The sequence below is a fragment of the Capricornis sumatraensis genome, chromosome 13 (genome assembly GCF_032405125.1).
Source record: "Capricornis sumatraensis isolate serow.1 chromosome 13, serow.2, whole genome shotgun sequence".
Lineage (NCBI taxonomy): Eukaryota > Metazoa > Chordata > Mammalia > Artiodactyla > Bovidae > Capricornis > Capricornis sumatraensis.
In genome coordinates, this window is record NC_091081.1 from 19,701,094 (window position 1) to 19,989,451 (window position 288,358).

The 288,358-nt window shown below is 41.0% G+C and overlaps 3 protein-coding genes across 5 annotated transcripts; 2 read left to right on the top strand and 1 right to left on the bottom strand.

Annotated features, from left to right (window-relative positions):
• The first annotated feature begins 22,660 nt into the window (after positions 1–22,660).
• On the top strand, positions 22,661–146,950 carry FAM184A (family with sequence similarity 184 member A). The gene is made up of 18 exons (XM_068985415.1): positions 22,661–22,819; positions 77,514–78,368; positions 79,325–79,460; positions 81,032–81,213; positions 84,674–84,871; positions 88,545–88,667; positions 99,175–99,336; positions 101,272–101,393; positions 102,167–102,317; positions 123,329–123,541; positions 125,822–125,975; positions 129,984–130,111; positions 131,470–131,654; positions 132,096–132,242; positions 140,194–140,311; positions 142,453–142,557; positions 145,011–145,213; positions 146,784–146,950. Exons 1-18 carry the CDS (start codon positions 22,661–22,663, stop codon positions 146,863–146,865), a joined length of 3,423 nt encoding a protein of 1,140 aa, XP_068841516.1. The 3' UTR covers positions 146,866–146,950.
• A 23,751-nt stretch (positions 146,951–170,701) lies between these two features.
• On the top strand, positions 170,702–255,863 carry MCM9 (minichromosome maintenance 9 homologous recombination repair factor). Of its 3 annotated transcripts, none has more exons than XM_068984841.1 (12): positions 170,702–171,005; positions 177,243–177,556; positions 178,693–178,774; positions 187,285–187,485; positions 191,577–191,702; positions 193,143–193,262; positions 229,917–230,091; positions 246,618–246,820; positions 247,401–247,604; positions 248,893–248,975; positions 249,448–249,593; positions 254,066–255,863. In XM_068984841.1, exons 1-12 carry the CDS (start codon positions 170,702–170,704, stop codon positions 255,528–255,530), a joined length of 3,423 nt encoding a protein of 1,140 aa, XP_068840942.1. In that variant the 3' UTR covers positions 255,531–255,863. The 3 variants fall into 3 exon arrangements, with proteins under 3 accessions (XP_068840942.1, XP_068840945.1, XP_068840944.1); XM_068984844.1 differs by lacking the exon at positions 254,066–255,863 and adding an exon at positions 251,188–251,265; XM_068984843.1 differs by lacking the exon at positions 247,401–247,604.
• Positions 196,782–210,101, bottom strand: ASF1A (anti-silencing function 1A histone chaperone). The gene is made up of 4 exons (XM_068984845.1): positions 209,809–210,101; positions 203,412–203,527; positions 198,466–198,642; positions 196,782–197,194 (listed from the first exon to the last, which is right to left on the bottom strand). The coding sequence occupies exons 1-4, from the start codon at positions 209,915–209,917 to the stop codon at positions 196,982–196,984; spliced, it is 615 nt and encodes a 204-aa protein (XP_068840946.1). The 5' UTR covers positions 209,918–210,101; the 3' UTR covers positions 196,782–196,981.
• Positions 255,864–288,358: the final 32,495 nt, after the last annotated feature.

Sequence of the window (288,358 nt, forward strand, 5' to 3'; positions counted from 1 at the left end):
TAGTCTTTCCCATTCTGTTCTTTTCCTCTATTTCTTTGCATTGATCATTGAAGAAGGCTTTCTTATCTCTTCTTGCTATTCTTTGGAACTCTGCATTCAGATGCTTATATCTTTCCTTTTCTCCTTGGCTTTTCGCTTCTCTTCTTTTCACAGCTATTTGTAAGGCCTCCCCAGACAGCCATTTTGCTTTTTTTGCATTTCTTTTCCATGGGGATGATCTTGATCCCTGTCTCCTGTGCAATGTCACGAACATCCGTCCATAGTTCATCAGGCACTCTATCTATCAGATCTAGGCCCTTAAATCTATTTCTCACTTCCACTGTATAATCATAACGGATTTGATTTAGGTCATACCTGAATGGTCTAGCGGTTTTCCCTACTTTCTTCAATTTAAGTCTGAATTTGGTAATAAGGAGTTCATGATCTGAGCCACAGTCAGCTCCCGGTCTTGTTTTTGCTGACTGTATAGAGCTTCTCCATCTTTTGCTGCAAAGAATATAATCAATCTGATTTTGGTGTTGACCATCTGGTGATGTCCATGTGTAGAGTCTTCTCTTGTGTTGTTGGAAGAAGGTGTTTGCTATGACCAGTGCATTTTCTTGGCAGAACTCTATTAGTCTTTGCCCTGCTTCATTCCCCATTCCAAGGCCAAATTTGCCTGTTACTCCAGGTGTTTCTTGACTTCCTGCTTTTGCATTCCAGTCCGCTATAATGAAAAGGACATCTTTTTTGGGTTTTAGTTCTAAAAGGAGCCATCCCACGTTGAAGGTCAGGAAGGGTGGCAGGAGGAGATACCCCTCATACAAGGTAAGGAGCAGCAGCTGTGCTTTGCTGGAGCAGCCGTGAAGAGATACCCCATGCCCAAGGTAAGAGAAACCCAAGTAAGATGGTAGGTGTTGCAAGAAGGATCAGGGGGCAGACACACTGAAACCATACTAACAGAAAACTAGTCAATCTAATCACACTAGGACCACAGCCTTGTCTAACTCAATGAAACTAAGCCATGCCCATGGGGCAACCCAAGATTGGCGGGTCATGGTGGAGAGGTCTGACAGAATGTGGTCCACTGGAGAAGGGAATGGCAAACCACTTCAGTATTCTTGTCTTGAGAACCCCATGAACAGTATGAAAAGGCAAAATGATAGGATACTGAAAGAGGAACTCCCCAGGTCAGTAGGTGCCCAATATGCTGCTGGAGATCAGTGGAGAAATAACTCCAGAAAGAATGAAGGGATGGAGCCAAAGCAAAAACAATACCCAGTTGTAGATATGACTGGTGAGAGAAGCAAGGTCTGATGCTGTAAAGAGCAATATTGTATAGGAACCTGGAATGTCAGGTCCATGAATCAGGGCAAATTGGAAGTGGTCAAACAGGAAATGGCAAGAGTGAATGTCGACATTCTAGGAATCAGCGAACTAAAATGAACTGGAATGGGTGAATTCAACTCAGATGACCATTATATCTACTACTGCGGGCAGGAATCCCTTAGAAGAAATGGAGTAGCCATCATGGTCAACAAAAGTGTCCGAAATGCAGTACTTGGATGCAATCTCAAAAATGACAGAATGATCTCTGTTCATTTCCAAGGCAAAGCATTCAATATCACAGTAATCCAAGTCTATGCCCCAACCAGTAACACTGAAGAAGCTGAAGTTGAACGGTTCTATGAAGACCCACAAGACCTTTTAGTACTAACACCCAAAAAAAAGTTTGGGAGAAGGAGATGGCAACCCACCCCAGTATTCTTGCCTGGAGAATCCCATGGACAGAGGAGCCTGGCAGGCTGCAGTCCATGAGGTCACAAGAGTCGGACACAACTGAGTGACTAAACAGCAACAACATGGTAGTTCCATATTTAATTTATATATATATATATATATATATATATATATATAATTTTTTGAGGGAACTCTGTACTGTTTTCCACAGTGGTTGCACCAGTTTACATCCCTACCAGCAGTACAGGAGGGTTCCCTTTTCTCCACATCCTGGACCATCTGTTATCTCTTGTTTTTCTGAAAATAGCGAACCTAAGAGGTGTCGGGTGATACCTCATTGTGGTTTTGATTTATATTTCCCTGATGATTAGTGATGTTGAGTAATTCTTCATGTGCCTGTTGTCCACCTATATGTCTTATCTGTAAACATGTCTATTCATAACCTCAGCTGTGTTTAAAATTGAATTGGTTTGTTTTTGCTTCTTTTTTAAAAATTAGTCGTAAGAGTTTGTATGTATTTTGGATATTAACTTCTTATGAGACAGATGGTTTGTAAATATTTTCTCTCATTCACTGATTTCTTCATCTTCCTTCTCTCAATATGTTCACACTCCTATTTTCTGGAGTCATCCAGAAAATTAATTACCTAAACTCAAGTCCTTACTTCAGGCTCTGCTCTTGAGGGACCCCAAGCTGACATTAACACTAGATAAAACCCTAGAAAGCAGACCTCAAGATAGTATTCTGAAAATGATTTATTCACCAGTTAAATGGAAATAAAAACTTCATTGCTGGTTGTAATTGTAATGTCCATACCTCTGGCATCATCTTCCCTTCTAGCTCAGTCGGTAGAGTCTGCCTGCAATGCAGGAGACCCAGGTTCGATCCCTGGGTTGGGAAGATCCCCTGGAGAAGGAAATGACAACCCACTCCAGTATTCTTGCCTGGAGGATCCCAAGGACGGAGGAGCCTGGCAGGCTACAGTCCATGGGGTCACAAGAGTTGGATGCAACTTAGCGGCTAAACCACCTCACCATACCTCACCATACTATGGTACCTCTGGTACCATAAGTACCAAACTCTCAAGTGTGGTGGATAGGATGCAGAATAGGGAGCTTTGCTCATCCAGTATCTCTAATACTGGAACGAAAAGGGGCAATGGAGTGAAAAGGGGCAATCAAACATGGAGTGAAATTGGCTGGCTTTCATAAACTGCCTTGCTAAATCTCTTCAGTCATGTCCAACTCTGTGGCCCTATGACCCAGAGCCCACCAGGCTCCTCTGTCCTTGGGATTTTCTAGGAAAGAATACTGGAGTGGATTGCCATTTCCTCCTCCAGGGGACCTTTCTGACCCTGGGACTGAACCTGTATCTCTTAAGTCTCCAATGTTTGTGGGTAGATTCTTTACGACTAGTGCCACCTGGGAAGCCCAAATTGCCTTGTGTGTGCCAATTCACTTCATTTGTGTCCTACTCTTTGTGATCCTGCGGACTGTAGCCCGCCAGGATCCACTGTCCATGGGATTCTCCAGGCAAGAATACTGGAATGCCTTGCCATTTCCTCCTCCCCAGGGTCTTCCCGACCCAAGGATCAAACCCGCCTCTCTTAAGTCTCCTGCATTGGCAGGCGGATTTTTTTACTGCTGGCGCCACCTGGGAAGCCCATCCAAACTGCTTTAGAAGCTGTAAAGAAAGCTTTACAGGAAGAGAGGGCAGTTCATTTCAGCCAACCATGAACTCATGGCATTTCATGAAAATCAGAGTCCCCCATGACAGACAGTTAAGAGACCCTGTGGCAAAAGGGCAGACAGCAGTAAAAGCCAGGTTCAGAGTTTAATCTTCAGAGTGACAGAGTAAGGGTTTCTGTCTGCACGTGAGGTTCTCCTAGGTTAAAGGTCCCTGCTTAAGTGACAGCTTTGACAGAGAAAGACCAGGACCTCAACACTTGGAAGGAAAGCAATTGTAAGAAAACGTGTGTGCACTTTGAACCCTGGATGCTCTTGAGTCATGGAGGCTGTGGAAGCCAGTCTCTTCCTCCTTGCTAGAACAGCAGTCTTCCTCTTGCCTTGAGAGGATAGACACCTCCCCGAGATAAAGGCCTTGCAAGATGATGCTACCCTCCTTGGGGTACCCTCCTCTGACTCCTCCAGTTGCTTTCAGACTGATAATGTGAGTCAGGAGCTAGAATACCGTAAGAGGGAAGTGCAGTATTTGCTATGGGAAGAAATAACGAAGTGTTACAGTATCTGGTTAGTAGGTACTCATGGGAATGAGGGAGAGATCTGTGGGAACAGATTAGAAAATGTTAGAGTGGGACTCCCCTGGTGGTCCAGGGGCTAAGACGCCACGCTTCCAATTCAGGGGGCCCGGGTTCAGTCCCTGGTCAGGGTACTAGATCCCGCATACCACAACTAAGACCTGGTGCAGCCACATAAATTAAATGAATAAAAATAATTTTTTAAAAGTGTGTTAAACTGAATAGTGAGTGGGATAGAAGGATGAATAGGGGAGAGTGTATTGGAATATACAGCATGACACAAGGCTTAACATCCTTTTAATTGTACCCAGAGCTTGTCCCAACACTGCTAAGATGATAGTTTGAAGCCTGGATAAGACAGTGCAGAGATGCCAGAACTGCCATCATAGCATAAAGGAAAAGATCAGAAGGCTCAAGGAGATAGGCATATTAGAACAAGATAGGCATATTAGAATAAGATTTTTGCGTGAAACCACTATTTGACTATACTTCCCAGAATACTCCCTTCACTAGGACTAAAGGAAATGCACTAGTATTTTTTAAAGCTCAGTGTCATTGTTGTCTATGAACCAGAGTTCCTAGAATAAAATGCTGCCACAGAAACGGAGTCTCTAGAGTCAATGAGAATGAAAAAATTCCTTGATATTAGAGGCCAAGTAGCTTACTTAAACATCAAAGGCATAATTATTGTAATAGGCAATAAGATTAGATGGGTAACCAGGGTGCCTGGACCCAGGGATTTGGAATAATTGCTGGATGCTCTTTGTGTTCCTAGGGATAAGATAGATAGGCAGTCTGCAAAAGTTTGACTTGACTTTCATATTCAGAAAAAAAAAAAGCAGGTGAGCAGCAAGCTGGGATCAGCAGGCATAGCAGAAAATCATAATCCTTTGTTAAGTTTCCATATCTGAAAGAGCTCTCAGACCTTGAGCCCACTGCCTGAGGGGAAAGCCTCATCCCTCTTGAGGAAAGTCCCTGTGACTCCATTGTATCTATGTACATATTAGCTCTTCAATTCTTCTCCCAGAAAAACCTATGACCATTCACTCAGATCTTTCAAAGGCTGTTAGATACAGAATCTAGGGTGACACCGATAACAGGGATGTTAGATACAGAATCTAGGGTGACACCGATAACAGGGAACCTAAATGCCATCATGGCCCCATCAGTAAAGTGGGAGTTTAAGGAAGCCAGGGAATATATGGAGTCCTGCTACAAGGCATCTCCAGTGGGCCTGCAGGTCATCTTGTGGTCACTGTCCCAATACCTGAGTGCATAACTAGGATGGATATACTTAGTTACTGAACTCTGTATTCCTAACATTGAGAATGAAGTATAGCAAAATTTGGTCTCTTTCCATTTTGGAGGCAGCAGGAACCATGAGGGATATCCTGTTCCAAACCATTTTTGAGTGACCCAGAAAATTTTCCAAATTACAAGTACAAGGGTCCAAAAAAGCAAGAGAAGCCTCTACAGCAGGTTCAGGCAGGGCTGCAAGCCTCCTTGTATCTAGGACTATATGACCCAACAGATTCAGTGATGCTAGAGATGTCTAACAAGAGCGTGGCGACTGAGAGCTCTGAGATTCTGAGTCGAGGCATGACTGCTGCTACAGGGAACTGCCCACTATTGGAAAAACAGTTTCCGATATATTCCAGGGTCCTGGTAGAGATTGAAAACGTGGCCATGTGACGTCAAGTGACTGCAACTAGAAATGTCAAGTCATCTAAGTGACAAGGTGAGCTTGCACAGCAGCCACTGATCGTATGATAGAAATGAGACTTACAGGATGGGGCCTGAGAAAGTCTAGAAGACACAACTAAATTTCATAAAAGGAGTTCAGATTCCCATGTCACTACCTTCTGTTGCCTCGGTCGGTCTCTATCAGTCCACACCCATGGCCTCATGGGATGTTCTCTGTGACCAAGTGGTAGAGAAGGAAAAATTCCGAGTCTGTTTTAAAGGTATCTTGACTCAGTATGTTGGTAGAGGTGCAAATGGCCTGCTTTTGCACTATATTCCGTTCACAGGTATCCCTGAGAGACGGTGGTGAGGAGAAACTCTCACAGTTCTCAGAGCAGCAGGTAGGTACTTGGTGTATGGAGGGAGAACTACCCTGACATAAGGATCTTTGCTTGTGCAGTGGAGAATTACTTGGCTGATACATCAGGGGCCTAGAATGAGCAAGACTGTAATATTTAGTGTAAAGAGGTTTGAGGAAAAGGCAAAAAAATATCTAAAGGAGTAGAAATAAATGTGCACATCTTTCTGCCTCACATTAGTGTCTGCCAGAGAGCATCTATCACTGAGGAGGCTCTTAAAACCAGGTAGACAGGATTCTCCTCAGGCAATGTCAGCCGGCTTCTATTCTGAACACCTCAATGCTAGTGAAACGATCCCATATACATAGTAGCCTTGCTAGGAATAGAGATCATTGGTAGTTGGTGCATGTGTGATCAGTCACGTGTGACTCTTTGGAACCCCCTGGGCTGTAGCCTGCCATGGGGTTGCCCAGGCAAGAATACTGGAATGGGTTACCATTTCCTCCTCCAGGGGATTTTCTCAATCCAGTGATCAAACCCATATCTCGTTTCTCCTGCATTGGCAGGTGGATTCTTTACCACTGCACCACCTAAGAAGCCCCACTAGAAATCATATGTGGCCCTAATAGCATTGACTCCTTCTCACCAAACTGACGTAACTACTGCTTCTGCAGAGGTTCTGCCTCATCAGCAGCAAAAGACCAGTATTAAGCCCTGGGAAGAGAATCAGTCCTCAAGTACACAGCCAGGCACTTCGTGGCGTTTATTACATCAGATCTCCCCCTACACCTCATGCCACAAAGGAGGCAACTGTTCATCGTTACACGAAGCACCTCCTGTTCTGGATATGTACTTGGCTTCCTTGCTCACACTATATCTTTCAGGATTATTATCTGAGAGCTAGGGTTAGTCTGGGGACAACATCCTGCATGGTTGAGAGTTATCTTATAGAATGCGGTGCATGCACTGAATCAGTGACCAATATATGATGCTATGTGCCCAAACAGCTAAAATATAGGAGGTCTGGAACCCAAGAAGAGGGAGTAGGAATGGTTTCTCTCACCAAGATACCCAGTAAAGGAATGTTGCAGAATTTGTGCTTCTCCTTCCCATGTCCTCAGGTTCTATTAGATTATAGGTCTTCAGTTCAGTTCAGTTCAGTTGCTCAGTCGTGTCCAACTCTTTGCGACCCCATGAATTGCAGCACGCCAGGCCTCCCTGTCCATCACCATCTCCCAGAGTTCATTCAGATTCACGTTCATCGAGTCAGTGATGCCATCCAGCCATCTCATCCTCGGTCGTCCCCTTCTCCTCCTGCCCCCAATGCCTCCCAGCATCAGAGTTTTTTCCAATGAGTCAACTCTTTGTGTGAGGTGGCCAAAGTACTGGAGTTTCAGCTTTAGCATCATTCCTTCCAAAGAAATCCCAGAGCTGATCTCCTTTAGAATGGACTGGTTGGATCTCCTTGCAGTCCAAGGGACTCTCAAGAGACTTCTCCAACACCACAGTTCAAAAGCATCAATTCTTCAGCGCCCAGCCTTCTTCACAGTCCAACTCTCACATCCATACATGACCACAGGAAAAACCATAGCCTTGACTAGACGGACCTTAGTCAGCAAAGTAATGTCTCTGCTTTTGAATATGCTATCTAGGTTGGTCATAACTTTTCTTCCAAGGAGTAAGCATCTTTTAATTTCATGGCTGCAGTCACCATCTGCAGTGATTTTGGAGCCCTAAAAAATAAAGTCTGACACTGTTTCCACTGTTTCCCCATCTATTTCCCATGAAGTGATGGGACCGGATGCCATGATCTTCGTTTCCTGAACATTGAGCTTTAAGCCAACTATTTCACTCTCCTCTTTCTCTTTCATCAAGAGGCTTTTTAGTTCCTCTTCACTTTCTGCCATAAGGGTGGTGTCATCTGCATATCTGAGGTTATTGATATTTCTCCTGGCAATCTGGATTCCAGCTTGTGTTTCTTCCAGTCCAACGTTTCTCATGATGTACTCTGCACATAAGTTAAATAAGCAGGGTGACAATATACAGCCTTGACGTACTCCTTTTCCTATTTGGAACCAGTCTGTTGTTCCATGTCCAGTTCTAGCTGTTGCTTCCTGACCTGCATACAGGTTTCTCAAGAGGCAGGTCAGGTGGTCTGGTATTTCCATCTCTTTCAAAATTTTCCACAGTTTCTTGTGATCCACACAGTCAAAGGCTTTGGCATAGTCAATAAAGCAGAAATAGATGTTTTTCTGGAACTCTCTTGCCTTTTCGATGATCCAGCAGATGTTGGCAATTTGATCTCTGGTTCCTCTGCCTTTTCTAAAACCAGCTTGAACATCTGGAAGTTCATGGTTCACATATTACTGAAGCCTGGCTTGGAGAATTTTGAGCATTACTTTACTAGCATGTGAGATGAGTGCAATTGTGTGGTAGTTTGACCATTGTTTGGCATTACCTTTCTTTGGGACTGGAATGAAAACTGACCTTTTCCAGTCCTGTGACCACTGCTGAGTTTTCCAAATTTGCTGGCATATTGAGTGCAGCACTTTCACAGCATCATCTTTCAGGATTTGAAATAGCTCAACTGGAATTCCATCACCTCCACTAGCTTTGTTGGTAGTGATGCTTTCTAAGGCCCACTTGACTTCACATTCCAGGATGTCTGGCTCTAGATGAGTGATCACATCATAGTGATTATCTTGGTCATGAAGATCTTTTTTGTACAGTTCTTCTGTGTATTCTTGCCACCTCTTCTTAATATCTTCTGCTTCTGTTAGGTCCATACCATTTCTGTCCTTTATCGAGCCTATCTTTGCATGAAATGTTCCCTTGGTATCTCTAGTTTTCTTGAAGAGATCTCGAGTCTTTCCCATTCTGTTCTTTTCCTCTATTTCTTTGCATTGATCGTTGAAGAAGGCTTTCTTATCTCTTCTTGCTATTCTTTGGAACTCGGCATTCAGATGCTTGTATCTTTCCTTTTCTCCTTGGCTTTTTGCCTCTCTTCTTTTCACAGCTATTTGTAAGGCCTCCCCAGACAGCCATTTTGCTTTTTTGCATTTCTTTTCCATGGGGATGGTCTTGATCCCTGTCTCCTGTACAATGTCACGAACCTCATTCCATAGTTCATCAGAGACTCTATCTATCAGATCTAGGCCCTTAAATCTATTTCTCACTTCCACTGTATAATAATAAGGGATTTGATTTAGGTCATACCTGAATGGTCTAGTGGTATTCCCTACTTTTTTCAGTTTGAGTCTGAATTTGATAATAAGGAGTTCATGATCTGAGCCACAGTCAGCTCCCGGTCTTGTTTTTGTTGACTGTATAGAGCTTCTCCATCTTTGGCTGCAAAGAATATAATCAATCTGATTTCGGTGTTGACCATCTGGTGATGTCCATGTGTAGAGTCTTCTCTTGTGTTGTTGGAAGAGGGTGTTTGCTATGACCAGTGCATTTTCTTGGCAAAACTCTATTAGCCTTTGCCCTGCTTCATTCCACATTCCAAGGCCAAATTTGCCTGTTACTCCAGGTGTTTCTTGACTTCGTACTTTTCATTCCAGTCCCCTATAATGAAAAGGACATCTTTTTTGGGTGTTAGTTCTACAAGGTCTTGTAGGTCTTCATAGAACTGTTGAACTTCAGCTTCTTCATCATTACTGGTTGGGGCCTTGGTTCCTGCTAAAGGTGGGAGGAAGAAAATCACTTCTACTAGGGGCTTCCCTCACAGCTCAGTTGATAAAGAACCTGCCTGCAATACAGGAGACCCAGGTTCAATCCCTGAGTCAGGAAGATCCCCTGGAGAAGGAAATGGCAACCAACCCTAGTATTCTTGCCTGGAGAATCCCATGGACAGAGGAGGCTGGCAGGCTACAATCCATGGGGTCACAAGAGTTGGACACAACTTAGTGACTAAACCACCACCACAGGGGACACAGTAAGAGTTTCTAAAAACCGCCTATGAGTACCATCTGCTCACTTTGGCTCTTTATTCCATAAGTTCAGCAGTTAAATAAAGGCACTTTTTTTTTTTTTCAGAATTCCCTAGCAGTCCAGTAGTTAGGACTCTGTGTTTCCACTGCCAGGGGCCTGGTCTGGGAAGTAAGATCCCTCAAGAAGCACAGCCTAAAAAAGCGGCACTTTTTTACCGGAAGGGTAACTGATCTAATTACGATGAGCACCTAGGATTTTTGCTAAATAACAGAGGTAAGGAGGAGTAATTCTAGGTCGCAGCAGGTTTCCTGGGATTCTTCTTATCCTTCCACGTCCAGTGAAGCTGTTCTCTGTTTGTTGTTCAGTCACTCAGTGATGTCCAACTCTTTGTGACTGTGTGGACTGCAGCATGCCAGGCCTTCCTGTCCTTCACCATCTCCTGGACTTGCTCAAACTCATGTCCATTGAGTCAGTGATGCCATCCAACCATCTCATCCTCTGTCATCCCCTTCTCCTCCTGCCTTCAATCTTTCCCAAGATTAGGGTTTTTTTCCAATGAGTCAGCTCTTTGCATTAGGTGGCCACAGTATTAGAGCTTCAGCCTCAGCATCAGTCCTTCCAATGAATGTTCAGGACTGATTTCCTTTAGGATTGACTGGTTTGATTTCCTTGCAGTCCAAGGAACTCTCAAGAGTCTTCTCCAACACCACACTTCAAAAACATCAATTCTTCGGCATTCAGCTTTCTTTATAATCCAACTCTCACATCCATATGTGACTACTGGAAAAACCATAGCTTTGACTAGAGGGACTTTTGTCTATAAAGTACTGTCTCTGCTTTTTAATGTGCTGTCTATGTTTGTCAAAGGTTTTCTTCCAAGGAGCAAGTGTCTTTTAATTTCTTGGCTGAAGTCACCATCTGCAGTGATTTTGGAGTCCAAGAAAATAAAGTCTGTCACTGTTTCCATTGTTTCCCCATCCATTTGCCATGAAGCGATGGGATCAGATGCCATGATCTTAGTTTTTTGAATGTTGAATTTTAAGCCAGGTTTTTTTACTGTCCTCTTTCACCTTCATCAAGAGGTTCTTTAGTTCCTCTTTGCTTTCTGCCATAAGAGTGTGTTATTTGCAAAATTGTGACAACCTAAGCCCAACATGAACAAGGCTAAACACCTTAAGGATGAAGGCCTGGGTCTCCCTACCAAGCAAGTAATTTAGACCAGCAAAAGTGCTTGCTAAGGGTAAGAAAAATCTAAAATGAATGGCAGAGAAGGGACCCGATGAATGTATTATGGCCTTCGGACCGGTTGCAGCAAGAGACATCTGTTTGCTACGCTAACTCTCTTGCCTTAACTCCTTTTGAAAATTAATTAGCAGTTGGTCATGACTTAAAGAATTGGAGAGAAAATGGTTGTTACATAGGGCAAAAAGAATAGCTCTGAAAGGTGTAAGTCGTAGACTACAGCATATATTTTTGGTGTCCCATGCCATTTCCTTTTATTTCAGCTGCAGACGTGCTGGACAGTTCCTCCACAGCCCCTAGAACCCCTCAAGTGCCTGCTGCACATCTTCCTAATTGCTCTCTCCAAAGCCCCAGGAGCCAAACTCAAACTGAATGACCAGGTACAATGAGCAGTTAATTCTTCTGGGAGCCACCCTCAACCACTGAATGAAGGGAAATAGTGGATAAATGTCAGCCTTTTGTCCTTGGGAGGGAAAATTCTGACATGCTTTCTACACGGTTCCTCAGAGTCCTTAGTGGGATTAGGTCCCAACTGATCAGAATGGTAGTCAGATCAATAATGTATCCTCTAATGCTTTTCCTTCTTACTGTCAGTTTCTCTGGCTCCCATAATCACCTACCAAGTAAATGACCTGGTTCAGTCTCTGCTTTCAGAGAAACTCAAATGACGCAGACTGATAAGTCTGTTAGCTGCTGATCATGATGTTTATAGAAAAAGTTGACTTTGGTAATAAAGGAAAAACTAATGATATTTTTTGGTGGCTGAAGTAAAGGCAATTAAAATTCAGAAATATGGACTTCCCTGGTGGTCCAGTGACGAAGACTCTGTGCTCCCAAGGCAGGGGGCTGTGGTTTGATCCCTGGTCAGCGAACTAGATCCCACATTCTCCGAGTTCTCATGCTGCAGCTAAAGACCCCATGGGCCTCAACTAGGACCCGCCAAAGCCAGATCAACAATTTTCAAAAGTAAAATAAAATTCAGAAATGGCTATGAACTGTTTATTAAACAAGCCTTCCCTTGTGGCTCAGAAGGTACAGGATCCGCCTGCAATGCAGGTGACCTGGGTTCGATCTCTAGGTTGGGAAGATCCCCTGGAGGAGGGCATAGCTACGCTGTCTAGTACTCTTGCCTGGAGAATTCCATGGATAAAGGAGCCTGGCAGGCTATAGTCCAGGGAGTCTCAAAGAGTTGGACACTTACGTAAATAAGTTCATTTGTACCATTTTTTTAGATTTCACATATGACATATTGCCGCGGCCAGCACAAGCAAGAGTCGCACCTGCAAAGGGAGAGAACGGAGCGTCCCCGCGTGGAAAAATAAGAGAGAGAGACAAAAGATGGGGTTGAGAGGATCAGACCCACTATGTCTGATGCCTTCCTTTATTAGGCCACGGTATTTATAGGGTAAAGTACGTGACTTAAGACATGTATAGGGATATTCTTTAATCTCAAAATACAATCACCAGACCCCTACCAATGTATGCATAAGTAATCTATCTTCTAAGACATGTTGCAAGAGCCAGACCTCCTGGAGCAAGACGGCCTGGAGCCTTAAGGGCTGTAAAAATTCTTGAGGGTGGCGGGACAGGGAGCTTAGGTCAACGCCTAAGGCTCCGCATACCTGCGGAGCAGCTCCCAGGATTTAACCCTTCACGGGTCGTCCCCCGCATCTCCCCTCTCTTTATTTTTTTTTTAAAAGCTCCATAAGGTGTCGATGTTGCAACATGTTTTTATGTATCAGAATTTTGACATGTAAAACTTCTTTAACAATACTACGAATAAGACAAGGAGCCAGACAAATCACGATAAGCACAACAGTCAAAACCGCGCCCACAGCAATTATGCTTCGCCACAGTGAATGCAAGCTAGGGAAGTTAGAAAATAAATTTTGCACAAAATTGTTAACAGCATCAGCAATATTTAAAGTAGCTTTAGGAGAATTTTCAATATCAAGAATTTCATTATGTAATTGCAATAAATCTAGAGAGACATTAGTATTAAACCAAATTCCTTGTAGATGTTTTTTCACCTTATCCCAAGGAAAGTCAGATGCATTATAAGCCTTTTTTGTAACACAAATCCATTTATAATTAGCATGACATTGAATTTTCATGCGAAAGCTAATGCTCTGAACTTGTTCTCCTAGAACTCTAACCACATCATATAAAGCTGATAATCTATCTTCTATTTTTTTATCTATATCTTCTTGTGTTCCCATTACTTTAGTAACATTATATGACAAGGAATCTACAGTATGAGCAGCTTGAATGGATTGTGCTAGAGATACAGAAGCAGTAACAGCAGTTGCTATAAGGGTGATTAAGGATACTATACCCAGAATAATCAGGCTCACACTTCTTTTAGTGCGGCTAAGAGCCGTGTTAATGCGTTGTAGCAATTCTAAAGCAGTCTCGTCATACCAAGCTTCAGTTATTTCAACAGGTAGCATTACAAAAGCAGGTTGTTTTACTATTAAAACTTGTTCTCCTTTTTGCAACACCTCTTATGCAATTGGTAAGTATGCAATTAGAACAATTTAAATGATAAATATTTGATGACAATGTTATTTCCATAAGGCCTTGTATCAGCATGAATGGGTAAGGGACACAAGCTCGGGGATATAAAAATCCCGTAACTCCTACATTACCATATTTACTCCCACTGATATTGGGTTGCAAATATAGACTATTACCATGACCAAAAGCAGCAAAAAGTTTCCACAGTTCTGTTTGAAATATCTGAGCAGTGTTTACAGAGAGAATGGGTGGATGCTGTCCTCGATATTCAGGAAAATTAGGCTTTCCTCCAGGTGCCCAATCCCATAGAAAAGTGGTATTGGCATTGTTGATGTTGTACACCGACGCAACCCGGGCTCGACATAAAGTCCAAGGAGTGTCTATTCCTATGTGGATGCTTAGATGTTTGTCACAAAACGGAATGTCGAGAGGTCCCGCCCCGTCACGGTGCGATCTTTTTCCGGTTTTCTCATCGATGCCAGAAATAGTCACTCGAGGATAGGATATATCAGCTGACACCTGTATACAGTGAGGATGCTGTAATTGATAAGAAAAGCACATAGGATATTGCGTAGTAAGACCATAAAAGGAGATATTGGCTTGTTGCTGAAAAAGTACCTCTTTAATGTTTTTTCCTTGTAATGCCGCTGCCATAGCAATGCCTTGCATATAGGAGGGTCCAATGTCAGCACAAATACGAATATAATCAGACAGATCTGCCTTCTTTCTATAAGGTCGTAAAGCAGCTTGACAGGCAGAGTTAGCGTTTTCAAAAGCCAATTGTTTTGCTAATACCATCCCAGCCTTTTCATCTGACATTATCTTACCTATAGTATCTAAGAGTCGTGCCACGAAGTCCTGATAAGGCTCATCAGGTCCCTGTCAGACCTTTGAAAGATCTTCTGTCTTAGTACTGGAGCTAGGAAGTTTTTTCCATGCCTGTCTGGCTGCGTTTGATATTTGTGGATATGCACCAGGCAAAAAATTAAGTTGAGTATTAGTAGCCTGGAAAGCGCCTTCACCAATCAACATTTCATAGGAGGTTTGTATACCTTGCTGCCGATTAATATCAGCTATGTGGGCACACTGTTCAAAATATTCAGATTTCCATAATAAATAATCTCCCCCTGAAAGACAAGCTCTAGCTATTTGTTTCCAATCATTTGGGGGTAGATTCTGAGTACCCAGATTTTCTATCATAGCAATAGTGAATGGAGCGGTAGGACCGTATTGTGAACAAGAGACCTTTAACTCTTTCAATTGCTTGAAAGGCAGTGCTTCATAGAAACGCTGGTTATTATTTTCAAAGACAGGAAAAGCAAGGGAAAAATCGGAGACAACCTCACCAAGTCGTTGTGCTTGTCTCAATGCCTTTTGTAGCGGAGACACCATCTCAGATGGAGGAGGAGGAGGAGGCCCCGGAGGGGGATCGAGACGAGCAACAACGGAAGGAGCATAGGCAGGAGGGAGAATAGGAGCAGAAGGGGATTTTAAACTGTTACTAGGAAACTTAATTCCTAAGTTCTGCAAGGCAACAGTGAGATTTTTTATACATTCAACCAAATCATCTTTAGATGTTGACGCCCCCTTTTCTTGTGCCAAAAAACCCCAATCTTCTTGATGGTATTTAGCAGCCTCTTCATCTAATTCCGCCTCATCTGTGGAGGAAAGTGAATCATCATTATCTGGCGGACGCGACAAGTTACAAAAGGGAGGGTCACCTTTAATTCCCTTGGGAACAGCATACGTGGGCTCCGAATCAGGAACATGAAGAGGATTTTCTTCCTGTTTTAATAAATTTCCTAAACGTTTTAATTCATCATTATCAAAATCCAAGCAATCCCGAATTAGTGTCCAAAAAGATAAAGTTTCTACAGGAACCTTTTCAGGGCCATGTAAAGTATAATGAGCCCGAATTTGTTCCCCTACCTTTTTCCACGTCTCTAAGCTCACCGTGCCTTCTCTGGGGAACCAAGGACAAACTTCTTCAATAAATGAAAGAAAATTGGTTAATTTAGGTTTAGAAATAGTAATTCCCCGGTGTTTTAACATTACAGATAGCATATGTACAAAGAGTTGACGACTATGCGTCTGTCCCATATTTATACTCTCAACGATATACCTTACTGCTCCTTCCTTGATAGTCGCTAGTATACTTATATACTCACTCTTTTCGACTTAATATGAGCAGTGGCGAGGAGAAGCTGTCGATCTCGGGCCCCACGTTGGGCGCCACCTGCCGCGGCCAGCACAAGCAAGAGTCGCACCTGCAAAGGGAGAGAACGGAGCGTCCCCGCGTGGAAAAATAAGAGAGAGAGACAAAAGATGGGGTTGAGAGGATCAGACCCACTATGTCTGATGCCTTCCTTTATTAGGCCACGGTATTTATAGGGTAAAGTACGTGACTTAAGACATGTATAGGGATATTCTTTAATCTCAAAATACAATCACCAGACCCCTACCAATGTATGCATAAGTAATCTATCTTCTAAGACATGTTGCAAGAGCCAGACCTCCTGGAGCAAGACGGCCTGGAGCCTTAAGGGCTGTAAAAATTCTTGAGGGTGGCGGGACAGGGAGCTTAGGTCAACGCCTAAGGCTCCGCATACCTGCGGAGCAGCTCCCAGGATTTAACCCTTCACGGGTCGTCCCCCGCAACATATATTTGTCTTTGACTTACTTCACATAATACAATAATCTCCTGGTTCATCCGTGTTCCTATAAATGGCACTATTTCATTCTTTTTCATGACTAGCTAATAGTCCGTTGTATGTAATATTCCACTCCAACCCTCAATTAAATTCTTGACTTTACATACTGCTGCCTGGGATTAATCTAGGTTTTCTGGAGCCTGAGGTATATATGATTTGGAAAACTTTAGACAAAAATACAAAAAAAAAAACAAACCACCCGTTGTTATTATAAATGTTTACTAAATTTTATAACCATGTTATAACTCATGAGAACTTTTCCTGGACAGAATCATCCGAGCCTGAGTAGCTTCATCATCGATTGATCTTTACAGCTACCGCCACCACTTATTTCTTCCCTCTCCCACCATTTCTAACAGTGTAGAAAGAGTTGAGGGGATTTGCAACCCTCTGAGACATCATTGCAAATACAAATCATATTGGTACATCAGTGTATGGAAATATTAGCATAAGAAATGTCTAGTTAAGAGTCTACCAGAACAGAGATTCTTTGATAAATAACTTTCAGTTCAGTTCAGTTCAGTCGCTCAGTCGTGTCCGACTCTGCGACGCCATGAATCGCAGCACGCCAGGCCTCCCTGTCCATCACCAACTCCCGGAATTCACTCAGACTCACGTCCATTGAGTCAGGGATGCCATCCAGCCATCTCATCCTCGGTCGTCCCCCCCTCCTGCCGCCAATCCCTCCCAGCATCAGAGGCTTTTCCAATGAGTCAACTCTTTGCATGAGGTTGCCAAAGTACTGGAGTTTCAGCTTTAGCATCATTCCTTCCAAAGAAATCCCAGGGCTGATCTCCTTCAGAATGGACTGCTTGGATCTCCTTGCAGTCCAAGGGACTCTCAAGAGTCTTCTCCAACACCACTGTTCAAAAGCATCAATTCTTTGGTGCTCAGCCTTCTTCACAGTCCAACTCTCACATCCATACATGACCACAGGAAAAACCATAGCCTTGACTAGACGGACCTTAGTCGGCAAAGTAGTGTCTCTGCTTTTGAATATGCTATCTAGGTTGGTCATAACTTTTCTTCCAAGGAGTAAGGGTCTTTTAATTTCATGGCTGCAGTCACCATCTGCAGTGATTTTGGAGCCCAACAAAATAAAGTCTGACACTGTTTCCACTGTTTCTCCATCTACTTGCCATGGGACCAGGTGCCCTGATCTTAGTTTTCTGAATGTTGAGCTTTAAGCCAACTTTTTCACTCTCCACTTTCACTTTCATCAAGAGGCTTTTTAGTTCCTCTTCACTTTCTGCCATAAAGGTGGTGTCATCTGCATACCTGAGGTTATTGATATTTCTCCTGGCAGTCTTGATTCCAGCTTGTGTTTCTTCCAGTCCAGCATTTCTCATGATGTGCTCTGCGTATGTTAAACAAGCGACTGCGACCGGCGCACTAAGCACGGCCGAGAGGAGTTACCCGCCGTCCGAGGTCAGCGGCAGCGGCCGAGAGTGCCAGGAGCTACCCTGCATCTGAGGTCAGGGGAGGCGGCCGGGAGGAGCCACCCCGCACCTGTGGCCAGGGGTGGTGGCCGGGAGGAGCAACCCCATGTCCAAGGAGCGGTGGCTGTGCGGGTGCAGGAGAGCCTAGAGGAGCTATCCCACGTTGAAGGTGAGGAAGCGTGGCGGTGAGGAGATACCCCTCATCCAAGGTAAGGAGCAGCGGCTGCGCTTTGCTGGAGCAGCCGTGAAGAGATACCCTACGCCCAAGGTAAGATGGTAGGTGTTGCAAGAGGGCATCAGAGGGCAGACACACTGAAACCATACTCGCAGAAAACTAGTCAATCTAATCACTCTAGGACCACAGCCTTGTCTAACTCAATGAAACCAAGCCATGCCCGCAGGGCAACCCAAGACGGGCGGGTCATGGTGGAGAGGTCTGACAGAATGTGGTCCACTGGAGAAGGGAATGGCAAACCACTTCAGTATTCTTGTCTTGAGAACCCCATGAACAGTATGAAAAGGCAAAATGATAGGGTACTAAATAACTTTAAATTACTGTAAACCAGAGAGTACTGCATTTTGGACTCTTTTGTTGACCATGATGGCTACTCCATTTCTCTAAGGGATTCCTGCCCACAGTAGCAGATATAATAGTCATCTGAGTTAAATTCACCCATTCCAGTCCATTTTAGTTTGCTGATTCCTAGAATGTCGACATTCACTCTTGCCATCTCCTGTTTGACCACTTCCAATTTGCCTTGATTCATGGACCTGACATTCCAGGTTCCTACGCAATACTGCTCTTTACAGCATTGGACCTTGCTTCTATCACCAGTCACATCCACAGCTGGGTATTGTTTTTGCTTTGGCTCCATCCCTTCATTCTTTCTGGAGTTATTTCTCCACTGCTCTCCAGTAGGATATTGGTCACCTACCGACCTGGGGAGTTCCTCTTTCAGTATCCTATCATTTTGCCTTTTCCTACTGCTCATGGGGTTCTCAAGGCAAGAATACTGAAGTGGCTTGCCATTCCCTTCTCCAGTGGATCACATTCTGTCAGTGAAAAAGTTGGCTTAAAGCTCAACATTCAGAAAACTAAGATCATGGCATCTGGTCCCATCACTTCATGGCAAATAGATGGGGAAACAGTGGAAATAGTGTCAGACTATTTTTTGGAAGGGGGCTCCAAAATCACTGCAGATGGTGATTGCAGCCATGAAATTAAAAGAATCTTATTCCTTGGAAGGAAAGTTATGGCCAACCTAGACAGCATATTGAAAAGCAGAGACATTACTTTGTCAACAAAGGTCTTTCTAGTCAAATCTATGGTTTTTCCAGTGGTCATGTATGGATGTGAGAGTTGGACTGTGAAGAAAGCTGAGTGCCAAAAAACTGATGCTTTTGAACTGTGGTGTTGGAGAAGACTCTTGAGAATCCCTTGGACTGCAAGGAGATCCAAGCAGTCCATTCTAAAGGAGATCAGCCCTGGGATTTCTTTGGAGGGAATGATGCTAAAGCTGAAACTCCAGTACTTTGGCCACTTCATGCGAAGAGCTGACTCATTGGAAAAGACTCTGATGCTGGGAGGGATTGGGGGCAGGAGGAGAAGGGGACGAGATGGCTTGATGGCATCACCGACTCAATGGACTTGAGTTTGGGTGAACTCCGGGAGTTGGTGATGGACAGGGAGGCCTGGCATGCTGCGATTCATGGGGTCACAAAGGGTCGGACACGACTGAGCAACTGAACTGAACTGAAACCAGAGAGAGCTGGGGTTTAAAACATCTAGGTAATAATTCTAGCTTTAAGTGGCTTTTAAAATCTGCGCAACTCAAACTTTCTGATGTTTAATATGTGTGAAACAAGACCTCGTACTTGAAGTTCTGTCCCAGCTTTTATCTCACATGCTAGCAAAGTAATGCTCAAAATTCTCCAAGCCAGGCTTCAGCAATATGTGAACCGTGAATTTCCAGATGTTCAAGCTGGTTTTAGAAAAGGCAGAGGAACCAGAGATAAATTGCCAACATCTGCTAGATCATCGAAAAAGCAAGAGAGTTCCAGAAAAACATCTATTTCTGCTTTATTGACTATGCCAAAGCCTTTGTGTGGATCACAACAAACTGTGGAAAATTCTTCAAGAGATGGGAATACCAGACCACCTGACCTGCCTCTTGAGAAACCTGTATGCAGGTCAGGAAACAACAGTTAGAACTGGACATGGAACAACAGACTAGTTCCAAATTGGGAAAGGAGTACGTCAAAGCTGTATATTTTCACTCTGCTTATTTAACTTACATGCAGAGTACATCATGAGAAACACCGGGATGGATGAGGCACAAACTGGAATCAAGATTGCCGGGAGAAATATCAATAACATCAGATATGCAGATGACACCACTCTTATGGCAGAAAGTGAAGAAGAACTAAAGAGCCTCTTGATGAAAATGAAAGAGGAGAGTGAAAAAGTTGGCTTAAAGCTCAACATTCAGAAAACTAAGACCATGGCATCCAGTCCCATGACTTCATGGCAAATAGATGGGGTAACAGTGGAAACAGTGTCAGACTTTATTTTTTTGGCTCCAAAATCACTCAGATGGTGATTGAAGCCATGAAATTAAAAGACACTTACTCCTTGAAAGGAACGTTATGACCAACCTAGACAGCATATTAAAAAGCAGAGATATTACTTTGCCAACAAAGGTCCGTCTATTCAAGGCTATGGTTTTTCCAGTAGTCATGTATGGATGTGAGAGCTGGACTCTAAAGAAAGCCTAGGGCAGAAGAATTGATGCTTTTTTTACTGTGGTGTTGGGTAAGACTTTTGAGAGTCCTTTGGACTGCAAGGAGATCCAAGCAGTCCATCCTAAAGGAGATCAATCCTGTGTGTTCATTGAAAGCCTGATATTGAAGCTGAAATTCCAATACTTTGGCTACCTGATGCAAAGAACTGACTCATTGGAAAAGACCCTGATACTGGGGAAGATTGAAGGCAGGAGGAGAAGGGGACGACAGAGGATGAGATGGCTGAATTGCATCACCGACTTGATGGACATGAGTTTAGGTAAACTCCGGGAGTTGGTGATGGAAAAGGGAGGCCTGGCTTGCTGCAGCCCATGGGATTGCAAAGAGTCAGACATGACTGAGCGACTGAACTGAACTGAGCACAAAGACTAAGTTGCATACTAAAGAGAAATTACATGTTATAACAGGAGGGGATTCAGTCTGGCAAAACTGCATGAGAACAGATTTTGTCAATAGGTAGAATTCTGTATTTTAAAAATTTGTGTTAAGAATGCCCTAAAACGACTGATTTACTTCAACACAGGACATACTTAAAAAAATTTTTTTTGATCTGCAGGAGTAAAGATGTTAGGAGATAATTAGTAGGAAATCGTATATTTAGTGGGCTTCCCTGGTGGCTTAGTGGTAAAGAATCCGCCTGCCAACGCAGGAGAGGTGGGTTCTATCCCTGGGTTCCAAAGATCCCCTGGAGAAGGAAATGGCAACCTACTCCAGTATTCTTGCTTGGGAAATCCCATGGACAGAAGAGGATTACAGTCCATAGAGTCGCAAAAAAGTCCGTCAGGACTGCGTGATTAAAGGACAACACATTTGGTAAGGTGAAATGCACAAGTAATGAACATTTTGGCCCAGCCTCAAGTCCTTAAGGAGCTGACGTCTTGTTCCAGCTTTTGTTTTTCTCTTTACTTGCAGCCAAGTAGATTTCATATATAATTGTCTGGAGCTCCATTAGACTGGGGAAGAGTAGTGATGCAATGCTATACCAATTGATGAGGTGTGTCCTCTCCACTCATAGACATTAGGTGTTGAATGAAGGCCAGTGCCTCGCACGTAGTAGGTCAGCCTAAGACACTGTAACAATCACATTGGTGTGAATTCGGAAGCACAGGTCTGGGTCGGGGGTACTGGATTTCCTACGACTTCATCATGCACGTCTCTGGTGCTGAGGCCACGGCTGGGAGCGACCTGGATGGGAGTTTGCCGCTCTTCTTGGGGAAGAGCCACTTGGGCCCAGGGCACGCGATGATGCACGTGGAAAGGCTGGGTAAGTCTGCACGCGTTCGGCACACCGAAGGTCACCACGGCCCCGTCTTCGGCCCGCGCGGCACACGGGACCTACCTCCAGTCGGCGGCAGCTGGGGCGGGGTGGAGATCCGGCCCCAGCTGCGGGGGAAACCCTGGCTTGCGGGCCAGGCGAAAGGCGCCCGCACCTGCTGCGGGGCTGCGGGGCCCGCGGCGGCGCGGGGCGGAGCTTGGCTGCGGGGAAATGACGTCGCCGCCCCGCGCGCTCCGCGGGCCGCGCGCCCTGGTAACGGCGCCTCCGCGGCTCCCGCGGCCTCCTCCTTGTCCCCGCCTCCCCCCGCAGCAGCCCGCCCCGGCCCCTCCTCCCTCCGCAAGCCCCGCGGCGGCCGTCTCGCTGGGTCCCGGGTCCCGGTGGGAGCGGAACCTGCGGGGCCACGCTGCCCGCGTCGCTCCCGCCTGGCGCGAGCCGAAGAGCAGGCGAGAGCGGATCGGGCCCCGCCGGGCCGCCTCCGGACCCGGGCATCTGCCCCGCGCCCGAGTCGCCCGCGGCTTCGGGCCGGCGGGGCCGCCCCCGTCCCTGGACGGCGGTGACCCGGAGATCGCGCTTGGGTGGGTGCGGGCGGCCGCGGCTGGCAGGCGCGGCCGGGTGTCGGGTCCGGAAGCGGCCGCCCGGGCTCCTGCGTCCCAGTAGCCGCGGCTCGGCGGGCCGCCCCCCGAGTGCGGGCACCCGCGCCCCGGCCGGGGTCTGCCGGGAAGATGGCGACCCCGGGCATGAGCTGGCAGCAGCACTATTACGGCGGCTCGGCGGCCAAATTCGTCCCCTCGCCGGCCGCCGGGCAGCAGGCGGGGCACTGCGTGGACTACAGCCAGGACCTGCACCTGAAAATGAGCAAGAAGATCGCCCAGCTCACCAAGGTATGGGCGCGGCCGCGGGTGGGCAAGGCGGAGACCCCGTGCGCGCAGCGCGGGGCCCACCTGCCCGCCTGGGAGGCTGCGCGCCCCGCGCCTGGGGCGAGTTGTAAGGGGGCTGTTCTGGAAACCACGGCCAGAGACTTAGCTCCTAGAACCGTTCAAACTTCGGTGCAATGCCGGTGATGTTAATGTAAGCTAAACTAAACCCGACGGCACGGGTGGGTTTCCGGGGCTTTGCACCCTGCTATCCTGGGATAAGCCAGCACGGAACAAATTAGGATCTCCTTCTTTAACTGCAGAATGAGAAACCACTTTACTTTTGCTCTCGTGCATGTGCCAAAGCTCCACGAGGCTTTACACTACTGTACTGTATGAAACACAGTACCGTATTTACCCAACATGACCTCGAGTCTTCGAAATTCGTCAGGATCTTTTATTGGTTACGTCGTTAAGGGGGGAGCAAACCTGAGCGATGTAGAAGGGGGAAACATACCTTGCGTGTCGTTTTCGGGATTTAATGAGTCATGCCTTATACCGATAGAAAGTCAAAGCTTTTTAGATGCATCATGTGTCTGCATTGAGTTAAATGGTTCAGTTTATCAGAAGATAGTTTTCAAAAAGCAGATACGCCGGTAGATTTGGCCAATTGTAGTTTAGGGTCGTCCTTGGCTGGTGAGTTTTTTCCTAGTTGAGTAAAGGTTGATAATGAAAAACGTTGGTTTCTGTGGAGCAGAAGCAGTTCAGATTAATTACATTGCTCTGTTTAGATCTCATGATAAGTTTTTCAGTGTCCATCAGGTGAGAAGTGATCCCTATCCGTGGTTTCTGGAAGCTAGTATCAGTGATGGACCTCAGTTTAGTGTTTAAGCGGAGTTGGCTAACCACTTGTTAGGAGCGTTGATACGTGAAGAGAGGCGGGCATGGTGGGGTTTGCTGCTAGAAAATCTCTAAAGTCTGATTCAACTCCAAAATTCTCATTATATAATTCCATTACTAGGTGGCACTTTTGAGAGAGTGAAGTAAGGCAGAGTTGAAAGAGAGGGAAGGAAGGAAATGGAAGTTAAAATGGATGACAATAAGGTAAAAATATTTTGGTGAAGAAATGTGATTGAGAGTAGAAAGAAAAATAATGGAAAGGACTAAAGCATGAGAGATCAAATGGAGGAGCAGAGGGAAAGGTTCAACTGCCTAATCGTAAAACTCACCCACGAAAAGAGCAAGGCAGCATCTGGGGAAGTTTTGTTTGTTGGTGTTTGGTTTTTGTTTTATGTCAGCACCATTTCAGAGGTTGCTGTGTGTCCAGTTTTTACTGTTTTCTTTTGTAACTGAGGGTTCCCAGATTCAAAAAAGGAAACGCCCAGGAAGGAAAAAGTAGTATTCCATCAGGGCATTTACACATTTGGGAGCTAAAAGCTAGGCTTCCTGAAATCATGTTTGGTCTTTAGAATACTTCCGGTCCAGATACATACATACTTATTTATTCTGATTTTCTTATTGTGTGTGCAAAACAGCCATTATTTTTATTTTAGATTGTAACTGTCTGGGGCCCTGCTGTAAGTCATAGAAACATTCAGGAAGTTGGTAGTGGAACTGTGTACAGTTTAACAAAAGAAGTTTCTTTTCTCTCTAGCAAACTACTTTTCTTTTTACTTAGGCTTTTTAAATTTCCTGTTCTTTTATCAGGGAAAAAAAAATCACAACTGTGAAAGGTGGGAGTATTAATAGAAGTTCTTTGCACTCCCCACCTCAGATCTAACAAAGCAGGAGGCTGCCTGCTGCCCGTGTCCACAGCACTGCTTGAGTGCTACATCTGATCTTTCCTGAGTATTAGAGGGACTCTCTGATTTAGTGTTTACAGTTACATTCTCTAAACACTCAGGCCACCCTCTCTGCTCAGGGCCTCAGACATTTAATCTCTTCTGCTAGAGTTTCTCAACCTTGGCACTGCTGACACTTTAGCCTGAATGATTCCTTGCTGGGAGTGGGCAGGGCTGTACTGTGTATTATACAGGATGATACCATCCCTGATGCTCCCCAGTAGGTGTAGTCCCCCCACATGCACTCACAATAGCGGCAATAAACTTGTCTCCAAGCATTGCCAAATGTTCCTGGGGGAGAGGTGAAATATCCCACCGGGGTCTCTTCACCTCTGTTTCTAAAAGAAGGCAGGAGAATAAAGCAGCCTGATTATAGGACTCTTTCAGTCAACACCCTTCAGTTTCTGAAACATACACTTAAGACCTGTTGCCTTTATGTACCAGTTTGGAAACTGTCGATATTATAGTCAAATACACTTACTGTGGGCTTCCCTGGTGGCTCAGATGGTAAAGAATCGGCCTGCAATGCAGGAGACCCAGATTCAATCCCTAGGTTGGGAAGATCCCTTGGAGAAGAGAATGGCAACCTATTCCAGTATTCTTGCCTAGAGAATTCCATGGAAAGAGGAGCCCAAATCCTATGACTGTGGGCTTCCCTGATAACTCAGTTGGTAAAGAATCCACTTGCAATGAGATCCCTGGTTGGGAAGATTCCCTGAAGAAGGAAATGGCAACCCACTCCAGTATTCTTGCCTGGAGAATCCCATGGACGGAGGAGCTTGGTGGGCTACAGTCCATGGAGTCACAAAGAGTTGGACACAACTGAGCAACTTCACTTTCTTTCTTTCACACTTACTGTAAATTCCATAAGAATGATGAGTAATATATCAACTTTTACTAAACTGGGAAAAAGCTCACCAGAAAAGGATGATCCTAAACTACAGTTGGCCAAATCCTTGGTTGTATTTGCTCTTTGAAAACTTATAGATTGAGCCATTTAACTAAATGCAGATACATAATTCATCTAAAAAGCCTTGTTTGACATTTTGTCAGGATAAGGAATGACTCATTAAATCCCCAAAATGGCATGGAAGATGTGTTTTACCTTCCTATCAAATACAGAAATTTTATTTGTTTCTGCTATAAGTTTACTAAGAAAATCACATCGGTAGAGGTATATGTTAATAGAACTATGGTTGGCCTGACAATAGCTTATATTTCAGAATTAGAAATTATGAAGATAACCATTAAAATAGGGTTTTATTTCTTTTGGAAATGAGTCAACAGAACTTACCTCTTCAGCCTTATTGTTAGCATGGCTTGGGAATCTGACATACTGTCTTGAGTTAAAACGCCTATTCTACCATTTACTAGTAGTATTACCTTGGGCAAGTCATTAACTTCTGGGCTTTAGTTTTTTCATCTTTAAAAGAGAGATGATGATACTGTAACTAAGATAGTAGGCCCTTAATTCAGGCTGTCACTGAAAAGACAAATATACCAGTAAACAAAGTATTAGTAAAATACTGGCTAATATACTTTTAAAATGTTATTTCTTTTAAAAATAAATCATCCTGCATTAATGGCATTATGTGATACTATATTTCTTTGTGGGTTTTCTGCTAAACTCTTTAAATGTATATAGTAATTTTTCTAGTATTTGAATATCAGAGCTTAAAATATTCACATTTGCTCTCTGTTTTTGTAGTGCAGTGTTAAAAATACAATATGCATTTTTCAGAGATTTGGCTGACAACAAAAGAAGGATGAAAGTAATCTACATTATAACATTACACATAGTAACATACATTTAACTAAAAAGTCTCTAAACACATCTGAACAGAATTTGTACAGATTCTGTTTTCTAAGAACCTAACCTCACCATCACATGGAAAGAACACAGCAGTTCTTTAAGCATCTTTTATGTAAGGGCGCTTCACTAAGTGTTAGAGATACATCAGGGAACAAGACAGTCTCTGCTTTTTGAAGTGAGTCTATTATATTTTGGTTGCTCATGCCAAATTTTAAAAAGTACTGTTAGATTCCTGAGTCCTGTTGTGGCAGATTTCTGGAATTGTTAATGACTGAGCCATCTCAAGATAGAGAAGCTGGATGGGCTGAGTTGCGTTTTATAAAATCACATTTTTGTACTTCTCTGTTCTCCCCCTTGTCGACTCTTTTAGTGCTTTCGGTTGAAAAGTAGGGCTTGTGGGATGGAATTCTAAAATGGTTTATTTTTGTCATTCACTGTCCTTTTCAGTTTATTCGTGAGGCTATCATGCCCTCTGCACATGGATAAACTTGACTTTTCTGGTTGCTTTGAGATAATGCAAATTGTCCTCCGGTAACTAAGTCACAAAAATCTCAATTTGATTATTAAAATGTCTGCTGCTGCTAAGTTGCTTCAGTCGTGTCTGACTCTGTGCGACCCTACAGACAGCAGTCCACCAGGCTTCCCTTTCTCTGGGATTCTCCAGGCAAGAACACTGGAGCGAGTTGCCATTTCCTTCTCCAAAGCATGAAAGTGAAAAGTGAAAGTGAAGTCGCTCAATTGTGTCCGACCCTCAGCGACCCCATGGACTGCAGCCCACCAGGCTCCTCCGTCCATGGGATTCTCCAGGGAAGAGTACTAGAGTGGGGTGCCATTGCCTTCTAGTGCCAACAAATTAAAGCCCCAAACTGAACCTGAATTAAAGATGAAGCTTCTCCCCCATGCCCACTTCCTAGCTCTGCCCATTGCAAGGGGAAGACAATAATTGAGGATTTTTTTTTCCTTCTGACTGGGCTTTTCTGTTTCTCCTTTGTCTTGCCAGTCCTAGTTTCTCATCCCTCCCAGGTTGGACAAGGAAGAAGGGAAGAGAGGAAAGAAGAGCAGCGACTAACCCACTCACGCCTGATTAGTGCCTGGTGATTTAACTTCAGTGCTGTTGTAGACTTGGCGGGTGTTGAAAGTTCTTTCTTTCCCCTGTGGATCCCCTGCCTCCCATGTCAGCTGCTCGCCTCCCGTTGTTTGACAGTGAGATTCCAGCTATATTCTGGCTGGTTTTTTATGTCCTCCTCAGCTTCTTGGATCTGGCAGGACCATCATGTTCATTTTGCTGAGATCTGTTCAAGCTCTAGGTCACCCCCTGGGTTGGACCCAGATGACATCACCCCAGCTTGCCCTCTCTGTCTCATAGGACCCACACTGGTCCACAGGCAGCACTCATTGTTTGTCCAGAGGGACTCTGGAAGTGGTCCCAATTCAGCTGTCTCTCTTTTGCTCTCATGTGCCTCTTCATCCGGCTTCTTACCCTTTAGAATTTCCAGGGATGAATCAGGTGCCACTTAAGTATGTTGTTCAAAGTGCTTGAGACACATATCAAGCTCTTCAAGTAGTCCCATCACAGCCTTTTCCTCTAGGCTTCAGGTGAGAGGCAGACATCCGTCTCCTCCCCTCTCCACAAGTGCAGGCAAGGGCACTTGTTCCTGCCCTAGCTCCCCTGGAGGAACTCTGCTCCAGCCCCCACCCTTACTCCCCGTGAAGCTTCTCTCACTAGTGCTGAGGGTAGGAAGGGAGCACATCTCACCCTTTAGACCGCCTCCTTTGGAAATATTGAGAATGTTCTGGCACCTGCTTTGGAATGTCAGTTGTCTGTGGTTCTCAGCGGAAACTTCCCTTTTAATATCCTGTCATTTTAGCTGCCCATCCAACACTTTTTTGGTTGATTGCACTTTTGATGCAGTTTAGTTCAGTTATCAGTTACAGACCTCCTAATATAAGGTTGGGTATAAGGTTCCAAAGAGCAGGAACAGTTACTTTGTGTTTTCTGTGCTCAGCATCAAATCCTTCTTAAAAGTCTTCTTTTAATACTCAACTTATGTCTCTCCTCCTAAGAACTGCCCTGAGCAACCTGGACCTTCTTAGGTTTGCCTTGCTCTGAATTACTCTTAAGATTTATTTTCCTTACTTCTCATTTGATACCTAATAATACAAATTTGCAAACAGTTTATTTTTGTTTCTCTTATTTAACTGTAAGCTCCTCAGCTGTAGAGACTGTTTATCTCATGTAACCTTAATATGAATCCTTTGCACATAGTATAAAAGCTTAATAAATATTCACTGAAGATAGTGATGTGCCAAGAAATGTTGCTATATAGTAGGGAAAGTCAGTAAATATTTTTGAGTTGTATCTACTCCTCTTGTGGATTAATGCTAGATCATTTCAGCAGAGTTAAAATTTCTCTTAACTATTTAAATATTTATTTGGCTTCCCCTTAAACTGCTTCTAAAAGCTATATAATTTATATTATTTTTGATGCAAGAATAAAAATGTAAAGCATGCTATCTAAAATATAAATATTATTTATCACTTCAAAAGCAAGGATCGATACATAAAATTCTTAGCAAATATGGAGAAACAGTCTTTTGATCATTTAATACTAACTCTGCTTTTACTATATTCACAACCTGAATATGTGCATATAATACCCAAACCAGTGAAATTTTCAAACAATTCTGTTTTCTCTGTTAAATACTGATTTCTCACTAGTTTGTCTGTTTGAATTACCTTAGATCGTGTTTCATAATAGTCTTTGGTTTGGATTATGACTTGGATTGTTTCAGCTTCAGTTCAATTGCTCAGTCATGTCTGACTCTTTGCGACCCCGTGGACTGCAGCACGCCAGGCCTCCCTGTCCATCACCACCTCCCGGAGCTTGCTCAAACTCATGTGGATCAAGGCGGTCATACCATCAAACATCTCATCCTTTGTCTTGCCCTCCTCCTCCTGCCTGCAGTCTTTTCCAGCATCAGGGATGTTTCCAATTGAATCAGTTCTTCACATCAGGTGGCCAAAGCATTGGAGCTTCAGCTTCAGCATCAGTCCTTCCAATGAATATTCAGGACTGATTTCCTTTAGGATGGACTGGTTTCATCCCGTTGCACTTGAAAGGACTCACAAGAGTCTTCTCCAACACCACAGTTCAGAAGCGTCAATTCTTCGGCGCTCAGCTTTATGTGCCAACTCTCACATCCACACATGACTACTGGAAAAACCATAGCTTTGACTAGATGGACCTTTGTTGGCAAAGTCATGTCTCTGCTTTTTAATATGCTGTCTAGGTTGGTCATAGCTTTACTTCCAGGGAGCAAGCATCCTTTAATTTCATGGCTGCATTTATCATATGCAGTGATTTTGGAGCCCAAGAAGATAAAGTCTGTCACTGTTTCCATTGTTTCTCCATCTATTTGCCATGAAGTGATGGGACCAGATGCCATGATCTTAGTTTTCTGAATGTTGAATTTTAAGCCAGCTTTTTCGCTTTCCTCTTTCCCCTTCATCAAAGTCTCTTTAGTTCTTCTTCACTTTCTGCCATAAGGGTGGTGTCATCTGTATATCTGATGTTATTGATATTTCTTCCAGCATCTTGATTCCAGCTTATGCTTCATCTACCCTGGCATTGCGCATGATCAGCTCGATACATGCCAAATGGAGCATCTTTTTTTCCCCTCCTTTGTTACATTGCGGCTTTGCCATTCTACTGTGCATTAGCTTAGATGTAATCTTTTAGTCATAGCAGAGTGGTTTGAATTAATTTTCTGTACTGTACTAGTGGGCACAAAAGCATGATGTGCCATTAACATTAATCAATTGTCTAAAAACTTATAAAGGGATGGCCTTTAGAGTTCAAATGTTTTTCTTCTATAGAAGAAACCATAGATTCTTACCAGACTAACCCTCTCATTTTATAGATATGGAAGTTGAGGGCCTCAGGTCATTTGAAGATTATACAGCTTGTTATAGGTAGATCTTGGACTGGAACCCAGGTCTCTGGAATGGTCTAGGAGATGGGCAGCCATACTCGCAGGGCTCCTATTATTGTGTACGCCTTCCTTCTACCTGATATCACCCACTCAGTTCCTCAGAAGCCACGGAGCTGTTTTTCCCCACTTTGGAACCAGGTTTTGCTCACCGTTTGAATCACTGCCCTGGTGAGAGTGAAACCAATGAGCCTCTCCCGTTCAGTGCACAATTTCTGGACATGTGGGTTGTACAGTTTGTAAACATGGCTTCGGTAAATTTGGAACAGCTATTTTACTTTTTTTGTATTCTCAGATAAATGTCATAATATTTTCATGTTTTAGTAACAGCTTTAGTCATTCCAGACTTAAAAGCTTCTTTAATTATGTTGATTTAGATACTGTCATGCTTGGTGTCAAAGTTACTACTATGTTGTTAATGTAAATATTTATCCTTTGACTGCTTGCTTTCTTAACGGGATTGTTGCCTATGGTCCCATTTCTGAGGGCAGTAAGTTGAAAGTTTTCCAGTTTTTCTCTCCCACCCCCACCTGTTTTGTTTATGAAAATCTTTTGCTGTCTTCTAATTTCCAACCCCTTAAAAAGTAGTATGAAGGATAAGAGTTCGGCAAATGTGGCTAAAACAATTTATTTTAATTAATAAGTAATGTCTTATTGTTGTTCAGTCAGTCGTGTCTGACTCTTTGTGACCCCGTGGACTGTAGCACACCAGGCTTCCCTGTTCTTCACTGTCTCCCAGAGTTTGCTCAGACTCATGTCCATTGAGTACTTGATGCTATTTAACCATCTCATCTTCTGTTGTCTCCTTCTCCTCCTGCCCTCAACCTTTCCCAGCCTCAGGGTGTTTTCCAATGAGTTGGCTCTTCTCATCAGGTGGCCAGAGTATTGGAGCTGCAGCTTCAGCATCAGTCCTTCCAATGAATATTCAGGACTGATTTCCTTTAGGATGGACCGGTTGGATCTCCTTGCAGTCCAAGGGACTCTCAGAAGTCTTCTCCAACACCACAGTTCGAAAGCATCCATTCTTCAGCACTCAGCTTTGTTTATGGTCCAACTCTCACATCCATACATGACCACTGGAAAAACCACAGCCTTGACTAGACAGACCTTTGTTGACAAAGTGATGTCTCTGCTTTTCAATATGATGTCTAGATTTGTCATAGCTTTCCTTCCAAGTAGTAAGTGTCTTTTAATTTCATGGCTGCAATCACCATCTGCAGTGATTTTGGAGCCCCCCAAAATGAAGTCTGTCACTGTTTCCGTTGTTTCCCCATCTGTTTGCCATGAAGTGATGGGACCAGATGCCATGATCTTCGTTTTCTGAATGTTGAGCTTTAAGCCAACTTTTTCACTCTCTCACTTTCATCAAGAGGCTTTTTAGTTCCTCTTCACTTTCTGCCAAAAGGGTGGTATCATCTGCATATCTGAGGTTATTGATATTTCTCCCGGCAGTCTTGATTGCAGCTTGTGCTTCTTCCAGCCCAGCGTTTCTCATGATGTACTCTGCATATAAGTTAAATAAGCAGGGTGACAATATACAGCCTTGATGTACTCCTTTCCCAACTTTGAGTCAGTCCATTGTTCCATGTCCAGTTCTGTTACTTCTTGACCTGCATACAGGTTTCTCAGGAGGCAGGTAAGATGGTCTGTTATTCCCATCTCTTTAAGAATTTTCCACAGTTTGTTGTGATCCACACAGTCAAAGACTTAAGTGTAGTCAGTGAAGCAGAAGTAGATGTTTTTCTGGAACTCTCTTGCTTTTTCTATGATCCATCGGATGTTGGCAATTTGGTCTCTGGGTCCTCTGCCTTTTCTGAATCCAGCTTGTACGTCTGGAATTTCTTGGTTCACGTACTGTTGAAAACTAGCTTGAAGGATTTTGAGCATTACCTTGCTAGCAGGTGAAATGAGTACAATTGTGTGGTAGTTTGAACATTTTTTGGCATTGTCCTTCTTTGGGATTGGAATGAAAACTGACCTTTTCGAGTCCTGTGGCCTCTGTTGACTTCTTCAAATGTGCTGCCATGTTGAGTGCAGCATTTTAACATCATCTTCTTTTAAGATTTGAAATGGTTAAACTGGAATTCCATCACCTCCACTAGCTTTGTTCGTAGTGATGCTTTCTAAGGCCCACTTGACTTCACATTCCAAGATGGCTGGCTCTAGGTGAGTGACCACACGATCATGGTTATCTGGATCATTAGGAACTTTTTTTACAGTTCTTCTGTGTATTCTTGCCACCACTTCTTAATCTCTTCTATTTCTGTTAGATCCTTGCTGTTTCTGTCCTTTATTGTGCCCATCTTTGCATAAAATGTTCCCTTGGAACCTTTGATTTTTTGGAAGAGATGTCTAGTCTTTCCCATTCTGTTGCTTTTTCTCTATTTCTTTGCACTGTTCACTTAAGACTTTCTTATCTCTCCCTGCTATTCTCTGGAACTCTGCATTCAGTTGGGTATATCTTTCCCTTTCTCCTTTGCCTTTGGCTTCTCTTCTTTTCTCAGCTATTTGTAAGGAATCCTCAGACAAACACTTTGCCTTCTTGAATTTCTTTTTCTTGGGGATGGTTTTGGTCGCCACCTCCTGTACAGTGTTACAAATCTCCATCCATAGTTCTTCAGGCATTCTGTCTACCAGATCTAATCCCTTGAATCTATTCATCACTTCCACTGTATAATCATAAGGGATTTGATTTAGGTCATACCTGAATGGCCTAGTGGTTTTCCCTACTTTTTTCAGTATGAGCCTGAATTTTGCAATAAAGAGCTGATGGTCTGAGCCACAGTCAGCTCCCAGTCTTGTTTTTGCTGACTGTATAGAGGTTCTCCATCTTCAGCTGCAGAGAATATAATCAATCTGATTTCAGTGTTGACCATCTGGTGATGCCCACGTGTAGAGTCGTCTGTTGTGTTGTTGGAGGAGCGTATTTGATATGACCAGTGCATTCTCTTCGCAAAACTGTTTTGTTCTGCTTCATTTTGTAGTCCAAGGTTAAGCTTGCCTGTTACTCCACGTATCTCTTGACTTCCTACTTTTGCATTTCAACCCCCTATGATGAAAAGGACATCTTTTTTTTTTTTTTTGGTATTAATTCTAGAAGGTCTTGTAAGTCTTCATAGAATTGTTCAACTTTAGCTTCTTTGGCATCAGCGGTCGGAGGCATAGACTTGATTACTGTGATGTTGAATGATTTGCCTTGGAGACAAACCAAGATCATTCTGTCATTTTTGAGATTGCCCCCAAGTAGTGCATTTCAGACTATCTTGTTGACTATGAGGGCTACTCTCTTTCTTCTAAGGAAATTTTGCTCACAGTAGTAGATATGATAATTAAATTTACCTATTCTGGTCCATTTTAATTCCCTGATTCCTAAAATGTTGATGTTCATGCTTGCCATCTCCTGTTTGACCACATCCAGTTTATCATGATTTATGGACCTAACATTCCAGGTTCCTATGCAATATTGTTTTTTACAGCATCGGACTTTAGTTTTACCACCAGACCCATCCACAATTGGGCATCCTTTCCGCTTTGGCTCAGCCTCTTCATTCTTTCTGGAGCTATTTCTCTGCTTTCCTAGTAGCATATTGGACACCTACTGACCTGAAAGACCATCTTTCAGTGTCATATCTTTTGGCCTTTTCATACTATTCATGGGGTTCTCAAGGCAACAATACTGCAGTGGTTTGTGATTCCCTTCTCCAGTGGACCACTTTTTCTGAGGCCCTGACTAGCCGGGACATGCCCTTCAACTGCTCCACGTAGCTGTAGGACATGCCCGACGCCCTGGTTGTCCCACTGCTGGTCCTCTTGAGTGTGTGAACCTCCACCAGCCACTGGGTGTCAGTCAGCATGTCACCTGGGGGCCTGGGCAAAGGCCCTGCTGGAGTTGTTGGCTGGAGCTGATCGATGATGACGGATGGCTAGGAGTGGAGGGCTCCTGGCCTCCCTGATGCCGCTGGCCACCCCGGGCCAATCTGCCACCCAGGAGCTTCGAGGAGCGAGGAGATGAGAATGGAGTAGCCTGGATCTCTGTAAAGCCAGTTAACTTCCAAACGACAATAGGAAGTGATAGAGGTGGGGTGAAGTGGTAAAATACTGTGGTTACTCTGCCCCTTCAGTTTATCTTATGAGATTAAAAATCCTTTTTATCTGTAAGCAATTAAACTTGAGTATTATGCTGTGAAAATGGGGTTGATGTGAAAAATAGAAATTCTTAATGCCATACTTGTTTTTTCACCAGCGGAAGTTTCTATCCTTTAGGCTACTTTTGAATGAAAAGAGCAATAGATCTACTGGAATTGGTGTCCCCTAGTCCTTTTGAGGAGAGAAGAGAGAAAATTGCTAACTGAATTCACTTTTTTTTTCATTTTGTAAATAAAAACAATTTTATAAATGTGTGGAGGAAATACTACTTTGGGGTATGGTGTGAGCCATAGTTTTTTTTTTTTTTTTTTTTAGATTGACCTCATAGCTTAATGATCCTTTAAAATATTTTGGAAAGTAGTCTCTGACTGCTAATCAATTAATATATAAAAATCAGTTTGGAAACAGCGATCTTTGCAGGTTGAGGATCACCAGTTATAGTCAGTATCTGGTATACTTAATATTTGAGACCAGAACAAAAGTTTTAGAAAACAGACCTTTTATTTTTAGCTTTCTATTAAATTACAACAGTGTAGTTTAATTACAGACAATACAGAGTATTGTCATTTGTAGGCCTCATACTTATTTCATTGATGATTACATCTTTGTTTCTTACAAAACTTTAACAAGAATGTAGTAAAAGTAGTGAAGTTGAATATGTACAAAATTTTGGTCCTGTATCTTTGACTACTGTCATTTGAGATATCAGGGGAGGCTCAAACTACCAAAGGACCTGTGTGTGTGTGTACTCAGTCATGTCCATTGCAGCCTCATGGACTGTAGCCCACCAGGCTCCTCTGTCCATGGGATTTCCCAGGCAAGAACACTGGAGTGGGTTACCATTTCCTCCTCCAGGGAAACGACCAATAGTGGTGGAAAAACAAGACTTAGTGATTAAACATAACACTCGGGATTTGGATAATAGATTCAGCTACTAACACCTTATTTATTATAAGGGAGATAGTATTTTAGTGACTCAAAAATTACTAGTCTGTATTTCTTTACATGTACATCTCTGTTTTGAGGTTTCAGAAGCTTTGAAAACAAAGTTTGTTCTTAAAGTACAATATAAAATGAAGTCACTCAGTCATGTCCAACTCTTTGCGACCCCATGGACAGTAGCCTGCCAGGCTACTCCATCCATGGGATTTTCCAGGCAAGAGTACTGGAGTGGGTTGCCATTTCCTTCTCCAAGGGATCTTCCCAGCTCAGGGATCGAACCCAGGTCTCCTGCATTGCGGGCAGATTCGACTATCTGAGCCACAAGGGAAGCTTGTAAGTGAAAGTCACTTGGTTGTGTCTGACTCTATGCGACCCTATGGACTATACAGTCCATGGAAATCTCCAGACCACAATTTTGGAGTGGGTAGCCTTTCTCTTCTCCAGGGGATCTTCCCAACCCAGGGATTGAACCCAGGTCTCCTGCATTGCGGGCGGATTCTTTATCAGCTGAGTCACAAGGGAAGCCCAAAACAAGGTTGAAGATCCCAGAGGGAAATTAGGTGCTAGTCGTTCAGTCGTGTCCAACTCTTTGCCACACCACGGACTATAGCCAACCAGGCTCCTCTGTCTATGGGGGATTCTCCAGGTAAGAATACTGGAGTGGGTTGCCACTCCCTCCTCCAGGGGATCTTCCCAACCCAGTGATTGAACCAAGGTCTCCCACATTGCAGGCAGATTCTTTACTGACTGAGCCACCAGGGAAACCCGAAGTTCAGTTTAGTTCAGTTCAGTCGCTCAGTCGTGTCCAACTCTCTGCGATCCCATGAATCACAGCACGCCAGGCCTCCCTGTCCATCACCAGCTCCCGGAGTTCACTCAGACTCACATCCATCAAGTCCGTGATGCCATTCAGCCATCTCATCCTGGGTCGTCACCTTCTCTTCCTGTCCCCAATCCCTCCCAGTATCAGAGTCTTTTCCAATGAGTCAACTCTTTGCTTGAGGTGTCCAAAGTACTGGAGTTTCAGCTTTAGCATCATTCCTTCCAAAGAAATCCCAGGGCTGATCTCCTTCAGAATGGTTTGGTTGGATCTCCTTGCAGTCCAAGGGACTCTCAAGAGTCTTCTCCAACACCACAGTTCAAAAGCATCAATTCTTCGGCACTCAGCCTTCTTCACAGTCCAACTCTCACATCCATACATGACCACAGGAAAAACCATAGCCTTGACTAGACGGACCTTAGTTGGCAAAGTAATGTCTCTGCTTTTTAATATGCTATCTAGGTTGGTCATAACTTTTCTTCCAAGGAGTAAGCGTCTTTTAATTTCATGGCTGCAGTCACCATCTGCAGTGATTTTGGAGCCCCCCAAAATAAAGTCTCACACTGTTTCTACTGTTTCCCCATTTATTTCCCATGAAGTGATGGGACTGGATGCCCTGATCTTCATTTTCTGAATGTTGAGCTTTAAGCCAACTTTTTCGCTCTCCTCTTTCACTTTGATCAAGAGGCTTTTTAGTTTCTCTTCACTTTCTGCCATAAGAGTGGTGTCATCTGCATATCTGAGGTTATTGATATTTCTCCTGGCAATCTTGATTCCAGCTTGTGTTTCTTCCAGTCCAGCGTTTCTCATGGTGTACTCTGCATAGAAGTTAAATAAGCAGGGTGACAATATGCAGCCTTGATGCACTCCTTTTCCTATTTGGAACAAGTCTGTTGTTCCATGTCCAGTTCTAACTGTTGCTTCCTGACCTGCATACAGGTCTCTCAAGAGGCAGGTCAGGTGGTCTGGTATTCCCATCTCTTTCAGAATTTTCCAGTTTATTGTGATCCACACAGTCAAAGGCTTTGGCATAGTCAATAAAGCAGAAATAGATTTTTTTCTGGAACTGTCTTCCTTTTTCGATGATCCAGCAGATGTTGGCAATTTGATCTCTGGTTCCTCTGCCTTTTCTAAAACCAGCTTGAACATCAGGGAGTTCACGTATTGCTGAAGTCTGGCTTGGAGAATTCTGAGCATAACTTTACTAGCATGTGAGATGAGTGCAATTGTGCGGTAGTTTGACCATTCTTTGGCATTGCCTTTCTTTGGAATTGGAATGAAAACTGACCTTTTCCAGTCCTGTGGCCACTGCTGAGTTTTCCAAATTTGCTGGCATATTGAGTGCAGCACTTTCACAGCATCATCTTTCAGGATTTGAAATAGCTCAACTGGAATTCCATCACCTCCACTAGCTTTGTTCGTAGTGATGGTTTCTAAGGCCCACTTGACTTCACATTCCAAGATGTCTGGCTCTAGATTAGTGATCACATCATCATGATTATCTGGGTCGTGAAGATCTTTTTTGTACAGTTCTTCTGTGTATTCTTGCCACGTCTTCTTAATATCTTCTGCTTCTGTTAGGTCCAGACCATTTCTGTCCTTTATCAAGCCCATCTTTGCATGAAATGTTCCCTTGGTATCTCTAATTTTCTTGAAGAGATCTCTAGTCTTTCCCATTCTCTTCTTTTCCTCTGTTTCTTTAAAGTACATAGCTAATATTTAAATTATCAGTAAAATTGCTAATTTCAGTAAAATATTAGGATAAATCCCAGTTCAAAATTGTTGAGAGAATTATTTTAGTTAACTAGAAGCTGCCATGGGGATTAGTCATTTTTTACCTTTCAAAATAATATGCTTACATTTAAATCATACCATTCATAAATTATATGGAGTCTGTTTCCACTTCCAGATCCCTTTTGATAATCAGTACATTTATAGGAGATTAGGCCAGACCTATACTAATGCTATGCCAAATGCTTAAACTTTATTTCTGAATAAATTCTGTTACTTTCTTTTTTAATTTGCCATATCTCTCATAAAATGAAGTGCAAAGTTTGAATATTTGCGTACTCTAGATATTGAGCTTTTTGGTTGGAAAGATTTATTTTATTGTGGTCAGTGTGTGTGTCTGTGTGTTCATAGGTATTTGCATGTTTCATCTCATTTCTCCTTAAGCACAGTTTTAACAGAATCTTACGTCTTTCAGAAAACATTTCATAACCCAAACACTAAATAGTATTCCATTTTTATTCTTAGATCCTTTGTCTAGTGAAACACTGTGTAATTGAAGTACCGTATGTATTTGTGTGTGTTTAACATAATGGCCTACTCAGAGCAGCAAAGGAAAATATGTTTTGTTCAGTTGCTAAGTCGTGTCCGACTTTTTGGGACTCCACGTACTGCAGCGTACTAGGCTTCTCTGTCCTTCACTATCTCCCAGAGTTTGCACAAAGTCATGTCCATTGAGTCCGTGATGCTGTGTAACTGTCTCATCCTCCGTGGCCCCCTTCTCCTGCCCTCAGTCTTTCCCAGCATCAGGATCTTTTCCAGTCAGTCAGTTCTTTGAATGAGGTGGCTAAAGTATTGCAGGTTCAGCATCCATCCTTACAATAAATATTCAGGGTTGATTTTCTTTAGGATTGACTGGGTTGATCACCTTGCAGTCCAAGGGACTCTCCAGGAGTCTTTTACAGCACCACCATTTGAAAGAATCAGTTCTTCAGCGCTCAGCCATCTTTATGGTCCAACTCTCACATCCGTACATGACTGCTGGAAGAACCATAGCTTTGACTGGATGGACCTTTGTTGGCAAAGTGATGTCTTTGCTTTGTAATACACTGTTCAGGTTTGTCATTGCTTTCCTTTCAAGGAGCAAGTGTCTTTTAATTTCATGACTGCAGTCACCATCCACAGTGATTATGAGCCAAGAAAATAAAATCTGTCACTGCTTCCACTTTTTCCCCTTCTACTTGCCATGAAGTGTTTGGACTGGATGCCATGATCTTAGTTTTTTGAATGTTTAGTTTTAAGCCAGCCTTTTCACTCTCCTCCTGCACCCTCATCAAGAGGCTCTTTAGATCTTCTTCACTTTCTGCCGTTAGAGTGGTATCATCTGCCTATCAGAGAAGGCAATAGCAACCCACTCCAGTACTCTTACCTGGAAAATCCCATGGACGGAGGAGCCTGGTAGGCTGCAGTCCATGGGGTCTCGAAGAGTCAAACACGACTGAGCGACTTCACTTTCACTTTTCACTTATATGCATTGGAGAAGTAAATGGCAACCCACTCCAGTGTTCTTGCCTGGAGAATCCCAGGGACGGCAGCCTGCCGTGCTGCCGTCTATGGGGTCGCACAGTCAGACATGACTGAAGCGACTTAGCAGCAGCAGCAATATCTGCATATCTGAGGTGGTTGATTTTTTTCCCGGCAATCTTGATTCCAGCTTGTGCTTCATCCAGCCTGGCATTTCTCCTGATGTACTCTACAGAGAAGTTATATAAGCAGGGTGAAAATATAGAGCCTTTACATACTCTTATCCCTATTTGGAACCAATCAGTTGTTCCATGTAGGGTTCTAACTTTTGCTTCTTGACCCAAATACAGTTTCTCAGGAGACAAGGTGGTCTGGTGTTCCCCTCTCTCTAAGAATTTTCCACGTTTTGCGATCCACATAGTCACAGATTTTCATACAGTTGATGAAGCAGCAGCAGATATTTTTCTGGAATTCCCTTGTGTTCCTATAGTGCAATGAATGTTGGTAATTTGATCTCCGGTTCGTCTGCCTTTTCTAAACCCAGCTTGTACATCTGGAAGTTCTCAGTTCACATACTGCCGAAGCCTAGCTTGAAAGATTTTGAGCATAATCTTATTTAAATATGATTAAAGCGGAGTGTGCAGATCCATAAAGTTGGTAAACTTTTGTTGAATGTCTAGTCCATGAAAGATTCTATGCTGGGCACTATTAATCAATACTGTCAATTTACAGGACTGTTTTTAGACTACATATTTTTCCTATTTTTTCCCATGGAGTTTTGAGAAAATGTGACCAGAATAAAGTAGGTGAACATTTTAATCAAGAACTGTAGTAATTTAACGATTCTAAATGTTTAATTACATGCAGCTTTTCCTGTTTGATTTGTTTTGGGTAGGATATATATATATATATCTGATTTTCTTAGATAAAAATTTAAGATAATTAATTTTAGATAAGTACTTTAAAGAATAACATTGACACATTCTCTGGTTACAGATCTCTGTAGTGACCAGGGGTAAAGGGAATGAGGGAAATTTCAGTCTTTGAACCCAAGGAATTAATGGATATGTTTTGGGTTTCAGTCTCTCGTGGGTGGGCCAGAGACCCACATTCCCAGAGCCACTGGCCTAGAGAGGCAGCCAGGCCCGCCATATGAGTCAGACATGTGGTTCAGTGGCTTAGACCCCAGTTTGAATTTCTGCTTCACCTCTTAGTAGCCTGTGACCCTTAGTGTTTTAACCTCTCAGAGCCTCCGTCTCCTCATTTGTAAAATAAGAATGACAAAGTCTATCTTCTAGAATTACTGTGAAGATGAAACAAGATGATTTGTGTAGGGGAACGCATGCTAAGTCACTTCAGTCTTGTGTCCGATTCTTTGTGACCCCATGGACTCTCGCCCACCAGGCTCCTCTGTCCATGGGATTCTCCAGGCAAGAATACTGGAGTGGGTTGCCATGCCCTCCTCCAGGGGATCTTCCTGACCCAGGGTCAAAGCCTCATCACTTATGTTTCCTGCATAGGCAGGCAGGTTCTTTACCACTAGCACAACCTGGGAATCCCCTTATATACGAGAGAGGGTCAATAAATATTAATCCCATTCCTCAGGCCCCTCCCCCTTGTCAGCCTCTGCTGACATTGTCTTTAATAAATATATTTTTGTATATATTTCCTCCTCTGATGGAGATATATTCTACATTATTAGGGACCACAGGTATCAAATGTACAGGTTGAACAGATAGTAAAATACAGTTGATTTTCATTATTTGAGGTAGCTGTTTTCTACCAAGTTGTGTAGGGGAAATATAGGGTCATGTTTGTGACACCCTCTGATTACCTTCTCAACAGGCCTTAAATACATTACCTTGTTTTAGGTGTATTTCTTTCTGTTTAATGACACTTTAATTTAATACATGTCATTGGTTCACTAACAGCAAGTGCACGGTAACTCATGCCTGAATGAAGCTTATCTAACACACCATCAGTGTTAGGTTTTGAGATTACATATAGATATAAGCAAGTAGGCAGAGTTGGAAATATGGAATCCATGAATAACGAGGATCTACTGTATCTAAAAATGGATGCAGAACTTTGCATCTGTTGTTTACTTAGCCCCGCTCTGGTTTGGCAGATGTTGTCATGGGCCTGCGTGACTGTGACTCTTATTACGCCCTGAACACCCTCACATGAGTGTGAGTTTGACTTATTATTTCCCTAAATACCCTTCAGATGGGCGGGGTGGTAGGGGCGGGAATACTCATCTTTTGTGTGAGTTGCCAATCACCCAGCAGCCACCCTGCAATCATGAACATGGGCTAAAATTACAATCAGATTCTCTCCTTGTATGTAAATTGTAATTTACATAATCTGAACTTGGATCTACCACTTTGCCCTAAGTCAGAAGAAGAAATACTATGTAAAAATTATTTCATGGCATGGAGTAAGCCCTTTAAAAAATATAATGTTGACTTATTTTAAGTAAAACAAAGTCTTATTTTTTGTAGTCATCGTTTGCTTAAAATGTTTGCAGTTACAGTTCCTTTCTTCCCAGCACAAACTGTCAGCGTGGGAGTTGGTTTTGTTAAAAGCCTTTGTCTAGGTACCTAAAGTTAACTAGAAATCTTTGACATCCTGAGACTGTAGCACATTTGGTTGGATGTTTCTGGATTAACTTCATGCACCACACAGAAAACTCCTAAACTGTTTAATCAAATACAGGCTGTCTTTGGCAGATAATTAGTCTTGCTGGTTTCTATTCTGACCTATGCCTTCCTTAAATGACTTAGGAAAATGTGCACTTTCAATGTTGTTTATTGTAAGGTGTGTTCAGGTGAACACACATCTTCTTGTCCCAGTCTCCTGGTGATAATCAGAAAATACTATTGAGAAAGGAGCCCAGATAAGACTACTCTGTGGTTATGAATGTATTAGCAAAGTTAATTGCTATAGAAAAAGTTTGAGTTTGACCTGAAGCCAAGCCTGTCCCTTTCTTACTGCATTTTAGGAGTCTGCATATCTTTAACCTTCACTCCTGAATCACCTTTGCTGTGTGTTTTCTCTCTTTCTGTTTCTGGATTGTGGAACAATGCTAAAGAAAAGTATGGGACTGCACCATGGTGAGATAATGCTGCCACTCCCCTGACTTCTAAGAGGTCCGGGTCCTGATCCCTGGAACCTGTGAATACATTACATTTGCCAGTATGGTTGTTATGGGTTTTGCAATGGAGCGATTATCCTTGATTTTGTGGATGGGGCCAGTATAATCACAAGGATTCTCCCAAGCGAGAAAGAGGCAGGAGGGTGACTGTCAGAGTGATGGTGTGAGACAGACTTGGCAGCCTTTGTTGGCTGTGGACATGGAAGGGAACCTCGAGCCAAGGGGTGCATGCGTGGCCTCTGAAAGTTAGAAGCAGCTAGAAAAGAAACACTCCCCAAGAGCCTCTTTTCAGACTTCTGACCTTCATAACTATAAGATTAATAAATTTGTTTTGCTTGAAGTCACTGACTTTGTGATAAACTGGTACATTAGCAACAGGAAACCAGCGCGTGGACTGACATGACTCTGCAGCATCAAGCGGTGGCGGTGTTTAGTTGCTAAGTTGTGACTGACTCTGCGACCCTATGGGCTGTAGCCTTCCAGGTTCCTCTGTCCATCAGATTTTCCAGGCGAGAATACTAGAGTGGCTTGCCATTTCCTTCTCCAGGGGATCTTCCTGACCCAGGGCTTGAACCCTTGTCGACAGCATGGAACCCAGTGTTTTCTGCTCACTCAGTGTGGCTGCACTGTGTTGTGCTGCCGTCTCTGAACTGTCCACAGTTGTATCCTCTCCTGTTTCTGTGTACACATTGGGCAGGTAAGCTGCTTTCTCTTTCACTAAGACTATCAGGACTATCAAGCTTAAGTTACTTGTCCACAAAGATCATGGGGTCTTTTATTCCTTAAGAGAGCTTTTCCTGGTCCCACCACCTCAGCTCTTATGTATGTGCTGTTTCTCTGTGTCGTAAACAGATCGCACTTGACGGGGACAGAGGAGAATCAGGGAAACTAATTGGGAGTCTGTTGTAATATAGTTGTGGTGGGAGTTGTGAGTGCCTGAGTTAGGCCACTGATGAGAGAGATAAAGAGGTGATTTGAGAAGTCTCAAATCTGAGAGGCAGAAACATTTTGCAGATAAGCTTGTCAAGATTTAGTGACATTTTATTATATGGAAGAAAGAGGATAACCAGTCTCAGTCCCATTCTAAGAACTCATATATTGGTTGAATGAATGAGAAACAACATAGATGTTGATGTCAACTGAAATTAATTACAGGAAGGACATCTATTGTTGTGTGACAAGTTCCCCCCAAATTTAGCATCTAATACAACAAACACTATCTCATAGTTTCTGAGCCTCAGGAATCCAGGTGTCATTTAGCTGAGCGGTTCTGGCTCAGGGCTCCTCATGAGGTTGCAGTCAAGTTGAAGACTTGACCAGGTCTGCAGTCTCCATTCTTGAGTTGACTTGTGTGGCTCTAAGTGCAGGACTTCAGTGCTTTACCAAGTGAGACTCTCTGTACCAAGTGATCTGAGGTGAGGGAGTTGGATTGGGCTTCCCTGGTGGCTCAGCGGTAAAGAATCTGCCTGCATTCGGGAGCTTCAGGGGATTTGGGTATAATCCCTGGTTTGGGAAAATCCCCTGGAGGAGGTCATGGCAACCCACCCCAGTGTTCTTGCCCGGAGAATCCTGTGAACAGAGGAGCCTGGTGGGCTACAGTTCATAAGGTCACAAAGAGTAGGACTTTGTGAAGCGACTTAGCACACACTGACACATATAGGTGATTATTAAAATTATGAGTGATTGGGGTCTTAGGCAGAATAGAAAACATTTGGAATAGCTGTGGTGGGAAGGAGGAAATGTGAAAGAATCAGTGAGGTGTGTGGCTGTCCCAAGAGGAAATTAGATGTGATATTTGGTATCAGTTTGATGCTTTGCATCAGTCTGCTTTGCGTTTTCTGCGAAGAGCTGCCACCATGTGGAGAGGACCATTGGTCACAAAATGTGGGAGATAAGGCATGTTATTAAAGGATTAATTCAGAGTGTGAGTTTTGCCTGAGAGACATAGCAGAATTGGGGTTTAAGAGAATTAAAGAGCTTCAGTAGAGAGTAGTTCAGTTAATCTGCCCTTTACTGTGTGTTGCATAGGGAGGGAAGTGAGGTGAGCATGGAGTTAAAAAAGGAAAACTGAAGGATTGAAAAGACCATCAGTGTGTAATGCAGATAATGCCCAGTGGTTGAGGGATAACACAAGAGGGGGCCATATTAAGACTTCTGAGATGGAATAATTTATAATTTAGAACCAGGGCACAGTCTTGAGAATGTTGATAGGGAAGTGAGCTTCTGAGAGTTAGAAATCCCAAAGAACTTTAAATCTGGTCTTTTGGATTCTACCTGCATTTTTGAAATCTTCGAAGATGATGGTGGAGTTAGAACAGGAGGAGAATTTGTGAGTCCCATGCCTAAATTCTGAATGTGGGCAGTGACTTTCTGTGATAAGGTAGGTGGAGTAATAAAGCTAAATAACAGGATGAGTTATAAATCAAGAGGTAATTTTGTTGTTCAGTCACTAAGTCATGTCCTACTCTTTGCAACCCCATGGACTGCAGCACACCAGGCTCCCCTGTCCTCCAGTATCTCCTGGAGTTTGCTCCAACCCATGTCCATTGAGTCGGTGACGCTATCTGACCATCTCATCCTCTGCCGCCTCCTCTCCTTTGCCTTCAGCATTTCCCAGCATCAGGATCTTTTACAATGAATCAGCTCTTCACAGCAGGTGGCCAGAATATTAGAGCTTCAGCTTTAGCATCAGTCCTACCAAAGAATATTCAGGGTTAATTTCCTTTAGGACTGATTGATTTGATCTCCTTGCCATCCAAGGGACTCTCAAGAGCCTTCTCCAGCACCACAGTTTGAAAGCATCCATTCTTCGGCGCCCAGCCTTCTTTATGGTCCAGCTGTCATGTCCATACATGAATACTGGAAAAATCATAGCTTTGACTGTGTGGACCTTTGTTGGCAAAATGATATCTCTGCTTTTTAATACACTGTCTAGGTGTGTCATAGCTTTTCTTCCTAGGAGCAAGCATCATTTAATTTCATGGCTGCAGTACTGTCCACAGTGATTTTGGAGCCCAAGAAAATGAAATCTGTCATTTGGAATGATTTGAAATGCTTAACAGTAAATACCACTTTTAAGCAGTCTTTACATGCTATTTTCTTACGATATTTAGTTCAGCTCTCACTGTACACTGTGAGATTGGTATGAGGAAGTTGAGCATTAGAGAGGTTAACTGAGTTGCCCTGGGCCATGCTGCTGGAAGAGCTGGGATTTGAACCTTGGTTTTCTGACTCTGACATGTTGCCCTTTTTAGACAGCAGTATCAGGCTGCTAGGTGAATGCCCACATCAATTCTGGGTCCCATGATGTATTAGGCATGACATAAAGCCCGGCTTCTGTTGGAAGAGAATCTGTGTCTGTGGCTGAGAGGGGCGGAAATAGTGTTCTGAGGATGTAGGGAATTAGGGGTGTGTGTGTGTGTGTTGTTTATTATTTAAATACCTGCTCAAAGATAGTAGAGAATACAGTAAGGGGGCAGGGGTTCGTAGAGAAGGGACCAAGGAATGAGGATGGATACTGGGCTTACAGCCTTTCTGCAGTCTTATGTCTAAACAAGGTGGAATATAGTCTTACAGTGCAGACTTATTATGCTTGCGTGTGTGTGTGTGTGTGTGTGTTTTAGTATCAGCTAGAAAATTAAAGATATTCAACAAATGTTAGGAGGCTAGAATTTTTAAGAAAAATGTTATGCTTTAAAGTGAATTATTTGATCAAATTGTCTTTTTAACTTACTACTTTATGTATACAAAATTTCTAGATAGTTTGCCATCCTAAAAATAGTGAATATGAATAACATCCATAAAAATATCTGTTTACTAAATATATGGAAATTTTTAGGTTATCATCTTTTTATTGATTGATACTTGATCCTAAACCTGAAAATGATGTTTTATAACATCTGAATGTCCTTTCTTCATGGCAGACAGATGGGGAAACAGTGGACACAGTGGCTGACTTTATTTTTCTGGGCTCCAAAATCACTGCAGAAGGTGATTGCAGCCATGAAATTAAAAGATGCTCGCTCCTTGGAAGGAAAGTTATGACCAACCTAGATAGCATATTAAAAAGCAGAGACATTACTTTGCCAACAAAGGTCCATCTAGTCAAGGCTATGGTTTTTCCAGTAGTCATGTATGGATATGAGAGTTGGACTGTAAAGAAAGCTGAGCGCCAAAGAATTGATGCTTTTGAACTGTGGTGTTGGAGAAGACTCTTGAGAGTCCCTTGGACTGCAAGGAGATCCAACCAGTCCATTCTGAAGGAGATCAGTCCTGGGTGTTCATTGGAGGGACTGATATTGAAGCTGAAACTCCAGTACTTTGGCCACCTGATGCGAAGAGCTGACTCATTTGAAAAGACTCTGATGCTGGGAAAGATTGAGGGCAGGAGGAGAAGGGGATGACAGAGGATGAGATGGCTGAATGGCATCACCGACTCGATGGACATGAGTTTGGGTAGACTCCGGGAGTTGGTGATGGACAGGGAGGCCTGGCGTGCTGCGATTCATGGGGTTGCAAAGAGTCAGACACGACTGAGCGACCAAACTGAACTGAAATGTCCTTTAGGAAACTAGCATAGAAGTTATTTAACAAAAGAAGAGATACCATGCCAAATGTAGCCTCAGAAATTACATCTCTGAGGTGTGGAACTTTGCCTATGTTTACTTTATTGAGCAGCCATTTAGAATGTCTGATAAGTACTAGACACAGTGGGGAACATGAATGACGTCCTCCAAGAGCCTGCAGCCTAGCAGGGGTACAAGGCAGAAATTACCTGTGGCAAAGCTGTATTTGTATTAAGTAAACCTCTTAAGGTTTAGTGTGATCTGGGTGGGACTCTGGCCCGATCAGCAAGAACATTGTGAGCCCTTTCACTCCCTCCACCGAGACAGCTGCCTTCACCGCAGCACAGGAAGCAGCGGTACTGACCAGTTGTGCCTCCCACGTGCCTCGTTACAGTTTCCTGGGAGGACCATGCCAATAACAAAACCATTAAACCAAAAAGCCTAGTGTACACTGCTGTGTAGCAGGCACTGTGTTGAGCAGTTTATGTCGTTTCATCATCATAACTTTATGAAGTAGGCGTTATTCCCTTCACTTTACAGAAAAATACCTGAGTCTTAGAGATGTTTAAAGTAACTTTCTCTCGCAGTTGTACATGCAAGTGATCTTGGAGAGGCAGCAGTGGACGGTAGCTTGAAGTGAGATCTTAAGTTTCCTGCCCTGGAGTTGAACCTGGGTTGCCTGGATGAAAACCAGAAATCCCAGCTGCTAGTCCACCAGGAGCTAGAAGCTGGAGGCAAAAGTCCCCTGGCTCTTGCCCCCATTGAAGACTGCATTCCTCAAGGAGGCAAAAACTATAAAAAGAGACACACAGTTTATTATTAGAGACACAAGAAGTGGGAAAGCAGGTAGAGTAATAGTTTGTTTAGTTAAGACAGAAGCAAGGCCAGAGGTACACACAGGGAGAGAAAGGATGTGGGCATCCTCCCTTGAGGAGGAGCCCAGTAAAGAGGTGGTTAAATCATTTATGTGGGGCAGTTCTTTCCAGTCTTTGGTTACCTTCGACCAATTATCTGGTTTCTTTTCCCACGCATGACCTGCTCTAGGACTGTCCCCAGCATCCATGCACAACTTTTTTCCAAGGTGTATTTGAGGCCATAGGCCTGTTGGGTGCCTTGGCGTCACTATTCTGGGGTGGTGTGCACTCCTTGCTGATCCCCACGGAGCCTCTCTGCGCACGCGCAGTATCTCCTTTGCCCCAAGGATGGGAAATATATGACCTGTCGATCTTTTCCTCAAACACAGGTTAGCCCCTCTGGGTTCCTGCTGTGACTGTTCCTGCCATCACGTTGGCAGGAGACAAAGCCTGGCTCTTTACCCTGTTTCTATTGTTTCTGTTTCGAAGTGCAAACAGGAAGCTGATTGAAATGCCTAACCTGGAACTCATCTATTCTCCTGCCTCGGAATTAAGAAGGCTAACCCTGGTCACTTTTCTCTAACACACTTGGAATCTTGTGTAAAGTCCACAGTCTGCTATGTTCAAAGTGGTAAGACCAGAGCCTTGGAAGCTCCAAGCCAGCTCTTTCTATCTTACATCATGTCTTTGTCCCTGGACCAGGCTCCAAATACAGCCTCCTGGTCATCATCTGGCTGATCCTCGGGCAGTTGTGTTTTCTTTTCCAGGACACTTGTTGGGTTTTTATTCTTGCTCTCTGAAACTCAGCAAATGTCTCTGCAGCCACATCTCATAAAATATCCCACCTCCTTACTTCAGTTGCAAACCTAGCTTCCTCCTGAGGACCCTGCCTTCACCGCATACTCCTCAAGAAAACAAAGTTCCATCAGGAAAATGAAGAGCTTGACTTTTTATGCTGTGATTTATGAATGACCAGTTTATACTTAATAAATATAGTAGCAAGTTATATATACAAAGGCTCTATTTGTAAAGATGCAATGGTTTGAAGAGTTTATATTAAGATTGTATATCAAATAAAAAGTGTCTTTTTGTTGAAGATAGTAAAATGTGCTTTTTACTTGAGGATGAGAGTAAATGTGTAAGATTCAGTATGGCCAATTCTCATTAATAAAGCATTTATAATGATAAACATCTGAAGTACTGTATAGTGTTTTGTTTATGATAAATGCTGAATAATTTTTATGCCTGACAGAACATTTACTTGTGATGGTTTAGTTGGGTGCACAGCATTTGCTTCAAGTAATTATGTCTTTAGTCATGACCTAATTCAAACACAGATTGGAATAAAATGGTGAAAAAAAGCTGAAGTCATTTCAGTAAGTAAAGAGGATGCTAGAAAGAAGCTTTTAAAACAAACTGGAGACCAGAGCTTAGGTAGTATCTTTATTGGATTTGATGATTTCTAAAGCTGAACTGTCAAATTGGGGAAATTAACAGGGGACATTTTTATTTGCAAAAGCGTGGAAATGAAAGTTTCGGTAAAGGTCAAGAATAATGTGGAATATGGTTATTAAAGTAAGGAGATGGCCATGGTTACCTAATATACATTCCAGTTACCTGTTGCTGCCTTTCATACCATCCAAAACCTTATATAAAACAACTGCCATTTTATTCTCTTACAACCTTGCGTTAGGAATTCAGAGAAGAGACAGTGGGGATGATGTGTCTGCTTGCCAGTGTCTGGATTTTCAGATGGGAGAACTGGAGTGGCTGGGTGTGACTTGACCAGGGGGAGAAGAAACAACTGGGGTGGGGAATCTGCTTTCAGGATGACTCCCTTACTCAGGCGGCACCTGGCCTGGGATGACTTGAAGGCCTGGCTCCCCTGGGGCAGTTGACACATACGTCCTCTCCACAGAGCTGGGGCTGTCACAGGATGGCAGTTTCTGGAGAGTGGGTGCTCCAGACACACAGAAAGAGAGCTGACAGGCTTCTACGGAGCTGGGCTCAGAAGTCTCAGTCTCACTGTTGCCACATTCTGTTGGTTACAAGCCAGTCATTCATTCACGCCATTGTAGATTTGAGAGGAGAAGAGCTGAACTCTGCTTCTTGAGAGGGGAGTGGCACGGTCACACTGCAGAAGAGCATGTGGGATGGGAAATGCTGTGACCATTTTCGGGATATATAGCCTGCCAAAACCCGCACTCTTAACTTAAACCACATTTACAGCCTTTTTGGTTAGCCACACACTTTAAAAGGATTAAAAACAGAGAGACTGTAATGTGATGTATTTACGTATTAGGAAATAGCTCTTACTGCCATTTTAAACACCAATATAGAATCTCCAGATTAGCAGAGACACCATTTCCTCAACATTTAATAAAGACTTACTGGCTCTATGGTCATATGGTAATAAGGACTGATGCTGATGCTGACACTCCAGTACTTTGGCCACCTGATGCGAACCGCTGACTCATTGGAAAAGACCCTGATGCTGGAAAAGATTGAGGGCAGAAGGAAAAGAGGGCAACACAGGATGAGATGGTTGGATGGCATCACTGATTCAATGGACATAAACTTGGGCAAACCCTGCGAGATGGTGAGGGATAGCCAAGCCTGGCGTGCTGAGTCCGTGGGGTCATGAAGAGTTGGACACGACTTGGCCACTGAACAAGAACAACAACATGATAATAAGGAAGCTTTTATTGTAAGTATAGCAGAAAGTTAGAAAATATACTAGTGTACACTTTGGATACTGTGATTGCTTAGCCACTTGCCTATCTTGTTGGGACAGTAAGCAAGAAGACCATCATTTCAGGGCTTTTGAAGATTGCTTCCAAAATTGTGGGTCTTTGGTATTAGTGTATATGTGTGTATTTGGGCAGCAGCCTTTACTGGTTTCAAGTTACACTACATTAATTTTTAACCATATTGTGGAAGAAATTTTTCAATCTGGTTAAGCTCTTATTTCTATCCTCTTCGAAAAAGGGGCAGATGGTACTATTTACATAAGTAGTGTTGTGTCAGGAAGGAAGAAAACCCAATCTTTGACACACTGTTGCGTTTCCCTGAAGCCAGGCTTTTCCAGGACATATTCTCTTCTAGTTGGAGAAGGGCATGGCAACCCACTCCAGTATTCTTGCCTGGAGAATCCCATGGACAGACGGAGTTTGGCAGGCTACAGTTCATGGGGTTGCAAGGAGTCAGACATGACTGAAGTGCCTTAGCCACAGGGGGCTTTAAGGTTAGCGATACTGTGGTTTGAATCCTGAATATTTATGAATAGCACTTTGTTCTTGGCTTCATTTTATCGCAGTGTAAATGCTCAGCATGTTTGAGTGCCCAAATTTACATCACTTTGGAGAGAATGAAAGTGCTTAGTGTATTATATGAATTGCTTTAGTTGGGGAGATATTTGAAGATTTTAGTGACAGAGCTGATAAACTACGTGCGTGGTAGAACTGTGATTCAATAGCCAGTTACTTTGATACTCAATGTAAGGTGATGCCCTCAAATAAGGTGAGAGATATATTCTGATGACCATAAAATGTTGCTGTGGGATGGTAGAACCCTAAATTAATTTTAGGAAGCTTCTGTCCATTTAATTTTTAAGCCTGTCATCTGCACCTGGCTGTCTGCCATCACCTCAAACACCACATGTCCAAAATTGAATTAATCATCTTCTCCATCAGACATCTCCCACATGCCAAAGAACAAAGAAATAGGCCAAAAAACCTAGTTTTCTTTCTCAACTCTACCATTTCTGCCTGACTCTGCCCTCCTTTGAGAGTAGAATTTTGAAATTAAAATTTTTTCTCAAGTATTTTTGTTTTCTTTCTTTGGAATTTCTTTTAGGTTTTCCTTTTATATGCCTTCCCGCAGGTAGAAATCAATGTGGACCTTGTATGTTGTATTCTCCTGACTTTCATATTTTCCCTGTTGCAATTCTTAGTGCTGTGGTACTCTTCATAAATGTGACCCCTGCCCCAGTGTTCATTTTCTCTCTGTTGTTCACTAGAGCAACTCTAAACTCCTTTGCATGTTTTTTGCTTATTTGCCTATTTGTAGGATAAGGTAGATGCCCCCAGCTCCTGGGATCTAATACCCAGTGATCTGAGGTGGAGCTGATGTAATAATAATAGAAATTAAGTGCACAATAAATGTAATGGGCTTGAATCATCCTGAAACCATCCTCCCCCCACCCCACATCCCATCCCGTGAAAAAATTGTCTTCCACAACACCAGTCCTTGGTGCCAGAAAGATTGGGGACTGCTGGGGTAAGGAGCTTCCAGGGCTTAAGCACCTATATTAGGTTTCTCCAGAGAAACAGAGCCAGTAAGATACATATCGTGAAGTTGATTAAACAAGGAGGCTGTTAGACCAAGGTGGTTCTAATGCCATGGTTGCCTAGGTAACCAGACCAACATCTAAGCCTGTAAATGCCTCATGATTATGAAATCTAAAACTAAGGACAGTGCATCACGAGGAGCCAGCTAGGCTTCAAGCTGTAGCCAGTTTCCTAGCTTTGCTTTAACCTCTTCTCTGTTAAAGCCCTTCCCTGAGCTCCTGTCAGAGGAGTGTTCTGAGTCACTTCAGTTTTGCGCTGCCCAGTTTCATTCAGTTTTTGCTCAAATAAACTCTTACAGTTTTAAATATCCAGATTATCTTTTAGCAGTATATGATAGGATATAGGAATAGGATATATTATTAGGCATTGGCTCACATGATTATTGAGGCTGAAAAGTCAACTTCAGTCGCTAAGTTGTGTCTGACTCTTTGCAGTCCCATGGACTGCAGCATGCCAGGCCTCCTGGTCCATCACCAACTTCCGGAGTTTACTCAGACTCATGTCCATCGAGTCGGTGATGCCATCCAACCATCTCATCCCCTGTCGTCCCCTTCTCCTGCCTTCAGTCTTTCCCAGCATCAGGGTCTTTTCAAATGAGTCAGTTCTTTTAATCAGGTGGCCAAAGCATTGGAGTTTCAGCTTAAGCATCAGTCCTTCCAATAAGTATTCAGGTCCCATTTCCTTTAGGATGGACTGGTTGGATCTCCTTGCAGTCCAAGGGACTCTCAAGAGTCTTCTACAGCACCACAGTTCAAAAGCATTAATTCTTCAGCGCTCAGTTTTCTTTATAGTCCAGTTCTCACATCCATACATGACTACTGGAAAAATCATAGCTTTGAGTAGATGAACCTTTGTTGACAAAGTAATGTCTCTGCTTTTTAATATGCTGTTTAGGTTGTCATAACTTTTCTTACAAGAAGCAATTTGAATTTTATTTGGCCATTAAAAAGATTGGGAGTGAAGTATTGATACATTCTAAAACATAGATGAACCTTGAGAACGTTGGAAGTGAAAGAAACTTGACATAGAAAGCCACATATTGTATGATTCCATTCCTTTGAAATGTCCAGAATAGGCCAATCCATTGAGACAGGGTAGATTAGCTCAGGGCTATGGGGAAGGAGTTGGGAGGGCAGTAAGGGAGAAGGCAATGGCACCCCACTCCAGTACTCTTGCCTGGAAAATCCCATGGACGGAGGAGCCTGGTAGGCTGCAGTCTGTGGGGTCGCTAAGAGTCGGACACGACTGACCGACTTCGCTTTCACTTTTCACTTTAATGCATTGGAGGAGGAAATGGCAACCCACTCCAGTGTTTTTGCCTGGAGAATCCCAGGGACAGAGGAGCCTGGTGGGCTGCCATCTATGGGGTCACACAGTCGAACACGACTGAAGTGACTTAGCAGCAAGGGAGGAGTAGGGTAGCTACTAATGGTTATGGGCTTCCCTCATGGCTCAGACGGTAAAGAATCTGCCTGCAATACAGGAGACCCTGGTTTGATTCCTGGATTGGGAAGATCTGCTGGAGAAGGGATAGGCTACCCACTCCAGTATTCTTGGGCTTCCCTTGTGGCTCAGCTGGTAAAGAATCCTCCTGCAGTGTGGGAGATCTGGGTTCAATCCCTGGATTGGGAAAATCCCCTGGAGAAGGGAAAGACTACCCCCTCCAGTATTCTTGCCTGGAGAATTCCATGGACTGTGTAGTCCAGGGGGTCACAAAGAGTCAGACACGACTGAGCGACTCTCACTTCACTTGAATTGGACTTACCGGTGGCTCAGTGGTCGTGACCTGCCTGCCAGTGCAGGAGGTGTGGGTTAGGTCCCTGGGTTGGGAAGATCTCCTGGAGAAGGAAATGGCAACCTACCCTGGTATTCTTGCCTGAGCTATCCCATGGACAGAAGGCTGGTGGGCTACAATCCATGAGCTTGCAAGAGGAGTCAGACAACAACATCGTCTCTGGAATTAGGTATCGATATTGATTATACAACCTTATGAATATACTCAAAACCACTGAATTGTACACTTTAAAAAAGATGAATCTTATGGTATGTCAGTTATCTCTCTTTTTTTTTAAGAAAAGGAATTGTTGCAGTGTTAAATTACTCAAGGCTTAGAACAAGAGCATCCTCGAATATAGGATCTATAAGACAAGATATTTGTGTTAATTCCTCTGACTATTTTAATCTCATTTTAGGCAATAATATATGACTTTACAGATTTGATGAGCTACTTGTGTTGTTTGTAGGGACCATTAAAATAAATATATTGATTACTTAAAGTCATCTCCTGTGCCATACTTTGGAAAAATTTGGATTATTATGTCCAGTTACCAAACCAGCCTGCTTTAATCTTGTGATTCACTCTTTTATGTTAGCTTTCCTTTCAGGTTTACATACAGTATTTTCTTTAAAATTTGCTTTTTAAAAAAGCAGAGACAAGGTTATGGAAAGAATATGTTGGGGGGGTTGGTCATTAATATGACTTTTTTCTCTGAAGAATTTGAATGTTGACAACTTTAAAGCTCTTTTCTAGAATTTCATTATCTTTCTTTAGATCCTTTCAGAATGGCACTGAGGTTTTCTCAGTAGGAAGAGTATCATAATATTCGTTTCGTTAAACTATATGTAGTTCCTGCTGAGAAGTAAATTGAGACCTGAAAATGTTTATCACCATAAAAAGCACCAGAAAAAAATATTGCAAGAACACAGAGTAGCTTCCCTTAGAATTCAGTTTGGGATGCTGTTTTGTTTTAGAGTTCTTATTCTGATAGAATAAGTTGGCATGGTATTTCTTCTATTTCATTACTGAATTAACTTTATAGGCCCTTATCTTTGCATTTAGGAAAGCAGTAGGTGGTTCTCAGTCTTTCTTCCAGTCAGTTGCTCCCCTGGTGGATGTGTGGATAGCCACCTGAAAAGGGAGGGGAACGAGTGTGTAGTTTTTTAAAGGACATGTCTTACCCCTGCATCAAATTGAGAATGACTACCACGGTGATCAAAAGTTATTACTGAAAAAAAGTTATTAATGGGATTGTAATCTCCTCTTGGTTGTTGGGTTGAAATGATTAAGCATGGTTAGCCTTAGGGAAGGCTGGAGAAATTTGGGGTGATGTATTTTTAGAAATGCCTGTTCTACTGCCAAGATGAGAGCTCAGAATTGTGGACCTGGAGTTACAGGTTCCTGAGTTGTACCCCATTACAGCCCAGGTCTGTGTGAAACAGGAGATCACTTTTGGGGGTGGGCAGCATGTGAGTAACCTCAGCTAGTAGGTGCTGTTTACAAGTTCACCCTGTGACTCATATGAGCCCTGACTGAAGATAGAATAAGATTTGTAGAGGTTCATAACCTCCTTGACAGACTGAACAACTGGGAGAGGGTATCTCTCCTCCCACTTTGAATCAACCACCTGTGTGTGTGTGTGTGTGTGTTATTTGCTCAGTCATGTCTGACTCTTTGTGATCCCATGCTCCTCTGTCCATGGAATTCTCCAGGCAAGAATACTGGAGTGGGTCACCATTCCCTTCTCCAGGTGATCTTCCCAACCCAGAGATCGAACCCCAGTATCCTGCATTGCAGGAGGATTCTTTTCTGTCTGAGCCACCAGGGAAGCCTCTCTTGCTTTGTATGACCTCCTAAATAGCTCTTAAGTCAGGTCTCATCCCTCCGCTCCAAGGTTCGTGTTAGAAACCTCCGGCTGTTTCCTGAGTTATTTTGATTCATTTTGACTGTTCTTCAGTCTCCTCTTATCTGATATATCCTCCACAATGCTGTCAGCATTTTAATTTCTAAAATACAAGTCAAATCAGGTTATTTCTCTGTTTAAAACCCTTCACTAGTTCTCTATTACCTACAAAGAAAGACATGTTTATTGAATTCCATAAAAGTGTGTTGGTACCTTGACCTTTGATTGATTTCATTATATTGGGGTACTTCCTTTAAGAAAACTCAGTATATAGAAATGCAGATGCCCCATGAGTTTTGCTCTAAGCCTTTCTCAGCACAGCCTGCTGGTCTCTAAGCTGCTGCTGCTTCCTGACCTGTCTCTGGGGATATGTTTGTTGATTTCTTTGGTGAAAGTGGCTTTAGGCTTCGGTCAGGAGTGGGGACCAGATCAAGTGCAACTTTGAAGGCCAAAGAAAAGGATGCTGAGGTCGAAAGCAAGGGTTAGTTACTAGTTAAATATAGCAGATTTATATTTTGAGAGGACCGTTTGGCTGTTAGTGAGGTATGGATTGCAGCATGGTGTAACTGGGAGCAGGGAGGTCATTGAGTAAACCACTGTAGTGATCCTTTCTCTGGAGCCAGAGGTCAGGGTGGCCTGCACTGGGGTGTTTGCATTGGAGATGGAGAACAGTGCAGAGATCCAAGGTATATTTTGGAAGTATAACTGATAGATCTCATCATGGCTGCATGTGGGCGGTGGGGAAAAGAGAAGGAAGAACTCTTAGGTGACAGAGTTTGTATTTTTCACTCTAAATAGCATGCTGCTGCTGGTAAGTCACTCAGTCGTGTCCGACTCTTTTGTGACCCCATGGACTGTAGCCGGCCAGGCTCCTCTGTCCATGGGAATTTTCAGGAAAGAATACTAGAGTGGGTTGTCACTTCCTCCTCCGGGGGATCTTCCTGACCCAGGGATCGAACTCATGTCTCCTGCATTGCAGGGGGATTCTTTACTGTTGAGCCGCCAGGGAAGCCCTTTAAATAGCATATTTAGGTGTAAAAGGGGGAAATGAGGAAAAACATAGTATAGTTGCTATACCCAAAACAGATAATGAATATTAAATCCTTGGATTCGGCTTAAGTTAGGAAGGGAACGGGTGACTTGGAGGATGTAAGGGCTGGTCAGGGGCTGACATGGCAGGGTGGTGGGGGCCACTGTGAGCAGGCGCAGTCCCCTCTGTGTCTGTGGCATTTTGGGTTTTGTGTCTCACCCTTGCCCACTGCTGTAACTTTGCTAAATTAACATTTGTTAAGTAGAGCCCTGGGGTGATGGATGGTTCAGTAAAAGACCACAAGAGAATTGAAATCGAGTTTATTACAGGTCGTGGAGGAGGTACACAGCATACCTTAAGAGGCCAAAGAGGGCGGTCAAGACAGGGTGTAGGCAGAGATCGGGGTGGATTCTGGGGGAGTATTTTGGGGTTCCCAGACTAGGGTCAGATTGGTCAGTTCAAACCAAAAAGAGGGAGAGGTGGTTGGGGTGGCCTCAGCAATCTGTTTTTATCCAAGGGGCACCAGGGGAAGACCCTGGGAAGTGAGGGAGACTGATGATCCCAAGGGCAGTTGCGGGGCTGTCATTTCAGGAACTTACTCACTGGGGAGTCTGTGGGCTGTCTTCCAGGATGTGCACACTCGATGGAGAGGGTGGTATCAGTTCAGAGCCCTGCAGGCCACTTGGCCACACACACGGATGCAGAGGCGTCAATACTGTGGAGTAGGTTCGCAAAACCCATGCTTTACCTTTAAGAAATCTTAGCCTCATTCTTCTTTCCCAGTTGTTTGAGCTCCTCATCTTTTCTGTGCTCTGCCACAGGTGAGCCAGAGTTTGTATCCTGTGTGTCAGAGTTAAAGCTGGGAGGATATGTTGGAGTTCTGCTCTCTGATAGGTTCAAGAAAGCTAATGATTTTGTAGGCTGTTTGGTACTTTTTGTTGTTACTGGGAGCACTGCTCTTTTTACATCTTTCCATATCCTGCATAAAAGCCCATCAGACCATTTGTCAGCGCTTATACCCCTAAATGTCATTATGACTAGGTTTTCCTTTGAGTGGTTCACTTTCTTCAAAAGGTTCTCTAGTCTGCTGCCAGGGATTTGTTCTAAGGATGTATTCCAACAAATCATTTACTACTTTTGCATTTGCTTTCTGTCCTCTGGTCTCTCTGACTTGAACTGCTCACGTTCTGTAAGGACTCAATTTAAACTTGTTCTTGTGCCTTCCTTGTAGTTAATATCCAAAATGTACAAATATCCTTTTCAGGTTGGTTTCTCTTACTTAATAATATGCATTTAAAGTTCATCCATGTCCTCTCATCATTTGATAGCTCGTTTCCTTTCAGTGTTGAATAATATCCCATTGTCTGGAGGTACCACAGTTTATTTATCCATTCATCCACTGAAGGTAACTTGGTTGCTTCCAAGTTTTGGCAGTATAATTCTTCCCAACTCATGAGGTGTTTAAACGTGGGGTGGGGGAAGAAAGAGATGTCTTAAAATCATTGTCCAGCCCCATTCCGAGTATAAAAACAGAAAGATATATACAGATTCTAAATCTCCTAAAATTCTTAGACTCATTTCCCAGTTAAATTGCAGAGACGAAATTCATTACCAGGCATGTTTTTGACCCTAGCTGGCTTTCCCTGACACCAACCTGTCTTTCTCTTCGGGATGATCTGACCACACCAGGCACCCACCAGAACCATTCCTGTCTTGTGCAGGAAGACAGCTTAACTCAGGTTGCTTTCTTCACAGTTCTCTCTACCCACCGCTGCCCTTTCTAGCCTTTCCATTTACTGACGTCTTTGCCCAGTTTCTCTACTGAACATCTCTTGTGCTATATATACAGTATTCTGTTACTCAGCAGCTTGACACTTTACATATATTATCTAAAATTGTCTACCATTATTTTGTATGTGTTAAGCAGTTCTATTTAAGCAAGATTAAGTAAGAACATTTCTGCCTTTTTTTAAAAAAATCATGTGTATAAAAAAGTACCGAGAACATGGTAAGGCATTCAAAGTTTGTTTGATTTTTTTTTTCTTTTGGATAAGATTCGATAGCACAGATCTCATTGCGTGGACCCTAAGTAATAAGCCTTACAATATTAATAAGACTTCTGTTGCTTTTTCAAAAGTCAAGTTAAACCTTCTTGGGGAAACAGATATATTCTCTATTGCCATGGAGGAAAATACCTCCATGTTATTAGACTTTATATTTTAAAAAAGAGTTTTCTAACAGTTATTATAGAAATGCATAGACAGCAAGCATATCTTTAAAGGTAGTTCTTTCCCAAAGCAATTGGATTTTAAAGCTCTTTTAAAATTAGAGTTTTACAGTATCCTTGGCTTAAATAAATCCAAATGAGCTTTTTTTTTTTTTAACTGCCTTGTAAATGTTTTATCTGGACATAAGTTTATTAAGTCTATTGTTGGAATTAATTTGATTACATAATGAGTGGGGAACAGCCTTTGTTTTATTTTTTTTAAAGTTACAACAAAAGAAACTGGACCAAGAAAAGAAAAAAATTAGGTAATTCGTTGCCAGGATTTAACTGCTCTATATGGGTAGCGTCTGTTTCCCTTCCACCAACCTTGAACTACAGGTCTTCAGTGCATCTTCTTGGTAATCCGGTTCCATAGTTATTAATGGCAGATGAATATGTGGCTTAATATTTTGTGAGAATATGGGTTAAAAGGTTTACATCTCATATCATATTCCAAAATACTGTTAACATTCTCTTTAAATACCTAGCCTGCCAGTTGCCTTGTTTCTTTACAGCCTGTTTAAAAAGTCCCTTCGAAGTGATAAGCAGTTCAAGCCTGGTCTTCGGGCAAGTGGCCCACAGGGGCAGCTCTTAGGATGCATGCCGGCCCACGTGGAGGGCGTGTCACATACAGGCAGGATAGGTTTTCACAGGGACTAAACCTGTTTGGACAAAATTAAATTTGTTTTGTCATTTTTTTCTCACATCTTTAAAATGAGTAGGACATCATAAAAGAGGAACAGTGGGTTGGAAGAAGATGGGGGAAGAGTAATATTTGTCACGCAGACTGCTAAATGTGCTCTCACACTGTAGTAGTAAGTACTTCAGTCATCAATAGGATGGACTGAGAAAACACAACCTAAAATTTCCACAAAGAGGAACTTAACGTAATTCTTCTGCAAGATAACCATCCTGGTCTTTTCAGAAATGTCAGTGTTCAGATTCATGGAAACTGGAGTCTCGATGTGGGATCCTTGATTACATCTGCATTTATAGAGAAGAACGGCTGTTAATTTGATACTATTGGATTCGTTTGATAAACTTGAATGCAGTCTGTGTGTTAGTTATTATTCTACGAGGTTTAACTTCTTGGGTGTAATAGTGTTGTCTTTGATCTTGGGAAATATATGCTAAAGTACTTAGGGGTGACAAGTACCTGGAGCTTATCTTCAGGTAGCTTAGAAAAGAGAAAGGTGTGTGTGTGTGCATGTGTGCAACATGCTCGGTGATGAATGAGTTTGGATTACTTCTTTCTGACCTTCTCTGTCCACTAAATGATGTTCTCTGGGTTTTGCTACTTACTTTTTTTTCTCTTGGATGAATGGTTGGTCATTTGAGACCTTCTCATTTGATTTGTTTCTTTTTGTCCACCTCATTTTCTAGCATGAAGCTGCTTGAGACTAGTTCTTGGGCTCAATTCATTTTCCTACATTGCAGTGATTAATCCTATAATCTAGGTAGCATAAATATATGCTATTATTGATCTTCAATAGAATAAGAAAATGTGGATGGATTTGTGCAGTTTCATCATCTCTAAAACACATTTAAACACATTTTATTGACATGCCTTTAAGGATGTTAATAATATTCAGACACCAAGCAGTGATCCATTCTATAGAAACATTAGATTCTCTAAATAAGCTGCTTAGAGGTCATCAGTAATGTTTAATAATTTGTGAAACATTTACTTATACGGCTGGTCTGAGAGTTCTGCTGAGTGTGAACTGAGATACAACGCTGTCCGGGCTCTGTCTTTGCTCTAGAACAGACTCTACGGGGCCGAGGTCAATAACCCACTGTTTTTGAGAAGTTTGAGAAACTCTTTTTGATATTTAACTTTGGAATCTTAAGGACGAAGTAACCTTTTGGTAATTATATCTGAGAGTTTAATAATAAAAACAGAATTATGGGAATGTATTCTTCCTTTGTTCAAAGTGTATAAGATCTCTTTTCTTTGAATTGAAGTGTATGCCTGGAAAATCCTATGGATGGAGGAGCCTGGTAGGCTGCAGTCCATGGGGTCACTAAGAGTTGGGCATGACTGAGCTACTTCACTTTCGCTTTTCACTTTCGTGCATTGGCAAGGGAAATGGCAACCCACTCCAGTGTTCTTGCCTGGAGAATCCCAGAGACAGTGGGCCCCCGTCTATGGGGTCGCACAGAGTCGGACACGACTGAAGCGACTTAGCAGCAGCAGCAGCAGAACTGACCTACAACAGTGCATTAGTTCCAGGTACACAACATCGTGGTTCTATTACTAGCTCACATAATACAAAGTTATTTCAGTATTATTTTCTATATTCCCCATGCTGTACATTTCATACCCATGACTCGTTTATTTTGTAACTGGAAGTTAACCCGCTTGATCTCCCTCACCTGTTTCACTCCTTTCCCCGTCATCTCCCCTCTGCCAATCACTAGGTTCTCTATGAGAGTCTACTGCTATCTTGTTATTTGTTCAGTGTTTTGTTTTTCTAGATTCTACATATAATTGAAATTATAATGGTTTTTCTCTTTTTCTGACTAATTTACTTAGTATGATATCCTTTTATGTCCATCCATGTTGTCTCAATGGCAAGATTTCATTTTGTAAGTAAGCTTTAAATAACTTATTTACAAAAGAGAAATGCAAACATAGAGAAGGAACTTACGATTACGAGGGTGAGAGGGATAGATTGGCAGTTTGGGACTGACATGTACACACTGCTATATTTAAAACAGATGACCAACAAGGAGCTCTTGTATAGCACAAGGAACTCAGCTCAATATTCTGTAATAACCTAAATGAGAAAAGAATTTGAAAAGGGATAGAAACATATAAATGAATCACTTTGCTGTACACTTATAACTAACACATCATTGTAAATCAACTATCAGTTCAGTTTCAGTTCAGTTGCTCAGTCATGTCTGACTTTTTGTGACCTCATGAATTGCAGCAAATCAGGCCTCCCTGTCCATCACCAACTCCCGGAGTCCACCCAAACTCATGTCCATCGAGTCGGTGATGCCATCCAGCCATCTCATCCTCTGTCATCCCCTTCTCCTCCTGCCCCCAATCCTCTCAGCATCAGAGTCTTTTCCAGTGAGTCAACTCTTAGCATGAGGTGGCCAAAATATTGGAGTTTCAGCTTTAGCATCAGTCCCTCCAATGAACACCCAGGACTGATCTCCTTTAGAATGGACTGGTTGGATCTCCTTGCAGTCTAAGTGACTCTCAAGAGTCTTCTCCAACACCACAGTTCAAAAGCATCAATTCTTCGGCACTCAGCTTTCTTCACAGTCCAACTCTCACATCCATACATGACCACTGGAAAAACCATAGCCTTGACTAGACGGACCTTAGTTGGCAAAGTAATGTCTCTACTTTTTAATGTGCTCTCTAGATTGGTCATAACTTTCCTTCCAAGGAGTAAGCGTCTTTTAATTTCATGGCTGCAGTCACCATCTGCAGTGATATTGGAGCCCCCAAAAATAAAGTCTGACACTGTTTCCACTGTTTCCCCATCTATTTGCCATGAAGTGATGGGACCAGATGCCATGATCTTCGTTTTCTGAATGTTGAGCTTTAAGCCAACTTTTTCACTCTCTTTCACTTTTTAGTTTCTCTTCTCTTTCTGCCATAAGGGTGGTGTCATTTGCATATCTGAGGTTATTGATATTTCTCGCGGCAATCTTGATTCCAGCTTGTGCTTCTTCCAGCCCAGCGTTTCTCATGATGTGCTCTGCATATAAGTTAAATAAGCAGGGTGACAATATACAGCCTTGACTCACTCCTTTTCCTATTTGGAACCAGTTTGTGGTTCCATGTGCAGTTCCAAATGTTGCTTCCGGACCTGCATACAGATATCTCAAGAGGCAGGTCAGGTGGTCTGGTATTCCCATCTCAGAATTTTCCACAGTTTCTTGTGATCCACACAGTCAAAGGCTTTGGCATAGTCAGTAAAGCAGAAATAGATGTTTTTCTGGAACTCTCTTCCTTTTTCCATGATCCAGCGGATGTTGGCAATTTGATCTCTGGTTCTTCTGCCTTTTCGAAAACCAGCTTGAACATCTGGAAGTTTATGGTTCATGTATTGTTGAAGCCTGGCTTGGAGAATTTTGAGCATTACTTTACTAGCATGTGAGATGAGTGCAATTGTGCGGTAGTCTGGCCATTCTTTGGCATTGCCTTTCTTTGGGAATGAAAACTGACCTTTTCCAGTCCTGTGGCCACTGCTGAGTTTTCCAAATTTGCTGGCATATTGAGTGCAGCACTTTCACAGCATCATCTTTTAGGATTTGAAATATACTCAACTGGAATTCCATCACCTCCACTAGCTTTGTTCGTAGTGATGCTTTCTAAGGCCCACTTGACTTCACATTCCAGGATGTCTGTCTCTAGATGAGTGATCACACCATTGTGATTATCTGGGTCGTGAAGTTCTTTTTTGTACAGTTCTTCTGTGTATTGCTACCTCTTAATATCTTCTGCTTCTGTTAGGTCCAGACCATTTCTGTCCTTTATCGAGCCTATCTTTGCATGAAATGTTCCCTTGGTATCTCTAATTTTCTTGAAGAGATCTCGAGTCTTTCCCATTCTGTTCTTTTCCTCTGTTTCTTTGCATTGGTCACTGAGGAAGGCTTTCTTATCTCTTCTTGCTATTTTTTGGAACTCTGCATTCAGTTGCTTATATCTTTCCTTTTCTCCTTTGCTTTTGACTTCTTTTCACAGCTATTTGTAAGGCCTTCCCAGACAGCCATTTTGCTTTTTTGCATTTCTTTTCCATGGGGATGGTCTTGATCCCTATCTCCTGTACAATGTCCCAAACCTCATTCCATAGTTCATCAGGCACTCTATCAGATCTAGGCCCTTAAATCTATTTCTCACTTCTACTGTATAATCATAAGGGATTTACTCCAATATAAAATAAAATTGTTTTAAAGATTTCATTTTTTATAGCTAACACTCCATAGTGTGTGTGTAGGCAGTATGTATGTATATCACATCTTCTTTACCATTCATCTGTTGATGGGTATTTAGGTTGCTTCCATAACTTGGCTGTTGGAAGCAAAGCTGCAGTGAACATAAGGGTCCTTATATCTTTCTGAATTAGTGTTGTTTTTTTTTTTCTGGAAAAATACTCAGAAGTAAAATTGTTGCATTGCATGGTAGTTCAGTTTTTAAATCCTTGAGGAGCCTTCATAAAGTTTTCACTGTGCATTGGGTGTAGTGACTGCCTCAGATTACATTCCCACCAGTAGTGCTCATGGGTTCCTTTTTCTCCACACTCTCCTCAGTCCTTCTTACTTGTTGTCTTTTGATAATAGCCATTCTGACAGATGTGAGGTGATAACTCATTGTGGTTTTTATTTGCATATCCTGATGATTAGTGATGTTGAGCATCTTTTCATGGCCATCTGTGTCTTCTTTGGAAGAGTGTCTATTCAGATCTTCTGCCCGGTTTTAATCGGGTTATCTGTTTGATGTTGAGTTGTATGAGCTATCTGTACATTTTGGATATTAACTCCTTATCAGATTTATTGTTTGAAAATATCTTTCCCATTCAGTAGTCTGCTTTTTTTTTTTCTTTTTTTTTTTTTGGTTGAGTATCCGTCACTGTGCAAAAGCTTTTTAGTTTGATGTAGTACCAACTGTTTATTTTCACTTTTATTTCCCTTTCCTGAAGAGACATAGCCAAAAAAATACTACTAAAACTGCTCTCAGGAAGCACACTGCCTACATTTTATTCTAGGAGTTTTATGGTTTCAGATCTTACATTTAAGTCCTCAGTACATTTTGATTTTATTTTCGTGTATGGTGTGAAAAAGTGGCCTGGTTTGATTCTTTGGCATGTAGTTGTCTGGTTTTCCCAACACTGTTTATTGAGGAGGCGCTCTTTCCCCCATTATATATTCTTTGTCATAGGTTAATTGTATCAGACATTTAAAAATATTTAGATGAGAACCTGTTCCTAGAGTGCAGACGCCATCAGCAGCTTTTCTCGGAAAGGAGAATCTGAGATTTTTGTCTCCTTTTTACTTTGTAAGGTCTCTTGTGCCTCGTGTAGTGCTTATATACTCTGAGGGTGAGCTCCCTCCCTTTCTCTTGCTCTCTCTGTCTCTCTTTCTCCCCTCCTCTCTCTCCTTCTGTTGGTCTGTGTGACTCTGGCATTGATCAGAAAAGGAAAGTGAACAAATACCCAGAATTTCTGAATAAGCAAGAAGAAAGGAAAAACGTTACCTGGAGAAGCAGTGATGACAGGGGTCTGCTCATGGTCCTTGTGAGGTTGACTTTGTCCTGAGGCAGACATACTGGGAAGATGGAATGAGCTGCTTACCAAGGTTAGGAGCATCATTTACGGTCAGTGGAGAAAAGCTGCTGATGGCTTCTGCGTTCTAGAAACAGGATCTCATCTGTCTATTATGGAGGAGTATGCAGCCATCAGACAGGAGTTGCCCATCTTCCCATTCCAGCTCAGATCCCAGTCTTTACCCTTGCTCTCTTGGAAGGACATTTTCCCTATTTTTCAATCAATGCCAGTCTCTCCACCTATGTCAGGAAACCCTTGCCTCAAACTTTCTCCATGACTTTGGTGCAGTAATTAGCCCTTCCCTAGGTTACATTTGGACTTCCTGGTGGCTCAGACGGTAAAGCGTCTGTCTACAGTGCAGGAGACCCGGGTTTGATCCCTGGGTTGGGAAGATCCCCTGGAGAAGGAAATGGCAATCCACTCCAGTACTATTGCCTGGAAAATCCCATGGACAGAGGAGCCTGGTAGGCTACAGTCCATGGGGTCGCAAAGAGTCGGACACGACTGAGCGACTTCTCTTCACTTCACTAGGTTACATTTTCAGTTCTTCTTTAAAAAACAAAAAAGAACCTGTCCCTTGACTGGACTCTGCTCCCTCCACATCCATCATTCTAGTTGTCCGTCTGTATTTCCTTTCTTTTATCAACTACTTCTTGGAGGTTTTTATTTTTTCCCTCTCCCAGCTAAACTGGCTCCATTCACTCACTGTCCACTCACCCACTTTCTCCACTTGTCCACTTGCTCCGCCCTGACCACTCTACCAAATGTGCTGTCTCAAAGATTACTTCTGAGATACACATTCTGAATGCAGGGGCTTCAGGTCTTCCTTTTTCTTAATATTTTTGCAGCCTTTGACCAGATCCCTTGCCCCTCCCTTGCAGCTAGAACTGTGATGCCCGGCCTCCACTCTAGCCTGTCTCTCAGGAGGCTGTCTCTGTCTGCGTGTCCTCAGCCTCCCTCTGAACCCCACCCAAGACCCAGCCCTTGTCCCCTTCGTTCTTTCTCAGTAGTTTCTCCCTCTGGATCTCGTCCAGCTCCGCAACCATGAGTGTCTCTGCCGTGTGGGCAGTGTCTAACCCTGCTAATGCCAGCGCCTGCCTTTCTCTTCGTGGAGCCCTGTGCTTACCCACCGATGTGCCTGTCGCTTTCAGGCCCCTTCACCCTGTTCTGTCTCTATGTGTGTGTGTGTTTGTCACTCAGTCGTGTCCGACTCTTTGCGACCCTTCTATCGCTATAGCTTTCCCCTTAACATTTAGACTAAAAGAAGTTCTGGCAAAAATGTTCTTAACGTTTTGACTAAGATTCTGGTTAAATGTTCTGTGACAAGCCATAATGGAAAAGAATATGAAAAAGAATACACACACACAACAGACACTTAAGTGTGTGTGTGTGTAACTGAATCACTTTGCTATACAGCAGAAATTAACACAACATTGTAAATCAACTGTACATCAATAAAAATTTTTTTTAAAGATTCTGGTTAATATAAGGTAAGCGTTTTACTCAGAATAAGGGAAAACTCATACATTGCCACCCTGTCTGGCACCCCAGCAAAGACCCATTTTTTATTTCTCCTTTGTAACACTTAACAAAAGTTCACTTTGACTCATTGGGTTAATATTTCTTTAAGGTCAGTCTCCACTAAGCTGCAGGAGAGTAGACACTGCACGTATGTATCCAGTCCACCGCTGTGCTTTCTGTGCCAGTTACAGGTCTTGGCGTGTAGCAGGGATGCAGGAAATTTTTGTTGAAGGGAAGAATGAATAAAGTAGGAATTGACCATTAAAGATTTGCTAATGAGCTGTTAAACTTTAGGTAATTGAGTTTTTTACATTTTCCTCAAAATATGTTTTTTTTTTTTTATAAGTATTGCTGTAAGGATTCATGTTCAATATTCTTGGAAAATTTTAAGGATAATTTTTATAAATCAGTTTTATGTTAGTAATTTTTAAGGAAATTTGAAGGGTATCTGTTGGTAATTAACGTTCCTTTAATTTTCTGTTTTCGTTTTCATTGTTATGTTTATCTACAGCTAAGGCATTTCGAGTATTGATTCATTCTTTTAGCACTGTTAATCTGTTTAAATGGTTTGTTTTCTGATTATCATAGTAAAATACATTCATTACAGAAGGTTTAGTCATGCTTAATATCCTCAGTTAAAATTTGGTTAATTTACTTACATTTATTTTTTATTTTTTTAACATTTTATTTTATTTTAAATTATTTTAATTGGAGGCTAATTACTTTACAGTATTGTGGTGGTTTTTGCCACACATTGACATGAATCCACCACAGGTGTACATGTGTTCCCCATCCTGATCCCCCCCCATCCCATCCCTCAGGGTCATCCCTGTGCACCAGCCCTGAGCACCCTGTCTCATGCATCGAACCTGGACTGGCGATCTATTTCACATATGATAATATACATGTTTCAATGCTATTCTCTCAAATCATCCCACCCTCGCCTTCTCCCACAGAGTCCAAAAGACTGTTCTATACATCTGTGTCTCTTTTGCTGTCTCGCATATAGAGTTATCGTTACCATCTTTCTAAATACCATATATATGCATTAGTATACTGTATTGGTGTTTTTCTTTCTGACTTACTTCACTCTGTATAATAGGCTCCAGTTTGTCCCACCTCTTTAGAACTGTTTTAAATATGTATCTGGGGATTCCCGGGTGGCCCAGTGGTTGAGGATCTGCCCACAGGGGATATGGGTTTGATCCCTGTTTCTGGATGATCCCACATGCCACCAAGCAACTAAGCCCCTGAAGCACAACTACTGAGCCCATGCACCGCAACTACTGAAGCCCCCACGCCCTCGAGCCTGTACTCTGCAACAAGAGAAGCCACCCACAATGAGAAACCCAAGAACCACAGCTGGAGAGTAGCCCACCACCCCCTGCTCTCAGCAGCTAGAGAAAGCACCACACAGCAGCAAACACCAGCGTGGCCAAAAATAAATAAATCCATACACCAATCTTTAAAAATAGTTGAACTATGTCTCTGCACACATGCACACTCATTTTTTTCTCTGTATAAGATTGGCTCTAACTGTATATAGTAACACGTGCATTTGCTTCTGCTCAAAGCTTTTTCTTTGAAATATCCTCCTACATGAGATGTGCTCTTCAGTGGTTTCCTGTATTACATTGTGTGAATGTATCATCCTTTATTCAGTGATTCCCTCACCTTAGCAGTGTTAAACCTGTTTTATAATATGCAGCAATTGAGGTTCACCTAAAATATTTTAAGGTAATATACTTTCCAGTGAACATACTTTATTACTAGTGAGTTAGCTGTTAATGAGAACATGTTTATATTGCCAATGTATTTTCTCCATCAACCGTAACAAGATACCGTAGACCTTCTTGCTGTGTCCTCATGTAGCAGAGTCAGAGCAAGGAAGCAGGTGTTCTTGTGTCTCTTATAAAGGCTCTGAGTCCCACCGTGAGGACCCCATCCTCATGACCTCATCTGCGTTTCATTACCTCCCGTTATCTCCATGTAACATCATGCTGGGGGCGAGGGATTTCACCACATGGCTTTTGTGGGGTTGGAGCGAGACACAGTTCAATTCCTAGCAGTCAGCAGTGAGAACTGTTCAGACACAATTTGTTTTTACCTAAGTATCATTTTACCTAACTAGAGATTCGTTTTTACCTAAGTAGCATGAAACCTCAGTTCAGTTCAGTCACTCAGTCGTGTCCGACTCTTTGCGACGCCATGAATCGCAGCACGCCAGGCCTCCCTGTCCATCACCAGCTCCCGGAGTTCACTCAGACTCACGTCCATAGAGTCTATGATGCCATCCAGCCATCTCATCCTCTGTCGTCCCCTTCTCTTCCTGCCCCCAATCCCTCCCAGCATCAGAGTCTTTTCCAATGAGGCAACACTTCACATGAGGTGGCAAAAGTACTGGAGCTTCAGCTTTAGCATCATCCCTTCCAAAGAAATCCCAGGGCTGATCTCCTTCAGAATGGACTGGTTGGATCTCCTTGCAGTCCAAGGGACTCTCAAGAGTCTTCTCCAACACCACAGTTCAAAAGCATCAATTCTTCCGTGCTTAGCCTTCTTCACAGTCCAACTCTCACATCCATACATGACCACAGGAAAAACCATAGCCTTGACTAGATGGACCTTAGTCGGCAAAGTAATGTCTCTGCTTTTGAATATGCTATCTAGGTTGGTCATAACTTTTCTTCCAGGAGTAAGCGTCTTTTAATTTCATGGCTGCAGTCACCATCTGCAGTGATTTTGGAGCCCACAAAAATAAAGTCAGCCACTGTTTCCACTGTTACCCCATCTATTTTCCATGAAGTGATGGGACCAGATGCCATGATCTTCGTTTTCTGAATGTTGAGCTTTAAGCCAACTTTTTCACTCTCCTCTTTCACTTTCATCAAGAGGCTTTTTAGTTCCTCTTCACTTTCTGCCATAAGGGTGGTGTCATCTGCATATCTGAGCTTATTGATATTTCTCCTGGCAGTCTTGATTCCAGCTTGTGTTTCTTCCAGTCCAGCGTTTCTCATGATGTACTCTGCATATAAGTTAAATACGCAGGGTGACAATATACAGCCTTGACGTACTCCTTTCCCTATTTGGAACCAGTCTGTTGTTCCATGTCCAGTTCTAACTGTTGCTTCCTGACCTGCATACAGATTTCTCAAGAAGCAGGTCAGATGGTCTGGTATTCCCATCTCTTTCAGAATTTTCCACAGTTTATTGTGATCCACACAGTCAAAGGCTTTGGCATAGTCAATAAAGCAGAAATAGATGTTTTTCTGGAACTCTCTTCCTTTTTCCATGATCCAGCAGATGTTGGCAATTTGATTCTGGTTCCTCTGCTTTTTCGAAAACCAGCTTGAACATCAGGGAGTTCACGGTTCACGTATTGCTGAAGCCTAGCTTGGAGAATTTTGAGCATTACTTACTAGCATGTGAGATGAGTGCAATTGTGCGGTAGTTTGAGCATTCTTTGGCATTGCCTTTCTTTGGGATTGGAATGAAAACTGACCTTTTCCAGTCCTGTGGCCACTGCTGAGTTTACCAAATTGGCTGGCATATTGAGTGCAGCACTTTCACAGCATCATCTTTCAGGATTTGAAACAGCTCCACTGGAATTCCATCACCTCCACTAGCTTTGTTCGTAGTGATGCTTTCTAAGGCCCACTTGACTTCACATTCCAGGATGGCTGGCTCTAGATTAGTGATCACACCATTGTGATTATCTTGGTCGTGAAGATCTTTTTCGTACAGTTCTTCTGTGTATTCTTGCCACCTCTTCTTAATATCTTCTGTTAGGTCCAGACCATTTCTGTCCTTTATTGAGCCTATCTTTGCATGAAATATTCCCTTGGTATCTCTAATTTTCTTGAAGAGATCTCTAGTCTTTCCCATTCTGTTCTTTTCCTCTATTTCTTTGCATTGATCGCTGAAGAAGGCTTTCTTATCTCTTGTTGCTATTCTTTGGAACTCTGCATTCATTTGCTTATATCTTTCCTTTTCTCCCTTGCTTTTTGCCTCTCTTCTTTTCACAGCTATTTGTAAGGCCTCCCAGACAGCCATTTTGCTTTTTTGCATTTCTTTTCCATGGGGATGGTCTTGATCCCTGTCTCCTGTACAATGTCACGAACCTCATTCCATAGTTCATCAGGCACTCTGTCTATCAGGCCAAATTTGCCTGTTACTCCAGGTGTTTCCTGACTTCCTACTTTTGCATTCCAGTCCCCTATAATGAAAAGGACATCTTTTCTGGGTGTTAGTTCTAAAGGGTCTTGTAGGTCTTCATAAAACCGTTCAACTTCAGTTTCTTCAGCATTACTGACTGGGGCATAGACTTGGATAACTGTGATATTGAATGGTTTGCCTTGGAGACGAACAGAGATCATTCTGTCGTTTTTGAAATTGGATCCAAGTACTGCATTTCAGACTCTTTTGTTGACCATGATGCCTATTCCATTTCTTCTGAGGGATTCCTGCCCGCAGTAGTAGATATAATGGTCATCTAAGTTAAATTCACCCATTCCAGTCCATTTTAGTTTGCTGATTCCTAGAATGTCGACGTTCACCCTTGCCATCTCTTGTTTGACCACTTCCAATTTGCCTTGATTCATGGACCTGACATTCCAGGTTCCTATGCAATATTGCTCTTTACAGCATCGGACCTTGCTTCTATCACCAGTCACATCCACAACTGGGTATTGTTTTTGCTTTGGCTCCATCCCTTCATTCTTTCTGGAGTTATTTCTCCACTGATCTCCAGTAGCATATTGGGCACCTACTGACCTGGGGAGTTCCTCTTTTGGTATCCTATCATTTTGCCTTTTCCTACTGCTCATGGGGTTCTCAAGGCAAGAATACTGAAGTGGCTTGCCATTCCCTTCTCCCGTGGACCACGCTCTTCAGACCTCTCGACAGGCATGGCGGTGGCTGCGCAGACGCAGGAGGGCCTAGAGGAGCCATCCCATGTTGAAGGTCAGGAAGGGGCGGCGGTAAGGAAATACCCCTCGTCCAAGGTAAGGAGCAGCCGCTGTGCTTTGCTGGAGCAGCTGTGAAGAGATACCCCACGCCCAACATAAGAGAAACCCAAGTAAGATGGTAGGTGTTGCAACAGGGCATCAGAGGGCAAACGCACTGAAACCATACTCACAGAAAACTAGCCAATAAGTAGCATGAAAAGTTGGTTTAAAACTCAACATTCAGAAAACTAAGATCATGGCATCTGGTCCCCTCACTTCATGGGAAATAGATGGGGAAACAGTGGAAACACTGTCAGATTTTATTCTTTTGGGCTCCAAAATCACTGCAGATGGTGATTGCCGCCATGAAATTAAAAGATGCTTACTCCTTGGAAGAAAAGTTATGACCAACCTAGAAAGCATATTAAAAAGCAGAGACATGACTTTGCCAACAAAGGTCCATCTCGTCAAAGCTATGGTTTTTCCAGTAGTCATGTAGTGATATGAGAGTTGGACCATAAAGAAAGCTGAGCCTGAAGAATTGATGCTTTTGAACTGTGGTGCTGGAGAAGGCTCTTGAGAGTCCCTTGGACTGCATGGAGATCCAACCAGTCAATCCTAAAGAAAATCAGTCCTAAATATTCATTGGAACGACTGATGCTGAAGCTGAAACTCCAGTACTCTGGCCACCTGATGCAAAGAAATGACTCATTTGAAAAGACCCTAATGCTGGGAAGGATTGAAGGCAGGAGGAGAAGGGGACGAGGAAGACGATGACATGGTTAGATGGCATCACCAGCTCAGTGGGAGAGAGTTTGAGTAAGCTTCGGGAGTCGGTGATAGACAGGGAAGCCTTGCGTGCTGCAGTCCATGGGGTCACAAAGAGTCGGACATGACTGAGCTTCAGAGCTGGCGTAGCATTTAAAAAAATAGGATGTAGAATTGTTCTCATTTTATCTGCAGGCAAGATTATCTGAAAATCTTCATAGAAAAAATAAAATTACTCAAAATTGCTTATTCATCATGTGATATATGGTTAAATTATGCATTATTGCCATAAAATGGAACTGTGAAATTGCATGAAATTGCGGAAATGATTGTACTGTCCCATTCCATGAATGTTCATAGTTCCAGAAAAATTGAAAATGGCTCTTAATGTCTTTTAAAATAGTTTATGAAAAGAGACATTAGAGAATTTCCTTTTCCTATGTGGAAAATGATAGCCAATTTTATGGATGATTATGATCACTTACTATAGTTTCTTTTAAAATTGGTCTCGTTCTCTCCAAAAAATAAATGATATAACTAGTAAGGAAGCCTCCATATCTTATAGTGCTTTATATTTTTTAAAAACAGCTTTATATGACATCATTTTAAAATGTCAATGATAAGTTGGCCTTATGACAATGTCACTGGTAGAATAAGTATGATCTGCATTTAACTGAGAAACTTGAAGCTTGGAGAAATTATTTTACCTAGGGTCAAAATTTCAGTTTGAGTCCATTCTGTTACTTTAAGTCATATATCTTCTATGTGTTCAAAGAACATGGAACCGTCTATATTACCTTTATCTGAGAAATAGTATTTAGTCAGAGAAACATACTAATAAATAGTTACCTAGTAAATGTAATTGTGTAGAAAAGTGAGCAGTTGGAAAACACTCTGTATAGTTAAGGTACTTAACTCATTTAAAAATAATATAATTAAATAGTAGTATATTTTAAATTATTTATGAGAGCATTGCTAACTGTTCTTGGCATAAGTACAACTGTTATTGTTGACACTGTTAACTGTTACTGTACTTGGCATCTTTTTATTGTTCATTTTTAAATTTTTAGAAATTTATTTTAACATTGCTCTTCCTGGAAGATACAGATATATCTTGTATCTTCAGTATGATACTATATTTATTTTGTATAATATATTTTCAGAAGCACATAATTGGTATTCTCTATGTATGGTACAAAGCCTGGACTGTTTAGTAGAGAGTAAACAAAGCTAGTGCAAAATCATTAAAAAAATTTTTTGTTTGGCTGCCCGTTTTGACTGGTAAGGTAGCTATGTATAGTTTAGAAGAAGAGTTGGTAATAAGGTCTTTTCCACATCTGCTCAACTCTACTGTTACAGCGGGAAAGCAGCTGTAGGCATGCATGACGGAATGGGCATAGCTTTGCTCCAATAAAACTTTGTTTACAACAGACAAGCAGCAGCCATACCTGGATTGCAGGCTCTAGTTTGCTGATCCCTGGGTTAGACTATAAAATGAAGTAGAAAGCCTCACCATAATATTTCCCTATTACTTATCAGATGTTTTGTTTACTTTTCTTAAATTCTGTTTTAATTTAATGCTTTAATTCGTAACCTCTATCCTCTTTAATTTCACCTTTTTTTTTCCACATTTTTATGTGCTCCTGAGCTTTTGTAATTTTCAGCTACTTTTCTGGGCTCTCTAACATTGTTACCCAGCTGTCCAGCCTTCTGGTCAGGGACCCCCAAATCTAACCCATCTAACATTTACCAAGTGTCAGGAACGAGTGGTGGTAAGGAAATGGTGACACTGGGTATAAAGAAAAAAAAGAGAATCCCATGGATGTGCGTGGTCTTGGAAGACTTATTAAAAGAGGTTAGAACTTGAGCTGACTCTCAAAGACCAAAGGCAAATTAAATTAGAAAAAAAAAGAGAAGGGTATTCCAATAAATAGTTGACAAGGGGAAGCTCACATATTGCTGCCCTCTCCCTTTTAATCCCCAGTTATATCAGATTCCTTATGTATTCCTTATATTCCTTAGTCTGGTCCTTTTCAAGATCGTTTCCTGGAGCATAGTGATGACAGTGTGACTTGTTTTCTTGGGGAATGGCACCTCTTTGGATGATCTCTTTTCTTCCACTTGCTTAGTAAGATGAAGAGGGAATGCGTGCAGGCATGCCCTGGGATGGTCTGCAGCCTGTGACCTAGACCAGCTCTGATTTAGGCCCTCTGGCAGATGGACTTCTCTCTGGCCAGTTGGTGTCTTTTTCCATAGTGCCCCCTCCAGTCTTTTTTGCATCTGTGTGGTAGACAGGTATCACCTTGAGGGAAGGGAATAGGAAACCACCCAGCTCTCTTGGTTGTAGGCTACCTTTATGATTAAATGTGTAAATGAAAGGAGTCTTCCATGGGGATCTGTGTTAGCTCATCAGGAACATAACTTGGAATTTGGAATTAGGTTTATTCAAAAAAGAGAGACACTGTGAATAAGCTTTTATTTCCCTTCTGTGCACATAGCTTCCTGTGGTCCTTGTAGGACAAAGGGTAGTGGCCATCTCTCAATCTGCTTTCCTTTGGTATGATTGCATGTCATTCATGCTGTAAGAAAATAGATACAGCGGACCTAGTGAAGTATGGTCAGGGGACTGAGTGTCCAAGACAGAGCCCTGTACAGAGACAGTGAAGTCCTTGCAGTGGGGGAACTCCAGGGTGAATTCTTCCTTTTGCCAGTGTGGCTGCAGGCCTGGCAGGTGCCAGCCTAGATTTAGCAGCAGGATCTGAAAGTCCCAGGAGCTGTGGAGAGCCAGGTGCTCTCAGTTGCCTCAGGCTGCATAAACAAGTTCTTTACAAAAAGGGCCACTTCTGCACCATAATTTTACATTCTTATTTTGTATTAAGCTTTGAAACTTGGTATGTATTTTATCCTTATGTGTGTTAGTGTCTCAGTCGTGTCTAACTCTTTGCAACCCTATGGACTGTAGTCCGCCAGGCTCCTCTGTCCGTGGAATTCTCCGGGCAAGGATACTGGAGTGGGTTGCCATTCCCTTCTCCAGAGGATCTTCCCAACCCAGGGACTGAACCTGGGTCTCCTGCATTGCAGGCATATTTTTTACCATCTGAGCCACCAGGGAAACCCCTGCATAATTGCAAACGTATTTGGTGCTGGGTTTCATTTCTAAATCCAGAGTAAGATCACATTAAAATGAACAAAGTTCCGGGACACTGATATTTAGCTTCTGGATTGTTGGAGTGTGTAGTTTTTATGTTTGTGTCTTTTTACTTCATAAAAAAGTAGGCACATTTCTAATAAGTCTTAAGTAACAGCTGTGGCTATATCTGTTGGACCACAGTGCTGTAATGAAAGACATCAAGGAACATAAAGAGTGTGAGTGTTACTATAAAGGGAACATGTTGTCATTGGAATTAGGTGAGGAAATCTCAATGGAATCATTAAAACCCAAGGATGAAAATGTAAAGAAAGACCTGTACTCAGAACACTCTGGCTCTAGGAATTTGGCTTGCTTGGAAGCAGAAGGAAAATTAGGCAGTGAATAAAACCACGGCATTGATAGGTGAACACAAAAGTGCCAACTGAATTTTGAAGTGAAAAGGATCAGAGTTAAAAACAGAGCATAAGGGAATTAGAAAAGGAAATTTCTACATTTAAAATATACCAGACTTTAAGCAGTTGAAAGAGACCTTTGGGAAGACCTAAAGCTTCCCCTCATGCACTGTACTTAGTCACTCAGTCGTGTCCGACTCTTTGTGACCCCATGGATTGCAGCCCGCCAGGCTTGACACTGACAGCAGCAATCCTGGAAGGCTCGGTGTGCTGGTATAAATCCTTTTGGAAGAGGTCATAGGGGTAGAGGCCATTACCCCTACCATAGTTTGGCCTCAAGTCAAATTACTGGGAGGGAACAAAGCCCCACCCATCAGCAGAAAATTGGGTTAAAGATTTAGTGAGTATGGCCTTGCCCACCAGAGCAAGACCCAGTTTTCCCCAGAGCCAGCCCCTCCCATCAGGAAGCTTGCACAAGCCCCTTATCCTTATCCATCTGAGTGCAGACAGAATGAAAACCACAGTCACAGAAAACTAACCAAAATGATCAGGTGGATCACAGCTTTGTGTAACTTAATGAAACTATGAGCCATGCCATGTGGGGTTACCCAAGATGGATGGGGCCATAGGAAAACTCCATTCTCATAGACCAGGTAGCCTTCTTTGTCACTTTCATCCTCACTGATCATTTCTAGGAAAAAATAAATCCTTAATTTTGAATGCTTTAAAATTCTGATTAAAAAGTCTTCAAATACAGAGTTTAAGATTGGGCTAAGTAAATTTGCCAAGTAAATCTGTGAGTACAAAAACAATACATGAAGTTTTAGTATTTAATATTTATCATAGCTAATATTATGTACACAGAAAAAAATATCGACCCAAATGAATGAATGAACAGTTAGAAAATAATATGGTTTACTGGATTCTTCTTCCTTTCTCTTTAAAACCATGCAGGTAATATATGCTTTGAACACTAAAAATGATGAGCACGAATCTGCAATTCAAGCCCTCAAGGATGCTCATGAAGAAGAAATCCAGCAAATTCTTGCAGAAACAAGAGAAAAAATATTGCAGTATAAAAGCCGAGTCGCCGAGGAGTCAGACCTCAGGAGAAAGATTCAAGTTTTAGAAGCGTCCTTAGAAGATCACATTAAAACGAAGCAGCAGGCTTTGACAGAATTTGAGGCTTACAAGCACAGAGTGGAGGACATGCAGCTTTGTGCAGAAGCCCAGCACGTCCAGCGCATAGTCACCATGTCTAGAGAGGTTGAGGAGATCAGAAGGAAATTTGAGGAAAGGCTACGGAGTTTTGGACAACTCCAGGTACAGTTTGAAAAAGACAAACGGTTGGCACTGGAAGATTTGAGAACCGCTCACAGACGGGAGATCCAAGAGCTGCTGAAGTGCCAGCAGGATCACAGTGCCTCAGTCAACAAGGGGCAGGAGAAAGCGGAGGAGCTGCACAGGATGGAGGTGGAGGCCTTAAATAAGACCCTGGAGGAGCTCAGGCTCGAGCGGAAGAAGCTCATTGAGGATTATGAAAGCAAGTTGCATAAAGCTCAGTCCTTTTATGAACATGAGCTGGATACTTTGAAAAGGTCACAGCTTTTTACAGCAGAAAGCCTCCAGGCTAGCAAAGAAAAGGAAGCAGATCTTAGAAAAGAATTTCAGGGACAAGAAGCAGTTTTGCGAAAAACCATAGGAAAATTAAAGACAGAGTTACAGATGGTACAGGATGAAGCCGGAAGTCTCCGTGACAAATGTCAAAAGCTTCAAATAGCACTGGTCACAGCGGAGAACAATGTTCAGGTGAGTAAAGAATAGTACATTCAACATGTGGTTTTTTTTCCCCCAGTTTTGTCTTTTTCTTTTTCATTGGACCACTTTTTTTTTTTTTTTCCATTTGAAATTTTTTGTACTTTTGTGAGAAAATCAGTGGAAGGGTAATCTTAATTAGGACTTTATTTATTTTTACTATGACTTCTCTGTAGCTCAAACGGTTAAGAATCTGCCTGCGATGCAGGAGACGAGACCAGGGTTCGTTCCCTGGGTTGGGAAGTTCCCCTGGAGAAGGGAGTGTTAATCCGCTCCAGTATTCTTGCCCAGAGAATTCCATGGACAGTGAAGCCTGGTGGGCTGCAGTCCATGGGGTTGCAAAGAGTCAGACACGACTGAGCGACTAACACACACAGTCTTTATTACCCTGTAGCTGTTATTTCGTATAACAGTTTCAGATATTAAAGGCCCAAAAAGACAAGCTTAAAACCTCGTTGATTGTTTACAGGAGGATTTTATTTAAATAATATATTAATATTTTTCCAGTGATTTGGGAAGTTTAAAATATTGGTCTTTCGTTGTGTTTTTCCTTTCCCTTCACTAACGATGGTCTGTACATTCTTTGATATCCAGACACTGAACAAAAAATTAACATTGCTTTATAAACGTGAGTTAAATAGGGGTACGGAACAATTTGTGAAAGAAAGAAAAAAAAGCCAAAGAGTCTCTGTGGAAAGTCTCTTAGTTTTATTGGCATAGAAAATTTCATAGGTGTGTTTTTAATATCTGTGGAGCATTTAAATATATTGGAAAGAGTTACAAAGCCAACATGAAGATCACAAGATATGTGTCACTAATACAGATAGAAAACTCTAGGTATTGTTAAGTTTGACTTTTGAATAGGATATAGTTGCTGCTGGAAATGTACATGAATTATTTAGCTTAGTATGATTCTTACGTATTGATAATGGCTATTTGATCTTTCTTAGGGTCTTCAAAAACAGCTTGATGATGCCAAGGACGGAGAAATGGCCTTATTAAGCAGGCACAAGGAGCTGGAAAGTGAGCTGGCAGCAGCCAGAGAACGTTTACAACAGCAAGCCTCAGATCTTGTCCTCAAAGCTAGTATGTCCGACCACAGTTCTTAGTGTATTCCTCAGCTAAAACCAACACTTAAATGTTAACTCAAGACAAAACTAGCCTTTTTTATTTTCTCACATTTTAAAATTCTTTAGGTTCTAAGTATGTTAAAGGGTTCTGTTATTGATTAATCATAAGAGAAGCAAATTATAACTTTTAGAAATGTATTTCTATAAAAAGTTAAGATTTATAGGTTTTTATTATTTTTTAAGTCTTTATTGAATTTTTGAATTTATTGAATTTATAGTATAATTTATATTGTATGTTTTGGTTTTTTGGCCATGAGGCATGTGGGATCATAGTTCCCTGACCAGGGATTGAACCTGTACCCCCTGAACTGGAAGACAAAGTCTTAACCACTGAACTGTTAGAGAAGTCCCAAGAGTTATAGGTTTTAGTGCCAATAAGGCAGTCACTAAAAGAAAAACACTCTAAGAGGCTTCTTTGTCCTTTAAAAACATAAATATTTTAAAGTGCTTAAATTAGTAGAACTGTATTTCAGTTATAGCAGCCTCATTTCATTTGGTTTATTAATAAGGCTCATTGCATACACTGAGGCTGGGCTGCCCCACCTGCTGTGACTCACGTGCCCAGAGGAGGAGGGTGACCCATCTCAGTCTGAAGTGACATTTTGGTGAGCCCAGGGAGGCCTCTGAACAAATTTTATGAGGTTGTCATCTGATCGATTGACTCATCAGTGAATCCCAAATTACCTTGCCCCTAAAGTAGCAACTTTTGAATTTTTATGTGTATGAGAATCACCTGGACAGCTCGTACAACCACAGGTGCTGGGCCCCTACCCCAGAGTTTCTGATGCGTAGGTCTGGGGTGGGCTTCACTTCTGACTGGTGGTCCCAGATGCTGCCTGTGTTGTTGGTCCAGGGCACTTTGAGAGCCTCTGTTCTAACACTTGCCTTGAGAAATTTTTCTCGGGTTCACTTTTCACCGCTCCAGCTCTGCTTATATCCTCCCCCTGCCCCCCCCCCACCTTTTTTTTTGCGGTTGTCATTTATTTCAGTTTTTCATAACCTTGCTCTTCTTATCTGTCTCTTACTCTGCCTTCGTTCTTTATCAGGTCTGTCGTCTAAAACAAATTTAGTTTCAGCCAAACTGCTGCCTGCCATCTTGCTGCATGCAAATTTCTTCCTTTTTATGTTAGAATTTGGAAAAAAAAAAGATTGGAAAAGAATAAGTTACTCATTTTAGTGCCACAGTGCTGCTCAGTGCATCTTCTCTTACTTTGTTTTACTCCCAAGACTTTTATATGTACCCTGAGGAGTTGTTTCTACTTCAACTTAAAATAGCTTGAAATCTTCAGAAATGATTGGAATGGTCCTGGGTGCAGGGAGCAGCAGCAATGATGTAATACGTATTGTAATAAGTACTTGAATAATAAGTATTCCCAAGGTCAATATTTCTATTGAAACCAGAGAACTATTTGTACATGCAGACCATTTGTTTTACTTAGGTATTAAGTACATTGGGTCATTAACTATAAACTATTTTATACCACAAGGTAACAGATTTGAATTTGGGGCTTTCTTTTGGGGTGTTAGGTCATATTGGAATGCTTCAAGCAACTCAAATGACCCAGGAGGTTACAATTAAAGATCTAGAATCAGAAAAATCAAGGGCCAATGAAAGATTATCTCAGCTTGAAGAAGAAAGAGCTTTTCTGCAAAGCAAAACTCAGAGTCTGGATGAAGAGCAGAAGCAGCAGATTTTGGAACTGGAGAAGGTAGAGTCTTGGAGGAACCCCCTCTCCCTCGTACCACCCATGAAAGGAAAAGAAGAAAAGTCCAGTTTTATTCTTTTTCAGATTTGATTTAGAGTGTTTACTTCTGTTTCATAGTAACAGTCTATTTCTTAACTATAGTAATTTTTCATTTTTATTTTGAGAAAAGGTATAAAGCTGGATTATCCCATATTGGGTATATGTTCAAAATATTTTTGATAACAATTTGTAATGTAAAAACTTTGGACATTTCACCGTATTTCAGGCTAGAAACTGAATCGGTGCATGCGAAGTCGCTTCAGTCGTGTCTGATTCTTTGCTACCATGTGAACTGTGGCCCACCAGGCTCCTCTGTCCATGGGATTCTCTAGGCAAGAATACTGGAGTGGGCTGCCTTGCCATCCTCCAGGGGATCTTGCCGGCCCAGGGATCAAACCCATGTCTCTTATGTCTCCTGCATTGGCAGGCAGGTATTTTTACCACCACACTACCTGGGAAGCCCCTAAATGAAAGGTACATTACAGTTAATCATACTTACTTTTCTATTCATGAAACATGTTGCGTATACACCTAGGAAATGTCTATAAAACTGAAAAGGATGACAAGAACCATGCCCTGAAAATATATATACCAACATACTGAATTTCTAAATTAAACAAAACGTGTCATTATGTAGAGTAGTTGCTTGAATATGTGTTCCAGTTTTTCACATATCTGCAATGCCAGGTGGGAGCTTGAAACCCTCTTTCTCCTTCTTTCAACCACCAGGCGTACTGAAAAATGTCTGTTCGCCTTGCTCACTTCCCGCTCACTCCACACCCTGCCCGGCCTGGCTTCTCTTGTTACCAGTCCACAGACTCGGCCTCAGCCTCCAGTGACGTTCCGGTTGCTGGACTTGGGGGGTCTTGTCTTCCTGTGGCACTGACTTATGTCTGATTCACAAGCGTCTCTTTGGTTCTCTCGCACTTTCCTCCTGTCTCCCTGGCCCTGCAGTCTTGTCTGGGAGCTTCCCTCCTCCGTCTGTGTTCCCCTGGGGTTCCTCTCGCATTCTCAACTCATTCCACAAGCTCATCCGTTCCAATAACTCGTTCAGTGCTAGCTCCCCAAACCGTCCATCTAGGCCAGATCTGCCGCTTCTTCCTCCCTCCCCACTTCTCTGGCTGGGCCCTGACTGGTACAGTGCTCTAGGGAGACGCTGTGATCTCTGATGAGGGGCACTTCATGTCTGAGCTGTGAAATGAAAAGACCCTTAAAATGTTGCATCCGAGTATTCAAGTAGGGGCTCTGGTTTCTGGGGACCCCAGGTCAGGGAGAGCTGAAGAGGGGTTGGGATCCAGTCCTAGAATACTGCTCTGAGCCCTGAGCCCCTCATACCACCATCCTTGTAGGGGAGGCTGGAAGGGAAAGGCTGAGGCCCAGGCTGGCCCAGGCCGGAAAGGAGGAGGCTGGGACTTTCTCTTTCCTCTATCTATACCTTCTGGCTTTAACAGGAAAGAAAGTCCAGTGCCTTACATTCAAGAATCTTCCTAGGGCTTTCCCCCTTTATTGGGCCTTGGGAATAATTACAATCTCTTATGATGTAAAATAATTTCTAACAACTATAAAATAATTACAGTGGGCTGGGAATATTGCTAAATATTTGGGGGCATACTATCTCATCTTTAGCAACCCTGTAACATAGGTTCTACCTTATCACTCCCATTTCACAGATGGAAAAACCAAGGCTTACAGACATTATGCACTCATGGTTCCCATGGTCACGTGTCTAAGTGGCAGAGCTGGAACCTGAACCCAGGGCTGTGAGACTCCAAAACCCATGTCTCCACCTCTATGTTATGTTGCTTTCTGTGACATGAGGACCTTGTATTTCCTCCTGGGTAATTCCAGAGACCTGCAGATTGGGCCAGGAGGCAGGTAGATGGCAGCTGCCATAGAGGCCAGACGGCAGGATGGCTCTGCCCTCCCAGGAGGCATCAGTGACCCAGAGGAGGTGTGTCTGTCTGCCAAGAGTCTTACAGAGCAGCAAGGAGGGGTTCTGCAGCAGCCCCTTGAGAGAATTCAAACCCCTTTTAACGTCATTGTCTTTAAGTTTTACTTTCCCACCTTCCTCTTCCATAACATCCCATAACTTGTTGAAAGAATAGGCTTCACCCAGTACCTCCATTTCCGCTTTTCTCTCTGGCTCCCCCCACCCCGCCTCCGCTCTGTTGAACTGGATCCTAAGGCATCGGGGAGCACCACCACCACACCCAGAAGCCGTACCCATTTTCTCAGCAGCACACACCGCTCTCGGCCCAGCGTTTGTCCCTGCGATGCTGGCCTCTCCTAGCTCTCCTCCTCCCCCGGTCATTCACGTCTCCCTCACGGGCTCCTCGTTCTCCTCCTGCTCCCTGATTTCAGGTATTCCCCAGAGTTCTTCCTGTCCTTGTTTCCTTTCTGCTCCTTCCCCTTCACAAGTTGTCTTAGTTTGCTGGGGCTGCTATCACAAAATGGCATAGCCTAGGTGGCTTAAACAACAATCATTAAAAATCAATGAATAAAAATTTAAAAAAGCTTTTTTTAAATATCAGTCACTTAAATCAGAGTGATTTCTGATTCCCATCAGAAGAGACTCTAGAGTCCTTAGCATAAAGACGTCTGGTCATCATTTGACCCTGCCTGCTTCTGAGCCTCCTTCCCTCTCCGCTCCCAGCCTTGAGTCCTGTGTTCTCGGCCACCCTGCTCAGCTGCATGGCCGTCTAGCTCCCCGACTTCACCACCTGGTGAGCTGCTTCTCAGCTTTCAGAATGCTGGACGGGATTACGAATGCAGGCTTTAGACATCAGATCTAGATTTGAAATTTTCTCACCTCTTGCTTCCTGAGGGGCTTGTAAGAATTAAATGAGAGAATGTGTCATTATCATCAGCTCAGCTGTGTTCCCTTCTGGAATGCCTTTGCTGACCTCTTTCCCTCTCTCACACCCCCCCCACATCACCTCCCACCCCATCCAGGTTAAGCTCCTTTCCTGTATACTCTCACAACACGTGATGTATGCTCCTTTCATAGAACTTAAAAAATTTCATTGCCACAGTCTTTTGGCTTTTTTCATCGTTGGACTGTTAATGCTTAAAAGGCCTTTACTTGGCTGTTGATACAGTTGTATCAACTAATATCATTTGAGTGGGTATTGGTAAGCCATTTTGTGTACCACTTCGACATGGAGGAAGCTTTTTTCTCTTAAGCCTGCAGAAGTGCTGACTCACACTTGATTCTAACCTAATAATAGTGTATTTTATCATTGTCTTTAAAATTACTCATTTTGGCTGTGCCACCTTGTAGAATACCCAATGATGTATTCTCAGGTACCATGGTCTAATCCTGTAGCATTCAGTTCATCCAAGTTTATCTACTTACTGGATATTCAAAATACTAATAGCAGTAATGAAAAAAGCAGATTGACCTTTTATTTCTGTTCAATTTTAGAAAGTAAACGAGGCAAAGAAGACTCAGCAAGAATATTATGAGATGGAGCTAAAAAACCTGCAAAGTAGACTGGAAGGGGAGGTGGCTCAGTTGAATGAGGCCCATTCCAAGACTTTGGAAGAGTTAGCTTGGAAGCACCACATGGCAATTGAGGCTGTCCACAGCAATGCGCTTAGGGATAAGAAAAAACTGCAGCTGGTGAGTAAAACTTCAGCTTCGCATTGTATTATAAATTGGTGGACTTTCTATAATGACCTAGTTGCTATCTCCTAATCACTCTGAAAATCTCAGTTCAAAGAATAACATACATAAAAGTTCCTACAGGGGCTGTAGTTTATTAAATTGATATGAGGCATTTCTACTTTTATAGCCATCATGGAAACACTCCCTTGATCTTGAGCTGTCTCTTCATCAGACAACAACATCGGTTTCTCCTCAGGAAGCCTCATTAGTTGGAGCGCTTATTCTCCTGGAGACAGTTTCCTTCCCTGGGAAAATGATCTGTTTTTTGTTTTATTATTGCCCTTAATTAAGTAATAAGCTTGCTAATTGTAATACACGACAGACAGTAATTATATAGTAGAAAAAGCAAGGTACCTGACAGATGGGGCCTTAACACTGAGTCCTTTGCTTACTAGCTGCTTTTTCTTGGGTCCCAAAGGCTATACCTGAGGCTGCTCACTTGAAGATGAAGCTATTAGGTTGGTGCAGAAGTAATGGTGGTTTTATGTTGTTGAACTTTGCTATTTGATATTGGAACACATTCTTAAATAAATGCGGTTACATTGTACATCATTGTAATGAGCATTTCTTGCTTTGTTTTTTGTTAATGATTTATTACTTGCTGTTTATATTTATTTTAGACTATAGAAATGATATTAGACAGCAAATTCAAGTGATTTTCTTGAGTTCAAAATGGGTCGTAAAACAGCGGGGACAACTCGCAACATCAGCAACGCATTTGGCCCAGAAACTTCTGATGAATGTACAGTGCAGTGGTGGTTTGGGAAGTTTTGCAAAGAAGATGAGAGCCTTGAAGATGAGGAGTGCGGTGGCAGGCCATCAGAAGTGGACAATGACCGACTGAGAGGATTAGTGAAGCTGATCTTCATACAACAAGAAGTTGCCGAAGAAATCAGAGGTGACCATTCTGTGATCATTTGGCATTTGAAGCAAATTGGAAAGGTGAAAAATCTCCATAAGTGGGTGCCTCATGAGATGACCAAAAACCAAAAGAAATCATTGCTTTGAAGTGTTGTTTTCTCTTATTCTATGCAACAACAATGAACCATTTCTTGATTGGATTGTGACGTGTGATGGAAAGTGGATTTTATATGACAGCCAGCATCGACCGGCTCAGAGGTTGGACAGAGAAGTTCCAAAGCACTTGCTAAAGCCAAACCTGCACCAAAAAAGGTCATAGCCACTATTCGGTGGCCTGCTGCCCATCGGTCCCACCATAGCTTTCTGAATCCTGGCAAGCCCTTACGTCTGAGGAGTACGCTCAACAAATCAATGAGATGCCCCCAAAACTGCAACGCCTACAGTTGGCACTGTCAACAGAAAGGGCCCAATTCTTCTGCACAATAACGCCCAACCTCACATCATACAACCAACACTTCAGAAGTTGAATGGATTGGGCTATGAAGTTTTGCCTCATCTGCCATATTCCCCTGACCTCTCACCAACTGACTACACTTCTTCAAGCATCTCAACAACTTTTTATAGGGAGAATGCTCCCATAACCAGCAGGAGGCAGAAGATACTTTCCAATAGTTCGTTGAATTCTGAAGCACGGATTTTTATGTTACAGGAATAAACAAAATTGTTTCTTACTGGAAACAATAAAAGTGTGTTGATTGTAATAGTTTCTATTTTGATTAATAAAGATGGGTTTGAGCCTAGTTATAATGATTTAAAATTTACGGTCCAAATCCACAGTTACTTTTGTACCAACCTAAAAAGATCCATCTTGTAATATCCCTGAGGATTAAGTGAGATAAAGTGTTAGGAACCGAGACGCATCTGAGCATACGGTGATAAATAAGTGTAAGTATTTCTTACCGTGTTTACCTGACACTGCAGTGGTGTTTTACATTTGTTTTTTCATTTAGTTCTTGCAGGGCTGCTATTGGTTTGATTTCTGTACCCATCTTACTGAAGAGAGGTGGAGACCCAGAGGGGTTAATACTTGCTTAAGCACATGCAGCTAGGATGAGTCAGTCAGCCCTGAATTCGGTCTCAGATATCAAACCCTAAGGCATTTAGCCACTACCTTGTGTCGGCATGTATTAATGATAGTTGTTACATGTTTTATATAATAGCATTTTACAGTTTCCTAAAAGCTTTCTAGTTCTTGCCCAGCTAGTTTATGTTTGAGCCTAAGCTAAAACCATCCTCCTTCCAAATCATCTTTCTCCAGTGTCCTTTTATCTTTTAAAGAACTCTTAGCTAAAAGTGACTTCACCGTCCCTCATGACTTAGTTACCAGAAAGGGTATGAATATACAGAAAATCCGTGCAGAAAAAGAGATAACGCAGTAGCCTTGCAAGTGCCATTCTTAGAAAATGTGGTGCAAAATTGGCCGTTGCCTGGTGTCTGGAAGTTGATTTTCATGAGAATTCTCGCCATTTCCTGATGAGAGCGGCTCACTGTGCCTAAACTGTTTAACTAGACAATATGGTTTATGCTGCACACGTGCTCTCATTCTTGGAGTCTGAAATTGTGGAACATACTAATCAACGGGGTACCTCTGTGGCCAGCCCCCACTAAGCAACCCAGCACTGGGTCCCTCGTGAACTTTCCTAGTATCAGCATTTCACATGCATTGTCCCAGCTTGCTGGAGAGTTCTGTGTGAGAGGACTCAGAAGCTTGAGTCTGGTTTTCTGTAGACTTTGCCCACAGTGCCTTTTCTCTTTACTAATTGTCCTTGTATCCTTTTGCTATAATACATCATAGCTGTGAGTACAGATTCATGCTGAGTCCTGAGAGACATCCCCTTAAATCATCAGCCTGGGGTTTGTCCTGGGGACTGCCAGCACAGAGTACTGTTTATTACTATCAGTCTTCTCACCTTACACTGCAGACGTACTTGTAATATGCCCTGTTCTCGCTCTTTGTTCCCTCCATGGTGGTTGCACGTGCATTTCCTTCTGTCTAGACTGTTGTATCTCCCTCTTCACCACCTTTTCTTACTGGTCCACTCCTTCAAACTATGCTTAGGAAACTCTCCGTAGAAGTTTCACACCAAGCCACAACTTATTAGTTCCCCATTCAACCCCCATTACAACTCATTTTAATCATATATTCTTTAATGAGCTTATTAAGGGCAGGCACTATGTCTTATTCCTTTTATATGCCAAGTAGTGAGCAGCATGCCTGCCAAATAGTTGGTCTTCTTCAGTATCAATGTTAGTAGTATTGCTCTTTAGATACTTTAATTTTTTACTTGTTAATCCTTGACTAAATTCCAATGCTAGAGCACTGAGTTCCAGAAGTGTTAATAGTTTTTGTATTTTTGTCAGTATAAAAGAATTATGAACTCAAGTTAGAATTTTTCTCATCTCACAAGATTATCATTTATAGCACACATTTATGTTTTTTTTGGACTTCTGCTTGATCTAGATTAGGCAGATATTTTTACCATTTTGAAAAAATGACTTAATTGCTACATCATAAGTGATTTAGAATGATAGACTCAAAGTCCCTAGGATTAATTAGATTCATTGTTAACTCTGATATTAATGTTTAAGTATAACGCTAATTTGAAGAGCAAAGCATCAATTTAAAACAGAATAATCTTTTTCTTGGAGTCTTTGAAGTATACGATGTTTGCAGTTTTATTAATTTTTTAAAATTTCCTTTTGTAAGGAATTGGAGGAACAACATAAAAAGGAAAAACTAAACCTGGAAAAGGATAAAGATCAGCTTCAACAGGAGCTAGAAAACCTGAAGGAAGAACTGGAAGACAAACTGGATTCAGCCAATCAAGAGGCAAGTACTTTATTTGCTAACGTCTGTAAGTAGATGAGCCTGTGTGGAAGGTAGCATATGTAGAGTAAAATAATCAGAAACTTTCTTTGATGTTGAATCTTTCATAGTACATTGATCATATCTCACAAGGTAAAAATTTACTACAAAAACAACCAAAAAAAACACCTAAATTTGGAGGAAGGTGCCTTTGCCGGGGAAAGCAAAACAGAAGACAGTATCCCCTTATAAGAAAGAAAACAAGAGGTTTTTTTTTTTACTCTTTTGCAAAACATTGACTTCATATTCTCTATGCCAGATCTTTACACTTTTAAATTCTATATGAAAATAGTATTGTTTAGCCTGGGAAAGAAAAGATTAGGAATAGGCTGTAATAAAGTGTTATAAATCAAAAAAGTTGTGAATAAAATAAATGTAAAGACTGTTGAAAGGCTATAATATTGTTTGTTTCATCACTTTTTCTCTTTTGTCCTCATTCGCCTGTGTCCCCCAACAGCCCAGCTGGAACAGTCCTCTTTTCTTTCTGTTCCAGCTCATCTTTCATGGGGCTCCTAGACTGGTGTTCCTAAAGCAAGTTCTTTTCTTGACGCGTCTCTTCTTGACAGCGCTTCCTACCTCGCTAGCCTCATCTTGCCAAAACAGTCTTTATGTCCTACTTTCTGATCACTCTCCTGCTCACAGAAACCACACCAAAACACGAGTGCCCCAGGCGGGTTAATGATTTGCAATTGGTATTATTTAATTATCTTTAAACATTTATTCAGAGAGAGGTCCCAAGCATGGCTTTAGGGTACAGTAGGGAATTAGATTGTTACTGATACTATCTCTGTCCTTGATTGTTCAGGATGGTCCCCTGCACACCGCCCTCAGGGTCTGTGATCCTTGTGGTTTCTCTCATTAAAAGGTGGTTTAGTGACCATCTGTGTTTCTCATGCAAGTGCCCTGGAGTTCTCCTCCTTCTTCCAAGTGGTTTAAGTGTTCCTCCAACCTGCTTACTGTTACCTCACGGAGAAGAGTTCTGCTAAATACATAATTGATTTTCCTTCTGGATACATTCTCAATTATGTTTTAGCACCCTGGTAATATTGTAGTGCCATTTTAGAATGGCTCCCCAAGAATATGCCTGACTCATCCCTCGTACCATCTACCTTCCCTTCACCCTGGGGCATTTTCTTTCCTGCCTTTGCTGGCTAAGATCTACAGAGATAATAAGCATTCTTGTTTTATTTCCAGCTTTTAAAATGAAGGGTGTCAATATTTCACAGTTAATTATGATGCTTCTTTGAAGTTTTATTTTGTAAATGCTCTTTATCAGGTTTAGAAATTTCTCTTGTAATTCTAGTTTCCTAATTTAAAAAACAATCACAAATTGATGTTGATTTTCCTGCATCTATTGGGATCTAACTCCTTTTTGTTTAACTTAATGTGGTACCTTTGTTGTTCAGTAGCTAAGTTGTGTTCAACTCTTTGTGACCTAATGGACTGGTCACATTAACCAATTTTATAATTTTAAATCAACCTTGAAGTTCTAGAAGAAGTCCTAGTTTTCCATGCCAGATTATAATTTTTTATTTTCTTTATAGTTCCACTGTACAATTATTTTTAAATAGATGAATTAAGATTTTTGCTTCCCTGATAGCTCATTTGGTAAAGAATCTGCCTGCAGTGCAGGAGACCCCGGTTCGATTCCTGGGTTGGGAAGATCCCCTGGAGAAGGGATAGTCTGCCCACCCCAGTATTCTTGGGCTTCCCTTGTGGCTCAGCTGGTAAAGAATCCGCCTGCAATGCGGGAGACCTGGGTTTAATCCCTGGGTGGAGAAGATCCCCTGGAGAAGGAAAAGGCTACCCACTGCAGTATTCTGGCCTGGAGAATTCCATAGACTGTATAGTCCATGGGGTCGCAAAGAGTCGGACACAACTGAGTGACTTTCACTACTTCACTGTACATTACAATTAATTTTAAGTAGATAAATTTAATATTTTTAGTTGGAATTTCAATATCAAACTCTCAAAAATAATAGAATGAATAGACAGAAAGGTGAAAGGTGAAGTCGCTCAGTCGTGTCCAACTCTTTGCGACCCCGTGGACTGTAACCTACTAGGCTTCTCCATCCATGGGATTCTCCAGGCAAGAGTACTGGAGTGGATTGCCATTTCCTTCTCCAGAGGATCTTCCCAACCCAGGGATCGAACCCAGGTCTCCTGCACTGGAGGCAGATGATTTAACCTCTGAGCCACCAGGGAATAAACAGAAAAGTAGAAAGATATAGTAGACCTGAAAAGCACTAGGAACAATTCAACATAATTAAGATTTATATAATTTCATACAACAGCAGGATACAAATTCTGTTCAAGTTCCCATAGACTATAAACCAGGAGACACTGAAGCATATCCAGGGACATAAAACAATGTGCAAATATTTCATAGTCTATGAAATCATAGTGTGTTCTTTTATCACTGTGGACTTAGGTTAGAAATCAGTATCAAAAGATACCTGAAAATAACCCACATATTTGCAAATGCAATGTGACATTTATCAAGAGAGGTCTTTGACTTAGCCATTGAAACTGTCAATAAAGTTAAAAGACTGAAAAAACACAGAAAGTGATTGCAGAGAAGAAAGCACCTAAATGAGAAATTAATATCAAAATGAGAAATTAATATTGAAGATATTTTAAAAATCCCATGTATTTGGAAATTAAATATCCACTTTTAAGTGATGGTATATATAAGAGGTTGTAGAAAGGAAAATATTTGTAACAGAATAAAAAAGAAAATTTATCAGGATTCATTGCATGTAGCTGAAGCTGCTCAGTGCAGCTAAATACAATGCGAAATCTTAAATAAGGTATGAAAATAATGGACACTAGCATAAACTGTTGTGACATTTAAACAAAATCTGTACTTGAGTTGATAAAACTGTATTACATGTTAATTTCCTGTTCTTTTTTTAAAACATAGTGTTTCTTTATATTCTCAGATTTTTAAGCCTAGGCTTGAATAAGATTGCTTTGTGCTTTTCCTTTTTTATACCATCCTTTTCTGGTTTTGGAGTCAACGTTATACTAGCCTTATAAAATGAAGTAGGACTTGTGCCCTTTCTGTTCTCTGGAAGAGCTGTGTAAGATCAAAATGCCTTTAACCTTAATGACATTGTGGTTCATATGAAAATAATTTGTGAAACTTTTTAAGGCAAGCATACTAACCTCGCTTATGAGAGAAGTTTAATATTCTGAGTGCATCCACTTGTTTAATGCAATGTAATCTATATTCCTGTTCATTAAAGCAGAATTTTAAGCTGTTTTCTTCAAATATTTTGTATTCTTTTTGGTTTATCTTCTTGATTTATCAGCTTCTAGAAACTGATACTGTGATGATGGGTTTGCTTATTTCTTCTTACATTCTATCATTTTTTTCTTTGTATATTTAGAGGCTTTTGTTATATGCATACAAATATAAAATTGCTTTAGCTACTTAATGAATCATTCTTTTTGGTTAGTCTTTGTTACTTGATATTGTATAAGCTGACTGATATATATTTTTTTATCTACTGACTCTTTTTCTGCATCCTAATGTTTACATGTGCTTCTTGCCAATCACATATAGCTGCATTTTAAAAAATACCAAGTCAGAAAATTTTGCCTTTTAAATAAAGATTTTATTCCACTTATATTTATTGGATGGAAAATAGGAACATTTATGGTAAGACAGGAAGAAGTTTGTAAAGACTGAAAGTGATCATTTTAGAAAAAATTGGAGAATGTCCTATTTTCATAAGTTGATAGATCTTGATACCCTTACAAGTGAAATAGCCTAAAAACATAAATAGTTCAACTATGTATTCAGATGATAAATTCATGAATTCCAGAGTCATAGTAGAATATTAAGGGAAGCCAGTGAATTTAAAATCTCAGGTGGAAGATAACCGTTTAATCCTATGAAATGGTACTTTGGGATCACCCCCGAAGGCAAAAGTGTAAGTTGAATCATCAATCAATCTGACCATTATGGTCTTTGAAAATGTTCTTATAATATTTAAGTTGTTGATTTTAGGGACTTTTCTGGTAGTCCAGTGGCTAAGACTCCTTGCTCCCAATGCAGGGGACCCGGGTTCAATCCCACATTGTCACAACTAAGATATCCTGTTTGTCTCACCTAAAGATCCTGCAGGCTACAACTAAGACGTGGTTCAGGCAAATAAAATAAATACACTAAAAAAATACTTAAGCTGTTGATTTTCTTCTGAAAATAACTTTTGAAGTCTATATACATATATTTTCAATATTTTGTTAACATGAAAATCATTTGGATTTGTTTGTTGTACAGTGGTCTATCACAGTTGTTATGCTGGCTGACACATGGTAGTAGATCAGTAAATACTTGATGTAATTAGTAGCCATGTTTTTTGAATCTGTCTCCTAAGGTAAAAGAAATACAAGCAAAAATAAACAAATGGGACCTAATTAAAAGCTTTTGCACAGCAAAGAAAACCATTGACAAAAAGAAAAAACAACTTAATGAGAGAAAATATTTGCAAATGATATGACAGATAAGGGGTTAATATCCAAAATATATAATCAGCTCTTACTACTCAATATAGAAAAACAGCCCAGTCAAAAAATGAGCAGAATGGGCTGCTCAGTGGTAAAGAAACCACCTGCAGTGCAGGAGATGGTAGGAAACATGGGTTCAATCTTTGGGTCAGAAAGATACCCTGGAAGAGGGGATGGTAACCCACTGCAGTATCTTTGCCTGGAGAATTCCATGGACAGGGGAGACTGGTGAGCTACAGTCCATGGGGGTCACAGAGTCAGACACAATTGAACCGAGTGAGCACACACACACAACATACAATGAAATATACTGGAGTATATATAGAAAAAATTTAAGTAAATAGGTAAAACAAAAATGAGCAGAAGACCTAGATAGCCATCCACATGTATTCTTTGGAAAAAGGTCTAACAGGCACATGAAAAGATGCTCAACGTCGCTAATTATTAGAGAATGCTAATCAAAAATAATGAAATACCATGTCTTACCTGGCAGAATGGTTACTGTCAAAAAGTCTGTAAATAACAGATGTTGGCCTGGATGTAGAGAAAAGGGAACCCTTGTACACTGTTGGTGGAAATGGAAATTGGTGCAGTCAATGTAGAGAATAGTATGGAGATTCATCAAAAAACTAAAAATAACGTGTGTACCCATGGCTGATTCATGTGAATGTATGGCAAGAACCACCACAATATTGTAAAGTAATTAGCCTCCAATTAAAATTTAAAAAAAATTTTTTTAAGTGTTGACCACACCAAAAAAAAAAAAAAAGAACAAAAACCCAAAATAGAACTACCATGATTCAGCAATTCCACTCTTGGGTAAATATCCAAAGAAAATAAAAAGCATTAATTCAGAAAGATACATGCACTCCAGTGCTCATAGCAGCATTATTTATAATAGCCACCATATGGAAGCAGCCTAAGTGTCCATCAACAGATGAATGGGTAAAGAAGATGTGTGTATATATAAAATTCAGTTATTACTTAACAATAAAATAGAATGAAATGTTATCATTAGCAGCAATGTGGATGGACATGAAAAATTGTGCTTAGTGAAATAAATCAGATAGAAAAAAGACAAATATTCTTAGTTATCACTTACATGTGAAATCTAAAGAAAACAAACAAATGTATAAAAGAAAACAGAAACAGACTCACAGATAAAGAGAACAAACTAGCAGTTACCAGTAGGGAGATGGGTGGCAGGGGCAAGATGGGGGTATGAGATTAAGAGGTATAATCTACTATGTATAACATAAATAAGCTACAGGGATATATGGTATAGCATGTAGAAATATAGCCATTATTTTTGTAATAACTTTAAAACAGAGTACAACCTATACAATTTTAATTTTATTTAAAATTTTATTTATTAAAATTTATTTAAAATTCTATATTGAGTCACTATTTTGTATACCTGAAGCTAATATATTACTGGAAATCCACTGTATGTCAATAAAATATAAAAATTAAAAAGCTTTAAAATAAAATTTATGGGGTTTGGTGTGGTGAGTCAGAGAAAGAAACCCAGGTGTCTCCTTAGGTGTTTGGGACAGCTCATGATGCCACTAGTGCAAGACAGGAATTACAGGGGAAAAAAGCACATTGAATGGCAAGACACTGAGTTGTTTAGATATACTGACTTTGAAGTGATTTTAAGACTTCTCTGTTGGAACTTAGTTTAGGGTGTGGATCTGGAGCTAAAGATCAGGCAGTTCTTGAAGCCATTTAAGAAGAGTTCACCCAAGGATAGCTGATGAGAAGATTGCTGGTAACAAGAGGAGTACCAATACTGAATTAACGGAGCCAGGGAACAAAACTGAAAAGGAGGAGTCAAAGCATGAGAATAAGGGTGAATAGATATTAGAAAACCACGAAAGCAAATACTTAAAGAGGGTTGGAAGTGCCTCACAATGTCACACAGTGATTAGAGTCAGACTGTGAGGCCTGGAAAGGTCATTCAATCAGGAATGCTCTGAGGACTTTTCTATCATGTCAGTAGAACAGTAGGACAGAAGCTAGACTGATTAGGTTTAATCTGAATCATAGTGGATGACAGTACTTTTTTAAGACTACATATCAGTGGAAGAGAAGAGGAAAATAAAGTTAGATTCCTTCTTCAACCTAGTACCAAAAAAATCCCAGATGGGCTAAGCACTGAAATGTAATATTAAATCATGAATATAAATAAAATATGAAAATACCAGGGACAAAAATAAAAGGACAGAGAAGGCCTTTTGAAATATCATGGCAGTGTCATGAATTAAAAACAAAATATTTGTACAGTTAAAACTAACACTTCTGTATATCAAATTGTGCATGCATGCTCAGTTGCGTCCTACTCTTTGCAACCCTATGGACTGCGACCCACCAGGCTCCTCCATCCATGGGACTCCCCAGGCAGGAATACTGGAGTGGGTTGCCATTTCCTTCTCCAGGGGATCTTCCCGACCCAGGGATTGAACTTGTGTCACCTGCATGTCCTGCACTGCAGGTGGATTCTTTACTGTGGAGCCGCCAACAAAACTGTGAGAGAGGAAAAATGGGGAGGGTGGAATAAATGATTGGCAAACTATATGAGTAACAGAATTTAAAAGTCTTTAACACCAGAAGACTGTTTACAAAACAGTAGGAAAAATGCACTGTAGTTTTTTTAAATGGGCTAAAGAAAATACACGGAAAACAATTTTAATATCACTATCATTTGAAAACTGGAAATCAGTAAGATGTCATTTCATTACCATAAAATTAACAATGATTAAGCAAAACATAAGACCATGCAGCATTGATAAGGGTAAAGAAATAAACACCAAAAGCTGCTGATGGGAATATAAAATCATGATTTTCCTGGAAAGGAATTTAGCGGCATGTGTAAAAGCCATAAAGAGGAGAATATACATTCCAGTGTATTGAAGCTAAGGAAATGCTTAAAGATTATTGACAAAATTTTCAGTAGAAATTCAGCAAAAATTACAGAGTGGTGGTAAGTGATTAACAGGAGTTCACTACAAGAATAAACTGAGGATAGCTCCCGCAAAGGCCCTGAGACATGAGAAGTTTCTAGGAATTGGAGGGAGGCCAGTATAGATGAAGTACAAAAGTAACTATAGTATGATAATACTCATTTAGTTCTAACTGTGACCCAGGCATTGTTTCAGTGTATTCTCTCCTTTATACTGTTAAGTCTCAAAACAATCCCAGGCAGTAAATACTAGTTACTAAATCACAAAATGTTACGTGACTTGCCCAAGTCACATAGTAATTGGGTAAAGCCAGAATTCCAATCCTAGCGGTGAAATTTCAGAACTCAATTCTTAACCACAGTGCCTCTTTTACCCCCAATGAATATCAAAGCCATGGAGAGTTTTGCCAAACCAAGACCAGAGAGTTAGGCAGGAGCTGTGCCGAGGTGCCTTGTAAGCCCCTTGAAAGATTTTAGAAGGTATCCTGAAGAAAACAGAAAGCATTTGGAAGATGCTGGGTACAAATATGTGGACAGTTGCATGCAGGTAGAGCTGACACTCATATTCATACTTGTAATTTTAATAAGTTGACGCTGGAGTGTCATAAAGAATGGATTAGAGAGAAAAGTAAGTGTGGGTAGCTATTACAGGGAGGAGGCTTCTACTCACTGTAATTCCTTCGGTGTGCACGTTGACAAGAAGAATCTGTGTATTGATCTCTGTTGCACGTGACAGAAAGCCCAGCTCAAACTGGCATATGGAAATTTCTTGAGTTGTGTGACTCAGAAGTCCCAGGAGAATGTTAGCATCAGTCATGACCAGCTTCAGAACAGAACTTGTTGACACTGGAGCTCAGTTTCTCTTTTTCTGTTGAGTTGGGTTTGCTCTGTTTGTGTGGTAATTTTTCATTATTATGTGCACAACCTCTTAGGTATATGTACAACTGGAAATGGCCTTTTTTAGGAGCTCCTTTAAAAGTCCTGAGATTTTTTTAATCATGTGCCTGCCCCTGACCAGTCCGCATGGTCAGCAGGAGATGACCTTATTTGTTTATGCTTTAGTGAACGTTTCAGTCCTGGAGTTGGGTTGAAGCCCTGCTGAGACCTCCTGGACCCATAGGAAGGATAGATTCCCCTAGCGACAAAAGGAGGTTCTGACAATGAAGGGCAACAGATGTGTTCCATACATATCCAGTTTTATTATATTTGGAGAACAAACTTTCATCAGTTATGTTCTTTGAAAGTTTGCTTATTTGTACAGAATTTTAAAGTTTTTTCCTATTTAAACATATTCATTCTGTCAATAATTCTTATTTCTTGAACACTCTTTAATTCCTTGTGTAATTACATGAATAGTGTTATTTACAAGTTTTTCTTTATGTATTCCTTCTGTGTCTATAACCCTTACTTATCTGAAAACTTTCTGGATTGTGGAAGAAAATTATTCTCCACGTTGATAGCTTTAGTTGTCCCTTCCTTATTGATTGGTACCTAATATTTGTATGTTGCTTTCTAGTTAAAAAAATATTTTCCCACATAATCCTAGAATTGAATTATTGTAATAAGTCTATAAGGCAGGTATTTTTACTGCTATTTTGTATTGACAGACCCAGAACTTGAAACTAGATTTTTTGCTAAGTTCAGGACTCTTTAACTCTCTTAATAGTCACTTTTCTTAAATTCATTCATTTACTGCTGCAAAACACTTTCATGGCAAGCCAGGTCAACCCAAAAAGTAAAGAAGAAACAAACTATATAGATTAGGGGAATGTGACGTAAATACAACAACAGAAAAATTTTAAAACACTATATATGAATATTATGTACAAATACACTAGTAAATTTTAAAATTTAGGGAAAACTGATGTCTTTGTATGAAAATTTAAATTTCTAAAATGACCCAAAGTAGTTAAACAGCCTGGCCAAACCAATTATATAGCCAGGAAAGAAACTGGAAAGTCCCACATATACTAAGGAGGCACTAGATCCAGAGGATTTTAGAGAATGACTTTTACCAAATCTTCAAAGAGCAAGTAAATCTTAGCTATGAAAATATTTCAGGGCTCAGAAGAACTGAAAGCGCCCAGCTCGTTTGATGATGTTGGCATTCCTTAAAGATACTATAGAGTGCTCCCATCACCGCAGTTGCTCAGCATGTCCCTACATCTGCATGGAAAGGAGACAGGAAGTTGGGGACAGGGAATTTCAGGTTAGAGAGGGGTTGAAGGATTTCCAGTTTTCTTTGTATGTATTTACAGTGAGAAATAATCAGGTATTATTTTAAAATTACCAGTTGTCATATCTGTTGAGTTTTAATGGGCTTGGCTGTTTTATAAAAATGAGATGTTTTTGTCATAGCCTTTTCCTGTGAAGTAATTTAAAATATTTTCATTTATTGATTTTAGTTCTCATCACTTGCGGGTATGACTCTGCTTAATTAACACATTGTCTATTAGCTAATTTCTTGAGTGTATAAATTTAACTCAACAGTTTCATGACACAGTTTTTTTTTATGGAAACACAGAAATCACAGCATACCCTAATTTAAGCTGCATTACCAGCTTATCAATATTGATCAAAATCTATCACTTTTATAAATAGATGGAGAACAGGGCTCAAATGAAATATGTGATGCCATTTTAAAGAGCAATTTTTTAAAATATTTGTATTTAAAAAAATATTTTCCCCCTCAATCTTGGTCATAATCTTTATCCTACTTCAGTTCTTCTTTATAGGTATTTGATTATATGATATAACCAGTAACTCCCAGGAGCTTGAGGTATCCGTTTATTTACATGGTTGCCATAACAAAGGGAAACATGGAGGTCTTTTCAAAAAACAACAGGTGAAGACTGTCATGACTGAGTGCCTCTTACAAATTCATCAAGAAAGATCCACCAGTGAAATTACATCTAAAGAAAAGACTTTAAGAAACGTGACTGTTTGCTAGTCAGTTGCACTGGGATGTATTAAAAGTACTGTATTTACTTGCAGATTGGCCGCCTCCAAGAAATGGTAAGCAAAAGCGAACAAGGTCTCGGCTCTGCCGAAGGACTCATTGCCAGCCTTCAGGACTCCCAGGAAAGACTTCAGAATGAGCTTGATCTGACTAAAGGGAGGCTGAAGGAGACCAAGGATGCTCTGTTAAATGTTGAGGTAATGTCATTATCCTGCTGCTGCTGCTGCTGCTAAGTCACTTCAGTCGTGTCCGACTCTGTGCAACCCCACAGACGGCAGCCCACCAGGCTCCGCCGTTCCTGGGATTCTCCAGGCAAGAACTCTGGAGTGGGTTGCCATTTCCTTCTCCAGTGCATAAAAGTGAAAAGTGAAAGTGAAGTCGCTCAGTCGTGTCCGACTCTTCATGACCCCATGGACCGCGGCCTACCAGGCTCCTCCGTCCATGGGATTTTCCAGGCAAGAGTACTGGAGTGGGTTGCCATTGCCTTCTCTGTTATTATCCTACTATAATCTAAACATCAGTGAGGTAAAAACATGATTTAGTTACTCTGCTCAAAGTTTATTTTAAACATCACATTATATATAGTGTATTCGTTTCCTAGGGCTGACATAGCTAAGTACTGTAAACATGGTGGCTTAAAACAACAGGAATTTATTCTCTCACGGTTCTGAAGGTTGAAAGTTCAAAATCAAGGTGTTCCCAGGGCCATTCTCCCTTTTAAACCTCCTAAGGGAGGATCTTTCTTGCCTTTTCCAGCCCCTGGTAGTCGGGTGTTCCTTGGCCGTTGGCAGCACGACTTCAGTCTTCCCTGTAGTCTCATGGCATCCTTCCTGTGTCCTTATATATTCTTGTAAGGATACCTGTTGCATTGGACGAAGGGCATCACCGACTCCAGCCTGACTCCATCTTACCTAATTATATCTTCACTGACCCTATTTCCAAATAACATCACATTCTGAGGAACTGGGGTGGTAGGACTTCCACATATCTCTTTGGAAACACAATTCAATCCATAATAATATTCAACCCATAATATTAATAGTATGCACAGTTCTCTTAACTGGTAAGAATTTGAACTCTGGTCTATAGCAACTGAGTGATTCTCCATGACCTACAGATATTGGGAAAGGTTTGTCTTTCCCCTTCAAGTCTCATGAAGCAGAGCAAATATTTAGACTGCCTTAGAAGATAGAGAAATGAATACAACTAGGAGGACAGTAGCTAGAGATTTCTTACTTTGAGTAATTCTGTTCCATTCAACAGAATTGTCGTTGGTGGAAAAAATAATTCCTTGAGGCAGAGTACTTAGTGAAAACGACAGCTGGCTAAGACTGCTAAATTCAGGTTTCACCATTCACTGCTTACTAGCCAGGTCAACAATTTCAGCACCAACTTCCTTCCCATAAATCTGGATATGCTCCTCAACAAGGCCACAGCAAGTGGGTGATCCAGAAAGGGTCACTGGGATAACAGAAGCTGGGACCAGCATCTCTTCCTTTTCTGTTGCGCCCTGAGAGCGGGTGCACTGCTGGCAGGGGTCACCGGTTGCCAGTGTTGTCCAGACAGGTCGTGTCCAGCCCCACACTCCAGAAAACCACTTGATTTATGCTCCTCTACAGAGATGTCACATATTTCATAGTCTATTACTGTAACATAAACCAATGGACCACTGGTTTGAAGTTACATGATAAAAATAGAAGCCTAAACTTCTCATGATTATTTTAATCAGGTCAGTGAGATACAGTTATAATGCCTAAGCTTTGAATAGACAGCATACTTTTGATATGAATGGGAATGAATTTTAGTAATATATTTGCCTATGTAGTGTGTGTTCAGGTGAGGATAATTGAATTCTTAGATACCTATGATATAGAAAGCTTAGGTTACTAATTTAATGCTGATTTTAAGCTTTTTAAAATAACTTGTCAGTGTATGAGCCTTAATAAACTATGTCTTGCACAAGGACATTTAAAAGATAAAATGGGTACCATGATTGTATTGTTAGAAAATTATAGCGCTATCAATTATTGTGTTGTAAGAATTTAAAAGTTATAATGCAGGCACTCTCCTTACTTGAAATAAGCAGCAGTGACTCTGAAGACTAGTCCTTATTGATAGCTTTTCTTCTTCAGAGTAAGCTAGAACAGGAGAGGCGACAGCATGAAGAAACAGTGGCCGCCATGAAAGAAGAGGAGAAACTACGAGTGGACAGAATGGCCCGTGACCTAGAGATGAAGTGGACTGAAAACCTTAGGTACACTCTTTACTCTCTAATGTCGTCTTACTACACACATATGCAAAAAAAAAATGGTTTTCTATTTATATGGCTTACATTATCTCATTGTTAAAGATATAGTAGCAGCATTTTTTAAGAAGCTCTTATTTATTTGGGTATGCTGGGTCTTAGCTGCAGCAGGTGAACTCTTAAATGTGGCATGCGGGGTCCAGTTCCCTGACCAGGGATCAAACCCAGGCCCTCTGTATTGGGAGCACAGAGTCTTACCCACTGGACCACCAGGGAGGTCCGTAGTAGCAGCATTTTTAATTAATTTTTCCCATGGTTAAATGTAGAGAAATTGAAGTTCTGTTTTTCTGCTTAAATACAGATAATTTTTTATTTCATTTCCTTAACTATATTATAAGTGAAGTGAAGTCACTCAGTCGTGTCCCACTCTTTGCGACCGCATGGACTATAGCCTGCCAGGCTCCTCTGTCCATGGGATTCTCCAGGCAAGAATACTGGAGTGGGTTGCCATTTCCTTCTCCTGACTATAATATAGGTGGAGAACTAATCTGAAGTCAGAGGACTTATTGTTCTACCTTCGGTAATTTGATTAATCAGTGATCTTGATAAGTTACCAGTTTACCTTATGGCCCTTAACTTACTGATAAAATAAGCACCTCTTACTCTGAGCCAGCTTTTGAGACAGATTAGTTAAATGCTTAGAAAACCTGCACACAAACTATACTGTAGTTATTGAGAGGAAAACTTCTCTTTACAAATTAAACACATTTATTGTGTTTTAGACAAGAGTGTTCCAAACTTCGTGAAGAGTTAAGGCTTCAACATGAAGAGGATAAAAAGTCAGCAATGTCTCAACTTTTGCAGTTAAAAGAGCGAGAGAAAAATGCAGCCAGGGATTCATGGCAGAAGAAAGTAGAAGATCTCTTAAACCAGGTAATTAATAGTCCGTGGATTAGGGAAGATCGTTTTCCTTGACATGTGCTAGCTAAAGAAGTATAAAACGTTGTGTGTTAACTCACTGTATTTTGGTATTTTTTATAGGACTAACTTAAATTTTTTAGATTGTATGATATCAAGGAAATGTTCTTAAACTTAGGAAATAGTGTGCTTAACAATTATGTTATATCTACAGTCCTAAATATTGAGAAGGAGTTGTTTGGTTTAATATTTGAACTGAACAAATTAAGGATTTTAAATGGAAAAGTTTTAGTTTGAAAGTATAACATCTTTTTCCAAGCCATTAGATACCATTTGGGCAATGGAGGGTAAGATTTATTAGTAAAAGTAATCCCAATTTCCTAAAACCACTTTCTAGAAGTGAGCAATTTACTTCTTTCTCACCAGCAGGAAGTTGCATGCTGTGCTTCAAAGTGACATAAATGTAAGGTGTGGTTTTTCTAAATCTATCTTCTTATGTCAGGCTCGCTTATTTCCATAGCACCTATAATTAAGTGAATTTGCACATTGTCACTCATTTACACAACTTCTAAATTTATGAATTCTTAACAGTCTTCTGCAAAGCCAATAATTAAATAGGACTGACTGTGTGAGTCACCAGTTGATAAGCAAGTGCAGAACTTGAGAAGAAGCAGCTCAGCAATTTAGTGCCAGAAATCCACTATTATCTTTCTATTTGTGATCACGATGAATTTCAAAATAAACAGGATAGGCTTTTTTGTAGGATTATTTATTACACAGGTACATACATGCAGTACCTTTCCAGAGTACTTTGAGCCTGCCCATTTGTGACTGGTATTTCCTAGTAACTTACAGTGTTCCTCTGGAAAGGGAGTATACCTCCAGGAATATTTATGAGCTTTTGTGAATAAATTTGAAACCTTTGAAACTCACACAAAAATAAGAAAACAGCTCTCACTAAAAGTTGGTCACCGTGTTAGCACTGCTTATTAGTTACCTTCTGTATACTTTTTTCCATCCCTCCTTAGGGATCTAGAGGGACGTGTTTTACTGGGTAGAGTGGTAACACTCCTCTGTGATCTTCTGTACTTAGGAAGGTTTCATTTCACCACATAATCCAGTTTACAGCAAAAAGGAAAAACATCCTTAAAAGTCGGCCTGTTCTTCAGTCAATCAGGATCTATTGAGCTACACATTTTCTAGCTGGATTTGGCACTGTAAAGAGGGCACACTGCCTCTCCCACCTGTTTTCTATCAAATTATTTTATTCATTATCCATTTACTCAGATTTCTTCCATGCCTCTCTGATATTCTGGTATCCTTGTCTTGTTTTGTGTTTGTTTTTTTTTTTTTTTGACATCTAGTCTACCTTGTTCATTCCCAAGGGGATATAATGCTTTACATCTGGTTCTAGTTCTATGTATTATAATGTATTTTATTACATGTGGCTGCAATTTTTGCAACTTTACAGAAAAAAATTGTAAATCCGTTTTCAAAGGAGAGACCATAAATATCAAGGTAACCAAGAATTAATTGCCTCTAAAGGTGAGGCTGTTCTCTACTGCGTCAGGCCATGAGACCATTTCCAAAATTACAACATCTTCCTTTTTCCCCACTTCTGAAATGTGTAGGGCACACACATTACCGTAGATAAGCTGGCAAATAGCTGTTACATTCAGGATTGTCTACCTGAAGCAAGTTAAGAGAAAACTAAACAGAGGATTTCACATTAAAGTAGAGGTGAGTATTATATTAGAGGTTTCAGTCTTTGTCAATATATGAGATGGGACACATTCTTGCAGGACCGGCAGTCTTTTTCATGGAACTTTGTTTTGGACAGAAGACCCTTCCTGGCCCTTCGGATCTTGTTCTGTAGGTTATTTTGGATGGTTTCCTGGAGGCTGTGCTCTGCCGCCTGCTCCACCATTCTCCAGCTGCCTGACGGCTGCTCATCCCTACTCCTCAAAGCTGCCTCCCCTGCCCTGCCCCCTCCAGCTATTTCACTCTGTCACCGCGGCACTGCCTGCACCCTTCCACACCTGGGGAAGACAGACCTGGCTTGGGCTTTGTGAAATTAGAGGAGTACAAAGTGGCAAATAGAACAGGAAACAGTTAGGGCCTCGGCAGAGCATCTGTTGCGAAAGGGTATCAGAGGATCTGTATTTTCACGTGTTTAAATCATTTTTGAGTAAGCTGAAGACAAGTCTAATTTTTGAGCCTTAGCTTACATGTATTTCATCCTACTTAGAGCAAAGAAGAAGTAAAAGGATTCGTCCTTCACATGGGTTTAATTTAAACTCACCCTCATGGCCTACATATCTGAAAAAATGGACATAGACAAGCATGAGAATTTTATTTTTCTTTAGTTCGATGTTTTTTACTTTATGAAAACTTCCAGAAGCTTTTATTTTCATTCTGTGCTCCAATCAGAGCCTAACTTTACATCTTTTAGTCTTCCTTTATTATTTCATTGTGTTCTATTTTTTCTATTCAGTGATTATACTTTAGTCCAAAACTAATTTTGCTTCCTGGGCTAATGAGTGTGCACATTTGAATTCCTTCAAAGTAGAAGAAATACAGTCTTATTTTTCTTTAGTTGAAAAATGACTATATAAATTCCTCATTGATCATATTTTCTATTTGTGAGCCTAAACTGTCATCATTTACCTCTCTATTTCATCTTTTTCAAGGAGGATTTTATTTTGGAATAATAAGGAAGCATGACTTCGTATTCCAGCGCCCCCCATTCAGATCAGCGAACTGAGAAATTTGAGAGATACATGGATCATTCAGACATAGAATTATGGAATTCTGTCGTTTAGGTCTGACTCTCCATTTTGAGCTCTGAGACCCCAAAGTCATTTAGCTGGTTGTAGCAATGCATATGACACAGTTTTTACCCTCCACATATTTGCAGTCTAATAGGGGAAAGACTTGTGTACAGACCCCTCAGTAAAAGTCACTCCGCTGTAAGTGACTTTACAAACGGTCTGGACTGTTAGTGCTGTGGGAGCAGTGGTGTTGGGGTGCCACCGGCTCACCGAGCTGGTTTGCCAGTACCTTCTCAACTCCGTGTTCAGGGTCATCAGGGTCATCGTGGCTTGCAGTCATCCATGGTGGAGAGTGTTTACATCCTAGGTGTAACAAATGCTACAGATGAGGGCTTCATGTTTCAGAGAGCTGTTAAAACATTTATCAGCATACTACTGGCTAGGAGTATTGAGTTAGAGAAAAGTAATATAGCCAATGTGATTGGGTAACATTTCATTGAGGAGGTCCGCTGTAGTGTGGCTTTGGAATAAGGTGAAGGGGGAACACAAATACTTTTATCCATTTATCAGACATTTATACTCAATGTATACTCAATGTATCAGACAGAATATACTCAAATTTCCCAGACACTGTAAGGAATACCGAAAAATAACAGGACAATTGGGGAGAGAGATCATTGTGAAAAACTTTGACTTCTAGTCTTGAAAGGTTGTTGTTGAATCACGACGCCGGGATTCTTGGCCCCCGGAGGAGAAGAATTCAATCGGGGCCAGAGACGAGGCTTGATCGCTCAGAGCTTTTGTGTAATAAAGTTTTATTAAAGTATAAAGGAGATAGAGAAAGCTTCTGACATAGGCATCAGAAAGGGTAGAAAGAGTACCCCATTGTTAGTGTTAGCAATGAAGTTATATACTCTCCAATGAATCCAAAGAATCTCTGGAGGTTGCAAAGACCTCACCAGACCTACCCCCATAATTTACATTTTAAGATAACAGAATTAGCCAGAAGGTTTAATCCAGAGACTATCCTCAGGCAGAATACATTGTTATTATATAATCCTTGTAAAGAGCAGGTCTACTCCCATGATTTACAGAATTAGCCAGAAGGTTTAATCCAGAGACTGTCCTCAGGCAGAATACATTGTTGTTACATAATCCTAAGGAGTGTAGAGAAGGAAAAAAAGTTTGTCCTTTCTTCCTCCTTGAGAATTCCAGACCCCTCTCTCCTTGGGGACCCCTAGACTTCTTATCAACCTGCCTAGGAAATGACTCTCTCAGTCTTAGGAGGTCAAAATTTACTCAGTAAGCTATGAGATTCTCTCAAAGGGTTGTGGATAGCAGAGAAACATGCTGAATTTTTTTTTATTTTAGAAAGCTTAATATTGAAGTGAGGACTAAATGTAGACATCTCAGTATAAATACCTAAATTAAAGTATGTGAAACAGAGCTCTTGAATGCATATGCATCCCTCCATCACCTCAGCCTAAGCCAGACTGCTCCTGCTGGACACTGTCGGTCCTTACTGCCTAGCCGTCTAAGCAGTAAGGAATGCCCGCCTCCTCGCATGCTGTGCAGCCAACCACCAGCATTTTCTACTGTTCTGCCTTCCCGGTACATCCAGATCTGCTCATGTCTTACCACTTCCTCCACTACCCTTCTGTGCTGCACCTGGAACCTATATTCGGTTTCGTTGCTTCTTCTCTTATCCACCTACAAATTGTTTTCCATCCATCAAAAGTGGTACTCTTAAATTAGTAATTGGATGATGGTACTGTAATCTTCAGATCCACCAGTGGCTTCGCATCACCTTTGTAGAGTGCACTCCACACTCTCACTGTGGCCTGCAGGAGCCTCATGATTTGGCCTCTGTCTGCACGGCCAGCGTCATCTGCTGCCACTGTCTCCCTTCGCCTTTTTTTTTTTTTTTTTAACTTTTACGTATTTATGTATTTATTTTAATTTTTACTTTATTTTACTTTACAATACTGTATTGGTTTTGCCATATATTGACATGAATCCACCACGGGTGTATACATCCCTTCGCTTTTTACAGCCATACTGGGCTACTTGGAGTGGAGTTTCTGGACCACATGCACCAAGCTTAATCCTTCTCAGGGCCTCTGCATCTTCCAATGCTTATGGAATCCACCTTCCCCAGATCTACATGGCTTGTTCCTCAATTTGTTCAATTCTCTGCTCAAATCTTTTCTTCAAAACAGGGTTGTTTTTGACTGAGCGGGGCCTTCACTTCCGAGCAGGCTTCCTCTGGTTAGGTGAGCAGGGGCTGCTCCCTGTCACAGCACACAGGCCTCTCACTGCAGTGGCTTCCCTGGTTGCAGAGCTCAAGCTCTAGGGCTCATGCACTCGGTGGTTGCAGCCCCCAGGCTCTAGAGCACAGGCTCTGTAGCTGTGTTTTATGGTCTTAGTTGCTCCATGGCATTTGGGATTTTCCTGGACCAGGGATCAAACTCATGTCTCTTGAATTGGCTGGTTGTTTCTTTACCATTGAGCCTCCAGGGAAGCCCTATGCACAGATCTTAATCTTCGAAAAAGATACTTCCCCTGAAATAGCCTCCCTTTGTCACTCAGTGATTCTGCCTTGTGTTTCTTCAAAACATTTGTTACCACATAGCATCATATTGGGAGAAGGCAATGGCACCCCACTCCAGTACTCTTGCCTGGAAAATCCCATGGGTGGAGGAGCCTGGTGGGCTGCAGTCCGTGGGGTTGCTAAGAGTCGGACACGACTGAGCGACTTCACTTTCACTTTTCACTTTCATGCATTGGGGAAGGAAATGGCAACCCACTCCAGTGTGCTTGCTGGGAGAATCCCAGGGATGGGGGAGCCTGGTGGGCTGGCGGCTATGGGGTCGCACAGAGTCGGACACGACTGAAGTGACTCAGCAGCAGCAGCAGCATGGTATTGCGTCTCTTTCCTGTTAGAATGGAGTTCCATGAGCGCTGGTTCTTTGCCTGTGTTGCTCACTGCTGCATCCCAGCAGCTTAAACTGTGCCTAGTATATAGTCAGCTCGCAGGGGTTGCTGAATAAAGAAATCCTGAGTCAGGGCATCCAAAGAGGAAGTTGTTGAATATATGAAGTACAAATAAGTCCACCCAAATAGGACCCGAATTAAGTTTATTTCACTGAGAATTACAAGAGAAATCATAAAGGAACAAATTTGATGGAATACTTTGGTAAAGGAGAAGGACATGTTAAAGCTGGCCCAGGATTTGAAACAAAGATAACGGAAAGAAGATGATCATCTGAGACAACAAGGTCATGACAGACTACTTCACCGAAAGGGGATGGGGTGGTGAGTTTGATATTAGACTTGTTGGTTCTACAGTCACAGGATACTTGGGCATTGTTCATGCTCAATAGGAAAGAACAATGACATGAATAAGAAATGGAGCATCAAAATCAGTGCTGTTGATCAAGAATGACAGAAAAGCCAGTTTAAGGCCGTTGCAGAATGCTTTCTGATTGCTAGATGAGTGTTGTCTAATATGGTAGCAACAAGCCACCTATGACTGCTGAGTACTTGAAGTGAGCTTCATCCAATTTGAGATGTCAGTGTAAAAAATATACTGGGTTTTGAAAATTTAATATAAAAAAAGAATATGGAATGTCTCACTAGCACTTTTTATTTAGTCACATGTTGAGATGCTAGTGCTTGGGATATATTGGGTTAAATATATGCCTAAAAATACTTTTAGTTTTTTTAATATGGCTATTAAAATATTAAAGTGACACATGGGTCTCAATTATAGTTCTTGCTAGCACTGGTCTAGACTATTTGGACCACAAAATGTTGAATCAGTTTGGTTCTATAAGCTCAGTACTCGTTCAGCTGGCTCTTAAGATTTATGTTAGGAAGAAAGAAATTCTCTCTTTAGGAATTGTACTTCTGTCTATTGAAAAGAGATTATATTTTCATCAGTTTTCTGCCCATGTTAAATGAGTAACAATAATACCTCTTAATAAAAGAATGGCTGCAAGCAGATAACTGAGGTAGAGGGAATAGAAAAGGACCCAGAGTTATCACCTCTTCTCAGCTGACTTAGACCATGACCTTGACAAGAAGCCCTAAGCAGTGACAGGAGACAAGTGAAGCTGACCTTGAGGGTTTGGAATCCTCTCCTGAGAAATTAGGAGACCAGGAAACTATGTGAAAGAAACATCAGGGATTCAGCCTGGACCCCGGGAAAAGAGAACGAAGAGATGGAACTGTGATATCCATACCTAGCTTAAAGAAGATGTGGTAAAATACTGGGTAGTTTTAGCTATAGGCTTTTGTAGATTTTTTTTCTTTTTTGGCCTTACCACTCAGCATGCAGATGACACCACCCTTATGGCAGAAAGTGAAGAGGAACTAGAGAGCCTCTTGATGAAAGTGAAAGAGGACAGTGCAAAAGTTGGCTTAAAGCTCAACATTCAGAAAACTAAGATCATGGCATCTGGTCCCATCACTTCATGGCAAATAGATGGGGAAACAGTGGAAACAGTGGCTGACTTTATTTTTGTGGGCTCCAAAATCACTGCAGATGTTGACTGTAGCCATGAAATTAAAAGACGCTTACTCCTCGGAAGGAAAGTTATGACCAACCTAGACAGCATATTAAAAAGCAGAGATATTACTTTGCTAACAAAGGTCCATCTAGTCAAGGCTATGGTTTTTCCAGTAGTTGTGTATGGATGTGAGAGGTGGACTATAAAGAAGGCTGAGCACCGAAGAATTGATGCTTTTGAACAGTGGTGTTGGAGAAGACTCTTGTGAGTCCCTTGGACTGCAAGGAGATCCAAGCAGTCCATCCTAAAGGAGATCAGTCCTGGGTATTCATTGGAAGGACTGATGTTGAAGCTTGAAACTCCAATACTTTGGCCACCTGATACAAAGAGCTGACTCACTGGAAAAGACTCTGATGCTGGGAAAGATTGAGGGCAGGAGGAGAAGGGGATGACAGAGGATGAGATGGTTGGATGGCATCACTGACTCAATGGATATGGGTTTGGGTGAACTCCGGGAGTTGGTGATGGACAGGGAGGCCTGGCGTGCTGTGGTTCATGGGGTCACAAAGAGTCGGACACAAATGAGCAACTGAACTGAACATAGCATGCAGGATCTTAGATTTAACAGGTGACATTTCTGTTAGTAAAGAAAATTCTATTGTCAGAATAAAAAATTTTGACATATGTTAAAAATTCAGTATTTCTGATATGCTAGGCACTGTGACAGACCAGTAACAGGGCTGTCTTACTTCCCTTGGTTTATAATCTAGAAAAGAAGGCAAACAGAAATGGCACATTAATTCATTACAACCGTAATGTTGTATGGGGAAGGCTTCTCTAAGTGCAGCATCTTCTACCTGGAAGAGAAGCAGAATCAGGCCAAGAGAAGAAGGAGAACAGCATTCTGGGCAGAGGGGGAAGTATGTGCAAAGGCCCTCAGGCAGCCCCCGAATACCTATATTCTGGGGAATAGAGAGTTAGGAAGATGGGGGAGGTAGGCAGCAGGGTCAGATAACATGGGTTCTTGTTTGCCTTGTGGAGATTTTTTCTAAAGTACCATGACAAGCCACTGAAAGATTTTAGGCAGGGTTTGATGAATTTAACACATTCAAATATTAAAGTTTGAAAACTCTGACCGCAGTACAGAGAATAGACCAGAGTAGGACAAGATAGGTGCCATTCAGTGTATATTGTTTCCCTCTTGGCAGTCTTTCTTTGTTCAGATTAATACAGATATTTAGTATACTCATTAGTTTGCTACTCTGAGGGAATACATTTCTAAGTCTTAGATTCTGTTGGCTTCTGTCAACAGGATATCTGCAAGATATCTATGTTTTTTTTTCTAAATTACTTCTTTTTGTTATTTTAAAGTTTCTCATTACTTCTTATGTTACTTTGGGGAAGGGGAAAAGGTAGAGAGTAGTAAGATCTAACTCAGTAATAAAAGTCCATGTCATTCATTTAGTCTTTTAGTAAACATTGATTGACCATTTAACTCTTTGCCAGGTACTAAGTTTGGCACTTTGGATGCAAAATATGAGCAAGCCGTGGTCCTCTAAAAGCTTGTCCTTCAGCGTGTGCAGGCTAAGTCTCTTCCATCCTGTGGACCATACCCCACCAGGCTTCTCTGTCCATGGTGATTCTCCAGGCAAGAACACTGGTGTGGGTTCCCATACCCTCCTCCAGGGGGTCTCCCTGACCCAGGGATTGAACCCCCATCTCTTACGTCTCCTGCATTAGTAGACAGCTTCTTTACCACTGGTACCACCTGGGAAGCCCTGTAATTCAGTGGATTTCAATATTTATATACCAGTACATTTGTCAAGTGCAAACATCTGTCAATAAAAACCTTGTGCTGTTTTCTAAATGAATAAACTGAGAATTAGAACAATAAGATTACTCCTAAGAGCATAGTTTTCTTATGTACAAAGCTGTAAACTTCTCATTAAGTGCAGCAACTTTTTCAGTTATTTTCAGTTTTTCTTCCTCACTTATAATGGCTGAAAGTCTGATTATATTCATCCATCAAGACCAGAAATCCTGAAACACCTTAATAAGCCTTCTGTGCTGAAATATCCAAGTGCTCTAATGAGCTGAAGAGGACCTCGTAAGGCCCTTTTCAGTCATCTCAAAAACTAACAAGTAGCTTAAGATGCTTTAAAGGAAATTGACTTAATATGGCATTAATTTTTCTTAGCGTGGATCCTGCTCATGTAGAATACTTGCCAAATAATACATTTGCATACAGATTTTTAGTTCATCCAGTATTCTCTCAAACACTTACTGGGGGGACTCTCAGCCCATTCTGTGTTTTAAATACCATCTATAGGTCATGCATGCTCAGTTGCTCAGTCGTGTCCAACTCTTTGTGACCCCACGGACTGCAGCCCTCCAGGCTCGTCTCTCCATGGGGATTCACCAGGCAAGAATACTGGAGTGGGTAGCCATTTCCTCCTCCAGGGGATCTTCCTGACCCAAGGATTGAACCTAGGTCTCCTGGTCTCCTGCACTGGCAGGCGGATTCTTTACCCTCAGCCTCCGAGGAAGCCGAGTCTGTATAGTTCAGTGACTTCCAGTTAAATCCAAGTTAAATCTCCAGCCTTTGTCTTCACCCAAACTCAGTCACTTGGTTATCTAATGGGCATCTCAGACTTAGCATGTATGGCTTAAAAGTATTGATTCTCAATCCCTATCCCATCATCTTCACTTCCTGGCACTGCTTTTTGCTCCGAACAAAAAATGAAGAGTCATCCTTGCTTTCTCTCTTTTCTGATCTCTCATGTAATCTCAATCCTGTTTATTCCCCCTCCGAAACCAATCCCAGTTCCACCTGCTTCTGTCTCTCTTAGCGAACACTAGTCCAAGCCACCATCTAATAGCCTTCTATTTAGCTCCCACAATTTCACTTTTCCCCCCACAAACTTGAAGTAATCTTTTATGATGTAAATCAGATCGTGCCATTTTCCTGCTTAAAATTCTTTCAGGGGTCCCCACTGAATTAAGGCTCTTTAGTCCCTGGTGGTGCAGCAGTAAAGAATCTGCCTGCAATGCAGGAGACTCAGGTTCGATACCTAGGTTGGGGAGATCCCCAGGAGAAGGAAATGGCAACCCACCCCAGTATTCTTGCCTGGGAAATCCCATGGACAGAGGAGCCTGGTGGGTTACAGCCTGTGAAGTCACAAAGTGTCAGATATGACTTAGCAACTAAACAACAAATATGTCCTATCTCATTTCAGCCTGACAGATACCCCCACACACACCCAGTCATTCCAGCTCACTGACACTTTAGGGTCTTTGAGCTAATCCTTCTGCCTGTTGATTCTTCCCCCCAAATCATCTCATTTTGTGGCTGGCTTCTTCACTGATTCTCAGTTTAAATGACACTGTTTTCCAAAGATGTTTCTTAACCATCAACACAGTATCACCTCTAGTCACTTCCTATCACATCAACCTTTTAAAATCCTATTTATCGTGAACTTTTTCTTCTTAATTTATGTGTGTGTTTGTTTAGTATCTTATTCAGTTCTCTATATCACTCTGTACTTCCGAGAATATAACAGTACTCTAATAAAAATTCTTTAAACAAAACATCTTACTTCATTTATGTACTCACCAGTAAGGGTATGGTGACCCATCATCACTGCCGTGCCTCTTCTAATTGCTGTTGCCAGCTCTGTGCTGTAAGTCACCCCAGGTCACAGCTTGTGGACCAGGACTTTTGGTTTAGATATTTCCATGGCCTGCAACAATATGAGGACAGAGGTAGTGACCATAGGAGTTTAGATTCCAGACGTTCAAATATACTTCTCTCATAGAAAATCTACATTCCTATTGAAGAACCTCTGATCTGTAATATTGGTCTAATTTGTCAGTTAGTTCAGGAATCCTAAATAACATACATACTTTTTTTGTCTGATGATACTTTAAAGAATGAAAAAATTATTTCATAAGTAAATGACGTTCATTTTAGGTTAACTTCTAATACGAGGATATCAGTTCAGAGAAATATAAAGAGGTTAAAAAAAAAAAACTAAAAAACCCCTTGGATTTTCATAAACTTTGTGAACTCTGGAGAAGTATCTCATTAGTATATAAAGATATTATAAGTAGAAGAAAGAATAAAGTAAAAAATAAAAGTATGAGAGTTTAAACTGAGAAGTTATAGAATAATCAAACAAAGTTAATAATTTTTCTCAACTTATTTTTTTTCAGCTTTGTGAACTATAACCTAAATTAGTCTTAGGGTATTAGTAAATAATTGTTTACCAAATAAAAGCTATCTTTAGTTTGTAACACATTAAGGAATAGTCACATTATGGGGGAAAAGATAATTATATTCCATCTGAAAATTTGATTAATGTCCACAGTAAAAGCCACTTTGCAGTAACTTTCCTATTATTAATATAAATTTAAAATACTACTTATGAGGCAATTGAAAATTAAATCACATTTTTCCCATATTTAGGGGAGGGAGAGTATGTTTTTCCAATGGTTTATTACAGAACATTTCAGTGAGCTAAAAAATGAACCCAGGTCATATATAATTTTATCAAATACAGTCTAGGAAATAGGGTTTAAAAGATACAAAGGCATCTTTTCTTCCTTTCCCCTGAACTTTTACACTAAACCAGATTATTATTCAATCTTTACATTTTCAGTGATTATCTCATATTTATTTTTAGTCCTCAAATTATGTAGTCAATGAAATTAGTGTTTCGGTTCTCATCTGCTCATTTCTCGCAAGAGAAATCCTTCTAGAACCTACTTCAGTGCTGAGTGGAATGCTTTGAGACATTATATTGTAGATTTCTGGAAGGAATTTAGAACAGTAATATTCCTTCCAGGTGCTTCAATAACCACTGCCTTTTAAACTGACCTCTGGTTTACATGTGCTATCATCCTTTGGTATCTTCCATAGGTAAGTCCGCAAGCCTGTAAGCATCAGACACTGTTTCAAAGGACTACAGATGATGTAGACTGTGTGTCATAAAAAGTTCTTTTTTGTCTGATTTCTTTTTCAGAACTGTTTTCAACTTACTTGTTTCTTGAGCATATTATAATTAATGTTCTATGTCTTGCTCTCCCTTTTTGTCCCTCTTTCTTTCGCCTAGTCGATTTCTGAATGTTTCCCTTTGTTCCTGTGATCTTTTCACAGCGGCACTCTCTGGGGGAAGCTTTGCATAAGTCTATCAACAATGTAAGTGAGCGGAACTTACACTCTGTACACAGGGCATGTTGCAGTTTTGGTTTTGCACCAACATCATCACTGCTTGAAAGCTTTAATTTATGATATTAAAAAATACACTTTTTGGCCTCGGTAAGATATATTGTATATGGGTAGCAAAGCTTCTAACTTTCAGCCTTTTGTCTGTGTGTGTGCACACATCTGTCACACTGTATTGATAAGCATGCATTTTATTTTAAAGCCAAGCAAGATTTTACTTCTCAGATATAAAATTCATTATTTTAATATTTGCATTGATAGATATAGTAATATTTTGAAAAACTATCAACTTGTTGAATCTAATAAAAATGGCAATAAATGTAAATGTATTTCTTCTTTTGTTAAAGTAGTCTGTTTTTTAAAAGCATAGTATCAATTGACTTCTTAAGAGTATCAGATAGTTGTGCAGGTTCTTAGATTCAGAATATATTTTACATTTTAATGTTACAATTATTAAAAGATTTAAAGCAAAATGGAGTAAATCCCTTTCCAAAGAATTGGCAATTGGCAATGCTATTCTTTTACTTATGCATGCTCAAAAATGCAGATATTAAGCTTCAAAGTAATATTCCGTTTAAACAATAAAATTTTTTTTACATATGAAGAGAAAAATGAAATTTATTTTCACATCGAATCCATACCCAACTTGTTCTTTAAAATAAGTTAGCAAAGAGGTAAACATCTTCGAATATTTTTCTTGATATCCTAGGGCAGAGATCAGCAAATTTTTTCTGCAAAAGACCAGACAATAAATATTTCTAGTTTTGTGGGTCATGCAGTGTCTGTGACACCTACTGGCCTCTGTTGTTGTATGGAAGTGCCCATGGGCAATAGAAACAGACTCTAGTGTGCCAGTTCCAACCTAGGGGAATCAAATCTTGAGTCTAGAGTGGTCCTATGAAATTTTTATATTTCAAAACTGTGTCTTCCTACCTCCTTAATTTCTTTCTACTGTGCAAGAAAATTTTTATCTGTTCTTTATGTTCAACTTTACTGTCTATATGAAAATTAGAAATGCATGAATACATTTAATGCCATTATCTTTAATGTATTTTAAAGTGGTACTCAATGTTGGCAAACTAAGGCTACATTTAGATTTTTTTTTTAATAGTCACATAGAGCATAGTAAGAATTTGGGCATCGTTGCTCTATCAATCCAGACTTTCTGACATGAATGCTAATTGGGATAGAAATAAGAACCCCAAATAAGATATGATTGATTATTGTCAAAAATTATTTGAGTTGTACTTCAGAATACTTGTGGCAACACAGTCACTTTCCCCTAAACAGTTACAAATGAAAAGGTGTTCATTAAAATAAAAACAATTTAATTTAAATCTATTAGTGATTGGATGAGAATGCCTTGATTCATCTCCTACAAAAGTGAAATCCTCATTAATTAGTTCTCTTTTGTAACATCATAGTCACTGAGGACGAACTATTCACTCAGACATCTCCCAAACCAGATGTGACCTTGTCAGTATCATTCACCCGACTGGGAGCTACCCACCTCCTCCACACACTGTTTAGCCAGCCTTCCATGCAAGAAGTTTCCCGCTATATGCTGCCTTGTTCTAAGAGAACAAGTAATCGTTGATGCCTCTGTTCTTTATAAAAACTTGGTAATTTTTTTCAACTAAAAAGGAGAGGATGACTGGAAATATTCTAAAAATATCGTAAGGGCATTAAGTAGGCATTACTGTGGTTCTCAATCAATAAACTCAGCTTACAGGTCTTCTTAGAAAATACCAGAAAATTATGGATGATTCAGTATTTTCCTGAATGGTCATAATTTCAGAAGCTTAAGATGGCTTTTCTTAGCCAGGCCCTTCAAAAATAGCAAATTAGAGATTAAAAAGGAAAACAATAGAAAGAATTAAAATATTCAAACAGTTTGAAACATTTTACATGAGCATTTAATATAAGTTGTTGACATAGTAATAAATTATTCTACTGTCCTCTACTAGGCCTATGTAGAGGTTTTTAATATTGCCTTATATATTTGAGGGCTTCCCTGGTGGCTCAGACGGTAAAGCGTCTGCCTGCAATGTGGGAGACCTGGGTTCGATCCCTGGGTTGGGAAGATCCTCTGGAGAAGGAAATGGCAACCCACTCCAGTATTCTTGCCTGGAAAATCTCATGGATGGAGCCTGGTAGGCTACAGTCCATGGGGTTGCAAAGAGTCGGACACGACTGAGCGACTTCACTTCCTTCCTTCACTTATATATTTGAAAGTATTGAACTGAATATTAATATCATGTAGTTTAGACTTTCTAATAATTTATGTTGACCTTTCTTGTCAAAATTAACAAATATTCTGGCTCAACACAATTCCACAACTCCATACCTGTAATTTATTGAAAAATGAAATTGTACTTAAACATCCTATTTTTCAATTGCTTTTTCTTACTTATTTTTCTTGTTTTCACAAAAAATGAATGAACCCTCTTAAACGAAGCCTCTACCCTGGAAAGCAAGTCATTTTTAAAAAATCATAATTTATAGGACAGCCTTTTTCAGAAACACACAGAATCACTAGATAAATTGTTCACCAGGGAAAATCCCATGGATGGAGGAGCCTGGTGGGCTGCAATCCATGGGGTTGCTTAGAGTCAGACACGACTGAGTGACTTCCCTTTCACTTTTCACTTTCATGCATTGGAGAAGGAAATGGCAACCCACTCCAGTGTTCTTGCCTGGAGAATCCCAGGGACGGGGAGCCTGGTGGGCTGCAGTCCATGGGGTCACACAGAGTCGGACATGACTGAAGTGACTTAGCAGTAGCATAGGAGAAAAGGCTGTAGGTAATATTACTTGAAGAAGATAGTTGGTTTTCCTCCTTGATCTCATGAAGTGAACTGAGAGCAGAGGACAAGTAAAAGACCAGGGCTTCAAAGACCTCTCTGGTCATTGCCTTAAGATGCTCATTAAAGAAGCAGCCAGAGTCTGAGTGTTATGAACTCCAGAGCAGTGGTTCTCAACTATGACTGCGTTAAAGTCATCTGAGAAACTTCAAAACGAGAGAGAGATTCAGCCTTCTGATAGACTCAATGAGTATGTGTTCAGATCATTTATTTTAGGGTGTTTTGGTACAGCGTTTGTAATAGCAAAATCAGGTGAGATGATCTGAATTTCCATCAGGAAGGATTAAAGTATTTATAGTGTATTTATACTTTGAATGATGTCTACTGGGATAAATTTGGCTTTAAGCAGCGGAACACCCAGTTAACAGTGGCTCATGCTGTCAGGATACTTAACAAGGTGCCCAGGTACTTTGTGTACTTCTGCTTTGCCATGTTCAGTATGTTGGCCTTGGGACCTCAAGCTGGTCATGTCATGGTTGCAACGTGGCTGCTGCAGCTCCCCCTTTCATGTTCTCGAGCAACTATGCTAACACAGGAGACTCTCCGCTAAGCAGTTTTTTAATCGGGAAATGAAATCTCTCCCCCTCCTCCAGATTCTCCACATACTTCCTTTTAGCTTATTAACTAAGAAGGGATGATATGACCTTAGAGTTAGGTTACTGTGACTTTCTTATCCCAGTCATAATTCACTCCGTGGGCTGGGAGAGGGGCCTGCCTTCTTGAAGATGAGGATTTTTCATTCAGTTCCTGAACAAACTCAAGAGTTCCACTCGTTGTGAAGAAAGAAAAAGGGGGAGATGGGCATTTGGGAAGGAAGAAATGGTGCCTGCCATTTGCATTATCTGTAGTCATTGTAAATGCCCCCGTGCAAGGAAAAACAAACCTCTAAAACCAAATTTTTTGGCCTCCCTAGTGGAGAAATCATTAACCATCATTAAGTAAATCCATGAGTATACTCAGCATGAAGGGAGCTACATATTGTTGATTGTTTGAAAAGCTATAGCAACACCTAAGGATCTTGACACCCTCATTGTTTCATGAAGGAAGTTGATGTTTGTTTCTCTGTTTAAGACATAGGGGATGTTTGTTCCAACAGCAGCCCCATGGGTCTCTGTTTCAACTACTTTGGACATTAAGCTCTGGTCTCTTGAGGTGTGCTCTGGGGCCCCCAAGTAATTTTTGTCATATCATGCCAGATGTACACTCTACGTGGTGAAAGTCATCCGTCCACCTGTTTACACATAACATAGTTTAAAAAAAAGCAAAAGAAAACAAAACAGGAAATTAAGAGAGAGATAAATCATAAGAGTTTTGGGAGACACATGCCTAAAATAAAACAGTTAACAATTTGGTGCACAATCTTCCAGACTGTTATTTGTCATTTATAAATAAATAGAGATGCATGCAAATGCAAAAAAAAAAAGTCTTGGGAGATATCAAAATGTTAGAACTGATTACCCTTAGGGATTGGGATTTGATGAGGAAAGGGAAGGAGGGATACTTTCCCTAAAAACTCCTTTATTAAAGAAATTTTTTTCACAACAAACACATTACTTTGGTAGTTAGAAATTATGTTAGATGGTCTGGGCTCAATTCCAGACCTATTTAATCAGAATAGCCAAGGGTCAATGGCTGGGCAAGTACATTTATTAAAATCTGCAGAGATGATTCTGATATATAGCCAGGTTTGAGAACCACAGATTACATTTGCTATCTCAGGATATTCTTTGTTCTGAGGATAAGCTATTTGTTTATTTTCTGTATTGTTTGGAGAAGGAAATGGCAGCCCACTCCAGTATTCTTGCCTGGAAAATCCCATGGACCGCGGAGCCTGGTCGGCTACCGTCCATGGCGTCACAGAGTCGGACACGACTGAGCAACTTCACTTCACTTCACTTTCATTTCTGTAGTAAGATTTTTGTTAGGGGTAAAGAAAACTAGAGTGCATAAGAAACCAAAGGTTGTAAGTAGGACGTACATAGTGAATGGCGTATCTCATGTTGACATCCTATCGTGTCCAGTACCTCAGATTTGATATTTCAGTTTCTGTTTTGAGGGATTTCCACAAACACCATTGCAGAGGTGCAGAATCTTTGTGAAACCGCCCTGTTGGAAGGAGGTAAAGCTTTCCCTTATTCAAAAAAATGTATCTATATGTCTTTAATTTTGTCTTTTTGAAATTTGTACAGCCTTATTTTCAAAAAGATAGTATTTTAAGTGGTAGAGATCAGAAGGTAGCAATTACTGTCAGTGAAGTTTGGCTTTTAAAATTATTTGCAAAGTATCTGGTAGTAGGAGTAGATTAGTAGAATATTAGTAGAATATTGATTAGGAGAATATATTATTTGATTAGTAGAATATATTTAATTCATATATAAACTGCTGTGGTGAGAATTTTTTAATTAGGGTGAAAATCTTTTCTAAAATATTCTCTTCGGTTCATTTAAAATCAGCAAAATAAAAAGCTTTAAGATTTAAAATCACAACAGATGTGTAGAAACTTATACCATATACTTCATAATTTGAAAATAATTTGAAGCAACTAGTACTGCTTCCCATTTATTCAACAAATGCCTTTCTGCAATACTGTAATGAGAGTATTGATCTAAGTTAATGCAAAGGGTCTATCTTTGTTTTATTTTAAATTAATGAAGTTTTATATTAATATGTATTTCCATAAAGTATACTAAACTCTGCTGTTTAAGTTATAGCTATAAAACAGCTCATTTTACATTGCTTTGCTCATTATTTCTGTCTTTAAAGTGCCATGTAATTTTCATGCTGAATAAAGGCTGACAATTTAATGCCATCTACTAATTTAATTTTTAAAAGAGCAAAATAAGTTTTGATGCTGCATTGCATGATAAAGGCTTCCTGCTTACAAATAATGTTACTGTTTTGAGCATGACTCCAAAGATTTTTAGATAGCCTTAATATTATTTTCATATGCTTTCAAAATTAAGAATATAAAGTGTCTAAACTAAGTATACTTGAGGACTAAATTGCATGATAATGTCTGTTTGCATATACTTTATATTTGCTTAAATAGAAAGATTAATCATATACCCTAAAATTAAAAATATTACTTTGGTGTTCTTTCAAGGTAAAGTATATTATGATTTAAAGTATTTAAGCTGGAGAGGTTTAAAAAGTGTGGTTAGATTTTAAATGAATAACTGTTTCAAAACTGTGGTATTAATTAATTTTAAATGTTGTACTTTATAAATTTCATCCTTATTTGGTTCAAGTGTGAGTCAAATTATAGTCAAATTAACATATGGGAGCTGTTTTTGATGCAGTGACCTTTTGAAATAGATAGTTCAGGGAAAAAAGCTACACTGCTGTGAACTGACTGGCTTCTTACTAACCTAAATGCACCCTGATTGGAGGACAGGACCCAGGGCCACCACTAGCCCACGTGGTGCCTGTGTACAAATCAGCATGCTGTGCCACTTTTTGAGTGGACTTGGATGCATGCCAGGGCAGATGGCTTGGTGAGCAGCTTGTTCACTGGGTAAATTCGTCCTCACTTGGCCCCCAATAATAGCTTTGATAGGATCAGTCATTATTCTTTATGTAACGTAGTCTTTCCCTAATGTTCCCATATACGTTCTAGTAAGCTGTCACCAGGGACAAGGCAGTCACATGGGTCCCTATTCTGGGTCTGGGACTAGGGCTGAACTTGGGAAGAGAGTGGGTAGGAGCCTTGTCTATTTCAAGAACCAGCTAACTACTACTTTACACATTGGGGTTCACAAACACACATTTTATTACCTTTTTACCCTTTTTTGATTCTTTTTTCTTTGGAGGTTGTCTTTAATATTCATTTCATCCTGATTTTCTTTGCACAAAATGATGAGAAATCACATGACATGTTTGTTTTGGCCCTCCAGCTCACACAAGGTAGGCTTAGCTGTTGCTGTGCCTTTCTCCTGCAGTTTTTGCATTCGCAAGTTTATTTGAGCTGTAAATCGTCAGTGCTACTGCCACTTAGAGGGGTATGGGGTTGCGTTGCCTGGGGTCAGAGTGTTGCAGTTCACCATGACTCTAAACATGGAAATAACCTCTGAAATTTTAGGCTTATTTGGAAATTAGTGAGTAGAATTCATGTAACTTTCAATAGGTAAAGTCACTTGTTTGGAAATACGTTAAAACAGATTGAACATGTGTCAGTAGTATCGTTTCTCATCAGTACTTGACCCTCTCCACAAGGCATGTGCTAAGTTTTTCTACTAATCCTGATGTATAACCTTGCCCTCGTGCCAGACCCTTGCAGACAGCTGTCACTTACCCGAAGCTCGGTGTAGTCTGTGCCTGTTTCCTGCTGCTGGCCTCTGCCCTCTCCTGTCTTCCATTTCATTCTTTCTTATTTTTCTGTCTTAGTTTGCATTGGTGGTGATTCTTCAGCCTATCATTTTCTTTCCCACATACCTTCATGGTGAGACATGTGAGGCAGCCCATGTCTACCTTCCATCAACCAAAAGAAAGTATTTTCTCATTTACAGAAAGTCACTTTAAAGTCTTTTCTTTCCGTTAGCTTTTGTGGCCACAGAAACAGTTTTATCTACATATAAACACAGCATCCTATTATTTAATGGGACACATTTGACAACTTTTTATCTGGTTTCCTTAAGCTCCCGTTAGCCTCAGACTTGTAGAGTACAACTGAGTCGCCTAGTTTCAAGTTTATGGTTTCGTTATATGAGAAGAGAAACAGATCAAATAAAATGGTTTCAACAAATGCATATGTGAACACACACACATATATACAGATGCTTATACATATTTTGTGCTTCTGTTGGTTAATAAAGGTCTTGAGTATTTTAAAGCATGCAGAGGCGGTGCGGATGTATTAAGGGTGATGTTTTCAATAGGAGGAACAAATAAGTTCTCCATAGTGAAAGAAAAGTACCTGTCATTATTACAAGGCTGTAACCAGAAGACTGTGAGAGGTTTGTGATTTTTAAAAAGCTTGAAGTTTTGCAAATCCTTTTGAACTAAATCAAAATTCAAAAATAAAAACTTTTTTACACAAGAATTCTAAATTGATAAACTGTTTAAAGAGTACTTCTTTAATCCTCAAATAATTTTAGCTGGCTTTCATTGAGCAGTTAATCTTTGTACGTGGCAGAACTATTCTGAGTAAACAGCGTGTAGAAATGCTTTTTTCTGTCACATGGCCTGGTGAGGTGTTGACCGAAGCAAGTGGCAGAGCTAAGATTTTAACTCAGAGCCCACAGCCTTAAACAGTCCTGTGGCTCAGCAGTGGAGAATCTGCCTGCAGTGCTTGAGTCAGAGAAAATGCGGGTTCAATCCCTGGGTCTGGAAGATCCCCTGGATGGGGGCATGGCATCCCACTCCAGTATTCTTGCCTGGAGGGTCCCATGGACAGAGGAGCCTGGTGGGCTACAGTCCGTGAGGTTGCAGAGTTGGACACGACTGAGGCGACTGAGCGCCCATGCACTGAAAACAGAATAAAAGCGGCAATACCTACAGATCAGCTCTCCAGGATATATTATTAAACATTTTAAGTGGGCACTTGAAGGCAGTGATTTTGCAGTTGTTAATATCTTTAAAATGCCTTTTCCCCTTAAATAGGCACTGTGTGAAATAGGCCTTGTATTTATTCCTCTTTGTGTACCCTCCTGTGGCGCAGATTTCCCTCCTGAAACAGAATCTGGAGATGCAGCTTTCCCAGTCTCAGACCTCTCTGCAGCAACTGCAAGCCCAGTTTACACAGGAGCGACAGCGACTTACACAGGAGCTCGAAGAATTAGAGGAGCAGCATCAACAGAGACATAAATCTTTAAAAGAAGCACACGTCCTTGCATTTCAGACCATGGAAGAAGAAAAGGACAAGGAACAAAGAGTAAGTTTTAGGTGACATAGGTTCAGATGTAACCCAAGATTCTAAAGAATTCATTTTTTGCTCCAAAAAATTATGTATTGCTTTATTTTAGTGTGTTTTCTAGGCTGTGAGTTCTTTTAGGGGTCATAGTGATTAAACACATGCACTAATTGTACACTGTAGGGCTTCCCTGATAGCTCAGTTGGTAAAGAATCTGCCTGCAATTCGGGCGACCCTGGTTCAATTCCTGGGTCAGGAAGATCCGCTGGAGAAGGGATAGGCTACCCACTCCAGTATTCTTGGGCTTCCCTTGTGGCTCAGCTGGTAAAGAATCCACCTGCAATGTGGGAGACCTAGGTTTGATCCCTGGGTTGGGAAGATCCCCTGGAGAAGGGAAAGGCTACCCACTCCAGTATCCTGGCCTGGAGAATTCCATGGACTGTATAGTGCATGGGGTTGCAAAGAGTGAGATACGACTAAGTGACTTTCAGTTTCACTTTAATTGTACACTCTGGCAGACATATGTTATTTCTCTTTCCCATGATAAGGCCAAGGTCATGATGAGACCAATGCTCTGGTTTGTCATGTGTTAGCAGTGATTACATAAATTTAGTCATTATTATCATCACTGTAATCTCTTAATACTGGTCCTGAACTTAGTCTTTCATCCAATTTTTAATTTTTTTTAGTCTAGATCTTCAAAAGATACATGTGCCCAAAGCTTTTAAAGTTTTAATCTCCATTTTTTCCCCTCATGCTTTTTCTTATGTACAGAACTCACAATGAAATGAAATTGTAGACATTTAAAAATAGTATAATTCCTGTATACTGTTTGTATCACTATATGGTGATCACTCAGAAAAGATACATTATTGGTTTTATTGTATGCCAGAATCTTCCCATATCCATTATTTAGTTCTGTGTTAAAATGTTAGTTGGACATAGCCTTAGTGTGATTAATTTTAGTGTAGTTCATTTCTTAACACTGTATTTCTCAATTTCTTTTAAGGACCTTAAGGATAATTAAGATAAAGATGTGATAGAAAAAGTTACAACTAATAATATTTACCATCCATACTGTTACTACATATACACATTTTAATCCTTTATTTGGGTATAGACACTATTTTAAGAAATGGTATGTTATTTAAAAATTGTTAAAACAAAAATGTCATACTCTTAAAAACAACTAATTTGCCTGTACAGTAAGTTTAGTCTGTTGATGTTGTCCAAAAAAATCAAGGGAGTTCCTTTGGTTAATGATTCAACCTTAGCATTGCTAAATACTCTATTCATTGGATTCCATTTGTCAATTATGATAACACATAAACTTACATATCATACTTTAATTTTATACATACAGCCTTTTCAGAACTATAATCATTTTTCAGAAGAAATCAGAACTGGCAATTTTATTGTCTGTCATTAGGTAGCCAAGCTAACCCTAAGTCAAGTTGTACTCATAGTCCTTTATTTTACCTATATTCAAAGGAACCTATACTTTATGTTTCAGGAAGAATATAAGTAGGCAAATAATAATTTTTAAAAGCATTTTAGAGTAGTGATTGAAGAAACACAGCCCTACTTACAATGTGGTCGCTTTCTCGGAAACTTTTATAGATTACAGTAAGAAAAACCCTTCCTGGCACAGTCCGTTCTCTACACTTGAAGTACCCTGAGCTTTGTTTCCACACTCCTGTGGCCTTACATTTTCTCCTCATCTTGGCTACATGTATGTAGTCTGTTCCTCTGGCTAGGCTTTTAAAACTAACCATATGAAAGTCTTCAGTTCAGTTTTCCAGCTACATCCTCTCAGAGCTTTTGCTTCTGTTCACAAATGCAGGAGCAAAGAAAGGATGACTGTAGGAAAAAGCTACACTTTTTAAGGTTGAAGTTGTAAAAGCCCTCCTCTCTTTTCCTAATCAGGAGATCTTCCCTGATCTGCCCTCCTCCACCTCTTCACTGAGTCTAAGTCTGTGCACACAGAAGAATTATTTGTTAATTTTTGGTGGTTTGCATCTCCTTAGCAGTTTAAGAAGATAGCTTTATTTGGAAACTGCCCTAGGTAAAGGGTCTGTATCTCAATACAAACACTATATATTGACTCTGATTCATGATGATTATGCTCCTGAAGTGAACCTACTAGTTTATTGTCTAGTGATGATCTTATATCTAGTTTTCTTGAAATGAGTTAGAGAGCTGTTTTCCTTAAATAATGAGTTTTAGTATTTTTTCTATTTTGTTTGCATTTCCCTTCCTGTAGTCTAGCATAGTAATTTGAGTATGTTTCTCTCATTCTAGGCTCTTGAAAGTCATTTACAACAGAAGCATTCTGCAGAGCTTCAGTCATTAAAAGACGCACACAGAGAATCAATGGAGGGCTTCAGGATAGAAATGGAGCAGGAACTTCAGACACTTCGGTTTGAATTGGAAGATGAAGGAAAGGCTATGCTTGGTATTTTGAAATGATTATAATCCTATCATATTTATTTTTGCATCCTTCTAACTTGAAATTCAATAAGAAATTACAAAACTGTACTCTTAATTTTGAAACCTCAAAATGACCATCTGAGTGGTGTTCGTATGTTATTTGAAGTTACGGGATGAAGGAGCAAGTGTTGGCAGAGTAGAACGGATAGAACACAAATGGTAAAGTGGGGTTCCCTCAACGTTCTCTGTACTTTGGCTGTGTAAGCGACACACAGAGGTGCTTCCGTTTGTCGTTAAGGGACTACCTGGAGTTAGTCCGCGACATCGTACTTCCCCACTATCAAGTGCCTGAAAGGAATAGACAAGCATGGACCATATGTCTTTAGGCTGCATCATCATATTGGTTTTTTTTTTCTCCCGACTTTAGGATTTTGTTTCGATGGAAAAAGTCATGTTTTGGTCTGACTTTTTGTATGGGTATTTATAGAGGTTATATTAAATAGGATTTTTATCTTTGAGGTGTTGAAATCATTACCTTTTCTATAGAAGATAATTGAGTTTGAAAAAAACTGAAATGTATTTAAAGGGTTTTTTGTTTGTTTTTAATGTCATTCAATAACTTTTTATTCCTGTCATTTTATTTTCCTTGTTTTTTTTTTTTTTTACCAAATTCTCCTAACATTTTTCATGTCTTTGTCACGCTTCAATGAAACATTCTTTTCAAAGTAAGAATTGAGAAAAAAGAAGACTAAAGTTGTGAATATTTGGGGCCTCAAATGGAAAACCAGTTGACCCCTTTCATCATCTCTACTATTGCTGGGAGTTCTAGGCCAGGTCGTTACAGCTCTCTCCTCTTCCTGAGGAGAGGTAAAGATGGGCCAAGTGTTGGAACCCTTGTCCACTGGAACATGATTTAAACATGTCTTTGTTGACAAAAGGACTTCTTGTGATTTCTTAAACTTTTTATCTTGAGATAATTGTAGAATCACATGTGGGCATCCCCAGTGGCTCGGTGGTAAAGACTCTGCCTGCAAGGCAGGAGCCGTGGGAGCCACAGGTTTGATCCCTGGGTCAGGAAGATCTCCTGGAGAAGAGCATGACAACAGTATTCTTGCCTGGAGAATCCCATCGGCAGAGGAGCCTGGCAGGCTACAGTCCATAGGGTCGCAAAGGGTCAAACACAATGGAAGTATCTTAGCATGCACACAAACCTTTTATTTTGAGATGATTCACATGAGGCTGTATAGTCACATGTAGGCTTCCCTGATGTCTGCAATGGTAAAGAATCTGCCTGCACGGCAGGAGACCTGGGTTTGACCCCTGGGTTGGGAAGATACCCTCGAGAAGGAAATGGCAACCCGCTCCAGTATTCCTGCCTGGAGAATCCCAGGGACAGAGGAGCCTGGTGGGCTGTAGTCCATTGGGTTTCAAAGATTTGGACACAACTGAGAGACCAACACTTTTACTTTCATAAGAAATAGTATGGAGAGATCCTCTGAATGCTTTACCCAGTTTGCCCCAAAGGTAACATTTTCAAAACTAAAGTACATGTCACAGCTAGGATGTTGACATTGATGCAGACACAGAAGACACAGTACATTCCCATCACTGTTCGATCCCTGCTGCCTGTATATAGCCACATGTACTTCACTCTCTCCCCATCTTTAAATTCTGGCAACCATTCATCTCTTCTGCATTTCTTTAATGTCATTTTAAGAACGTTGTGAATGGAATTGTACGATATATAACCTTTTGATATTGGCTTTTTTCCACTCAGCATAATTCTCTGCAGGTTCATTCAGGTTGTTATATGTATCAGTAGTTGTCCCCATGGTATCAACCTCTCATATCTGTTGTCTTCAGCCACTGAAGGACATCCATTTGTTTTGTGCAAATTTAGGCAGGAGTTGGTCATATGATAATCATATGTTTAGTTTGTTAAACATCCCCACCAGCAAGCTGTGAGTGACTGAGTTTCTTCACATCCTCACCAGCATGTGATGTGTCATTGTGAATTTTACTTTGCATTTCCCTAATGGCTAATGGTATTGAGGATTTTTCCACATGCTCATTTACCATTTGTGTGTCTTCTTTTCCAATTTGATTATTTCTGTTTTTACACCCATCTGTGGCTTCAGTGACTATCTATTGTGCTGTGATTCCAAATATGTATTTCTAGACCAAACTACTTGCCTTGTGAATTAGATTGATACTTTTTATAGCTTTTTAGACTGTTAGATATTCTAACTCACACTCTGTGTTTTAAAATATCAGCGCACTATCTCCCTCACTTCTAAAATATGTTTCCATTTCTAAAGTCTCCACTTGAATTTATGGTTTACTAAGTTGCTGAAACTATGAATCTAGAAGGTGCCTTCAACTTTTTTTCTTTTGGTTCCACATCCCGTTAGTTCCTCCGCTTAAATATTCTTTGTATCTGTTTCCTCTTCTTTCATCCCTCTGCCACACTTGATTCATGGGTGTACCATTTCTCACCTGAATTATTGCCACAGCCTTCTTGCTGATCCCTCTTCTGCAGTCCATTCTCCAGACTCCAGTTGGGTTAATTTTTGCTAAACTCAAGTCTCACCATGTGACTTTAATCCTTCAGTGACTTCTTGTGTCCTTCCTTAAGTTCTGAAGCAGCCCAGCACCAGGAGAAACAACTTATGAGGCTCTTGGGAGGAGCCTAAATTGACTTGCTACAAGCACAGCATTTTTTTTTTTAAATAAACTTTTTATTTTATATTGGGGTATAGCCAATTAAAAATATTGTGATAGTTTCAAGTGGAGAACAGAGGGATTCAGCCATACATATACAAGTATCCATTCTCCCCCAAACTCCTTTCCCATCCAGGCTGCCACATAATATTGAGCAGAGTTTCCTGTGCTATACAGTAGGTCCTTGTTTGTTATTCATTTTAAATATAGCAGTGTGTACATGTCCATCGCAAACTCCCTAACTATCCCTCCCCCTGGTAACCATAAATTTGTTCTCTAAGAAGCGTAGCATTTTTTGAAATCTCATGTTTTAGCTTTGAAATTTGTAATTTGTATTTTACTCATATCTTCAGTATTAATATAAAAACAGTGACTTTTCCAGAAATCTTCAGGTCAAATTCATGTTTCAGAAGATGGCATAGGTCGACACATTTTCAAATATCTCAGTTTGAGGACCGTGAATCAAAACATGCAATGGAAAGCATTTGTATCAAAAAGCTTTCTCAGAACTGTGCTCCATTGTCTCTCCAATATGACTGCTTGCTCTGTGGGCGCTTGCCACACCAAACTTTTTATAGTTTGTCTGATAGACCAGGTTCTTTCTGCTTTTGCATGTGTTAGCCTGTGTTACTGTGATAATTCCTTTGTGATCCTATCCCCAGTGTCCCTCTCCTAGGAAGTCTGGGTTCTCGACACCCCCCCTGCTCTCATTATAACCCGTGTTCATCTCTGATACCCCACTTAACCCCTTGACATGATGTTTTTCCCTCTAGCCTGTGCAGTTATAAAAACAAGGTTATATTTTATTCTCCCCTAGTATAGTACCTGGCATTTGGTAAGTGTGGATTTTATGAAATAATCTCAAATTCAGATTAAAATGATGACTTCCAAATCACCAGGAACATTTACTCCACATAGTGCTTAACATCATTGAGGGATATTGTGGAAGAAGTCTTACTTGGGTGGGAAGTTCCCTCCTAAATATGTTATATTCTACTAGTGAGCGAGAAGAGTTTTAAAAATTTCCTTTCCGTTAGCACCTTGCTTGCAAACTGAAAGCTTATATAGAAATATCTTGATTCATTTGAGCAGCTGAAAATTTTCTTATTCTCATCAAAGCTGGATGAACCTCTAAATTGATACTTTATGATAGTCTAAGAGGCATACACAGTTTTATGATATTTTAATGGAAATATATATGTCCTTATTTTAGAAAATAATACTTTGTAAACACTTTGAAATTTTTATAATTTTCATCTAAAATACTAATATTTTTAAAATACGCTAAATCCCTTTTTCCCTTGGATTCCAGCTTCCTTACGCTCTGAACTAAACCAGCAACATGCAGCTGCAATTGATTTGTTAAGGCATAATCATCATCAAGAATTGGCAGCTGCTAAAATGGAATTAGAGCGAAGCATAGACATCAGCAGAAGACAGGTAAAAGAGCATTGTGTTCTGTGATGACTTCTTAAATGTGAACAGATTTGAAAATGTTCACAATTTTCTGAAAATTATTTTGTAATAACTAATATTTCACTATTAATTATTTACTGTCTATATTAAAGAGTTGTTTTTAAATAGAAATAGGTAATTTGACTTTAGTATAATGGTCAGTTTATTTCATGACCTTTCAGTTGAATATTTTGAATTTTATTTGCATTTTGAGTGAAGCATTGAAGTGTGAATAATACAAAGAGTGAAAACTGAATACTATAAAACAGCAGTGTCCAGTGGAACTTGCCATGATGAGGGACCTGTTGTTTTAATATATCTGTCCTAAGGTAGTCACTAGCCAAACATGTCTAGTGTAACCAAGGACCTGACTTTTTAATTAGTTTTTATTAATTTATTTAATTGATTTCAGTTAGTTTAAACTTGACTATAAATAGCCATATCAAATAGCACAGCCATAGAAGTAGCAGGTCCTCAGGAAGAAAAAAGATAATTTGTACTTCCATATCACTAGCACAGCTCCTGTTCACACTTCAAATTTTTCTCATAAGTGCTGTCTTTAATTAGATAGTTTGTATCCTGAATATATGTCTGGATGAAATGGATTTCTAGGCATAGTACAATGAAGGCCAGTCCTTATCAGTTTATTACTAATGACTTTCACTTTGTTCTTCAAATATGTTAAATGGTCAGCTCAAATTTTTCTTCGTTACTAGAAAGCTTTGAATGAACTACCTTATAACCACGGCGGTAGTTATGTCCTCTTCAGCTAGACTGCTGCTGGAATTGACAGTGTCTAGGTCTGCAAAATTTGTCAAAAGCAGTGACTTCTAGGAAGATGGAAGGGAGCTTATCTGTCAGACAAGATAACTGCTTGGCCAGAAGCAGATGAAGTCTTCTAAGCAACAGGATGTGTGTCTTTAGGGATGGCCTTCATTAGAGGCTGGTCCTTTTTAAATTAAAGGTCAGTGGTACCAGCATTTTACGTCAAGACCACATAACTTACTGAGTACATAAGAGCCCTGTGTTATAGTCTCAGCTATGCCACTGATTATAAGTCATCCTTGGACAAATCCTGTCTTTGGTATTGTTTTCTTAATCAGTAAAATGAGGGAGATGTGTTTATATGGTTTTTCGAGTCCCCTGTGGCCCTGAAATTACTGAAGCTGAATCTGTATAAACACTTCTTTATATATATGAGAATAGAGGTTTCCTGGTTTCAGCAGTTTGCTTTTGAAGCAATGTCAGATTTATTACATTTGACGTTACAGAATGTCATTTTCTTCCCCTTAAACAGAGAAAGTGAATAGGTAGAAAACTTTTCAGAACTATCTATTTTCCAGAGTAAGGAGCACATGTGCAGAATAACAGACCTACAAGATGAAGTAAGACACAGAGAGCATCACATCTCAGACTTGGATAAGGAGGTACAGCACCTTCATGAAAATATAAATGCCCTAACCAAAGAATTGGAATTTAAGGGAAAAGAAATTCTCAGAATACGAAGTGAATCCAACCAACAGATGAGGTACGCCATTAATTACTGCAGAAGGAATTTGCAGTGTTACCTGAAATACTGTTGCAATGGTTTTTAACAATACATGCCTATTTTCATGACTAGATAGCCTTCCAGTAAGATACTGAAGACCAGTTTTTACTTTGTTGGCTATGTTATCATTTGACTGTAAAAGAAATGTTTATATTCTGAATGATGTATATGCATTTACTAACTTTTCAAATTATATATAAGTGAAATCTTTAAAAAATGTTATTTAAAAAAGCATTAAAGGAGACAACTTTAACAAGCTAGATTAGAGCAAAGTAAGTACTTTACTTTAGACTGTTTCCAGTGACTTTCTAATTTTCTGTATATTATACCTAAAAAGCATTTCAAATCTGGTAGAATATAGAAAGTTTTGAAAGCTTGACTTCAGAGTAACATTCTCTTAACTAAAAATAAATTAAACAGGTTGCATGAACAAGATTTAAACAAGAGACTTGAAAAAGAGCTGGATGTCATGACAGCAGACCACCTCAGAGAGAAAAATATCATGCGGGCAGATTTTAATAAGACTAACGAGCTACTCAAGGAAGTAAATGCAGCTTTACAAGTGTCGTAAGTCACCTTATGGTAAAGAAAATTCACGTGTGGAGAATAAATAAATTGAGGAGCACTGTGTCTCACCTCAGGTTAGCTAGTCTTGAATCGAATTAAGTGATATTTTAAGAAGAAAGCTTAATGCCATATTACAGATGGTAATTGCAATATATTATTTAATTAGAAGAAGGCAGTTGAATGAATATGTGTAATCAGCTGCTACAGTTGTACTAGGTCAATACTTGTCCAAAGACTGTCCCTCAGGGATCATGAACCATCACGCCATGGTGAAAACTCAAAAGATACCCATACTGTGACCAGCGGGATTATGATGGTCCTATCTATATTAATAATATGTATTTTTGCAAAATACCAAAATATTTCAAAGAAACAAATATGCCTCTTAATGGTAGTGATTCCTTGTAAGAACTAGACTAGGAGATATTGGGAATGGAGAAGAGCAAAAACTTCCTTCTTATTTTGTATTACTCTGTTTACACATTGTTTGAATTCCTACAACAAGCATTTGATTGTTTTATGATTTAAAAAATCAGTAAAGGTAAAATATCACAAAATTACTACTTATACATTATATATAGTGGCTCCTGTATAGTTAAAACCCAAAGTTCTAATTACTGGTTTATGTTTTTGTTGTGGTTTTTTTTTTTAAACTTACTTGCCCCTCTCTTTTTTACACTGATTTATAAACTTCTATAGCCAATGCACCTGGCATCCACTCCATCTCTGTGGCCTAAACTGTGGTCCAGTTAAAGTTATCTCAGAAATAATTTACTCTGGGCTGCATCATATGGTTCATTCACCTTCAGCCTCTCTTTTTCCAGTCAATTAAAAAGGCTTCATTAAAAAATGTAAGTATTTTCACAGTTTGATAAAGTGAAAATAGTGACTTAATTCCACTACCCTCAAACTTTAGGCTCGGGTGTGCCTTCTCCTGCCTCATCCCACAGCCATCCGTATCCCTGTCTGTCAGCCACACCGACCCTCTCAGCTTCCTTCTGAGTCTCCCGTGTTGTCTACAGTCTGGAATAAGCTTCTGTGTCATTCCTACCTGTTACCTTCTTCCAGTCATCTCTCATTTCCTGCGTTTAACCAGCTAAGCCTCATAGTAAATATTGCTACATATGTACCGTATATGCCGAGTTTCACTACAGCTGAAATAGATAACAGCACCCCCACCGCCACCCCTGACCCCTACCCCGGCCACTGGCATTTAGTTCAGTGGCCTCTGAGGTGAGGTGCTCTTTCTGATGGACCTACACAGAATTTTCCCATCAGTAGGCATTCAGTGAATATTTTACAAGTAAAACTTTTGAGGATTCCCTATAATATTTACTGCTCCATAAAGTTACCATTGAAATGGTAGAGACTCATGAGATGATTGCCTCAGTCATAGTGGGTTTTGGTGTTTGTGGTTACTGGAAGTACTTTTAAAATCCTTTTGAGCTCAGATACCTGCTTTGTAGAAAAGCTCATATCCTCAGGCATTTTGCAGAAATGAGTTACAGTAAACCCCAGGGCTGGGCTTTCCCTTCCTCTGACATCTGTGTTATTTATCAGGCAGAGGCTGCAAAATCTTCCACTTCATACTCTGAAAAAACATGCTCACAGTAATAATAACCTCTGTCTGCCCGTGTGTCCTGTCTCCTTAGGAATGTTAATTTACAAAGAGTAAAGGTTATATTGTTTTTACTTCGTTCTGTTTTTTATGGTTTTGGACATTATAAATTTTCAGTAGATAGTAAGTAATTTAGTTTAATATTCAGTTTTAATCAAATAATTGGTATTGCTCATAATTCAAGTATTTTATCTGATTTTCTAAATCTACCTTTTTTTTTTCTGCTTCAACCAGGTCTATGCTAAACCAACCATATTTCTTTTTTCAGCTGCTATCTTCACGAAATTAGCCTCTAGTTTTAGGTATCTACTCATTTAGTTAAAAACAAACACACACACAAATGTATTTAGACCAGCAACATCTAACAGATTTTTCTGTAACAGCAAAAATGTCCAGTATAGTAGCTGCTAGCCACAAAGGTTATTGAGCACTTTAGAGAGTGGCTGGTGAAACCAAGGAACTGAATTTTAAACTTCATTTAATTTTAATTAATATAAATGTTAATAGCCACATATGGGCTAGTGGCTTCCATATTGAAAAGAAGAATTTTAGACAGTTGGATATTTCTGACCCACATCCTCAAATGCAGCCTGCTAGGATCTGCTGAATGGATTTAGACAGAGGTGGAATGCAGGAAGGGTCCATCTTGGTTTAAGGAACTGGGGAGAACAACTTTTGGCCTACTTTCAGGCTGTTTCAAAGAACTAAGGGCACCCTATTAAAGTTCCTGGTCAACTGCATGCTGACTTTGAAGCTTCAAAATCAGGAAAGCCCTGTGGATCCTCGGCAGTGAGTGTGGTGGTGGGACCAGTGGAACGTGGGTCCACCTGCAAGGTTGAAACCAGGAGCTGAGGGGCCTCTGAAGCAGCTGGACATTTCTTGTTTCTGTTCCTGTCCCAAACCCTTGTTTGGACTCCAGGGAAATTAAATGGGGACAGAAATTTAAAGGAGGGAACCTAGGGAACATTGTAGAAAAGGTGATAAGACTTCTGTCTCTGTTACAGAATGATTACCAGCAGTCTTCTCTAGTGCTGGGTGTTACAGCCTACTTAGGTTTTTAGATATTCTAATAGAAATCATTTTATTTTTTTGAAAAAATACAGTATAGTTTTTCTAGTATAGTATAGTATCTTATAGTATCTTAGTAAAAACACTGTATCTAAGAAATATGTTATGGGTTTTGTTTTAGAAACAAATGAGAGAATGGGCTTTTTTTTTAAAGAATTGTGTTTGAGCTAAATGTAAATATACACAGAACTTGGAGTCATGGCAGATCTATATTATACAAAAAAGAAAAGGTGATTTGCCTCAGAGATGATTATTGTTTAGGTTATTTTACCTTAAGTTCTCACTGTACTGGGCTTGTGGCTCAGCTGGTAAAGAATCTGCCTGCAATGTGGGAGATTTGGGTTTGACCCCTGGGTTGGGAAGATCCCCTGGAGAAGGGAAAGGCTACCCACTCCAGTATTCTGGCCTGGAGAATTTCATGGACTGTATAGTCCATGGGGTTGCAAAGAGTCGGACACGACTGAGTGACTTTCACTTTCTCACTGTACTGAGGGCTTCCCAGGTGGCGCTAGTGGTAAAGAACCCGCCTGCCAGTGCAGGAAACAGACACAGGTCCTGTCCGTGGGTTGGGAAAATTCCTTGGAGGAGGGCATGGCAAACCTTTCCAGTATTCTTGCCTGAAAAATCCCATGGACAGAGGAGCCGGGCGGGCTACAGCCCATGGGGTCACAAAGAGTTGGACACAACTGAAGCAACTTAGCACTGTAGCACTGTGAAAGTGAAGTCACTCAGTCATGTCAGACTCTTTGTGACCCCATGGACTGTAGCCTACCAGGCTCCTCTGTCCATGGGATTTTCCAGGCAGTAGTACTGGAGTGGATTGCCATTTCCAAGATAATTTCTTTTTGGGGGAAACACTGAGCTTCTGTTCAGTTGCTCAGTCATGTCCCACTCTTTGCGACCTCATGGACTGCAGCACACCAGTCCTCCCTGTCCATCACCAACTCCATGAGTTTACTCAAACTCATGTCCATTGAGTTGGTGATGCCATCCAACCATCTCATCCTCTGTCATCCCCTTCTCCTCCTGCCTTCAGTCTTCCCCAGCGTCAGGGTCTTTTCCAATGAGTCAGTTCTTCATATCAGGTAGCCAAAGTATTGGAGTCTCAGCTTCAGCATTAGTCCTTCCAATGAACATTCAGGACTGATTTCCTTTAGGATGAACTGGTTGGATCTCCTTGCAGTCTAAGGGACTCTCAAGAGTCTTCTCTAACACCACAGTTCAAAGCATCAATTCTTCAGCGCTTAGCTTTCTTTATACTCCAACTCTCACATCCATACATGACTACTGGAAAAACCATAGCCTTGACTGGACGGATCTTTGTTGGCAAAGTAATGTCTCTGCTTTTTAATATGCTGTCTAAGTTGGTCATAACTTTTCTTCCAAGGAGTAAGCGTCTTTTAATTTCATGGCTGCAGGCACTATCTGCAGTGATTTTGGAGCCCCCAAAAATAAAGTCTGACACTGTTTCTATACTTGGACTTTAAGTCGGTTTGTGCTATGTTTTTATGCTCAGTTGCTCAATTGCGTCTGACTCTTTGTGGCCCCTTGGACTGTAGCCCACTAGGCTCTTCTGTCCATGGGATTCTCCAGGCAAAAATACTGGAATGGGTTGCCATTTCCTCCTCCAGGGATCTTCCTGACCCAGGGATCGAACCTGTTTCTTGCTTCTTGTGCATGGACAGGTGGATTCTTTACCACTGCGTCAATAATCCCTAATTAAGAAGAAGTTCTCCTCCACTTTAGAATTACTTACTCTTTAAAAGTTGTTTGAGTTCTGAATATAATACCCTAACAGTTCATTGTTGTTTGATTTTTAAATTGCCTTAAAGTCATTTTCATAATCTTTGTGAGGTCAGGATGTAGGTGGTTCTACTGTCACAAGGTTGAGTCTGTGCCTATAATTTATGTGAAAAGAAAAGTTTAATGTTATACTGCTTGAATTACTTTATTTCTTTTCCTTAAGGCTATAGGAGAAAGGTGGTATATTAGAGTTCTTTCATCTTATACAGTTAAAATTCTAAAATAAATATACAACTATTGTTGTTTGGCTCTAAAAGCTCAACTTACTGATTTTTTTTTTTTTTTGGTCAGTTATTTTGAAAACATAGGACTATCAACTTGGAAAATTCTTATGCAGCTTTTTAAGCATTCATATTTTTGGTTAGTGTTGTCCAGGAACCATAGACACTGACCTATATACTCTTAGAGTGAAAAAAAAAAGGGGGGGTGGGGCATGTATGCTTGGTGACCCTAATTAATAATTTTATATGCTCTACTTCTGTCTGTTCACTCTTTGTGTTACTTCTAATGGGAATCTGTATTTTGAGTAAAAGGCTGTATGTACTTGCATGGTTCCCTCAAGGCAGTGTTTGCTAGGCTTTAATCTTTCCTATAAAGCCTTTGGGAATTTGGTAATTTCTGTCCACCTATGATACTATTTTCTTAATATTTTAATTGACTCATTTTAATTAATTAGCTTTTCCTGTTAAATTTTTAACTCTGCAGTTAAACCATTATTACTACTGAAAAATATTGTTCATTATTCTAAATAGAAGCAAAGTTATAATTATATAGTTTCTGTGAAAATACAACAATGCTATTAGATCCTGGCTAGCACTGATGCTCAGGAGAAGGCACTGGCACCCCACTCCAGTACTCTTGCCTGGAAAATCCCATGGATGGAGGAGCCTGGTGGGCCGCAGTCCATGGGGTCGCTAAGAGTCGGACACGACTGAGTGACTTCCCTTTGACTTTTCACTTTCATGCATTGGAGAAGGAAATGGCAACCCACTCCAGTGTTCTTGCCTGAAAAATCCTAGGGATGGGGGAGCCTGGTGGGCTGCCATCTATAGGGTGGCACAGAGTCGGACACGACTGAAGTGACTTAGCAGCAGCAGCAGCAGCAGCAGCAGCAGCAGCAGCAGCAGCGAAGCCCAAGGCCTGCTTGAGAGTTGTGAAACAGTGTAATAAGCGTATATGTTATGAAGACCAGTCAGGATACACAGAACGAAACAGACTTTTCTCCTCATAATTCAAATGATTAAAGGAGAACAAACTAAAAACCATCTCCTGTATTACTGGTTGTTCACACCTAGTCTTTGGTAAGTAGCTGGCTTAGAGAACTATGTGGGGCAGTTGAAGAAAGGGGAAAGGTTGATGGGAGTTGATTTGAGTGGATATCGGAAGAGTACCAGGTGTACTCCCCCCATCAGGAGTTTGAAAGACTAGTAATTCTTGAAATATGTTTGCAAATTCAATCTTCATCATATTACTTGTTCTCTCCTTTAATGCTTTCTCATTTGTGTTTCTTTGGATGTTTCTTCAATTTAATCAATTATTTTTTCCATTTAATATCCAGATATCTTTAAAAAAAATCTTGGTGCTGTAAAGATATTTTATGGCAAAGATTAACTAATAATTCTGTAGGTAAAGAATATTATAACAAAAACATCCACTGGAATTTAAGTACAGAGACCTTTATTATGCAGAAAGGTGGTTCAGGCATCTTAACTAACTGTTTTAGACTCACTTTACCTTGACTTCTCATTGCACTGGTACAAAAAGATCAACATAATGGTTTAAAATAAGGCTTTAAATTAAGATTTTTTAACGACCATTTATTACCAGGTATTTTTGTACGTCTCAGGAAACAGCTCAAAAATCTTGTACCTTATTTTTAACTGATAAAGTACTCCAGTGACCCCTTGTGGCTACTGTGGTGTGAAACACAAATGCCTTTTTCCCTGTGTCTCAAGCTTCTCAAAACCATTGCCCGTAAAATATATAAACCTTTGCCAATACAGTGCCACATCATGATAAAATGCAAGGTTACTGTATATGAACTCAGTGACTTGTCACAGCAGAAGACAGGTGACGTTAGTGAAACTAGCCTCACACTGGACTGACAAAGTCCCCGTGGATCCTGAGACAGTTGCTCCCTAGCTCCACACTTCTCCCCCTCACACGTCCCTACTTCCCAGAGTAGAACTTTAGCCACGGGGCTGGATAGGGAGCCAAAAATGTTATCTCCAAGTCCTTGGCTTGAGCTGAGTTAGTGGAGTTTACTGAAAGTCCAAAAAAGCAGAGATCCTGGTGCCCCTCTGGTATTGTGTGTGTGTGCCGGGTTTGGGGGTGGTGGGAATGGCTTACCAAATCCTAGAGAATAGATCATCTAGAAGTTTCTCAATATTGAGTAAATAAATTTTCCTGTGAATCTTCATTAACTGTAAATTTTATTGAGCTTTAAGTTTATTCTTTGTATTTTGAAGACAAGTTTTAAAAGTATTCTGATTATTTGAATATTCTAAAATTCAGAGTGCTTTTTTTTTTTCCAGACTAAGCTAGCAGTTTCTGTTTGCATCCTCTTCACTGTGCTCTGTCCTATCCTTAGACTCTGCAGGGTCTGGGGCACCTCTGCTCATAAAAGTGACCTCTGTTCTAGAATCTTCAGTGACATTTAGTTCTCTTACCTTCTCTTTTCCTCCAGGGCAGATGAACAGGCCCCGAAGGGAACATAATTCTTCTTCTTATCCAGTAAACCATTTTTTTCCAGTTTATATGTACCAGCTGATATATGGAATTTGTAAGCTGTATTTCCCATAAACCAGGAAAGAATGATGCCATTTCTGTGTGCTTTGTTCCCCTTTCCTCTGTATCTTTTGTCCTCTTTATGTATGTTACCAAACCTTACGTCATCACACAATATTGTATGTGTGGTAAATTCTCTCAATAGTAAGCCTCCATGTCCCGCATGGAGCCAGCATTGCTAGGTTAGTATTATTCAGTATATTATTTCTTCTACAGCACACACCTCACCTTATTCCCATGGATACTTAAATAACTTAAAAGTGAGTGAATTCTTCCAAAAGAAATCTGCAAAGTCTCTAATAACACCATCTACCCTTTAAGAATCTTAAATAACACTACCTCTCTTTTTTTTAACTTTTTATTTGTATTGGGGTGTAGCCAATTAACAACGTTGTGACAGTTTCAGGAGAACAGCAAAGGGACTCAGCCATACTTACACATGTATTCATTCTCCCCTAAACTCCCCTCCCCATCCAGGCTGCCACATAACATTGAGCAGAGCTCCATGAAATAACACTAACTCTTGAGATAGTCATGTCACGATGCTTACAAGTTTTAGCAAAAACATTTGACCATGTAAATTTTGTGTGTTCAGCTGGAGTAATTTGAAAAATACAGGCATTACAAAATAATGTCTGCATCATATCAATGAACTAAAGGTTTTCCTGTTTTTAGACTAGAAGAGATGGAAGAAAAGTATCTAATGAGAGAATCAAAGCCAGAAGATATACAGATGATTGCAGAATTAAAAGCCATGCTTACGGAAAGAGACCAGGTCATAAAGAAGCTGATGGTAAATTGTTTTGGTTTTGCCAAGTGGGGGGTTATGGTGTAACTATGTTAATAATTAATAGACTGTTGAATGGGAAAATATTTTTAAGTAATGCTAAACAAAAGTTGAAAAAAGTACAAAATATGTATTATGATTGAACATTTGTGAAAATGTTTATGAACAAGGATAAATACAATTTTAAAATTTAAACTTGGTATTAGTGTAAGGAGGCTGTTTTTTCAGTAATTTTTTTTAAAAATGCTTTTTAATACATATTGAATGTTCAGTAATATGTCATTGCCAGTGTACAGTTAATAAACTACTGAAGTGTGTGTGTGTGTGTGTGTGTGTGTGTGTATTGTACATGTAGAATTAGAATTGGATGGGAAAGAACATTCAGCACATGCATGCATTAGCTTGCAGTGTATACTTCCAATTAGTCATGTTAACTTTCTAAAGTGGATCACCAAAACCTGATCCAAAGACATTCTTCATGGAAAAAGGATTCCATTTTCTTAGGGTTTCCCTAAGAAAAGCTACCGGCTCCCTGTTGAGAGTCTTGATGCACAGAGGTGTTAGGGGCTCTGAGAAGTCCATCAGGGAAGAAAATACAGATTTAACAATAAATATACTGCCTTCATTAAAGTCATTATTCTTCAAGAATAAAAATACACAAATGTTCTAAAATTCATAAAACATTTCAGAATCTTCTAAAATTATATGACCTGATCAGTAAGTAAAATATTGCTTTTTACTGCCACTGACAGACAAAAATCAGAGTAAAACTAGAAATAGAATGCTAACCATTGTATTTGCTCATTGATTTCTTCATAACGGCTTTGGATATTAGCGTGCAAAGAGAGTCTAAGAGCATTTATATTTGAAGTCCTTGTTCCTTAACATGTTTCTTGAAGCATTTAGGAAAGCCATCCTGTTTCATGGCATTAGAAATTCCTGCCAAAAGCAACAGGTAGTTGACTGGGGTTCATAGATGAAACCCAGGAGCAGGCATTGGAAAGACAGAGTATGAGCTACTTCATCCTACTAAACACCCATTTTCCGAAGCTTTGTGAACATGAGCACATGCATCATAGCCTGCTCTGATAGCAGTAGATTCAGAAAAATTACCTTATATTCCATCTATGAAGTCAGCAAATGTATTACTATTTTTTAATCTGTGGTAGAAATAGCTGTTGATTCTCCAGTTCTAGCCACAGGGTAGTGTAGTCTTTTCTCTACTCCCTGATTCTATGAACTGTGCGGCACATGCTGCTGCTGCTGCTGCTGCTGCTAAGTCGCTTCAGTCGTGTCCGACTCTGTGCGACCCCATGGATGGCAGCCCATGAGGCTCCCTCGTCCCTGGGATTCTCCAGGCAAGAACACTGGAGTGGGTTGCCATTTCCTTCTCCAATGCATGAAAGTGAAAAGTCAAAGGGAAGTCGTTCAGTCATGTCCGACTCTTAGCGACCCCGTGGACTGCGGCCCACCAGGCTCCTCCGTCCATGGGATTTTCCAGGCAAGATGGGCTAAGAATAACAATGCAAATTATAGTCAGTGGTAACTAGAAGGGGGCTGAATAATCTAGTTCTCATAGGACATAGCCCTGCCTTTCACAACACAGTGATCCATTTACTTATGTGTTTACTTCTTGCAGTCTGATTGTAGGAAGCCCTTGGTGAAAGGAAAGGCAAAGGGCTTATCTCTGTATGGACCATTCACTTTTTCTCTATTCTGTGGTTACCACTGCTAAAATATGTTGATGTCTCAGCAGATTAGGACTCACAAATAATGATACACCATAGTGTCATCTTCATAGACGGAAACTCACCATGCACACAGCTCCATGAATACAAGTTAAGCCTAAGCAAAACACACAGTCAGCCCTCTGGAAAAGAGATGGGCCAAATAGAGCATTTAGCTCTAGCCTTGGAGGTATGAAAGGGTAGAGAGGAGTCCCAGAGCATAAGGTTTTAAAGGTGCTGAGAACTTACCAACCAGCCAACTTTAAGACCCTGGCAGTTAGGTCTAGAAATCTTTGAATAATGTATATAAATTTTCATTCAGGTTTTGTATTAAATTTTGAATGAAATGGCATTTATATAGATAAGATTTAAACAGTCAATAGAAAATATTTAAGAAATGTTTGTAATTCTTTTGCATAGGAGGATAATAAATTTTATCAGCTGGAATTAGTCAATCGAGAAACTAACTTCAACAAAGTGTTTAACTCAAGTCCTACGGTTGGTGTTATTAATCCACTGATGAAGGTATGTGCTATAAACATTGTAAAATAAGAACGTGGTTTTAAACGTGATTAAAATTTTTATAAAATATTTAGAGCAGCATAGGATAAAGCTTCCAAAAAGTGTTTCCTTAAATTTAATAATCTAGGACTAAATCTATGAATTCTTTGTGTACTAATTTTCAGAATGAGATGCTAATAATATTCATTTATTTGCTGAGAATTCATATTCCTTGAAACAATGTTTTATTAACATTGTAAAACCTTGGTTATACCATTTCATTTTTCATATCTTTTTTTTTTAAAGCTAACTTCTGAGTCTTTTCAAGATAATTTCCATCATTTCCTTAGTGTTCACTATCCTCTGGGGAATCTTGAAAAGTACTCCAAGCAGTGTATCCCCAACAGCTCTCCCTGCCATCATAATGGGCCTTGGGTTGGACATGTGTTTTGTTACCTACTCGTCTTCAGAGAATGGCCTTATTTCTCATGGCCTTATCACCTTTTTTGACAATTAAAATTGAAAATGACCTATTCTAACCTGCTGCTGCTGTCTTAGGACAGATAGAAGAGCCTTATAGACAAATGAAATGGACATGGCTAAGCCTTGCACCTCTTGGTGCCCCAGACTACTCTGGCTCCTGACGTGGTGCCATAGGTATAGTGGGGATTTAGTAAATATTTGTTCAGTAGCAAAAAGTCATATTTTCTTATAAGCTAGAACAAATCACTCTAGTGAATAAAGCAAGTAATAAAAAATAGTTATGTATGTTGGCTTTATAGGGATTACATATCTTTCAGCATAAATCAGTAGTAGAAATAAAAATGCCAGTGCTAAAGCTATTTTTTTTTCCAATTCATATTTCATTAATTTTCATATCATACCTAATTTCTCTTAGGCCCTTAGCCAGAAAAACTTCTGCTTTCCAAACTCATAAAACTTCTGTTAAGAAGATGGGATCTATCCTTCCTTCACAAGTTAAACTGCTTCAAACTGTAAACTGTTTTCTAAACTGACTTAAATGATTTGTAAAATGGAATGGCATATAGAGCCTTCACAAAAAAAAAAAAAAAAATCGGTGAATGAATGAATATAGTTAGTTTCAGTTTTTAAATTCATTATTTAGGGTGACATAAGCTTTTAATTAAAAAGCTAGGTTATGAGACTTGTTAAAACAAGATTAGAAATATTTTCTTTTTACTTATTTTATTAGAATTACATTTTTAATCACAAAATCATTATTGTAGAATGTTGTCAGTGATACTTTTGATTTCTTAAAATAAAAAACTTAAGTAGTTTTGATTATGCCCTCTTATGACTAGAACAAGAAAATGTCAAAGATACATCTTCATAAATTTTGACTCCTAATAGTGACTCGGTTTTCACAATTAATTCTGAAGACAGTATCACCCTTTATTTTTGCAGTTATGCTAAAATAGACTTCTTTCCTGGGACTTTATGATTCACAGAAAATGACATAGAGGACAATGTCTAGATAATGAGATCATTATACATAAGGAAAAGGACCATCTTGTCTATTGTCTTTTTTTTTTAAATTCTGGAGTCATCTTGCAAAAAAATTATTTCATACATTTAATTAGCACACTTTTAGTCAGTAAAAGATGGGAATATTAAAAATATCATACATGTTAATTTTTATTCCACATAGCAAGACGATATTGATTCTACAAATGAATAGAGCTTAAAGCTAATGATTTGAAAGCCAATAGATGTTAATAATCCGCAGTCATATTGCTGTTTTCATCTGTCAATTTTAAAGACCAGTTAAAAGATTACACTGATCACTTTTGTTTTATAACTTTTAAATTTCTTAAAAGATTGTGAGCTAATTATGATACTACCAATGAATTGGTAAATGAGACTTAAGTATACAGATTTCATTTTCCCTCTTCAGAGAGATGGTATAGTGAATTTAAAACCAAATTATTTCTCTAGGTCAGCTCTAAGTCCTAGGTAGAAATGTGAGATTTGTTTCAAACTAACTTTGCCAAGCATTTTCTCATTCCTTTTATTTTCCAGGCAAGGACTGCCTCCCTTTGACAGATGGCTAAAGTTCACGGACCTCTTTTTTTAAAATTATGTTAACTTTTCACCTTTTCCTCATTTTAGCCTAAACCCATTCAACCTCGTGAGATCCATCAAATGTACTCTTTCCCCCTTTCCCTCCCGGTAGTCTTTACCCCTTGGCCTTCTCTCCACCCACCCTCCTCCCCATGAACCAGTCCCAAATATTTCTTCCTCATTCTTTCTGTCTGAGCAGTATGTCTGTCTGTGAGGCTTCCGTGTAGATAAAGAACACCTCCAAAGATCCCCAGACCACACTTTGGGTAACGCTGGTTCATTTTAACATCCAGCTTCCAAAATTCTCCCATGCCAAATTTATATCTTCTACTCTTCCTGTCTTCCCGTTTGTCCTCATGCAGGCACTGTCCTCACATGTATTATTTTTAATGCAGCAAAAGAAGAAGAACGATAAGTCACCAACAAACAGGTTTGTGAGTGTTCCCAATCTAAGTGCTCTGGAATCTGGTGGAGTGGGCAATGGACATCCTAACCGCCTGGATCCCATTCCTAACTCTCCCGTCCGTGATATTGAGTTCCACAGCAGCAAACCACTTCCTCAGCCCGCGCCACCCAAAGAGCCCAAGACATTTCTGAGGTGAGCCCCGTCTCACCAGTGCAGTTTTTCCTTTTTTAACTTGAGAAATTTACCTTCTTACCTTGCAGAAATCTGCTACTTTAAGAACAGCCTAGCAAAAGAAATTTTACTGTGAAATATTTTCAAAATATATTTATCACCTCTCTAGAGAACTCCTTTTTGACTATTAAACAGATTTTTTTCTATTTTGTTGTTGGTCAACTTTCTAAATGTTTAATGTGGTGCTAATGTAATTATATGCTTAGAATTTTAATATGTATGGACCGTTGCTTCATTTTTAGAATTATCACCAATTTTTCATTAACAACCCATCCTTATTACAGAAATTCAAAATATTTTTTATTAAGTGGCTTTTGTTTCTTATCTGTTTTTTTTCCCCTTGCTTATTTATAAACATATATGCTTCTTGCCAAAATAAAAAAAATATATAGGCTCTGGGAACTTAATGATAAATGTAGGAAATTTAGAAGAAAAGTTTTGTAATTAACATTCCAATTTTATCTCAGAGTTCTCAAGTAAATATATTAACACGTAAAATTAGAATGAAATTATTTGGTTACTCATGAAATAATTAAGTCAGAAAGTACTGTCATTTTATGCTTACTATTACTGATTTTGTGCTGTTTTAAAATTTTTTGACTTGTTCTTACTAAATCTCCGTGTCACTAGTAATAATCTTACAGGTAAACTACTTTTTTTTCTAAACTGATTAATGACTAGTTAATGACATTATTTCAAATAGAAAAGAAGATAGCAAGAATGAAAACTAGTCAAATACACGTTTGACTGTGTCTCCTGCTAAATACTTTGTGTTGCTTATTTTCCCTCGTGCATGGGTGCGTTCAGGTATCATTAAGATGCATGTGCATGGGCTCAAGGAACATGGCTACTGGAGTTTCCATTACACATTGTTGCGTGCCTTGTAATTTCCCCCAAAGACGGTAGGGATGCTTTTATTTTCTTAACTAGCCCAAAGAATCTTTAGTTAGAGTTAAGATAAAGTATAAAGTATATACCTTCGAAGGTGGAGGGGAAATTGGCTTTTTAATACATTCCTTTCCCCTAGAGTATCTGCTTGTGGAATTATGAAAGTTTAAGTACACATACAGAAAAATATTATGCCATGGTTTAGTCACTTAAATTAGTTATATTCAAGGACACATCTGTAAGAAATACTTGTGTCAGATTCTAAAAATATTTAATTAATGAAAAGCAAAAAGGTGCTGAACGAGAAGAATGTTATCTTGTTCTTATTTCCCGCAGTTCCTCCTGAACTTTTTTTGTTCAAAGAGGGTCACGTTACTTTTCTCAACTGTCTGATTTTTATTTTTTATTTTTTGTAATTGTTGTGTAACATGGCTTCTCCTTAACGAACTTCATCTGAGCTGCTTCTGCACTCTGCTGGAGGGGAGACCCCATCTAGTGTAGAGGAAATAGCCAAGCTTTAAAACGCATCTCTGAACGTAGGGAACTAGTTGTGGTTGTCTGCCCTGATGTTTTATGTGCTTTCCCCTTCATTTTGCAAAACAGCTTAACGCTGGGTTACGTGTCTCTCTCTTTATGAATCCAGTCCTCCTCAGAGTGAAGCTTCCCCGGTGGCTTCTCCAGATCCCCAGCGCCAGGAGTGGTTTGCCCGGTACTTCACATTCTGAAAGAACTGCTTTGGCACAGTTCTATGTGGACTGTTACTAAGAGCATGACCTTATACAGATCATTATGTGAGCAGGTTCTCCTGTGTCACACACTGTGAGAAAGTATGTGTCTCTCCAGTTGAAAATGCCCTGTACTTCCTGTGATATTTATTGGACTCACTCTAAGGTACTATATTATGTGTGTAATTATACAGTTATTTTTATTTGAGATGGAAGAATCTTTAACCTTTGTAATTACTGCATAATAAATTTTGTTAGAACAAACACTGTTTTTCTTTTTTCTAGTAAGTTTGTTGGTAATTTTTAAATACTTTTAAATTCCAGGTAAGGCTTGCCAGAAAAAGTTTCACTGAATAATAATCATAAAATATCAATTATTTTACTTCAATAATAACAAAGTCAGGATGGAGAAATAAATGTTATAACCTATTCATTTGTTGCATTACCATGTATAACTAAAGTGTGTTCTCTAAATTTAGAAGGCTAGAATGAAAACACCTGTGGAAATTATGGACTTTCAAGTATATAAAATACTGCCAACTTATGTTTTTGGAATTATTCTGATAGTTGACTAGGACCTAGAATTTGTAGTACCTAGGATTGTAGAATTTGCTCAGTATTAAGAAGCCAGCTTGTTAGTTTTCTAAATAGGCAATTTAGTATTGACACATGAACGTGGACAAGTAACCACTATCACATGTTAATGACACCTTTTTAAAGTTTTCAGTACACCTTGGCAGGCTACTACATTGTATCCTGTGGCCTAAAAGAATGCATCCATTTCTAAGGTGCTAAATTTAGTTGATTTAGTAATGTAGATTTTAGAAGAGCCTGGGTGAACATTCATATAAACATCTATGAATAAATATAATAATGTTGAAGACCAACTTTTTAAATGACTGCTACATGTCAGACACTGTGCTGAGAGGCCAGAAGAAAGATTATCATTTAATCCTCACAAAATCTTCAAGGAATAAACCATTGCCTTTGAATATTGCAGAGCTGGTAGTGTGTTGTTTAAGTTATCCTGAAGAAAAGCTTTTACCAAATGCTTGAATTTTTTCTTCAACTAAGAGACTGAATTTCCCAACAAAAAATGGTTAATGCTTATTTCAGAAAACAGTGATAAGCTCATTTTCTTGCCCCTTGTTTATGCATATCTCACAATTTGGACATTTACTTATCAAGGGTTTGACGATTAGAACTCCTACAGGTGACTTGGCATCCCTGGTGGCTCAGACGGTGAAGTGTCTGTCTGCTAGATATGGACATTCAAAGATGATGAACACCTGTCCACAAGGAGCTAATCATACACTTGCTGAAACAGGCTGAAACCAAACCTTTCTTTTTTCAATAGCAGTATCAGAAGAGACACAAATCAATGTACAGTGGGAGCAGAAAGGAGGAAGTGAGTTCTACCTAAGTGGTGGCTACTTGCCGGTGATGTCAAGCTGACTAAGCTGGATATGGGAGTGGTTCCCCAGTATAATACTGAAGAATGAGTAGCAATTAACCAGATAGACCACAGGTGAGGCTGTTCAAGGTACAAGCTGAAACAGGAAAGAGCAGGCCAGCTGCATGAGGACAACTCAGTATAATCCTGTAGGACCATGGAGCATAATAGAGTAGCCATTTCTTGAGCATCTACCTTGTATTAGGCAGTATAATTGTAACATTTTTAACCCTTCAGCCACCCAGATGAAGAACCTGAACTCCCTCTCTTAGAGCCCTCCCCACACCTTACTCACAGAGAACCAGAAAAGGTTGACACCTTGACCCCATGCTACAGATGTTCTGGAGTGCTTAGTAAGAAATTCAGCTTGATCCTCTAGATTTTAAGCAGGTAATAAATAGCATGTTCAGGCTTTTAATTGTTGAAAGTCATTTCAAAATCAGCCAAAAACGTATTGGCTGCAATTTGTTCAGAAAAGATGGGGCCCTGACTAACAGTACGACTGATCCAAAATTTATTGAATTGGTTCAGATGAAGACTGAAAGGAAGATTTGCTAATGGGCATGGAAATGAGGGACTAAAGAGTGAAAATGTAGAACTGGTGGGAATTGGCGATAAGTGTTTGTGGCACATGAAAAAAAATGAAGTGTGGGCAAAAGATGCAGTATGATTTCAGGTGTATTGAAATTAAAGGTTCTCTGGAATAATAAAAGCAGTTAAACACAAGGGTCTGGAGTATGGCAAGTATGAGCTCGATAAAGCGAAAGGTGTGTGGATGAAAACAACAAGGAACAGAGTTGGACACAGAACTTTGGGGGACACCAACACTTAGAGGGCAGAAGGAGAAGTAGAATTATGGATCCCCAAAGCATGATGTTGTGGAAGAAGGATGTTCAAAGAGAGAGCAGCCAACCAACAGTGCCAAGTGCTGTAGAGATCAGGAAAGGGAAATAATGAGAAGTGCCCGTTGGGTCCGACAACTACAAAACGGTCTTAGCAAAAATAGGGTAAATGGTGGCAACAAAAGCTAAATTCCAGGGAAGTGAGGTGAAAGGAAATTCAGAGAGTGAGTGAAAACCCCTCTTTGAAGAAATTCGGCTACACAGGTCAAGAGAAGGCGATAAGGAAAAGGGAATGTGGGATCAGATGTGTTTCGTCATATTTCGGTACTGGGGAGGGCGAGGAGAGAAGAGACACGCAGCAGTTTTGTAACAGCCTTCAACTGTGTCACTGGGTTACATGTCGTAACATCAAAGAGACGGCCAGGGAAGTCTCACAGCATTATTAACACTGACGGAAGAAAAGTTTCGGCAAGACATGTTGATAGAATATAAGCAGCAGCATGGAATCCTAGAATCCTGGAGTTAGAAGGATGTAGAATTTCTACATTTCCACTCTTTAGTCCCTCGTTTTCATGCGCATTCTCTTCTGCTGTCCCGCAGCATGCTTGAATCTCCCCTGTAACATCCCTGAGTGAGCTTGCCTACTTCAGTGACAGGAGGGTCACCTCTGAGGCTCCCTCCCCCCACTGGCTCTGCCACCAACACGTGTCAAGTATGTCTGTGACTCAGTCTCCTGGGCTCTGTAGTAAGGTGGATACTCTTTATCTTCCTACAAATATAATGAGAGAGTTTGAGAAAGGTACAAATTACCAGGGGTGAGTCATCAGTTGTCTTGGAGTAGAGCATGTATACTAGAGAAGTGTAAAAGGACTGTCAGGCAGTGGTTGAGCTCAGAGGCTATATGTTTACACTGACACCCAGCAGCATGATTGTGCTCTTTGACTAGCTACTTGGATACAGGTTTACAGGAATGGATAGTTAAACGTAACCAGGATTAGGATTTTGTTCGGTAAGTATAACAGAAGGAAGAAAGAGGAACAAGACTGTTACTATGCTTGAAGTTTAGAAGTAAAGCCACAGTGGACAAATACTATCAACTGCCTTACCAAAGGGTCTGGTCACCAATGTCCAATGTGTATCGGGGGCATTTCCCTGCACATCCAAGCAATTCTCTGACACCAGCTGGGTGTCTTATGATTCAACTCAATTCTGACACTAATTACCCAGAGATGACATCAGATTTCACACGTTAAGGGCTCAGTCCTCTAAGACTACCCTCCACTTCACTTGCTAATCATAAGCCCAGGTTATTACTGGCTATAAACCAGAGGTTTCATGATCCCTTCCTTAGGTTTGATTAATTTGCTAGAGAGGCTCACAGAACTTAGGAAACCTGTTTACTCACTAGATCACTGATTTATTACAAAGGATATTAAAGGATATAAATCAACCACCAGATTTATATATATATATATATATATATATATATATATATATATATATATATATATATATATATAGTGTGAGGTCCCAAAGGAGTTAGGGGCCCAGCATTGGTGGCCCACGAAAGAGTTCTGGTTCCCCAACCTGGAAGCTCTCTGAGCCTAGTCAAAATCTGTTTGAAATAGAATTATACCCAGAGGCAAACTCTCACATTTGTGGTCAAATGATTTTTGACAAGGATGCTAAGATCATTCAATTGAGAAAGGACAGTCTTTCAATAAATGGTGCTAGGAAAACTGGATACCCACATAAAGAGTGAACATGAACTCAGACCTAATTATACCTTACGTGGGTCAAAGACCCAAATGAAAAGTAAATCTCTTAGAAGAAAACAGGTAGGGTAAACCTTCATGACCTTGGATTTGGCAATGATTTATTTCATATGACACCAAAAGTTCAGATAACCAAAGCACAAAGATAAATTGGACCTCATCAAAATTAACATTTGTGCACCAAAGGACACTAATAACAGTGAAAAAGACAACCCTCAAAATAGGAGAGAATAATTACAAAGCATATACCTGTAAGGGATTAATACCCAGACTATATAAAGAATTACTAAAACTCAACCAAAAAACAAAAGTGGATGACAGACAAATAGACATTTCTCCAAAGAAGATATACAAATGGCCAATAAGTACTTGATGTTCAGCATCACTGCTGCTGCTCCTGCTAAGTCGCTTCAGTCATGTCCGACTCTGTGCGACCCCATAGATGGCAGCCCATGAGGCTCCCCCGTCCCTGGGATTCTCCAGGCAAGAACACTGGAGTGGGTTGCCATTTCCTTCTCTAATGCATGAAAGTGGAAAGTGAAAAGTGAAAGTGAAGTCGCTCAGTCGTGTCCGACTCTTAGCAACTCCATGGACTGCAGCCCACCAGGCTCCTCCGTCCATGGGATTTTCCTTCCAGGCAAGAGTGCTGGAGTAGGGTCCCATTGATCACTAGCCATTAGAAAAATTTAAGTCAAAACCACAATGAGATACTACTTCATGCCCATTAAGGTAAGGTAAGTGAAGTCGCTCAGTCGTGTCCAAGTCTTTGCGACCCCATGGACTGCAGCCTACCAGGCTCCTCCGTCCATGGGCTTCTCCAGGCAAGAATACTGGAGTGGGTTGCCATTTCCTTCTCCAGGGGATCTTCCCAACTCAGGGATCGAACCCAGGTCTCCCACATTGCAGGCAGATGCTTTAATCTCTGAGCCACCAGGGATTAGGATGGCTTTTTATTAATTTTTTTTAAAGGGAGAAAAGAATGGAAAAATTGAAGCCCTTTAGCACTGCTAGTGGGAATGTAAAATGGTACAGTTGCTGTGGAAAATAGTCCACCAGTTCTTCAAGAATTTAAACAAAATTATCACATGATCCAACAATTCCACTACTAGGTATATTCCCAAAAGCAGAATTGAGAGCAGGAACTCGCACATACACCTGCGTACCAATGGCCATGGCAGCATTATTCACAAAAGCCAAAAAGCTGAAGGAATCCAAGTGTCCTTAACAGATGAGTGGATAACTGAATACAGCCCTTCCCTCCTGTTGTAGGGAATATCTTTAATTCAATCTCCTGTGGGTCTTTTTTACTCCATATACAAAACACTGTTTCAGGTCACCAAATGTGTGGATTTTTCCCACAACACGCCACCAGCTGGGTGTCCTACAGTGTAACTCCAGGCCACACACACATGCTTCGGATGTCCGTCACCCAGGTGGTCACTTGTGCTTCCAACCAACTGGAGATTCTAATGACCCCCTCTTAGATTTAATTTGCTAGAGTGGCTCACTGAACTCAGGGAAACACATTTACCAGTTTATTAAAGGATATGATAAAGGATCCAGATGAAGAGAAACATAGGGCAAAGTCAGAGAGTGGCCTGAGGGCAGCAGCTTCTGTCCCTATGGAGTTGGGGTGTCACCCTCCCAGGTGGATGTGTGTTTGCCAACCTGGAACTGCTCTGAATGCCATACTAGAAGTTTTACGGAAGATTCCCCACAGGCATGGTCAATTAACTGTGTCCAGCCCTTCTCCCCACTCTGGAGAAATGGAGGAGACAGTGCTGAAAAATTCTAAGCTTCTAATCAAGGTTTAGTTTTTCTGGTGACCAGCTCTATCCAGAAGCCCACTCAGAGTCATTTAAATAGAACAAAAGATGCTCTTTAGTGCTCTTACCACTTAGGAATTTACAAGGGTTTTTAGAGCACTGTGTCAGAGACAATCAAAGACAGATATTAGAACAAGAGAATTCTTTCACCATTTAGGGAAGGATTTCAAGCCTTGTGCCAGAAACTGATGACAGAAACCAACACATACTTTTTTTTTTTCTCTTACACATATGCTTTGGATTTGCTGAATTCCTTGGATCTGTGGGTTTATAGTTTTTATCAAATTTTGAAAAGATTTTGGCTTTAATTATTTCTTATATTTTTTTCTACTTCCCTTGCTCCTGGCCTTTGGGGAACTCCAATTCATTATACATATATTATGCTACTTAACATTGTCCTACAAAATTCATCAATACACTGCTGAATTTGGGGAGCTTTTTTCTCTTGTTCATTTTGGATAGTTTCTATTGCTATGTCTATAAATTCACTGATCTTTTCTTCTGCACTGTCAAATCTGCTGTTAATCCTATTCGATGTGTGCTAAACTTCTCAGCCACTGAAGTTTCATTTCCAAAAACAAAACTTGGGTCTTTAAAAAATGTTATCATGTCTCTACCTAACATGTTCCCCTCTACTACTCAATCTTTCATGCCGTTAATTATGTAGTTTTAAAACATGTATCATTTTATTTTTAGAAAATTTTAGTTCTGTAGTTTAAAGTTATACTGTATTACAAGAATTCTTAATTTCTATTTTTGTCCTACTGTTTCGTATTCTTTTATTCTATTGTACTTCACAGTCTTCATCTGCTAAAATGGGAGCAAGAATTTTTGTTGGTTTTGAAGCTCCTAAATTAGTGTCTTTTAATAGTAGCTGCTGGAAAATGTTTGTTGAATTGAATTTTTGTCACATCACTCAAATGCTTTTTCTACAATCTTGTTTTAGACCAATGTATATATTATATGCTCTCACAATAACAGAATTCACCGTTCTTGTTTCTGAGTAATCTGGTCTTGTGTCTGAATTACCTTTCTGTTGCCGCCTTGTGCTCTTGTCACCTCCTCTGTGAAAGCCTTTTCCACACCCTCACAGTGAATTAAACATTCCTCTGTAGGTGTACCTACAGCAATTATATTAAAATTATTCATTCAACAAATACAAAGTACCTACTATATGCCAGGTGTTACTCAAGGTGGTTGGGATGAATAAATCATGGAAAAAGTGATGAATCCTGTTCTTACAGAACTTCAAAGTAGGAGATGTAGACAATAAACATACATATATTTAACATTAGAAAGTGGTAAGCGCTATGGACAAAAGGGAAGGAAGAGTAAGGGTGCAGCGGGTGAGAAGGAATGGGCATGATGCCGTATTAAATAGAAAGGTCCAAGTTAGCCTTATCAAAAAGTGATACAGGAGCAACAACTTATCTCATACCTTCCAAAATGGTCAATTACCTTTTGGGTTTCCCATCTAGTACAGTGCAACACTTAAGAATAGAATAAAAAATGTATCTTCAAGAGAAAATGACTCAGTATGTGTCCATGTGTTCATGTACATACATGTGTGGTTGTACATATACACAAATTCCTTTACATTCTAAATTCACTGTCATTTCATGTTTAATTTACATATGAAGATATACATTAAAAATATAGATACGGTTCCATGCAAAAAGGATTAGAAGTGACTACATAAAAGACATGCAATAAAAAAATCTATATCAAGCAACTAGTTAAATGGTGTAGGAAGTCAAGACTAATGAAAGAATACAAACAGCATTGAAGGGTAATATACTGCTACTGCTAAGTCACTTCAGTCGTGTCCGACTCTGTGCGACACCGTAGATGCAGCCCACCAGGCTCCCCCGTCCCTGGGATTCTCCAGGCAAGAACACGAGTGGGTTGCCATTTCCTTCTCAAATGCACGAAAGTGAAAGTGAAGTCGCTCAGTCGTGTCCAACTCTTCACAACCCCATGGACTGCAGCCTACCAGGCTCCTCCACCCATGGGATTTTCCAGGCAAGAGTACTGGAGTGGGGTGCCATTGCCTTCTCCAGAAGGGTAACATAACTGGGTTTAAGAACTTTTTATTCTCATTTAAACCATTCCTCTTTTCTAAGAATCTCATAACCATACATTAAATTAAACCTAAGCGTTTGCCTGATATGCCTTTGAGCTAGGGTGAAAAGATATATGTATGGTTATATGATTCTTAGAAAAGAGGAATGGTTTAAAGGAGAATAAAAAGTTCTCCTAACCTCGAATTCTAGAAGGAATTCCCCATAGAACTTCATTACAGGAGACAATTCTCAATTGATGATATTTGAATGGTATCCTCAATTATTTTTACAAAAAATCATGTGAATTTTAAAGCTGTTATCTTGGAGTAACCTTTTATAAAAAGGGAAATGATAACATGTAAAAACAACTCAATTTAAGAAATTCTATTAAAAACAACAACAGATTACTAAGTACTAGCTGTCTCATGTCTAACTGGATCCTAGGATAGAACAGTGAGAAAAGGTGAAGTCCCTTGGACAAGCTCCCTTAAATATCATTTCTCTTACCTTGACTCTTGGATAGTAGAAAGAGGTTGTAATCAGGTAAGGTACAGGAAGGAAATTCCAGTTCAGTTCAGTCGCTCAGTGGTGTCTGACTCCCCATGGACTGCAGCACGCCAGGCTTCCCTGTCCTTCACCAACACCTGGAGCTTGCTCAAACTCATGTGCATCAAGTCGGTGATGCCATCCAACCATCTCATCCTCTGTCATCCCCTTCTCCTGCCTGCAATCTTTCCCAACATCAGAGTCTTTCCCAATGAGTCAGTTCTTCACATCAGTTGGAGTTTCAACTTCAGCATCAGTCCTTCCAATGAATATTCAGGACTGATTTCCTTAAGGATGGACTGCTTGGATCTCCTTGCAGTCCAAGGGACTCTTGAGAGTCTTCTCCAACACCACAGTTAAAAAGCATCAATTCTTTGATTCTCAGCTTTCTTTATAGTCCAACTCTCACATCCATACATGACTACTGGAAAAACCATAGCTTTGCTTGATGGATCTTTGTTGGCAAAGTCATGCCTCTGCTTTTTAATATGCTGTCTAGGTTGGTCGTAGCTTTTCTTCCAAGGAGCAATCGTCTTTTAATTTCATGGCTGCAGTTACCATCTGCAGTGATTTTGGAGCCCCCCAAAATATAGTCTCTCATTGTTTCCATTGTTTCCCTATCTATTTGCCATGAAGTGTTTGGACTGGATGCCATGATCTTAGTTTTCTGAATGTTGAGTTTTAAGCCGACTTTTCCACTCTCCTCTTTCACTTTCATCAAGAGCTCTTTAGTTCTTTGCTTTCTGCCATAAGGGTGGTGTCATCTGCATATCTGAGGTTATTGATATTTCTCCCGGCAATCTTGATTCCAGCTCTTGCTTCATCCAGCCTGGCATTTTGCATGACGTACTCTGCATATAAGTTATATAAGCAGGGTGACAATATACATCCTTGACGTACTCCTTTTCCTATTTGGAACCAGTCTGTTGTTCCATGTCCAGTTCTAACTGTTGCTTCTTGACCTGCATACAGATTTCTCAGCATACAGGTCAGGTTGTCTGGTATTCACATCTCTTTAAGAATTTTCCAGTTTGTTGTGATCCACACAGTCAAAGGCTTTGGCATAGTCAATAAAGCAGAAGTAGATGTTTTTCTGGAACTCTTGCTTTCTCAATGAATCAGTGGATGTTGGCAATTTGATCTCTGGTTCCTCTGCCTTCTTTTTCCTAAATCCAGCTTGAATATCTGGAAGTTCATGGTTCACATACTGTTGAATACTGGCTTGGAGAATTTTGAGCATTACTTTGCTAGTGTGTGAGATGATTGCAACTGTGTGGTAGTTTGAATATTCTTTGGCATTGCCTTTCTTTGGGATTGGAATGAAAACTGACCTTTTCCAGTCCTGTGGCCACTGCTGAGCTTTCCGAATTCCCTGGCATATTGAGTACAGCACTTTCACAGCATCATCTTTTAGGATTTGAAATAGCTCAACTGGAATTCCATCACCTCCACTAGTTTTGTTCATAGTGATGCTACCTAAGGCCCACTTGACTTCGCATTCCAGGATGTCTGGCTCTAGGTGGGTCATCACACCGTCGTGGTTATCTGGGTCATGAAGATCTTTTTTGTATAGTTCTGTATATTCTTGCCATCTCTTCTTAATATCTTCTGCTTCTGTTAGGTCCATACCATTTCTGTCCTTTATCTAGCCCATCTTTGCATGAAATGTTCCCTTGGTATCTCTAATTTTCTTCAAGAATCTCTAGTCTTTCCCATTCTAGTGTTTTCCTCTATTTCTTTGCATTCATCACTGAAGAAGGCTTTCTTATCTCTCCTTTTTATTCTTTGGAACTCTGCATTCAAATGGGTATCTTTCCTTTTCTCCTTTGCCTTTAGCTTTTTGTCTTTTCTCAGCTATTTGTAAGTCCTGCTCAGGTAACCATTTTACCTTTCTTTTTCTTGGGGATGGTCTTGATCCCTGCCTCCTGTACAATGTCATGAACTTCTGTCCATAGTTCTTCAGGGACTCTATCAGATCTAGTCCCTTGAATCTATTTCTCACTTCCACTGTATAATCGTAAGGGATTTGATTTAGGTCATACCTGAATGGTCTAGTGGTTTTCTCTTTTTTCAATTTAATTCTGAATTTGGCAATAAGGAGTTCATGATCTGAGCCACAAGTCAGCTCCTGGTCTTGTTTTTGCTGACTGTATAGAGCTTTTCCATCTTTGGCTGCAAAGAATATAATCAATTTGATTTCGGTGTTGACCATCTGGTGATGTCCATTTGTAGTCTTCTCTTTTGTTGTTGGAAGAGTGTGCTATGGCCAGTGGGTTCTCTTGGCAAAAACTTGTTAGCCTTTGCCCTGCTTCATTTTGTACTCCAAGGCCAAATTTGCCTGTTACTCCAGGTATCTCTTGGCTTCCTACTTTTGCATTCCAGACCCCTATAATGTAAAGGACATCTTTTCTGTGTGTTAGTTCTAGAAGGTTGTAGGTCTTCATAGAACCGTTCAACTTCAGCTTCTTCAGCATTACTGGTTGGGGCATAGACTTGGATTACTGTGATCTTGAATGGTTTGCCTTGGAAATGAACAGAGATCATTCTGCCATTTCTGAGATTTCACCCAAGAAAGTTTTAAGCCAACTTTTTCAGGAAGGAAATTAGGAGTGTTCAAAAAGATCTTCAGTTAGCTATCTTCATTTTATTTTTTATAATAGTCTAATTTCAACAGTACAGTTACCAATGGGCCTCGTTGTTTTGAAAATTAAGATTGAAGAAAAATATTTAAACATCATCTAACACGGTGGTTCTTACATTTTGGTGTGTATGAGTCACCTCAGTTACTTGCTTCAAATACTGATTTCAGTGTCCATTTCCAGAAATTCTTAGTGTGTAAGTCTGAAGTGAGCCAAGGAGTCAGCCTTTAATAAGGAGAATTTGATTCACATGGTAGGCTACAAAGATGGTAAACAGGAAAGGAGAGGCTAACTTTTTCATAAACCTTCACCATAACCCTAACGCAATGTTTGTCACCAATCTATAGTAAAATGTGTGTGAGCACATAACTCCAAAGAAGTAACTAATTCATGTAATGAATATATTATTGTATTGATATATACATTATATAAAAAAATAACCCCATCACTATGGTGACAGCATTTATAATTTCAAGGTCCCTTCAGGCATATGTGTGTACTCAGTCGCTAAGTCATGTCCGACTCTTTGTGACCCTTTGGATTGTAGCCCACCAGACTCCTCTGTCCACTGTATTTTCCAGGCAAGAATACTGGAGTGGATTGCCATTTCCTCTTCCAGGGGATCTTCCTGACCCAGGGATCGTACCTGCAATCTCTTGCATCTCCTGCATTGGCAGGTAGATTCTTTACCACTAGCGAAAAGTGGGAAGCCCTTCAACTTCTAGTACAAATTCTAAAAACTTACATACATATGCTATCTTACTAAAAAAAAACCCACCCAATCCTTGTATTACCAATACATGCTGCGAATGTCACACTGTACTCTCGAAGAGGCAGAATTCCATTTCCATCGAGTCCTCCCAGCCTGGATGGAACAGCTGCCTCCCTGCTCTCATGGTTCAGAATACAAGGGTCACAAAACGGGCTTTCTGAGCCACACACAGCACATGGTGGTTGGACCCTCAATATGCTGCTCAGCCTGCAATGAAACAAACATCACACATGCAGCCCAAGCACCCAGGCATAGTCCATGGCTAATGATAACAGATGATACGGGTCTAAGTTTTTCCAAAGTTAGTTTAGTGAAATTTAGAGAAATATAATTTGTAGGGTGATAACATGTATCTAAATAATACTTATAATACACCAGTGTCATATTAATTCTATAATTATGTTAAATATATGATATAATATGAACAATATATAATCTGTAGGGGTATGCACAAACTGCAATAGTCACAATAAACAAAGAAATTCAGTTAATATTACTGTCCAACCCTACAAATGCACACTCCCCCCTTGGCCCTCAGAACTCAATAACTTTACCTGAAAAGCGTCTGATATAAAATTAACAAGGGTCCAGTTGCAATTTTTACAGTAAATACTTAAATCTTATTTTTAGAGTCCGAAGAGACATAAATAGAAGTTCCTGTAAATGTCTCTGCATCACAGTAGTTCATCTTGCACACCCCTTTGGGCTGAATATTGCTTCCTCAGAGCACAGATAAATGTTTCTCTAGGAAAACATTCTCCTACAACTTGCCTTCCAAATAATACATTTTAAATTATTGGAGCCTGAAATTATCTCTTTGATTCATTGAGAAGAGATCCACAGGAAAATATTCTTCCAATCTATATCCTCTCCATGAAGGATTAAGCAGTACGAATCACCTACAGTGGCACTGAGATAGTCGGAGACAAGTATGTATTTCTTTGGTTGAGAGCAGGCAGCAAAACAATAAATGTGCCCTCTCAAACGAGGGGTGTGAAAAAAGAAAAAGCCCATTCAATATCTTTGTAAGGAAGCCAAATCCAGGCAGAATGAATCTGAGTTCAAACTGAGTTTAAAGAGGCCTGTCCTTTTCTAAGAAGGAATCTAGTAGGGTGTGTGAGGAAAGCAGGAGAAACTGCGTCTTGACGCCTATCACCCATCTTAAAGACAGGATGTGAACTGGGCCTGAACCCTGCCCAAGAGTGACAAAACTTGCTAGCGAAAAGCAGGTCTCCTGGAGACTTCCCTCCCTACAGGTGACAAACAGAGATTGTAGTTGAGGTCAGGCTGCCCCTGTTAGATTAACCATGGAGACATCCCCCCTTGATGTATAATCATTGTTCCCCCACTTTAACCTTAACTGTTTGTTCTCCTAGCACCTACTTGTAAAACTCAATCACAACAAAGAGGTTTGCTAATATGTAACCAGTCATGTGGGGGGGGGTGAGAGGGGGTCGGGGGGGGGGGGGGGAGCGGGTATAAAACTGGGCCTCTCAGAAACATCAGGGTCCTTGTTGGGAACTGATTCCCCTTGGACCCGCTGGCATAATAAACTGTACTCCAATATCTTGACTGTCCTTCAAGGTGTGTTTTGTGACTCCGGATTCCACAACAAGGGAGCATGGTTTGAATTCACAGAGCAGGAAACAATGAAAAAGACATCCTGTGAACTTTGCAAACTGGTCTCATCAAAAACAAAACTGTTCAAATTCAAAGGTTGAAGCAAATTTAAAAAAAATCAAAGTCACGTAAAAATGGTATTTCCAACATTTGTTGCATACCTTCAATATGCCAAGGACTATTTTAGGTCTGGGGATATACCAGTGAGAGAAAAATGCAGAAATCCCACTTGTGTGCTCTGTGGGGCTTATGCTGCTGTGGGTATTCCCAGTTGGTACAATGATAAGTGAAATGGAGAAAAACAAGGAAGAGAAAACAAGGAGTGTGAGGCAGCGAGTGGGGATGTGGAGTAGGTTATGAGGGGACTGAACCAGGTAGGTAACTGGGGGGTGAGCATTCCAAGTGAGAATAACAGGAAGTGTAAAGTGTTAGGAGAAGCAGGAATGTCTGAGCAACAGCACTGACGCTGTATTGGAGTGAGCAGAGGAAGAAGGTAGTGGATATGCAATAAACTGATGAAAATTCTAAAAACTTAAAAACATATTCAAAGACGAGAAATGAGTCATAAAAGTATTCCAATAGTATGACAAGAATTCAACAAAGGGTATTCAGAATCTACTATGTGGAAGAGCCTGTTGTAGGGCCTTCATTCCTGCTCACATTTTAGCAGAATGTAAATTGTGAGAAAGTAGAATAAAAGAAAATACTATATAGTAGAACAAAAATAGAAATGAAGAATTCTTGTAATGCAGTATAATAATTTTAAAGTACACAACTAAAAATTTACAGAAAACAAGATAAATGATTCAAAACCACATAATTAACAATATGGAAGATAAGTGGTAGGGGATCATGTTAGCTAGAGATATGAGAAAATACTTTTTAAACAACCCACTTCTGGTATTCAGAAGTGTCAGAAGTGTCTTCTGTGAAGATTAAAGGAGACTCACAGAGAAAAAACACACCGTAGGAAGAAACAGCTTTTTCCTACCCAGAAAAAGGGCACAGGAAAAAACAGAGTTTTTTCATTTTTAGCAAGAAACTGAAGGAAAAAACAAGGCAAATCACAAACTACTGAACCCAGTGATAAATAAAAAATTTGCAAAGGAGCCAAAAGGAAGAGGTAAATAAAATACTTCAAGAAACCACGGAAGAGCCTTGGAAATCATGACTCAGTCCAGTTCAGTAGCTCAGTCATGTTTGACTCTTTGTGACCCCATGGACTGCAGCACGCGGGCCCTCCCTTTCCATCACCAACTCCAGGAGTCTACTTAAACTCATGCCCACTGAGTCAGTGATGCCATCCAACTATCTCATAGTTCAGAAATTATGACTACCTGTTTAAATATACACAATTAAAAAAAATAAAAAAAAATATACACAATTATTTTCTTGTGGTTTAAATTTCTTTAAAAGATGATTGAGATTATCCAGCATATAAGAAACCAGAAAATCACCACTCTATTCTAACAAGTAAAAACCAGAAACACTGAAAAATCAATTGTCTCTTCTTAAATCCGTCAGAGTGAGGTCACAGGCCAAACTGTTGCCCCCCAAAACTGAAGAGATAGCAGAGAACCACAACTTACCAGAGTAGAAACTCAGGAGCTGAAATCCTCCACAGGAACCAGTGCTGGGGTATGGAAACTTTACCTGTAATTGACAAATCACTGGAGGCCAATTGTGGGCAGGTCAGAGAAATTAAAAAATCCAGAGGGACTCACTCACAATTTTGTGGGTTTTACCTTTAGGAGTTCATCAATTCCTCACAGTAAATACTGGAGAAAAATCCCTTCCTGCTCTGGCAGGAGCTGGAGATAGGGAACCATTTTAAAATACACCAGAGCATTCTGTTCATAGTAAGCTCTGCTCTCAGCTGAAGCTATTTAACCAGAGCCTAACCTCCTAGGGTCTATCAGAGACTAACTGACCTTGGGGGAAGAGAAATAACTATTTCCACCTGGCTCCAGCCTTCCACAAAAAGGAAAGGAAATACACAACTTCAATCTCCTTTAGCCTTCTGCCTGGGTTAAGGAAAATACCAGTTCCAGCCCATTCTAACCACCCTGTACCACCTAAGCAGGGAAGGGACGGAGAAGAACATGCAAAATTCATAATCCAGAGACAAAAACTAATTACAAGATTGAGACCTAATCATAAGACTATAGACTTCTGCCCACTACACACCTTATCACTATGTTACTAAAGGCCTATTTATAGCACTTTAATCTAGCACATCATCTTTCAACAAAAAATTTATAAGATACATTAAAAAAACCCACAACAACACAGTTTGAAGCAACAGAGCCAGCATCAGAAACAGGCTTTCATATGGCAGGGATATTGGAATTATCAGACTGAAATTTTAAAACAACTATGATTAATAGGCAAAGGATAGTGGATAAAATAGAATGCAAGAACAGATGGGCAATGTATGCAGAGAGATGGAAATTCTAAGAAAGAAGCAAAAAGAAATACTAGAGATTGAAAACCCTGTAACTGAAATAAGGAATGCCTTTGATGGGCTCAGTGGACTGCATACAGCTAAAAACAGAATCTCCAAGCTTTAGGATATGTCAGTAGAAACCTCCAAAACTGAGAAGCAAAAACAAAAAAGACAGGAAAACAAAACAAAACCCACTGAAATATCCAAGACAAGTACAACTGTCAAACGAATACAATTACAAAACATACACATAATGGTAATTCCCAAAGGAGTAAGAAAAAGGAACAGTAAGAAAAAGAAAAAGAAATAATGACTGAGGACTTGCAACAAATTAATGTCAAATTAATGTCAAAGGTCAGTTTTCATTCCAATCCCAAAGACAGGTAATGTCAAAGAATGCTCAAACTACTGCACAATTGCACTCATCTCACACACTAGTAAAGTAATGCTTAAAATTCTCCAAGCCAGGCTTCAGCAATACATGAACCATGAACTTCAAGATGTTCAAGCTGGTTTTAGAAAAGGCAGAGGAACCAGAGATCAAATTGCCAACATCCGCTGGATCATGGAAAAAGGAAGAGAGTTCCAGAAAAACATCTACTTCTGCTTTATTGACTATGCCAAAGCCTTTGACTGTGTGGATCACAATAAAATGTGGAAAATTCTTAAAGAGATGGGAATACCAGACCACCTGACCTGCCTCCTGAGAAATCTGTATGCAGGTCAGGAAGCAACACTTAGAATTGGACATGGAACAACAGACTGGTTCCAAATAGGAAAAGGAGTACATCAAGGCTGTATATTGTCACCCTGCTTATTTAACTTATATGCAGAGTACATCATGAGAAACGCTGGGTTGGAAGACACACAGGCTGGAATCAAGATTGCCAGGAGAAATATCAATAACCTCAGATATGCAGATGACACCACCCTTATGGTAGAAAGTGAAGAACTAAAAAGCCTCTTGATGAAAGTGAAAGAGGAGAGTGAAAAAGTTGGCTTAAAGCTCAACATTCAGAAAACTAAGATCATGGCATCCAGTCCCATCACCTCGTGGCAAATAGATGCGGAAACAGTGGAAACAGTGTCAGACTTTATTTTTCTGGGCTTCAAAATCACTGCAGATGGTGACTGCAGCCATGAAATTAAAAGACACTTACTCCTTGGAAGGAAAGTTATGATCAACCTAGATAGCATATTAAAAAGTAGAGATATTACTTTGCCAACAAAGGTCCGTCTAGTCAAGGCTATGGTTTTCCCAGTGGTCATGTATGGATGTGAGAGTTGGACTATAAAGAAAGCTGAGTACAGAAGAATTGATGCTTTTGAACTGTGGTGTTGGAGAAGACTCTTGAGAGTCCCTTGGACTGCAAGGAGATCCAAGCAGTCCATCCTAAAGGAGATCAGTCCTGGGTGTTCATTGGAAGGACTGATGTTGAAGCTGAAACTCCAATACTTTGGCCACCTGATGCAGAGATCTGACTCTTTAGAAAAGACCCTGATGCTGGGAAAGATTGAGGGCAGGAGGAAAAGGGGACGACAGAGGATGAGATGGTTGAATGGCATGACCGACTCAATGGACGTGGGTTTGTGTGGACTCCGGGAGTTGGTGATGGACAGGGAGGCCTGGCGTGCTGTGGTTCAGGGGGTCGCAAAGAGTCGGACACGACTGAACTGAATGTTACAGATAAAGAAAAATCCTGAAAGAAGTCAGGGGTGGGGGAAACACTTGTGAGGAAAAAAAAAAAAAGATTATATTATATTCAACTTCCCCTCAGAAACTATGCGAGCAACAAGAAAGCAGAGTAAAATATTTAGTGTGGAGGGAAAAATCCCACCAACCTATCATTCGTACCCTGCAAAATAATCCTTCGAAAGTGAAGTAAAAATATTTTTCTCAGACAAAAATGTAGGGAGTTTGTTGCCTGCAGATCTGCCTTGCAAGAAAAGTTAAAAGTTCTTTGAAGAGATAGGAAATAATATGTCAGAAAGTCAGATCTAGGTAAACTAAGGAAGAGTACTAAAGAAAAACTAAATGAAAATAAAAGCTTATTGATCTAACAGACAAGTGTGTTCCACATAATAAGAGCAACAATATATTCATTATGTATAGCTAAGTCTTACAAGCTTATATAAGTAAAGTGGATGAGTGCCATGATACAAGGGATGGGAGGGAAGATTCAGGATTACTTTGCTACTATAAAATACTTGGAGTAGTATAGTGTGGGAGAAGGCAATGGCAACCCACTCCAGTACTTTTGCCTGGAAAATCCCATGGACAGAGGAGCCTAGTAGGCTGCAGTCCATGGGGTTGCTAAGAGTCGGACACAACTGAGCGACTTCACTTTCATGCATTGGAGAAGGAAATGGCAACCCACTCCAGTGTTCTTGCCTGGAGAATCCCAGGGACGGGAGAGCCTGATGGGCTGCTGTCTGTGGGGTTGCAGAGTCGGACATGACTGAAGCGACTTAGCTGCTGCAGCAGTAGCAGCAGTATAGTGTTACTTGAAAGTTGACTTAATTATTATGTATATTGCAAATTCTAGTAGGCAACTGATTTTTTTAAAAAGCATAACTGCTAAGAATGGAGAGAAAATGGAATCATATAAAGCATAATTACACATATTAAAACATTATAGCCTTTGGATTTGTAGAGAGAGTGTTTTTTATCTAAAAGATGCCAAATGTATAAAGCAACAATTAAATCTTCAAATATCTGTTTTCATTCTTCCTTGGAGGCATTTTCTGAGAAAAATAAACTCAACAATAAGAAAACAAGCGATGTTACTGAAAAATGGGCAAAAGACCTGAAGACGCCCAAGATAAACAGATAAAAGTTAAGTGTATGAAAAGATATTCAACATCATATGTCAACAGGGAAATGCAAAGCAAAATAACAATGAGATACTACATACCTATTAGAATGGCTAAAATTCAAAACACTAAAAACACAAAACTCTGGAGAGGATGTGAAGCAAAAGCAACTTTCATTCACGGTGGATGGGAATGCAAAATGGTACAGTTACTTTGGAAGACATTTTGGCTGTTTCCTACAAAACTACTCTTGACCATATTATGCAGCAGTCATGCTCCTTTGTGTTTACCCAAAGGAGCTGAAAACTATGTTCACACAAAAATCTGCACGTGGTTATTTATGGCAGCTTTATCCATAATTGGCTAAACTTGCAAGCAACCACAATTGGTCCTTCTGTGAGTGGATAGTGTGGTATGTGCAGATAATGCAACATCATTCAGCACCAAAAAGAAATGAGCTGCCCAAGCCATGAACAGGCATGAAATTTAAATGTATTACTAAGTGAAAAAGCCGATCTGAAAAGACAACATACTGTATGATTTCAACTACACGACATCCTGGAAAACTACAGAGAGAGTAAAAAGATCAGTTATTGCTAGGAGTCAGAGGGGATGGAGGGATGATTTTTAGATTTTTAGTTCAGTGAAACTATTCTGTGTGACATGCAGTGGTGGATGCCTTTTATTATACCTCTGTCAAAACAGAATGTACACTGAGAGTGAACCCTACTATAAGCCATGGACTTTGAGTGATGATGATGTGTTAATGTCAGTTCACCAATTTTAACCAATCCACCACTCTGGTAAAAGGATACTAATAGGTTGCAGCTGTGTGGAGACAAGGATTATATGGGTAATTTTTGTACTTCCTATTCAATTTTGCATGAACCTAAAACTGTTTTAAAAATTTTAATAATAAGATGTTAAAAATTAATTGTATGCAAAGAACCACCAGAAATTGAAACTGATAACATTTATATATAATCAAAAAGTATGTTCCCTTCTTTCCCATGATTTTAGAGATAAATCTGACAGATGAATCTGACAAAACAGCAACATTTTTTGAGTTTGCATAACCCCTAAATAGACGGGGAGGTTTACTTTATTCAAGGGTCATAAACTACTACTAACAAGTAGATTCTGCCCATTCTGACCTACAGATTCTATGCAACCCCAACAAAAATCCCGGCTTTTTCACAGAAAACGACAGGCTGGCTTTAAAATTCATATGGAAACAGAAGAGTCCAAACAACTTTGAAAAAGAACAAAACTGGAGGCCAAAAGATCTACGCGATTTCAAGACTCATTATAGTTACAGTAATTAAGACAACCTCGTGTTTTTATCAGTTCAGTTCAGTCGCTCAGTCGTGTCCAACTGTTTGCGACCCCATGGACTGCAGCACGCCAGGCCTCCCTGTCCATCGCCAGCTCCGGGAGTTTACGCAGACTCACGTCCATAGAGTCGGTGATGCCAACCATTTCATCTTCTGTCGTCCCCTTCTCCTCCCGCCTTCAGTCTGTCCTAACATCAGGGTCTTTTCAAATGACCCTTTTTATGACCGTATTTTTATAAAGCTAGACAAATACATCGGGAAACAGAATATTGAGACTTAGACCCGCATACATAAGGACAACTGATATTGGAGGGAAGTCCAAAGGCTATTCAGTGGGAAAAATACAGCTCTTTTAATAGTGGTCGATTTCTATTAATAAAGTTATCCCAAGATCCATATTTCGAAAAACAATCCGTATTTCGCACCATATCCAAAAATCAGCTCAAAATGAATCATAAGCCTAACTTAAAGCCTTCATTCTAAAACCTGTAGAAAAAAACAGAAAAATCTTGGAGGCTTTGGGTCTGGCAGAGGTCTTAAGACAGAAGGAAAGCCCGGCGCGTGCAAAACCTACAGAGGCACCGCCTACCGCTCGGACTAGCCCGCCCCGGGGCTCCTGGCGCCCAGGCCCGGACCCGCCTCGCTCCTCCCATCCAGCCCCGCCCCGCCCCGCCTCTCTCGTCCGGCGGCGCTCGGCGGGGCGCGCGCCCGCCCGCCCGCTCCTCCACCCGGAAGAGGCACCTGAGCCGCCAACTTGAGGCAGTGCGCGGCCCGGCGTCCCTCGGGAGCGCGGCCCGACCGAGCCGCCCGCGTGGCGCCTATCTCGCCCGGGCGCCAGGCGGACTCGCGGGAGCCTGCGCGTCCCCGGGGCCGACGGCTCCTCGAGCGGCCCCGCGCGCGCCACCCGCCCCGCCTCCACCCGGGGCCTCCTCTCGCCTCGCGGGCCCCCCGCACGACCCCGCCGCCCAGCCTGAGCCCTTCGTGCCCCTCAGCGTCGGGAGCAGCGCGCCCCCGGTGACTTCTGACACCGCGTAACCGCCAGTAAGTGAAAGCCGCAGCCTCGTTTCAACATTCTTTATTTCTCCCGCAGTGCGTCCCAAGTCTTGCCCACACCTGGTTAATTCCAGAACTATTCAACTTCGGGACCGGGCCGGCGACGCGGCTGCCCGCAGCCGAGCCTAGGAAGTGTTGTTGTCGGGCACGGGCAGTGTCCAGAGACGGAAGTGTGGAAAGCTGTTCTCCGGGCACATCTTGGCTCCACTTTGCGGAGCGCCCGCGGGGAGGAGGCGGTGAGCTGAAGCTGGGGGGCGGGAAGAGGGCGGTGCCAAAGAGGGCGGATCTTAGGGTGCAGGGGCGTGGCCCCGTAGGGGCGGTGCGGTGGGTGTGCGGGCTGTGATTCCCAGGGACCCAGCTGGAAGTTACAGCCTATGCATCCTCCTGGGTTTTTCTTGTTGACGGTTTACTTAAGAGAATAAAGTAGCACAACCTGGCTTTATTTATTTTGCCTTCGAATATTCCATAAGAAAAAGGAAAAGGAACTTGAAAGTTGTAAAACGCTGCTCAAGTATGGGTGAGCATGTTTCTAGGGTTAGCAAGCTGCTTAGTCAGTTGTGCCCAGATATTGAAAGTAAAAGCTTTTTTTTTAGTGATGCTGTTTCAAAAAGACTAGGCGAAATTTAAACTGGTTTTAATATGAACCATGAATTCTGAGACTGCACCCTTCCAGTCTTATGTGGAACTGCCTTATAAGTTACTGTTTTTGGCTCCAAATTTAATATGCATTTATAGAATCTTAGAGGTTATCTAAGGGGACGACAGAGGATGAGATGGTTGGATGGCATCACTGATTCGATGGACATGAGTTTGAGCAAGCTCCTGGAGTTGGTGATGGACAGGGATGCCTGGCATGCTGCAGTCCATGGGATTGCAAAGAGTCCAGACACGACTGAGAGACTGAACTGAACTGAGACATTATCTTATAGCCATTCTTAGAGTCCCAGTTTTGTTTTGTTTTGTTTTGTTTTTCCCTAGCAAAGGCCAAATGATGAAAATACTGTATGATTAGTTGTTCTTTCCCAAGTGCTTTTTCTGCTTTACCCTTAGCTGAATTTATACCTACCCCACACAAAATACTTATCAGTGTAGTGGCCTATACATCGCTTAATCTCACATTGGCATCCTCTAAGTGTCAGGGTTCTTGACATAACTGTGGTATACTCCCCCTTACTCCTTTCACACCTTCGAGTAATTTCCTAGAGAAAGCAAAATATTGCTAGTAGCATGTGTAACACATATTTAGGATGCTAAACCGTGAATGTCATAACAGTCTTCTTTCATCTATTCCTAGTACAACAGATGTTGATTGAATGAAATAAGTGAAAGGACGTTTGTCCTCCAGTGGTCTGTTTCCAAACCAAATGTGAATTTCTTAAATGATCAATTTGGGCAGTTTATTTGTAACTGTCCTTTGGCACATCTGGGATTGTCACTCCATTTAAATTTAATTCTTGTCTCTTTTGTGCTCTCATTTGTATTGCACTTTTACCACTGTTAGAACATTACTTCATTTAATCTGTTCTTTGGTTCTCTGAGGCATAGATGACCTTTTATTGTGCTTTTTTCATTTCCCAGAATAGTGCCTTGTACATGTTATCTAAATATATTCATGAAAATAGAATAGCAGCAGGCCCTTTTTAATCTGTAGATATAAATTAAAATGTAATCTATTTACTTTTAATCATAGTGATTTCTCATTTAGAGACAGTTTCCTTTCCTCAATTTAATTTCCTAGTTTTTTAAATACTCTTCACAACTATTTTTGCTTAAGCCAACTGAGCCCCTTCCTGTCATAAGCAGTGAAAGAACAACGTGGGTAAGAAGTGAAATTAGTTTTACAAAGCCATTTTTTTCCTGCTGGCTAATTTCTAGTGTGGAGCTTCCTAGGAGGCTCAGTGGTTAAGAATCTACCTGCCAGTGCAGGAGACCTGGAAAACTTGGGTTCGATCCCTGGGTCGGGAAGATCCCTTTGAGAAGGAAATGGCAACCCACTCCAGTATTCTTGCCTGGAAAATCCCTGGGACAGAGGAGCCTGATGGGCTACAGTCCATGGGGTCTCAAAAAGTCAGACATGACTTAGAGACTAAAACAACAACAATAGTTTTCTGAGGTTAGAAAAAGAAAATAGGATCACTCTCACCTCCAAATGTAAATTTCTAAAGCCAATTTGTTAACTCCTTAAGTCAGAATTGGCTACCAGTCTGAATAGTAGTCTGTAGCAGAATACAAATGAGTGTGTGTGTGTGTGTGTGTGTGTGTGTGTGTGTGTGTGAATAGGTTTGCCAGGGAGAGAGAGAACAATGTTTTTTATGTGAATAAAACCTGGAACCAGAATGCTTGCAAAGAACTCTACTAGGAGGAACTTAAACCAAAAGACTGGCATTTAAGATTTTATGTGCTTAATAATTGTGCTCAATTGCTAAGTCGTGTCCAACTCTTTGCAACACCACGGACTGTAGCCCACCAGGATCCTCTGTCCATGGAATTTTCCAGGCAAGTGACTATAACAGATAATTCAGATTGAATTAGAGTCTGGCCCAAAGTCAGAATGATTTACAGCCAAACAGTCTTTTTTGTAAACTAGTGTATAAGTCTAGAAAATCAAAGGTGTAACACAGTCCTTTCTCTTTCTTTAGTTACCTAGATCAAGATGAATAGCGATCAAGTTACATTGGTTGGTCAAGTGTTTGAGTCCTACGTTTCGGAGTACCATAAGAATGACATGCTTCTCATCTTGAAGGAAACAGATGAAGATGCTCATTACCCAGTTGTGGTTAATGCCATGACCCTTTTTGAGACCAACATGGAAATTGGGGAATATTTCAATGCATTCCCTAATGAAGTGCTAACTATTTTTGATAATGCACTGAGAAGATCAGCCTTGACGATTCTCCAGTCCCTTTCTCAGCCTGAAGGTCTCTCCATGAAGCAGAATCTTCATGCCAGGATATCAGGTGAATTTTACTGCCATATTGGTTTTTAGGAAGATTTTGAGAAATCCCAACATATATTGAGTTCAAGTACTAATAATTGATTTTTATACTTAAAATGGGCTTACCAGGTGATTCAGATAGTAAAGAGTCAATCTGCAATGCAGAAGACCCAGGTCTGACATCCAGGTCAGAAAGATCCCCTAGAGAAGGAAATGGCAACCCACTCCAGTATTCTTGCTTGGGAAAATCCCATGGATAGAGGAGCCTGGAGGGCTACAGTCTACAGGGTCACAAGAGTCAGACACAATTTAGCAACTAGGCCACCATCCTTAAAAATATATCCATTGTGTAACTGATGGTCACATTTGGAGAATCATGATTCTGTACTGTTTCTCTGGACATTGGGAAGGCTAGGCTGGCTACTAGCCATACCAACTGAGAGGAGGGAGAATGTGTGGCGGCAGTATGTTTGTGTGCATATGTACACATATGTTCAGTTCAGTGTATAAAACTAATACAGCTTTCTGAGCTTTTGTGACTACCCACAATAAAAGTATAGGTAATACAAAGAATAAGAATATTTGGTAGATGCTACCCAGTGAGAAAATTCATTATTTTTATATATCAAGATTAGCATTGTACTGGCCACCTATTAGGCCCTCAGTAACTTTTTTGGAATGAATAACAGACAAATCCTCCTACGTTTAAAGAAATTGCAGTGGAGCAATTAGCAACTTGTGGTATTAAAGCTATGTCTTTGAATTCCTGCAATCTAGGATTAGAGAACACATGTGCCATTTTGTTTGAAAATAAGTATTTACTTTATAGTACATTTCAGAAAGATGGGGATTTATAAATAACAAAAATCGATTGCTGTGGGACTTCCCTAGTGGTCCAGTGGTTAAGACTGTGCTTCCAATACAGGGGATGCAGGTTCGATCCCTGGGCAGGGAACTAAGATCCCAAATGCTGCTTGGCCAAAAAAAAAAGAAAAAAAAACCCAAAAACCCAAAAATGAATGCTGTGATTTCAGAAAGATTAGGAGTCACTATAGAATTCCTTGGAGATAAATTAAAATTCAAAAAAATACCAGATACTTGATTTAGGTGAAAAAATAGTATCTCCAGTTGGACTTACTGGAATAAAATTATGAATATTATTAATCTTTATGTATCAGACACTAGGATCTTGCTAGGATCAAGAAAAAATGTCCTGTTCCCAGTGATGTTTCAGAAAGGTTGTTAAAAGGGACTTTAGTTGATGTTATTGAAATGGTATTCAACAAATGGCTTGAGGCTGTCTCTATGTTTAGACACTTCTCGATGCTCAGTTTAAATACTAAAATTCTGTCTGCCTAAGTGATCCTATTGGTTTCAGGTGAATTTAGCCCGTTTCTTCATTATCCTCTGAGAAAGTGACTTGCGAATTATATTACTACCAAAATAACATCATTCTACAAACATATCCCATGTGGGGATTTGCTAGACCCTTGGGAAGCCAAAATGCATATGGTACAGTCCCTCATCTAAAGGGCTTCAAGGCTATAAGGGAGACAGCTGTATAGTCAAATTTATTTTCCAGTCTGTGTATGTATGCCCATAGATCCATGCATATGTACGCGTTGAACATAATTGTAAAGGCACTCACTGGCATCTTTTACTTATGTGACACGTGTGTCACTGAAGGTATCTAGAAGATATATTAGCTCACTGAGCAGGGAGTGAATTGTCCTAGGTGATTCACCCAAGGATTCTAGACTAGATGAGATCAGGGAGGGATGCAGGTGTCCCAGGCAGAGCGAACCAGGAGGGGGAATGGTCTGGTTCTAGGTATATTGCACCTCCATTTTGGACTCAGGCAAGGCATTGAATTAGTAAAACCTAGGATGCCTCTGTGGGCTTCCCCAGTGGCTCAGTGGTAGAGAATCCACCTGCCAGTGGAGGAGATGTGGGAAACATGGGTTTGATCCCTGGGTCTGGAAGATTCCCTGGAGGAGGAAATGGCAACCCACTCTAGTATTCTCGCCAGGTATAAATCCCAGGGACAGAGGAGTCTGGTGGGCTACTATCCACCATGGGGTCTCATGGGCTACTACCCATGGGAACATGACCAAGTGACTGAACACACACACACAGGATGTCTCTGTGGTTCAATCTCCTTAGGAACATAAGACATTTTTCTGGTTTGTTTTTCTAGAATATGCATTGTTCTTTGTCTTCTGGAATTTTTATTGGTCTGAAGTTTACTTGGGCTTCCCAGGTGGTGCAGTGGTAAAGAATCATCTGCCAGTGCAGGAGACGCAAGTTTGATCCCTGGATCTGGAAAATCCGCTAGAGAAGGAAATGGCAACCTACTCCAGTATTCTTGCCTGGAAAACTCCATGGGCAGAGGAGCCTGGCAGGCTGCAGTCCATGGGGTCACAAACAGTCAGACACGACTGAGCATAGACACAGAAAATTTACTTGCTATTCCCAGTGGTTTTGACGAAAGGTATTCAAATACACAGCATCAGAGTAAGTGAGAAAGAAAAAAATAGCACTCACATGGTGGTTTTTTTTTTTAAAACATTATTTATTTATTTATTCTTGGCTGTCCTGGGTCTTCGACGCTGTGCGGGCTTTTCTCTAGTTGCAGAGAGGGGCTGCTACTCTGTAGCCGTGTTGCACAGGCTTCCCATTGCGGTGGCTTCTCTTGTGGAGCACGGACTCTAGGGCACAGGCTCAGTAGCTGTGGCGCTTAGGCTTAAGGTGCTCCGTGGCAGGTGGTATCCTCTAGAACTGGGGATCGAACTCGTGTCTCCTGCATTGACAGGCAGATTCCTTACCACTGAGCCCTCAGGGAAGCCCCTCACATTATATTTCAAGTAGTGTTTCTCAAACATTAATGGGCATCAGAATCACCTGTAGGACTTGTTAAAAGTGCTGATTGCTAGGCCCCACCCTCATTGAAGAGATCTGACCTCGTGCCCAAGAATCTGCATTTCCCAAAAGCTCTGAGGCTGATGCTGATTTCCAGGGACTGCCTGCCAGCAATCACGGGCTTGAAGTAATTGATCTGGACATAACCTCTAACACAGATCTGGACATGTTTCTGTTTTAAGTAATAATTTCTCTCAGTAAATGAGTCAGAGAATGATAAAAGTTTTTGTTGTTTAGTGTTAATGGTGGCTTAATCCCTGATGTACCTGCTGCTTCACTGGGATAAGTTGAAGAATACACTTAGTAACATATAGTAAGACAAAAAGATTAAAATAAATTGATATTTCTTTCATCCCTTACTCTTTTTTAGTTCTAAGATTTTGATTTTTGTGGTCAGTTTTGCTGTTACTCTTAGCTCTATCTTTATATTATAAATTTGCTTAAAAATTGCAATAATATGAAAGAGTGTGAAGATCCAAAAATATACTCACCTCTACTACCCTTTTCTTAATGCAGTTACTTTAGAATAAAAAATAAACCACTTAATGCTTCCCTTGTAGCTCAGTTGGCAAAGAATCTGCCTGCAGTGCAGGAGACCCGGGTTCGATCCCTGGGTTGCGAAGATCTGCTGGAGAAGGAAATGGCAACCCACTCCAGCAACCTTGCCTGGAAAATCTCATGGACAGAGAAACCTGGTGGATTGCAGTCCATGGGGTCGCAAAGAGTTGGGCACGACTGAGCGACTAACACACACACAATGGTAATGATATCATGTTCCAGACTAATTGGTTTGATTCTAAAAAAAAAGTTTATTTCACATGTATCATGTGCATGATTCCATTCAGTGAGATAACAACATTAAGATGTCATATTGCCCTGAACTGTTAAAGTGTAGAAGATAATGAAAAGCTTGATTTTCTTAGAAAAATCAGTTGTAATTGTTTACTTAGTTTTTTTCATTAGAGATGCTATAATTGCGTTTAGCCACAGGCCCTTTGGCAGGTCTGGACAGCAGGGGATTCACTCACCCTGGCACCACAGGAGTAACACAGAGAGGGTTGGTGAGCATAAGAGGGATGGACCCTTGTGGTTGAGCCTACAACCCTTCACCTCCCACCTTCTTTCTTCCTGAGTGTGGAATATCTCTCTAGCACAATTCCTTATGCTGGTCGAAGTAAAACCGGTATTGCATAGTCTTGTCATGACCCAGCATGCCCAGGACTAGATCATCATTTGCAAGGAAAGGAAGGTGTCTCTGGACCCCAGGAGTACCTTCTTTTACACTCTTCCTGGCAGAAGCTTCCTCCAGAAATAAAGGACATCTGTGCATTGGTGCATTCATTTTACCATTTTGCTTAGTGCTTCTATTTTTGTACGTGTGAGGGTGCTAGCCTCGACTTAGGGAAGTTTTCTTGCAGAAGGGTAAATCTGAATGTACTCTACCTTGCTGAGTGAATTGGGGAGAGTTCTCCAAAGTAGCCTAGGAAAGCTGCAGAGGTACCATGATTTGCAGAGATATTCATGCTTTTTGTTTGGCCTAGGAGATTGGAAGTCATGAGAAAGGCAAGATTAGAGAGAGAGGGCAAGTTACAAGGCTTGAAAACACTGTCAGATTTATGTATTAATAAATCCTAAACCTAACTAGAGAAAGCACTAGCCTTTGGTCATCCCACTGCCATTTCTTTATCACTTAGCTTTGTGGTTTACTCAGAGTCATCAATTGATTTTATGTGTGGTTTGTGGCAGTGTATTCATCACTGAGTAAGGTTAAATTTATATACTCTATTTATATTTTTACTGAGATAGAATGTAATATACTGTATTTACATTCTACTTAACAGATAGCCCTTTTAAGAGGATCAGTTCTTTTTAAAATCCAGGTTATTTTATCATCTAGTTACATATGTTTAAAGAGAGTCCACTGACAATTGTTATTTGGAATAATTCTTTTCTATTTTTTAAAAAAATTTTATTATATATTGGAGTAGAGTTGATTAACAATGTTGTGTTAGTTTCAGGCATACAACAGAGCAATTCAATTACACATACACATGTATCTGTTCTTTTTCAAGTTCTTTTCCCATTTAGGTTATTATAGAATATTGAGCAGAGTCCCTGTGCTATGCAGCAGGTCCTTACTGGTTATCTATTTTAAATACAGTATTGTGTGCATCATTTTGTTGTTTGTTAGGTTTCACACGTAAGCAATATCATATGATATTTGTCTTCCTCTATCTGACTTATTTCACTTAGTATGATAATCTCCAGGTTCATCCATGTTGTTGTAAATGGCATTATTTCATTTGTTTTAATGGCTGAGTGATATTCCATTGTATTAAAGTATAAGTGCTGCATCTTCTTTTTTTTATATTAAGGTATAGCCAATTAACAATGTTGTGATAGTTTCAGGGAAACTATCAACAAGGGGATTCAGCCATACATATATATGTATCCACTCTCCCTCAAACCCCCCTTTGAACCAAGTTGCCACATAACATTGAGCAAATTTCCATGTGCTATACAGTAAGTCTTTGTTGATTATCTATTTTAAATGTAGCAGTGTGTATCTGTCCATCCCAAACTCCCTAAGGCTTCCTCTCATCCTTCCCTCTACTCCCCTGGCTACCATAGGTTTGTTCTCTGTGAGTCTCTTTCTTACTTTCTTACTCTTTTGTAAGTAAATTCATTTGTATCATTTCTTTTTAGATTTCACATGTAAGGGATATCATATATTTCTCCTCCTCTGTCTGACTTACTTCACTCTGTATGACAGTCTCTAGGTCCGTTCATATTGCTGCAGATGGCATTATTTCATTCTTTCGATGGCTGAGTAATATCCCATTGTATATATATACTACATCTTTTTCATCCATTCCTCTGTTGATGGCTGTTTAGGTTGCTTCCATGTCTTGGCTGTTGTAAACGGCACTGCAGTTTACATTGGGGTGCGTGTATTCTTTCCAACCATGTTTTTCTCCCAGGAATGGGATTGCTGGAACATATGGAAGCTGTATTTTTAGTTTTTTAATGAATCTCCATACTGTTCTCCATAGTGACTGTGCCAATTTACGTTACCATCAATAGTGGAGGAGGGTTTTCTTCTCTTCGTACCCTCTCCAGCATTTATCATTTGGAGATTTTTTGATAGTGGCCATTCTGACTGTTGTGTCTTTTCTATTTTCTTAATTGAGTTGATTTGACCTTTTTCTTAAGTAAAACACAGAAGTTTTTTTCTTTTTTCCTGAAATTATACTCCTTTAGGAAATAGGAGAAAAATATATTGCATGGAATCATATCTCAAGATATAAGTTGATGTGTTTTTGTTTTGTTTCTCCATCAGGATTGCCTGTTTGTCCTGAGCTGGTGAGGGAGCACATCCCTAAAACCAAGGATGTGGGACACTTCTTGTCTGTCACGGGGACAGTGATTCGAACAAGTCTGGTGAAGATCCTGGAGTTTGAGCGGGATTACATGTGTAACAAGTGCAAGCATGTATTTGTGGTCCAGGCTGACTTTGAGCAGTATTATACTTTCTTCCGGCCGTCCTCATGTCCCAGCTTGGAGAACTGTGATTCTTCAAAATTCACTTGCCTCTCAGACTTGTCATCTCCAACTAGGTGTAGAGATTATCAGGAAATCAAAATTCAGGAACAGGTAAATGATCAAATACATGAGGAAAATAAATTTGAAGAAGTGTTTTTCAGCTTTGGGTAAATTGCCAGGACTAGGGAACATGTAACGGATTATATGTGGAACTTGTGTCATCACTTAGTAGAAGATCAAACATGAAATTTTTTCTCATAGAGTATAGAATTTAGAGACCATAAAATGGTCATCTTTTTATAGTGAGCATTGGCAGGAAAGTTATGAAGTGACTTAATAATTATTTTAAATTGAAAAAGTGAATTTTTAAGAAGTTTACCTAAGTGATAGGAAAAAATTAAATGGGTTTAATTGGTGGTTAAACACTGGAGTGGGCAGGATTTGGGGTTTAGGTGCAATTTATGTGCTGTGCCAAATAAAGTATCCATAAACATTTTAAACATCTGTGCATGAGCCTTAGTTTCCTTTACTTGCAACTTAAACACAAAGGCTTTATTCAGTGTCAAAGACTCAGACCCCTTCTGTCTTTCTACACCATTCTTAATAAATGGCTTCTCTTCTTATGGTGGTCAATGGTTCAGGATGGTGGCTACAATTCTGTAACGTCTGTATCCCAGTCAAGAAATAGGAGAAAGGAAGCAAAAGCACCTGTCATCTAAACCAAGTATCCATTTAAGCAGTCTCCCTCAAAGTCTTCTGCAACAAGTTTGCTTGTATCTCATTGGTCAGACTTAGTCATATGACCACACTTAGCTGCAAGGGAACCTGAGAGATTAGTCTTCTATAAAGGAAGAAATAAAGGCACACATATAATAATAAAGCTAGAATTCTCTTACTAACAAGTAATCAAAGGAACTGAGTGATTTGTCCCAGGTCTTATGAATAGAGATCAGGGAAGAAATGCCTCTCTTTTCTGGTTAAGTAACTTTATTATTGTGTTTAGTAGCTGGAGCATGTTTTATTTTGACCACCCACCAGGTAGATTATACTTTGAGCTATTTCCATCTGGATGTTTTTATTTTATTCTAGTTTTAGGCACAATTTCAAGAAAATTCCTTAAATCCCCATCATAATTAAATTGCATGATAATACCAGAGAAACAGACAGTAATGTCAAGAACTGCTAGGCTTCTGAATACTTAGTATATATTTACATGTACTCAGTATCTGCTTTCTTTTCCTTGCTAGGTTCAAAGGCTATCTGTTGGAAGTATTCCACGATCGATGCAGGTTATCCTGGAAGATGATTTAGTAGATAGTTGTAAATCTGGTAAGAATGAACTTTTGTTAATTTATATAGTAGGTCTCAGCTTTCTTCACAGCCCAACTCTCACATCCATACATGACCACTGGAAAAACCATAGCATTGACTAGATGGACCTTTGTTGGCAAAGTAATGTCTCTGCTTTTCAATATGCTATCTAGGTTGGTCATAACTTTCCTTTCAAGGAGTAAGCATCTTTTAATTTCATGGCTGCAGTCACCATCTGCAGTGATTTTGGAGCCCAGAAGAATAAAGTCTGACACTGTTTCCACTGTTTCCCCATCTGTTTCCCATGAAGTGATGGGACCAGATGCCATGATCTTCGTTTTCTGAATGTTGAGCTTTAGGCCAACTTTTTCACTCCTCTTTGACTTTCATCAAGAGGCTTTTTAGTTCCTCTTCACTTTCTGCCATAAGGGTGGTGTCATCTGCATATCTGAGGCTATTGATATTTCATGCTTTTGAACTGTGGTGTTGGAGAAGACTCTTGAGAGTCCCTTGGACTGCAAGGAGATTCAACCGGTCCATTGTACAGGAGATCAGTCCTGGGTGTTCATTGGAAGGACTGATGCTAAGGCTGAAACTCCAATACTTTGGCCACCTCATGCAAAGAGTTGACTCATTGGAAAACACTCTGATGCTGGGAGGGATTGGGGGCAGAAGGAGAAGGGGATGACAGAGGATGAGATGGCTGGATGGCATCACTGACTTGATGGACATGAATTTGAGTAAACTCGGGGAGTTGGTGATGGACAGGGAGGCCTGGCATGCCGCGATTCATGGGGTTGCAAAGAGTCAGACACAGCTGAGCAACTGAACTGAATTGAACTGAAAGTATTGACTGGGCTTCCCAGGTGGCACAGATGTAAAGAATCCATCTGCCAATGCAGGAGATGTGTGTTCGATCCCTGCGTCAGGAAGATCCCCTGGAGAAGGAAATGGCAACCCACTCCTGTATTCTTGCCTGGGAAATCCCATGGACAAATGAGCCTCACATGCTACAGTCCATGGGGTCCCAAAAGAGTCAAGAGATGACTTGGTGACTAAACAACAACAATAAAAGTATTGATTAGGAAAAACCACTTTTCATTTTCCTGAGATCAACTGCGAGTGAGTGTGGGGAACTTGAGAACAGAGGCTGGCATGAGGTGGGAGGTGATAGAGGAAAGAAGCTGGGCTGGAGTTCAGCGATCTAGTGTAGCTGTTTGTTTAATAGATGAAGAGCCCGATTTGCCCACGAGAGCTTAACCTTTCTGTTTTTCTTATTCCAAAAACCTTAAAAACTTGGTTCTATATGTTTGCTTACTGATTTTCACTAGCTATTTAACATTTAATTTGAATTGAAGTTGGGTCAGAAAATGAAAATGATTATTACTGATGACTGCCTTTCAATTTATTTCAACATGTCCTGCTTTAAATATTTCCCGCCCTCACATAAAAGACCTTAATCTCTATAAAAGACAAATAGTACCAGTGTGTCCCCTGAGGCGTAACAATTATGTTTGATCTTTTATTTCATATCCCAGTGCTCCCCTACTTGGACAAATCAAGAATGTTTCATTCCTCTAAATTCCACCATTTCCCTTTTCTTAATCCTTGACTTCTCCAAATGCCTTACTTAAAAAATATTTACTGAGCTGACATTTCATTAAAATGATGAGGCAAAGGCTCTATGAAAACAGAGCTCAGTATCTACAGTAAAGAATAATCCCTTGTCAAAACGCTTTCCCCTTCCACCAAGAATCACCAACTCATACTTTGATATTTATATCAAATATAGTAACAATCTATAGTTCTCCAAACAATATTTTAAGTCATGATAGCTTTGATCAGGGATTGCCTACTAAATGGACAAGGCTATGTCAGAGTATCAGTACCTTGTTCATATAAGACTCTTGATTTTAACCAGAATTTTTAATATCTGGATCAGTGAAGCAGTGCTTGTATGAGCTTAGCTAGAACATGAAAATGTCCTTTGATAGAGATTAAGATGTTTTCATCCAGTTTGTCTGAACTGAATTCTTTCTGCACTTAAAAAAAAACTTAAGGTATTTTTCTTTCACATGTCACAATAAAGAATGGATGGCAGCAGTCTGTCAACAGCTATTTTTTCATTTATCCACTGCTACAAACCTTTTTGAGAATCAGAAGACATAAGTAGCATAATCGTTGCCCTTCAGGAATTCAGTCTAGTTAGGAACCCCAGTCTGATGTTGCAGGGTAGTGAAGTTGGAGGTTATGTACTGATAACTGTCAGTGTGGCAGGAGATCAGATAGGTCTGAGCGTGGGTGTTTGCAGTGCTAAATATGCTGCAGAAGAGAGAGGGGCACAGACAGATGGGATTGTGTAAAGCCAGAATTTTAGTTTCCTGAAAATATTATTGTTTCCAATAACATTTACTGTAGAAAATTACATAAGTTTCAAATGAGTATTTATTGCCTTGGACTATCTCATAAACCTCACAGTTGGAGTACTCCACATTTTACACATTGTTGCCGCTTAGTGGAGTCAGGGTATTTCTAGTGGGTACAATATCTGAAACATAAGTTTCTCATTTGACTTAATAGAGAAACAACATCTATAAAATGACCCATTTAAATGACCATAGTAGAGAACTCATCAAAGTGTTCATATAATGTTGCCCTGGTTATGTTCATCTAAAAAAAAATTGGGCAGAGTCAATAGAGGAAATGATCACTCTTCCTGATGGGATTTGAAAACCATCCAGCAGTGGTTTAGGAAGGATCTTGAAAGTGTATGAAGAACCTATTTAATGTCTTTGTCACCATTTACTATCAAGTTGCCTGAGGCTAGAAATATGCCTTCTATTCAGTGAATTGCTACCACCAGTTCCATTAACTTAGCATTCATAGAAGACTTCTCTTTAAGAAAGCAAAGCACTCCAGATTACACATCACACGTTTATGTTTAGAGAGTGAAAAGCATTTTGCATCAACAAATATCAAATATTAATATTTGACACAGGCTTGGAAATGAAGACTTGCTGGTTAAGTTTATTGTGTGAAGTATAAATTCCAGTATTGGTTTAAGGTATTTCCAGCATCCTATGTGCAACAAGATTGAAATCTTGGGGACTAGGATTATATCTTTTTTTTTTTCTTTTGGCCCCATTTTCTCTAGCACCAAAATATTGAATGCCAAGCATTCACCTATACTTCTTAATTGTATGTAATGATAAAAAAATATGTCAGTATATGGAGAATATTCCTATAAACTATCCAAGGCCTCTTAGGAAAAATCTGTAAAAGTCTAATATTCTACTCATTAATCAAGAATGGGTGAACAACACACTGCTGAATAACCAACAAATCACAGAAGAAATCAAAAAAGAAATCAAAATATGCATAGAAATGAATGAAAATGAAAACACAACAACCCAAAACCTATTCAGTTCAGTTGCTCAGTCGTGTCCAACTCTTTGCGACCCCATGAACCACAGCACATGAGGCCTCCCTGTCCATCATCAACTCCCAGAGTTCACCCAAACCCATGTCCATTGAGTTGGTGATGCCATCCAACCATCTCATCCTCTGTCGTCCCCTTCGCCTCCTGCCCTCAATCTTTCCCACTATCACAGTCTTTTCAAATGAGTCAGCTCTCTGCATCAGGTGGCCAAAGTATTGGAGTTTCAGCTTCAACATCAGTCCTTCCAATGAACACCCACGACTGGTCTCCTTTAGGATGGACTGCTTGGATCTCCTTACAGTCCAAGGGACTCTCAAGAGTCTTCTCCAACACCACAGTTCAAAAGCATCAATTCTTCTGTACTCAGCTTTCTTTATAGTCCAATTCTCACATCCATATAGGCAATGGCCTTGACTAGATGGACCTTTGTTGGCAGAGTAATGTCTCTGCTTTTTAATACGCTGTCTAGGTTGGTCATAACTTTCCTTCCAAGGAGTAAGTGTCTTTTAATTTCATGGCTGCAGTCACCATCTGCAGTGATTTTGGAGCCCATAAAAATAAAATCAGCTACTGTTTCCACTGTTTCCCCATCTGTTTCCCATGAAGTGATGGGACCAGATGCCATGATCTTAGTTTTCTGAATGTTGAGCTTTAAGCCAACTTTTTCACTGCCCTCTTTCACTTTCATCAAGAGGCTCTTTAGTTCTTCACTTTCTACCATAAGGGTGGTGTCATCTGCATATCTGAGGTTATTGATCTTTCTCCCGGCAATCTTGATTCCAGCCTGTGCTTCCTCCAGCCCAGTGTTTCTCATGATGTACTCTCCATATAAGTTAAATAAGCAGGGTGACAATATACGGCCTTGACGTACTCCTTTTCCTATTTGGAACCAGTCTGTTGTTCCATGTCTTGGAAACTGAAAAGCAGTGCTAAGGGGAAGGTTCAAAGCAATACAGGCTTACCTCAAGAAACAAGAAAAAAGTCAAATAAATAACCCAACTCTATAGCTAAAGCAACTAGAAAAGGAAGAAATGAAGAATCTCAGGGTTAGAAGGAGAGAAATCTTAAATTAGGGCAGAAATAAATGCAAAAGAATCAAAAGAGACCATAGCAAATATCAATAAAGCCAATAGCTGGTTCTTTGAGAAGATAAATAAAATTGACAAACCATTAGCCAGACTCATCAAGAAACAAAGGGAGAAGAATCAGATCAACAAAATTAGAAATGAAAATGGAGAGATCACAACAGACAACACAGAAATACAAAGGATCGTGAAACTATTATCAACAACTAAATGCCAATAAAATGGACAACCTGGAAGAAATGGACAAATTCTTAGAAAAGTACAACTGTCCAAAACTGAATCAGGAAGAAACAGAAAATCTTAGCAGACCAACCACAAGCACGGAAATTGAAACTGTAGTCAGAAATCTTCCAGCAAACAAAAGCCCAGGACCAGACGGCTTCACAGCTGAATTCTACCAAAAATTTAAAGAGCTAACACCTGTCCTACTCAAACTCTTCCAGAAAATTGCAGAGGAAGGTAAACTTCCAAACTCATTCTATGAGGCCACCATCACCCTAATACCAAAACCTGACAAAGATACCACAAAAAAAGAAAACTACAGGCCAATATCACTGATGAACATAGATGCAAAAATCCTTAACAAAATTCAAGCAAACAGAATCCAACAACATATTAAAAAGATCATACATCATGACCAAGTGGGCTTTATCCCAGGGATGCAAGGATTCTTCAATATCCGCAAATCAATCAATGTAATACACCACATTAACAAACTGCAAGATAAAAACCATGATTATCTCAATAGATGCAGAGAAAGCCTTTGACAAAATTCAACATCCATTTACGATAAAAACCCTCCAGAAAGCAGGAATAGAAGGAACATACCTCAACATAATAAAAGCTATATATGACAAAGCCACAGCAAACACTATCTTCAATGGTGAAAAATTGAAAGCATTTCCCCTAAAGTCAGGAACAAGACAAGGGTGCCCACTCTCACCACTACTATTCAACATAGTTTTGGAAATTTTGGCCACAGCAGTCGGAGCAGAAAAAGAAATAAAAGGAATCCAGATTGGAAAAGAAAAAGTAAAACTTTAACTGTTTGCAGATGACATGATCCTCTACATAGAAAATCCTAAAGACTCCACCAGAAAATGACTAGAGCTAATCAATGAATATAGTAAAGTTGCAGGATATAAAATTAACACACAGAAATCCCTTGCATTCCTATACACTAACAATGAGAAAACAGAAATTAAGGAAACAATTCCATTCACCATTGCAATGAAAATAATTAAATACTTAGGAATATATCTACCTAAAGAAACAAAAGACCTATATATAGAAAGCTATAAAACACTGATGAAAGAAATCAAAGAGGACACAAACAGATGGAGAAATATACCATGTTCATGGATTGGAAGAATCAATATAGTGGAAATGAGTAAACTACCTAAAGCAATCTATAGATTCAGTGCAATCCCTATCAAGCTACCAATGGTATTTTTCACAAAGCTAGAACAAATAATTTCACAATTTGTATGGAAATACAAAAACCTCAAATAGCCAAAGCAATCTTGAGAAAGAAGAATGGAACTGGTGGAATCAACCTGCCTGACTTCAGGCTCTACTACAAAGCCATCAAGACAGTATGGTACTGGCACAAAGACAGAAATATAGATCAATGGAACAAAATAGAAAGCCCAGAGATAAATCCACATACCTATGGACACTTTATCTTTGAGAAAGGAGGCAAGAATATACAGTGGAGAAACGATAATCTCTTTAACAATTGGTGCTGGGAAAACTGGTCAACCACTTGTAAAAGAATGAAACTAGAACACTTTCTAACACCATGCACAAAAGTAAACTCAAAATGGATTAAAGATCTAAACATAAGACCAGAAACTATAAAACTCCTAGAGGAGAACATAGGCAAAACACTCTCCGACATAAATCACAGCAGGATCTTCTATGACCCACCTCCCAGAGTATTGGAAATAAAAGCAAAAATAAACAAATGGGACCTAATTAAACTTAAAAGCTTTTACACAACAAAGGAAACTATAAGCAAGTTGAAAAGACAGCCTTCAGAATGGGAGAAAATAATAGCAAACGAAGCAACTGACAAATAATTAATCTCAAAAATATACAAGCAACTCCTGCAGATCAATTCGAGAAAAATGAAAGACCCAATCAAAAAATGGGCCAAAGAACTAAATAGACATTTCTCAAAGAAGACATATAGATGGCTAACAAACACATGAAAAGATGCTCAACATCACTCATTATCAGAGAAATGCAAATCAAAACCACAGTGAGGTACCATTTCAAGCCAGTGAGAATGGCTGTGATCCAAAAGTCTACAAACAATCAATGCTGGAGAGGCTGTGGAGAAAAGGGAACCCTCTTACACTGTTGGTAGAAATGCAAACTAGTACAGCCACTATGGAGAACACTGTGGAGATTCCTTAAAAAACTGGAAATAGAATTGCCATATGACCCAGCAATCCTACTGCTGGGCATACACACTGAGGAAACCAGAATTGAAAGAGACACATGTACCCCAATGTTCATCGCAGCACTGTTTATAATAGCCAGGACATGGAAGCAACCTAGATGTCCATCAGCAGACAAATGGATAACAAAGCTGTGGTACATATATACAATGGAATATTACTCAGCCATTAAAAAGAATACATTTTAATCAGTTCTAATGAGGTGGATGAAACTGGAGCCTATTATACAGAATGAAGCCAGAAAGAAAAACTCCAATACGGTATACTAACGCATATATATGGAATTTAGAAAGATGGTAACAATGACCCTGTATGCGAGACAGCAAAAGAGACACAGAGATGTATAGAACAGTCTTTTGGACTCTGTGGGAGAGGGCGAGGGTGGGACGATTTGGGGGAATCGCATTGAAACATGTATATTATCATATGTGAAACGAATCGCCAGTCCAGGTTCGTTGCATGAGACACATTGCTCGGGGCTGGTGCACTGGGATGACCCAGAGGGATTGTATGGGGAGGGACGTGGGAGGGCGGTTCAGGATGGGGAACACATGTACACCCGTGGCGGATTCATGTCAATGTATGGCAAAACTACTACAATATTGTAAAGTAATTAGCCTCCAATTAAAATAAATAAATTTATATTAAAAAAAAAAAAGAATGGGAGAGGGTCCATAAGTGGGAAGGAACCAACCAAGAAGAATCAAGTGGGATTTTTGCTTTCATAGCTTGTGGAGCGGAGCTTTGAAATAGAACAAGTATTCATTCATTTCTTGGTCTACTCATTTTTTTTGTCCTTTAAAAAACAAAAAAGGTCAGTGAATGTTAATAAGTAAAAATGTTAATGAGTAAAAATGAATACACTGGGAACTGGCAGTGTCATTGTACCCATCATTGCAATATTGTCTCCTTTCCTGACACCAGTTGATTGTGCAGTTGACCCTTGAACAACAGGGCTTTGAACAGCATGGTCCACATATACACAGGTGTTTTTCAATAGTAAATACTAGAGTACTACATAATGCACGGTTGCCTGAGTCCACGGATGTGGAACCACAGATTTGGACTTGAGCATCCCCGGATTTTGATATCTGAGGTTGATTCTGGAACCAATCCCCTGGGAATACTTAAGGACAGACTGCACTTTGTCCTTCTGGCTGCAGTCCCCACCTCTTGATTAAGTGAGAACTACATGGTTACTAATTCTGAGAGGATAAACATTTCATGTAGTAGAATCACAGTGAATGTATCATCCACTATTTTCCCAGGGACAGGTTAGATTTTGGTGTGATTGTCATATGGCAGATTAAGAAAAATTAAAATTCTGGCTTTAGCTTTTAGCTGTGCAAATACAAGTGCCTGATTAAAAAAATAAATAAATCGGGACCCTGTTCTTTTGCCCCAAATGGTTCCTAGAGGAATGTACACCACTCTAAACCCTGGTGGGGTAGTGGTTGATTTCTTGGTTCTGGTCCTTTGTCGAGTTTGTGCCCAAGCAGGCAGGATGCTACTGCTGGATTCACTCAGTGCTTTTTCCAGGTGATGACATCACTATTTATGGAGTTGTAATGCAGCGGTGGAAGCCCTTTAAGCAAGATGTGCGCTGTGAAGTGGAGATAGTCCTGAAGGCCAATTATGTCCAAGTAAATAACGAAGAGTCTGCAGGGGTCAACATGGATGAGGAGGTCCGAAAGGAATTTGAAGACTTTTGGGAACACTATAAGAGCGATCCTTTTGCAGGTTTGTGATTAAGGGTATGGAGCTGATATTTATTAATGGCATTTCATTCATGATGTTTGTGATTTACGTGCTGTGCATCACTGGCTGTGTTTTGAGGGAGTAGCTTTAGCCAGTGCCTCCAGCTATAGTCTCCCTTTAAAGCCCTTTTCTGGCATAAGCCTCTCTGTTTAGTGATCTTACTGGAAATCCCAAGAGATTTTCCATTTCCAACTATTATTTTAATATCTCTTATCTGGCCAAAATAGTTTCAGAGTTTTCTACCTTCTTTATCAATTAAACATATAGTTCCTCCTTAAACAGGCAAAACTCATTCTGTTATGAAACTTTATTCTGTTAAAATCATCTTTCTTCTGATTCATCTTGTATTGTTAAGATAGCTTCACACTCTTTTAGCTGAAGATTTAAAAATATAGAATGGTAAGAAAGATGAGAGAGATGCAAAAAATCTTTGTCATCACAGCAAAAATTTCTGACTATGACGCTTAAGATGTAATTACACGGATGAAAACATTATAGCCTTTGGGTTTCTAGAGTATTTTTTATTAAAAAATCCCAACTATATAAAACACCAATTAAATCTTCAAGTGTCTGATTTCATTCTTTCTTGGAGGCATCCTCTGAGAAAAATAAGTGGAAGCCAGTAATAGACTATTTCTGAGAAGCCTTACCTCAGATCTAATACATAGTGATTATGTATCTTAAATCATATATTGAATTGGACAGATATCATTCCACAAAATAAGACTTTCATTTGCTTTAAATACAAGCAGTTGGCTTTTATTTTGTGGGTTTTTTTTTTGCTTTTGCTTATGTATGTAACACATATATAGTGGTTATCAATCATGTTTTTTATCTGATCTATACAGAAAGAACCAAAGGTCTCTATATTATAGCTTCATTAAGCAAACCTTTTACAAATCATGTTGTTCATGCACCTAAGTCGTCTCTGATTTTACAACCCCATGGACTGCAGCACACCTGGCTTCCCTGTCCTTCACCATCCCCTAGAGTTTGCTCAAAGTCACGTCCATTAAGTCAGTGATGCCATCCAACCATCTCATCCACTGTCACCCCCTTCTCCTCCTGCCCTCTATCTTTCCCAGCATCAGGGTCTTTTCCAGTGAGTCGGCTCTTTGCATCAGGTGGCCAAAGTATTGGAGCTTCAACATCAGTCCTTCCAGTTAATGTTCAGGGTTGATTTCCTTTAGGATGGACTGGTTTGATCTTGCTGTCCAGGGGACACTCAAGAGTCTTGTCCAGCACAATTCGAAAGCATCAGATCCTCAGTGCTTTGACTCTATGAACCATATGTATTTTTAAATAAGTTTTTTTACTTAACATTGTTTCTCTGGATCAGTTCCCTACAAAAATCTGTAACAGTGTTAGGAAGGGCATCATACAGGACTATCAGAAGTGCTTTGTGCTGCTGATCAAAGAGTCTGTCTTGTTTTAATTAGAAGGCTATAGCTATACATCTTATTTACCAGATGAAAGGAATAAATAAATGTAATAACCTATGAGAAATATAAGAAGGAAGACAGGGAGAAAATGAGGCAACATTTTTCTTTTTAGTATGAAGATTCTGCTTTGTTAGTTTCCTGAGTACCTATTATCAGCCATATCTTACCATTTCAGTGTGTGTGTGTGTGTGTGTGTGTGTGTTGGGGGCGGAGGGAGGGTGGTGGAGGTGGGGAGCTATATCCAAAGTGTGTCTTCATTTTGCTTGTCTAAAGACAGACATTACTACATTGCTCAGCTCTGAGGTTGGCTTGCTTCATTAAGATCTGATACTGTGAGTGCCGACAAGGAGCCAAAGATTTTCTTGTGATCTCAGGGATCCCCTGACCCTGATGCTTAAGAGGATGGCTAGAAACCCAAAGGGGTTGGCTTCTGTTGGGCCATCTGAACCCACTCCAGGGTGACTTATCCTCTTAGACCTAAGTTCTCTTCATTGGGGTAAATAATGGTCATGCCACAAGAGTGGATTACATGGGCACACTATTAACACAGTCTAGAACCAGAAATTTGCCCGGGGGGAGAGGAAGGAAAGTGTTGGGGTATTATTCCCCCTAATGAATTCTCTTCCATGATAGTCATGAGAGCTTCTATTGCCATGACCCAAGGAAATAAGTTTTTCAACTTTAGATAACAAATTTAGGGAATGGACCTTCCCCTTTGCCTTTCTCTGGTACCTCAGACCTGACTTCAGTTTATCTTTTATGATGATCACAGTGTGAGGAAATGGTGAGATAAGAATTAGGCACAAGTAATACAGGTATAATAGTTTCAGTAGCTTCTATGTGCCAGGTACTGTTCTGTGTGCTGTGCAATAACTAACTCCTTGAACAGCTCTCTGTGCAATACCATTATCATCTACATCTCACAGATAAGGAGATGGAGGCGGATAGAGTCAGAACCTTGCCCGAGGTCAGGCAGCTAGTAAGTAACACTAGGCTCTGACCTGAAAGCCCATAGGAAGTGCTTCCTGTCAGCACATTAGTCAGGGAATCCACCTTTACTGAGAAAGCTCAGCTTTGGCTTGAGTGTCTCCGAGGCCAGTCTGTCAACTTGTTCCCTGCTTACTGAAGCTATTATTGCTTTGAATGTGTAATTTCTAGATTCTGGTCAGAATTTATGTACCTGCTGTCAGGTCTTAACTATGTAGATCTCAGACATTTCGTCTTTTTCTCTGGGCTTTCTACCTTGGAAAGGGGAAGGATTCCCTTTAGCGGTTAATGAAATTCCTTCCAGGGTTGACTAATTCTTTTTTTGGTTCCTATTTTATTTATACTAGAATGTTTTCTTTCTTCACCACTTTTGCCATCCCAGGTCACATCACCAGAGCTTAACTGCCACTGAGTCAATTTTGATTCATTACAAAAGTAGCCTTTGTGCATAGGGCCATGAATTATGGAGAAACCCCTTTCCTTTATCTTGGTGAAAAGCTTCTGGAACTGGTGTCATCAGCTAAAGTAGTACTTGTATGATTATCTTCCTCCTCAAAAGAGCTGTCACTGAAATGAGTACAAACAAAGCCCTCAGATGTGTAAATTAGTTACCAGCATGAGGACATTGGGTTTCCCTGGTGGCTCAGATGATAAAGAATCTGCCTGCAATGCCGGAGACCTGGGTTCAATCCCTGGGTTGAAAGGATACCCTGGAAGAGGGCATGGCAACCCACTCCAGTATTCTTGCCTGGAGAATCCCATGGACAGAGGAGCCTGGCAGGCTGCAGTCCATGGTGTCACAAAAAGTCGGACATGACTGAGCGACTAGGCACACAACGTACGGACATTAATTTCTGGTAACATGAATGTAGACACAGAGTGCCATCACAGTAGTGAGTTCCAAATAAGACAAACTCAGGAAAGGCTTGTTAGAATCTGTGAGCCTCATTGGTTGACTGGCCAATGACAGAATGAAATATCTAAATTATTCATGGATGAGATAGGCAGAGTCTCAGATTTAGTGTCTGACATTTCTAGAAACAGAACCTAAGACAATGATAACCTCTTATTTAAAGCATGTGATCAGAAGAATCTTAAGAACTCCAGCTTGGACTCCTAGAGTTGTTTATAATGGTCTTCTAAATATCCTGATAACACAGATACTCAGTCTAGATAAAACAGAATTTACCAAACTGCTCAGAGCAAATGCTGAATTGATTCACAGGATGGGTTGATTTTACCTCTTTTATACCTGAAGAAGCTCCAAGTACCTTTCTACAGTCTGACTCATTGTTTCTGAGATCAAACACCTTCCTTTTATTTAGGCAGTGGAGTAATTTTACTGAAATTATTGCACAGGAAGTGCAGCTGGTATTAAGGGATAATGCTAGCCTGATGAGGGAGAAAAGAGATTTCTTTCTGTCCCTTATAAATATGCTAAATTTATAGAAACTTAAAACAGGTGGCAGCCAGAACGTTTCATCTCAAGGCATTAATAAGAAAAGGACTTTCAGGAACAAAACAACATTATTCACTCCTTTTAGTCAGACCATTTTAGAGTGTTAAGAAGATAGGATAGAAAGGGAAATTTCAGTTAGTATTTCTTGAAAAATTACTGATAACTCATCTTTCTGCCTTTCCCAGGAAGGAATGAAATATTGGCCAGCTTGTGCCCTCAAGTTTTTGGAATGTACCTAGTAAAGCTTGCTGTGGCCATGGTGCTGGCTGGTGGGATTCAAAGAACCGATGCTACAGGAACACGGGTCAGAGGTTGGTACCCATTAGATTTCTGAGAAATACTAACACATACAGTAAGAAGAGAAGCTACGATTTCCCTTTGCTGAATAAAAAATTGCTTGTTGAGCCTTATTTTCCAAATGCAATCTTTTAAAACCTGAGTTGTTCACTGTCTAATACTCACTCCAGCATCAGGAACCACTTTGTAGAACCCCAGTCTTTCCAAAGACTTTTCCAGTGAGTATGTAATTTTCGCTCCAGTCTATAAGGGAGCCACAGTATAAAATCTTTATGTTTCTTTTACTGTCTGTGGTTTTCATTGGATTTCCAGTCTTTCTTCAAGAGGAAAGGATTCGAAATAGTGCTTTTCAGTGTCTCCAAGTCAGTGTCTCTCCATCTGTGACTGTCAGTGTGTGTCTCTTAGACTACTGCTCTCAGTCATCTGCCTGCTGGCTCCCCTTCTGCTGGTGGGTAGCAAATATGCCGTCTGCTGAGAGGTGCTGCTGTAGGTCACGCATTCAAGCCAAAATGACTCTTAAGTCATTTCCAAATGGCAGGGAGCTCTTTTGTGGTTAAAACACTTACCTGACCTGAATGGCATAAATTAGGTTTATTAGGCCCTTATATAGGTAGTATAAGGGCCATAATAACCAAAGGCTTAACCAAAAGACTAAAAGGACATTATTGTAAACCAGGTGTTAGTAAGGACTCAAAACCATATTGTACAGTATAGAATAGTAAATATAATAAGGTTTATGCATATTGTATGTTTTGATTATCTACTATTACAAGGCATTCTGCTAAATGTTGAATTTAAATAGTATTTCCCTATGAATATTTTCAGAAAATACTTGAATATGACTGAATAAATTTGCTTGGTCAAAGATAACCAAATAAATTTGCTTGTGAGATAACATCTGCCACAGGATATTCACATGTTTTTCTATGTTACATTCAAAAAGTAAGAACTTTTAAGATAGATATTTCATTAAACTACTAAAATTTTCATAGAATGAAAAGGTTTTCACTTAACTATTAGAGTCATAAGTGATTTGGTGTTTATAAAGCACGTACAAAGTCACAAACACTTAAAAGTACTTAAATAAAAATACTTGTATGGATGGATGGAAAGAATCACAGTAGTTTGATATTTAAAATAGATTAAATAAAATTGGAAACTTTATAAGCCAAAAGTTTTTTAAATGTTAAACACAGTCCCTAAACATCTGGAACTAGAAAGAAAATCTCTTAAAAGTTTTTAATTTTAAATGCTGCACTCAGAAATCCAAAGATTATTTATTTTGAAAGTTAACTTTTCTAAGGACATTCTGGATAAAGTCTTCCTTGAATGACCTTAAATTAACATACTATATAAAATAGAAATTGTGTGAGCATTCCAAATGGACCATTTTTGACTAATTACTCTTATGAGTCTTTTCATAGCAATTAGAAACTTTATGTATGCTTTTCTAGGTGAATCTCATCTTTTATTGGTTGGGGATCCTGGCACAGGGAAATCTCAATTCCTCAAATATGCAGCAAAGATTACACCAAGATCTGTGCTCACCACAGGAATTGGATCTACTAGCGCAGGTATTTTATGTGATGATTTCAATTAATTTAATGTTACTTCAGAAGCTAACACAATGGTTATTTTCTTGTGAAAAAGTACCTATAATAGGATATATTTCAAGACTTTTGAGTTACTGCCAAAAACCTAAGTAAATATTCAGCATTACTTTTGTTGCTCTAAGAAAATACTTCAAAAGCTCCACCTTCACTTATTTTTCAAAAGCTTATTCCATGTGTCTTTTTTGTATCTTAGTTTGAAATGATTGTGTTCAATTTTCTCATTCTCTAGTGATTACTTTTGTATAGCCTTAAGCAGCATATATAATTCTGTGAAGACCCAGCAAACAGTGCTGAAACTAAGTAGGGATAAAATCTCACTTTACAAACTAAATAGATGGCATAAAGCTTAAGGCATTTTCATGCTTATGGATTTTACAGGCAGCAGTGATTCCTGCTAAAAATTCTTAGGTAGAAAATGTGTCTTAGTATGTGGAAAGTGTACTTTTATCACTGCAACGTGGAGCTTCATTCATACACTAATGATTCTTCAACAAGTACAGTATATCTAAAGCCTTTGCTGATAGAATGTTAAGATTTGATTATAGAGTGACTTGAGGAAAAAATTATTTTAAAAGACATGTTTTGATGCCATTTAAAATTTCTACACTGTTTTGACTGGGAAAATATTTCTCCTGTTCTCCTATAGTAGGCCTTCGGTTTCATACATTTTACAAATGTTGTTACTTGTTAGGGATGTCTACTGTCCATGGCCTGTACTCAGATTTCTTACAAGAAGCTTATATTTTAAAACTTATAAAACAGGAAGTGCTCCATTAATGGTCCTTAGTAACAAGATCCCTGTTTTAAGGGGTCTCAGCAGCAGCAGCTTTGAAATATAACTAAACAGTATATTAAGCACCGACAAGAAGGGATTTGTGGATTGAGAAGAGTTGACAAGCTTTAGGGTACTGGAAGGGAAAAAGGCAGGAATATATGAAGAACACTTCATATGCATTTCAAAATTTTATGACTCAGTATTTTAGAGTTCTGTATTAAATGATATTAACAATGAACAAATAAAAGAGTTTCCCCAGTAATGACGTGGAATGTTTCCTAAGTTAATTATTATATGGAGTGTCAAGAAATAAGACCAGGCTAATTTGTGGACTACTAGTAATTTCAGAGTATTTGGACAGTTTTAAACTGAATGGCTGCTGGATTCACTGAATTAGCACTTTTCTGTCTTATTGCCAAGGTTATAACCCAAATATGAAAGAAATGGCAGGTAGAAGGAATATAAATTTTAGAACTGTAGATAAGTTACTGTTACTTCTAATCCACCCAAAGGGCCAGACTACACTTTATTTAAACTGTATCACAACCCATTAGAGGGTCATAGAAAGTTATTCATGGGTCAGAACCAGCACTTTCAAATACAGTAACAGATACTACAGTATACTAGTGCACAGAGAAGGTGCACTATTACGGGTATATTATGTGAAAATTGTTAATATACATACTTGTGTTATGGGGGTCATACTTAAATTTCTTTTTTTTACCATAGATTACAGTGAAATGTTTTGAAAACTGTTGCCACTGACTTTCTTGGTAACTAGAAAACCTCAAACCTGAGGGTAAAGACCAAATGAAAGTCTAACGCTGTGTAAGATTATAAATGAGCGAATGCATGCATGTTTCTCAGACTTCGGCTTGTTCTCTCAGCTCCAATGATCGCCTCATTCCCTCTGGTCTACTCGCCTATTTCCTTTGTGGCAGAAGTAATCTGTTCATGTTTATCTTCTCAGGACACAGCTATTCACTATGATCAGAAAGGGAAAAAACATTTCTAAACTTTCTAGCTGTTATTTTAGGCAGTGTCTAGCTAAAAAGAAAAAATAAAAACCAAACCATGCATTCTAGTTTCTTAGTTCCTAACGTTTGAATACTCACTCTTTATTTTTTAAAATTCTAGAACCATCAAAATGTTAAATAAGAGATAATAGTTTTTAAGCCTCAAACTTCTGTGAAAATTAGCTGCCAGTTTACAAATTGATGTATAAACCTAACTGTTTGATGTCAGTACAAATCAATCATAATTAATCAGGATAAAAACTCAGCTGTGAGTTGATTTGGTAATTTGGCTTATATATGCTTTATTTCTAATATGCATGTATTGTGTTCCTGTTATATTAATCACTGAGCTCTTGGTTGGAAAGTATTAGTTTTATTTTCATTTTAATATTTTAACATTTTCTTTTAGTTGCAATTAGACAAAAATGAAATTTTCTTCATGTTGTTTTAACAGTCGTACGTATTTTACTTTTATAGTCTATGAACTAGTTAGTGGACAGTATTTTAATTATCTGGTATACTAAACTTTCAAGTTTAACATTTAGCAAAATTTTGCTTCACAAAGTCACTTTGTAGAATGACAGGAAATATATACAGCTTCGAATCCATATTCAGACAAATGCCCCTTTCCCTTCCTCAAAATAAATGCTTTTAAAAAGTGCAGTATAAAAGTTTTAGTTATGAAGGCACTGCATAATTCTGTATTATATGGCTAATGTCTTGATTAGCAGCAAGAGTGATGCGAATATTCTACACTTAATTTACTGGAACATAAGAAACTTTTTGAGGAAGGACTTAGCTCTCAAAGAAAAAGAACCTTTTGGCCCATTTAGTTAGTGCATTCCTTTTTAAGATTGCTTTTAAAAAACCTCATCTGAAAAAGCTATCTAGAATATGTCTACCACAAATATTGTACATGAGTGTCAGGAGATACGGAGAAAAGTACTTTATGTGGAAATATATATATTTCATATGATAAAGCTAAATATATCTTTCCAAATCTACTGTTTTTATATAAATGCTGCCAACAACAGATGACTTGTCAAAACAGTTTTAAAGGGTTATGTTCATAGTATTTTTTTATAAAACTAATGAACAGAACAAAGTCATTATACTCTTTTTTTTTTTTTTACTCTTCTATTCTTAAACTTAGGGAGTTTGTATCTGCTTCTGACATGTTGAATTCACTGGGTGATGATGTACGATTCAAGAACTGTTGTGATGTCCTAAACTGTTATAAAAACAAAAATCATAGCCAGAGGACCTTATAAACAATTAACCACGTTTGTTACCTTAGAACCAAACTGAATGCTGTCTAACATTATATGAATTGAATAGTAGACATAAGAGGCTTCAAAGTGGCCTGGAAAACTAGCTCTTGAAGTTCTTGATCACATACAGTTTACTTTAAATCCCTTCTTTAAGGGTATGCCAGGAAAAGAATGGAAATTTGCCCCTTAAATCAAACCAAATTATGTGTTATCACAGGAAGACACATTTAGTGGAAGTGCACTTTGTTCTTTCAAAGCTTAGTTAAGATAGTGGTCCAAAGATTATTATCCCAGAGGCTAAGACATCTTTACAACCTGGTCTAATGATTCATTTTTCTTTTTAAGTGCTTTAATTACATATAGAGAAGAAAATAATACCTGTTTTAATCAGATTAGTTTCAGAACAAATAAAATAACACATTAGAGAAAAACTTACTTAAAAATAGTTGTATTTATATTCCACAATTTGCTCAAATACTGGTTTTCTTATAAACTTTCTACAGGATGTTTTTTAAACAAATTCTTCACATTGCATCTTGACTATGTACTTACGGAATTTCAGGGAAATAGTTCTGTGTGTTTTTATAGCTTAATTTGTACTAAAGGGATGGCAGGTGGTCACATGCAGTCCATGTGGGATTCTAACATGACATTTAGTGAGTTTTCTGATGTGGACCATCCCTTTGATGCTGAAGGTAATGCATCTGTCGAAAGAAGTGACTGTAGATTTGGATTACTGCTCTCTGCATCTTCCAGTTTTTCTGTGTTATCTTCCCAATTAATGTGGAATCTTGTGACTCTGGGATTGGATGCCAAAATATTCCTTTGAAGCTAGAGGATAAAGAAAATATATAAATGGCAAACACTAAGAAAGTTAGATCACCGTATACAAATAGACCTTAATAGAATGGTTCTTTATATTTGTACTCCTAAAGGGCTAATTCATATACAAAGGTATAAGTCAAATAAAATATACGAAACTAATAAACAATAGGGCTGCAGTAAAGAAATTATTTTAGCCTAATGGAAACAAGATGTGGGGAGCCTGAGGGAATCATTCAGATCTTTTACTATCCAAGAAAACATCCAACTCTATCCTTATTTCCTAAAAGGGAGAGAATCTCTTGAATGTATCAGAGGATGCTTCATTTAACAACTTAAGGTGCTTTCTAGATTTTGATGTGGTATTTCTTCAGTAATATTTCCCAGTAAAATGCAAAGTATCCCCAAATAGGACCTCTCATTATTAATGGTTTCCTATCCTTTAATTATTACTGCTCATTCTTAGATGCAATATTCTAGTTCCTTCTCATTTTGCTATACAAGTAGCCATATAGGTAACTAATAAATTAGAAAGGGAAGGCTCCACATCAGAATAAAACATTCTAGCCTTATTATCAGAAAGAAGAACATTCCATTCCACTCCCGTGTAATGTTTCTTGCATGGTCTGGCAGATAGTGTTATGTTCAATCTCACAAAAATCACCAGTTACTAAACTATTATAGTTCCCAATGGAAAATCATAAAGTACTTGGTATTTCTGAGAATATCAAATCACAGACTTCAGGTTCTCACTCAGAAACTTAACTGTTTTCACCACCAGATAATATTTAAGACCTGCAGTTTAACCTCTGAGAATTGCTGATGAAGCAAGGCATATGAGAGTTTTGAGATAACAATGTTCCTATGAAAAACAAAATGTCCCCCTACAATTTTGAGAAGTTACAGACAAAAATATTATGGAATGATCAGTACAACAAACAGGAATTTGAATGTCCTGAAGATGGAAGTAGATAGAATCATGATGTATGGGGAATGCCATACAGAGAGCCTTTAGCAGAGACCTGTTGGGGGCACTTTCAGTTTTCTAAATCATCAGACTCTCAAGGTGCCTGACCAACATTAACCGCTAATAACTAACCTGGAGGTAGCTTTGAAGTCATCCATGGTAAGGGAACAATGATTGGCTTGCTTTAGTTGGCACAAGGACCTCAAATTTATTTTGTCTCAAAGCCACTTTCATAGTGTACTATGAAATGGCAACTGCTTAAAAAATTGTATAGTAAAATGAATGAAAAGGGAATAATGAAAAGGAGTATTACCTTAGAAAAGTCTGGTTTTACTGGCGGATTTTCCCTTAATTCTGTCTCGGTATATTCATTATTTACATAATAACCAACTCTAATAAACTCTTGACCTCGATAGGTGCACGTAATTAGCACAACTGTTACACCTACGGCATCTGCATCTGGGATGAGTCCCGGGTTAGGTGCATCAGCCTAGAATCATGTAAAAAAGAAAGAAACAGCACAAAGTCTTGTTAACCATAAGCAAAACTGGAGTTTTGGTTACACTGCGCACCTTCAGTCAAGGGCACAGCAACCAAGACTCGGAAATCATACTGGGAAGGCAAATGCTCATTTTTGAAACTGACTTATAGCTAGAAAATATAGTTCATATGTTTCTCCATGATACGCCTAAGTACCTGAAAACATCACCACGTCCAGAGGAAAATACACGTGGCTACTCTGTGTGCTGGTTCATAACGGATTATGCAATATTCAATTACAAAACCTTTTATAAAATATAGTAAACAAATCAATAGTCTTATTGAGTCCAAGCTTCCCCAGTCATAATTTCAGACCTTAAAAATCAGTAAATATTTAATTATTCCATACAGTCTTTTGGCAGCAAATGTTTATTATCCAGTTTCCTAGGACCAATATTCTCATATCCAGTCAACACCCACCCCCCCACAGATATTCTAATAGGAAATTAATACAAAACTGAAAATGGAATGGAAATAGTTTTATAGCAGAATTTCAAAAAATACAAATAGTCCCACATCCTATGGAAATTCAGTGAAGGTAGAGACTGTTTGAGGCAGATCTTGTTTTGAATTAAACTGCTGTAAGCTGAAACTTGAGGCAGGTGGGCTGGAGGTGGCTGAGTGAAGGCTCGGGCCCTGTCCGCAGCCACGTGGAAGACAAGAAGGGCTTAGTTGGAAGGTGTCACAGGCTGGGGACAGGCAGCACTGGGCATGGCCGAGAGCAGCGACTCTGACGGCATGAAGCATATGAGGTCCCACAGACTGGCTGTTCTTGCTGCAGTACAAAGGGCCATCCCTGGGCCTGGCTGAGCACTTCAGCCCATGCCTCAGCTTGGGAGCACTTCTGACTGGAGTTCTCAGGCCATTATCATACAAGACTCATGATTACTGAACACCGACCACATGTGGGCGACACAGAAAGGCACAGGACACCCACCTGGTCACCTAGACTGGAAACCTGTCACCCTCAGCTTCCCCACCTCCCACATCTAGTCAGTCTCAGTGTCTGCTGCTGCTGCTGCTAAGTCGCTTCAGTCGTGTCCAACTCTGTGTGACCCCATAGACGGCAGCCCACCAGGCTCCCCCGTCCCTGGGATTCTCCAGGCAAGAACACTGGAGTGGGTTGCCATTTCCTTCTCCAATGCATGAACGTGAAAAGTGAAAATGAAGTCGCTCAGTCGTGTCCGACTCTTAAGCTACCTCATGCACTGCAGCCCACCAGGCTGCTCTGTCCATGGCACTTTCCAGGCAGGAGTACTGGAGTGCAGTGCCACTGCCTTCTCCGGTCTCAGTGTCTATCATCTCTGAAAGCAGAATTCAGGTCTTCATCTCTTATCTGGAATATTGCTAAAACTTCCCTACTGGTCTCCCCCAGCGGTAGCCTACTTGCACTGTGGCCAACATGCCAATGCTATCTAAGTGTAGATCTATTCTTGTCCCTTCACTGGGTTTTAAAAACCTCAGGTGACTACCCTAATTTCTGACATAAAAAAAAACCCTCAAATTTTAGCTTCATTTATAAGGCCCTTCACAATTGGTCTCAATCAACATTACAATCTCTTTAACTCCACCTCTTGGTCTAGAAAAGTAAGTTCTTTAAAAAGTAGTAATAATTCTAGTAGTAGTAATGCCTTTGTGCCTTGCATATATTCCTTCCCTAACTTGCTGAAAAAATCATATTTAAAGCTTGTGTCAAATGTATCCCTCTTAGTAAGGCACTTTCTAATCCAAACATATAATTAATAGCACTCTTTATGCACTCATATTAATTTGACACAATGTCTCTATTAATATATTCCAACAATCTAAATATGTTTACTCTTCAACCTTCCCTGAAATTCTAAGCTTTATCTTGGGCAGGAGTCCCATCCAACTCTTCTTTGTGATTTCAACTCTGGCATGGTTCTAGACACAGTATATACAGAGTATTTTGAAATTTATTCATAACTCAGTTCCTGCCCTGACGTGGTTTATGATCTCTTTGGAGAAATACCAGAATAGAACAGGGGGCCAGTCCTGAGAATATGCTGTTTGCCTTTGGGTGGAGATGGGAAACAGAGCTGCTGTAATACTATGGGAACCTCTCCCACTATTGCTTCCCATCCCCTCAGCATATTGGTTCTAGGCATGTTTGTGTTTTAAAATTTGTTTGCTAAAGGATTCAGCCTGAGCGAAATCAAGGAGAGAAGCCTGCAGGCCTCTCAGATGATTTAGGATGGAGAAGTGATAGGCAGAGATCTTTGACTCCAACAAGCAATACGAGGCAGATGTCTGGGCACCTTCCTGCTAGCCTTTGACACAACTAAGAGGAAGGCATGTTGATTCGGAGAGGCAAAATCATGGCAGACCAGGAGAATACTATGGTAATTTGTTTCAAACATAAAACACAAAACTCTTTTAGTACCTTCCTGCTGATAACAGTGAATTCGAAAATGCACAGGCTGAACACATGATCTAGGTCACACTGTGCTTCCTTTGTACTTCTGGCAACATGTGCACACATACCAAAGTGAAAATCACTAGAGGGAAATAGTTTTTAATAACTTTTCCTACAGCACTTAAAGCCCAAAGTTGAGGAATATTCTTAACCAACATAAACACATAGAAAAGAAAAATTTTTTAAAGTCTGTTTCAAAAATACGGCTTTTTTTTGCAAGTTTTTTTTTTTAAATCAGCATTGAAAGGTATATCACTACACCTCAAGTTTCTTGATTTGAATTATGAAGTATCATCTTTGAAGTGGTCCTCCCTGGTGGCTCAGATGGTAAAGAATCTGCCTGCAATGAAGACGACCTGGGTTTGATCCCTGGGTTGGGAAGATCCCCTGGAGAAGGTCATGGCAATCCACTCCAGTATTCTGGTCTGAGAAATTCCATGGACAGAGGAGCCTGGCAGGCTACAGTCCATGGGGTCGCAAAAGAGTCAGACATGACTGCACAGCACATATTTGAAGTATAGGTTCTCTAGGCTTGTGGATCAGAGCAAATACTGCTTCTTTATATAACAATTTCAAGAAGCTAAGAGAATAAAAACTTAGTTCTCATTATAGAAACAGGAAGCTGTCTGTCACCGATTATACTTAACTGCTTTATTCCTCATGACATTCTTATGAGGTAGGCTATTATTCACACTTCAGAGATGACTGGCATGACTAAGAGAGGCTAGGAGCCTGACTGAAGTCACATGTCTATAAGCAGCAGAGTGGGACTAAACCTAGTTTTCAAGTGCAGGACTTCCCTACACAGGCATCTCTGATACCCTCTGTGACCCTTGTCAGTCACACAACTCAGCTTAACAGCACTTGTTTTTTAAGATTTTTTTTTTTTTTAATGTGGACCATTTTTAAAGTCTTTGGTGAACTTGTTACAAAACTGCTTCTGTTTTATGATTTGGTTGGGGTTTTTTTTTTGGCCAGGAGGCTGTGGGCATGTAGTTCCCCAACCAGGGATCGAACTTGTACTCCCTGCATTGGAAGGCAGAGTCCTAACCACAGGACCACCAGGGAAGTCTCTAACAGAACTTGTAACTAATATATTTGAGCCGTTCAGTCAGTATATTTACGCTTTCCTTAACCATTTATTTACATATAATAGTTGTTGCTTTTTAATAAGAAGCACTAAGGCTAGGAGACCAAGATTCTGAATTCAAATTTAGGAAAGAGGAGGGAGCAGTGGTAGCTCTAGAGATAGGCTTGAGTGAGTCTTAGCCCATATCTCCTGGGATTATTTAACCAATAGTATTCATTTAAATTGGCCTCATCTGTGAAGTGAAAGAAGTGAGCGCTCAGGGACAGAAGAATTAGCTTTTTTTTCCTGGTTGAAGTCTTCTCAGTGGGTTCTACTTAAATAATGGAACTGTTGGGTAGCAAAACTTGTAACAAAATTAATAATAGTTTTTTTAAAAAAAACTATGGCTAGTTACTCTTTGGACTATTATAAACATCTTCCTCTAATAAACATGGATAACTGAGAAGTGATTAGATAGTTGTATACAACAATTTGATGTGCCTTGAAAGGAGTAATATTTTTCAACACAGAAGACAATGTCTGAAGCCTTGGCACAGACCTAAATACTGTCAGTGGGATCTGAGAACATAATTATGTATTAGTAGAGTTTCTCCTTATAAACGATGGAGCTGTGGATTTGTAATAGTAATCCTCTGTAAGAAGTGTAGGGTAGATGCTTTAGTAGACCACTGGACTTCCAGTGACCTAAGATCTCACAGATCTCTTATCTTCTAACATACCTGGTAACCTAGCTGAATTACTGATAATGCTGATAATGCTGAAATAAAGTTGTTTTGTTACATCATTCCTAGTGTCTGAAACTATAATCTGAAAATGCATATTACTGACGATCCCAGTTAGTAAGCATTTTGAACCCCTGTTTTGTGCTGCTGGACAGCCAGCCACCCTAAAGGTTTCATACTAAGGGGCTATTCACAGGAAGAGTGCAAAATTAACCATCACATGTGTGCTGACACAGTATAAGGTTAACTGCATGCTGTGCAAACCCTGAAGTAAAAATCACAGTAACACTCTCAGCACACGTAACCAGGAGGTGGCATTCCTTCATGACACATAAACTTGTTAAAACACGAAAGAAGCAGATAATAAGTGAATGCAGCAGAACCAGAATGATGTAGCCCAAAAGCAAAGAAAGGGCTGAGGACCATTTAAAAATGTATTTGGCATACAGATATACCAAGAATAATCTTACCTGAAATACAAACATATGCCTTCCTGCAGGAACAGGGCCCACTAAAACAGAGTCTAAAACTTGATCGTATTCTTCACTTTCTGCAGAGCCCACATAGATAATTTTCCATTCCAGGTCTAGGGTTAAAAACCAAAATATTATTTCATATTCAGTAATTACAAGATGACATCAAAGACCCTTTAAATGTCCACTTACACCATTTATTGGCTGCTAAAATTGGCTTTTCATACCAGAAAATCCAGAAATGCACCTAAGTGCTCCTTATAAAATTCATACATTTCATACCAGAGTTTCTCACAATGCTGTTATGTGAAATACTGGTTCCTGGGCAGGGCTTCTCACCAATGAAACAACATGGCCAAAAGCTTGGGAAATGCTAAAACCATCTCTTGAGGATTTGCAAAGCACACTGGCAGAGCAAGGGGTCTGAGAAATCCTTCAGTAAAGAACACCAGTACTATTAATCCAGTGTTTCCTACATTTATTTGGCTAAGGAATCCCTCTCCCTTTTCTGTATGTCATCATTTAATAACCTGACTTCCCTGGTGGCTCAGACGGTAAAGCATCTGTCTACAATGTGGGAGACCTGGGTTCGATCCCTGGGTCGGGAAGTTCCCTGGAGAAGGAAATGGCAACCCACTCCAGTACTCTTGCCTAGAAAATCCCACGGACGGAGGAGCCTGGTGTCCATGGGGTCGCAAAGAGTCGGTACACGACTGAGCAACTTCACTTCACTTCAAACCCACTTTGGAAGGGCTAACCCATATTATCTATGCATATTATGCATAGATCCAGATCAAAGAGCTCCAAAGTGGAAAAATCACTATTTGCAAACTTCTCCTGTGGCTCAGAAGCCCCTTAGGGCTTCAATTCAACTGCTAAAGGTTCACAGTGGGGTTTCTCCCTCATGGCACCCCTTCCTGTCATCCATTCTTTACATTGGGGAGAGGATACAAAGGTTCCTTATACCACTTGATATGTCAAAGTATATATTGTGGGAACAGGCATGAAAAGGAACAAGAAAGAAAAAAGTACAACCCAAGGCACTCCATGTAATTCAGTCTTTCCTGAGCACCCTCTACAGTGTGCTCTGTGAGAAGAACCCAGAGATGGGCACAATGACTGCTCTTTGCAAGAGGCCTCCTCATTAGTAGGGGGAGGAACACCATTCTACAAATACAAATTATCTCTGAGACCTCCTGGTCCTCTTAGGTTGTTTGGCACTGTGTGGCCTGACTCCTGGATCCACTCCACAAAGTCTACACCAGACTCAGGGATGGGGGGTGGTGATGCTTCTGGGTCACCTGTGGAGAATCTAATGCCATCGTGTGTTGTCATTCTTGTATAACTTTGTAGCTCGTTTTTTTCCTTCAGTAGGTAACAGGAATAGGCTAGGCACTGCTCATTCATAGTGATTATAAACTGCAGTTCAGTGAAGTAAGAGATCCTTGAGGTTTCTTCTTCCTCTTACTGTGTCATGCTTCTGTCCCAGACCTTGGCCACTTTATCTTCAGTTCCTAGTACATTTCTAGATGCAGGGTCCTACATCTGACATCTTGTGAGATTATCTATTTGCTGATGAAGATTAAGAGAGGGAACAAGCAGTATGAGTATCTAGTCAGAAGGGACAGCAAGTTCTAAGGCCAGATGGGCAGGCACATGCCTGAGAAAAAGCAAAGCCACTGGGGCAACAGCAGAATGAGCAAAAGAGAAAGCAGCTGACTGGGAGATTTGGAGGGGAGAGGTGTAGCCAGAGGATGCAGGGCTTGGAAGCCACCGTGAGGATTTGTGGCTTTATCTTGAAGAGGCATGGGAAGCCACTGGAATGCTGAGCAGAGGAGCAACATGGCCTGATTTTCATTTTGTGTGTGAGCGTTAGTCGCTCAGTCATGTCTAACTTTCTGTGACCCCCATGGACTGTAGCCCACCAGGCTCCTCTGTCCATGGGATTTTCCAGGCAAGAATACTGGAGTGGGTGACTTTCATTTTAGGAGGATCATTTTAGTTGCTGTGTTTAGTATAGACTGTAAGATGGCAAGGGAAGAAACAGGAGGATAGTTCAGTTGAGGCAGGAAATTATGGTGTCTTGGACCACACGTAGCCATAGAGGGGAGAAGTAGTAACACTGTGGATATATCCTGAAGGTCGAGCCAGCAAGAGCCACTTATTTTTCTGGGGGCAGGGAAGGGAAACCATCAGGAGTTCCAGGGATAAAGAAGGTAATGAATAAGTGGAGATCATAAGTCTGGTAAAAATTTAGAAACTGTCCATATGTGAAACCTTGAAAATAGGTGGGATTCCAAGGGAGCGAGCCCAGGGGGCTCTCCAAAGTTAAGAAGTCAGGGAGATAGGATCAATTAAAGTTACCCAATTAGTGGCCAGTGAAGCAGGTAACCCAAAAGTCAAGTGGAGAAATGGTTTTAAGGAGAAAGGGGTATGGAAACTACTCAACTAGCCGAGTAAAGAGAAGCCTGGGAATTGTCACACAGAGGTTTCCATAACTGTTCATTTCATAAGTATTTGTACTACTATGGATTGTGATCTTGCCTTAATTGGTGTAAACTGGCATTTGTGGTCTAGTGCAGGAACATGGTTATAACTTTTAAACATCCCTTTATAAAATACCTGGGCATTGGTCTTGCCACCTCACACCTGTTATTCAAAACCACAACAGCTTTGTAGGTATCACATGGGATTAATTATACATGTTACACAAGTAAAGTTGAGACTCTCGATAGGTTAACTAATATGCCCAAATTCACACAGCTAGTAAATGGAAGAATCAGAATCCAAGCTATGTCTCTGTGACTCCAAAGCCTGGGCTCTTTCCAAAAATCTAAGGGAGATAAATTCTTCCCTTTTTAGCTCTCAAATCAACAGTGAAATAAAGGAATTTAACTGCGGGAGGTGGGAAGGCATGGCTGAGGGCAGAGGCCGTGGGGGTAGATAATCTAGCCTTAAGGAGTATAGGCTATAACTCAGGGTACCTTAATTTTTATGCTGTGGATGCTTGCTATAGCTACTGAGTTTAAAACACTCAATACTTATTTATAAATTAGCATCAGTTGTTTTGTTCTTAATCTTTTTTTGAACCCAGCTTCATTTCCTTGCCCCCTGTATTTGAAACAAGAAGGGACAGGATGGAATGCTTTACACAGGTGATAGTTTGAAGTAGTTTCCTCACTTATTTAAAAAGTTAACTGTTTCATTTAATCAGGGTAACTTCAGTCTGCAGGTGTCTCCATTTGAGGTGGGAGTGAGGGAAGTCACCAAGTAAATTTCAAACTAATTACACTATTTGGGAAGACGTGTAATCTAGGGGAAAGTATGTAGTATTTGTGAATTAGTACAAACCTGAGGTTTTAAAGTATGAAGCTTCATTCAGTTATGTTTTAAGTATGTATTCAACTGACAGCTCTAAGTATTGATCAACATTTTTTAAAAAGGCTCCATTCAGTAAAGAAGCAGAGAAATCAGCAATCCACAGAAGGTATAACAAAGTCAGCAGTAAAGTCAATGAAAATGTGTACAGGTTTGGTGACATCAGACCAAACACACCCAAGGTCTCCTATCTCCTGGACTTAACAGGAGAGCCTCTCCTTACATCTGTGGATTGCTGTCCTACCCCTGTATAGGTCTTACAGTAGATTTTAACTAAATTCTCTTAAGTACTCAGACTTTTTCTGAAACAAAGCTACAGGGCAGCTTTTAAAGGAAAGTCAAAATATGTGAGGGCTATTGACAATTTAAAGTATGAAAAATGATGGCCAAGCTTTGGAACTTGAAACAAAATTATACAGTGAAAATTTTTCATTGGACTATTCTATAGTTCACTTCAAAGAACAAATATTTTAAAGAACTGTAGCAATGGCACCCCACTCCAGTACTCCTGCCTGGAAAATCCCATGGATGGAGGAGCCTGGTTGGCTGCAGTCCATGGGGTCGCTAAGAGTTAGTTAGACACGACTGAGTGACTTCACTTTCACTTTTCACTTTCATGCGTTGGAGAAGGAAATGGCAACCCACTCCAGTGTTCTTGCCTGGAGAATCCCAGGGACGGGGGAGCCTGGTGGGCTGCTGTCTATGGGGTCACACAGAGTCGAACACAGCATAGAAGATGGGACTATAAGAAGTCTTTGCTAAGTAAACTCTATTTCCTTAATCCACACAGCCTCTAGGTGGAGTACATAAGCATGGCACCTTTTTGAAAGATTCCTTTGCAGCTTCAGTATGACTCAGCTTAAACTCCTAAAAAGTACTAAATAAATGCCCAGTATAAGAGCCTGGGAAGTGAGGTAGACAAGTCAAAGTAAGGTGTATTCCTGACATCAGTACTGTAAAAATTCTGATAGGATTCAGCTTGGTTCTGAAAAGATCCCATTACAAACAGAACACATCAATGGCAGGTTTCAGCCATCCGTTGTCAAAGCCCTGTAACAACATCCTGAATCATCTAACTTCCTTGTTGAGAACTCGCTCCTAAAATGGAAGGTATCACTTGAGAAATACCAGTAATTTCAAGAAGTTCTAATGCCTAAAACACTGTAGTATAAATTGGAAGGGACTCATTTATTGTATTTCTCTTGCATTTGTCCATTTTTATATGCAGTTGATAGTAAAACCAAAAAAATGTCTAGTGGGCATGAAAATGGGCCTAGTGCCTGAAATGCTTATGGCAGTACTTTAGTAACCAAATAGTTTCAAAGTTCGGTAATAAGGAAAATCCCCTTTAATTTTTATTAGCAACGGCCCATTTAAGAATTAGTTTAATAAATGAATTGTCTTTCAAAATGTGCCTACTTTCGTATGTCCATATGTGCTTTATATTTGTAGTAAAACTACAACGTATGGAACAGCACATACTAAAGTGGTAATTATGGTTACTTTTGAGTGACATGTTGGCGGAAGGTATTGAGTACAGAGGAGTGTTACTTTATATATGTATGAACAACTTTTAAAAAGTTTATTACAATGAGCATATGTTGGTTTTTGTAATTGAAGTAGTTTACACGCTACCTAAAATACATTATACAGGGATTAAAGGATAATTTTTAAAGTGAAAATGCTTTACATGCCTTGATTAGCATATAATTTAAGATGAATTCTGCTAAACATAATTGTAAGTTCAAAAAAAGCCTGTCCCCTATTTAGCTGTACAATTACCATCGATGAAGTTAAACTTTTTTTCCCCCTTGAAATTTTGAAAATGGAGCACTGGATGGTTTTAATCAAATCGGAAAGACCTTGGCAAATTTTAGCTTTCTAAATTTCTTACTGCACATGCTATATGTCTTTCTGAGGACCTTAAAACGTACTTAGAAAAAAAATACTAAATTTTGCATTGCCATCAGGACTTTATTTCCTAGCCCACTTTTGTGTTTTATGTTCAGGGTATTTGGATGTGGAGTTGCTCTAATTAAGACTTCAACACGTTCTTGAAGGAAGTCTTTCAGACTACTTAGAAGCCAGTGATTAAGTCCTGGAAATTATTTAAATATTTTACTTGTTTCTGCTCTCAGGTTAAATGTAACTTGCTAGCTTAGCAATACGTTTCTTCCTGAGAGAGAGAAGAGAAGATTTCAGTCACTAAGGATGAGGAGCCCACGTTGCTCGGGGCGAGCCTGCGCGCCAGCATCCCCGGGCGCCCCGAGCATCCTGGGTGCCGGCTGGGGAGCACCCGCGGCCCCCGGAGAGCGCCGGCCCGTGGCGCCGAGGGGCCGAGCCTGCGCCCTCCTCCCCCACTGGTTGGTCCACGGAACCAGAAATCAGCGCGAGGACAGCCTCGCTCCCCTACCCGAAGCGGCCGGGCATGGCCACCCCGGAGAGTCCGGTAACTCCAGCGTGAGCGCTAAAAATGGACGTGCCTCTTGCTCGGGGGCAGGAAGGTGGGCAGGCGGGGCGCCGCGCTCGTCACCCGCGGAGAGGAGGCGTCGTGACGCCGGGGTCGGTGGCCCAATTCTCTACTCTCGGTAAGATGGCTCCGCTGCGAACTCGCCGGCGCCGACCACACACATGCCTCTGCCTTCCCACCTCCTCGCCGGGGCCGCCGAGGCCGTTGGGTGCCCGGGGCCAGCCCGGCGCGACCCCCGGCCGGCGCCGCGGGCGCGAGTGCGGGTCTCGCGAAGCGCCCGCCCGCCAGACAAAGCTGACAACATGGCTACCTCCGCTCGAACAAGTTCCTCGCAAGTTGAGCCGCGGCAGGCGCCCCGGCGGCGGCCGAACGCCGCGCGCGCCTGGCCGGCCGTCGTCCATCAACTTCAAGTTTCCCTCCGCAAAGCCGAGCCCGCAGCCCGCTCGGCGCCGAGCCCCGGCCGCCCGCGTGAGGCCGGGCCCGGGAAACTTTCAACGTCTGCAGCCCGCAACTGACAGCCCGGCGGCGGGCGGGCGCCCGACTCACCTTCAGACAGGTCCTCGATGCACTCGAAGGTGATCTCGAACTGGAATGGGTTGTAGAAGGGAGAAGGGTTATCCAGCACCACTACATTGTTCACCTGAACCTTTGCCATATTTTGAAAAAAACACAAACAATGGGGACGGGGGGCTCGTTGCGGCACAATAAAGTCCAGCGCGCGGCCGCTCGGGAGAGCGCAGACCCCCGCCCCGGCGCCGGCCCGACGTCGTGCAGCGGCGACTTGAGAAACTTTTTTTTCCTCTTTTTATTTACACGGGAACACTCCACAGTGTTTTGCAGCTTTCCTATTTCACTAAACTACAGCCCATTCTGCTCTGATAACTAGCAGCGTTGCCCGCGATTGGCTGCACCCGAGCTCTGACCCTCCTCCTCCAGCGAGGGCCTCCGCGGCGAGCAAGATGGGCTCCCGCTCCCGGAATGGACTCGGAAACTTTAACTGCGGCTCCACCTGCTGGTGTGGATTAGGACAAAGGCGGAGAACAAAGTGAGTGGAATACGGGCTGGGAGGCCCGCGCGGAGGCCGCCGGCGGCGGCGGCGGCGGCGGCGGCGGGGGGGAGGGGCGGCGCAGGCCCCGCCCCCGGCCCGGCGGCTCCCGCGCCTCACGTCGGGCGTGGCCGCAGCGGGGCGGGGTCGAGGGAGGCGTGGCCACGGCGAGGCGGCAGGAGGCGTGGCCACGGCGGGAAGGCGTGCTCGCCGTGGGCACGGCGACGGGAGGGCGCGATCCTGGCGACACCCGCCTCTGGGGTTTGTGTAACGGGTTTGTTCTGTGTCTCCCCCCCCCCTCCTTCTGACTCTTCACTTCAGTCCGACGGCTCTGTAGGCTCTCTACTGAATTTAGGAGATGCGAATCCGTTGTCTACACTAGCTTAGGTTCAGTTGTCTGTATACTGGCTAATATTTGGGTTAGAGAGAAGGTTGGTTGCAGTGGAAGTAAATTGCATTTTATAGACTGATGTCAGCTCAAAAGGAGCAAAGCCATTTTGGAAATCTAGTTCTTGGCCAATATCTACGTTTGGGCACGACAGCGCCGTTAGTTAAATAGATACAAAATGAAGGGCGAGGAAACGCTTTTCCACCCACACTTTGTGGAATAGGTAGTATTTAGGCTGCACCAGGGTCGTCTTTCTCCCGTTCCAATCTGGAAAGTCTAGAATAAAAAGATGACTTGAGGTTGGATCACTTATACCCGGTTTCTCCTGTTCGGTGGACGCAGCAGGAACATAAAAAGGAGAAAATGCAAGTATCAGAAGACCGTAAAGGCAACAGATACAAGCAGAAAAGGCAAAAGGCGAGTAGAGACCACGAAAGCATACCAAGACGTGCAATTTTCCAAAAAGTCATGACCTAAACCGTTAGTAAGTAAAAATGTATGGCACCACGAGCAAGTTCAGAGGAATCTTCACTTGATTATTCCACATTCAGCGTCAGTTTGTTCTTGACTACCTTTGTAGGAAAGGGAGAGCTTGTAACACATTTTGTGTAAGGTTGTTGAGCTGTTTCTATTTTCTAAATAAGAGCAATATAAAGGGATTTTTTTCCCTGCTGCATAAACCATCATTTTTTAAGTATTTTGAATGAAACCACTTGGTTAATTAAATTCAGAGAGAAAGTTATTTAAGTGTCATCTATGCTGAAAGTTTTCTCTTAGTATGGTGCTGAGAATTTTTCAGTTAACATTCTTTGGACACTGTTCATTGCAGGTTGCTTTTAAGGAGACTTCTGCATCTGATGGTCTTTTGAAAGTTAATAAGAGACAGCTAGGGAGGCCTGGCATGCTGCAGTCCATGAAGTCACGAAGAGTCACACAACTTAGCCATAGAACAACAGCAATGGGACAGTTAATCCCAGGCCTCCCACATTTAGGGAAACTACTCAGGGTGAGGATCTCATTGTATCATCGATGGATTAGCAGATACCACGATCTACTGGAAAGGGTTTCCTCAAGCCCAGGTATTTGTACAAATTAGAGTATAGCAGTCGTACTGTGGTGACAGGTGCAAATTACATTGGCTGATAAACTATATTCTCTGTTCATTGTTATTAGTGCTGGGCCTAAGGCTACCTCAGATGAAGTGTAAATTGTTGTAAGACACACGGAACATAGAAGATAACCATTTGAAGTATAAAACAAGATTCCCTTGAGACTGGAATGTATGCAGTTTCCTCATTATTGCAGGCATTGTTATGAGGAGATTGAAATCCATTTGCTTTATAAAAATGACTTTATAAGCTTGGTAAAAATCAAGTGCATTTTTAATCTGCTCATGTTCTAAGTCGCTTTAGTCATGTCTGACTCATTGCGACCCTGTGGACTGTAGCCTGCCAGGCTCCTCTGTCCACTGCTCATAGGTGTGTCATTATGAAGTGTGTAAGATTTGTTCTCAGCATCAAGAATGAGATTTACCTGGATAGTACTACTGGGTTGGCCGAGAAGTTTGTTGGAGTTTTTCCGTAAGGTGTTACGGAAAAATCCAAAAACTTTTTGGCCAACCCAATATTTCTGGCTTATTTTCTTTAAACTCTTTATTTATCATGTCATATATAAGAGTATTTAAGGGGCGGGGGAAGCCCTCCCTAATAGCTCACTGGAAGCCTCAAGCATTGGCTCCAGGCCTTTACTGTTGCCTTTCTTCTCTTAACTCTTACTGTTACTGCTTCTCAAAAGTATTAAAGAGCCTTTGGGTACTTGCTCCAGTAGTTTCCTCATCAATGATAATACCTTCCAGGAAGACCACAGGGATTTCCAGATGTGCCCTTGTGTACTTCTAATTAAATAGCATGCCTTAAGGGGGAAAGATTGTAAAAGCATTATTCTGGTTTCAGAGACAGACAGTCTGTAAGATTTGTTGCTGAACAACTTTTTGGTGACTCTCAAACAGTTAACCACGTTGCCGCAGATGGGTTGCCATGAATGTTGTCGTATGTGAAGTACCCAGGGGGACCCACATGACACTTAGAAGGCTACATGGAATGTAATCCTCAAATCACTTCTCTCTGTATAGCCTGCTTGGGGGAAGGGTGGCTGAAAAAGGTTGCTTTGGCTCTAAAAGGAACAAAGACTAAGTTAATGCCTAGGACAGAGATAAATGAACCTAGTTAGCTATTGTTATGGGCTGAATTGTGCCGTTCTCCCTGACCCCAAATTCATATGTGTGCCCTCAGTATCTCAGACTGACTGTAGTTGCTGGCAGGGCCTTAAAAGAGGTGTTTAAGTTAAAGTGAGTCCCTTGGAGTGGGCCCTAATCCATTCTAACTAGTTTCTTTATATGAGGAGGAAGTTTGGACATAAAAAGAGACGCCAAAGGCACTCATGCACAGAAGAAAGACCGCTTGAGGACTCAAGAAAGTGGCCATTTGTAGGTCAAATGAAACCAACCTTGCTGACATCTGATCTTTTACTTTTAACCTTCAGAACAGAACTGTGAAAAAACAGGTTTCTATTATTTAAGCCACCCAGTCTGGCAGCCCTAACAATCTATGTATGTAATCCGCTTGATGTTCATTTATCAAGGGCGTTCTATGGAGTGAAACGATGTGGTCATATAGGTTGTAGGTTGTAGGGTGGGGTTGTGTGCTGCAGACATTTCTCAGAGGAAGTGTCTGCTACTGTGCATACTCACCTTGAATTCTGAACAGACTAGATGCAGCTTGCTTCTGAGTTCCAAAGCTCATCTACAGAGGGCTTTTCAGAATCTTAAAGTTGAAGTTAAATTGAGGTCACACACAAAGCTAGATGAAAGAGTGAGTTAAATGTACTAGAATTAAACTGAATTAAAATTGTTGTTCAGTCACCCAGTCGTGTCCAACTCTTGAGACCCCATGGACTGCAACACACCAGGACTCCCTGTCCCTCACTGTGTCCCAAAGTTTGCCCAAGTTCATGTACATTGCATCGGTGATGCCATTCAGCCATCTCATCCTCTGATGCCCTCTTCTCCTTCTGCCCTCAATATTTCCTAGCATCAGGGACTTTTCCAGTGAATTGACTGTTCGCATCAGATGACCAAAATACTGGAGCTTCAGCATCAGTCCTTCCAAAGGGTATTCAGGGTTGATCTCCCTTGAGATTGACTGATTTGATCTCCTTGCCATCCAAGGGACTTTCAGGAGTCTTCTCCAGCACCGCAGTTTGAAGACATCAATTGTTTGGTGCTCTGCCTTCTTTATGGTCCAGCTCTCACAACCATATGTGACCACTGGGAAGACCATAGGCTTGACTATGTGGACCTTTGTTGCCAGAGTAACGTCTCTGCTTTTCAACACACTGTCTAGGTTTGTCATAGCTTTCCTGTGAAGAAGCAAACATCTTCTGATTTCATGGCTGCAGTCACCATCTACAGTGATTTTGAAGCCCAAGAAGAGGAAATCTGTCACTACTTGCACCTCTTCTCCTTCTATTTGCCATGCGGTAATGGGGCTGGATGCCATGATCTTAAATTTTGTTTAATATTTAGCTTTAAGCCAGCTCTGTCACCCTCCTCCTTCACGCTCATCAAGAGGCTCTTTAGTTTCTGTTTGCTTTCTGCCAATAGCGTGTTATCATCCGCATATCTCAGTTGTTGATGTTTCTCCCGCCTATCTTGATTCCAGCTTGTAACTCATCCAGCCCGGCATTTCTCATGATGTGCTCAGAGTACAGACTAAACAAGCAAGGTGACAGCAGACAGCCCTGCCGTACTCCTTTCTCAATCTTGAACCAGTCAACCAGGGTTGTAACTGTTGCTTCTTGACCTGCGTACTGGGTTCCTAGGAGACAGATAAGGTTGTCTGGTATTCCCATCTCTTTAACAGCTTTCCACAGTTTGTTGTGATCCACAAAGTTAAAATACACTGAGTTAAAATGTATTAGAACTGAGAAGTCAAATCTCAGACACTGCCTGCTGCAGAAGTTATCATAGGTATGGAAATGTTGACCTCTTGCCTTTGTTTAATTCCTAAATTTTACCTGGCACAATGATTTGTCATAATAAATGGTTTCTCTATATATATTGGTATCTTAATACCAATTAATATAAATGGTAATTATTTGTCACTGTACTAAATTCTCTTTGAGAACACATTTGTGTTATTGTCCCCATCTTTTTAAAAAAATCTCATTTAAGGCTGGCTGTAATATGATCTTTAGTTAAAGGAGCTCCCTGTTATTAGTTATAGGATGTCAAAATTTAATGCTAGTTTTTTTTTGGTTTATTTACTTTGGCAGCACTGGGTTTTTATGTGCAGGCTTTTTCTAGTTGCGGTCAGTGGGGGCTCCTCTCTAGCTGTGGCACACAGATTTCTCACTGTAGTGCCTTCTTGTGTTGCGGAGCATGGCCTCTCGGGCGCACGGGCTTCAGTAGTTGTGGCTGTCGGACTCTAGAGTGATGACTTAGTAGTTATGGCTCACTTAGTTGCGCTGAGGCATGTGGGATCATCCTGGACCAGGGATCAAAACCATTAGCATTAGCAGGCAGATTCTTAACCACTAGGCCACCAAGGAAGCCCTAATGATAGTTTTAAAGGAAAATTTCTCTATGAATGTAGAGTGTAGAGATTTTCTGTAGTCTACAGATGTTTCTGGAAGGAATAGCTCCTACAGTAATGATTTTAATAATAGTAACTCATTATACATGTAGAGAGAGAGACCATTAATTATGTGAAATTATTGTGCTAGCTCTGTGGAATATTCAAAGACAAAAACATACATGGATATTATCCTCAAAGATCATTTGGTCCAGTAGGAGAAGTGACTATGTAATCACATCAGTATGGCACAGAATAGAAAGTGTTAGATGCACCTTGAACAGTACTGGTTGTATCAGTTCAGTTCAGTCGTATCCAACTCTGCGACCCCATGAACCGCAGCACACCAGGCCTCCCTGTCCATCACCAACTCTCGGAGTCCACCCAAACCCATGTCCATTGAGTCGGTGATGCCATCCAACCATCTCATCCTCTGTCGTCCCCTTCTCCTCCTGCCCTCAATCTTTCCCAGCATCAGAGTCTTTTCTAAAGAGTCAGATCTTTGCATCAGGTGGCCAAAGTATTGGAGTTTCAGCTTCAACATCAGTCCTTCCAATGAACACCCAGGACTGATCTCCTTTAGGATGGACTGGTTGGATCTCCTTGCAGTCCAAGGGACTCTCAAGAGTCTTCTCCAACCTCACAGTTCAAAAGCATCAATTCTTCTGCGCTTAACTTTCTTTATAGTCCAACTCTCACATCCATACATGACCACTGGAAAAACCATAGCCTTGACTAGATGGACCTTTGTTGGCAAAGTAATGTCTCTGCTTTTTAATATGCTGTCTAGGTTGGTTATAACTTTCCTTCCAGGGAGCAAGCATCTTTTAATTTCATGGCTGCAGTCACCATCTGCAGTGATTTTGGAGCCTAAAAAAATAGTCTGACACTGTTTCCACTGTTTCCCCATCTATTTGCCATGAACTGATGGGACTGGATGCGATGATCTCAGTTTTCTGAATGTTGTGCTTTAAGCCAACTTTTTCACTCTCCTCTTTCACTTTCATCAAGAGGCTCTTCAGTTCTTCACTTTCTGCCATAAGAGTGGTATCATCTGCATATCTGAGGTTATTAGTCTTTCTCTCAGCAATCTTGATTCCAGCTTGTGCTTCCTCCAACCCAGCATTTCTCATGATGTACTCTCCATATAAGTTAAATAAGCAGGGTGACAATATACAGCCTTGACTCACTCCTTTTTCTATTTGGAACCAGTCTGTTCCATGTCCAGTTCTAACTGTTGGTTTCTGACCTGCATATATGTTTCTCAAGAGGCAGGTCAGGTGGTCTGGTATTCCCATCTCTTGAAGAATTTTCCACAGTTTATTGTGATCCACACAATCAAAGGCTTTGGCATAGTCAATAAAGCAGAAATAGATGTTTTTCTGGAACTCTTTTGCTTTTTCCATGATCCAGCAGATGTTGGCAATTCGATCTCTGGTTCCTCTGCCTTTTCTAAAACCAGCTTGAGCATCTGGAAATTGACGATTCATGTATTGGTGAAGCCTGGCTTAGAGAATTTTATGCATCACTTTACTAGCCTGTGAGATGAGTGCAGTTGTGTGGTAGTTTGAGCATTGCTTGGCATTGCCTTTCTTTGAAGTTGGAATGAGAACCAAATTTTGATGTCACAAGAAAGGCTGTGTGTGTGGTATGTATATAGATACATGGTACATATGTATATACATATGGTATGATGTTTTCTTTACTGTTTGTAAAAAGCTTTTAAATAACCTGTTTTTAATTCTTGCAACACTTTGGTATGGTAGCAAGGTAAGATTAGCCCCATATAACCAATGAGGACACTGCCGCTCAGGATCCTGCTCCCTTAATTGCTGAATTAGTGTTTCTCTATTTTCTCTCTACTGTGTCAGATAATATTTAAAGTGGACTTTATGGGTAGAAAAGCAATTGGTATAATTTCCTGGAAGAACCCACATGCTGGCAGACACTGTAGTAATGACTTGATTAATGAACTCTTACTGTGTGGATCACAATAAACTGTGGAAAATTCTGAAAGAGATGGGAATACCAGACCACCTAACCTGCCTCTTGAGAAATCTGTATGCAGGTCAGGAAGCAACAGTTAGAACTGGACATGGAACAACAGAGTGGTTCCAAATAGGAAAAGGAGTACGTCAAGGCTGTATATTGTCACCCTGCTTATTTAACTTCTATGCAGAGTACATCATGAGAAACGCTGGACTGGAAGAAACACAAGCTGAAATCAAGATTGCCAGGAGAAATATCAATAACCTCAGATATGCAGATGACACCACCCTTATGGCACAAAGTGAAGAGAAGCTAAAAAGCCTCTTGATGAAAGTGAAAGAGGAGAATGAAAAAGTTGGCTTAAAGCTCAACATTCAGAAAACGAAGATCATGGCATCTGGTCCCATCACTTCATGGGAAATAGATGGGGAAACAGTAGAAACAGTGTCAGACTTTATTTTTTGGGGCTCCAAAATCACTGCAGATGGTGACTGCAGCCATGAAATTAAAAGACGCTTACTCCTTGGAAGAAAAGTTATGACCAACCTAGATAGTATATTCAAAAGCAGAGATGTTACTTTGCCGACTAAGGTCTGTCTAGTCAAGGCTATGGTTTTTCCAGTAGTCATGTATGGATGTGAGAGTTGGACTATAAAGAAAGCTGAGCGCCGAAGAATTGATGCTTTTGAACAGTGGTGTTGGAGAAGACTCTTGAGAGTCCCTTGGACTGCAAGGAGATCCAACCAGTCCATTCTGAAGGAGATCAACCCTGGAATTTCTTTGGAAGGAATGATGCTAAAGCTGAAGCTCCAGTACTTTGGCGACCTCATGCGAAGAGTTGACTCATTGGAAAAGACTCTGATGCTGGGAGGGATTGGGGGCAGGAGGAGAAGGGGACGACAGAGGATGTGATGGCTGGATGGCATCACGGACTCGATGGACGTGAGTCTGAGTGAACTCCGGGAGTTGGTGAAGGACAGGGAGGCCTGGTGTGCTGCGATTCATGGGGTCCCAAAGAGTTGGACGCGACTGAACTGAACTGAACTGAGGAACAGAGCTCCATGAATGAGCTTTGCCCAGGTAGATAGTGGGGGTGAGAGGAGGCTGCAGCCACTGCAAAGCTGTGGGAGCCCCATTGAAGCTGCAGATGCCAGGCTTCCTGTTGCAGGAGTGACTGGGAGGTGGGTGACGATGGATCCCGGAATGCATCCTTATGCTTTTAATAAGGTTTTCATGTTCGTTACATAAAGTACATTCTCCTCCTCCATTCTCTGCTCCACCTCATTAACAACAGTTTCCCTGTTTTGATTTCGGTGCTACCCACCATTAGGTTACAAGTTTGTTGAAGAGAGAAGCTGTGTCTGGCCCCTTACCCAAGCTGGGCTATACTGTTAAATACCTTTTGGATCTCATCCATATTAGTCCACTTTCTGAAGCACCATGGTTACATTTCTTGTGGGCAATCTGTTGATGTTAACATCATGGTATTGTTTCTGACCAGAAGAATATGTATGGAAATACTTGATAATTATCTTGGTTTTTTGTATCTAGTTTTTAACCTTGTGTTCTTAGTCTTCTTATAAATGAAGCTCCTAAACTCATTTCCTTCTAAACTCAGTCTCTACTTGGAGTCCACTGTCCTTCGTGTTTTACATTCCATCCTTTTCTCTTTCACTCTCCACCTGTCCCATTTGTTAGAGGCTTTCTCCTTTTCCTGGTACTAGGAAGAATTCAGTGATAAGTAAAGAGAGGGCTCAAATCTTTAAAACATCTTCACACTAGACCACCGTTTGCACAAAGCTGCCACTCAGCATAGCAGCTTTTTTAGTTGGTTACTATAGAGACAAATGACATAAGATGGAGTCAACGCTTGACAGAAGCTAGGCAAGTAATCTTCCTGAGATTGGAGGGAGACCTTATACACAGGGTTGTTTCGAAGACTAAAAAGGATAGGAAGGGGGAAGGTTTCACAAATGAACTAATAGATGATTAATTGGTAGATTTTGTTGGTAGAATTTGTGCTTGTTAAGGCCTTGCATCCAGCATACACAGAGTGTATCTCCATATAGCCCCAGTATGATTATACGGTGATTTTTTTAAAAAACTAGTTATGTGTTTATTTCGCTGCACCAGGTCTTTGTTGCAGCATGCGAAATCTTTGTGATACGTGAGATCCAGTTCCCTGACCGAGGATCGAATTCATGCCCTCACTGCCCCTCACTCGCCACCCCCACCCCTACATTGGCAACACAGAGTCCTACCACTGGACCACCACGGTAGCCCCAGTGATTTTTTTGATAACAGCCATATTGCTATCAACATTTATATACAAATTTTCATTTTTCTGGGTCTGTGCTTAAGAGTGGAGTTGTTGAGTCATGTGGTAACTCCTTATGAGGAACCAGTGGACTGTTTTCCAAAGTATCTGCACTATCTTATGTTCCCACCAGCAATGTATAAGCTTCCCAATTTCTCCACGTCCCAACTAACACTTCTTATTATGTCTGTCTGTCTGGTTTTTTTTTTTTTTTCTGTTATTATGTCTTTCTGATTATAGCTGTGGGTGGTGTGTGAAGTGGTATCTCAATGTGGTTTTGATTTACATTTCTCTGATGGCTAAAGAGGAGTTGAACATTTTTCATTTGCTTGTTGGCCATTTGTATATCAGCTCTTTTGGCCATTTAAAAAAATTGGATTGTCTTTATTGTTGGGTTGTAAGTTCTTTATATATTCTAAATACAAGTCTCTTATCTGAGACTTACCAGAGACTAGTACTTACCAGGTTTGGAAAAATTTTCTCCCTTAGTGTGGATTATCTTTTCATTTTCCTGTGGGTGTCTTTTGTACCGCAGAAGCTTTTTGATAAAGTCCAGTGTGGTAATGGCATAAAGATATAAGCCAATAGAACAGAATTAATTGTCCAGAAATAAATCCATACATTTATGGTCAATCCATTTTTGATAAGGGTTCCAGAACAATTCACTGGGGGAAGAAATTGTCTTTTCAAAACTCACTGCTGGGAAATTGGACATCCAAAAGCAAAAATATAAGTTTGGACTCTTGTTCACACAACATGCAAAAAATAATTTAAACTAAATGAAAGACTTAAATATAAGGTGCTAAAAGTATAAAACTCTTAGGAGAAAACACATCAAAGACATCAATCTTCTGGCCTATGATTAGGCAGTGTTTTTTGAGAAATGATTAAAAAAATACAAGCAGAAAAAGTCAGTGGATGTATGTGCGGTGTTTTTTCATTTATTTAAGACATCTTTAATTTCTTTTAACAACATTCTGTACTTTTCACAGTATAAGTTTTATATACTTCTTTTGTTAAATCCATTTCTAAGTATTTTATTATTTTTAATGCTATTATAAATGGAATTACTTTATTAGTTATATTTTCATATTCTTCACCTTGAAAGTATATAGACACAATTTAATTTTAAAAATTAATTGTGTATCCTTCAACCTTGAGGAACTCATTTGTTAGCTGTGATTTAATTGTAATTCTTAGGATTTTCTATCTGTAAGATCATGCCATCTGCACACAGGGATATTTTTACTGTTTCCTTTCCCTTCTGGATGCCTGTTATTTCATTTTTTGTCTTATTGCCCTTCCTAGAACCTCCAGTACTCTGTTGAATAGAAGTAATGAGAGTGAACATCCCTGTCTTGTTTCTGATCTTAACATGAATACGTTCAGTCTTACATCAAGAATGATGTTAGTTCTGGGTTTTTTGTAGATGTCCTTATCAGAGTGAAGTTCTCTTCTATTCCTGGTTTGAGCATTTTTTCACGAAGTATTGTTGAATTTTGTCAAATAGCTTTTTCTGCCTCTATTGATATGATCATATGATTTTTGTCCCTTATTCTGTTAATGTGAAAATATTACATTAATTGATTTCTAGATGTTATACCACCAATCTTGAACTCCAGAGATTTATCTCACTGGATCATGGTTACATAGTCCTTTTTATATATTGTGGGATTCGGTTCAGTAGTATTGAGGATTTTCGTATATATGTATTCATAAGAAATATTGGTCTTTAGTAGTCTTAATGCTTTTGATTTTTGGTGTATAGGTAATACTGTTCTCATAGAACAAGTTAGGAAATGTTTCCTCCTTTTCTACTTGTAAAGAGTTTGTGAAGAATTCATACTGGATTCTTCTAGTGTTGAAGCCATCTGTGTGTGGGTTTTTCTTTGTGGGTAGTTTTTAAATTACTAATTCAATCCCTACTTACTATACATCTGTTCAGATTTTCTTTTTCTTCTTGAGTTAGTTTTGGTAGTGTCTATTTAGAAATTTGTTAATTTCACATGAATTATCTAATTGGTTAACATAAAGTTATTTGTTGTTTCCCTTTGTAATCCTTTTTGTTTCTGTAAAGTCATTGATAATGTCCCGTCTTTGATTCCTGATTTTAGTATAATTTTGTTCCTCTCTTTTTGGCTTGGTCAGTGTAGCTAAAATGCATCACCTTTTGGATTTATGAATTTTCTCTTGTTTTTACATTCTGTCTCAGTGATTTCTGTTACAGTACACATTACCTCCTTCCTTTTGCTAATTTGGGTTTAATTTGCTCTTCCTTTTTTCCAGTGTCTTAAGGTGGCAGCATAGATTTTTGACTTGAGATCTTTCTTCTGTTTTAATGTAGACATTTATAGCTGTAAGTTACTTTGTAAACACTGCTTTAGCTGCATCTCTAATTATGGTATGTTGTGTCTTCCTTTTCCTTCATCGCAGTTTTTTCTGATTTCCTGTTGTCCAGCCACCTATTTGTTGCATGAATAACATAGAATTTGTTTCTATGTTATTTCTGACAAGTGGACTTTCCACTTTTGCTTAAAGATTACTTTGATTTCTTACTTCACAAGGTAGCACATTCCTTTTTAAACATCTTGAGATTTCCAACACTTCCCTGTAAAATTCTACATATTGGTGTGTTAATTCTTTTGAAGCCACCCTAAATTAGTCTAACTGATCTTCCATAGGACAGCACTCTTGCCTGGAAAATCCTATGGACGGAGGAGCCTGGTGGGCTGCAGTCCATGGGGTCGCTAAGAGTTAGACACGACTGAGCGACTTCACTTTCACTTTTCACTTTCATGCATTGGAGAAGGAAATGGCAACCCACTCCAGTGTTCTTGCCTGGAGAATCCCAGGGACGGGGGAGCCTGGTGGGCTGCCATCTCTGGGGTCGCACAGAGTCGGACACGACTGAAGCGACTTAGCAGAAGCAGCAGCAGCAGGATAGTTCTTTAAATACTTAATAGTTGCTTTCTCTTCTCTAAATCTTTGTTTCTGGCTAACCAACAAACCTATGCTACAAGCTATTCTTTCAGTGGCATTATTTTCCATGTCCTTCATTATTCTACTTTTTTATTAGTATTTCTTTTAAAATTTGATATTTCAAAGTAGATATTAATACTCTGGAGTTAGCAACTTTTTTTCTGTAAAGGACTAGGTATAAATATTTTAGATTTTTGAAGACCTTTCAGTGTCTGTCATAATTACTTGACTCTGCCATTGTAGTGTGAAAACAGCTATAGACAGTATGTAAATGAATGTGACTGTGTTCCAAAAAACTATTTTTGCAAAAACAGGTGGTTGGGCCAAATCTTGCTCACAGATCATAGTTTGCTGACTCCTCTCTGGATATTATCTAACCAGTGCAGAACTTGGTGTGATTTTATCTTCATTTTTGAATGCTAGTCTTGCCTTAATGCATTTTTTAGACCATATTGAAATATTCTGAGGGAAAGTTGGATATAATTTTCATTTATGCTCCTCTAAGGTAAGGTGGGGGCTTCCCTAGTGGCTCAGACAGTAAAGAATCTGTCCACAATGCGGGAGACCTGGGTTTGATCCCTGGGTTAGGAAGATCCCCTGGAGAAGGGAATGGCAGCCCACTCCAGTATTCTTGCCTGGAGAATTCCATGGACAGAGGAGCCTGGTTGGCTAACTGTCCGTGGGGTGGCAAACAGTCGGACATAACTGAAGTGACTTAGCACGTGCACATGCACACACATAGGTAAGGTGGTTTGTTTCCTCTACTTTTTTCACCAGTTTTTTTCTTTACTTTTGATTTTCTAAAGTTTAAGTCATATGCCTAGGTATAGTTTTGTTTAGTGTTTTTCCTGCTTTATAGTCGCTGAGTTTTTTGGATCCATGGTTTGGTGTCTGACATTAATTTAGAGAATTTTTCATTATTGCTTCAAATGTTGCTTCTGTAATTTCTCTGTTATTTCTTCTAGTATTCCCATTATACCCATTATATGTATGTTACACATTCTGTAGTTGTTCCATACTTCTTGGATATTCTGTTCTGTTATTTTCCAAATTTTTTCCTTTACTTTTCAGTTTTAGAAATTTCTGTTGACTATCTCTGGGTCAGGAAGATCCCCTGAAGTAGGAAATGGCAACCCACTCCAGTATTCTTACCTGGAAAATTCCATGAACATGGGAGCCTGGCAGGCTACATTCCATGAGGTTGCAAAGAGTCAGACATGGCTGAGCGCACACACATACAAGGTCCTGCTTGTTCTCAGAGATTTTTTCCTCCGCCATGTCCCTTCCACACATGAGCCCATCAAAGGCATTCGTCATCTCTAGTGGTTCTGATCTCTAGAATGTCTCTTTCATTTTTTCTTAGACTTTTAACCTTTCTGATTACAATGTCAGAGACAAACTTGGTATTCAATGTGAGAGCCTGGTAGAGCTCCTGGAGGTAAAATTCACAAAAGTATATGTACCCATGCCCTCCGTGGCTGGGTTCCTAAGGAATTTTTAATTTTCAGAGTTGTCCTCATTGAACCTCCAGAAGTTTGCCAGTTACAGTTCAGGGTTTTCTATTCCAGCACTGGTGCATGTGGGGGCTTCGTTATAATTCTCCATCTTTCCAATTTCGGGGGCAGCAGTTTGCCCTGTGACCTCATTGCTTTGATGGATCATAGAACAGTTGTTGATTTTTCAGTTTGCTTAGGTTTTCACTTATTAGAGTAGATTAGCAATTTCTAAGCCCCTTAAGTGCTGGGCCAGAAATCGGAGGAGCTCACATAGCTTTTTTCCCTATGTTTCCTTCCATAGGTTTTATATTTTTCATTTAGGTCTTTCATTCATTATGAGTTAATTTTTGTATTAAATATGAAGTATGGAGAAATACTGACTTTTTTTCTTTTTGCATCAGGATATCCAGTTGTTACAGCACCATAGGTAAGGTGGTTTATTTCACCTATGGCTTTTTTCAAGATTTTTTTCCTTTACCTTTGATTTTTCAAAGTTTAAATTGTATGCCTTTTTAAAAAAGGCTCCATTCAGTAAAGAAGCAGAGAAATCAGCAATCCACAGAAGGTAACAAAGTCAGCAGTAAAGTCAATGAAAATGTGTACAGGTTTGGTGACATCAGACCAAACACACCCAAGGTCTCCTATCTCCTGGACTTAACAGGAGAGCCTCTCCTTACATCTGTGGATTGCTGTCCTACCCCTGTATAGGTCTTACAGTAGATTTCAACTAAATTCTCTGAAGTACTCAGACTTTTTCTGAAACAAAGCTACAGGGCAGCTTTTAAAGGAAAGTCACAATATGTGAGGGCTACTGACAATTTAAAGTATGAAAAATGGTGGCCAAGCTTTGGAACTTGAAACTAAATTATACAGTGAAAATTTCTCATTGGAGAAATCTATAGTTCACTTCCAAGAACAAATATTTTAAAGAACTGTAGCAATGGCACCCCATTCCAGTACTCCTGCCTGGAAAATCCCATGGATGGAGGAGCCTGGTTGGCTGCAGTCCATGGGGTCGCTAAGAGTCGGACACGACTGAGCAACTTCACTTTCACTTTTCACTTTCATGCATTGGAGAAGGAAATGGCAACCCACTCCAGTGTTCTTGCCTGGAGAATCCCAGGGACGGGGGAGCCTAGTGGGCTGCCGTCTATGGGGTCACACAGAGTCGGACACGACTGAAGTGACTTGGCAGCAGAATAGGTTCATTTAGTGTTTTCCTGTGTTTCTGTAGCACAGAGTGTTAGTAGCTTAGTTGTGTCCGACTCTTTGCAATCCCATGGACTGTAGCCCACCAGGCTCCTCTGTCCATGGGATTCTCCAGGCAAGAATCCTGAAGTGGGTTGCCATTTCCTCCTCCAGGGGATCTTCCCAACCCAGAGATTGGACCTGGGTCTCCTGCATTGCAGGCAGATTCTTTACCATCAGGGCCACCAGGGAGTTTCATTTAGTGTTTTTCTGTTTTGCTGTAACACAAGGATATCAGATTATCCTTCCTCCATAGAATTGCTTTTGCATTTTTATCAAAAATTACTTGACCATACATTTGTGGGGCTATTTTTGGACTGTATTCTATTCCATTGTTCTGTCTGTTTATATCCTTTGTCCAGTACCACACAAAATTGATTACTGCGGCTTTGTAATAAATCTGGAAATTGAGTCATGTGAGACTTCCTACTTAGTTTCTTGTTTGAGTCTTCTATTTTCTTCTGTATGTAAATTTTAGAATCACCTTTTCAATTTCCATAACAAGAAAAATCCCACTGGAATTTTGTTTGGACTTGCATTGAATCTATAGAGCAATTTGGAGAAACATCTTAAAAGTATTGAGTTTTTCATTCTACAAGGCCGTCATCACCCTGATTCCAAAGCCAGGCAAAGACATCACATAAAAAGAAAATTATGGGCCAGTATTACTGATGAATATAGACACAAAAATCCTCAACAAAATTTTAACAAATGGAATCCAACAACACATTAAAAGGATCATACACCATGATCAAGTCAGGTTTATCTAAGGAATGCAAAGATTCTTCAATATATGCAAATTAATCAATGTGATACAGCATATTAACAAAAATAAAGATCATGATAATCTCAATAGATGTAGAAAAAACTTTAGACAAAATTCATGACCCATTTATGATACAAACTCTCCAGAAAATTGCCATAGAAGGAACCTACCTCTATAATAAAGCCCATATATGATAAACCCACAGCAAACAGTATTCTCAACGGTGAAAAATTGAAAGCATTTCCTGTAAGATCAGAAACAAGACAAGAGTACCCACTCTTGGCACTATTGTTCAACATAGTTTTGGAAGTTCTAGCCACAGCAATTAGAGAAGAAAAAGAAATGAAAGGAACCCATATTGGAAAAGAAGTAAAACTCTCACTGTTTGTAACTTACATGATACTATACAGAAAAAAACCCTAAAGATTCTATCAGAAAGTTACTAGAGCTAATCAGTGAGTTTAGTAAAGTCACAGGATACAAAATAAATACACAGAAATCCCTTGCATTCATATGCATTAACAGTGAAAAATCACAAAGAGAAATTAAGGAATCAACCACATTCACCGTTGCAACAAAACAAATAAAATACCTAGAAATAAATCTATCTAAAGGAGACAAAAGAGAACTATATGCAAAAAAGGAATGAGAGATATATACAAAAAACTGTAAGACACTGTAAGAAAACTATAAGACGCTGATGAAGGAAACCAAAAACAATATTCTTGGATCAGAAGAATCAGTGTTGTGAAAATGATTCCATATTGGAGTCACACTACTACCCAAAGCCATTTATAGATTCGGTGCAACCCCCGTCAAATTATCAGCGGCATTTTTCATAGAACTAGGACAAAAAATTTCTATGGAAACACAAAAGACCCCAAATAGCCAAAGCAACTTGAGAAAGAAGAATGGAGCTGGAGGAATCAACCTTCCTGACCTCAGACTACACCACCAAACCACAGTCATTAAGACAGTAATAGTACTGGCACAAAAACAGAAATATAGACCAATGGAACAAGGTAGAAAGCCCAGAGATAAACCTACACACCTATGGGCACCTTATCTTTGACAAAGAAGGCAATGATATACAGTGGAGAAAGACAGCCTCTTCAATAAGTAGTGCTGGAAAAACTGGACAGCTCCATGTAAAAGAATGAAATTAAAAACATTTGGTAACACCGTACATAAAGATAAGCTCAAAATGGATTAAAGACCTAAGTATAAGACCAGAAACTACAAAACTCCTTTTAGAGGAAAGCATAGGCAGAACACTGACATAAATCACAGCAAGATTTATGACCCATCTCCTAGAGTAATAGAAACAAAAACAAAAATAAATGGGACCTAATTAAAATTAAAACTTTTGCACGGCAAAGGAAATCATAAACAAGATGAAAAGACAGCTCTCAGAATGGGAGAAATTAATTGCAGATGAAGCAACTGACAAAGGCTTAATCTCCAAAATATATAAGCAGCTCATGTAGCTCAATATCAGAAAAACAACCCAATCAAACACTGGACAGAAGACTTAAACAGTCGTTTCTCCAAAGAAGACATACAGATGGCCAAGAAACACTTGAAAAATGCACAACATCGCTTACTAGAGAAATGCAAATCACAGCTACGATCCTGACCTCACACTGCTCAGAATGGCCGTCATCAAAAAATCTACAAATAATAAATGCTGGCGAGGATACGAGAAAAGGGAATCCTCTGGCACTGTGGGTGGGAATGTAAATTGATAGAGCCACCATGAAGAACAGTATGAAGACGTCTTTAAAAAGTAGGACTAAAACTACCATAAGACCCAGCAACCCACTAGTGGGCATACACCCTGAGAAGACCACAGTTGGGGTGGAAGGGAGGTTCAGGAGGGAGGGGACATTTGCTTTACTTCACTGGTAAGAACCTCCAGTATGATTATAAATGAGTGATGAGAGCAAATCTCCATGCCGTGTTCTGATCTTGGGGGCAAGGGTTGGGCTGGGGGTGAACATTCAGTATGTTAGCTGCAGGATTTTTTATAAATACCCTTTGTCAGACTGAACAAGTTACCTCTGTTTCTTTGTTTCTGAGCACTTTTTTAAAAATCCTGAACGATTGTTGAGTTTTATCAAATTTTTTTTTCTGTATCATTGAGGTTGTTTGCTTTTTCTTCCTTAGTTTGTCAGTAAATTGCAATGATTAATAGTTGAATGTTGAGTTAGCCTTGCATTCTCAAGATAAACTTCACTTAGTTATGATTTGTTATCATTTATATATCGTTTTATTTGCTTTTATTATTTAAGGGTTTTTTGCATCTCTGTTAATGAGGGATACTGATGTGTAGTTTTAGTGTATCTTGATCTGTTTTTAGTAATCATGATAATGCTGGCTTCATTAAATGAGTTAGGAAGTGTTCCTTGTTTCTCTATATTTCTGAAAGTTTTGTGTAGAATCGGTATTATTTCTTCCATAAACGTCTGGTAGGATTCACCCTGAAGTCATTTCAGCCTGTATGTTGCATCATTTTTAACTAGAGTCAATTTTCAAAGTAGATACAGGATTTTGCAAGATATCTATTCCTTTTTAGATAAACTTTGTCATTTTATATATTTCAGAGAATGTGACTGTTTCATGTAAGTTAGAACATAGTTCATTGTATTTTGTTGTTATTAATGTCCTTAGAGTGTATGGTGATGTCCTCTCTTACAATCCTGATATTTATAACTGTGTCTTTTATTTATACCTTTTCTTCTTTTTCCTCCATCAGTCTAGCCAGAGATTTATCAGTTTTTATCAACAATAATTATTATAATTACTCACTCACTGTGTATCTTACACCTTTTAAAAAGCTTTATATTCTACTTGAATATCCAAGAATCTTTAAGTAATATTTTCTATCATCCTTTTTTTTATTGATAAATAAACTGAGGCCTGGATAAATAATATATCCTTTTTTTTGTAGATAAGTAAACTGAGACCTCAGAGATACTGCAAGTTCTAGACTGCTGCAGTAAAGCAAGTCTACAGGAAATTTTTTGGGTTCCCAATTCATATAAAAGTTACATTTATACTATAATGGAGTCTATTAGATATACAGTAGCATTACATCTCAAAAAATACATACTTAATTAAAAGTACATACTTAATTTTAAAGAACTTTATTGCTAAAGCATGCAAATCGTCATCTGAGTAAGTCGTAATCTTGAGTAAGTCATGATCTTTTTGCTGGTGGAGGTTCTTGTCTTGATGTTGATAGCTGCTGACTGATCAGAGTGATGGTTGCTGAAGGCTGGGGTGGCTGTGCCAGTGTCTTAAATAAGACAGTAATGAAGTTTGCTGCACCAGTTGGCTCTTCCTTTCACCAGTGATTTTTCTGTGGCAGGCAGTAATATCTGCCCACAGTAGAGCTTTGTTCAAATTGGAGTCAATCCTCTCAAATCCTGCTGCTGTTTTATCAACTAAGTCTATGTAATATTATAAATCCTTTGTTGTTCTTTCAGTAAGCTTCATAGTGTCTTCAGCAGTAGATTCCATCCCAAGAAATCACTCTCTCTGCCCATCATAAGAAGCAACTCTTCATAAAGTTTTATCATGAGCAATTCAGGCACATCTCCAGGCTCCACTTCTAACTCCAGTTTTCTTACTATTTCCACCACATCTGCAGTTGCAATAGTAGCAGCAAAGATCACTGATCACATATTACCATAAGAAATGTAATAGTCCTGAAAAAGTTTATGGGATATCAGCTTCATAGTTATCAGACATGCTTTCCAAATAAAAGCTAACATAGCTTGCTCATTTCCTTAGGTCTCACGGTAACTGCTGTAAAAGACTCAGGAGAATGGAATTTGGAGGCGGGAGCATTAGTCCTCGCAGATGCTGGCCTCTGCTGTATCGATGAATTTAATAGCCTCAAAGAGCATGACAGAACTAGCATCCACGAAGCAATGGAGCAGCAAACCATTAGTGTCGCTAAGGCTGGGTAAGTGTTTCTTTTCTCCAGAATTTATGGGAATAGTGAGATTAGTTCATGGATGATTATGGGAAAATGTGAACCCTTTTGAACTGCAAGGTATATGTTTGGTCCTCTAAGAGATTTATCAGTTAACTGCCATGTTAGTTTTCCCATGGAGATATGTGAAGAAGTAAAGATGAGCTGTTGACAAAAAGAAAGGGACCACTGTAAATGTAAATTGACTTAATTCTTGGAGGGAACCTATGAAGAGCTTTCAATGCAACATTCAATTCATTCTCTCATTCAATAATTGTGTATCTGTCTACTCTGGGCACATACTATGTTAGGAATTTTGAAAGGTTCAAAAGGGGGGGGAAGAAACTGTAATTTCTGCTTTTGATGGCATTCTCCTTATATATCCAAATGGAAGGTTTATCACAGCGTATGGAAAACTAATAATTTATATTAGCATAAGATGAAATACCTACTATGACTCAAGGAGGCTCAGAGGTTGAGGTATGTAAGCCCCTGACTGCACGTGACCAATGAGGAGGAAAATAGGTAGGTTCAGATAGGAATTCATTTGCCCAGGCCCTGAGGTGGTTGTAAGAAACGCATCTGGCTACAAAGGCTGACCATCAAGCAGGCTGCCAGGTCATCAAGCAAAGAACAGAGCCAGAACTATCTCAACCCTGTTAGAAATGTGAGGCCAGCTGACCAGGCAGATAGGGCTGGCGGCACAGTCTTCAAACAGTAGTGGGTACCTGGGAGCCAAGCAGACACTGGTGGGTAGGGATTCTGTGAAACCGATTCATATACACTCACAAAAAAGGAAAGAGGAAGGGTGGTAAGAGAAAGATATGCCCAGAAGAAAAGGATTCAAGAAAAAGCTGCTGCTGCTGCTGCTCAGTTGCTTCAGTCGTCTCCGACTCTGTGCGACCCCATAGACGGCAGCCCACCAGGCTCCCCTGTCCCTGGGATTCTCCAGGCAAGAACACTGGAGTGGGTTGCCATTTCCTTCTCCAATGCATGAAAGTGAAAAGTGAAAGTGAAGTCACTCAGTCGTGTCCGACTCTTCGTGACCCGATGGATTACAGCCTACCAGGCTCCTCCGTCCATGGGATTCTCCAGGCAAGAGTGCTGGAGTGGGGTGCCATTGCCTTCTCCGCAAGGAAAAACTATGCAGGACCATTATCAGGTCTATTTGCTTCATTCAATGAATGATCATTCAGAGCCTGCCGTTTGCCAGGCACTGGGCTAGACACTGAGTAGTACAGAGATGAATACAACACCATCCTTGAGGTGTTCACTGTTTTGTTGGGAAAGATGGAAGAGCAGCAAAGGGATAAGTCCTTAATGAAAGTGTTATGAGAGAAGATACTTTAGAAGAATTAGTGTTTCTAAACTCTTTATCAGAGAAATTAGAGATCCAGTTTACTAAGTGTCTTCAAGGCTACTTTCTCTTCTCATTAAGTCTCTCTTTAGTTAGCATGTTTGCTGGTTGATAGAATCTGTGGTTTGTTTTGATAGGCCTTTTCCAGAGGCAATCTGGGACATTTTCAAAGATTCCTGTAGCCTGCCAGGCTCCTCTGTTCATGGACTTTTCCAGGCCAAAATACTGGAGTGGGTTGCCATTCCCTTCTCCAGGGGATCTTCCTAACCCAGGATTTGAACCCAGGTCTCCTGCATAGCAGGCAGATTCTTTACCATCTGAGCCACCAGGGAAGCCCCAATTAACCCTTAACCATCAGGGAAAACTGGAACAAGTGCTATGAACATGTTTTTGAAAGGGAGAAAATTAGCAGTACTTTAGGATAGGCCACAGAAAAAAAATCGGTGAAAGAGGAAATGCTTTATTAACTGCTCTTACCGCCTTACCCTCTACTAAGTGTGAATTAGTATGAACTTTTTGTGCTATCTCCATAAGTATGTTGTAAGTTCTTACAACTCAACAGTGCCCCTACAGATTGGACAGTCTTATCATAAGCAGAACTACTTCATGCACCAGAACAGTGCTTTTCACACTATTTGTGGGGATGGACTGGTTTTCTGGTTTATTTTTCAGTCTGTCACAGAGCAATATTTTTATAAAATGCAATAAAATTTTATTTTAATGAAATGAAAAAGCAGAGACATACAAAACGTAAGCCTTAATTCTTCTTCCACTTGGCCTATAGAAAGCTGTACTTCTCTGCTCCTAATGAGAAAAATCCAGATAGCCCACAAAGCTCGTGACTTTCCAACCATATCTGAGAGCTGATTCATAAGGAACTCACGGGAACTCAATTCCAAAATGGGACAAGCCCCTCCTAGGAGAGCTGAGGCACACAGACTGCTCACCTTTGACAGAGCATGAGAGAAACTGGTGGCGGCCATAGATGCAAATAAGAAGAAATAGCTACAGAATGTTAAATTTCCTGAAGTCCAAGTGTGGGATAGCGTATCAGTTGAGAACAACTCTGGACCCCAAGCCCAAAGGGAGTCCTCACATGTAAGCTCTTCTCCACAGGACTCCACAGATGCTCACAGGAGAAACAGAGACCCCCTGCTTTGCTCATCACTCACGCAGGCCTGCTTGCTGCTGGGGGCTAGGCACGAAGTCCTGCTGCTCACCCAGGCACACCTCTCATACAAACCAAAGCCTTTAACTCACTGAGGCTAGGGCAACAAACCCTCTCATTGCCGGGACCCCTGGAGGAGGGCTAGAAGCAAAAACCCCTTTTGCCTCAGGAGGAGTTTAGAGAATCTTCCTTACTTCACTCTCAAAGGAACTGGGCAAAAAGATGCTGCTTTGGGGAAAAGGGCAGAAGCATAAGCCATCTTTTCCTCAGGGGAGGGCAGGCAGATCTCTTGGGTCCAGGATTCTTAACCAGTACAGAGCAGAGGTGTGTACCACTCGGAGGCTTCTCACCCGGTACAAAGCAGAGAGGTCTGCGCCACCCGGAGGCTTCTTACCTGGTACAAAGTGGGGAGGTCTGACCACTGGGAAAGGAGAGAAAGACCCCTTCTACACGAGAAGCATCACAGGTACATGACAGGGTTCAGCTGCCACCGGTGGGTCAGGCAGGAGGCCTTACCACTCTCCCGCCTGTCCCCTCTGAGAGCAGGTACACAGCGCCTGCCAAATACCAGGAGGCCAAGAAGCAGCCTGGCCTCCAAATAAGTCTAACACTAGTAACAAGCAATAGCAGTCTGCCACTGGGAAGGTGCTCATCCCCAGTGAGGAAGTGAGGAAAGAGACCCTCTGGTGCAGATGCTCAGACCAGCTGTGCCAGCCTTACACTGTACATGAAGTGGTGTGGTATTATTCGAGTGTGGACCATAATCAATTAAAGATACAAACACTAGAGCAACCACTAGAAAGTAAAAGAGATAAAAACTAAAACTGATAAGTGAGTTGTAGAGATGAAATGACATCATAAATAATTCAAAAGAAGACAGGGGGAGAAGAAAAAGGGAACCAAGAATAGATGAGAAAAAGTGAATTAGCAAGATGATAGATTTATTTATTTGTTTACTTGATTGCATCAAAATTTTAAACTTCTGAGTATGAAACGGTGCAACAGAGTGAAAAGTTAACATGTTGAGTTGGAGAAAATGTTTGCAAATCTGAAAAGGAGTTAATAACCAGAATATATAAAGAATTCCTGCAACTCAGCAGCACAAATCAATCAAGTTAAAAACTGGACAAAGGACTTGAATACTCATTTATCCAAAGATGATATATACATGGCCAGCAAGCACATGAAAAGATGCTCAGCGTCACTAATCATTAGGAAAATGCAAGTCAAACACAATGAAATGTTCAAATGTTTAGATGGCGATCGTAAAAAACACAAAAACCAGAAAAGCACAAGTGTTAGTGAGGGTGGGGAGCAATCGGAACCCTTGTGGATTATGGAAATATGAAATACAGATGGTGCAGCTACTGTGGCAAACGGTTTTGTGATTCGTTTTCAGTTTCGCAAGATTAACTTCCAAAGACTGGTCACACAACAGTGTGAATGTATCTAACACTATTGAATGTACCCTTAGAAATGGTTAAGATGGTGAATTTTATGATAGGCATTTTTTACCACAATAAAATGTAATATACAAATTTGAAAAAAAATATAACCCATTCACATTGTTATACAACCATTTATGTACTTTTTAGAAAGAGTTTTCTAGCCAATATCATCAAGGTCAGGATGAGAAGACACCTAAAACTGTCCAAAATTATTTTACTTCACTTGTATGTAAAGGTGTTCACAGGGCACCTTGTGTTTATGAACTCAGCTGAGTCTCCAAAATAGTTTCAGAATTTTTACACCAATTCCATTGGCAGCAACATCAACCACAAAGAAAGTAAGTAATACTCAGGCCTTCTTTGTGGTCTTTTTGAGTTTAGAATATATTCCACTATGGTTATATATGATCAGGGTACATGTTCAAAAGTTAGTTGAGTTCTTTTCTTTGTGTGGTCATATTACTGATTTGATATACAGTTAGGAAACATGTTTTTAAACCTATGTTTGCGTTCACTTTTAGAGTTTGCCTCTCATTCTTTTCGGTTTAATTTTGTTTTCTGAATTTGTAAAATATATTTCAAAAATCAAAACTATTATATCAGGGAGCTCCCTGGTGGTCCAGCGGCTAGAACTTGGCACTTCCATAGCATGAGGAATGGCTTCAATCCCTGGTCAGGGAACTAAGACCCCACATGCCTTGAGATGCAGTCAAAAACAAAACTTTTATATCGAAGAGGTTACACTCCTATCCCTGCCTCTTTCATTCTATTTTCTCCTGTCCCTTACATAAACCTTTTTCACTGGTTTCTGATTTAACCTTTTTTTTTTTTTGCAAAAATAAGCAAACCATGTGTGTGTGCATGTGCACATCTCCCCTCTTCTTATGCAAAACATGTCATAACAAATGCTCTGAGGCACTGCTTTAGTGATAATTATTAGATGTAGTGTTCTTATTATCATCTCTTTCCTATTTTTTAAGAAATTCTGCAATTTTAGTTTATACATCCCCTTTCTCACAAGATTTGTTTTAAACAGTTTTTAACCTCCAGATAGAAGGACTTTTAGAAAATTACTAGGGTTTTGATGGTGCTATTAATTTCTGGTTTCATTGCATTCCAGTCAGAGAGTGCTATTTGTATTAGTTTTACTTTAAGGAACTTCCTGAGGCTTTTTTCTCTGTGGCCTGACACTAGGAGAGTTTCATGACTGGCCCATCTGTGCTTGAGAAGTTGTATTCTCTGTTGTCAGGCTGTAATACACAGAAACACACATTTAAACTGTGCCTTATAAGATCTTCTATGCCTTTACTTAATCTTTTGTCTGCTTGATGTGTCTTAGGCTGAAAGTGGTTTGATAAAGTCCTTTGCTATAACTGTTTGTTGTTTTCTCTTTGCATTTCTCACATCAGAAACTTTGAATAACATTCTGCTTTATCAAGGTCATTGCTTTAGCTTTGCACTTCGTGTTAATGCAGTGTGGTCTGAAATTTAACTTGCCTTATATCAAGATCACAACTCCTGATTTCATATTATTTACATTTGCCTACTATATCTTTGCTTCTTCCTTTATGTTTAGCCTTTTGATTGTGATTTGTTCTCTTGTATACACCATAAAGTTGGTTTCACTTTATTTTGTTTTGCTTTGTTTTGCAAGTAACCTGAAAGTCTTTTTCTTTTAATATATGAGTTAAGTACATTTACATTTATTGGTATTAGCAATATTCTTGATATCAAGTACTTCATTTTTTAAAAAAAACTTGCTATGTTTCTCTTTTTTTATTTGTTTGACATTTGGGAAGGTTTGTATTTTTGTTATACATTAGGGGTTGGCAAATTTTTTGTGTAAAGGTCCAGATAACTATTTTAGGCTTTTGTGGGCTATATTGTCTCTTGTCTCTCTTACTCACCTCTGCTAATGCAGACAATATGACTGCATCAATGTGTCTATAATGTATACAGAATAAAGAAGCCATAGACAGTATGTATATGAATCGGTATGGCTGTTTTCCAGTGAAATTTTACTTTCAAAAATAAATGGAGACCTAGATTTGACCTGCAGGCTGTAGTTTGACACCACCTGTAGTTGACAACACCTATTCTAGGACTTACCTATAAATACTTTTTATGCTAGCTGCATCCCCTTTAAATAATATCCTTTGACTGTACTTCATTACCCATGTGATAGCCACTGAGCATGTTCTGCTTTCCCTTTCCTCCCTTCTCTTTACTATTAAAAAATGGTTATATTCTTTATACTTTGTTGGGACAAATAACACTTGTATTTATATACTCTTCTACTTTTATGCCTTCATTTTCTTAGACCCATAATTAAATATATTGAAGACTCACCATCAGTCCTTTTGCCAGAGTAGCACCATCATCTCTTGCTTGAATGAAGCTCTCCTCAAACAGATTCCTTGGGAAGCGTTCCTGAGTTCTGTACTGACTTTGTGCATATTTAAAACTATTTTTCATAGCTTTGATACTTGAAAAACAACATGACTGGATATAAAGATGTAGCCTTACACTTTCTTTCCTATAGCCCTGCTTTGTATGTTGTATTCACAAGTCAAGTGCCATTCTGATATCCTTTACTTTGTAGGCAATTTGATATTCTTCCCTGAAGGCCCAGAAGGATTTTTTGTCTTTGTGGTTTAAGCATAATACTTTTACTAGGCTATGTCTCAGTTGATTATTCTTGGTCATTTTTTTAGATGTTAGTGAAATGTAAAGGCTCTTTGAAATGTAAAAGGCTTCATTTCTTTTTGGAAATTTTTCTTGAATTATAGTCTTACATATTCTATTCTTTGTTTTTTTATTTTTCAGAAATCCTAATTACGTGTGTTAGGTCTTTTTTGCCTAGATTCTATAGCAACCAATATTTTTCTTAGACTTTTTAGCTCTTCTGTACTTCATTTTTATTGCCTTGGCATTTTTATTCCTCCCCTTAGCACCCTTTTTTATACTTTCATTCCTGTCTGTCCGCTCTTTGGCACCCTAGATTTAAATGTTTATTTCTAAAATTACTTTCTCCCTCTCTCCACCCATTTTCTTCCCTGAGTCATCTCTGGATATTCATCTTCCTCTTTTTTATATTTTTCTGTTCTGAGTTTTTGATTTCTGATTTGGAATGATTTTTCATATGTACAAATGTTTGTTTAGGAATGTTTAAGTGAGGAAATTAAATGCAGATTTCTTCTGTTCTGTGAATTTTTTAAGGGAATGGTGGGATGGGGTTTTATCAACTAAGGTATTTTGATTCTTGTGGTAGTATATGTAAATATTACATTTTATATAAATATTACTCCAATTCATTGTAAAATGTCTTATCTTTTCCCGAATCATTTGTAGTAGTTATTCTATTAAGGTGGTAGTCAGAGGTTTGGATGGTGTACTAGTTTTTAGTTCAGAGTAACCTCAGTTCAGTCCATCTTAATAGAGTTTTTTTCCTAAGGTTTACGAGGGGCGATGTGCGTAGGTTGATGTGTCTTCTGATTTTGTTTCTCATTTGTGTTGTAGGACCTTTAATATCTATAGCTTGTCTCCTTCAGGACTCCAAGGGACTCCTGTCCCTTACATCTCCTCCATCTCCTCCAGGCCTGCCTCCTCTGGCCCCAGGAACTTTCAGGGTCCTCTGTGGAGCTCCCTTTTTGTGATGATGGTTTTATCTGTGTTCCTCCATCATGAGGAACCCGTTGCCCTCTCCCCCTTTTCATTCAGTCTCCACTCATCTTCCTATTCCAGTATGGGCTCTGGATTAGCTTTGCTGGTTTCTAATGTCTGTCTAGGCCTCCCTTGTGGCTCAGATGGTAAAGCGTCTGCTTACAGTGCAGGAGACCTGGGTTCAATCCCTGGGTCGGGAAGTTCCCCTGGAGAAGGAAATGGCTACCCACTCCAGTATTCTTGCCTAGAAAATCCCATGGATGGAGGAGCCCGGTAGGCTACAGTCCATGGGGTCGCAAAGAGTCGGACACGATTAAGCAACTTCATAAATTCATAACTAATTTCTGTTTACATGGAGGCTGAAGTTTGTAGTATTCTCTCCCTTAGCTAGCTTTCAGGGTTTTTGGTTTTTTGTGTATCTCGTTTATCTATAAGGTCTACTTTCTCTGTCTTTGATTTATTTGTGTGTTTGTGCATTTTTTAGGCTTTTCCACCTCTCTTTAGTAGTTTGGCTTTCCCTCTTGTGTCCATTTCAAAAGGACCTCGAGAGAGGCTCAGTTAGACATTATCATCCCTATTAGAAGCTTTGTGCAAGACCAGCTCAGAGGCCTCTGGCCAGTTTATTGCTGGACTACTGTTGGGTCAGGTCTCAATATCTGGTCCAGCCAGTTGTCCATGTATGGCCGTTTCTGTAGAAGGGATTGTGGAGTTATGTGCTTGGTGGGCATTCCAGTGCTTAGCCTGTCCAGGACTATAATGAGGACAGAAGAATCACTTAAATATAGCAAAAAACAAGTCATGCATCAGTTGTAAGTACTAGTAGGTTTGTTGGTGCTGGGAAACAATAGCTTAGACAGGCAGCCAGAGTAGCCTGGTGAATCAATCTAAACAGGTTGTCACTCAGTTGTATCCGACTCTTTGTGACCCCATGGACTGTAGCACGCCAGGTTTCCCTGTCTTTCACCATCTCCCAGAGTTTGCTCAAACACATGTCCATTGAGTCACTGATGCCATTCAGCCATCTCATCCACTGTGATCCACTTCTCCTCCTGCCTTCCATCTTTCCTGCCATCAGAGTCTTTCTCAATGAGTCAGCTCTTCACATCAGGTGGCCCAAATATTGGAGCTTCAGCTTCAGCATCAGTCCTTTCAATGAATATTCAGGACTGATTTCCTTTAGGATTGACTGGTTTGATTTCCTTGCTATCCAAGGGACTCTCAAGAGTCTTCTCCAAGACCACAGTTTTAAGCATCAACTCTTAGGCACTCAGCCTTCTTTATGGTCCAGTTCTCACATCTGTACATGACTACTGGAAAGACCATAGTTTTGACTATATGGACCAAAGTTTATTTTGGCAAAATAATATCTCTGCTTTTTAATACACTGTCTAGGTTTGTCATAGCTTTTCTTCCAAGGAGCAAGCATCTTTTAATTTCATGGCTGCAGTCACCGTCTGCAGTGATTATGGAGCCCAAGAAAATAATCTCTCACTGTTTCCATTGTTTCCCCATCTATTTACCTTGAAGTAATGGGACCAGATGCCATGATCTTAGTTTTTTGAATGCTGAGTTTTAAGTGAGCTTTTTTACTCTCCTCTTTTACCTTCATCAAGAACTCTTTAGTTCCTTTTTGTTTTCTACCATAAAGGTGGTATCATCTGTATATCTGAGGTTATTGATATTTCTCCTGGCAATCTTGATTCCAGTCCTGATTTCTGCTTCATCCAGCCTGGCATTTCACATGATGTATTCTGTAAATAAGTTAAATAAGCAGGGTGACAATATACAACCTTAATGTATTCCTTTCCCAGTTTTGAATAAGTCTGTCGTTGCATGTGTGATTCTAACTGTTGCTATTAGACCTGCATACTGGTCTCTCAGGAGGCAGGTGAGGTGGTCTGATATTCCCATCTCTTTCAGAATTTTCCACAGTTTGTTGTGATCCACAAAGTCAAAGGCTTTAGTGTAGTCAATGAAGCAGAAGTAGATGTTTTTCTGGAATTCTCTGGTTTTTTCTGTGATTCAGTGGTTGTTGGCAATTTGATCTCTGGTTCCTCTGCCTTTTCTAAATCTAGCTTACACATCTGGAAGTTCTTGGTTCACATACTGTTTAAGCCTTGCCTGAAGGATTTTGAGTGTTACCTTACTAGCATGTGAAATGAGTACAATTGTGCAGTAGTTTGAACATTCTTTGGCATTGCCCTTCTTTGGGATTGGAATGAAAACTGACCTTTTCCAGTCCTGTGGCCACTGCTGAGTTTTCCAAATTTGCTGGCATATTAAGTGCAGCACTTTCACAGCTTCATCTTTTAGGGTTTGAAATAACTCAGCTGGAATTCTATTATCTCTACTAGCTTTGTTCATAGTGATGCTTCCTAAGACCCGTTTGAGTTTGCACTCCAGGATGTCTGGCTCTAGGTGAGTGATCACACCACCGTGGTTATCCAGGTCATCTTTTTTGTATAGATCTAAATAGGAGGTGGCTCTTTATGAGAAAAGTCTTTAACTCAGAGGATTTCAAAGAGATGGACAAAAAGAATGGCAGGGTTTTAAAAGACATTGCTTAGTCACAAGTACCTAGTGAGTTGTAAACTCTTGGTCAAACTCTGTATTTTGTAGAAGTTCTTACAATTTCTCCCAGATCATAGTTACCACCAATTATGTGATCTTTCTTCCTCCATTCAAGTTGTCCTTGTAGGTTTTTTTTTTTTTTTCAACTTTTATTTTGACATCACTATAATAGCTGTTATATCACTTAACAGAAAAATGTAAGAATATGCCACATGTTGGCTTTGCTCTTGGGCTGGCGGTTAAGTGTGCCCTCAGTCACCACGGTCCATCTGTCATCTCCTTGGTGGTAGGAACAAAGGAAAACACTCTTCAAGTTCCACTTGAGTGTTTGTGTTCATTTTTCATAGCACTGACTCTGGGTCACTCAATGACTTATGAAAAAGTCGGCTCACCCTCCAATAGTAGCTCATCTAATTTTTTGGCCAGAACTTTCCAGAGCCTTAAGTTCACTCTCCCTCATTAGAAGCCTGTTAATCTTCCTGATAGAAGGTATGCAGTTAATTGCCAAGTGTGGACCTTTTCAGAAAATGTGTCTAGAGACATAAAGCATGTCAAGTTGTTCATCAGTAAGCAGGTAAGAAGAGTTAAGTATGAAAAGGAAGTACTTAATCATGTATTCAACTAAAATAAAATAAGGATACTCTGAATTTTACTCTTGAAACACCGTACTACTCTTCCCTCTCCAGCTCAAAGCCTCTTCATCCTCTGGTTTTCGTCCTCTAGTGGAGGAGTCCTCACTGAGCCGTCATCATCCAGACGTTCTGGACCCACTCTCTGGGCCAATGCCCAGATGTTCTTTGAGATATCTGATACTTTGCTACATCCTTTTTGAGAATTCTTGGATGGGTCTGCTTTTGTTTTTTTCTCTGTCATTGTCTCTCTCATGTCTTAAGTGACTAAAGTCTGATTGACTTGTGAAGGAATTTCTATTCAAATTTTAATCTCTCTTAAGGGTTTTATTGTGAACCTCAGAATCAGAATGTCTAGCTGGCTGCCAAGGCTCCAGGGAATCACACAAATGTGTGTGTTGTGTGTGTGTATGTGTGTGTGTGACTTTATATACACTGCACAGAGGTGGAGAGTTCTAAAAACTAAGAATCACATTCTTAATTGTTCCATGTAACTGTGCCAATTGCACAAACTGTTTTTTGAGTTGAGGTTGAAGTTTCTCCATGTGGGGGGCATATTCCTGCAAAGGTGTATCATAAGCCATTCACCCACTATTCACATGCACAAGGGGCTGGGAGAGAACCAGTCAGTATGATTTTTCAGTGTAAAAGCTTGTTAGGGGCAGTCAGAATAGAAAAAAAAAATGCTCAAGCCCTCAGGATGTCTACTAAAGATGTAACTTATAGCATCAGTAACCAAAATATCAGTTTGATTGAATCCATATGTGGTTGAAAAGACCAGTAGTTTCATTGTGCTCTGCTTATGTTACTTAAGTCTGAGAACATTGTTAAAGTTTGGGAGTTTAACATCTTACATTTTGTCCTGGCTTCTAAATGCAGTGGAAGAGGAGACCAGGAAGAAAAGGATGCAGTGTGAGATAAAAGGGGTGTCAGCACTTTCATTTAGCTTCTGGAATGGTGCCAGTCAGTCTCTGCACCTTCAGATGGCAGTGCAGTGCCCATAACGGTGTGAAGTCAGTTGAGAGTGCTTTACATGGTGATGATCTTTAAGTCTGTAGAGTGCTAAATGAAATAATTATTTGAGAAAGACAATGTTTCATGTATTTTCTAGGTTCTTTTCGATCTTAACTAGGATAGCATCTCCTCAAGGGCAGGGTATCTGATTCTTAAATAATAGAAGATGCCCTTAGTGTTGGCTGAGGACACATTTTAGGAAAAAATTTGACATTGCAATTATACATTTGCTGCTACTAAATTATACTCACATACCTGGGTAGAAGTGCAGTCTGAAATTTAAAAACAAGATGACAGTTTATTGTTCTGTTCAGTAAACATGTCTTGACCACTCAGAAGCATTATGGTCTCTGATTGCTACTAATACCAGGAAAAGGAAAAGACAGGGCTTTTGTTCTCAAGATGCTCACAGCCTTGCAGCAAGACAGACGAGTAAGCGTTTATCGTGCACTGTGACTCCAGCAGTCGTAGAAGAGCCGTGGCACCAGCCCGCACTGAGCGCATACCTGTCCTCAGTCAGAATCTCAGAGGTGAGACCGAGGAAGCTGTATTATTAAAACCCACCTGCATTCTCACTGACTAGCCAGGCTTGGGAACCACATCTCCAGGGTAAGACTGCTCCACACCTGTCTTTTGTGACGTTAATTAGCATAATGTCCTCAAGGTTCATCCATATTGTATTCTGTGGCAAGACTTCCTTTGGAGTAAAGTGAAGTGAAATCGCTCAGTTGTGTCCGACTCTGCGACGCCGTGGACTATATGGGATTCTCCAGGGCCAGAGTGCTGGAGTGGGTAGCCTTTCCCTTCTCCAAGGCATCTTCCCAACCCAGGTATCGAACCCAGGTCTCCCGCATTGCAGGCAGATTCTTTACCAGCTGATCCCCAAGGGACGCCCTTGATTTCCTTTATTTTAGGCTAAATAATATTTCCTGTATGAGAGTGTGTGTTCTTCATCCATTTATTCACCATGGACACTTGTATTGCTTCCTCCTCTTGGCTATTGTGCATAGCATGCTGTGAACATTGGAGGGTGTCCGTACCGCTTTTATTCAACTTGATAAAAAGGCCATCTAAGCTGGCCTTCATCTGGGTCACATTTTACAGCTGAGAAAGTTGACTGTGCCTTTGTTATTCAGAGCCTGTTTCAGTCTTCCCCTTTGCGCTCTGAGGTATAGAGGCAGTTGTTTTCTCCAGCCCTTCAAAGCCTCAGATTTCTGAGCTGTCTACTCTCTTTCATCACTCCTTGAAAACTGGTCACTTCTGTCCTGTGCTCTTGTCTTGCCTGCAGTGTTTCGCCAGAGGGAGTGTTTCTTACTTTAGTCACAGTGTGATGTGAGTGAAAGGTGGGTGCTCTGCTCCGTGTAGTCCCTCGGGTGGCTGTCTGACTCCAGGGCCTTTTATCCTCACCTGTATAGCAGAGAGGGAGAAAAGCAGGGAAGGTTGCCCAGGAAGGTTCTTAGGAGCCTGGCCTGGAAGTGGATATGTTCTCTCCCCTCTCCACCAGCGGGACTTATTTTTACAGCTCTGTGCTGCTCTGCTGTGCTGTGCCTAGTTGTGACTTTTTGTGACCCCAGGGACTGTAGCCCACCAGGCTCCTCTGTCCATGAGGATTCTCCGGGCAAGAATGCTGGAGTGGGTTGCCATCCCCTTCTCCAGGAGGTCTTCCCAACCCAGGGATTGAACCCAGGTCTCCCGCACTGCAGGCAGATTCTTTACCAGCTGAGCCACCAGGGACATCCTGCTTGACTGTAAAGGAAGATGGGAAATTTAATCTTGCCCTGCCCCCAGGGAGGAGGGAACACCACGTTTGCACACAGAGCAGCCACTGCCACCGGCCAGAGCTAAAGTTGGAAGTGCCAGCCTGTAGGTAGTGATTAAAGCCGCCAGCAAAGATGGGGATCACCCATACAGATGTGATGAGACTGTTAAGACTGCCACAAAACAGGGGTGCTTTCTGGAGGGCCTGCCAGGGTAAAATTCACTTATGTAATTTATGTAGGAAAGTTTAAGCATGTGGATTAAACAATGGAAAAGCAGGTTTTTCAGAAACTGGAATGTTGTCACTCTTTGAAGTTAGTGCAGGAAAAAAATCTTTCGCATGATTATTTTATATCTGGTGAAGCCTGTGAGTATAAAATGACTCTGAATTTGAGAAATACTGAACTAAGTAAAGATTTTTGATTTATCCCTTATTCAGCACATGTTCATTGAGCATTTAAATATGTGGCAGGCAGCATGAGCACTATAACAGTAGTCATGGGCCCTCAAGGGGGATCAAATTAAGTAAGGAAAAAATAAGGCAAGGAAATGCATACCTAAAACCTCAGGCCCAATCTTTAAACCACAGGAAGTGCTCAAAACATTTCAGCATCAGGGTAACAGTTTGGAGGTACAGGAGTGTGGGTTTTGAAGTGAAGCTGACCTGGGTCTGAATCGCAGTTCTGTTGATCTGCTTGTAACCTTAACCGTCGTTATTACCATCTGGAACCATCTAGTTTCCTTATTTCCAAGTTGGTGATAATATCTACCTTTCAGGTTGTTGTGAAGATCAGGGGTAACATGTATACATAAAGCCTGGCACAGTGCTTGGCATTACATATATGATAGTTATCTTTTTGTTATTGGGAGGGTAGAGCTCATCCTGGGTTGGTGAAATGACCCTTACCTTACGCTCATTCATGAGTTCCTCATTCAGTAGTATGTAGTGAGCTGCTGCTGTGCATGTGATACTTAGGATGAGGCTGTGTGAGTCTCTTTGTTCTCTAAAGCCCCATTCCAGTGATAATGTGGGTCATGTTTGTATCACAGGTTTGCAGCCACCAGGCTTACGTACTGTCTTCCCCTCTTTCAAGTGACCAAGGCCCCTCTGCCCCTCCTGGCGCTGTCCCCGCCTTCCTCTAAGCCAGGTCGCGGCCTGGCTTACTGTCCCACACCGTCTGCTCTTCCCCTGCCTACTCCTTTACCTTCGTTGCTCGAATCTCCAGGAAGACTGTTCCTTCACATATAAATCTTAGCTCTCGTCCCAAAGCTGCTGCTTTGCATGTCTTCCCAGTGACCTCAGGACTAAGTCACCACCTTCTTTCTGTCTCTGCTTGTCCATCGTCCTCTCTTTGCAGACACTAACGCAGATAACTGCCACCAGCCTCCGTTGCACACGTCCTGTCTGGTGGGTGCTGTGTTGAGCCTCCCTGTCCTCCAGCAGTTCTGTTGTGAACTAATTGAAGGCGGGGACCCGCTATGTACCTTTCTCAATTCTCAGTACAGCCCTTTACCCACAGGAAATGACTTGTAAATAGCTCTTGATCAGAGAGAAGAAGAACAACCAATTTTATCTCTCAGAAAATCATTTGTAAGCAATTATTTCATAAAGTTGTATTTTGTTTGGTATTGTATTGAAATATTGAAGCAATATTCCTTTTTTTCTGATAAGTGCAAATAGCCTCTTCGGTATTAGATTAAATATGTTTTTTGTGGGATTAGTTAGGAACCATTTATTACATTGGTTTTACAGCAAGCTGATTCTGAGTTCTGAACAGCTGCCTTTACAAAGTCATTTTGGTATATGAAAAAGACGTGGACTCTGTGTTCAGAATTTTCCCCTATCAGTGATTTTGTTAAAAGAGGATTTAGTTTTCAGTGAAAGTACCTTGTTTGTTGTTCTCTTCTGTGTCTGCTTGTGCCACTTACCACAAATACAGATTCTCAGACTTTTTCAGTCCTTGGGCATGAGGTCATTGCTGGAGCCAACTGGAAATAGATCAAGGATTAACACATGTGGCACATGTTTGCCGAAGTTGCAGGGCTATGCGCCGCAACTGGAAACCACCATCAGTAGAGAGTGGACGACTTTTACAGAGAAGGAATTCTATACTTGTTACTGTCAGTGAACGCACCGTATTATTTTGAGGACGTGACCATCATAAACAAGTTTAAAAACAACATCTGCGTTCTGTCGTCTCCATATCTGCCCCGCCACGGCCCTGCCGAGGACTTGTGTGCCTCTTCCTCGGCCACTGCCCTGTCTCCCCAACGTGTCCCACCTGTGGTCCTTCCCCGCCTAACCAGCCCACCATGCCCCGACCTTTTCAGCCTGCCCTTCACTGTTGCTCCTCAAAAACACTACGCTAATCAACCTTCAGTTTTCCTGACTTCTTCTTTTCCTATCCCTCCTCCCCTCCATCCCTTGCTCCTTCCTTTCCTTTCCCTTCTGCCTGTTCCTTTCACATTCAGAAGAACCGAAGCAAGTGAGTGAGCACACAGAACAAGCCCCTGCGTCACAAAAGGCCTTGCTCAGAAGCCACTTCATGATGTTTCTCTGAGTGTCTCTTCCATGTACATAGATGGATACATGTCATCTTTATTTCCCCTGGGAAGTTTATGCTTCTAGAACTTACCATATTCTGCTGTGTCTCACCGTTATAGCAGATGGATTGCAAGCTCGTTAAGGGCAGTATCCATGTATGGTTTAACTTCATATACCTCTTAGAGGGGTCTGCTCAGAGTCAGGGCATAAGAAATGTGTGTTGAGCACTTACTTTTCTTCAAGATAGGCTTGTATAAATATGTCCTTCATTTGAACTTGGTGTTTGTATCATTCCATGTTCTCTTTGACATGTTTGTCTCTAGATTTTCCAACAGTCAGTGAACTGTACCTTCTCTTTTGGTAGCCTCGTGTGCAAACTGAACACAAGGACCACCATCCTCGCAGCAACTAACCCCAAAGGCCAGTACGACCCCCATGAGTCTGTGTCAGTGAACATTGCCCTTAGCAGTCCACTCTTAAGTCGATTCGACCTGATCCTCGTTTTGCTTGATACCAGGAATGAAGACTGGGATCGTATCATTTCCTCTTTTATCTTAGAAAACAAAGGTATGTGGAAGCGATCAAATCATTCAAATGGACAGAGTAGACATAAATGAAATTTTCCTTGAGGAAAATCAAATAAATACCCTCCTAAGAATCTGTAGAGAGATGCTTAGACAGAAAGCAGTGAACCTAGTTAGCAAGCCTAGAACAATGCGCAGAAGGAAAAGGGTCTTCCTTTGCTTGCCATATGTCCTTTGTGGTGAAAAGGGGCAACTTTATTATATATACTGACCACGTGGTTCACGTCTTATACACAAAGAAAACTGCACTGAATTTATAAAGCAGAATCCTCAGTGTGGAGCTTTTGTCAAAAATTAGGCTTACCAAGTACTATTTATTACCGTATATGGAAGAACAGAGTTATCCTGAATAATTTAAACCCTTGTAGGAAGCTTACCTTTTTAAGCCTAGAGTCTAAGACTGTTTTTCATAGAGCTATACGCAGGGACAGGTCTAGATTTCAGTGGCCAGAAAACCAGAAGGGTGTCCTTTAAAAAATGAGTACAGGAACTTTACCAAAACCCTCAATATGAGATATTTCCCTGTTCTTAGAAGTTACTGATCCAATACTTGATATATACAGGTTACCCAAGCAAATCAGAGAAGCTCTGGAGCATGGAAAAGATGAAATCCTACTTCTGCCTTGTTAGGAAACTACAACCCACACTGTCTGATGAGGGTAATCAAGTTCTGCTGCGGTACTACCAGATGCAAAGGCAGAGTGACTCCCGGAACGCTGCCCGGACCACCATCCGCCTGCTGGAGAGCTTGATACGACTAGCAGAAGGTTAATGTCACTCAACAGATACTTTTATTGGCTGCCCACTGTGAGCTAGGGCTTTCCTGGCGGCTGTAACTGTAAAGAGTCCACCTGCAGTGCAGGAAACCTGGGTTTGATTCCTGGGTTGGGAAATTCCCCTGGAGAAGGGAATGGCAACTCACTCCAGTATTCTTGCCTGGAGAATCCCATGGACAGAGGAGCCTGGCGGGCTACAGTCCATGGAACCGCAGAGTCTGACACGACTAAGAGACTAAACACACAGTGTGAGAAAGGCTTGGGACTTGGCACCATGAATTCAGAGATGAGTAAGGATGATCTCCGAGATGCTTGCTTTCAGTTGGTTAAAAAGTAAAAGCTTGAAGCTATGAAACCTACACAGGTTATAGATGTTGAGTGGAATGTAGTGGCATTAAGGAAAAGGAATCTTTGTGGCATCTCATAACTTCCTGTAACTTCAGACATCATTCATTTAGAAAGTCTTGCTTGCTGTATGTTTTCCTTCTCGATGGCCTCTATTTGAATATGCCTTTGTTGGCAACTGTTTTCTGTATAGCATCCTGGGTTATTTCTCAGCAGTTGCCACTCACAGCCGCCACTAACACAGTAACGTTGAATTAACAATGCCGTCCTCTGTCCCGTCCCTAACGTATGAGACTTGCGTGCATACTTGCAGCTAATACACATCCGCAGACTTTTTTTCTCTTAATACTGACTTTTACATTTAGCACTTACTTAAATAATCCTAAAATTTTTTTTTCACATGAGTTAAACTGTATGGTATGATGATATGATATATGCTTAACTAAAAAGTTCCATAAAACAAAACTGCTTCACTTTTTCAAGGATTTATAATTAATATTAAGGAAAGAAATACCTAAGATTTAGGCTTACAAGTTTGATACTTTTGAAAAGCTACAGATAAAGAGATGTACTAGAGATGCGAAATGAATTTTAGTTTTGTTTAGATTATAATAGAGAGTAAGAATTTAAAATTACTGAATATCAATTATATGCTTATATAGCCCCTTTCTTTGCTGGAGCCCAGAGTACTTTTTCATGTGAATACACAGAATTGTCATGGGCTGTGCAGAAGAATTAGGCCCCTTATTAGAGAAAGAACCTTAAAGCTACTTGGACTTAGACATCTGTGCTTGTTCTAGTAAAATGTATTTTTATTAGAAGCACATTAATAACATACAGTTTTGGAGTAGGGGCACCAAGGAGAGTGTTACATCTGTCACCTCAGATACTCATAAAAATAATTTCCTCATCATTTCAAATGCATCTTTTATAGCTCACGCTCGCCTGATGTTTCGTGATACAGTGACTCTGGAAGATGCTGTTACAGTGGTGTCGGTAATGGAGTCCTCCATGCAGGTAAGCATATCTCGTACCTGATATTTGAACCATAATTGCAAGCATTGTTTAAAAAAGACAATTTATAACTTGTCTGGAGTTACAAAAATGGCCATATTTTAGACCTATTCATTCCTGGAAATTTATCCAAAAGGAACCATTTAAAAGAAGCGAAAAAAATTGTCATGAAAACAGTCTGCATTGTTTTACCCACTGGTGTAAAGTAGTGAGTCTTACTCCTTCTTCTCAACACACCTGAGAGATGCTCATGGTTCCACTCGAGACAGTGTGGCTTCCCAGAGCAATGCTTGCCACTGGGAATTGGGGAAAAGGACTACTGAAATTTGAATCGGGCTCCCAGGTGACTCTGATGGCCGTGACGGGGGTGTAGGGGTTGGTCTTAACCACCTGGGGTCAGTGGTCCCTAGCGTGGACTTCCTGTGTGCAGGCCTGGTGACTCTCCCTGGTATTTTCCATTTTCTCACCCTGTCAGGGAGGTGCGCTGCTAGGAGGTGTGAATGCACTCCACACTTCCTTTCCTGAAAACCCTCTGGAGCAGTACCAGAGGCAGTGTGAACTTATTCTGGAAAAGCTGGAGCTCCCCAACCTCTTGAGTGAAGAACTGAGAAGACTTGAAAGGTGAGAAAAGAAAACCAAGAAAGGCATGTAACGGAACATGTTTGTTTGGCATTTAATGAAATGAAAGAAGTGTAAAGTAAGTGGAAAATCTGCGTAGGAGATTTCAGTTACTTGGTGCTACATAATCGACTCCATCAAAGCTCAGTGGCTTATAACCGTACCCTTTTAGTGCTCACTTTCTGGGAGTCAGAAATCCGGGGGCGTTTAGAGGGGGTGTTTATTTCTGGTGCACATAGTACCAGCTGGGGTCACTCATACACCTGCATTTAGCTGGGAGCTCAGCTGGGATTGGAACTTCGAGGGGAGCTCCTGTCACACACGTGGTGCCTTTGCTGGGGCGGCTTACTTGGCCAGGAACTCTCTACTGTAAGGTAGTAGGAATTCTGAGATGGTAGCTTAGGACGCAAGTAGCTGAGCAAAAGTGGAAGCCGCTGGCCTTTCATGAGCTGGGCCAGAACGGACATGGCATCACTTCTGCCACCTTTTACAGGTCAGAGCAAGTCACAGGGTCAGCCCACGTGCAAGGTGAGGGGACAGGGACACCACCTCTTGATGGGAGAAGTGGTGTAGACTTATGGAAAGGAGGGGACTGATGGCAGCCTCCGTGGGGGCCACCTTCCACAGTGTTTCCTTGGCCGGCTGGTTTAGTGAGCCTTAAGGAGAACATGGCCTGGTCCTTTACTGTGTATAGTCAACTGGGTCCTGATTATACGAGAAGGACCAAGGTATGCCCCCTACAGTTTACACCCAATACAATGCACAGTTTCCATCGACAAACCTTGGTGGGTGGCTGTGCCCTGCCTATTGCCACTGCTTTTTCCCTCTTCTGTTTCCTTGGCTCAGTATAAGAGGTAGTGCTGTCCAGAGGTGGCTGGGACTAATGTTGAGGAAGAGGACATTGGCCGCCAGGAGAGTGGTCTCTCTCACCCCAGGCTAGACCCAGACACAAAGTACTGTTATAAGCTGGCTGTATCATGTGTCCTCACCAGGAGAGGACACGTGCAAGGGTATTTGCATAGACTGTTCATGCTTATTAATATTTTAATTCACTTCTTATTGTCTAAAGCTTTTCTCCAAGCATAATAAATATTTGATCATTAGTCTTTATATGGCAGCTTCTCTAGTAGCTTAGACGGTAAAGAATTTGCCTACAATGCAGGAGACCTGGATTCAACCCCTGGGTCAGGAAGATCCCCTGGAGAAGGGAATGGCAACCCACTCCAATATTGTTGCCTGGAGAATTCCACAGGCTGAGAACTAAGTGACTAAGAACACACACAGTCTTTATATAACCCAGGTGGAAGAAAATCGCAGGTAGAGACAGGCACAAACTGCTTTCAGGCCAGCCTGTGCCAGAATGCCGGGAAGGTTCCGGAAGTGGAGATAAGAGTACAGCACTGGCTTCACCCGGAAAAGGCCCTCCTGGTCTGTTAGCAGCTGCTCTGACCCTCCCTCAGCATCATGATTTCCTTCCCTACTATACTCCCAAATCTGTGACTCTTAAAAATTTACAATTCAACAGCCAGACTGAAAAAATTCCTCAGTAAGAATGATATTTTATGCTAAAGAGGTAAATCTGTTTTTCATCCTACAGGGGAACAACGCAGGAATGACAGGAGCAGTGTTTCAAAACCCCCTTTTCTAGTGACTTGTTACTGTGGACATGTGGGAAGGAACATGTCACAGCATCACCTCAAGAATTTTTGCCTGAACTTTTACGCTTGAAAGAAAGAGCCGCTCAGTCATGTCCGATTCTTTGCAACCCGCCAGGCTTCTCTATCCCTGGGATTCTCCAGGCAAGAATACTGGAGTAGGTTGCCATGCCCTCCTCCAGGGGATCTTCCTGAGCCAGGGATGGAACCCAGGTCTCCCGCATTGCAGGCAGATTCTTTATCATCTGAGCCCTGTGTGCTCCCTAAATACGTGAGCTTCTATTACAGAGCTCGACTTTGAGTCTGTGCCTGTGGTGAGGGAATGAAGGATGGCAAGTGTGTCCATCAGGCCTCTTCCTGCTGGTGCGAGTGGGTTAATTATTGACCTGAGTGTATTACCAGTGTTGACCTCAAAGCTGGGCACTGGGGATTAGAGAGCATGTGAGAGCCTAGTGGCTACGAGAATTTGGGGAGCACATTGGGATGATTAGCTGTTGAAGCAAAACCTTGAGAATTCTTTTCCTGGCATTTCTCCCTATTTTGCTCACTCCCTTCATCCAGCAGTGTTCTCGTTCTATTTATAAAACCTCAGTACAGCTTTCTGGGGAAAAGTGGGAGATGGTTTTGTCCTGCTGATACCCAGTAAACTTGTACTTTGTCTAAAGTCAGCCTCTTTATCTTCCAGTCTCCTGGCCTTTTCATGACCCAGAGCGTAGTGTTAAGATCAGTACTCTTCCTTTGGTTCTTTTATGGTTTGAGGTAGCCCATCCTCAAACTGCTTTCAGTCCTGTCCTAGGCTTGGCTTTGCATTTGGAGAGGATTCTCCCATTTTGGGTGCCCCCAAACTGACACGTGTCAGATTCAGGAAAGGAAGGACTGTGAGTCTCAGAGCAATGTTGTATGATAGAAAAAGGGCAATTGGACTTCTCAGATTCAAGATGACCCTCCTGGGGGGAAGGAAGGAAAACACAGAAAGAGGAAGTGATGATCTGAAAGGTAGGATTCTGCCTTAAAAAAAATTTTTTTTCCCTTCTGATATTTCTTTGTAATGCAAGAATTCCTGAGCTGATCCTCACAGCAACAAAACTAGGTGGCCCCCAAAGAGGGGCATCTCCTGCGCCTCCTGCATTGCAGGCAGGTTCTTTACCGCTGAGCCACTGCGGAACCCCTCTACTAGTGACAGCCAGCCTCAAATGGCAGCTGTCTTACCCATCCCAAAACAGTGTGAAGATGTCTTTAGGTGGTATAGTAAAATATAGAGTTTAAATAGCAGTACCCTTAAAATTCCCATAAATTATTCAAGTTTTGGAGTGTTAACAATTATGAGTATCCCTGACCTCAATTTGATACTGAAAGTATACTTTTGAAAGCTTTTTGGGTTTCTTTTTCTTTTTGTCATTTTTGATCTGACTGTGATTACAGTGAATTCAGATTTTCTGTATTGTTGTTCCCAAGTCTATTATGAGTGACTATAGCCCAAATTTTAAAATAAATTTTTAGTGTTTTTTTCCTGGCTGTAAGCAATAATACATTCTTTTTTTCTTTTTTAATGTTTATTATTTATTTATTTATTTGGCTGTGCCAGGTGTTAGTTGCGGCATATAGGATTTTTAGTTGCTTGTGACATATCAAATCTAGTTCCCCGACCAAGGATTGAACCCAGCTCTCCTGCTTTGTGAGCACAGAGTCTTAGCCACTGGACCACCAGGGAAGTTCCAATACACATTCTTTATAAAGTATTTTGAAAGTAACAATAAGGAGTTAGTAAGGGAAAAAAATCACACATAGTCTTATTTCCCAGAGAGAGCTATCATTAATGAAATACATTGAAATTTAAATCCATTTAATTTTGATATCTTCTCTTCCTTTTTCTATGATAACCCATGATTTTTAGAAAAATTTACTTATCAGCTTTTTGGTATAGTTTCTTTTCAGATTTAGTGCATGGAAGCAGAGTCATATTGCTCCTTATACTGAAAAGGCATTTCTAGGTTGTTAGGAAGGGGTTTCTAAGGGACCTCTCTTTGAAAAGCTGCTGTAATCCCTGTTAGAAATTGGTCCTCTGGCACTATTTCAGTTTCTAATATGCCCAAGGTTTAAGACAAATGTCACAAGGTGAACTCCGTCATTCTCGGCAGGTCAGTAGGTTTCAACTCTGTATTAGTCTGATGGAGAGTGGTTGCCCAGAACAGATGCTGAAACATGCTGGGCTTGGCAGGAAAGAGGTCATGGCTCCCTGGGGGAGTCCTGCCACGAGGGTGACTGCTGGAGGCGGGAGGGGGTGCCAAGCACAGGGGAGTCATAGTCTCTTTACTCTTGAGGAAGGTCACTTTTCAGATGCACTAAAATTCAGTACCTCATTCAATTAAAGAGGTTTGAGGAGGTCATAATCTCTAGTCTTTCCCTTTGGTTCAGCTCTGCAGACTGGCTGCAAAATAGCTCGAGCCACTTCTCTTGGTCAGTAGTCAGCTACTGTGCACATAGCCACCAGGCTGTTTGTAGGTGAACATTTAACACAGGAGAAAAGACTGACCTTCCAACAATCTGATAAATGAAACAGACTTTCAGGGAGATCTGAAAATATAGACAAACCTGTTCTTTCATTTTCTTTATTTTACTACAGTTTTAGGTTAAATTAGTATGATTTTCAGAGCACATGTATTCTATCCTGGTGAAAAAGGATAATTTCCTCCTGCTGCTCTAAGAGATGGTATGTGGTATTAGCCTGGAATTATGTTGGACTTAAACCCTTAGATGGCATCTCAGAGAATAAAGAAAGGAAAAGATTAAAGCAATACATGTTTTCCCTATATGCTGCAGGTTACAGAATTGGAGTGTGGATCAATCCCAGCCGCAGGCCGTTGAAGCAGAGACAATTCCAGGGTCCCTGGGAGGTGATGCCCGGAAAGAATCAAACTTCAGGACATTGACGCAGCAGGAAGTAAACTGTAGCACCCATCAGTTGTCTATTGGAGGCAGTTTCGGGGGAAGCCCACTTCTTGGTCCCCCATCCCATCTGGGGCCTAAGAGACCAACAAGTGGAAAGCATTCAGAGGAGCACAGAAACAGCCAGGATGACGGTTTGGACTGGTTTGATTCCGTGGCAACTCATCCGACTGAACCTAAAAACACTGCTCCTGTGTCTCCTAGTCCCAAAACAAGTAGGGGGGCAATGGCTTTGAAAATCGGCAACAACAGATCTCAGGGTAAGGAGGATAGGGAGGCAGGCCAAAGGAGCAAATTGGAGACTGAACCACTTCCAGCAGCAGGAGAGACAGAAGCTCCATTGAGGCCAGATGACCGTGAGGGTGAAAGGGCAAGAGAGGCCGCCACGGTTTCTGAAGCGGCCATATCTGCTGATGAACCCGACTCGGTGCTGACTCATCACGTCCCCAGGAAACTGCACGAGCTGCACAAGGCGAGGGCCCAGGAGTTGTGCAGGAATCCCACCAGGCTGCCCTCGCAACCCACAGGCCCTTCTCATCCTCAGCCCACTCCTATCCAGAGCCCAGAGAGAGTGCTGGAAACTCCCAAAAGAAAGAGACAGAAGTCACACACTCGGGCGCAAGAGCCCCACCATGAAAGTATTGAGAGTCTGGATGCCCCTGTGGCCAAACTGGCAAAATTCACTTTCAAACAGAAGTCAAAACTGACCCATTCCCCTGAAGACCATGGCCCTGTGTCTGCTGGCACCAGTAAACCAGTAATTCAGAGTCCTGAAACTCCCCAGCGTGGAGCAAAAGGAGCACCTCTGCCTGGGAAGGGCCCGGAAAAGCTGGCCTCCCCCTCCAGAATTAGAAACTCGGCTCAGCCGCAGGATGAGACAAGGGGGGTGTCACGGCAGCCACCCTACAAAGACAGACCAGGAGAGAAGAGGGAACGCGCCCCTGCAAAAGGAACTGTCCAGCCTGAGTTAGAGCTTGGTAATGACGCAGGGCGTTTCCGTCTTGCTAGTGAAAGAGTCAGAAAGGAAGAGGTTTCATGCAGTAACAAAAGCAGCAAGGTTCATGCTTGCACGTTAGCCAAATTGGCAAACTTCTCCTTTACTTCCCCCTCTGAATCCAAATCAGAATCCCCTCCTCCTCCTCAAAGTAAGAACCCGGGCGAGGGCGGCCCCAGCTGTGGGGCCACAGCTACAGCGCTTGGCAGGAAGAGGAAAACTTTTCAGCTGGACACATCCACCGAGAAACTAAGTCTTTCCAAAACATCTCTCTTCACTTTACCAGAACTAGATGACGAACCGTTGGATTTTGATTGGGATGAGGAGCTGAGAAAAAAGCCGTAATCATGAAAAGCTCTCTGGTCAAGTTTCACCCTCCGCTACCAAAGCCAGCCCCTCCAGGATATCAGCGTGGCATTTACAGATGTGGACACCATTCTGAATCCCACCCCCCACCCCCACCATCAGGTTTTGTAAATTCAGGTTTATCCTCATGACGTGAAAAGCTGTACAATCATTGTAGGTCACTGTGATACCAGCCATGAATTGCATTAATTAGCAACTGTGCCTTGATTTTAAGGGGGTGGGTTTTCCTGAGACCCCTTCTTTCATTCCCTCAGGAACAAATGCCACGAAGGTAACAAGCTAACAAGTCAGATGAACTCTTTTTCTGCTGTTTTTTTAATTTTTCACCCAAGATGTGCTGAGTACGGTAAATATTATTATGATTTGCGAGAATCATGTGATTTTTCTGAATTTTTTTTATGTTTATTCTCATGTGTCATATTAAATATTATTAAAGCTTTTGTTTCTCCAAGAGGCCTTCTCACAATTCCATGGTAGACTTAAAGATCTGGCAGCTGGTCAAAGAGACACTTTCTTGGGATATTGACCTGAGTTTTCCTTTCTCTCTTGAGCCAACAATTTATGCTTCAGATTCTTCTTTATGTCTTGGGGACTTACCTTCAACACAATTTAAATCCTGCAGTTGGAAGAAGAGGGTGTATGGTAATCTCAGTCATATATCATGGCACCCATCCAAGTGGTTAATATGGAAACGTGATTCCTACTAAGTTATGATTCATTTGTCTTTAAACCCAAACAATGACTGTCTGGTAGGAACAGACAGCTCAAGGTTTGTTTTTCTTAAATGCTTTTAGAATAACTTCTTCCCTTAGATTCTAGCAAGGATTCCATAATTACAAACTTTCTGTCCTGGAGTTTTAATTTGGAAAATGATAATAGATTCTTTCATTGTCTGAGGGACTTTCAGCATGAGGAATACTGAAAGCTATACATACTTAGTTTAATGATCACTTCATTGAATTCATACAGAAAAAAATTTAAGAATCTCAATTTTTCTTGAGCATTTAAATATCAATTCCAAAATAGACTAATTACATTTTCTGAAAGATTTTAAACAGTGACTACAAATATAGTATGGGTGAGTCTTTTGAGATCATCAGACAACTTAAGCAGCTGATAAGACATACCTAAGCAGTGATTATAACAGTTGTTATTGCACATTCACTTCAACCTATCCTAAAACATCAAGACTATCGTTTAGGTAATTTCTTATTTCTGTACTTTTACTGACTTCCTGGAGAAGGCAATGGCAACCCACTCCAGTACTCTTGCCTGGAAAATCCCATGGATGGAGGAGCCTGGTAGGCTGCAGTCCATGGGGTCGCTAAGCGTCAGACACGACTAAGCGACTCCACTTTGACTTTTCACTTTCATGCATTGGAGAAGGAAATGGCAACCCACTCCAGTGTTCTTGCCTGGAGAATCCCAGGGACGGGGGAGCCTCGTGGGCTGCTGTCTATGGGGTCACACAGAGTCAGACACGACTGAAGCGACTTCGCAGCAGCAGCAACTGACTTCCTAGTGTAGTATGAGTCTTAATGTGATATCTTCCCCATCTCTCCCTATTAGTACTTCTGTGGACTTTGGCATTCTTACTAGAACTAAAGGAAAAAGAAAGGATCTGGGTTGTTAAGCGGTTGATTCGTAGCCAGGACAAGAATTATCTGTACTCAACATATGTCCTCTTACTTGTGCTAATAAATCCACCCTACTTCTCTTCAGTACCTTCCTCTGCCGGGATCATTTGCTCAAGTTACAAGTTCCGTTGTTTATTCTTCAGTGCTTACACAGAAAGTAGTAACTATGTATGTAAATATTGCAAGCAGATACAATTATTAAAAAATAAACTACTCAATATGAATGTTCCCCTACTTATTAAAAAATCAACTTCTGTCACAGCTGACTTTTGTGTTATGACCTTCACAGCTTGGTCAGTGGGAAGTCCCTGTATGTTGACACTGAGGTCCTTTGAGGACTCTGACTTTCCTAAAAGCGTCTATGCTATTTGAAAAGAACAGCATGTTCCAGACCCGTTTTAGTTCTTTTCCTACCTCAGCTCATAGAATCCGCTGCCCCAAGGTGCTATTCCCTAGAGACCAGTGATATTAAATGCCGAACCCAGGGCTTCAGGGCTGCGTGAGGAAGTCAGTACGACCACTACTCTGGGGTCCTTTAGTTTCAGAGCTGAAAATGTTTAGCATCCCGAGGCCGTGTTTTATCCTGCTGTGGCCTACTTCTTTTATACTGTGTGATTTCATGACAACTATGGTATTTTTTCTTATATGGTATTTAATGTGTGTACCAAGGAAAAATGTGCCTCTGGGGAAATATGTACAGTCTCAAAAATCATATTTCTAGTCAAGAAAATAAAGGAAAGTGTAAAAATAACCTTTCTTTATTTCTGATCAGGCTATATTTTTTTTCAGGCCTGTGGACTCTTTAGAAAAATTTTTAATAATACAATAATATAATATAAATAATATAACAATATAATTTTATGTTTAATATAAAATTATTTAAACATAATAAAAGCTGTACCTAATTTTCTTTATCAGAGGACTAACCCAGAATCTTAATTCTATTATAACTATATAAAAGGAATGAGTTTTCTGACACATTAAAGACTCACTTTTCAGTGTATATGTGGTATTCTAAGATTTATAATAGGGACTTTATTATAATTTTTAGCATTTCTTAGAAATACAAAACAAGCATATTCTGGTATCTTTAACTCTTCGGCTTTATTCAACCAAACATTACACTTTTTTGAAGGTTTCAGTTCAGTCGCTCAGTCGTGTCCGACGCTTTGCGACGCCATGAATCGCAGCACGCCAGTCCTCCCTGTCCATCACCAACTCCCGGAGTTCACTCAGACTCACGTCCATCGAGTCAGTGATGCCATCCAGCCATCTCATCCTGGGTCGTCCCCTTCTCCTCCTGCCCCCAATCCCTCCCAGCATCAAAGTCTTTTCCAAAGACTTCGCGTGAGGTGGCCAAAGTACTGGAGTTTCAGCTTTAGCATCATTCCTTCCAAAGAACACCCAGGGTTGATCTCCTTCAGAATGGATTGGTTGGATCTCCTCGCAGTCCAAGGGACTCTCAAGAGTCTTCTCCAACACCACAGTTCAAAAGCATCAATTCTTCGATGCTCAGCCTCCTTCACAGTCCAACTCTCACATCCATACATGACTACTGGAAAAATCATAGCCTTGACTAGACGGACCTTAGTCAGCAAAGTAAAGTCTCTGCTTTTGAATATGCTATCTAGGTTGGTCATAACTTTTCTTCTGAGGAGCTAGAGTCTTTTAATTTCATGGCTGCAGTCACCATCTGCAGTGATTTTGGAGCCCCCAAAAATAAAGTCTGACACTGTATCTACTGTTTCCGCATCTATTTCCCATGAAGTGATGGGACCGGATGCCATGATCTTAGTTTTCTGAATGTTGAGCTTTAAGCCAACTTTTTCGCTCTCCTCTTTCACTTTCATCAAGAGGCTCTTTAGTTCCTCTTCACTTTCTGCCATAAGGGTGGTGTCATCTGCATATCTGAGGTGATTGATATTTCTCCCGGCAATCTTGATTCCAGCTTGTGTTTCTTCCAGTCCAGCGTTTCTCATGATGTACTCTGCATAGAAGTTAAATAAGCAGGGTGACAATATACAGCCTTGACGTACTCCTTTTCCTATTTGGAACCAGTCTGTTGTTCCATGTCCAGTTCTAACTGTTGCTTCCTCACCTGCATACAGATTTCTCAAGAAGCAGGTTAGGTGGTCTGGTATTCCCATCTGTTTCAGAATTTTCCACAGTTTCTTGTGATCCACACAGTCAAAGGCTTTGGCATAGTTAATAAAGCAGAAATAGATGATTTTCTGGAACTCTCTTGCTTTTTCCATGATCCAGTGGATGTTGGCAATTTGATCTCTGGTTCCTCTGCCTTTTCGAAAACCAGCTTGAACATCAGGGAGTTCACAGTTCACATATTGCTGAAGCCTGGCTTGGAGAATTTTGAGCATTACTTGACTAGCATGTGAGATAAGTGCAATTGTGGGGTAGTTTGAGCATTCTTTGGCATGCCTTTCTTTGAGATTGGAATGAAAACTGACCTTTTCCAGTCCTGTGGCCACTGCTGAGTTTTCCAAATTTGCTGGCATATTGAGTGCAGCACTTTCATAGCATCATCTTTCAGGATTTGAAATAGTTCAACTGGAATGCCATCACCTCCACTAGCTTTGTTCATAGTGATGCTTTCTAACGCCTACTTGACTTCACATTCCAGGATGTCCGGCTCTAGGTGAGTGATCACACCATCGTGATTATCCGGGTCATGAAGATCTTTTTTGTACAGTTCTTCTGTGTATTCTTGCCACCTCTTTCTAATATCTTCTGCTTCTGTTAGGTCCATACCATTTCTGTCCTTTATCGAGCCCATCTTTGCATGAAATGTTCCCTTGGTATCTCTAATTTTCTTGAAGAGATCTCTAGTCTTTTCCCATTCTGTTCTTTTCCTCTATTTCTTTGCATTGATCGCTGAAGAAGGCTTTCTTATCTCTTCTTGCTATTCTTAGGAACTCTGCATTCAGATGCTTATATCTTTCCTTTTCTCCTTTGCTTTTTGCTTCTCTTCTTTTCACAGCTATTTGTAAGGCCTCCCCGGACAGCCATTTTGCTTCTTTGCATTTCTTTTCCATGGGGATGGTCTTGATCCCTGTCTCCTGTATAATGTCACAAACCTCATTCCATAGTTCTGATGAACTATGGCACTCTATCTATCTATCAGATCTAGGCCCTTAAATCTATTTCTCACTTCCACTGTATAATCATAAGGGATTTGATTTAGGTCATACCTGAATGGTCTAGCGGTTTTCCCTACTTTCTTCAATTTAAATCTGAATTTGGTAATAAGGATTTCATGATCTGAGCCGCAGTCAGCTCCTGGTCTTGTTTTTCTTGACTATATAGAGCTTCTCCATCTTTGGCTGCAAAGAATATAATCAATCTGATTTCGGTGTTGACAATCTGGTGATGTCCATGTGTAGAGTCTTCTCTTGTGTTGTTGGAAGAGGCTGTTTACTATGACCAGTGCATTTTCTTGGCAAAACTCTATTAGTCTTTGCCCTGATTCATTCCTCATTCCAAGGCCAAATTTGCCTGTTACTCCAGGTGTTTCTTGACTTCCTACTTTGCATTCCAGTGCCCTATAATGAAAAGGACATCTTTTTTGGGTGTTAGTTCTAAAAGGTCTTGTAGGTCTTCATAGAACCGTTCAACTTCAGCTTCTTCAGCATTACTGGTTGGGGCATAGACTTGGATTACTGTGATATTGAATGGTTTGCCTTGGAGACGAACAGAGATCATTCTGTCATTTTTGAGATTGCATCCAAATACTACATTTCAGACTCTTTTATTGACCCTGATGGCTACTCCATTTCTTCTGAGAGATTCCTGCCTGCAGTAGTAGATATAATGGTCATCTGAGTTAAATTCACCCATTCCAGTCCATTTTAGTTTGCTGATTCCTAGAATGTCGACATTCACCCTTGCCATCTCTTGTTTGACCACTTCCAATTTGCCTTGATTCATGGACCTGACATTCCAGGTTCCTATGCAATATTGCTCTTTACAGCATCGGACCTTGCTTCTATCACCAGTCACATCCACAGCTGGGTATTGTTTTTGCTTTGGCTCCATCCCTTCATTCTTTCTGGAGTTATTTCTCCACTGATCTCCAGTAGCATATTGGGCACCTAATGACCTGGGGAGTTCCTCTTTCAGTATCCTATCATTTTGCCTTTTCCTACTGCTCATGGGGTTCTCAAGGCAAGAATACTGAAGTGGTTTACCATTCCCTTCTCCAGTGGACCACATTCTGTCAGACCAATCCACCATGACCCTCCTGTCTTGGGTGGCCCCACGGGCATGGCTTAGTTTCATTGAGTTAGACAAGGCTGTGGTCCTAGTGTGATTAGATTTCTAGTTTTCTGTGAGTATGATTTCAGTATGTTTTGAAGGTATAGAAAAACTTTAATAATAGAGATGTACTCTTGATTATCAAATGTTAATTCTGACAAACCTACATATTCTTTGGGGCTTCCCAGGTGGCTCAGCAGTAAAGAACCCGCCTGCAGTGCAGGAAATGCAGGAGGCACCAGTTTGTTCCCTGGATTGGGAAGATCTGGAGAAACACATGGCAACCCACTCCAGTATTTCTTGCCTAGGAAATCCCATGGACAGAGGAGCCTGGCAGGCTACAGTCTGTAGGGTCACAAAGAGTCAGACACAACTGAAGTGATTGAACCACACACTCGTCTTTATGTGTTTACTGTATTTGATTTTTCTGCCTTCTAGTGCCTGCTGGTGAAATTGCTGGAAGACCAATTCCAGAGAAAAATCTTAGGTCAACTGCAAGGAAGATCCCTAGAGCTCACTTTTAGCCAATCCACAGCATTCGGGTGTTCAGAACCTACTGACCCCAGAGGTCTAAGTCTGTAGGGACTACCTGGGACCAAGCTGACCTGTCAGATGCAGCCTATCAGACACCCTAGTTTCAAATCTAACAAACTCCAAATGTGGAAGGTAAGGCTGGTGCATACTCAGTGTTGAGAATTACGTTTTCCATGTCTGCTTTCCATATTGTTAACATTCAAGAAGGGTGAAAGATGACTACTGGCTCACATTGGTGCTGTCTCTCTGGTAGAGGTCTCACTGTCTAGGTCCCATCTTGCAAGTGGTGAAGACCCTCCCCCCACCAGGTGTACTGGGAAGCGTTACCCCCACTCATTCCCTTCACTGTGCTCGGGGGCCACACACATTAAGCTGTGATAACTGTCCCCCCATGACACATTCTTCTCTTGTTACATCAGTTCCACTGTGTCTCTTCCCTCTTAAAGGCTTAAAAATGCATCTGAAAGTAATGTTTGTAAAAGTGAACTTGACAGAAAAACTCAAGTATTAATAAATAGTTCATGTGTCTATGTAAACACCCAGATGCACGATATCGACCAAGAAGAGAAATAGGATATACACACTCGGCCTGATCTCACTAAGGAGTAGGGTGTTAGTCATTTATCTTGTGAATGTGAACGCTTTGGGGGCCACTCTTTTTAATGTTTTGGTCTTACCTGATGGTGCTAATCATAAAGAACCCACCTGCCAATGCAGGAGACATAAGAGATGCAGGTTTGATCCCTGGGTCGGGAAGATCCCCTGAAGGAGGGCATGACAACCCACTCCACTATTCTCGCCTGGAGAATCCCATGGACAGAGGAGCCTGAAGGTCTGTGGCCCATTGGGTTGCAAAGAATTGTACACAACTGAGCTACTGAACTGGAGAAGGCAATGGCACCCCACTCCAGTACTCTTGCCTGGAGAATCCCATGGACAGAGGAGCCTGGTGGGCTGCAGTCCATGGGGTCACTAAGAGTTGGACATGACTGAGCAACTTCACTTTCACTTTTCACTTTCACGCATTGGAGAAGGACATGGCAACCCACTCCAGTGTTCTTGCCTGGAGAATCCCAGGAACGGGGGAGCCTGGTGGGCTGCCGTCTGTGGGGTTGCAGAGAGTCAGACACGACTGAAGCGACTTAGCAGCAGCAGCAGAGCTACTGAACAACAGCAACTTCATGTTTTGTTGGCACCTTAAGTCAGCTGAATGGAACCACCAGAAAGCAAGTGTTTGCATCAGGCTCACTTCTGTGTGGGGACAAACTTGCTTTAATTTAAGACTTCCATAATAAACCTGTGTTGAAAGGCTGCTGAATATTTCAGATCTAACTTTTCAGTGCCTGCTGATCCATCAAGGAGACTGGTTGCTTAGCAAAATTGCGAATCTGGCGAATTGGGTGCTTGGACTGAATGGTCACTAAGCAGCAGGTATCTCGGTTTGGCATAGCTGAGTCCCCCTCCCTGAAATCCTTTGTCACTTGGCCTCCAGGACATCACGTGCCTGTGGCTTTCCTTACTAACCTCTTCCGGTCTCCTCAGTTTTCTGCTCCTTACCTAGTTTCTCCTTCTCACTCAGACTTTTAATGCTCAAGGGACCCAGGGCTCTTTTCTAGCTGCACCCCACCCCTTGTTATCCTCATTGAATCTTAGGGCTCCCCAAGCCTATCGATTAGCCAATGATTCCTTCCCTGAACTCCGGACTCCTCTATCCAGCTCCTGGTCAGCGTGTCTCAACATAGTTCAAATAATACTCCTGACCTTGTCCCCATCATATTTGGTCAGTTCCCAGATTTATCCATCTTGGTAAATTAGAGACTCCATCCTTCCAGTTGCTTAGGCCAAACACTTGAGTCATCCTGGACGATTTGCTTTCTCTTGCACCTCACGCCCCATCTGTTAGCAAATCCTATGCGATCTATTGAAAACACGTATTAGAATCTCTGCACTTTCCACCACATCTGCTGCTGTCACACCAGCCCAAGTCACTTTCTGCTGCTCTGCCTCCCTACAGGCTATTCTCAGCACAACAACCAGAGGGAACCTGTCCGATACTAGTACTTCTTACCTCAAACCCTCCAGCAGCTCCCGTTTCCTCCCGGATAAAAGCCAAACTCTTTAATACAATAATGATCTCTAAGGCCCTGCACACCTGTCCACGTGCTATCTTTTTGACATCCAAACACTGACCTTGCTGGTTCCTATAATTTTCCAGACCTGAAGCTGCCCCAGGGCTTTTTCACTTGCTCCTCTATCTGTAGAGTGCTTTTTCTCTGAAGGAACTCATTCCAACTTCGTTCAAGATTCTGCTCAAATGCCTCTTCAGTGAAGCCTACCTGTTCACACTGCAAAAACATTCTTCCCCTTACTTAATTTTCCCATGGCAGTTTTATCCTCTAACACACCGTAACATTTACTCATTTCGTTTACTGTCTGTCGCAGGTGCTATCCTCGGGGGAGGGAAATCAAGAGTGGAGAGTAGAGGAGAAAGACCGTGAGTATCATTTGTTACCTCCAGACCAGCTGCTGGGCAGGTGGGGAGTGGGGGGCGTCTGTGGCTTGTACCAGAGCTGGCACAACAGCTACCCCAAGGTTGATGGACTTGGGCTACTCTGCTGACGTCTTCCCGGACCTTATGTTTTGTAGAGGCCAGACTGATGAATGAGATGGAAATTAACGGAGACCACCACTCTGCTTCCTTTAGGTCTTCAGGGTTGTTGCTGCTGCTGCTGTTAAGTCGCTTCATTCGTGTCCGACTCTGTGCGACCCCATAGACAGCACCCACCAGGCTCCCTCATCCCTAGGATTCTCCAGGCAAGAACACTGGAGTGGGTTGCCATTTCCTTCTAGTTTCTGCTGTTGCCTTGGGATGGTTGTAATTTGCAGTCTGGCTTAGAGGGGGAGTAGAGATGCAGTGCCCCGCACTTACCCTTCCCCACTTTTTTAAAAAATTATTTTTTATTTTTGGCCGTGCTGAGTCTTTGTTGCCGCGTGCAGGCTTTTCTCTAGTTGCAGTGAGCAGGGGCTACCCTCTCGACGCGGTGGCTTCTCCTGTTGCAGAGCACTGCCTCTAGGCGCCCGGGCTTCAATAGCTGTGGTTTACGGGCTCTGGAGGCTCAGTAGTTGTGACACACAGGCTTAGTTGCTCTGTGGCACATGAGATCTTCCCCGATCAGGGATCAAACCCATGGCCCCTGCGTTGCAAGAGGGATTCTTCACCACTAGACCTCCGGGGAAGCCCCCTTCCCCCCTTTTTATTCACAGGCCAAGGAACCAACATGGATATGTGGATATTCTGGCAACTTTCAAGTATTATATATTTCAATTATTCCAGGGCCAAAAGGGAAATGGCAAACCTTGATGCCGAGTGGAGAGTGTAAAGGTCAGCAGGCTGCTCTCCCCTATTTTTTATGTCCTTGAGACGGATCACTATCCCGAGGGGAGCTCTAAGGTTGATGTTAGCACATAGAGGGACCGCCTTCCAGGTGTGGCCCAGATGGCAGTGTGTTTGCACATGATGCTGAAAGAGGATGTAGTCAACGCTGCCAGGACCTCTGGGCTTTCCCCACATGGCACATAGCTCCCTCCAAGTCTCTTGGCTCGGAGGAGAAGCAGCCTTTTGTGTTTGGTCAACAAGCCTTTTGTGTCTGGTCAACAGTAACTGAGAAACACTGGGAAAGGAAGAGAGAGAGAGAGATGGGGGAATACAGACAAATGGCCATCCTTCCCTCAGATGTCTTAAATGTCTCATTCAACAAATATTGAGCATCAACTATGTGCCAGGAACTCTTCTAGGAACTGAGGATACCTCAGTAAGTAAAACAAACAGAAACCCCTGCCTTCATGCAGCTTACATTCTAATGAGGGTAGACCCAATCATTAACCTGTGTATAGATGGACACGATCAGAGGGACTGTGTTAATTTTTCAGGGTCGCACAGCCAACAGATGGCTTCTGGAGGAGGAACTATTTGATTTCAAAATCTGTGCCCCATCAACTGTATCATGACTGCTCCCAAAAGAAATGTGACTGTGTCAGGGCAAGGCCAAAGTCATAAGGGTCTAGTTCATTTCCCATTTAGTCATCACGTGCTTTCCAAAAAAAGAGTGTGGGCAGCCCTCTTCTATGGGCGGTGATCCAGGGCTGCAGTGCTGGGCTGAGGGCAGGTCCCTTTCCTCAACCGGCAGACCTGGGCAGCTGCTCCATATCCAAGGCAGGGGACTCCATGCTTCAGCCCCAGTTTAGCACCTAAGTCAGTGCAGGAACACTGCAGGCAGCTGCACAGCCAGGGGGCCATCACTTGCTGGGCTCTGGGCCGTGTAGAACGCACCAAGAAGGCTGCCATGAAGGACAGGTGCAGCCTGGCCAAAGGTCCCTTTTTGTTTTCCATCAAATCCAGTCGCCCAACCCTGGATAACCATCCACAAGGGGTTACTGTTTGTCTGTTTCCTGTGCTTATTTGCTTTGGACAAAGGTGACTCTGACAAGCCCTGTGTGATAGTCACTTCAGCCATGTCTGACTCTTTGCGACCTGTAGCCTGCAGGACTTCTCTGTCCTTGGAATTCTGCAGGCAGGAATACTGGAGTGGGTTGCATTCCCTTCTCCAGGGGACCTTCCTGCACTGCGTGCAGGTTCTTCACCATCTTTACCACCAGGGGAAGCCCTGGTTCCCTGACAAGGCCTGCTGATGATGATGGTTTAGTTGCTAACTCGTGTCCCACTCTTGCGATCCCATGGACTGTAGCCCACCAGACTCCTCTGTCCATGGGCTTCTCCAGGCACGAATACTGGAGTGGATTGCCATTCCCTTCCCCAGGGGATCTTTCTGACCCAGGAATCGAACCCAGGTCTCCTGCATTGCAGGCAGATTCTTTAGCTGCCACTTCTTTAGCTTCCCTCTTAGCTCTCAGCTAAGAGGGAAGCCCCTGACAAGGGCTGCTGCTGCTAAGTCGCTTCAGTCGTGTCTGACTCTGTGCGACCCCAGGGATGGCAGCCCACCAGGCTCCCCCGTCCCTGGGATTCTCCAGGCAAGAACACTGGAGTGGATTGCCATTTCCTTCTCCAATGCATGAAAGTGAAAGTGAAGTTGCTTGGTCGTGTCCGACTCCCAGCGACCCCACGGACTGCAGCCTACCAGGCTCCTCCGTCCATGGGATTTGCCAGGCAAGAGTTCTGGAGTGGGTTGCCATAGTCCCTTGGAAAGTCGGTTCTCTCCGCTGCTCACACCACTAGGGGGCATGAAGGATCTCTGACAGAGGAACTAGAAAGGCTGGAATGCTAAACTCAACTGCAGAAGCCGGAGACCTGCCTGCATTTAACTCTCATGATAAAAACGTTTCTTCCCAAATCCGCCTTCTCAGGCACTTCCAGCCGACACACAGCCCAGCTGAAAGGTGGGCCAGAGTGGACGGGGGTGCCTCAGGGGGCACCCCATTCAATCAATATGGAACAGGCTCCATCTTCTGAAAATGTGAACCTGAAGAGGTGCAGCAGACCTTCGAAACCCTCTGAGCCGAGAGGTCAGAGTTCGTGTTATAGAATGTTTCCTTTGGCAGATGGGGACAGGCAGGCAGATTCTAATCCAAGAGGTTCTCAGATTTTTGTTAATCAGAAGCTTTAAAAAAAAAAAATGCCTAGAATCTCCCAAGCAATCGTCTGCATTATTTTTTTTATTGTTGAGGTATAATTAACATATAGCATACCAGTAAGTTTAAGGTATACAGCAGGTTGCCTTGATACATTTATGTAGTGTGTGATTACCACCGTTATGCTGGCCACATAATTATCATTTTATTTTTGTGGTGAGAACAATTAAAATCTAATCTCTTAGCAACTGTCAAGTATATAAAACTACATTTTTATTGGAGTATCGATTTACAGCGTTGTGTTAGTTTCAAGTGTGCAGCAAAGTGAAGCAAACATCTTTTTTTTTAGATTCTTTTCCCAGATAGGTCACTACAGAGTACTGAATAGAGTCCCCTGTGCTATATAGTAGGTCATTATTAGTTATCTATTTTATATACAATAGTACGTATATGTCAATTCCAGTCTCCCCATTTATCCCTCCCTCAACTTATCCCCTGTAACCATAAGTTTGTTTTCTGCATCTGTAACTCTGTTCTATAGATAAGTTCCTTTGCACCCTGTTTTTAGATCTCACATATAAGTGATATCATATGATACGTGTCTTTCTTTGTCTTGCTTCACTCAGTGTGACAATCCCTAGGTCCATCCCTGGTGCTGCAGATAGCGCTATTTCATTCATTTTTACGCCTGAGTGATATTCCACTGTATAGATCATAGTACGATATTGTTCATTGTAGTCACCATGCTGTGCCTTCTCCGGAGCTTATTCATCTTCTGTCTGTAAGTCTGTAGCTTTCTCCAGTCTCTCCCTATTTCCTGCACTCCCCAGCCCCTGGTAACCACCTTTCTACTCTTTGTTTTTATGAGCTCAGCGTTTTTAGATTCCACATGTAAATGAGATCATTACAATGTTTGTCTTTCTCGGTCTGGCTTATTTCACTTAGCCTAAGGCCCTTGAGTTTCATCCATGTTAAACAGAAACAGCAGGACGTCTTCTCTCTTGGATGAATAATATTCCATTGTATATGTGTACGTCTTCTCTATTCTTCCATTGATAAATGTCAATTATTTCCGTATCTTAGTCACTGTGAATAATGCTGTTTTGAACGTGGTGCTACAGGTCCTGTTTTTATTTCCTTTGGATATATACCCAGAAATGGAATTGCTGGGTCATACAGTGCTTCTATTTTTAGTGTTTTGAGGAACCTCCATATTGTTCTCCATTGTGACAGCACCAATTTACAGTCCCACCAATGGTGCACAACAGTTGGTTCCTTTTTCTCCCAATCCCTATTAACACTAGTTAATCTCTTGTTTTAATTTATGATAGCCATTCGAATAGATGTGAAGTGATAGCTCATTGTGGTTTTGATTTGCATTTTCCTAATGAGTAGTGATATTGAGCACCTGTTCATGTACCTACTTGGCCATCTGTGTGTCTTCTTTGGAGAAATGTTTGTTCAGCTTCTCCATTTTTAAATCAGATTGTTTTTTTCTATCGAGTTGTATGAATTCTATATATATTTTGGATATTAATCCCTTATCAGGAATATGACTTACAAATATCTTTACCCATTTGGTAGGTGGCCTTTTCACTTTGTTGATGGTTTCTTTTGCTGTGTGGAAGCTCTTTAGTTTGATGTGGTCCCGCTTGTTTATTTTTGCTTTTGTTGCTACTGCTTTTGGTGTCAAATCCAAAAATAATCATTGCAGAGGCCTAAGTCAAGAAGCTTGCTCAGTCACTCAGTCGTGTCCAACTCTTTGTGACCCTACAGACTATAGCCCATCAGTCTTCTCTGTCCATGGAATTCTGCAGGCAAAAATACTGGAATGGGTTGCCATTTCCTCCTCCAGGGGATCTTCCCCATCCAGGTATCGAACCTGCATCTCTTGAGTCTCCTGCATTAGCAGGTATATTCTTCACCACTGAGCCACCTGGGAAGCCCAAGCCCAATCTTTTCTTGTAGGAGTTTTACCATAGGTATGGGTTTACCACTCAGGGTATTAGGAGTGCTTGCAGGCCAGTTGGGGGATCTTCTGGTAAAGTAGCTCATAAGCAGGCTTCCTGCTAGAGTCTAGAACATTATAGGAATCGTGCCCCTTTAATGCCCTCTGATATTCGTATCTGCCTCTTTCCCAGTCTTCCCCCCTCCACCCCCGATCATGGACCTCTTGCTGCAGGACTCTGGGTGCTGCTCTGGAGAGACTGTTTCTTTAGCAGCGTCCAGCACAGCTGGGATAGCATGCTCACTCACCACTCTCCTGGTCCCCCTGTGGAGGGATTCCTGGCCTCTTCCATCTCCAAGCTGGGTTACCTTGGAAGCAAGGAGTGATTTTTTTTAAAAAAATAATCATCTCCATTAACGACTGTGGGGATCAGGATGTTTTTCACATCTTTATAGTACATTTATCCAGCATTCATTTCCCTTATGAGGAAAATGTACAAGCAGTCTTTAAGCATTTTAAGGAAAAGACTTGAAATAATTGTAGCAAACATTTATAAAGGGCTTATTAGGTATAAAGCATCTATTTGCTCTTCATAGAAAGCCTCCTGAGGTATGCATCATTATTAGCCCATTTTATAGACAGAGGAACTAAAGGCCAGAGAATTTCAGTGACTTGCCCAAAGTCACACAGGGGTAAGTGGAAAAGCTGAAATCTGAACCCAGATGCTCTGGCTCTGGAAGCAGTGTCCTTAGCCATACACTCAATGCCTCTCCCCGCAATGTCACCACATCCTCACAGTCAGGGACTGAATTGCGTCCCCTCAAATTTTACATGTCGAAGTCCTAACCCCAAGTACCTCGGAATGTGACTGTATTTGGGAAAAGGGCCTTATAAGAGGTGATTATGCTAAGATGAGTCCATTAAGGTGGGCCGTAATCCAGTCTGACGGGTGTCCTAAGAAGGGGGCAATCTGACACCAACACGGAGGTCACATGGTGTGAAGACACAGGGAGGCAATGGGCATCAAAAAGCTGAGGGGAGAGCCCTTAGAAGAAACCAATCCTACCAGCACTTCAATCTCAAATTTCTAGTCTCCAGAATTTCAAGAAAATGCATTTCTGTGGTTTCAGCCACCCAGTTGGTGGCACTTCCTTACAGCAGCCCTGACAAAATAATACCCTCATGTTGCTGCTGCTGCTGCTAAGTCGCTTCTGTCACGTCCAACTCTGTGCGACCCCATAGACGGAAGCCCACCAGGCTCCCCCATCCCTGGGATTCTCCAGGCAAGAACACTGGAGTGGGTTGCCATTTCCTTCTCCATTGCATGAAAGTGAAAAGTGAAAGTGAAGTCGCTCAGTCGTGTCCGACTCTTAGCGACCCCATGGACTGCAGCCCACCAGGCTCCTCCGTCCATGGGATTTTCCAGGCAAGAGCACTGGAGTGGGGTGCCATTGCCTTCTCCGAATACCCTCATAGACCATGAGTAAGAAAATGCTCAGGGGCTTCCCTGGTGGCTCAGTGGTAAAGAATCGGCCTGCCGATGCAGGAGACATGAATTCAGCCCCTGATCCGGGAAGACAAGCCGCAGAGCAAGCGAGCCCGTGCACCGCAACTATTGAGCCTGTGCTCTGGTGTCTGGGGGCCACAGCTCCGCGCCCCGGAGCTCATGCTTCCAGCTAGAGGAGCCACCACATTGAGAAGCTCGCACACAGAGGCAAGGAGCAGACCCCGCTCTCCACAGCTAGAGAAAAGCCCGTGAGCAGCAACAAAGACCCATCTCAGCCACAAATAAATAAATAAACCGTTAAAACTTAAAAAAAAAAAAAGAAGCAAGAGAAGGGCGAGGCAAAATAGAAATCTTCTAAGGGAATTCCCCTCCTCCTTTAAAATAAAAAATATATGCATTTCATTAGATAAGAAAAGCTTTAATTGGATCATGTTTTAAAGTAATTAATTTTATTAAGTTAATAAATGGGCATTCTCATAATGGGAGTAAAATATAGCAGCCACAATCTCCGTTCATATTAGGCAGTGTCATAGACAGGAAAGGGCAGCTTAATTAAGGCCAAAGCATGCTTGCTAATTGGCTGTCATCCCCTCCAGTGAGCCTACCGAGGGGAGCCGTAAACAATTAGAGAGCATGGATTTATTGATGGACGATGAGGTAAGTGGGGCCTTAAGTGCACAGCGTTTCCTTAGAGGGCGGCAGTACTTCATTAATAATGAATTCCATCTTTCCTCATGTCTTCTGAGTTTCCTACTAATACTGGAATTATTGGTGTGAATCATGAGGCCTTCCAGCAATTATAGACAATCGAGAGATTCTTAGAAAGTGTAATAGTACATTCCAGGGGAAAACTAATTTCCAGCGTGCTTACCTTTTCTCTAATGAATTTCAACCTGTGTGTGTTTAGTACTGACTACCTGTGAGCTGGTGCCAGCAGCTCTGGTGGTTTCACATGTCCAGGATTCTGGAAAATGTGTAGCCTGAGGCTCTTCTAAGGTCTGTTTTCTGAGAAATAAATTAGGGACTATCCTAGTCATAGGTCCAAATTGTTTTAAGATTGAAAAACTCTGTTTGTAGATTTGAAAATTTTTCAAACTTTGACCAAGTTGTCACATTTTCCATTGCTACTTCATGTAAGTAAGTGAAAGCCGCTCGGTAGTGTCTGACTCTTTGCAACCCCATGGAATTCTCCAGGCCAGAATACTGGAGTGGGTAGCCTTTCCCTTCTCCAGGGGATCTTCCCAACCCATGGACTGAATGCAGGTCTCCCACACTGCAGGCAGATTCTTTGCCAGCTGAGCCATTCATGCTTTATAGAGCCATATTTTTCTTGTTTTGAAAAGTTTAAAATCAAGTAGTTTAATGAAATGTTTCATTTTTAAGTATTATCTCATTTCTCTATGGACCTGAGAGTCTAGAGTCTCCTTTTACTGACTTTTTCTTTCTAGCCTTGAACATTGAAAGGCATCAATATTTTCTGTAGATGAATGTATGGGTGACCTGATGAACATTTCTGGGAAACTCATCTGGACTGAGGCAATATTCAAGCAAAAAAATTTTTTTCTCAAGGGCACTGAAATTTCAAAGTTCAACTGAAGTGCCTGCATGAAAAACTACTGGATTCAGGGAGAAGGAAGAATTTTATAATTCTTGGAAACAATACAATACAGTGGTTGACGTTCAGTCTCACTTTGAAAAAAAAATGAATGGGAAAAAAGGAAAGTGTGGGGAAAGCAGGCAAAAACGAAGGAGACATGGAAATAGACAAGTAGACAGTTTAAAAGAAGTGATGTAGGGACAAAAGCAGACAAAGTTGTGCCCAGGCCCGAGACACAGGCAGAAATACACATATTAGGGTTAATACATAGAGTCATGGGCTTCCCTGGTGACTCAGACAGTAAAGAATCTGCCTACAATGCTGGAGACCTAGGTTCAGTCCCTGGGTCAGGAAGAGCCCCTGGATAAGGAAATGGCTACCCACTCCAGTATTGTTGCCTGAAGAATCCCATGGATAGAGGAGCCTGGCGGGCTACAGTCCACGGGATCGCAAAGTCAGACAGAACTGAGCGACGAACGCTACTACCGCTCACTACGCAGAATCCCACTGGAGTCATATGCAACTTTCATGACATCTCCTCCTTCATCTTAAGAGTCTATTACTTTAAGAGTGTGTCACATTTTTCACATTAAAATGGAAGAAAAAATTTGTTTAAAGAATTTAAAACATAAACTGGAAATAAAGCTTGTTCCACAAGCCAAAATAGAATAATACTGAAGGCCAAATCTAACTGGGCTGAAAATTTCTCTCTCCTACAATTTTTGCCCCATGTGAGCCTGCGCATGTGCACACACACATATACACGCACACACACATATACACGCACACACACATGCACACAAACCTGATGATTTTGGATACTGAAAGCATCTCCTACTCTGCCAGGGGTACAACTCAGTAGAGTCACTCAGAGAGAGGAGGTGTGCAGTCGTACTGATTAATGTCAGTCCAAACCATGGCCAGCAGCAGGCTGGGCTGACCAGCTGCACGCTGTGGTTGGTTTCACTGTTTGTAGAATTAGTCAAAGGCTGTTGGTAAACAGACTCAAAGATGTCTTCATTCTTGACTTCCCTTCTCTTGCTTTAGGAGCTGGCTGTGGGAGCCCCCTCCCTGGCCAAGCCTGTCCCCCGTCTTTCGTCTCATCATTGCTCTTTGTTTTACTCCCTCACTGTTCAAAAGACCCAGGCTACACGGCCTGAACAGAATGAGGACAGTTGAATAAGAAGAAACATCCGAGCAGAAAGAAAAGAATTTTCAAATTTCTTGAAAGCCCTGGGGCTTCCCGGTTAACCTCCATGCTTAGGATCACTCCAGTTATTCCCATGTAGCAATACTTGTCATTCTCCTAACCTTTAGAACCATCCTTCTGTTCATCTTATATTCTTTGGTCTTTTGCATCTTTTGTCTGTCCAGATGGCTTCTAAACTATATAATTTTCTCCGACTCTACTCTGATGATAGTTCAAATTAACAGGAAGCCACTGAACCCCGATATATCTTAGAGTGTGTTTGTCCTTAGCACTATCCCAAAGGCAGCGATGAATAAAAATTCTCCTGGGAAAATACAGTAATATTACAACTGGTGGAGAGGGCGAATTTGTAAACACACTTTTGTTTTCAAATCTGTGCCCTGAAGGCATTCCCAGGGCCAAAGAGTTTGGTGAACTCAAGAAAAACAGAGGAGCTCGGAAACAGAGATGTTCTGCCACCTGCTCAAAGAACGTAGAGTTTCAGTTTCGCAGTGGCGGGTACCAGAGGACTAAAAATGAAAATGGGGTATGGATTTTTCTATCTTTTCATTCAGCATTTTTTTTCAAATGCTGTTCCCCTTTCAAGAACCATCAACATGCCTTTCTTTTAAATTAACACCATAAGGAGCTGAAGTCTCATTTCCTGGAAATGCAGGACTGGACTGCAGCCATCCCTCAAATGAGCCCCGACGGAGAAGACTTGGAGACGTGAGCTGGGGCTTCCAGTGGATGCATATTAAACGCCTCGGACTGAAAGCTGAGGTCATGGATTACTTTCTCATTGCTGTCAAAGGTCAGCTCAACTTATCCTTCCTGTCATTGTTGTCTTAGATCACGCATGACTCAGTACTCAGCCTATTTCCGCACAGAGATTTCTAAGTCAGTTGTGAAGAAATACTGTCAATAACTCGACATTCAAGAAGAGATGCTAATGGGAAAAGGTGGAGGTACTGCTGAGGATTGGCAATGTGTGTGTGTGTGTGTGTGTGTGTGTGTGTGCGCGCGCATGTGCGCGCGCGCATGTGCTAACTTGTGTCTGACTCTTTTTGACCCCATGAACTGTAGCCCACCAGGCTCCTCTGTCTATGGGTTTTCCCAGGCAAGGATACTGGAGTGGGTTGCCATGACCTACTCCACGTGATTCTTGACCCAGGGATCGAACCTGCATCTCCTGTGTCTCCTGCATTGGCAGGCAAATTCTTGACCATTGCACCACCCGGGAAGCCCGTGGATTGGCAGTAATACAAATAAAATAAAATAAAATAGGGCAGCAAATCAGGAAATGGGGCAGCGGCAGTCACTTGAGGAGAGGAAGTTAGGCAGACTGGCCGACATCACCACTGAAAACATTTTCTGTTTTCCCTGGAAACTTCATTTGCATAACGGAGGCAGCAGGTGTTGTGGTGGGAGGACCGTGAACTTTGCTACCAGCCTTGCTGAAGACAACAAAGAGACAACAGACGGAGGGGGAGTGGAGTGAGTGGAGGTGGTGATGTGTAGGCACCACCAAGCTAGGTGAGGCACTGGAAGCCTGAGTCCAGTCCCAGCTCACACAGGGGCTCCTCCAGCCTAAACCCTGCTGTCCATGTGCCTCTCACAGGATGGTTCACTGCACCCAGCAGTGGGGAACTTCCCTGCCTGGCTCTGCTGCTGTTCAATTCTTACTCTGGGAGGGTCCCTTTACCTTTCAACTTACATAATTTCTTCTCTCTAAGTAGACTGAAAACACCTGTTGGAAGATAATTGTCATCCATAATTTCCTATACTCAGAGAATCCATCACAGCATCAGGAGTATAAGGGTAGGAATCCAGGTAGGCATCCTGCCTCTTTCACTGGGCTGTGCTAAGTCACTTCAGATATGCCCGACTCTGTGTGACACCATAGACTGTAGCCTGCCAGGCTCCTCTATCCATGGGATTCTCCAGGCAAGAATTCTGGAGTGGGCTGCCATTTCCTCCTCCAGGGGATCTTCCCGACCCAGGGACTGAACCTGCCTCTCCTGCATTTCTTGCATTGGCAGGCGGGTTCTTTACCACTAATGCCACCTGGTCAAGTTTCTTAACCCTTCTCAGCTTCAGTTCAGGAATAGTTCCAAACTTTCAAAACTGTTGTAAGAAACAGAGATTCATGGATTGCAGAGTGATTGATATACAGAGGCAGTCACTGCCCTGCAGAACTCAGGGTGTGCCCCCACCATACCCTGGCCTGTTGCTTGCTTTGATGGGGACAAGGAAAGAGTACAGACAGCCGGGAAGCTGACAGGCCCCTGGTGAGAGCATCAGTAAACTCACAATAGCTACTCAATTTACCTTTCTTGTCCTTATCACATCCTCACAGCATTTCCCCCAACTTCAAATGAAATCATGACCCAAAGAGTTGACAAAATAATGTCAAGAATTGTGAGGAGGCTGAAATGTTTACCCTGCTTGTTGGCTAACAAGTTTGCCGGTCACAGCTTCAAGGATGCAGGTGGGAGACACAGAGCCCGTTTTCAGAGACAGAGGACATTGTTACAGCCCAGCAGTCAGCGTCGAGCTTCACGTTCTCATGGCTTCCTCTGGAGCCCCGAGACCCGTGGCAGTGATGCTGATGTGGGCGCAGGCGGCTGCCGTGCACACAGTAGATCTGTGTCAAAGCTGAGGAACTGTGAGCTTAGAAAACAGCCAGTCTTTCTAATAGCGGGTTCTTAGCAAACCTGCCCAGCCTTTGTTATGGAGACAGACAATGCCTTTATTATCCTCACCAGAAAAAGGATCTGACATCGGCCCCCGAAAGAGACTCTATCTCCTATCCTCCAAGACTTTTTTGTATACAACATTCTTGAAAAGCCAGTCTGGGACAAGAGTTGTCACACAACGTGTAAAAGCAACAAGGAGAATTACCCTCCACCCGCTCCCCCCAAATTAGACACAGCCAGAACTCAAGACAGTGTGATTAGATGGAATGTCCTTAAAAATTCATTTCTTTAAGCAAAGAGATCGATGACCTCACATGGAATCTTAGGTAATGTAGCTCTCAATTGCCTGAGGAAACAGGGAGAGACGATTATTGTGCCCTTCTCTGGGAGTTTGGAGGCCGCTGCCTGCACCTGGTCACAGCACCTCTGCTGTGGGACTCAGCGCCTCCTGAGCCCATCTCCACCAAAAGGCCAATATCGATGTTTTGTTTCCTGCATTTCCAATCAGCTTGGAAAGGGGACTTTAGCCCATTGAAAGAAAATGCATTAGGGATTTTTTTTCCCTAGTTAATGAAAAGGAAAGAAAGAAGTCCTTTCTGACTTTCTTTGGACTTCATGAGATTAAAAATGGTTTTGGAGACAGAATTCCTTCAGAGGCTACATGTGGAGATTATGGAGTCCTGAGATTTATCCGGATAAGTCTTCCTATTAACATGTCTTTGTGAGGTCAGAATGGGCTTCCCATGGAGCTCAGTGGTAAAGAATCCACCTGCCGATGCAGGAGTGCGGGAGAATGGGGTTCGATCCCTGGGTCAGGAAAATTCCCTGGAGTAGGAAATGGCAAAACACTCCAGTCTTCTTTACCGTGGAAAATTCCATGGATAGGATAGCCTAAAGGGCTATAGTCCATGGGGTTGCAAAGAGTTAGACACAATTGAACACGTGAGGTCAGACATGGTTCTCCCAATGACTTGAAGACCTGGAACACACCTCAAAAGCTTCCAGAATCTCAGTTCCCATCTCAGGGCACGCCCTTGGAGTCCTAAAAGATGAACCATCTCGAGGATCTTAACACCCTCCTTCAGAGGCACAGCCCTGTCCCCATTTTCAGACCACAGAGAAATTTGGTTCAAAAACGTTTTCATTATTTGCAGCAAAATGAAGTAATTGCCATAGGAAAGAATTCAGAGACTGCCTTGTTTGCGAGAGAGACAGAGCAGCCTGGGTAGGTGGTGGGTGATTCAGGCAACGTCCTCCTTGCCTCCACTTCCGAGAGAAGGAGGTAGGAGCCCTGGAAATGCAAGACCAGGGATCTGGTTCTTGGCTTGAAAGCTTCCTTTTCTCTTGCTTTCCACCTTGAATCACTCACAAAACGCTGTTTGGGGTTCCTAAATATTCTTTTTTTCAGCTCTGCCCACAACTTCTTTTTTCTTCACTGAGAAGTTCTCTTTTTTCTTTCTTTGTGGATGAAAACATCCATCTGAAACATTTCATTTTTGTTGTCTCATCCCACGAGGTAGAAATCTAACTGGATGCTTCTCAGGAAGCATGTCAGTGCTTCCTCACTACCCCCCAGGACTCCCCACCTCACCCACAGCACACCCAAGACACCCCACAAATGCACACAGAGGGGAGACAACCCTTACTTTCATTCCACTCAATTCCGTTAAAGTCGGTTGCCCGGAATTCAGTTTCCTTCAGTCATCTCTAGGTGTCATCCGAGAGGAGCCTCTTCAGGCTCGATTTTCAGCACAGACGCGGGCATTTGGCGAGCCTGAAGAGGCTAGGATGCTGGGGGCTCTGCCCTCACTGCTGGTGTGGAGTCTGAGCTCCTCCCCATGCTGGCCCCAGCCGTCTCCTCCCCTTGCAGCTGGGGCCCGGGCAAGTGGCACTCCGGGCAGAGGGGAGCTCCTCCCCCAGCGTTCTCATCCGCAGCGAAAGAGAATTGCCCTCTGTGATTGTACATAGAATCTGCCAGCAAGAACCGCCTGAGAGAACAGACAATGGAGCTCTATGTACCTCTGCAGAAAAAGAACAAAAATTCCTACACTTCAATGTTAACTTCTGGGATCCGCAGCCACCCCAGGGCATCCTGGAGATCACCCAACACAGAAGACATCTTCAGAGCTTAAATTAGCTTGCAAATATCAAAAAGGTTAGAGAATGTATCATTTAACTAGAGGGACACTTAGCTTCCTTCTCCATGCCCAGAAAGCATTATGTGTGTGTGTGTGTGTGTATACGCCTTTATGTGTGTTTCACTTTGCATGTTTTGGCATAGATTTTGCGATGCTGGGAGCTGCAAAAAGCTACAGGCTTTTTGTCCTCTGCATAAGATGGCCACACATTACAAAAGTTATTTCTAATGTTCTGTTTTAGCATCAGGACTTAGCAGAGTGCCTCACAGTAAATATTAAATAAATACTGATTTTATGACCTTATTCACACTGGGATTTTGCTAGTAAATATGGATCCATAGAAACCCAGTTGGTAAATATTCCTTGATTCTCCCTTGGTGACACAGAAATTCCAGTAACTCCTGCAGCTCTTCACAGGCAGTCTAGCAAGGATCTCGCTTGTCAGCAGAAGTGAACCATATGGTCACTGCCCTCAGGCCCCATGTTACACAATGTCGCTGCTTTGCACATTCAGAGCAGATTTGTTTCCTCACCAACCGTGAGAGGCTGTATCTTAAACAACTGCAGCAAAACTATATTTGTCAAGCATCAGAAACAAAGTGTATTTTGTACATCAGTAGTCTTGTTTCTATTCAATTCAGTTTTCTGACTATTCAAAGTTCAGTCATCTGGCTTTGATTTCTGGCTTGTTTACAGAAACTAATAATGCTTAATAAAGCTCCGAAACTGCTTTCAGCTACGTCTTTGTACTGTGAGTCCACTAGACTGAGAAGTCACACAACTGGTTTTGCCAACCCTCCTACAGATGTGCATGGATCCCAGGAGTCCCAGTAGACCAACCACCACCAGCTGTGGACTGCCCGCCGGCTCCACACCACAGCTCAGATGTGCTGCTTTCCAGGTGTTTAGTCCACGACTACAGAGCTGGCGAGGATCTCGAGCTCAGTTTGTTGTGCTGCAGATTGGTTTGACTGATACCACGTTTCAGCTTAAAGCCCCTTGTTTGTTTTTTTTGTTTGTTTTTTCATTTTTATTGGAATATAGTTGATTTACAGTGTGGCGCTGGTTTCAGGTGTATAGCAAAGTCAGTCAGTTATACGTATACGTACATCCACTCTTTCAGATTCTTTTCCCATACAGGTCATTACAGAATATTGAGTAGAGTTCCCTGTACTATACAGTAGGCCCTTATTAATTGTCCGTTTTACATAGAAAGGACTTCTCTGGAAACTCGGACAGTAAAGAATCTGCCTGCAATGCAGGAGACCTGGGTTTGATCCCTGGATTGGAAAGATCCCCTGGAGGAGGGCATGTCAACCCACTCTAGTATTCTTGCCTGAAAAATTCCATGGACAGAGGAGCCTGGTGGCTATACTCCATGGGGTCACAAAGAGGCAGACACAATATAGTAGTGTGCATATGTCAGTCCCAGCCTCCCAATTTACCCCTCACCCCTCTGTCTCCCCCTAGTAACCACAGACTTGTTTTCTACATCTGTGACTCTGTTTCTGTTTTGTGGGAGGCAGCTTGATTCTGACATGTGTTTTGCACTGGGGGCTAAGACCATAAGAGTTTGGACTGCATGGTGGTTTTTTTTTTTTTTTTTTTGGCTGAAGAAGAAAGGAAGAACTTTTATCAGTATTTTTTTTCATATGCATCTGGGATAAAAATTAAGACAGGACTTGTATCTCAGACACCAGTTCCTTGGGTAATCTCAGAGACTAGGGGACCAGAATAGATGTTCGGAGCATGTGAAGACTCGTGGTCTCTGCTGCAATGATAACTAATTCACTACTTCCTAAGACTGTGTGAGCCATGCAATATGCTTTGTTCTCTGCAGCAATGGCATCTAACCCTGTAGTCTCCATACACCTCAACGTGGCCCCAAGAATGTGATCAAAATCTGGAAAGGCCATAAGATACTCAGAAGAAAGCTAGTAGACAGATTCTTCTGGTATAGGTGGTATAAGATAATTTGCCAAACACCTCAAGGCTCTGAGCTAAGGAATCTCGAGGGCAGATGTCACTTGGCTCCCCTCCCAGCACACATGTTCCACCCACTCACGATGAGAAAGGGGAGACTCCCTGGAGGCTTGAGAAGTTATCAAGATGTAGCATTCTGTGGGCCTCTACTCCCATTCACGTACGTGCACATCACGTTCAGTGGATCCTCACGGTCCCCTCCCACGCCAATTGCATCTCACACTGCACAGGCAACCTCAACAAAATTCTGATAACCTGCAGAGAGTCAGGCCAAAGCGCCTACCAGAACCAAGAGCTAGAGCAGTAGGAAGGGTGTAGGCCAGGAGGGTGTTCAGAACAGCTCGCCTTCCCCATGCAGAAGGCCGAGCACCAAGTGGCTCGGATGCTGCCATTTCAATATGGATACTTAGATGTGGTCATCTTGACCAGAATAGAATCAAGCTGTTAATTTTTCTCTTTATTTTCCCAAATGAAAAACTGCTATATTATCTTCATCTGATGAAAAGATTTTTCATCTTTTTCCTTGAGAAATCTGTATGCAGGTCAGGAAGCAACAGTTAGAACTGGACATGGAACAACAGACTGGTTCCAAATAGGAAAAGGAGTACGTCAAGGCTGTGTATTGTCACCGTGCTTATTTAACTTCTATGCAGAGTACATCTTGAGAAACACTGGACTGGAAGAAACACACGCTGGGATCAAGATTGCTGGGAGAAATATCAATAACCTCAGATATGCAGATGACACCACCCTTATGACAGAAAGTGAAGAGGAACTAAAAAGCCTCTTGATGAAAGTGAAAGAGGAGAGCGAAAAAGTTGGCTTAAAGCTCAACATTCAGAAAACGAAGATCATGTCATCCGGTCCCATCACTTCATGGGAAATAGATGGGGAAACAGTAGAAACAGTGTCAGACTTTATTTTGGGGGGCTCCAAAATCACTGCAGATGGTGACTGCAGCCATGAAATTAAAAGACGCTTACTCCTTGGAAGAAAAGTTATGACCAACCTAGATAGCATATTCAAAAGCAGAGACATTAGTTTGCTGACTAAGGTCCATATAGTCAAGGCTATGGTTTTTCCAGTAGTCATGTATGGATGTGAGAGTTGGACTGTGAAGAAGGCTGAGTGCCAAGGAATTGATGCTTTTGAACTGTGGTGCTGGAGAAGACTCTTGAGAATCCCTTGGACTGCAAGGAGATCCAACCAGTCCATTCTGAAGGAGATCAACCCTGGGATTTCTTTGGAAGGAATGATGCTAAAGCTGAAACTCCAGTACTTTGGCCACCTCATGCGAAGAGATGACTCATTGGAAAAGACTCTGATGCTGGGAGGGATTGGGGGCAGGAGGAGAAGGGGACGACCCAGGATGAGATGGCTGGATGGCATCACGGACTCGATGGACGTGAGTCTGAGTGAACTCCGGGAGTTGGTGATGGACAGGGAGGCCTGGCATGCTGCAATTCACGGTGTCGCAAAGAGTTGGACACAACTGAGCGACTGAACTGAACTGAACTGATGAAAAGAAAACAAAAATATTCATTTTTAAAGAATCAGATAGTGGCAAAAATTATGGCATACAACCCATCCGAAACAGAAGACTTGGTGAAAATCTTTTCCAGAATTTTTTCACTGGACAGTATGAAAATCACTGGTTTGGGTTTTCTGGGAAGCAGATGCCGAGATGGAGTTTATTGTGCAGGATATTTCTCAAGAACTGTCTTGGGGTCAACACCCATGGGAAGAAAGGGATGAAAGCAGAATCAGGTAGAGAGAGAACTCGAGCTATGTTGCAACCTTGGCAGATCTGACTGGGCGCTCTGAGATGAAAAATAACCCAGCAGCGGTGCTCACTATTGAGCTGAAATGGCCAACCTGAGGCCCCTGCCTCTCTGCTCAGGAGGGTGGGACATGGGGAGAGGTATCCCTGCAGCTGGGCAGTTCCAGAACAGGCTGACAGCAACGCGTCCTTTTTAGAAGAGGCATCTGGGCAGTGAACCTTCAGTCCATCACAGAGGGAGACACACTATTATTGTAAATAAAAATGAAGTCATATCTTCTACGCTATTACGATGCTGGTATTTTTTACTTAGCAACATACTGTAAACATTTCCCCGTGACCCAAATATGTAATAGATCATGTCCATTTTTAATTAGTGCAGATATTGTATCGAACAGGTGTACAATATTAATCAAATTTCTGTTGAAGGGTGTTTGAGAACACCTTTTCTATATTTTTTGCCTTTATAATTAACTCAGTCATGAACATCCTAATGTATATATATCTTTCCACATATGTGAAATTAATTATTAGCATAATTATTAGCACAAAGTAATCTCAAAAGTGAAATTGCTGGGCCAGAAGATATCCATATTTACATTTTGAGTGTAGTGCCAAATTACGCCCCAGAAAGTTGTAACAATTTACATGAGCACTAAGGATAATCGGCATCAATCTTTGTAATATGTGCCAATTTCATAGGTGAAAAAAAACTTTTCTTAGTAACATTTATTAATTAGTAGCCAGGTTAGATGATGTTTCTTATGTTGACATCGTATTTCTTCAATTATTTTTTCCTTTTATGATTTACCTGTACTGATGCTTTGCCCATTTTTCTCTGGTTTGTGTCTGTTATACTGAGGGTAGTAGGCCTGTTTGATATATATGATACAATGCTATTTACTAATATCTATCTGTGTCTTATTTTTCCTTTCTTTTTCTTTCTGTTCTTTTTTTTTTAAGCTAAACTAACCAAATTCATTTATCCTCTCTCTTAGAAATCCTAATAAGTTTCCTTCTACCCAACTTGACAGGTATTCTCCTGATACTTCTGTAAATCCTCACACTTTCAAGGTTTCAATTAATAAATAATGTGAAAAACAGACATTCCCTCCCAGCCCACTCCTTGGTCTTATCTTACTCCCCAGCCACACCAGATTACCTTTTATAGAGAAAAGTCATGAAAGACACACAGATTTTACCTTTCATAATGGTCACTTTGATGCAACTGCATCAGGATGTCTGCTTTAATGGTCTTCCTTCCTTCGGAAGTGCCCCTGAATGGCCAGACTTTCTGCGTGAGGTCCTTAGAAGCCCTGCCTCTACCTACAATACGCGGCTGAAGCAATGACATTTCCTCCTCCAGCCTGCGAACCTCAGGCAATGCAACTGGGCAGAGCCATGCTCAATGGAAAGTGGACACAATCATGTTCCAAACTGAGGCGTTTTTCCTGCTGACCCATGTCCTCACCCCATCCTCCTACCCAGGTACAAGCTTCCTCGCTCTACCTGGATTTCTGAGTTATCCACTCTATTTCCCCACCCTCCCCGTTTTTTTTAATTAAATGAATGAATTAATTTTTGGCTGTGCTTGGTCTTGCTGCGCAGGCTCTTCTCTAGTTGCAGCAAACCGGGGCTTTTCTCTGGCTGCGATGCGTGGGCTTCTCAGTACGGTGGCTTCTCTTCTCGTTGCAGAACACAAGCTCAAGGGCAGCCAGCTTTAGTGGTTGCAGCTCCCTGGCTCCAGGGCACAGGCTCGATAGTTGTGGCACACGGGCTTAATTGCCCTGTGGCATGTGATAAGTTCCCGCTTCAGGGATCAAAGCCGTGTCTCCCGCATTGCCAGGTGGATTCTTTACCACTGAACCACCAGGGAAGCCCCTTCCTGTTGTTTCTAAAAACACCTTTATTGAGGCATAATTTACAGATCACGAAGTTCACTCATTTTCAATGTACATTACAATGATTTTTAGTAAGCTTACTGTCTTGGGCTACCATCACCACAATACAGTTTTAGGACATTTTCCTGACCTCACTGAGATCTTTCGTGCCTGTTTACAATTAATCCCCTTTCCCATCCCAACTCCAGGCAACCACTAACCTACATTTTGTCTCTATGCAATTGCCTTTTCTGGACAGAAATTAAATCATATGTGCCTTTAGTTTTGACATCGCCTCTTATCTCCGATGAGAAATTCCAGATTCAACCTCAGCTCTGTTGAAATTTGCTGGCCAGACATGGGTTCACTTAACTGGTAAATGACAGAGCTCTGATTCAGATCCAAGTCTCGTGACTCCAAATTCTTTCCACTCCCTCCTGCTTTCCTGATCTGGATACAGTTGCAGCGATGAATGGAAAATTTAGTGATGGCCATTTAAAAAAGCCTCAGAGATCACTGGCCTTCTGGGTCTTGACGCCGAACTCGTGACTCTGCTGAGCCACCAGTGTGTTAGTTGCTCAGTCGTGTCCAGCTTTTGCGACCCCATCAACTGAAGCCCGCCCCAGGCTCCTCTGTCCCTGGAATTCTCCAGGCAAGAATACTGGAGTGGGTTGCTATTTCCTTTTCCAGCTCAGCCACCAGAGGGTGCCCCAAAGATTTTTAAATTGGCTTTTGCTTGTCACAATTGGGCATCTTAGGAAAGAGAGTGTGAATTGTGACCTGAGTGCAATCTCTCCACATAGAATTTTTCTTACAGTATTTTCCCTCTCTGGGAAATTGCAAATAGCAATGGAGAATAAAAGCTAGGAAATGTTTTTGGTGCACATTTAAGATTTTTTTTTTCAGGCTTCTCAGACCAATATTTTTTTTTAATAGAATAAAAAGGGAAACTGCTAAAGAGACTTGGTTAGGGAAGCTGGTGAAACATTAAGTTATGACAATCCAGCATGACAGATATCCAATTAATCATGACATTAAGGTGATTGTGTTAATCTTTTGCATTTTTAGAGAACTAAATTGATTGAGGGAAGGGAACTGGAAACGTTTTCAGATTGTTACCCAAGTACATTATCTATGTAGCTAGAATTAACTGGATAATAATTCAATATGAAAACTGAATTTATCTTTGAGAATTAATTTTTTTGTGACGTATCTCCAGCTATCGGGATGGATGGGTGAATGGACAGGGGCTGATCAACAGCCAGGATGGGAGCTCCTGGGATGATCTTCAGGGCAACGTGATGCTTGTCCTGAGCACCAGCCCTGGCAGGTGTCAAAATCACTGGAGCCATATGTTTGGTGGTGCTGTGCCCTGTGCCCACCACGAACCGCATGCTCCCCAGAACCTGGACTGCAGTTATGGAACCAGGATTAGACCAGAGCCAGTCAAAACCTTTCGTTACCTGGAACCAGAGGTTGAGAACTGACTCACCACAAATGGGAAGTTGTGTCTTTTATGCTTATCCTTCTCTTGACAGCTAAGCCAGTCCTGAAAATCCTGCCTTTAAGTGATGACATTGAAAGGAGGGTGCTTAGAATTTCAAAAAATGGCAAATCTTCAAGCACTTTCGAAGCATCTAAATCTGTGCAATGAATTCATATGCTAACGAGGGGGCATAGTATTCTGGTTACCTCAGTAGGGTCGCCACCCACCTGAATAAGGCAACATTTTTATAGTGAGCTTCCATCCCCAAATGGGAGCCCATTAAAACCCAAGCCACCTGCTACTCTCTGCCTAGAAAATCTTGTGTCTCTATAAATTGATGAAACCGGGATGCTGAAATAGCACTTCATTGTGGGGGAAAAAAAAAAACATACATTACAGAAAATTTACTGCTTTAACCATTTTTAAGTGCAGGATTCACTGGCAATAAGTATATACACAGTGTTGTGTAAACATCATTGCTACCCATCTCCAGAACTTTTTCATCTCTGTACCACTGAACAATAACGACCCCCTCCCCGGTTCCCCAACAGTCCCTGGTAACCATGAAATATCACTATTATAAGCATATTCATTTAGTAGGTCTGGGGATGAGAAAGCCATTTTACAAAAAGGAAAAGAGGGGGAGTTACAAAATGGCAAAACTCTGCAGAAGCAATTATGGTGAAAATCATAACTCTGTCCATCTTTTCCTAACACAGAATGAACGTCAGGATCGGCCTGTGATGGGAATCGCAGCTGCACACAGTCAGGAGAGATGATGCTCGGTCCTAGTTGTGTTTGCTGAGTGAGGGGGACACTCCCACAAAGCAAGGAAGTCGCTGAATCTCCTGAGACCCCAGAGAGGCCCAGGCAAGGCTGGGAGGTGTGGGCGTCTGCCTGGAATCAGTGGTGTGGCCAGGTTACAATCTCAACCTAAAACTTCATGCTGATCATCTGACCTCCGAACATTTTTCCAAAGCTAAAATTACCTTTCAAAGGGACGTAGTTCTAGTGTTTGAGACACCTACAACAATTCCTTCTTAAATAAAATTCAATCTCTCAACCAACCACAATTCCTACTTTTTTAAAAAGCACGTAAAGAAAAACAGTGTTAATGAACCCTCTTAAATTCAGACGCACAGGGTCTCTTCTTTGGTGCTTTATTTACAGTCTTGGGCACTTACTCTAACTGGCCCCTTTCTGAGACCTAGCTTCTTCTGAAAGCACATGGATTTCCTTGTGAAGGAAATACACTTAAAGCCTTTCTGGCTCCCTTTCCCTAAGGCGTTTTGCTAATGTGTACCAGAACATTCTTGAAAGGAGAAAAGAAGGAAAAGAGAAAGAAATACTTTGTCAGAAAAGAGTCTGCCTTTGGGCGTAGCTAGCACAACTGCCTCCTGTTAATCTGCAACCTAGTTAAGAGAACCAGAAATAATTTATTGTGTGTGGTGCTTCCTATAATAACAGCTAACATGCATTTGAGCACTTGCTATGTGCCAGGTACCATGCTACATTTTTTCTACGGATAATCTCATTTGCTTGGCGCAACTACCCAATAAGACAGAAATTATCTGTATGGATATTACCTATACTGAGGGCTTCCCTGGTAGCTCAGCTGGTAAAGAATCCACCTGCAATGCAAGAGACCCTGATTCTATTCCTGGGCTGGAAAGATCCCCTGGAGAAGAGATAGGCTACCCACTTCAGTATTCTTGGGCTTCCCCGGTGGCTCAGATGGTAAAGAATCTACCTGCAATGAGGGACACCTGGGTTTGATCTCTGGGTTGGAAAGATTCCCTGGAGGAGGGCATGACAACCCACTCCAGTGTTCATGCCTGGAGAATCGCCATGGACAAAGAAACCCAGGCTACAGTTCATGGGGTCGCAAAGAGTCAGACACGACTGAGCGACTAAGTGCGCGTGCGCGCGCGTGCACACACACACACACACACACACACACACGCACACGCACACACACACACACACACACACACACACACACACCTATCCAGAGGAACCTGAGGCTTTAAAGACTCTAAGCAAAAATAAATAAATAAAAATTAAAAAAAAATAAAGACTCTAAGCAACTTGACCAGATTCACACAGTCAATAACTAGTTGAGCCAGAATTTGAACTCTAACCAATCTGACTCCAGGAGCCTCCATGAATTAAATTACACTGATTAAATTCATGCAAAATCTCTGTGAGATGTTAACTTATATTTTACAGATGAGAAAATTGGAGATTAGAGTCTTTGATCAGCCCAAGGTTGCATTTATGTGATTGAATAGAGAATCAGACCTGGTATTTTGGGCTCTCAAGCCCTTGTTCTTTCCATTAAACACATGAGTTCTGTTCCCCCGCGTGCATGCTAAGTTGCTTCAGTCACGCCTGACTCTTGTGACCCTATGGACTATAGCCCGCCAGGCTCCTCTGTCCATGGGATTCTCCAGGCAAGGATACTGGAGTGGGTTGCCATGCCCTCCTCTGGAGGACCTTCCCGACCCAGGGATCAAACCCACGTCTCTTACATCTTCAGCACTGGCAGGCAGGTTCTTTACCACTAGTGTCACT

Excerpts from the sequence above, each read along its gene's own strand:
- MCM9 (XM_068984841.1), top strand. The coding sequence starts at position 170,702 with ATGAATAGCGATCAAGTTACATTGGTTGGTCAAGTGTTTGAGTCCTAC. Across the intron at positions 246,821-247,400 it reads TTTTATCTTAGAAAACAAAG|GTTACCCAAGCAAATCAGAG; the intron begins GTATGTGGAAGC and ends TGATATATACAG. Across the intron at positions 247,605-248,892 it reads CTTGATACGACTAGCAGAAG|CTCACGCTCGCCTGATGTTT; the intron begins GTTAATGTCACT and ends CATCTTTTATAG.
- ASF1A (XM_068984845.1), bottom strand. The coding sequence starts at position 209,917 with ATGGCAAAGGTTCAGGTGAACAATGTAGTGGTGCTGGATAACCCTTCT. Across the intron at positions 198,643-203,411 it reads GGCATATGTTTGTATTTCAG|GCTGATGCACCTAACCCGGG; the intron begins GTAAGATTATTC and ends ACATGATTCTAG. Across the intron at positions 197,195-198,465 it reads TAAAACCAGACTTTTCTAAG|CTTCAAAGGAATATTTTGGC; the intron begins GTAATACTCCTT and ends TTTATCCTCTAG.
- FAM184A (XM_068985415.1), top strand. The coding sequence starts at position 22,661 with ATGGCGACCCCGGGCATGAGCTGGCAGCAGCACTATTACGGCGGCTCG. Across the intron at positions 101,394-102,166 it reads AAGTGGACTGAAAACCTTAG|ACAAGAGTGTTCCAAACTTC; the intron begins GTACACTCTTTA and ends ATTGTGTTTTAG. Across the intron at positions 142,558-145,010 it reads TTATTAATCCACTGATGAAG|CAAAAGAAGAAGAACGATAA; the intron begins GTATGTGCTATA and ends TTTTTAATGCAG.